The 288,358-nt window shown below is 39.1% G+C and overlaps 4 protein-coding genes, 2 long non-coding RNA genes and 2 pseudogenes across 22 annotated transcripts; 5 read left to right on the top strand and 3 right to left on the bottom strand.

Annotated features, from left to right (window-relative positions):
* The first annotated feature begins 9,482 nt into the window (after window positions 1-9,482).
* On the top strand, window positions 9,483-74,453 carry LOC122494299. The gene is given in 13 exon segments (XM_043599365.1): window positions 9,483-10,344; window positions 17,608-17,687; window positions 19,002-19,128; window positions 20,706-20,798; window positions 30,450-31,804; window positions 48,580-48,686; window positions 48,975-49,104; window positions 52,013-52,100; window positions 54,858-54,943; window positions 58,442-58,568; window positions 59,613-59,711; window positions 71,766-73,033; window positions 73,035-74,453. Coding segments are annotated over 12 exon segments (3,711 nt in total). The 5' UTR covers window positions 9,483-10,344; window positions 17,608-17,678; the 3' UTR covers window positions 73,257-74,453.
* Window positions 74,454-75,585: 1,132 nt separating this feature from the next.
* LOC122495084 lies at window positions 75,586-77,352 on the top strand. The gene is made up of 2 exons (XR_006300335.1): window positions 75,586-76,699; window positions 77,050-77,352. It is a non-coding gene; the product is annotated as an uncharacterized LOC122495084 (long non-coding RNA).
* An 18,850-nt stretch (window positions 77,353-96,202) lies between these two features.
* Window positions 96,203-176,649, bottom strand: ZNF568 (zinc finger protein 568). Of its 7 annotated transcripts, none has more exons than XM_043600632.1 (7): window positions 176,505-176,609; window positions 175,187-175,253; window positions 169,223-169,281; window positions 147,316-147,442; window positions 146,971-147,066; window positions 141,833-143,404; window positions 96,203-98,069 (listed from the first exon to the last, which is right to left on the bottom strand). In XM_043600632.1, the coding sequence occupies exons 1-7, from the start codon at window positions 176,607-176,609 to the stop codon at window positions 97,138-97,140; spliced, it is 2,958 nt and encodes a 985-aa protein (XP_043456567.1). In that variant the 3' UTR covers window positions 96,203-97,137. The 7 variants fall into 7 exon arrangements, with proteins under 7 accessions (XP_043456567.1, XP_043456563.1, XP_043456562.1 ...); XM_043600628.1 differs by lacking the exon at window positions 96,203-98,069 and adding an exon at window positions 170,822-171,879 and having other exon boundaries at window positions 140,649-143,404; window positions 176,505-176,546; XM_043600627.1 differs by lacking the exons at window positions 96,203-98,069; window positions 175,187-175,253; window positions 176,505-176,609 and adding exons at window positions 170,822-171,101; window positions 171,699-172,453 and having other exon boundaries at window positions 140,649-143,404.
* On the bottom strand, window positions 121,364-123,705 carry LOC122495043 (annotated as a pseudogene).
* LOC122495034 lies at window positions 155,662-156,799 on the top strand (annotated as a pseudogene).
* A 164-nt stretch (window positions 176,650-176,813) lies between the features above and the next one.
* ZNF829 (zinc finger protein 829) lies at window positions 176,814-205,076 on the top strand. Of its 6 annotated transcripts, none has more exons than XM_043600701.1 (5): window positions 176,814-177,073; window positions 177,658-177,726; window positions 187,437-187,563; window positions 187,862-187,957; window positions 200,561-205,076. In XM_043600701.1, the coding sequence occupies exons 2-5, from the start codon at window positions 177,694-177,696 to the stop codon at window positions 201,538-201,540; spliced, it is 1,236 nt and encodes a 411-aa protein (XP_043456636.1). In that variant the 5' UTR covers window positions 176,814-177,073; window positions 177,658-177,693; the 3' UTR covers window positions 201,541-205,076. The 6 variants fall into 6 exon arrangements, with proteins under 6 accessions (XP_043456636.1, XP_043456637.1, XP_043456638.1 ...); XM_043600702.1 differs by having other exon boundaries at window positions 176,814-176,979; window positions 200,561-202,730; XM_043600703.1 differs by having other exon boundaries at window positions 187,678-187,957; window positions 200,561-202,730.
* Window positions 205,077-218,299: 13,223 nt separating this feature from the next.
* ZNF793 (zinc finger protein 793) lies at window positions 218,300-245,440 on the bottom strand. Of its 4 annotated transcripts, none has more exons than XM_043600707.1 (7): window positions 245,242-245,440; window positions 243,904-244,045; window positions 235,494-235,603; window positions 230,882-230,924; window positions 225,509-225,638; window positions 224,884-224,979; window positions 218,300-223,146 (listed from the first exon to the last, which is right to left on the bottom strand). In XM_043600707.1, the coding sequence occupies exons 4-7, from the start codon at window positions 230,894-230,896 to the stop codon at window positions 222,194-222,196; spliced, it is 1,194 nt and encodes a 397-aa protein (XP_043456642.1). In that variant the 5' UTR covers window positions 230,897-230,924; window positions 235,494-235,603; window positions 243,904-244,045; window positions 245,242-245,440; the 3' UTR covers window positions 218,300-222,193. The 4 variants fall into 4 exon arrangements, with proteins under 4 accessions (XP_043456642.1, XP_043456645.1, XP_043456644.1 ...); XM_043600710.1 differs by having other exon boundaries at window positions 225,509-225,635; XM_043600709.1 differs by lacking the exon at window positions 235,494-235,603.
* Window positions 245,441-245,563: 123 nt separating this feature from the next.
* Window positions 245,564-268,326, top strand: LOC122495071. Of its 3 annotated transcripts, none has more exons than XR_006300322.1 (4): window positions 245,570-245,693; window positions 252,829-253,143; window positions 253,264-253,360; window positions 268,250-268,326. It is a non-coding gene; the product is annotated as an uncharacterized LOC122495071 (long non-coding RNA). The 3 variants fall into 3 exon arrangements; XR_006300320.1 differs by having other exon boundaries at window positions 252,829-253,154; XR_006300321.1 differs by lacking the exon at window positions 268,250-268,326 and having other exon boundaries at window positions 245,564-245,693; window positions 252,829-253,154; window positions 253,264-255,068.
* The last annotated feature ends 20,032 nt before the right edge of the window (window positions 268,327-288,358 follow it).

The following is a 288,358-nucleotide window of genomic DNA, read 5'->3' as shown; positions in this document are numbered from 1 at the left end:
ATCAAGAGTCGGATGCTTAACTGACTGAGCCACCCAGGTGGTCCAAAATGTTTTAGTTTTGTTTTTTGTGTTTTTTTTTTAAATTTACATCCAAATTAGTTAGCATATAGTACAACAATGATTTCAGAAGTAGATTCCTTAATGTCCCTTACCCATTTAGCCCATCCCCCCTCCCACACCCCCTCCAGTAACCCTCAGTTTGTTCTCCATATTTATGAGTCTCTTATGTTTTGTCCCCCTCCCTGTTTTTATATTATTTTTGTTTCCTTTCCCTTATGTTCATCTGTTTTGTTTCTTAAAGTCGTCATAGGAGTGAATTCATATGATTTTTTGTCTTTCTCTGACTAATTTCACTTAGCATAATACCCTCCAGTTCCATCCATGTAGTTGCAAATGGCAAGATTTCATTCTTTTTGATTGCCGAGTGATACTCCATTGTATATATATACCACATCTTCCTTATCCATTCATCCATCGATGGACATTTGGGCTCTTTCCACACTTTGGCTATTGTTGATAGTGCTGCTATAAACATTGGGGTGCATGTGCCCCTTTGAAACAGCGTACCTGTATCCCTTGGATAAATGCCTAGTAGTGCAATTGCTGGGTCATAGGGTAGTTCTATTTTTAGTTTTTTGAGGAGCCTCCATACTGTTTTCCAGAGTGGCTGCACCAGCTTGCATTCCCACCAACAATGCAAAAGAGATCCTCTTTGTCCACATCCTCGCCAACATCTGTTTTTGCCTGAGTTGTTAATGTTAGCCATTCTGACAGGTGTAAGGTGGTATCTCATTGTGGTTTTGATTTGTTTTTGTTTTTTTTTTAGTTTTTTTTTAATGTTTATTTGTTTTTTGAGAGAGAGAGACAGACAGAGTGTGAGCAGGGGAGGAGCAGAGAGAGAGAGGGAGACACAGAATCCGAAGCAGGCTCCAGGCTCCGAGCTGTCAGTACAGAACCCGATGCGGGGCTTGAACTCACAAGCTGTGAGATCATGACCTGAGCTGAAGTCAGATGCTTAACTGACTGAACCATCCAGGCACTCCTCATTGTGGTTTTGATTTGTATTTCCCTGATGATGAGTGAAGTTGAACATTTTTTCATGTGTCGGTTGGCCATCTGGATCAAAATGTTTTAGTTTTGATAAAATCCAAATTATTTTCCTTCTTTCACAGTTCATGCTTTTTGCATCCTGCCTGAAAAATATTTCCTAAATCAGGGTCAGAAAATTTTATCTCTCTGGTTTTTAAATGAATGGAAAGAGGGGCACCTGGGTGGCTCAGTAGGCTGAGCGTCCGACTTCGGCTCAGGTCATGATCTCGTGGTTTGTGAGTTCGAGCCCCACGTCAGGCTCTGGGCTGACAGCTCAGAGCCTGGAGCCTGCTTTGGATTCTGTGTCTCGCTCTCTCTCTGTCCCGCCCCTGTCTCTCTCTGTCCAAAAATGAATAAAACGTTTTAAAAAAATGAATGGAAAGAATTCAGGGTTGAGCTGTGAATAAAAAAGATGCTCGGGTGCCTGGGTGGCTCAGTCAGTTGAGCATCCAACTCTTGATTTTGGTTCAGGCCATAACCTAACACTTGTGAGATCAAACCCTGCATCAATTTCTGTGCTGACAGTACGAAACTTGCTTGGGATTCTCTCTCTCCCTCTCTCTCTGCTCTTCCCTCATTGGTGTTCTGTCTCTCTCAAAATAGATAAATAAACTTAAAAAAAAGTGGGGGGCTTCTGAGGGGCCCAGTAGGTTAAGCATCTGACTCTGGATTTCAGCTCAGGTAGTGATCTCAGGGGTTCATGAGTTTGAGCCCTGCATGAGGCCCCTCACACTAACAGTGCAAAGCCTGCTTGGGATTCTCTGTTTCCCTCTCTGCCCTTCCCCCACTTGGATTATCTCTGTCTCTAAAAAATAAATAAATAAGTAGGGGTGCCTGGGTGGCCCAGTTGGTTAAGTGTCCAACTCTTGGTTTTGGCCTCAGGTCACGATCTCAGTTTGTGAGTTTGAGCCTCACATTGGGCTCTGTGCTGACAGCGTGGAGCCTGCTTGGGATTCTCTCTCCCTCTCTCTCTCTCTCTCTGCCCTTCCCCTGCTCACTCTCTCTGTCTCTCTCTCAAAAATAAATAAATAAACTTAAAAAAAAATTTTAAATAAACATTTTTTGAAAAGTAGTTTATATAGGGGCGCCTGGGTGGCGCAGTCGGTTAAGCGTCCGACTTCAGTCAGGTCACGATCTCGCGGTCCGTGGGTTCGAGCCCCGCGTCAGGCTCTGGGCTGATGGCTCAGAGCCTGGAGCCTGTTTCCGATTCTGTGTCTCCCTCTCTCTCTGCCCATCCCCCATTCATGCTCTGTCTCTCTCTGTCCCAAAAATAAATAAACGTTGAAAAAAAAAAAAAAGAAACTTTGAAAAGTAGTTTATATAAAACCATCTCAGAGGTAAGAGTAAATTAAATTTTATTTGCTTCTCCCATAGATTGTGATATTTGAGATACACATACTATTTTAATGAATATTCCTTTTGGTCATGGTCAAAATTTATAATCTCATTAAGCATCACTATTCCAGGTTGGCTTCAAACTACCTCACGTCAAAATTTAGGGAGAAAAATTAACATTAAAAGTGAAATAGACTATTTTCATAAACTTTCTAACTTTTAACATGGTCACATAAGTAGAAATTGTAAAGAATCCATAATAAGGAATACAAGGAACTTAATTCTGTTGTTGCATACTATCATGCAGTTTAAATTTCTTTTGGAAAAAGATATCCATTTAGCTCAGGTTCTTATAGTATAATCAGTTGTATATGGAATCTACAGTGATAAATCATATTCCCTTATAATCCATAAAGTTTAAATTATTAAAATTCCTTATTTTAGAAGAATTTATGATTTGGGAACTTAAGAACTCTAGGATAAGATTACTTTAATCTATTTTTTTTTTTCTGAAATTTATTGACAAATTGGTTTCCATACAACACCCAGTGTTCATCCCAAAAGGTGCCCTCCTCAATACCCATCACCCACCCTCTCCTCCCTCCCACCCCCCATCAACCCTCAGTTTGTTCTCAGTTTTTAACAGTCTCTTATGCTTTGGCTCTCTCCCATTCTAACCTCTTTTTTTTTTTTTTTTTTCCTTCCCCTCCCCCATGGGTTCCTGTTAAGTTTCTTAGGATCCACATAAGAGTGAGACCATATGGTATCTGTCTTTCTCTGTATGGCTTATTTCACTTAGCATCACACTCTCCAGTTCCATCCACGTTGCTACAAAAGGCCATATTTCATTTTTTCTCATTGCCATGTAATATTCCATTGTGTATATAAACCACAATTTCTTTATCCATTCATCAGTTGATGGACATTTAGGCTCTTTCCATAATTTGGCTATTGTTGAGAGTGCTGCTATGAACATTGGGGTACAAGTGGCCCTATGCATCAGTGCTCCTGTATCCCTTGGATAAATTCCTAGCAGTGCTATTGCTGGGTCATAGGGTAGGTCTATTTTTAATTTTCTGAGGAACCTCCACACTGCTTTCCAGAGCGGCTGCACCAATTTGCATTCCCACCAACAGTGCAAGAGGGTTCCCGTTTCTCCACATCCTCTCCAGCATCTATAGTCTCCTGATTTGTTCATTTTGGCCACTCTGACTGGCGTGAGGTGATATCTGAGTGTGGTTTTGATTTGTATTTCCCTGATAAGGAGCGACGCTGAACATCTTTTCATGTGCCTGTTGGCCATCCGGATGTCTTCTTTAGAGAAGTGTCTATTCATGTTTTCTGCCCATTTCTTCACTGGGTTATTTGTTTTTCGGGTGTGGAGTTTGGTGAGCTCTTTATAGATTTTGGATACTAGCCCTTTGTCCGATATGTCATTTGCGAATATCTTTTCCCATTCCGTTGGTTGCCTTTTAGTTTTGTTGGTTGTTTCCTTTGCTGTGCAGAAGCTTTTTATCTTCATAAGGTCCCAGTAATTCACTTTTGCTTTTAATTCCCTTGCCTTTGGGGATGTGTCGAGTAAGAGATTGCTACGGCTGAGGTCAGAGAGGTCTTTTCCTGCTTTCTCCTCTAAGGTTTTGATGGTTTCCTGTCTCACATTCAGGTCCTTTATCCATTTTGAGTTTATTTTTGTGAATGGTGTGAGAAAGTGGTCTAGTTTCAAGCTTCTGCATGTTGCTGTCCAGTTCTCCCAGCACCATTTGTTAAAGAGGCTGTCTTTTTTCCATTGGATGTTCTTTCCTGCTTTGTCAAAGATGAGTTGGCCATACGTTTGTGGGTCTAGTTCTGGGGTTTCTATTCTATTCCATTGGTCTATGTGTCTGTTTTGGTGCCAATACCATGCTGTCTTGATGATGACAGCTTTGTAGTAGAGGCTAAAGTCTGGGATTGTGATGCCTCCTGCTTTGGTCTTCTTCTTCAAAATTACTTTGGCTATTCGGGGCCTTTTGTGGTTCCATATGAATTTTAGGATTGCTTGTTCTAGTTTCGAGAAGAATGCTGGTGCAATTTTGATTGGGATTGCATTGAATGTGTAGATAGCTTTGGGTAGTATTGACATTTTGACAATATTTATTTTTCCAATCCATGAGCAGGGAATGTCTTTCCATTTCTTTAAATCTTCTTCAATTTCCTTCAGAAGCTTTCTATAGTTTTCAGCATACAGATCCTTTACATCTTTGGTTAGATTTATTCCTAGGTATTTTATGCTTCTTGGTGCAATTGTGAATGGGATCAGTTTCTTTATTTGTCTTTCTGTTGCTTCATTGTTAGTGTATAAGAATGCAACTGATTTCTGTACATTGATTTTGTATCCTGCAACTTTGCTGAATTCCTGTATCAGTTCTAGCAGACTTTTGGTGGAGTCTATCGGATTTTCCATGTATAATATCATGTCATCTGCAAAAAACGAAAGCTTGATTTCATCTTTGCCAATTTTGATGCCTTTGATTTCCTTTTGTTGTCTGATTGCTGATGCTAGAACTTCCAGCACTATGTTAAACAGCAGCGGTGAGAGTGGGCATCCTTGTCGTGTTCCTGATCTCAGGGAAAAAGCTTTCAGTTTTTCCCCGTTGAGGATGATGTTAGCTGTGGGCTTTTCATAAATGGCTTTTATGATCTTTAAGTATGTTCCTTCTATCCCGTACTTTAATCTATTTTTATTTTCTTGTTAAATTTCACTTTATGAAATGGCTTTCATGTCCCATAGAACCTTAAGGAATATAAATTTTTTTCTTTTAACATTAGATTGCCAGGGTTCATCCATATTATTGTTCAATACAGTCCATTCATTTTGACTATTCTGTGATAAAGTAGTCCCCCCCACGTTATCCACAGTTTTGCTTTCCATGGTTTCAGTCATCTGTGGTCAACTGTGGTCCAGAAGTAGATGATCCTCCTCCTGATGTATGGTCAGAAGGTCAGTGTTAGCCAGACACTGCATCATAATGCCTATGTCAGTCACCTTACTGCATCTCCTCATGTAGAGATTTTATCATTTCACATCATCACAAGAAGGGTGAGTACAGTATAATAGATATTTTGAGAGAGACCACATTCATATAACTTTTATTAGAGTATATTGTTCTAATTGTTCTATTTTATTATTGTTATTGTTAATCTCTTACTGAGTCTAATGTATAAATTACATTTTATCATAACTATGTCTGTATAGAAAAAAACATAGTCTACATAGGATTTGGTACTATCTGTAGGTTTAAGTATCCACTGGGAAGGGTCTTGGAAGTATTACCCCCCCCCCCCCCCAGATAAGGAAGTACTATTATATCCTATGTTTATACCATATTTACTACTGTATTCTGTGTTTACACCTACCTTTTTTTTGAGACTTCAAAGACAGTTCTTTAACTACTTGGGATTGTTTTCCCCATACCTTCCAACACTAGGCAACCATTTACCTATTTTCTGTCTTTATGAATTCGCCTGTTCTATACATTTAATATAAATGTAATTATATAATATGTTGTCTTTTGTGTCTGGTTTCTTTCACATAGCATGTTTTCAAGGCTCATCCCTTGCATGTGTCAGTACTTCATCCTTTTTATGGCTGAATAATAAATACCCTGTTGTATGGGTATTTATCCACACATTTGTTGCTGGACATCTAGGTCATTTCCACTTTTTGGCTATGGTTATTAATGTTGCTCTGAACATTCATGAAATGTTTCTGTGGACATATATTTCTCTTTCTCTTGGGCATATATAGCTAAGAGTGAAATTGCTGGGTTATACGTTTTATACCTTTAACAGTGTGGGGGACTTCCAGACTGTTTTTTAAAGTGGCTGCAGGGCGCCTGGGTGGCACAGTCAGTTAAGCGTCTGACTTCAGCTCAGGTCATGATTTTGTTGTTCATGAGTTCGAGTCCCACGTAGTAGGGCTCTGTGCTGACAGCTCAGAGCCTGGAGCCTGCTTTGGATCTGTGTCTCCCTCTGTCTCTGCCCTGCTCACGCCCTGTCTCTCCCTCTTTCAAAAATAAATAAACATTAAAAATATTTTTTAATAAAAAAATGAATAAACACAAGCTCAGTGTTTCCAAACTAATAAAAAACACCTTTGCACGTAGGGATAGATCTTTCATAAACATTAAATGTTTGATAATGAATGCAAACCAACGGGAGCTAAACAACAAAGGACTGCTACCAGCCCTCTTCCCTCATGTAGATTATGACATTTAAAAAAAAAAAATCCTTTTCTGTGTTATCTTCTTTCAATGCCCAGTTCAGAATTTCTGAATTTGTATAGATTGTGACAAGGAGAACCCCAAATTATTATCACAGAAGAGTAACAGGAGGAAAGATGGAATTTAGCAATACCACATTTCTGAAATCTGTCTATGTGACATTCCTATAAAATTTCTTTTGAGTGGCTTTAAGTGTTTTCTATTCCACCAAGTTACAATGCATAAGTACCTCTTCAAAGCTATCATTTTAACAAAGGAGGCACTCCACAAAGAATTAAATACAGAGGATAGAAAGAAAATGTGCAGAAGTGTTCTAAGAGAATAAAAACAAAAAACAATGAATTTGAAGGCTTGCTTTAGGGTTTCCTAAGCCAAGTTGTTGTTTTTTTAAATATATGTTTCAACCAAAATCTATTGATAATTTAGTTATAAAGAAGACAGAGATTGTACCCATCACACACACCTCATTATGTTCCTGAATGTGGCTCTTTCAGTCTTGATTGGGTACCTGCACCTCTTGGAGGGACACAGGAATTTTGATCACAAACCTCATCTATAAGATAAGAAATGTGGTTTCTCTTAGTATTAAAATATATGGGAAGCAGAGTGGTAACAATATTTATGATTGAACACAAAGTATGGCCAGTTGTCAGCCCTCTCCAGTGAATCTCCAAAGAAGGGAGGATGATTTAAATAGCTCTAAATGGACAGTATGCTATGTTAGCTCAGAAATCAATTGCTGAAATCCACCACCACCAACCTAAAATCCCCAGTCCCAAGCTAAAGAATTTTCTATCTTCCTCAGTGACATCATACCACCCATGCCTGATTACATATATACAGAACTTTACTCTGCACTCATATTCCTGAGTAAATTGAGATTACGTGTTTGTTTATGAATCACTTGGCCAGGAATGGTACTTAGGCTGAGAAATCAGTTTTATCAGAGGAAAAATAGCTGGTCCTTATGAGAGCAGAGGTATCAAATTATTTTTTATTCATATTGGTATACCTCCATCAGAGGAGAAACACAGGTAAGAAAGCAGCTGGTTTCCTAGGGGCACCTGGGTGGCTCAGTCAGTTAAGCATCTTATTTCGGCTCAGGTCATGATCTCACAGTTCGTGGGTTTGAGGCCCTGCGTTGGGCTCTGTGCTGACAGCTCAGAACCTGGAGTCTGCTTTGGAGTCTGTGTCTCCCTCTCTCTCTGCCTGTACCTCACTTGTGCTCTCTCTCTCTGTGTCTCAAAAAATAAATAAATAAATGTTAAAGAAAAAAAAAAGCAGCTGGTTTCCTGAACAGAAAAATAGGAAAATTCTTTCATAAGGTAAGTTGGATTTATCTTCTAGGCTCACAAGAAAACACAAATTTTCTACTTATGTGTTGAAGCACATAAAACAAGGTATGTATTGGTTGGTTGAAGAAAATGTCATCTGATACTTGCAGGAAACCCCGTATTTCCTTTAGGAGAAATGGTTTGCTAATTCAGTGTTTGCAATAACTTTATAGAACTACTGTGAATAATGGGAATTGACTGTATTTTAAGCTCTGCAAGCCATTCAGTCTGCATAACTAGTCAATCCTGCCCTTGTAGCTTAAATGCAGCCATAGACAATGAATAAATGAACATGGCTATGTTCCAGTAAAACTATTTATAGACACTGAAGTTTGAAATGCATGATTTTTTACACGTCACAAAATATTCTTCTTTTTCCGATTTTTTAAAACCATTTTAACGTTTTTTATTTATTTTTGGGACAGAGAGAGACAGAGCATGAACGGGGGAGGGGCAGAGAGAGAGGGAGACACAGCATCGGAAACCGGCTCCGGAAACAGGCTCCGGGCTCCGAGCCATCAGCCCAGAGCCTGACGCGGGGCTCGAACTCACAAGGCCGCGAGATCGTGACCTGGCTGAAGTCGGACGCTTAACCGACTGCGCCACCCAGGCGCCCCATTAAAGCCATTTTAAAGATAGATATTATTCTTTACTCACTAGCCATATACGTGGCAGGCCAGATTTGTAATTTGTCAACCCCTGCTTTAGAATAACTACAATCTAAAATTTTATTTACTAGTTTTATTTTTAGTAATAATAATATTGGCATCACAATTTTAAACTATTTTATGGCCATTCTAGACTACTGCAACTATATAAATATGTTAATATTACTAGGAACCAGGATTTCTAGAGAGAGATTATTAGAGGAAAAAAACAAATATAAAAGGTAAGAATAAAACCTTGTAACATTACATTTGAATTAGTAATGTCAACATGAATGAATGCTTTGAGTCTTAAGTTTCTTGCCTTCCTTTAACAAAGAGAAGAGTGTCTGATCTAGAACCCAAGATATTTGACTCCCTAATCCTGGGTTGTCTGCTCTAGCCATAGTGCTTCTCTTTTAGGTAACGATGTTTTTTTCTTTTAACATTGATTTTTGAGAGAGATCAAGCATGAGCAGGGGAGGGGCAGAGAGAGAGAGAGAGGAAGAGACAGAGAATCCCAAGCAGGCTCAGCACTGTCAGCACAGAGCCCAATGTGGGGCTCCATCTCACAAACCGAGAGATCATGACCTGCGTCGAGTCAGATGCTTAACTGAGCCACTCAGGGGTCCCAAGATGTTTTTTCTTAGTCTGGGCCTTCTTAAATCCTCCCAACAAAGTCCCCTTAACATTAAGAGGAGCAGCCTATTCTGGAAATCTGGGGAAGGAGCAAATAAACTATTCCAGAACAGGATTTTCCTTTGAAATCTTATGTTTAAATCTATGTTTATTTACATTCTCCATAATAAACCTGTGATTAAATGTAAATACACAATTTTCCAGAAAAATCAGGTTTTTTTTCACCAAATGCTTCAGTAAAGATGATGCTTCTTGAAAATGCAACATTCCTTTCTCATTTCAGAATTGAGGCGAGTGAGGCTTTTGGTCTCATCCAATCATTCCACATCATCACAGTCCCGCAGGAACACACCAGAAGCACACACACACACACACACACACACACACACACACACGCCACAATCAGGCACACACTGAGGGACTCCCATCCAAGGTCTGCAGGGAAGGCCTGGGGAAAACGTATCTATCAGAACCGTGCCACCTAAATGTTCAGAGTCAATTACAGACACGTTCACAGACCCATTACCTCGCAGGCCAACACAACATTCTTAGTCCAGTACAGTCTGACACACAATCCAGTCAAAATCTCCCTCACAAACCACATTCCGGTCCTCGAAGTAGCACTTCACAAACACAAACCAGCCACACCCAATGAGAAAGTCGTACCCAGAACCACTCCAAAGATAGACACACAGTGCCATCGAGTAGGCGGTAGGGAGAGTCACATTTATACATATCCCCCCTTTAATACGCCGGTTGTTGGTGCCCGCCGCGCTCCAGGACCCGCCGGGACTTTCTTGGGACAAAGAGCCGGGAACGCCGCCCGCTCAGGAGCCCGCCTAGATCTCCGCCTCACGCGGCGAGCGGGCGGGGTGGAAGCTCCGCTCCCCTAGGCTGGCGGCGCCGGCGCACTCAGTGCCTACAGAGCGAGCTCCCAGCAGCCTCCGCGCGCGGCCCGTTAAGCCCCGGGGGCTGTGTACTTGCAGGTTCCGTCCCATCCTCGCTTACACTGAGCATCACCGTGAGGCAGGTGCGACACCCAAGGTGAGCAGTCCCGGTTCAGAGGGTCGGAAAGACGTTGCCGCCTGGCCTGGAGATTAGGAGACAGAAGGGAGGCGCTGCAGTACCGCAGAGTGTGGCGAGCCTCTCACCTCAGGCCTGAGTGTGCGTGAGAACGGCAGTGATGTGCGTGGTTGTATATCTGGGTGACCGTGGGCGTGACGGGGCCCGAGTGTGGCATCAGGACTGTGTGTGGCTGTGAGGTCGGAACTAGTGGGTGATGGCATTTGTGTGGCTGAATTGGACGCAGATCCTCTTGTGTGACGGAAGGTTGCGTGACCGTGGACTATGTGACTCCGACCCTGGCGTCGCAGCTGATCTTCTGCCCTCTAGCCGCACGCGCCCAGCGGCAGAGAAAAAGCTCCCAGACAGATAGATGAGCGCCAGCGAAAAGGCTCATACCCGATCTTGGGATAAGAATGTTAGAAAAGAACGTGCCTCGCAGGCAGGTTCCTGGGGGTACCCCCACCCACTACATCTTCGGATGCGCGCGCGGACACACACACACACACACACACACACACACACAGCTCTGAGGGGTCCAGCTGCAGGTTTCAGAACCACCGAGTTTCTTCCGGGAAACTGCCCAGAAGTCCGATTCCCGCCGCCCGCCTCCTGCAACCGTGACCCTGGCCTTTTCCTAATACTAGGAAGGGTCAACAATATTCTCCCTCTTTACTCGGTTTATGTGTGGGTGGTTGGTGGGGACAGATGGGGTAGTGGCGTGCCCTAATTTAGCTGGGCTGGGCTCCAAGAAAGGCCTGTTGTCCTAAGATTCCCTTCTTCCTCAATCTTGTCAAACCCTAAGGAAAGGGCTCTGAGGAGGAGGAGGAGAAGGAATGTTCTTGTCCATTTTAAAAAGTTAAGGTCAACGTGAGTGGGTATTTCCTCATATAATATGAAATGCATTTTTATTTTTTAGGGCATGGGAACATTTGCTTCCTTTTTAAATTTCCTGTCGATTGAGTTAATACTTAGGCTACCTACCTAGTGCCTATATGCACTTGTCCATTTGACAGATACTTCCCATTACTTCTATGAGCTTTCTTTTTAAGTGTAAAGCTCTTAGAACAGCTCCTGACACTTGATAAGTATTTAATAAACATTAACTATTTGTTAATGTGATTTTGGGCAATTCCCCACCCACCTCCAATAGATCAGGAAAAATGAAAATACCAAGCTAACTGTGATGGGGATTTCCTAGTTAAAAAAAAAAAATGAGATGCTCAAATGGTCTAGAACAGAAATTCTTTTTTTTTTTTTAACGTTTATTTATTTTTGAGATAGAGACAGAGCATGAACGGAGGAGGGGCAGAGAGAGAGGGAGACACAGAATCTGAAACAGGCTCCAGGCTCTGAGCTGTCAGCACAGAGCCCGATGCGGGGCTCAAACTCACGGACTGCGAGATCATGACCTGAGCCAAAGTCGGACGCTTAACTGACTGAGCCACCCAGGTGCCCCTAGAACAGAAATTCTTAACCAGAGGTAATTTAAATCCATTTGGAGCTTTCAGGGAACCAGAAACTCCTTGAAGTTGTATTTAAGTTGTTGTAGATATTTGTTAATATGTCATTTCTATGGGGAGGAAGTCCATAATTTAATGAGATTTTCAAACATGATCCTAAAAAGATTTAGATCTACTGGCCTAGAGTCAAAGACTAATATCTGAGAATATACTTTGAGATAACAAATAAAATTAGTGTCTAACAATAGGAAATCCTTAAGTCACACTCCATCCCTGTGATGCAATTTTATGTCATTAAACATGTGAATCATGAGAAGGAAAAAATTGAAAAAAAAATTTAAAGTCTATTTATTTATTTTTGAAAGAGAGAGATAATGGAGAGAGAGAATCCCAAGCAGTGGAGCCTGACATGGTGCTTCCGAACCATGAGATCATGACCTGAACTGAAGTCAAGAGTTGGATGCTCAACTTACTGAGCCACCCAGGTGCCCTGTAAATGATAAATTTTAAGCAATAGTCATAGTTTTGAACAAGATGACTCAGGAAAATTTTAATTACAGATGAATCCCTTTTAGTAAACTAGGGATTTGTAGAAATTTTGCAAGGATTATATCTAATGTGAAACTATAATTAGTTATGCAGTGGAGAAAGGCAGAGAGAAAGCCTCTATCGTGTACCAAATACTCCTGTCTGCTTTGGTGTATTTTTACTGAATTTAAGAATGCTGCTTACCGTGGGGTGCCTGGGTGGCTCAATTGGTTAAGCTTCTGACTTCTGCTCAGGTCATGATCTTGAGGTTTGTGAGTTTGAGCCCCGTGTCCGGCTCTGTGCTGACAGCTTGGAGCCTGCAGCCTGCTTCGAATTCTGTGTCTCCCTCTCTCTCTGTCCCTCCCCTGCTCATACTCTGTCTCTCTCTGTCTCTCAAAAATAAATAAATGTTAAAAAAAAAATAAAAAAGAATGCTGCTTACCTTGATTGTGTTCAGTCACAGAATAAGGTGAAGGCAGCACCTTGTTTTGGTGAAGAACAGTAAAAAAACTGATGAGTGTTATTTATTTCTGCCATACTGATTTTTTTTTTTTTTAGGAACTCACTCATTTCACAGTCCTATAGACTCCTTTCTCTTAACAACTAAAAGGTAGTTCCTCTCCTCAACTCTTTTTTATTTTCTTTGAAAAATAGTTTTTGTTTCTGATGATAGAATTAATGCAGGTTTATTATAAACAAGAAAAATATGCAGACCTAAGGAAATTATAAAGAAGAACATTTAATTTGTTCATAGTCCCATCATACAGAGTTAATGAATATTAGTACTTTGATGTTTGTTTTTCCAAATCTTTTTTCTGTGCGCTTGTGTACATATGTTTATTTCGTAAAATAGAATTACAAAAATTGATTATTTAAGGAGATACTCTCCAACATTTTGAAAAGAAATCCAGCGCAGTCATAAGATTTATTATATTGCTGTTTGTACAGAGTAAAGGAGAGTACAGTGGTTTCCCTCTAATCTGAAATTTTTTTCAAGACTTTATACCTTTTAGGATTATGGAAACATTTATCAGGGCAACAAATATCAAGTAAGATATCTTTTCAGAATTGAGGTGTTGTTGTTTCTTTTTTTTTGTGGTTCAAGGTTGCTCCTAAGTAGAGATTTGTAATAACAGTGGAACGTGGTAGTAATGATAAATAATTCAGGCATGTTATACAGAAGAACTTGATCAAATGTTTTTAATGTGTTAATGTGTTCAATATGATACCTTATCAAATTTCTTGAGTTTTATGATGCCAAGTGGTGTTTCTTTGGAACTGCTAGGAATAGAGAGCAAAAGGGACTTTGTTCTACTTCTTGATTTTTATGAATCTTTTTTGCTAATATTATTTATTAAGAAGAATTACATTCTCAAACAGTTCTAAAATTTACTAATGTTGTAAGAAAGAGGAGTCCTGAAAATCTCACTATAAGAGAAAGGAGAAAGGGCATCCTAGTATTAAAATTATTAAAGGGACGCTTGGGTGGCTCAGTTGGTTAAGCATCCAACTCTCAATTTCGGCTCAGGTCATGATCTCATGGTTCATGGGTTCAAGCCCTGCATCAGGCTCTGCGCTCACAGTGTGGAGCCTGCTTGGGATTCTCTGTCTCCCCCTCTCTCTGCCCCTCCCTTGTTCATGCTCACTCTCAAAAATAAAATAAAATTAAAATTAAAATTATTAAAGATAATTTACCAAATAATTAAAATGCTTTTACTAAAGATATTAAACACATGGAATAACGGGCATGTAATTTTTTCATTTTATTTATTGCTTGTAATAAGGTATTTTAAGTGCTTTATATGTATTATATTATTTAACCTTCACAATAACCTTATAAGGTATATACTGTTACTATTCTCCAGTTTATCTAAGAGGAAGCAGTGGCACTGAAAACTAACATGCCTGAAGTCTCCCAGTTGATAACATCAAACCTCAGATCATATTCTGGATCCTGACAACAAAGCCTGTGTTCTTCATATGTGAGAGTCAGTCACCTCCCACCATTGTGGATATTCTTTTTGGTCTGCCTATTGCACTTGGAAGTTTATCATGGATATCTTTCTTCATGAATTAATATGAACCAGTACCATTATTATTAATAATTACATAATATGCCATCATATTGTAGAACCTAATTTATTTAGCTGGTTGCCTTACTGTTAGGTTTTCTGACTTTTGGTTAGAAAGTATTCCTTGATGAACTTCCTTGTATATATCTCCTTGTATACTTCTATAAAAATTTTCCAGGGATAAATTCCTAGAAATGGAATTTCTAGGTTGAATTATTAGACATTTTATAAAGTACTCACAATATGCCTGATCCTATGCTAGTACTCTGAGGGTGAAAGAGTGACTAAAATGACAAGTTGATTTTTTTTTAATATGAAATTTATTGTCAAATTGGTTTCCATACAACACCCAGTGCTCATCCCAACAGGTGTCCTCCTCAGTACCCATCACCCACCCTCCCCTCCCTCCCACCCCCCATCAACCTTCAGTTTGTTCTCAGTTTTTAATTGTCTCTTATGTTTTGGCTCCCTCCCTCTCTAACCTTTTTTTTTTTTCCCCCTTCCCCTCCCTCATGGTCTTCTGTTAAGTTTCTCAGGATCCACATAACAGGGTTGATTCTTAAATTATTATCTATCAACATAGATAAAACTGTATAGGAATTAGACTAAGTGTGATAAAGGTCACTGAAGAAGTTAGCTTGGGAATTCCTGGGAAGAAGATACATTATCTGATTATAGCAAGCTTTATCAGGTTGTAACCAAAAAATGCCAAATCCAGAGGATTTCTGTATAGGTAAATGGACTGTATGTAAGAGGTGTTATGCCTTATGGTTTTTATTCTCATGATGTTGATGGAAAGTGAGACCAACAGGGCAAAAGATTCAGCACCTCTTTGGAGGGCATCATGGCTAAAATGACTGGTTCAGAAGCAAGATCAATGCATTAGTACAGAACTTAAGAAAGGCAGCAGCAGAGAAACAAGGCATTAGATGGGGGATGTTTAACCATTTTTTTCTAGGCAAAACTTCAACATACATGAACAAACTTACAAATCATAGAGTTGGGTCAGCTATTGGGAGCTAGAAGAAAAATATATAGTAGCTTTTTTCCTCCAAGTTCAAGAGGTGACTGCTTCAGAAGTGAGTCTTTTTCACCTATTTGAAGAAAAGCTTCCCATTTACAAAATTTCAAAAATATCTTTTCAGAGTATATATTGCCATATAAAATTATGAAGTAAATATAAGCAAAAAGAAGAAAACTAAGATCAAAATGGGGAAATTAGCAATCTTTGCAGATCTTTTTTTTTTTTTTTTTTTTTTAATTTTAGAGAGAGAGTGTGTGAACACAAGCAGGGGAGAGGGAGGCAAAGGGAAAAAAAGAGAATCTTAAGCAGGCTCCATGCTCAGCACGGAGTCCAACAGGATTGATCTCACGACCCTTGGATCATGACCTGACCCGAAATCAAGAGTCAGATGCTTAATTATACTTTACTAATGTATTCATAATGTCCATTTTATTTTATTTTATTGAAGAATATTTTATCTTGAATATTTTGTATGTCCTTATATATTTTTAAAAGCTTAGATTTTGTGATTATCATGCACATGCACAAATATATATATCTTTTTTGCCCTGCTATAACAGGATCACAGTACTCACAACTGTTGTCACCTGCATTCTTCACTCAGCAAATAGTAAACATATTTCCATCTTTCCAATTAAAAGTCTGTATTATCATTTTTTAAGTGACAAGCTTTTTCATTCTGTGGGTGCTTTATAATTTATTTAATCTATTTTCTACTGAAGGATTTTTAGATTCTTTCCAGCTTTTTTCCATTATAAATAATGTCTGTCACTACATTCTTACATCTTGTACATATATACAATTATTTTCTTTAATCCCCAGAGTAGAATTTCTGAGTCAGAAGATTTGCATGGTTTAAATGCTGCTTGGACATAATTTTTTTTAATGAATGTTTATTTTTAAGAGAGATAGAGCATGAGTTGGGGAGGGACAGAGAGAGAGGGAGACACAGAATCTGAAGCAGGCTCCAGGCTCTGAGCTGCCAGCACACAGCCAGACGCGGGGCTCGAACTCACAAACCACAAGATCATGACCTGAGCTGAAGTCAGATGCTTAACCTACTGAGCCACCCAGGTGCTCCCTGCTTGGACATAACTTTAAATTTACACACTCTGCAGGTTAGAGTATTCATTTCCTTACAAACTTGCTAATATGGGCATAAGTACTCCCAAAGTGAGATTTAATGTCTTTTGGTGGTTTCACATGTTATTTCTATTTTTTTAGGTTTATTTATTTATTTTGAGAGAGAAGGAAAGAGAGAGAAAAAGCATGAGTGGGGGAGAGGCAGAGAGAGAGGGAAAGAGAAGGAATCTCAAGCAGGCTCGGCACTGTCAGCGCAGAGCCCAACTTGGGGCTGGAACTCACAAACCGTGAGATCATGGCCTGAACCAAACAAAATCAAGAGCTGGATGCTTAACCCACTGAGCCACCCAGGAGCCCCGTTATTTCTATTTTTTAATGAGTCCTGCATGCTCATGTTTTTCCCATTGGAACAAGAAATTCTGGGTTTCAGAGACCAGAACTAGAGTTGATTAAGAGCTGACTTTGGTTAGAAAAATGAGGAATCCAAATTCAGTTTTGCTACTTAACTGAATTTCTGCAAGTGGTTTTACTTTTATTGTAAATATTCTGGTCCATTGCATAGATAATTATTATACTACATAGCAATCCTAAGGATCCACTTAATGTATATAAAATGCCTATCCTATGGAAGTCTTTGAAATAGTTATGTGTTGTCTACCTGTTGAGAGCATGTATCCACACCTTTTCAGCCTAGGTTGTAAGAAAGAGAATGGTAAATAAAGACATGTAGGAAAGCAGTGTGGTTGATTCTGATTGAAAAAAGTGATGAGCCCAGAAGATTCTGGAAGTTATTGTACAGGCTGGCAGGCTGGTAGGGTTGCCAGTGCAGCAGTTTAACAGTGGTTAATGACTGCCAGGGTTGGGACTTAGGAATTTCTCTCTTTGTTTAAGGGAGGGGAAAAGGACATTAAAGGGTGTGTGTGTGTGTGTGTGTGTGTGTGTGTGTGTGTGAGAGAGAGAGAGAGAGAGAGAGAGAGAGAGAGAAGTTCAAGGGAGGGGAAAAGGACATTAACTCCAGCCATTTAGTGAGTTCTGAGGACTATCTCATCTCATGGCTTTCTTTTCTTCCCCCTAGCTCTGGCCTCTGTGAACCCTCCAGGCAAGTAAACTCCAAGGAAGACTGACCAGTTCTTGAGTTTCTAAACCATGGCCCATGTAAGTTACTGTTTCTTTCTCCTGAAAATACAGTCATGTTAATGTCCTATGAACATTTCTTTATCCTGAAACTTCCTACCTATCAGAGTCCCATCTAGGAATCTTCTCCCAGTCCTCCAAATCCAGTGAGGGATGAGGCTATTTAGCACAACACCTGTCCTATGAGTCCTCTTTTCGCCAGTCATTATTCGTGTATTCATTGAAAAAAAAAAATCACTTAGCATCTCCTATGTGTGCTCCATCTTTTGCTAAGAGCTGCAGTGGGGCAGAAATGAAATCGCTTGAGGGGGATGTTTGACCATCTTTGTGAGTTGATGAAAGAGGATGAGCCCATTTGACTACTCATGGGGAAACTGAATGTTTCTGGATTTGAGTTTTCCAAGTATGTAAGATAAGATTTGCTGTTGGTTGGCCTCAGCCTCAACATATGGTGAGCTCACTTGCTTTGTGAGGCTTTTAGGATGGGGTACAGATATAATTGGATCTTGCATGCAAAGAGATCAAGGACCTTCCCTAGGAATCCCTAAGAGTTGTATACTAGGATCAGGGTTCCATTTGTAGTTGAACAGGATATGCTGGTCTAGAATGACATCTCTGTGATTCTGGATCACCAGTATCCAGAATCTACATCCATATCCTCTAAGTCAGGAACAAGGAATGTATACAGTGAGTGATGGAAAATGATAAGTAGGAAAATCATGCAGATACATAGTTTATAGGCCTTAACAACTGAGGAGAACCTTAAATATTTTGTATAGACCAAAATGGAAGAATGATTAAGTCTCATATAGCCCTCACATAGACTATTATACAATTTTTTAGACTTCATTAAAGAATCTGTCATAAATGGAAAAATGCTTATGATATGATCTGATTCAATGATGAACTTGGAATAGATTATTCATATCCTTTTCTAACATAGAAATATTATAAGGAAACTTTTTAAAAATCTGTTCTTTAAAGGGAAAGGGTGGAAGAACTACATTTCTTGAGACTTTATGAGGGAGACATGTAACAGGCACAGGCTTATATACAATATTTCATTTAATTGGAAAACTGATTTTTTTCTTTCCCAGACATGTTTGGATGATCAAGATACGCCAGAGTATTCAAGAGGCTGCACCTATAGCAACAGGATTCTTCAAGAGCACATAGGCATGCTGCTTCAGGCACACTCATTTCCTAACTCACTATATTAAAGGCTTCCAGCCCAAGCCTTTTTGTTTGCCATATGGTCCATTTCCTGCAGTATCTCTTCCATCTTAAAACAAATTTTCTTTAATTTCAATTGTATTATATGGTTTGTCATTGCAGAGATCACTGATGTTCAGTGATGTGTCGATAGTCTTCTCTCAGGAGGAGTGGGAATACCTGGACCTGGAACAGAGGGACTTGTACAGAGATGTAATGTTGGAGAATTACAGCAACTTGGTCTCACTGGGTAAGGTCATCCGCCTGTAGACATGTTTTCTATAATTTCTGCTTTTTTCTCTAGAAATTTCAGTAATATCTTTCAAGAAACTATCTAAATTTCTGCTCCCTGTTCTCAGGTAAATGGTTTGAACTTTATTTGTTTGAAAGTGAACACCTCTGTTAGGCATATTCATCTTCCTTATTCTTTTTTTTTTTTTAATGTGCCATCTTCCTCATTCTTAAGTGGCCTTTAGGCCTTCCTTATTGATGAAAAAAGGGTGGATTTGAATACAGTCTTACTAGTGTCAAAGAAATCAGGTTTCCAGGGTACCTGGGTGGCTGAGTCATTCAAGTGTCTTACTCTTGATTTCTGCTCAGGTCATGATATCACGGTTCGTGAGTTCAAGCCCCATGCTGTTATTGCGGAGCCTGCTTGGGATTCTCTCTCTCCCTTTCTCTCTCTGCCCCCCACCCCCACCCCGCTTGTGTATGCATGCTGTCTCTCTTCCAAAATAAATAAATAAACTTAAAAAAAAAATCAGGTTTCACTTTGTATGTGAACTCAGAATTGCTATAGGTGTTTTGTTATTTGTTGGTATACCTGTTAGGAAAATAGCTAGACCATGTATCTTGGTTTTAATCTACCAAAAGAACAGATAATATTTGTAGTGTTAAGTTGGATCAACAGGATTTATTTACAATTCAAGACAACTCATTCCTTTTGTTAATAAACATATTCACTTTTACCTACTTTCATGATTAAAAATTAAAAATCCAAGAACTTTGCATTTAACATTATATTAAGATCATAAGAAGTAACAATAAATGCTTCTGGAAACTTCTTGTTTTCCCCTCAGCAAAATAACAATGACAATAAATAATAATAGCTAATAAAATACATTCGACCCTTGAACAACATAGGAGTTAGGGATGCCAATCCCCTATGCAGTCAAAAATCTGCATGTAACTTTTGACTCCCCAAAGCTTAACTAAGAGCCTACTATTGATCACAAGTTTTACTGATAACATAAAGTTGATTAACACATATTTTGTATGTTATATGTATTGTATACTGTATTCTTAAAATAAAGTAAGCTAGAGGAAAAAAATGTTAAGAAAAGCATAAAGAAGAGAAAATACATTTACAGTACTTATTTATCAAAAAAAATCCACATATATGTGGACTGTTGCAGTTCAAACCTGCATTGTTCAAGGGACAACTGTGTATATAGTGCTTAGTACATAGCCTAGGCAGTGTTTAGATATAGGTATATGTTAATATAACTGTCACAACAATTGTGTATGAAGGGTACAATTACTATTCTTAAAACTAGGATGTGGCAGAGACAGGATTTGAACTCGGGCAGTCTGTGCTCTCAACCACTTGCCTCAAGAAGGATTACTTGTATGAATATAAATTAATCTATTTATTATGTAACCTTAATATGAATGTTTTCTAGCTATCTTGCCCTTCTTTGTTCTAAAGGCTTTATCAATTACCATCTGACCTGTAGTTTATTAAGAACGTAGCCAAGATTGAATCAAAGTAACTTTGAATTTATTTTTTATTTCCATATCACCTTACATTTCATTTCTTCTAATCAGGATGCTTCATTTCTAAGCCAGATGTGATTTCCTTGTTGGAGCAAGGAAAAGAGCCCTGGAAAGTTGTGAGGAAAGGAAGGAGACGATATGCAGGTGAGTGAGCCCCAATTAAGCAGGGGGAAGCCATCACCAGAGGAAACCACACAACTAGTTAGGGAAGAGGCACACTCTACTGCTGTTGTTTAGAAAGTCCTCTTTAAAGATCCAAGGCCTGGGGTGCCTGGCTGACTTAGTCGGTAGAGCATATGACTCTTGATCTTGCAGTTGTAAGTTTGAGCCCCACGTTGGGTGTAGAGATTACTTAAAAATAAAGTCTTTAAAAAAAATTAAAAAATTAAGGTCTAGGGCCTGAAAGAAAAAGGTCTAAGACCTGAGGAGCAAGTTAAGGTCTTAGCAGGGGATACATATAGAACTATTTATTTATCCATTTACCACTCTTTTGTTGTTGTTGCTGTTGTTCTTTCAAATTTTCCTCCTCTTTGAAGGGGGCATGGGTGGAGAGGTGCTCTCTTTGTTCCCTGTTGACAACCATTCTATCTATATTTTGATTCAGCTGCTTTCTTCTTTTGTATTTATAAATAGTAGATAGTTAGACTAACTGACTGATTGACTTATCTGCCTACCTCTGAGCTGGGCACTGTGCTAGACACTATCAATATAGTAGTAAATAAAGCCAATAGAGTCTCTGTCCCCCATGGAATTTACCTTGTAATAGAGACACATAGTAACTATAAATAAATAGGAAATACAATTTTAGGGGGCACCAGGGCGGCTCAGTTAAGTGTCCGACTCTTGATTTCAGCCTCAGGTCATGATCTCACGGTTCATGGGTTTGAGCCCCGTATCTGCCAACACAGAGCCTGCTTGGGATTCTTTCTGCCCCTCCCCCACTTGCATACACATGTCCAGTCTCTCTCAAAATAAATAAATAAACTTTAAAAAAATAATAAAGATAGATAACTTCAGGTAATAAGAGAGTACTATGAAGTAAAGTAAGCAAAGTAAGAGAATAGAAAATGGTGTAGGATGGAAAGCTACTTTAGGAATGGTCTGAGAAAACTTTTTTGGGGAAATAAAAGACTATAAAAAGAATATACTTGACATTCTAAGAATACATATATGTTTTATCAGCAATCACAGTTTTATATGAATTACCCGAAGATAGATCCTTAGATCGTAGAATTTCATTCTCTGCTTTTTTCCCTGTGTATATATATATCTACCTTCATATCAGGAAGAAACATGAATGTGATAGACTATGGGAAGAATGATCCCTTGGTTTAGCTTCCACCTCTGTGCTATTTTAATCTCTCTTTGAATGTCTTTAAAAAAGATCCTCAACATTCTTTATATAGAGAGGTATATGTTGTCATTCTGTATTTTGCTGTCTGTACATTCAGGTCTGGCTGAGGAGACTCATTTTAGGCTAAAAGTTCTTGTTGTAACAGGGCCATTTCAGTGCCTACACTATCTATAATGTTATATCTTCTGACTCACTCTCCACCACAGGAAGGAAAAACATGCTTTTTGTCCCAATCCTAACTTATTTTCTTTTTCATACTTAGGTAATTAAATGACATTTACAGTTATTAATGCTGAAAAAAAAAAAAACAATGAAATGCAGAGTTTCCAAATGAGTAAGATAATGTAAGTTTAATCAGGAAGTATTCAGCCAAAATGACAACTCTTGACTCAAAATTAGACATCTTAAACAAGATCATTTTTTTCTTTCATTTTCTTTTCTTGCTTTGTTTCTTTCTTCCTTCAAGTAACTTTTATTGAAGTATAACTTGCATACAGAAGAGCAGATAAATGAGAGAAGGCTTTTTTGAGGAGGTGATATTTGAGGAGAGATGTGAGGCTCAAGCCATGTGATTCTCTAGGGCAAGAGCATTCTGAGCCAACAGAAAAGGCCTAAGGAGGAAGATAGCTTTGCATGTTTGAGGAGTAAAAAGAAGGCCATTATGGCTAGAGGAGGAGGAAGGGAAAAGAAAGTAACAAAAGATGAGATCAGAGTTAGGCAAAGGTCAAGTAATATAATCATTAAGAGAAATTGGAAGCTATAGCCTGCTATATAATCTAAAATGATCCCTCTGGAATGCAAACTGGTGCAGCCGCTCTGGAAAACAGTGTGGAGGTTCCTCAAAAAATTAAAAATAGACCTACCCTATGACCCAGCAGTAGCATTGCTAGGAATTTACCCAAGGGATACAGGAGTACTGATGCATAGGGGCACTTGTACCCCAATGTTTATAGCAGCACTCTCAACAATAGCCAAATTATGGAAAGAGCCTAAATGTCCATCAACTAATGAATGGATAAAGAAATTGTGGTTTATATACACAATGCAGTACTACATGGCAATGAGAAAGAATGAAATATGGTCCTTTGTAGCAACATGGATAGAACTGGAGAGTGTTATGCTAAGTGAAATAAGCCATACAGAGAAAGACAGATACCATATGTTTTCATTCTTATGTGGATCCTGAGAAACTTAACAGGAACCCATAGGGGAGGGGAAGGAAAAAAAAGAGAGAGAGAGAGAGAGAGAGAGAGAGAGAGAGAGAGGTTAGAGTGGGAGAGAGCCAAAGCATAAGAGACTCTTAAAAACTGAGAACAAACTGAGGGCTGATGGGGGGTGGGAAGGAGGGGGGGGGTGGATGATGGGTATTGAAGAGGGCATCTTTTGGGATGAGCACTGGGTGTTGTATGGAAACCAATTTGACAATAAATTTAATATATTTAAATTAAAAATAAAATAAAATAAAATAAAATAATCCCTCTGGTTGAGTATGTAAGCAGGAAGGACCAGTATGGAGGCAATTTCAGCTGTTTGGACTAGAAGTAATGGTGGTTTGGATAAGAATGGCAACAGTAAGAAAAAACAAAAAAAGAATGGCAACAGTAGGAGGTAATAAGCTCTTAGACTTGTGATATGTTTGAAGGTAATGCCAAAAAGAACATGCTGATAGGATCATAAGTGGATTAAGTGGGAAAGATCTATCAACGGAAGAGATAAGGGTGTTAGCTGGGTAAATAGAAGCACAATTTACTGAAGTGGGGAAGATAAGAAGAGCAGGTTGGAAGGTGGACATTGAATTCTGTTTTGGATATTTTTAACTCTGAGATATGTTTCTCTTTGAGATGTTGATTAGGCAGCTGAATAACCTGGAGCTCAGGGAGAGATTATGGTCTATTGTACATCTGGGAGTCTGTGGTTCAAATTTAAATCCATGGGTCTGAACTGGATCATTTAAGGAAGACATGCTTGAAGGAAGAAAGCAGACAAGGGAAACTGGCCTGAGGATTGATTCATGGGGCACTTCACCATTTAGACCTTTGAAAGAGGGATAGCAAAGGAGATAGAGAAGGAACAGCCACTGACATAAAAACAAAATGTTTCAAAATGAGAGTAGACAGTGGAGATGGAGAATTCATCCCAGGTTCTGGCAAGTGATTTCAGTGAAGTCTGGGTGAAAACATGATTGAAATGACATAACGAGAGAAGGGTAGGTGAGGCAGTGATGAGAATCAGTATAAGAATTCTTGGGAGGAATTGTGTATGAAAGGAAGTTGGGAAATGACATTCATAGTTACACTGGGGATATGAGTTATAAGCAGTGTATTTTGTGATATATTAGAAAATGTTTGTGTGTTCATGAGAATGATTCTGTAGGTGGGGGAAACTGATGCAATAGAGAAAGAAGATAATTATGGAAGCTGTGTCCTTGAGGTGGGAGTGGAGGAAAGGGCATAAGATCCAGAGAATAAGGTATAAAAAAGAAAACAATGTAGTTATGAAGGCAGGTTGTTCAGAGGTGGTGGAGAGAAGATAGCATATTCTGTTGTTGCTATTTTCTCAGTGAAGTAAGAAGATAGTCATGAATAGAATGTGAAGATTATTCAATATTAGCATTCAGTGTGGACTTATTCAGAATGTGTTTAAAATTGATTCTCAGAAGTACAGTTTCTTGGATGTCAGGCTTTTATTAAACTTAAATGTAATTATTATATATAGAGAGAGAAAGTTCTTATAGTTTTCTGTATTCTCATTAGCAGTCTTTAATATATTGAATAGAAATCCTTTGGTTGAATAGAATTGGGACTGGTATTTGGTTTGTTAATTCATAAAAATGGGTTAGATATTTTATTTTTTTAATGTTTATTTATTTTTGAGAGAGAAAGAGAGAAAGTGCAGGGTAAGGAGGGACAGAGAGAGATAGGGACAGAGGATCTGAAGCAGGCTCTGTGCTGACAGCAGAGAGCATGATGTGGTGCTTAAACCCGTGAACCGTGAGATCTTGACCTAAGCTGGTCAGATAGATACTCAACCAAATGATCTGCTCAGACGCCCCTAGAGATTTTATATATATATATCATAAAAGTATTTTAACTCTCAACATGAAAATGTATCTTTATTTATTAATTCAGTTGAGATATGTCTAAGCCTGCCTTTCTAATGCATATGCATAATGCATAGTTTATTATTTCTAGTTAAAAAGAATTTTTTTAAAGAAATCTAATATATTGTAATTGAAATTAAATCAGTGGTCACTTCAAGAGTGTGGGGTGGGATCAACTAGGGAAGAGTACAAAAGAGCTTTCTGGAGGATAGACTTTTTTTTTTAACTTTATTTATTTTGAGAGAGAAAGCATGAGTAGGGGAGGAGCAGAGAGACAGTAAGAGACTCTCAAGGCAGAGCCCGATGTAAGGCTCAAACTCACAAACCCTGAGATCATGACCTGAGCTGAAGTTGGACGCTTAACTGACTGAGCCTCCAGGTGTCCTAGTTTTAATTTTTTTAAATAGAACAAGAGCCAGACTTGAAATGTGAGTGCGGACTATTTCTTGATTGTCATGTTTTCCCCCATCTTTTACTCTAAACTCCTCCAACAATTTTTGAAAGCTGTGATTTTTTAACAATATGTATTTACGATCAGTTTTTCCAAAGTGTTCAATTTCATTTTCATAGAGTCAGTCTCTTCTCATAGTTGTTCACGAGTTTATTATTTAATTAAATTAGATACCTTAAGGGAAAAAGTGAAACTGGCCTAAACTTGTTTGGAATAAACACTCCCTTGTAAAGCAGAAGTACTTTGTCACCTAGACCTAGGGATGTGACTGTATCCCCAGGACATGACTAGCCATTATTTTCCCTCTCATGCCCTAGCCCCCCATGTCCTTTGCCTGCTGTGGAGGCAGACAGGAGTAGTTGCTATCTGGCCTGAGAAAATCTGCAGGATTCAATATACATGGCCACTTTGAAGATAGTATTTAACCTGTTGTCACCCATTGTCATCCATACCTGCTCAGCTTCTCAGCATGAACATACACTTGGTAGGCCATTCTCACCTTGTACAGAGTAATCTCCATCTTGTGATTTTGCATGTCATTTCTTTAGAAAATCTAATGCCAAATGCTTCGTATTTCAGAGTTTTCCTTCATAAAGGTTATGTATATATTTTCAGTTTACTACCTGACTAGAATTTTCTTTGCTGCATTATATTTTATTGTTAAACATATATATTAAAGCTATTAGTTTTTGTATTTTGATTTTATATCCCACTACCCTACCTAAATTCTGTTACCATTTATATTATTTAAACCTTTTAAGTGTTCCAATTATGTAATCATATCATCTGGAAATACAATTTTACCTCCTCTTAAATTTTTCTACTGCTAGCTTTTTTCTGATATTTAAGTGTATTGGCTAATAACTCAAAAGCTGCCTTTAATATATATTTTATCATTTTAGGGAAGTAATCATTTCTATTTTATTGTGCTGTTCCTTTAAATCAGGAATGGTTCCTATTTTAGTTGCCTTTCAGAATCTCTGAAGTTGATCTTGTGGTTCCCCCCAAACTCTGCAGCCCTATTTATTTATTTATTTATTTATTTATTTTTTTTTTTTTTTTAAGTTTATTTTGAGAGAGAGAGAGAGAAAGAGAGAGCATGCACGCAGGAAGGGGAGAGAGGGAGAGAGAATCCCAAGCCAACTCTGCGCTCTCAGCGCAGAGGCTGACCCCACAAGCCTGACCCCAGGGCCTGAGATCAGGACCTGAGCCAAAATCAAGAGTTGGATGCTGGGGCGCCTGGGTGGCGCAGTCGGTTAAGCGTCCGACTTCAGCCAGGTCACGATCTCGCGGTCCGTGAGTTCGAGCCCCGCATCAGGCTCTGGGCTGATGGCTCAGAGCCTGGAGCCTGTTTCCGATTCTGTGTCTCCCTCTCTCTCTGCCCCTCCCCCGTTCATGCTCTGTCTCTCTCTGTCCCAAAAATAAATAAACGTTGAAAAAAAAAATTAAAAAAAAGAGTTGGATGCTTAACCTACTGAGCCATTCAGGCACCCCTGTGTGTTGATTTGTCTTAATAGATTTCTTCATATTGGACCACTCTAACATTCTTTGAATAAATAACACTAGGTTTTCAATATGCTGTTTTATTAGATGTTTTAGAATTTTTATATCAGTTTTCAAAAAATTGGTATGTAGTTTTCTTTTTATGAGTGATATTTTTAGTACAGTATTACTCTATGAAAATAGTTTGGAAGTCCTCCTTTTTCTTAGTTCTCAGTCTTAATAGAATTTAGATAGTCTACTCTTAATAGAATTTAGATGGTCTATTCTTTAAAGCTTCTTTCCTAGGAGAAGGAGATGGTAAGTCTCACCCCATTCTCTATTTGCTCTATGAAAATTAATGTTTAAATTTTTTTTTAACATTTATTTATTTTTGAGACAGAGAGCATGAATGGGGGAGGGTCATAGAGAGAGGGAGACACAGAATCTGAAACAGGCTCCAGGCTCTGAGCTGTCAGCACAGAGCCTGAGGCGGGGCTCGAACTCACGGACCGCGAGATCATGACCTGAGCCGAAGTCGGACGCTTAACTGACTGAGCCCCCAGGCCCCCTGGAAATTCATGTTTAAACATTGTATCTCTTCTGCGGTCAGTTTTGGTAAATTATATTTTCCTAGAAAATTATTCATTTTAGGTATGTTTTAAAATTTATTAGCAAAATAATCTTTTTTCAGCTGGCCTCTGTATTCGTGGTTATTTTCACTTTGCCATTTCTTATTTCTATGTGCTTTATTGCTGTTTTCTTTTTTTTTAATTTGTTTAATGTTTATTTTTGAGAGAGAGAGAGAGAGAGAGAGAGCGAGCATGAGCAGGGGAGGAGCAGAGAGAGAGACACACACAGACTCTGAAGCAGGCTCCAGACTTTGAGCTGTCAGCACAGAGCCCAACTTGGGGCTCTAATCCACGAGCCTTGAGATCTTGACCTGAGCTGAAGTCTGACACTTAACTGACTTGAGCCACACAGGCATCCCCTTGCTGTTTTCTTTATATTAACTAACGCTTTAGCTGTTTTGCTGATTTTTTTTAAGTTTATTTATTTATTTTGAGAGAGAGAGAAACAGAGCATGCAAGTGGAGAAGGGACAGAGAGAGAGAATCCCAAGCAGGCTCCATACTGTCAGCACAGAGTCTGACACAGAGCTCAAACCCACAAACCATGAGATCATGACCTAAGCCTAAATCAAGAGTCAGTCGCTTAACTAACTGAGCCAAGCTGACACCCCTGATTTGTTTTTTTAAAGAATGCTTTTGCTTTATGTATTAGTTCTTTTTTTCTGTTTTCTGACTAGTTATGCATTTATACTGATTAATTTATTCCTTCTGCTTTGCTTCAGTTTACTTTATTCTTCTTCCAATTTCTTTGATTTTTAATTAATTTTTTCTCTCATGTTTATTGTTGTAAATATTTAAAGTTTTCAAATTTTTTTCTAAGCGCTGTGCTTATATTTTATAGATACTAATTTAATGTTGATTTTTAAATTATTACCATTTTCTAAAATACAAAAATACTGTTTTGGAACTTATTTCCCTATTGATCTAAAAGTTATTTAATATAGACTTCTAAAATTTCAAGTGGGTTTATTTTTGGCTTTTTAAAATGTTATTATTTCTAGCTTCAATAGAAAATGTTGATATGATTTCAGCTTTTTTACACAGACCATATTATAATAACTGAAACATCCTCCTTTTTCTCTCTCATACATAACTCATTCAGCACTTAAATATTTCTCTGGCTATTTCTCCCACTGGTTTACCATCTTCTCTCTATATCCAACATGAACTTTGTTAGCAAATTTTTCATACTCAAGTGACTACAGGATCCATTGTCCCTTTTAGTGAGTTTCTTACATATCACATCTTTTTCTTTGCTAAGTATTTCATAAGAACTTCAGTAAGGTATAAACATGTTTTCCTGTGTGGAAAATCACTGGTACACATTTCTAGGAAATAAAGGAATAGCTTTGCCTCTGAAGGAACGGAAAGGAGACTTGAGTAAGGGGATGAAGGAACAAAACTAGTTGAGCATTTATAAAATGGATGAATAACAGAATAAGCTTAAAGAGAAATCAAGTGAATAGAACTCTTCAGCACTTTTATTGTGTTGTGACAGAAAATAACTCACAGCTACATGAAGTAAGGAATGGACATAGATAAGGGGTTTAAGCAATAAAAGGATATATAGGAATATATAACCATCATTTTCCATTTATATGTTTAACTAGACTAGCTTGGATTAATAAAGGGAATATTTAATCATTGTTATAATATGTGAGAGATTAGAGACAGAAATATGTTCCAAATGAGTATATAACCATGGGAATTGAAAGAGTAAAACTCATTATGTGCTATGCATGTATTATTTAACAGAGAGTAGAAATTGTTTCTGCTGTTGAAGAAGTTTAGGGGTAAGAAAAGCAGAGAAACAATTGGAAAAATTTATAAATATATAATTTCAACCCAGATATATGTTGATATGTAATACACATATATTATATGTCAGTGCATAGCCCGATGCGGGGCTCGAACTCATGAACTGGGAGATCATGACCCGAGCCAAAATCAAGAGTCAGATGCTTAACTGACTGAGCAACCTGGGTGCCCCAACAACATAGGTTTAGAGTCAGCCTTAAAGGAATAACTTTTAAACTAAGACCTCAGGATGAGAAGTAACCAGCTATTCAAAGAGCCCAAGCAGATTTGTGGAAAATAGAGCAGACTGAGATGATGTGTTATAGGTAAGTGGAGGTCTTTTAACCACAGCAAGTTTGATTTTATTCTAAGAATAAAGAGAAGTTGTTGAAAAAAGTTAAGGATGAATTCTTAACCTTTCATTTCCATCAGAACTGTGTGGAGAATATTAAATATTGGACTGACCAGGACTGTAGAATCTGATCCAGGTGGTTTAGGTAGTGTCTAAAGCTCAATATTTATAACAAGTTCCTGTGACTTCTACTCCACATCTCAGCTTGATACCCACTGACTTACTAATCACCAGCCTCACTTTGTTTCTTCTTTTTTAGTTTATTTATTTGTTTATTTTGAGAGAGAGAGAGAGAGAGAGAGAGAGAGAGAGAGAGAGAGAGAATCCCAAGCAGGCTCCACTGTCAGCACAGAGCCCCATGCAGGGCTCAGTCTCACAAACCATGAGATCATGACCTGAGCCGAAACCAAGAGTCGAACGCTTAATCAACAGAGCCACCCATGCACCCCACCAGTCTTACTTTCTTAACATGAACTTTCATTTTCCCTGGTGTTACTGTATGCTTTTTTTTCAACTTGCATATTTTCAGAATTTCATTGAGTACTACTTTAGTTGTCTATTATTTCTACTGTAGAAATTTTACTTCTTTTAAAAAAGGAAACTATATGTTTGCTCTCTTATTTTCTTTCAGATTTAGAGACCAGGTATGAGACCAAGAAGTTATCCTCAGAAAATGACATTTATGAAATAAACTTACCTCAGTGGAAGATAATGGAAAGAATTAAAAATCATGGCCTTAAGGGCCTAATTTTAAAAAGTGACTGGGAGTCTAAAAGAAAATTTGAAGGACAGGAGGAATATTTCAGTCAAGTGAAAATTACATCTCAAAAAGTGTCCTCTTATCAAAAACGTACATCTCTAACTCCACATCAGAGAATTCATTTTGTGGAGAAACCCTATGAATGCAAAGAATGTGGAAAGGCCTTTAGAGTACGCCAACAGCTTACTTTTCATCACAGAATTCATACTGGTGAAAAACCCTATGAATGTAAGGAGTGTGGAATGGCCTTTAGACAGACTGCACACCTTACTCGACATCAGAGACTTCATTCTGGTGAAAAACTCTATGAATGTAAAGAATGTGGAGAATCTTTTATATGTGGCCCAGACCTTAGAGTACATCAGAAAATTCATATTGGCGAAAAGCCCTATGAATGTAAAGAATGCGGGAAAGCCTTCAGAGTGCGAGGACAACTTACTCTCCATCAGAGGATTCATACTGGTGAGAAACCCTATGTATGTACAGAATGTGGAAAGGCCTTTAGACAGTATGCACATCTCACTCGACATCAGAAGCTTAATATTGCTGACAAACTCTATGAATGTAAAGAATGTGGGAAGGCCTTTTTGTGTGGCTCTGGCCTTAGAGTACATCACAAACTTCATACTGGTGAGAAACCCTATGAATGTAAGGAATGTGGGAAAGCTTTCAGAGTGAGACAGCAACTAACACTGCACCAGAGAATTCATACTGGTGAGAAACCCTATGAATGTAAGGAATGTGGAAAGACCTTCAGTCGTGGTTATCATCTTATTCTTCATCACAGAATTCATACTGGTGAGAAACCTTATGAATGTAAGGAATGTTGGAAGGCCTTTAGTCGTTACTCACAACTTATTTCACACCAAAGTATCCATATTGGTGTTAAACCTTATGACTGCAAGGAATGTGGGAAGGCTTTTAGATTGCTCTCACAACTTACACAACATCAGAGTATTCATATTGGTGAGAAACCCTATAAATGTAAGGAATGTGGGAAGGCCTTTAGATTGCGCCAAAAACTTACTTTACATCAGAGCATTCATACTGGTGAAAAACCCTTTGAGTGTAAGGAATGTAGGAAGGCCTTTAGACTTAATTCATCCCTTATTCAGCATCTGAGAATTCATTCTGGTGAGAAACCTTATGAATGTAAGGAATGTAAGAAGGCCTTTAGACAACATTCACACCTTACCCATCATCTAAAAATTCATAATGTAAAAATATAAGATAGTTTTTCAATCCTGTATTGTAGAATACTCTATGAATATAGTAATTAATCCTTTTTGCTTCCTTCATACAGGCAATTGACTTAACAGGTTTTATATCATTACAAGAGTATGTTAATTTAATGTATTCCACCATCACTTAAACCTGATAAACTTTACACTTACTCTAAAAACTAATCCTAATCAGTGTGACAAATGTGGGAGACACTTATCTCTGTCCCATCACTTTCCTACTTGTATTATATTGACAAGATGCTTAACTGCTCTGTGCTATAATTTTTTCATTTGTAAAATGGTAATACAATACTGTGGCAGAATAAAAATTGTTGCAAATTGTTTGACATTCCCCCTTTCCCCCATCAAAATCTGGAATCCACATCCGTTCTCCTTGAGGATGGGCAGACCAAGACTACTTTGACTAGTAATAGTACTGCTGTGCCAGTTTCCAGGCTTTACTGGTAGATTTTACTTCATCTCTTGGAGTGCTCCTTTAAGCTTAGGCTCTGAATTCTGTTAAAAAGTCTGTCTGCTCTGCTGAAGAGACCACATGGAGAAGCCCTAAGACCACAAAGAAAGGAAGAGGCACCCTTCTGAGCCCAGTCTTCCACACATGCCTACCAAGACACCAGACATTTAAGTGAAATAGTGTTGGATCCTCCAGACCACCCAGCAGCTGAGTACCCACTGAGTGACTTCAGTTGATACCATATAAAACAGATGAATCTATCAACTGAGTCCCTGCCCAAATTCCTGACCCACAAGATCATGAGATATAATAAAATGATTGTTGTTTTAAGCCACTAAATTTTGTTTTATTATTATCATTAGTATTACTCCTTTGAAAATTCATATGAAAGACTATGGGCACAAAGAATATAGAAATGCCTTCCACCAACACTCACCCTTATTTAACTTCAGATAACTTACTCTTTTTAAAATAGTGGAAGTGAGAAATTGTTTTTCAATTTGTTCATAAAAAAGCAGATATTCTACAGTCTACATTCTCTGGCCCAAGTCTAAATTTAACTTAAAATTAACAAAGAATAATGTAAAAAGAAACTTTGGAAATTAAAAATTACTTGTATTATAACTTCTGTATTGATTTTTAAAAATACATTGTAGCCTTTTTTTTTTGTGCTCTGGTTGTCCTGTCTTTCATTAGTGAGAATCCCCTCAAATTGGTTCCTATGTCCTTTTGTCATGACAAAAGCTTTTAATAGCTTCCTTTTTTCCTGACCAAATGCACTGGTCAGTTATGAAGCATATTAGGGTACTTATTGATAAATAAAGGGGAAAAGTGGAGCATTTATTTTGTCTTTCCTTTATGACCTATATAAGACAACCAAAAGTTGGTGAAGTAAAGTTCTTTATTATTATTAGAGAACTCTAGTTAATAAAGATCAAAGGAATGACAGAATTTGAAAAATCACTCTTTAATTTCTGAAATACTGGATCTTGGTGGTGATATCAATGGAAGCAAAGATCATTAGTGAAAAAGATTGATAGGAAGTTTTTAATGGATCAGAATGACAGAACCTACATTTACATTACATTACATCAACATCTCAATTAGATCAGCCCCACTATGTGCCTCTTGCTTGTGCAGTGGCTATATGTAGTATCATTTGTTAAGTGTTCTTACCCCAAATGTTAACTCAGAAGTAAAAGTGGGTCTCTAAATCTAATTACCAGGTTACAGGAAACTTGGGGAATAAAGGAACAAATTAACGACACAAAGAAGCAAACAACCAAACCCAAAATGTACAAAATTCCACAGAATAAATGGTCTTGGTTCTTAACCAACATAGGTTAAGACAAAAGAATGTTGCAAATTAAAAGAGACTTAAGAGACATATTAATTAAATGCAGTGTATGGAATGTATTGGAATCCTTGTTTTAAAATGTACCCAGGATTTGTTTTAATCAATTATGGTACAACATGCAGATACAGAAATGATTGTCATGAAGGAAGAAGTTTAGACTCAAAGATCTCTAAAAACAGGAGGCAACAGCATGCCCACAGGGCCACATGGGGAAATACCCAGTTATGTTGGAAGGCAGAAGTGGGGAAAGGGCAGAGCATGGCACAGAGCCTTTGCTGAGGTTTTCTCCAAAGAATGGGTGACACTGGGTAAGTACACTGAGGAAGTTTGGGAATGGAATGGATAGTGGTTTTTTTTTTTAATATTTCTTTTTTTTTTTTTTAAGTTTATTTATTTTGAGAGAGTGTGTGTGTGCAGGAGGGAGAGAGGGAGAATCCTAAGCTGGCTCCACAATATTAGTGTGAGGAGCCTGATGGCAGGGCTCGAACTCATGAACCTGTGAGATCATGAACTGAGCCAAAATCAAGAGTCAGATGCTTCACAGACTGAACCATCCAGGTGCCCCTGGATAGTTTTAATAATTTCGGAGGTTCTGAGGTATATGAGTGGTCCCTAGTTGTCTGGTACCTGGCCCTGGGGTGATTTGTGCAGGAGGAATATTGGCTTGGTGTATGAGAGTTTGATGAAACAGTTGGGGCTTTGGCTTGGTGGGTTTGATCAAAAGATTGTTTGCTATCTCTAGGAATTTGCTACCCCTGGGAAGGGCAGTCTCTCCAGGACCAAGTCTCCAAATGCCAGAGCATAATTACAGAAAATAAAATACATTAAATACAATCCTGATTTGGACAAATGAAAACATTGTTTACATTGTTTTGAAAATGTAAATCTAAGTGGATATTAAGTTATATTAAGCAATTATTCATTTTTTAGGCATGATGATGGCATCATCACCAATTATTATGTGTAAGTCCTTATACATTAGAGATTCATACTGAAGTATTCAAGGGTGAAATCACATAATGTCTATGCCTTGCTTTAAAATACTTCAGGAAGGGGCGCCTGGGTGGCGCAGTCGGTTAAGCGTCCGACTTCAGCCAGGTCACGATCTCGCGGTCTGGGAGTTCGAGCCCTGCGTCAGGCTCTGGGCTGATGGCTCAGAGCCTGGAGCCTGTTTCTGATTCTGTGTCTCCCTCTCTTTCTGCCCCTCCCCCGTTCAAGCTCTGTCTCTCTCTGTCCCAAAAATAAATAAACGTTGAAAAAAAAAATTTTTTTTTTAAATAAAAAAAAATAAAATAAAATAAAATACTTCAGGAAAAGGGTGCTTTGATGGCTTAGTCAGATGTCTCTTGAGTTTGACTTGAGCCTGCTTAGGATTCTGTCCCTCCACCCCTGCTCACTCACTCTCATAAATAAATAACTAAATAAGTAAATGGAGGGAGGGAGGGTGACAGGAACAGATGAAATAAGATGGGCAACTGCTAAATGTTGAAGCTGGATAATGGGTACATTGAGTCATTGTGCTATTCTTACTACCTTTGCATATATTTGAAAATATCCATAATAAAGCTTTCCTTAAGTAGAAAATCAAATCTGACATTTTATACCACTTAGTGATAAATGATAATGATGCCTACAAATAAAAGTTTGTGGGAAATCACCAAAAGTCTACTTGTTAAGAAATAACCTTAATGCATTTAGAAAACTTGGACTGAGGGAACCCTCTTGCACTGTTGGTGGGAATGCAAACTGGTGCAGCCACTCTGGAAAACAGTGTGGAGGTTCCTCAAAAAATTAAAAATAGACCTACCCTATGACCCAGCAGTAGCACTGCTAGGAATTTACCCAAGGGATACAGGAGTACTGATGCCTAGGGGCACTTGTACCCCAATGTTTATAGCAGCACTCTCAACAATAGCCAAATTATGGAAAGAGCCTAAATGTCCATCAACTGATGAATGGATAAAGAAATTGTGGTTTATATACACAATGGAGTACTACGTGGCAATGAGAAAGAATGAAATATGGCCCTTTGTAGCAACATGGATGGAACTGGAGAGTGTGATGCTAAGTGAAATAAGCCATACAGAGAAAGACAGATACCATATGTTTTCACTCTTATGTGGATCCTGAGAAACTTAACAGAATCCCATGGGGGAGGGGAAGGAAAAAAAAAAAAAAAGGTTAGAGTGGGAGAGAGCCAAAGCATAAGAGACTCTTAAAAACTGAGAACAGGGGTGCCTGGGTGGCTCAGTCGGTTAAGCGTCCGACTTCGGCTCAGGTCATGATCTCACGGTCCATGAGTTCGAGCCCCGCGTTGGGCTCTGTGCTGACAGCTCGGAGTCTGGAGCCCACTTCAGATTCTGTGTGTCTCCCTCTCTCTCTGCTCCTCCCCCGTCCATGCTCTGTCTCTCTCTGTCTCAAAAATAAATAAACATTAAAAAAAAAAACTGAGGGTTGGTGGGGGGTGGGAGGGAGGAGAAGTTAGGTGATGGGTATTGAAGAGGGCATCTTTTGGAATGAGCACTGGGTGTTGTATGGAAACCGATTTGACAATAAATTTCATATATTAAAAAAAAAAAAGAAAAAGAAAACTTGGACTGAGGAACTAGTGTTTGTCTTCTTTACCATTCTGTCCCCACACTTATAGTACCTGTTGTATAACAGGCAGTTGATTTTTGTTTATTTTTGAGAGAGGGGGGAGAGGGGCAGTGGGAGAGAGAGAGAATCCCAAGCAGGCTGCACAGTGTCAGTGCAGAGCCCCATGTGGGGCTTGAACTCACAACCCGTGAGATCATGAGACGGATGCTTATTAACCAACTGAGCCACCTAGGTGCCCCTAACAGATAGTTGATTTTTAAAATTGGGGGGAAAAACACATTAGCTTGAACCATAAAATAGTTTTTTAATAATTTTTTTTAAAACTAAGTACCGCAAAGTAATTCATACACTAAAGTAGCAATTAATGAAATAGCTAATAAAATCCTTATCCAAGGATGTTCTTTGAAAAGGCCATTAATACAGAATTGGCAGTTATTGAGGAAAAAAGACTCCGTTTCAACTTTATATATGAGAAAGGTTAAACAGCTATATATATCAAGGAGAATTAAAAATTTTAAAGTTATATGTGTTACCATATACATATATTTCAATATCTATAAAAATACAGAGAATGAATTATCTGGAGAAAACTAAATCATCAAAGTTGACTCAAGATACTATAGAAAACCTGAACAGATATATAAGCAAAGAAAAATATTGTAGTTATGATTGTTTTAAAAAACTAGAATCAACAGTTTTGCAGGCAATAAAAAGTTTTAAAGAATAGAGAGCCTCTAACAAAATTTTGCTAGATCATTCTATAAGGCTAACATCCCAATAATAAAATGCGAATAGCCCCTAGAAAGCAAAATCTGGACCAGTATCACTTAAGATACATACAAACATCCCAAATAAAGTTCAGCGAACTTAATGGTCTGTTAAAACAATTATAGGAGCACCTGGGTGGCTTAGTCAGTTAGGCGTCCGACTTCAGCTCAGGTAATGATCTCACAGTTTGTGAGTTCAAGCCCCGCGTCGAGCTTTGCTGACAGCTCAGAGCCTGGAGCCTGCTTCAGATTCTCTGTCTCCCCCTCTCTCTTCCCCTCCCCTGCTCGCACTCTGTCTCTCTCTCTCTCAAAAATAAAAAAATAAACTTTTTTTTAATTAAAAAAATTATAAAACATAAAACAATTTACCAGGAATATCCAGGGACCCGACCTGTTGTGATTTAATTAAGTATCCAGATTTTAGGTTTTTAACTCGAGCAATGTAACAATGTTGGAAAAAATGGCATTATTTACCTCAATATCTTTTAGGTTGTTTCTCATATTCTAATTCATCTTAGCTTCATCAGCTTTAAAAAAGGAGTGAACAACAGATATGAAAAATGAGGATTCAACACAAAAATTATTACCTTCCACAAAACAAAAATGAATTATTATTACACTTTATTTTCTACCAAACCTCTGTAATGTCACTATAGTTATACATTAAGACTTGTACTTCCCGGTCCATTTTGTTCAGATTGGGCAGATATCATTGGATAATCACTCACCTAGAATAGACCCACTCATGATATCAAACAATACACACAATATTTTAACACAAAAAGTATTTTAAGTGCTATAACAAAATTAGTTTTTGCTAACGGGTCAGTATGTTTCTCCTGCCTGGTATCGTTTTCATGCTAACAGAGGTCTTCTGGAGACTGTACTTAACTCAAAATTTCTGAAAGTATGTTCCACGAAACACTAGTACTTTAATGATAATGGGAAAATTACTGTATAGCCAAACAAGGCTGGGAACTCTGTATACTATATTTCTTGAGGGGGAAAAAAATTCACATTAAGTGCCTAACAAAAGACTATCCAAAAAAGTTTCATTTTATCTGACCAGTGTATCTCAGACTTTACTATACAGAACTCCCATTCCGAATACCTACTGTGGATGTAATTCCACTTTGGCAGATGCTGCTATAACCAGGAGTGGCTCAAGGATGGTAATGTCAGCATTATGACAGGTGTACAGTTATCTGTTTGGCAAGGAAAGCAATTCAAATTATGTTATTCAGTCAGCTGCTTGCTCTTTTTTTTTTTAATTTGAAATGATACTTTTCAATAGAATAGAAAATCCTTCCCCCTATTCTTTCTATAAATATATGTATAGACTATAATTTCTTGCTGAAAAATCCTACTGACTTAACCTGTGTGTTTCTTGCTATCCATAAACAAGAATTTCTCTAAGGTATTTATCAAAAAGTGGGACTGCTCAAAGGTTATATTCATTTTCAACTTCACTAGATAGTGCCATAGAAGTGGAGAACATGGGAAGGGGCACCTGGGTGGCTCAGTTGGTTGAGTGTCTGACTTCAGCTCAGGTCATGATCTTGCGGTGCATGAGTTCCAGCCCCATGTCGGGCTCTGTGCTGACAGCTCAGAGCCTGGAGCCTGCTTCAGATTCTGTGTCTCCCTGTCTCTCTGCCCCTCCCCTACTCATGCTCTCTCTCTCTCTCAAAAACATTAAAAAACATTGTTTTAAAGAAGTGGAGAACATGGGACACCTGAGTGGCTCAGTGGGTTGAGCATCTGACTCGATTTCGGCTCAGGTTATGATTCCAAGGTTGTGGGATTGAGCCCCATGTCAGGTTCCATCTGCTTAAGATTCTCTCCCTCTGCCCCTCTCCCCTGTTCACGCATGCTCTCTCTCTCTCTCTTTCTAAAAAAAAGAAGCCAGAACATCATTGTCTTGCCAATTTACAACCCCTTCACCCAATAAAGTATTATTTCCTTGTAATCCTACTTCTGGTATGTGCTTTATAGTGAGTTGAGCATCTTTTCACATCTGTTTATTGTTAAACATTATAACTTACCAATTCATGCCATGTTCCTTTGTTAAAAAAATATAAAAGAATTGTGGGATTCTTAAAAATAATATTCTAGATAATAATCCTTTACCTAGTATTATAAATAACGAACCTTAGCCTCCCCAGATTGTGGCTGTATGTGTATTTATGGTGATACTATCATATTAAAATTTAAAAAATTTAAGTGTGGATGCAATCATAGCTTTCATTATTACCCAATAATCTTAATTTTTTACAAGACCCTTGGTTTTCTAGGCTATCAGTTATGTTAACTGCAAATAGATATAATTTTGGATTTTTTCTGAATATTTATAGCGATTATTTTATTAATCTAATAGAATCTCCAAAATAGGACTTAGGATTAGTGGTGATAGGGATATAGCTGTTTTCACCTATTTAATGGAAATCTCTTAGTATAATGTTTGTTTTAGTTTGGAGGCAAACAGACTTTGTTGTGGCTCAATTGTTTCCTTCAGTTCCTTATTAACTTCTTTATTAGAAATGCCTGCTGAGAGGGGTGCCTTGGTGGCTCAGTCAGTTGAGCGTCCAACTTTGGCTCAGGTCATGATCTCACAGTTCGTGGGTTCGAGCCCCGCATTGGGCTCTGTGCTGACAGCTCAGATCCTGCAGCCTGCCTTGGATTCTATGTCTCCCTCTCTCTGCCCCTCCTCCACTCATGCTTTCTCTCTCTCTCTCTCAAAAAATAAAGATTTAAAAAAAATTTTTTTTAAATAAGTGGAGAACATGGAACACCTGAGTGGCTCAGTAGGTTGAGCGTCTGGTTCTTGATTTCGGCTCAAGTCATGATCTCACAATTCGTGAGTTCAAGCCCCACAAAGAGCTCTGCGCTGCTTGGAATTCTCTCCTCTCTCTCTCCCCCTCCCCTACTCGCTGTCTCTCAAAATAAATAAAAAAAACATTTTTAAAAAGTTTAGAAATGCCTGCTGAATATTATCAGATGCTATTTTGACACATTGATATAATATTTTTGTCCTTGAATTTGTTAATGTGAAAGTAGTACTTTGGTCATTAAGGCAGTATGGTTTTGGCACAAGAATGAACAAACAGACCAATGGAACAAAATAAATGGCCTTGAAATACACCTACATATATGTGGTCATCTGATTTACGACAAAGGTTCCTCTGCATTATGGTTGGGACATAGTGGTCTTTTCAATAAGTAGCACTGGGTCAACTGCATAGCTATATTCATAAAAAATGAATCTTGGCCCTTACATCACACTATAAACATAAATTCCAGATACATTAGTGACCTAATTGTAAAAAGGTAAAGCAAAAGAAATATATCTTTCTGGGCTTGAGGTAGCAAAGATTTCTTACTTTTTTTTTTTTTTTTAATTTAAATTCTAGTCAGTTAACATACAGTGCAATATTGGCTTCAGGAGTAGAATTGAGTAGAACTGAGTAATTGGTGAATTACTCAGTTCACCAGGGCTCATCACAACTAGTGTCCTCCTTATTACCCATCACCCATCTAGCCCATCCCCTACCCACCTTCCTCCATCAAACCCTCAGTTTGTTCTCTGTCATTAAGAGTCTCCTGTGGTTTGTTCCCCTATCTTTCTCTTTTTTCTTCTTTTCCCCTTTCCATACGTTCATCTGTTTTGCTTCTTAAATTCCACATATGAATGAAATCATATGGTATTTGTCTTTTTCTGACTGACTTATTTCTCTTGGCATAATATACTCTAGCTCCATCCACATTGTTGCAATGGCAAGATTTCACTCTTGTTGATGACTGAGTAATATTCCATCGCATATAAATACCACATCTTCCTCATCCATTCATCAGTCAATGGGCATTTAGGCTCTCTCCATAATTTGGCTATTGTTGATAATGCTGAGATAGCAGAGAGTTCTTAAACAGAATACAAAAAGCATTAACCATATGGGGAAAAATGATAAATTTTACTGTATTAAATTTAAGAATCTACTTCACCAAAAAACACAATTAAGAAAGTGAAAAAAGTCACAGAGAATATATTATATATATATAATATACAATATAGTATATGTTAATATATGTTAATATGAATATATACATTTATGTAATAAATGTAAAATATTTAATAATATATAGACAAAATGTTAATAAAATATTAAATAAATATATATATAATATATTTGACTGACTCATCCACAATATATAAAGAATCCCTATAGATCAATAAACGACAGAAAATAAAATAGTAAATGGGAAAAAAACTCATATAAACATTTCAAAAAAAGTGTCCAAATGGCCAATAAAGATATCAAAAGTTGCTCAAGTTCATTATTAAGAAAGTGGAAAAACTAAAACCACAATGTGATAAGTATACACCCTCCAGAATAGCTAAATGGAAAAAATATGTACAAAGTTCTTGTGCATAATGCCATGGAGTGCTCAAGCCTTTGACAATATGCTAGTGGATACTGAAGACAAGATCCCCAATCTTCAGGAAAATCTGGGAAGCAGACAACCAGTAAGTACCTAACTAAGAAAACTTCAGATTCTGATAAGGGCCATGAAGAGAAAAGATATTGGGAAGAGAATTACTGGAGGGAGACAATTCAGTTGGTCATTTCATCTGACGTATATACAGTATCCCTAGTGGTAGCAGTACAGATTTTATGCAAGAATAGCCAGGTTAAGACTGAGAAAGAAAAGCTACCAAGGTGTCCTAGTCCTACCAGATATTTAAAAGTACTAAAAAGTCCCTAAATAATCAAAATGATGTGGTACTCATGCAGGAACAGACCAGTGGAATAGAACAGAAAGTCTATAAGGGACCCAAAAATATAGGAAATTTTAATACATGAAGGTATGAGGAAGTAACACTTCTCTAAGTATACCTTTCTGTATATTTTTCACTTTGGGAACCATGTTAATGTTATATATGTTTACATAAAGAGAAGAAAGACCCTACATTGGAATATAAGCAGAAACAAATATTTCCCCACACTACAGGGGAAAAAGCTAACCCAAGAAACTTTTTTTAAAGCTTTATTTTTTAATGTTTATTTTTGAGAGAGAGAACATGAGCGGGGGGAGGAATAGAAAAGGGGGGAGGACAGAGGACCCAAAGCGGGCTTTGCCCTGACAGCGGCAAGCCTCATGCAGGGCTCAAACTCATGAATTGAGATCATGACGTGAGCCAAAGTCTGACACTCAACCGAGCCACCCAGGTGCCCAAAGTAGCTTTTTAAAAAAGTAAGCTCTTTTTTTTAAAAGTAAGCCCCAACATGGGGCTTGAACTAATGACCCCAAGATCAAGAGCCACACACTCTACCAAATGAGCCAGTCAGGTGCTCCTAACCCAAGCAAATTTTGAACGACAACTTGACCCTATTCGCTCAGCCCAAAACAGAAACAAAACAAAACAAAAAACAACCATAAACAAATAACTAGCTAGTAGGATTGATTTGCACAATGATATAGATTAGCAATTCTGAAACTACTACTTCATATATTCTAGAATCAAGCAAAAAAGTAAATATATTATGGGATTAAGCTAATATAATGGGAGAAAAGCTTATCACTGCTGGAGAAGGTAATTGCAATATGGAGAGAAGGAGGCTAGATGAACCCTGTGGTGTTGGGTTGAAATTGGAGGTATCACTATAAAGTCATATTTTTGTGCATTTTTTAAGTAATCCCTACACCCAAGATGGGACTCCAACTTACCACCCCAAGATCAATGTAGAGTCAGATGCTCTACCAACTGAGCCAGCCAGGTTGCCCCCATGATATTTTTAAATAGATAAATATAGAAATACATATAGAGGTGTGTGTGTGTGTGTGTGTGTGTGTGTGTGCGCGCGTGTGTGTGTGTGTGTGTGTGTGTGTGTGTGTGTGTTTTCTAGCAGAGAGGACAAAAAAGAAACGACATCCCAGTACCAGTGAGAACATCCAGCACCCAGATCCAAGGAACTTGGAGAAATAGCATATATAAGCACTGAGCAGAGAAAACACAAGATGGTTTTGGAACATTGTGTGGAGGCAGAAAGTAGGGAAGTGCTCGAAAAGTGATTGCAATGTCAAAAGATCACAGTGGCAGTTTGAAGGAGTTCCCACTGGCCAAATATGGGATAATCTGAGTATAACAATATGTCATAATAGTAACAGATTAAGTAAAACCATTTAATAACCCAGTGGCTAAAATAGGAACCCATGAAACATGCTTTATAGTAGAACACCAAATTACTAATGTGGAAGGAATGGCGGAATTAGATTATCACCAATAATCAACCATCACAATAATAATTGATCTGATAAGAATCATCAATGGATGCTAAAAGTAGCAGGTGAAAGTCTGATGAAAAACAGATGTTTACAGCATCTTAAAAACATCTCTCCACAGGTGTTCCTGGGTGGCTCAGTCTGTTCAGTATCCAACTGTGACTCAGGCCATGATCTCATGTTTGTGGGTTCAAGCCCCATGTTGGGCTCCATGCTGATAGCTTGCTCAGAGCCTGGAGCCTGCCTTGGATTCTGTATCTCCTTCTTTCCCTGCCCCTCCCCCGTCTCTGTCTCTCAAAAATAAATAAATGTTAAAAAACTCTCTTTCTTAGAGATTCTAAAAGATTTGTTCATTTTGAGTCAACAACTGGAACCTCAGCAGAAAATCAGTATGTATAAAATAGAACTGAAAATGCAAGTTTTATAACTGAAAAAAACTGAAATGAAAATTTCACTGAATAAGCATAAGAACAGATGGGAGGCATCAGAAGAAACAGTCAGTGATCACCATGATAGGTCAATAATAATCCAATCTGAAATACAAAAAAGTAAAAACATTGAAAAAATACAGAGGTACCTATGGAACAATACTCATAACTAGAGTTCTAGAATGAGAGTACTGACAGAGTGTGGTAGGACAGAACTATGACCAAAACCACCAAAATTCAATAAATAGAAAATCTTATAATCAGACAGAGAAAAATAATACATAAAATATTGGGGACCAAAAACATGAATAATGCTGACTTAATTAGAAACAATAGTAGCCAGCAATCCCTATCAAAATAACACCAGCATTCTTCGCTGAGCTAGAAGAAACAATCCTAAAATATGTATGGAACCACAAAAGACCATGAGTAGCCAAAGCAATCCTGAAAAAGAAAACCAAAGCTGGAGGCATCACAATTCTGGACTTCAAGCTGTATTACAAAGCTGTAATCATCAAGACATTGTGGTACTGGCACAAGAACAGACATATAGATCAATGAAACAAAATAGAGAACCCAGAAATGGACTCAGAAATGTATGGTCAACTAATCTTTGACAAAGCAGGAAAGAATATCCAATGGAAAAAGACAGTCTCTTTCACAAATGGTGTTTGGAAAACTGGACAGTGAGATGCAGAAGAATGAACCTGGGCCACTTTCTTACACCATACGCAAAAATAAACTCAAAATGGATAAAAGACCTAAACATACGACGGGAAGCCATTAAAATCCTAGAGGAGAGGGGCACGTGCGTGGCTCAGTCAGTTAAGTATCTGACTTTGCCTCAGGTCATGATCTCACATTTCGTGGGTTGTAGCTGACAGCTCAGAGCCTGAAGCCTGCTTTGGATTCTGTGTCTCCCTCTCTCTCTGCCCCTCCCCTGCTTGCGCTTTGTCTCTCTCTCTCTCAAAAATAAATAAACATTAAAAAAAAATTTTTTAAATCCTAGAGGAGAAAATAGGCAACAACCTCCTTGATCTTGGCTGCACCAACTTCTTACTTGACATGTCTCCAGAGGCAAGGGAAACAGAAGCAAAAATGAACTACTGAGACTTCATCAAAATAAAAATCTTCTGCACAGTGAAGGAAACAATCAGCAAAACTAAAAGGCAAACAACAGAATGGGAGAAGATATTTGCAAAGGACATATCAGATACAGGGTTAGTATCCAAAATTTATAAAGAACGTATCAAACTCAACACCCAAAAAACAAATAATCCAGTGAAGAAATGGGCAAAAGACATGAATAGACACTTTTCCAAAGAAGACATCCAGATGGCTAACAGACACAAGAAAAAATGCTCAGCATCACTCATCATCAGAGAAATACTAATGAAAACCACAATGAGATACCACTGCACACTTGTCAGAATGGCTAACATTAACAACTCAGGCAACAACAGATGTTGGCAAGGATGTGGAGAAAAAAGGAATCCTTTTGCATTGCTGGTAGGAATGCAAACTGGTGCATCCACTTTGGAAAAAAGTATGCAGTTTCCTCAAAAAATTAAAAATAGAACTACCCTATGACCCAGCAATTGCACTACTAAGTATTTTAGGTATTTATCCAAAGGATACACAAATGCTGATTTGAAGGGGCACATGGCACCCCAATGTTTATAGAAGCACTATTGACAATAGCCAAAGTATGGAAAGAGCCCAAATATCCATTGACTGATGAATGGATAAAGAAGATGTGGTGTGTGTGCGTGTGTGTGTGTGTATGTGTAATGGAATATCACTCTGCTATCAAAAAGAATGAAATCTTGCCATTTGCAACAATGTGGCTGGAACTAGAGTGTATTATGTTGAGCAAAATAAGTCAGTCAGAGAAAGACAAATACCATATGATTTCACTCATATGTGGAATTTAAGACAAAACAAATGAAGATAAGGGAAAGGAAACAAAAATAATATAAAAACAGGGGGAGACAAACCATAAGATACTCTTAAATACAGAGAACAAACAGGGTTGCTGACAGGATGTTAGGTTGGGTAAAGGCTAAAGAGGTGAGGGACATTAAGGAGGACACTTGTTGGGATGTACACTGGGTGTTATATGTAAGTCATGAATCATTACACTCTATGCCTGAAATTAAAAAATAAAATAAAATTCTGATAATGTAAAAAAAAGATGAAACAATAGTAGCCAAAAGACAATAGAATAACATCTGGAAAAACTAAAGAAAAATAGGTCAACTCAGAATTCTATTTCCAGAGAAAACATGCTTTTATAATGAAGATGAAATAAAGACATTTTCAGATAAATGAATATTTAGATTTTAACTAGCAGAACTACAGTTCTGGTAAAGGAAATTCTTCAGGTTAAAGAGAACTGACTTCAGATGAAAATACAGTCTCAACAGGAAGGAAGAACATCAGATATAGTCAATATGTGAATAAATATAACATATGCTTCCTTCTTTATAAGTTATTAAAATATATAACTGTTTAAACCAAAATAATGGAATGTATGTAGCTGAAATATGTATGCCAACAGTAGGACAAAGAACAAGAAGTATAAATGAAATGATATTGTTTACAAGGTTCTCGTATTTTACATGGAGTGGTACAATATTAATTCTAGGTAAACTATGTTTAAACAAGAATGCATATTTTAATCCCTAGAGCAACCTCTAACAAGATGCATAAAGGTATAGCTGAGTGCCAACAGAAGAATTCAAATCTATCAGAAAAAATGATCAATTCTCCAAAAAAGACAGGAAAGTAGTTAATAAAAAATGTGGTAAATAGGTATCAACCAAATAGTAAACATAAATCCAACCAAGTTAATAACATAAATATAAATGGACTAAGTATTTCATTTTTTAAAAAATTTTTTTTTCAACGTTTATTTATTTTTGGGACAGAGAGAGACAGAGCTTGAACGGGGGAGGGGCAGAGAGAGAGGGAGACACAGAATCGGAAACAGGCTCCAGGCTCTGAGCTGTCAGCCCAGAGCCCGACACGGGGCTCGAACTCCCGGACCGCGAGATCGTGACCTGGCTGAAGTCGGACGCTTAACCGACTGCACCACCCAGGCGCCCCTGGACTAAGTATTTCAATGAAAATCCAAGAGACTGTCATACTGGGTAACAAATGTAAAACCCAAATTACATGATATCTATCAGAAATGTATATTAAATATAAAATCACAGGTAGGTTCAAGAAAAAAAATGGAAAAAGATATATTAGCCAAACAGTAAGCATAAGAAAACTATAGTGACTGTACTGATACTAGACAAAATAGATGTTAAGACAAGAGATACACAGAGACACCTGGGTGGCTCAGTCAGTACAATGTCTGACTGAGGCTCAGGTCATGATCTCACAGTTTCTGGGTTTAAGACCTGCGCCGGGCTCTGTGCTGACAGCTCAGGGCCTGGAGCCTGCTTCAGATTCTGTGTCTCCCTCTGTCTGATCCTCCTGCCGCTCATGCTATGTCTCTGTCTCTCAAAAAGGAATAAACGTTAAAAAAATTTTTTTAAAGACAAGAGACATAGAGAAATATTTCATAATAGAAGGGTCAATTCATTGGGAACACACACAATCATAAATGTGTATACACTATTTAACAGGCTTAAAAATACATGATAAAAACTGAATGAACTAAAGGGAGAAATAGAATTTGTATTTTCATGTATCTTCTACTTCACATATATTTTCCTATTTGCAAAGTGGGACTTAATAAGATTGGCCTTGACATTGTCAAATAATTTGTAAAGTCTTATATTCTTTTTTTTTTTAACATTTATTTATTTTTGAGAGAGAGACAGAGATAGAGCACGAGCGGGAGAGACAGAGAAGAGAGGGAGACACAGAATCAGAAGCAGGCTCCAGGCTCTGAGCTATCAGCACAAAGCCCAATGAGGAGCTTGAACCCACAGACCATGAGATCATGACCTGAGCTGAAGTTGGACACTTAACCAACTGAGCCACCCAGGTGCCCCAAGTCTTATATTCTTGAGAGAACTACTGTATCAAAACATTTGAAATGGGAGGATGCTACAATGATGGATAAATCCTGGTGGGCTTATTCCATTTATTTCCTGAACCAAACCCAGGACATAACAAATTCAATTATTAGTCACCTGAGAAACACTTCTGAAGATACTTTTCCTAATGTTCACTTTTCAATCTTCTTCATCAGGAAGACTATATATATGTATATATGTATATATATGTATATGTATATGTGTATATATGTATTATATATATACATATATACATATATATGTGTATATATATATATATATATACACACACACACATATACATAGCTCAAAAATACTTGAAGCAAACTTGATAGAACTAAAGGGAAAACAGTAATAGACACACCTTATAGTCCCCCCATCCTTATCCTCAGAGGACACATTTCAAGACCCTCAGGTGATGACCAAAAGGGTGGATAGTAAGCCCCATATAGACTGCTTTTTTTTCTATACATACATACCTATAATAAAGCTTAATTTATAATTTAGGCACAGCAAGAGATTAACAACAATAATGAAATAGAACAATTATAACAATATGGTGTAATAAAAGTTACGTGGATGTGTCATTTTCTCTTAAACTATCTTATTGTACTGTACTCACCCATCTTCTTATGATCTGATTTGATAAAATGCCTAGTAATGAAATGAAGTGAGGTGAATGATTTACACATTCTGACACAGCATTAGACTACTACTGACCTCACCAAAGAAGGATTGTCTGCTTCGGGAAGGCAACTGATGGCTGGCAACTGAAGCTGGAGAAAAAGAAACGGCCGATAAGGTGGGGAACAATTTTATCAACCATCTTAACCTAACAATTTATAGAACAACATCTTCACAACTGCAAGAAGGCGAAAAACCGAGAGGAGGAAGGAATGGAAGGCGGGAGAGCGAGCTAGCACGGGGGACCATTCCGTGTCGTCCTGCTCCCGGTTCTGTTATATCCTGGTTCTGTTTTAGTTCTGGGATATTTTTATTGAGTACTTGATGCATATATATTTGAGCATATATACTAAGCATCTGCTGCGCCCCTAGTACATACATTGTGTGCTTGTTGGTGCCAAGTGCATTCTAAGCCATACTAGGGCTTCCTCAGCTACAAACACAAAACGGGCTCGCAGAACTCGCTTCGTCCATTCCTGGGGAGCCTTGAAGCCCCTCCCCTAGTAGCCCACCGTCAAACCCTAAATGCCGCCCGGCGATCTAGCTCTCTCCCGCAGGCATTCGCGCTTGCGCACTCCGAGCAACAAGTTGGGGCGGGGGCGGGCCCTCCCTACTGAAGACTACATTTCCCACAGGCCTCTGCTCGTAGTTTCCTTCCGGCTTTCTTGCTGGTGTCGGCTCCGAGAGGTGAGTTGGTCGCGTGCATTGAGGAAATGGGCGCGGGGGCGGCGCGGGGGTGGCGCGGGCTTCTGTGTGAACTGGGTTGCAGTGACTGTGGAATTTGTGACGCTACTGGGCATTGGGTGCCCTGAGGCGTCCTTTCCCTTTCCGCTTAAGGGCCGCACAGATTTCTCGGCCCAGAATGGCTTCGAGTTAGATGCATGAACCCCAGAGTGAAGGCCCTCAACAAAAAGACGGTTTCGAGAACTGCTGCTCTCAGAACCACGGCTTAATCAGAGCTCCCTCGTAAAGGAAATTCGGAGACGGATTCCAGACGTGGCCTTTGTACTCGGCCTTTCTCTGAAGGCTGAGCTTTACCTCCCGGCTCCCTCTTTAATTTCCATCGGGTTATGTGCGTGGTGATGGTGGGAGCAAGTGTGATAGCGGGGGTGTGTTCGGAGTTAGCCAGGTCGGGCTGAGTTCCAAGAAAGGCTCAGTGTCTCAAGATTCCCGTCCTTTTCCCCCCAATCCTGCTGATCTTTAGGAACGAGAGAAAGAGGAAATAACCATTTTTATGTCTATATCTATTTGTCTATCTAAAGTATATGAGGACGAATTTGTATTTCTTTGTTCCGTGAAATGTAACTTTTATTTTTCTGTGCATGGTTTAAAACCTTTGAGTCTCCTGAGAAAGAATAAAAATCAGTGCGGACTGAAAAGAGAAAAAGCATTTGCATTAATCAGGCTGGGAGACAGGAGACAGATAAAGCCAGCTGCAAAATAGAAATTATTATTTCATGCAGCAACTGTAAAATGCGATCACAACTCCCTCTTTGAGAGATTACAGCTGTTTTACCAGTGAAGCTCCACACTTGCTTTGCTATTTATTTTTATTACTGGAGATACCCAATTGCTAAACTACCCTCCCTTCAAGATAGCACTTAGTCTCCAATTAATCCTAGCCTTTCCTAGTCTTACCTCAGAAACTGCAACCATTCTAGAATTGTTCCCCGCTTCCCATACATTCTCTTCAAAGTCCTTCAGTTGGAACTCAACCCTTTACAAAAGAGCTTTTCTTCTCCTCCTCCATTGCATTCCAGCCCATCCTGTGGAATTTCCTCCCTCTCTTAAATCAATAAATCTGATTTTGTTGGACTCTACAGGCTTGTTCCAGGTAGTCTTTAACTGGTTAGGCTTTAACACGGGAAATATCCTATCCATAGACCTGGAGCTTTGCTCTTCTTTCCCAGTGAATGATAGGGGTGATGAGGTTACTTCCTGCCTCCTCTCCTGTGGGTATTCACATGAACATTTGGCAGTCATTTAATTCCTCCTGTGAGCTGTTGCTTTCTAATCATTTAAATGGCTTGCAAGTAAACCTCCTGAAGGGAGGCCAACTGCAGAGCTTTATTTTAGGCTTTGATTTGTTGAGAGGATTACAGTTCGGTTGGAGTCATATGCTAGGTGTCTTTGATCTTCACCTCTGCCCTGAATTCACAAGCAGGGAAAGTTTGGAGATGGTTTAATTGGTGAAAGGGTTTTCTGCTTTTGAGGCTTGTAAGGAGTTGCAATGTGACAGGGTTTTTAAGGGAGAGTACTGTGTTAACAAGGGAAGGGAACAGAAGATGCTGGTAGAAATTTAAGAAATGGTTTGAAGTTTTTGACAACATGAGTTGTTTCAGGCCATATATTTATGTGGTTTTATGAGAGGCAGTTTAGTTATGGTACTAAATTACCAGTGTTCTAGTCCTAAAACTGTCAGTTAGAGCTGGGTGAATCGGAGTAATTTATTTCATTTCTTTGTGCTACAGTTCTTTCATCTTTAAGAGGATAATGACAGAACCTACTGTATAGGATTGCTTTGAATAGGTGAATTAATATATATAAAGTCCTGGGGCGCCGGGGTGGCACAGTTGGTTAAGCGTCCGACTTCAGCCAGGTCGCGATCTCGCGGTCCGTGAGTTCGAGCCCCGCGTCAGGCTCTGGACTGATGGCTCAGAACCTGGAGCCTGTTTCCGATTGTGTCTCCCTCTCTCTCTGCCCCTCCCCCGTTCATGCTCTGTCTCTCTCTGTCCCAAAAAATAAAAAAATAAATGTTGAAAAATATATATATATATAAAGTCCTAAGGGGACACCTGGGTGGCTCAGTCTTTGGGCGTCCAAGTTCGGCTCAGGTCATCATCAGTTCGTGAGTTCCAGCCCCTCATCAGGGTCTGTGCTGACAGCTCGGATGAGACGTTTAAAAAAAATTCTGTGTCTCCGTCTCTCTCTCTGCCCCTCCCCCGCTCGCACTCTCTCTCTCAAAAATAAATAAAAATTACAAAAATAAAAAATGAAGTCCTCAGATAATGCTTGACACATAAAAAGTGTTCAGTAGATTTAATAGTTACTATTATGTTGTAATTCCATTTTTTTCACATTTGCTTCATCCATCCACATACTCCCTTTTGTAAATTGTTGTTAATCAAGAGGAATTGCTTATCAATATGAAGTTTGAAATTTATTAGCTAGCATTGTAAGAAAGAGCAAGGCTGAGCTCAAATTTTTTATGGAAGAAGAAAAGAGCAGAAGATAATTTTCTTTAATAATTAGGGAAAGAAGAGTATATAGTATTCTTCATCTTCAGTGCTATAGCTGACTTTTATTTAATGTTTATTTACTACTTTAAGTGCTTTCTTATATGTAGTGTCTTATTTAATTCTTATAATAACCCTTTGAGATAGAATTTATAATTATCAACTTTTTTTTATATAGGAGGCGACTAAGGCTGAAAAGTTAAGTAACATGTCCAAGATCACACAGTTAATAACTATCAGAGCTGAGATTTATATCCTGGAAGTGTCACACCAAAGCCCATTTTAGTAATTATAACAGTATACCAAGTCTCATCATTATGCATACTTAAAAAAATTCTTCCTGCCTTACTCAGTAACCTTTCATGATTGAAGGAAGAGATATTAATCTGATGACAGCAAGAATCATCAAGTTTTGTCCAGATTATACTGAAGCTATGAGGTCTGGAGGTAATGGATTTCCTACAGTAAGATTTATGCTGGGGCGCCTGGGTGGCTCATTTGGTTGAGTGTCTGACTTTGGTTCAGGTCATGGTCTCATGGTGTGTGGCTTTCAGCCCCAAGTTGGGCTCAGTGCTAACAGCTCAGAGCCTGGAGTCTGCTTCAAATTCTGTGTCTCTCCTGCTTGTGCTGTCTCTCTCTCTCTCTCTCTCCCCCCTTCTTCCTCAAAAATAAACAAACTTAAAAAAAAAAAACTGAAACATGAAAAAAAAGAATTTATAAAAAAAGATTTGTCACATAGGTTTTTTTTTTAATTTTATTTTAATTCCAGTATAGTTAATGTCTCACAGTTTTTATTTTAATGATGATTTATACAAAGTCAGACTAGTAGGGCAAGGAAATAACAATAGTTGTTGGAGGCTTCATAGGCATCTTAGCCTAGTGGATTGGCTCAGAAGCAAAATGAAGTCATTTCTAAGATATGAAAGGAAGCAGTGATGAGACAGCTGTCAGTACTTAAAATACATCAGTCAGGGACTTCTTACCATTGATTTCTAGATAGTACTCCAGCATACATGGGCAAATTCAGTCATAGACTTGGTTCATGAATTAAAAGTTGAAGTAAAAAAGAAGTCACTCAGGAAAAACAGCTATTCTTAGAATATCCTGAGTTTTTTTTTCCTCAGGTCAACAGAAGACTGAAAGAAGACCTTGAAATGAGAAAATCGTTTCCTTATTTGGAGTATTTATGTGCTTTAATATGTTTAATGTGGTGGTGTGTGTTGCTGGCTCTTACTGTAAACATTTTAACTGTTTCTCCTAGGCATACATGTGATTTTTTCTGTCAATAGTGTAATACTACAGATGTTGCGATTTTTTTGTAAACACACTGGTTTCACCCATTTCATCAAAATTAGGGCAACATTATCACTTAAAAAAAATTTTTTTTTAAGGTTTATTTTTGACAGAGAGAGAGACAGAGCATGAGCGGGGGAAGGGCAGAGAGAGAGGGAGACAGAATCTGAAGCAGGCTCCAGGCTGTCAGCACAGAGCCCGACGCAGGGCTCAAACTCACAGACCGCGAGATCATGACCTGAGCCAAAGTCGGACGCTTAACCGACTGAGCCACCCAGGCACCCAACATCATCACTTTTTAATATTTGCCTAGTTTTCAGTGGTGTAGATGCATTACTGTTTAATAATTTTCCCAGTTAGATTCTTTTCAGCTTTTATTCATTGTAAACCTTATCTGTCAGCATATCTCTGCAGACATCTTCATGTACATGTGTGAGTAGTTCCTTTATTTTTGGGGTAATGTTTATTTATATTTGAGAGAGAGAGAGTGCAAGCGGGGGAGGAGCAGAGAGTGGGGGATACACAGAATTCGAAGCAGGCTCCAGGCTCCACGCTGTCAGCACAAAGCCCAACGTGGTGCTCGAATTCACGAAACCGTGAGATAATGACCTGTGCCAAAGTTGAACGCTTAACTGATTGAGCCACCCAGGTGCCCAATCCTAGGCAGGCTCCACACTGCCAGCGCAGAGCCCGATGTGGGACTCAAACTCATGAACCATGAGATCATGACCTGAGCCGAAGTCAGACGCTCAACCAACTGAGCCACCCAGACACTCTAGGAGTAGTTCCTGTAGTCTCAAATGAAGCTCTGGGAACTGGTTCACAGGGTTTATATAGTTATAACATTTAAATGCTGCTTCACATAGTTCTAAATTTGGGCCAAGGTAGTGTCCATTTTCTCATGACCTTGCTAATAAGGGACATCATCAGTCTTTTAGACCTTCCAGTCATGTCACTGTAAAAATAAATTGTTTTTGTTTTATATACATCTTCGTAATTAGTAGTGAGGTTTAATATCTTTTGAAAGGTTATTTCTATTTTTTATTGAATTGCCCTTGGTCAGGTTCCTCTCAATGAAATAGAAATCTAGTCTTGAGAGGCAAAAACCTAAAGTTGAAAGGTAGTGTTTTAGTTAGAGAAATGTGGACTCAAAACAAAGCTTTGCCACTTGATAGCTGTGACTTTGGGCAAACGATTTCCCCCCTGAGCATTAGTTTCCTGATCTCTTGAGAGATGAGAATACATTGCAGAGCAGTGCTGAGGGTCATCAGGTGATGTATATGAAGCACCCAGCACGTAACAGTTCTCAATGAATGGTGGTGGTTGACTGACTGCAGTGATCAGGGATCCCCTTGTCTCCACCTTGGATACTGAAAGAGGGGGGGAATGTGCACAGGCTGTCATGGTATGAGAGGTCCTGATTGGGAAACAGAGTAGTGAGTGGTCTTGGCTGGGGAAAGGCCAGTGCAGTTTTACAGTGGTAGCAGCTGCCAGGCTCAGTCTGTGGTTTTCAGTCTTCGTATTTAGGAAGTTCAGACAGGATCCTGGAGGGCTCAAGAGGCCGTATATGGATGGTATCGCGTTTTCTCAGCCCTGAAAATTTGTACTGGAGGGAGGAGAAGTCCGATGTCAGGACCAGATCCACATTACTAGATAGGAAACTGGTCACAAGTCTTCAGAAGTGTTTGGGCTTTTACATCAAATCCATTATTGTTCAGCTGGGTTCCTTCAAGGCTTGGATTTCTTCAGACTCCTACTCTCCTCCAGGTTTTGTGGGTATGGGATCAGGGTGAGTAGAGTAGTGGGGAGTAGTTAAGAAGTAGGAATGGAAAAGAAAAAAGCTCACATTAACATTAAGTCCTTTTGGAATCTCTGAGGTACATTTGGTTTCATGGCCTCTTTTTCTTCCAGATCTGGCTTATCTGGACTCTGCGGTTCTCCAAAGAGAAATCTTGAAAAGGACTGACCAGTTCTTGCATTTTGAAACCATGGCCCATGTAAGTTATGTTTTTTTTTTTTCCTTTTTGAAATATTGTTGATCTCTAGGTCATGTGTACATACTTGTTCCTTATCTTGAAGCTTCTTATTTAACAGAACTCCATCCAAGAATGTGCTGTCATTCCTGTGAGGATTGGGGACCGACAGCCCAGTGTCCTTTCTATATGCCCTTCCATTTTTTCCACTGATGTGAACTGTCTCCTAGCTACTACAAAATCTGTCAAGAGCCATGAGCAAGCAAAAGTGAAATGCCTTGAGAAAAATGCAGGCATTCTCTGCAGAATGTCCCCTTGTTAACATTTCCCAATAAACAGCTTTTGATTTTAATATTTAAACTTCAGAGTAAGTTTATTTCTCTGAATACAATGATTTTTAGTCTGGTTTTATGTAGGAAAAATTTGTGTCCCCAATACACAATTTGACATCTTTTCAAAGTTTTTTGAACTTTTTATTGGCATATAACATACATAGAGGAAAGTGCATGAATCATAAGTGTGTAGCTGAATGAATTATCATAAATTGAGCACATCTATGCTGTCAGCACTCAGGTTGAGAAAGAGAAAATTACAAGTACCTCAGATGCCCCCTCTTTCAGTCACTCCCTACCCACCCAGCCCAGATACAACCACTGTCCTGACTTCTAACACCGTAAATGAATTTGCCATTTTTAGAACTTTGTGTAAGTGAAATTATATAGTTCAGTGCCGCCTTTTTTTTAACGAAAAATAATGTGTGGGAGAGTCTCGTTATATTTCAAACATAGTTGCTAGACTGTTAGAACCATCTGCAGATGTTTTGAGATGCATACAGATATCATTAAAGAGGATGTGTGTATCTGGTGCTGCTGGTGATAAAGGAGGTGTCAGAACAGCATACTGAGTGTGAGACATCCTGTTGTTATGTTCTTGTTAGAAATGCATTTTCATAGTGCACTTAACATGTAGCCCCTGTGTAGTATAAAATGAGTTTCTAAAAAGTTGGGAAAGTATTGAAGAAATTGTGGAGAAAGAAACAAAGCACGTGAGAAAAGTGAATTCAGTAAAAGAGACAAAATACAAAAGATGTGTGCTCAGTAACCCATGTGTACTATAATTCTATACTGGAGGGAAATGGAGGCTAGTTGGAGACTTGGAATTGATTTATAATGCAGTGTAATTCTTTGCTTCTAAGTGATGGGAAAATAGGCACCTGTTTGATGATGTAGTATTAGAATGTCTGATATTCAGGGATGGGTTATTGATATTAAGTGAGAGATCCTTGTTTTGAATTTTCTCTGAAGATCTGTGGTTTGATGAAAGAGAATTTGGTCCTATTTGTGTACAGGGAAAACTCCAGATTTCTCCACAGAGTTGTTTTCCAAGTACATATGATGAGGCTTAGTATTGATTGGTCTCAGTCTCTGTATGTGTTGAGATCTTATGGTATGAAAGGCTTTTCGGATTGGGTGGATTAGGTAAGGGCTGTAATTGGGGCCTTGTATTGTAAGGCATAAAATTTCATGTGCCGACCTGATACCTTTATCAGGGCTCCAGAGGCCTAAATGTGAGTTCCCTGCTCTTGTCAGAGCAGAAAAGACTCCCCACAGCTAGTTTTCCTATCAGGCAGATGACCTAAACCCTTCCTGGTTCTCACTGTAAAGGGTTTCACCTTCCTGCCAGCACACAGAATTATTCAGACAAGCCAATCACATTCTGTGGGAATCAGGGACACCTTACCCTCTTTTTACTACAAAGCCTGCCTCCCACAGACCCTGCTTGTTCACTCCATTCCTGAGTGCAACCCCTGTGTGGCCCTGCATGATGCGTGGTGCCCTCCTACCCTGGGCTGTGAGTATACATGTCTAATAAATGCTGTCAATCTCATCTGTCCAGCATCCGGTATTGAGCCACCTCATACTGATTAGGGCAAGGGATCTCTCCCTCGCCAGTGCCTGTGATTCAGAAGTAATCAGCAGAACTGCAAATAGAGAGATCAAGAATCATCTCCTGTAAACCCTGAGAGAAGAATACCAGGAGCAAAGTTCCTTGTGTAGTTTTATAGGATGTACTGGTTTAGAGCAAGGTTTCTCAACCTTGGGACTATTAATATTTTGAGCCAGAGAACCTTTTAATGTGGGGGCTGCCTTTTACATTGTGGGATGTCTCAGAGTATCCCTGGCCTTTACCAACTAGATGCCTGTAACACTCACACCCTTCCCCCCAGTTGTGACGACCAAAACTGTCTCCATACATGGTCAGTTGTCTTCTGGGGAGTAAAATCATGCCTTAGTGAAAACACTGGTCCAGGGTGATATCATCATGTTCAGTGTCCTCTAACTAGGAATGAGGAAGGGTGTTCGGTGAGGGGTGGTAGATGATAAAGAGTAAGGTCATCTAGGTGCATAAGTAATAGACAATGTAGGCTGTGAGAGCTGAGGAAGATTTTTGAAATTGTATTGAAATAAAATATCTGAATAGGAAAAGAGAATGGTTGAATCTTATATATTAAAAATGTGGACTGGCGGGGCGCCTGGATGGCGCAGTCAGTTAAGCGTCCGACTTCAGCCAGGTCACGATCTCGCGGTCCGTGAGTTCGAGCCCCGTGTCGGGCTCTGGGCTGATGGCTCGGAGCCTGGAGCCTGTTTCCGATTCTGTGTCTCCCTCTCTCTCTGCCCCTCCCCCGTTCATGCTCTGTCTCTCTCTGTCCCAAAAATAAATAAACGTTGAAAAAAAAAATTTTAAAAAAAAAGTGGACTGGCATGTAGCAATTATTTTATTTTAAAGTTTACTAAAGAATTAGTCCTTAGGGCGCCTGGGTGGCTCAGTCGGTTGAGCGTCCAGCTTTAGCTCGGGTCATGATCTCACACTCCATGAGTTCGAGCCCCGCATTGGGCTCTGTGCTGACAGCTCAGAGCCTGGAACCTGCTTCAGATTCTGTGTCTCCCTCTCTCTCTGCCCCTCCGCTGCTCATGCTCTGTCTCTCTCTGTCTCAAAAATAAATAGAAACATTAAAAAAAAAAGAATTGGTCCTTATAGGGAAAATCTGACTTTATGATTAACTTGAGTCTGTTTTCTTAGAAGAGGTATTGTTGTACGTTTGGGAGGAGTTTTTATCAATTTTTTTTCATGATCATTAAAGGGCAAAGAAGGTGGAAGACATATTTTCCATGAATTTGTGGTGGAGACACATAGCTTGCTGAAGGCTTGTGTATACTGTTTCATTTAATTGGGACTTTTTTGGGTCATTTTATTCATTTCCAGATATTTTGGGGTAGAAAATTAATCTTATCTTCAACCACAGGGCTATTCAAGACACGTAGCACTGTGCTTCAGTGATACCAATTTCTTACTGTTCCCTATACATACATTTTTAGCCCTACCCTATTTGCTTGTTATGTGGCCCCTTCTCTGCATTGCAGTCCTCGATCTTTTAAGTCCTCTTTTCTTTTAAGAAATATTTCATTTATTTTCACAGGTAATACATGAGGTGTTTTTTGTTTCTGTTTGTTTTTTTTTCAGGGTTCAGTGACATTCAGGGATGTGGCCATAGACTTCTCACAGGAAGAATGGGAATTCCTGGACTCGGCTCAAAGAGACTTATATAGGGATGTGATGTGGGAGAATTATAGTAATTTCATCTCACTTGGTAAGGCTATTTATCCCAAATTACGTTGGCTTTCTCTTCTGCCAATTTCAGGACGATGATTTGAGAAACAAGATATTTTTTTCTCTGTGTTCCAAAGGAATGGTTTCAGCGTTGTTAGTTTGGAAATAGGTCACTTCATCGCTTCCATCCTGCTATATCCTTCATATTTTCTCCAGTCTCTGTAATTTCCTTGTTTCCCTGATATCCAAGGGACTGGGTTTGAATTCTGGATTGCTTACAGCAGAAGCATTGTCCAAGAAATCAGATTTTATATTATATTTGAGCCCAGATTTGATACAAATGCTCAACACTCTTTCCTAATCCACCTGCAAGAAGAATACCTAAACACAGGGGTTTTGAGTCTGTCTAAAAACCAGGGGAGCCTGTAGAACTTATACAGCACGAAATGGATTCACAAACTTCAAGTAAATGCAGTCTGTTTCTTATAACAGAGATATTCAGTTCTACATGCTTTGAGGTTGAAATTTAAAATCTACGAACTTTGCACTTTACATTGAATGGATAATCCTATAAAGGATTAGAAGATGTGTCAGGAAGATACTCTCCTTTCAGCAAATTGATAATGATAAAAAAGTTAATACACTCACGTATTATATGTATATATACATATAACTGCATATACTTGTGCTTAGATACTATTCTTAGTATTGTGCATTATTAATTATCACAACTCTGTAAGAAATATACTATCATTATCCTCATTTCAGATGAGAAAACTTAGGCATAAGAGGTTAATAATTTGCTGAGGTAACACAGCAACAAAGGCAGGATTTGAATTCAGGCAGTCTGGATCCAGATTCTTACTGCCTCTCAAGAGAGTTTGTATGAGTTTAAATTATATTAAGGCCTGTTCGTAACCATCTATTCCTAAGGTTACCCTAATATGAGTGTTCTTCAACTCCCTTGCATTTCTTCACTCTTAGGCTCTATAAAGTACCATTTTGATCTGTAATTAATGACAAATTTAACCAAATTTGAACCTGACTTTTGGACTTACAGTTTCATGTCACATTGCCTTTTAAGCAGAACCTTCCATTTCTAAACCAGATGTGATTACCTTATTGGATGAAGGGAAGGAGCCCTGGATGGTTATAAGGGAAGGGACCAGAAGACACTACCCTGGTGAGTGAGGGCTGAGCAGGATGGGGAATTAATTACTACAGGTAATAGCTAAACCTGTTAGCCTTGAGAGGTTGTTGGAAATCTCTCTTTGAGAGCCCATGGCCTATGGAGAAAAGGCCTGAGACCTGGGAAACAAATTAAAATCTTTTTTTTTTTTTTATGTTTATTTATTTTTGAGAGAGAAAGAGAGAGACAGAGTGCAAGCAGGGGAGGGCAGAGAGAGAGGGAGACACAAAATCCAAAGCAAGCTCCAGGCTCTGAGCTATCAGCACAGAGCCCAACATGGAGCTCAAACTCATGAACCATGAGATCATGACCTGAGCTGAAGTCAGACGCTTAACGAACTGAGCCATCCAGACGCTCCCAAATGAAAATCTTTTAAGACTAGACTCCAAAGGAGCTGCCTGTTGACCTGTATTACAACTCTTCTCATCTCTCATATTTTTCTACTACTACAAAGAGAGCAGCTATTCTCAATGGAAGATAAAAAGATGATAATAAATATGAGGTGAAATCAACAAGATAGAAAAAGTAGAAGAAAATTAATAAAGCCAAAAGTTGAGTTCTTGAAAAGATCAACAAAATTGGTAAATACCTAGCTTGACTCATTTAGAAAAAAAGTGCTCACTTTGGCAACACATGTTCTAAAAAAAAAGAAAAAAAGAAACACAACATCAGTTTTTAACACTAGGAATGAAAGAGTAACAGAGTTATTGCTTCACATCCTATAGCCATTAAAAGAATAATAAAAGAATACCGTGAATAATTTTATGCCAATAAAATGGACATCTTAAGTGAAATGGAAAAATTCCTTGAAAAACGTAATTACCAGAACTGACACAAGAAAAAAAAATACAGGGGCGCCTGGGTGGCACAGTCGGTTAAGCGCCCGACTTCAGCCAGGTCACGATCTTGCGGTCCGTGAGTTCGAGCCCCGCGTCGGGCTCTGGGCTGATGGCTCAGAGCCTGGAGCCTGTTTCCGATTCTGTGTCTCCCTCTCTCTCTGCCCCTCCCCCGTTCATGCTCTGTCTCTCTCTGTCCCAAAAATAAATAAACGTTGAAAAAAAAAAAAAGAAAAAAAATACAAGTAACTTTATATCTATTAAAATAATTTAATTCATAATCAGAAATCTTTCCACAAAGAAAACACCAGGCTCACATGGCTTCACTGGTGAATTCTATTAAATATTTAAGGAAGAAATACCAGCAATGTTAACAAATTCCTTCATAAGAGGAAAGAGCTCTCAACTCATTTTCTGAGAATAGCATAAATGTTACAGTGTGTCCTGACAAGGAAATCACTAAAGGGGGGAAAAATTGCAGACTTATTATCCTTCATGAACATAGATGTAAAATCATAAGAAAATGTTAGTAAATCATATTCAGTAATATATAAAAATGATCAAGTACGGTTTATTCCAGGAATGCAAGCTTGGTTTAACATTCTAGAATTAATGTAAAAAAAATTATGTGTAATTCGCTGTATTAATAGAAATGAGGGAAACCATGTGATCGTGTCCATAGATGTAAAAATACTATATAACAAAATTCAACATCCATTCATGATAAAAATTTTCAGGAAACCAAAAACTGAGCTTCCTCAAAAAATACTGCTAAAAAAAATTACTACATTATAAACTTCATCATACTTGATTAAAGAATTCCCCCGTAAGATTGGGAGCAAGGCAAGAGTGCCTACGTTTCCCATATCTGCTTAACACTGTATTGAAGGTCCTAGCATTGCAATACAACAAGAAAAATAAGAGACATAAAATAAAAAAGAAGTTAAACTCTCTTTGGAGATTGCATGATTATGTACATAGAAAATCCTAATGAATCAAAACAAGTACTCAATAAATGATCACAGTAAGATCACAGAATGCAAGGTTAATATACAAAAATCAATTATATTTTTATATACTGGTAGTGAAAAAATTAGGAAAGTAAGGTAAATTAAGTCAATTAAAAAATTGCAAGCAAATTAAGTCAGTTTACAATAGTGTCAACAAAAATACTAAGGAATACATTTGATAAAACATGTAAGACCTCTATGCTAAAAGTCATGGAACATTCCTAAGAGAAAGACCTGAAATGAAGAGAGACCTTTTTGGGGATGAGAAAACTCAGTATTGTTAAAATGTCAATCTTATAGATTTTAAGAATCTGATTCCAAAATTTATATGGCAAAACAATGGACTTAGCATTTCTAAAGTAATCTTGGAAAAGGAAGAATATGTTATAGGACTTAGACTACATGACTTCAAGATACTTCAAGATTTATTATATAACTATGGTAATCAAGACATTGAGTATTAGATAAGGTATAAGTAGAAGATAAGTATTAGATCAACAAACAGGACAGAACAGAGATCCTAGAGGTGGAACTTACACATACTTAAAAGACTATTTATTTTTTTCCTTTTGAGGAAAGGAAAATTTTTTTCAACAAATGGTGCTGGAATAACCGGGAAAACAAGTCTTGACCCCTACTTCATTCGAAAATTAATTTAAGATGGGGGTGCCTGGGTGGCTCAGTCTATTAAGCGTCTGACTCTTGATTTCAGTTCAGGTCATGATCTCACAGTTTTGAGTTTGAGCCCTGCATCAGGCTGTGTGCTGACAGCACAGGGCCTGCTTGTGTTTCTCTGTCTCCATCTCTCTCTGTCCCTTCCCAGCTCATGCACTCTCTCTCTCTCAAAATAAAGAAATAAACTTAAAAAAATTAATTTAGGATGCATTTTAGACTTAAATATGAAAACTAAACATAAAAAATATAAAAAGCCAGATATAGGGGTGCCTGGGTGGCTCCGTCGGTTAAGCGTCCAACTTCAGCTCAGGACTTCAGCTCAGGTCATGATCTCATGGTTTGTGGGTTTGAGCCCCATGTCGGGCTCTGTGCTGACAGCTTGGAGCCTGGATCCTGCTTTGGATTCTGTGTCTCCCTCTCTCTCTGCCCCTCCTCTGCTCATGCTCTGTCTCTCTCTGTCTCTCAAAAATAAATAAATGTTAAAAAAAATTTTTTTAAAGAAAAGCCAGATATAGAAGTTAACTATATGGGTGCCAGGTGGCTCAGTCGGTTGAGCATCTGACCATTGATTTCAGCTCAGGTCATGATCCCAGGGTCGTGGGATTGAACCCTGCATCATTGTGCTGAGCGTGGAGCCTGCTTGAAATTCTTTTTCTCTCTCCCTCTGCTCCTCTCCCCAAATTTCACATGCTTGCTCACTGTCTCTCTCAAAAAAAGTTCAATATAAAAAATAAAAAGTTTTAAAACTAAATATAAATTTTATATAAAAAATATGAAAGCTAGGGGTGCCTGGCTAGTTCAGTTGGAGAAGCATGTGACTCTTGATCTTGGGGTTTGAGCCCCATGTTGGGTGTAGGAATTAGTAGAAAAAATTAAAAATCACCTTTAAAAAATATATGAAAGCTAAATATAAAGCTTTTAGAGGAGAACTTTTAGAGGAAAACTAGGAGAATGACTTAGTAGTAAGCAAAGGCTTCTTAGGTAAAGGCAATAACCATAAAAATAAAAAATTGACAAATCAGACCTTATCCAAATTGAAAGCTTTAATATACCAGTAAAAAAATTATACCAATAAAAATAGATAAGTCACAGACTGAGAGAAAATAGCAAGAAAACATATCCAACAAAGGAACAACATATACTACAATTCAACACCATAATGATAACCCAAATAAGAATGGGTAAAAGTTACATCTATACCATGGAATAATGCTCAGCAATAAAAAGAAAGAAACTATTGATAGACGCGATAGCTTAAGTGAACCTCAAGGTAATTGTGAATCTCAAGGTAATTATGCTGAGTGAGAAAAACCAATCACAAAAAGTTATATACCACATGACCTTAATTATGTAACATTTATGAAATATCAAAATTGTAGAGGGGCGCCTGGGTGGCTCAGTCGGTTGAGCGTCCAACTTCGGCTCAGGTCATGATCTCGTGTTCTGTGAGTTCAAGCCCCGTGTCAGGCTCTGTGCTGACAGCTCAGAGTCTGGAGCCTGCTTCTGATTCTGTGTCTTCCTCTCTCTCTGCCCCTCCCCCACTCATGCTTTGTCTCTCTCTCTCTCTCTGTCAAAAATAAATATGAATAAACATTAAAAAAAATTTTTTTTTTAATTGTAGAGATGAAAATGAATTAATCGTTGCCAAGGGTTAGGATATAGAAAAGTGAAGGGGTGTTTAGGGCCATAAAGGAGTAACACAAGGGAGTCTTGTGGTTATGGTACAGTGAGTATCTTGTTTGTGATGGTGATTGTTCAAGTTTATGATAAATTTTTTAAGTTTTTTTTTTAATTTTTTTTTATTGGTGGGTGGTGGGGAAGGGGCAAAAAGAGAGGGGGACGAAGGATCTGAAGCAGACTCTCCGAGGACAGCAGAGAACCCGACACGGGGCTCCAGCTCACAAACTGTGAGGTCATGACCTGAGTTGAAGGCAGACATTTAACTGACTGTGCCACCCAGGCACCCACCCTACATGATAAAATTTTTAAATTGCATAGGACCATATACAGTTGAGCCTTGAACAATATGCATTTGAACTGTGTGGGTCCACTTATACATGGATTTTTTCCAATAAATATAGTACAATACTATAAATGGATTTTCTCTTCCATGTTTTTCTTCCTTATGTTTCTCTTAACATTTTCTAGCTCACTTTATCATAAGAATACAGTATATACTATCACATATAAAATATGTGTTAATCAAATGTTTACTGTGTCAGTAAGGCTTCTGGTCAACACTAGGCTATTAGTTGTTTCTGGGGAGTCAAAAGTTGACTCAGATTTTCAATTGCATGGGGAGTTGGCATCCCTAACCCTGCATTATTCAGGGGTCAACTCTACATACACACAAGGGTGTGTATAATTGGTGAAATCTAAATGAGCTCTATGGATTATACCAGTGTTAATTCTTGGTTTGACTTATTCTATAGTTATGTAAGATGTTAACATTGAGAGAGGCTGGGTGAAGGTTGCGTGAGACTTTGCTGTTATTTCTTTGTAGCCTCCTAAGAATCTACAGTTACTTTAAACTAAGAAGTAAACAAAAATGTCCCATTAGGGATGATGAGTAAAAGATTTAAACAAAGAGAAGGGTTACTCTTTTTTATGATCAGTGATTATAATTCATTTATATCTGAATCTGTTGTATTAACTTGAGCTGCCATAACAAAATACAATAGATGGGGTGATTTAAACAACAGAAACTTGCTTTCCTATAGTTGTGGAGGCTGGAAATCTGAGATTAGCATTTAGGTGCTCCAGTAAGGGCTGTCTTCCCGGCTTGCAGATCATCCCTTCTCATATTGTCCTCATATGCCAGAGAGAGAGAAAGAGAGACAGATCTCTTAACAAGGCCACCAGTCCTATTGGATTAGGAGCCTGATGACTTCATTTAACCTTAATTACCTCTAAAAGCACTATTGCCAAATACAGTCACATTGGCTGGTTAGGGCTTTAGTGTATAACTTTGGAAGGACACAATTCAGTCCATAGTAGTATCTATCTATATAGGATCCAGTTTCTTTCCAGGTTCTGTTTTGATTAGTTTAAATGTCTTTCGTTGCCTAAAAATGTATTCGTTCATTGAGTACCCAATCTAGCACTGTGCTGGACACCAGTGGAACAATTGTGAACAAGAATGATAGGTTCCAGCAGTCAGTTTATGTTTTAACAGGAGTAGGACATTAAGTAAACAAGTAAATGAATAAATAATATTAGGTGGTGACAAGTATTATTAAGAAAAGTGAGGGGCTCTTGGGAGACTCAGTTGGTTAAGTGTCTCACTCTAGAGATGGAGTCGTGCATCAGGCTCTGCACTGACAGCACAGAGCCTGCTTAGGATTCTCTCTCTCCCCTCCCCTCCACCGCCTGTGTGCATGTGCTCTCTCTCAAGCTTAAAAAAGTGAGAAGAGTAAGGGAATAGAAATTAGCAGGTGTAGACAGGTTTATTTTAGGCTGGTTAGGCTTTTTGAGGAGGCAATAGTTGAGTGGAGACATGAAAAAGAACTCAGGTTATAGGAATATCTAAAGCAAAAGCAGATCTAGGGGCATCTGGGTGGCTCAGTCAGTTCGGCGTCTGACTTTGGTTCAGGTCATGATCTCACAGTTGTGAGTTCGAGCCCCACGTCATGTCAGGCTCTGTGCTAACAACTCAGAGCCTAGAGCCTGCTTCAGATTCCGACTCTTCCTCTGTCTCTTTGCCCCTCCACCACTTACACTCTGTCTCTCTTTCACCCTCTCTCAAAAATAAACAAACATTAAAAAAAAAAAAAAGTTCTGATAGAATAGCAAATGTAACAGCCTTGGGTTGGGAGTTGGAAGTTTTGTGTTTGAGGAAAAGCAAGAAGGCCAGGATGATTAGGATGATTATCCAAAGTTAAGGCACATGACTTTTTTTTTAATTTTTAATTTTTAATTTTATTTATTTATTTATCTATCTATTTATCTATTTATTTATTTTAAATATGAAATTTGTCAAATTGGTTTCCATACAACACCCAGGGCTCATCCCAACAGGTGCCCTCCTCAATACCCATCACCACCCCCCACCCCCCACCCCCCATCAACCCTCAGTTCTCAGTTTTTAAGAGTCTCTTACGTTTTGGCTCCCTCCCTCTCTAACCGCTTTTTTTTTTTTTCCTTCCCCTCCCCCATGGTCTTCTGTTAAGTTTCTCAGGATCCACATAAGAGTGAAAACATATGGTATCTGTCTTTCTCCGTATGACTTATTTTACTTAGCCTAACACTCTCCGTGTACCATCCACGTTGCTACAAAAGGCCATATTTCATTCTTTCTCATTGCCATGTAGTATTCCATTGTGTATATAAACCACAATTTCTTTATCCATTCAACAATAGCCAAATTATGGAAACCTACTTTAAAAAAAAAAAAGAATAGTTTCAAAGTCTCTTCATGTCCCCAGTGTTTCCTCACTAAGCTAAATCTAGATTTCTGGTGAAGAAATATATTTTTTCATGTTAAGGAAGTAACTATACATTCCTGTTATTTTGAGTGCTTTAAAAATAAGGAATGAGTGCTGAATTATGTGAGATACCTTTCCAGTGTCTGTAGAAACAATTACATGATTTTTTATCCTTAGAATAATTAATATGATAAATTACTTTAGATTTCCTAGTATTGAACTGCCCTTGCATTCCTAAAATAAGCCACAATTAGTTCTGTATTTTCTTTCATGTGCTGTAGGTGTTTTTGAATGCACTTTTGTAAGTGATATTGACATATAGTTTACTAGGTTTTTGTTTCATTTTTCAACTCACTTTAAAATAACTTGGAATTTATTCTTTTTTGTAATGGTCTGGGCCATTTTATAATTGGGCTCTGTGCTTTCTAAAGTTTTTATAATCTTCAGAGTAGTTTTTAGGTCTTTGATTGCTTTATATTTCCTTAGAAAATTATCCTTTAGGGGCACCTGAGTGACTCAGTTGGTTGAGTGTTGAGCTCTTGATTTTGGCTCAGGTCATGATCTCGCAGTTTGTGGGTTCGAGCCCTGTGTCAAGCTCTGCGCTGACAGGGCAGAGCCTGCTTGATATTCTTTCTCTCCCTCTCTCTGCTCCTCCCCTGTTCATGCTGTCTCTCTCTCTCTCTCAAATAAATAAATAAAAACTTAAAAAAAAATTAAAAGAAAATTACCCTTTATTGGCATGGTAGTTCCTTATGATTTTCAAAATATTCTGTTTTGTTAATTATTTGTTAGTGTCAAGAACTGTGAAGCATCTGCAATTTTACCCTACATGCAAGCTAACAAGTTAGCCTGCTGCAGTGTCATGGATGCTGGCAAAAGATACAAGAGTCCTAAACCAAAGATGAGGATTTTATTGCTCAACAATAAAACAGCACAACAAATGGCATGAACATCAACATATTTGCATCATTCCTATTTTGCCCACAAACCCCATGGGAGTGATGTGCATGGGTCTAGAAGGATACTTGAACATGCAGTGAGCTGCATAATAAGAGAAGAACCCTGAAGGTAGAGAACCCAAATCTTTAATAATGGGCAATAAGCACGAGTGACCTTTGCTCTGAGGGAGACACTACCTTTATTATATTGAACAGTTAGCAAACCTGCCTATTGATCCAGAGAGAAATACTATCCCTACCTTCCGAGGTTGTTGGTTATACAAATATTCTTTAAAAGATAGTCCAGAACAAAGGCAGTTAATACTTCTTGCGCGATGTGCAAAAATCAGAGACACCCATGGTGAGTTGTTCCTGAATACCTAGTTGCTATTTTTACTTTGTTTGAGTGGCTTCATTATTTTTTTTAGCAAATGGTTAATAGGTTTCACTGACTTTTTTCAAACAACCTAGGTTTTTAATTTGTGTTAATTTAATTTTTTTTTCTGTTATCTAATCAATGAAATTTTGCTTTTATTGTATTTCCTCCTCTGAGTTCCTTCGTATACTTTTTTGTTCTTTTTCTAACTTTTGACTGGGATACTCATATTTCTTTTCTTTATTCTAAGAATTTAAATGCATTGATGAATTCTTCTAAGATCTATAGTATATTTTGTAGATTCTTGGTAATCTAGTATTTTCAATATTATTTTCTAGATAGTCTACAATTTTCTTTACTTGGTAAAGGGTTTTGTTTTTTTTTTTTAACTTGAAGTGTGAAGATTACTTTTGGTTTTATGATTGTATTATTTCTTATTTTGGTTCACAGTGATCAGACTTTTGTTTGAGCCATTCCAGCAGTTTTATAGATTTGTACTGTAGTCACAGAAAAAAAGTTTCTTATCTCTCCTATCCCACATCTCCCCATATCTTTGCTTACTTCATTCAACATTTAGATTTTCTCATGCAAGTCCCCCATCTGGATCACTATCTCTGGACCTTTATCCAACATAGCCTTTATTTTTTACTCTTTTGCACTCAGGTGATCCCAGGTACCATTCCATATTTGACAGTCATTCTGCTATACTCAATATCTGCCCATGCCTTTTTGTTCAGGAATTCATAAGCCTTTCACTGTTAGTGTGATTAAAAATATTTGAGGGGCTCCTGGGTGGCTCAGTCGGTTGAGCCCTGACCCCGACTTCAGCTCAGGTCATGATCTCACGGTTTGTGAATTTGAGCCCCGCATTGTGCTCTGTGCTGACAACTCAGAGCTTGGAGCCTGCTTCAGATTCTGTGTCTCCCTGTCTGCCCCTCCCCCACTCACGCTCTGTCTCTCTCTGTCTCAGAAATAAATAAACATTAAATTTTTTTTTTTTTTTAATATTTGAGATAGTTTTCTAGGAAGTACAAAAATTGCTTTGGGTATGTAGGAATGGGAAGGAGCACCTAGAAGAGGTATGAAGAAATAAAAATTTGAGCAAATGTAGCATTGATAATAGTATAAACTCTAGCAGAGATAAGTAAATCATTGTACTTTTTTTTTTAAGTAAACTCTATTCCCGACATGGGTCTCAAATTCACAACTCTGAGATCAAGAGTCACATGCTCCACCAACTGAGCCAGCCAGGCACCCCTATTGTAGTACATTTTAAAAGATTAGAGGGGCGCCTATGTGGCTTAGTAGGTTAAGTGTCCGACTCTTGATTTCTGCTCAGGTCATCATCTTATAGTTCGTGGGTTCGAGCCCTGCATCTGTCAGTGCAGAGCCTGCTTGGGATTCTCTCTGTTTCCCTCTCTCTCTGCCCCTCCCTTGCTCACCCTTTCCCTCTACCAAAATAAATAAACATCAAAAAGATAATACATAAATAAAAGATTAGAAACAGATACACATATCTGTTAGTGATTATGTAGTTATGGGAATTAAATGAGTAACATTTATTGTGTATTTGGGGTTATTTATTTATATATCTTTTACTTTTTATTTAAATTTTAGTTAACATACAGTGCAATATTGGTTTTGGAAGTAGAATTCAGTGTGATTCATCACCTGCATACTACACCCAGTTCTCATCATAACAAGTACCCTCTTTAATACCTATCGCCCATCTAGTCCATCCCCCACCCAGCTTCCTCCATCACCCCTCAGTTTGTTCTCTGTTGTTAAGAGTCTCTCGTGGTTTGTTTCCCTCTCCTCTTTTTTTCTCCCTTCCCATATGTTCATCTGTTTTGTTTCTTGAATGGGGTTTGTTATTTAATGGTAAATGAACTTAGAGATTACTTCTGCCACTAAGGAAGCTTAGGGGTAAGAAACTAATGGAATAACAAATGAGAAAATTAATAAATATTCCAAAATTGGGAAAAAGAAGAGCAACGCTTTGCTGGGATAGAGTGTAAAGTGCATAGTTTTAAACAGGATCGGCAGGAATAGCTTTTCTGAAGTGATTGTTGATTGAGACCTGATGATGAAGGGAAGCCAACCATGCAGTTGGGAACAACCTGTGAATGGTCCTATTTAATGGGGACAGTGGTAGTACCTTTTGTGAGCTGAAAAGAGGCTTGTGGCATGAACAGCCAAATGAGAGAGGAGTTTTGATAGCAGAAGTCTTATTATCTCTGCTCAGGTATTTATATTTGATTCTAATTCTAAAGAGAAGTCATTAAAAACATTTAAGTAGAGAGATTCAAATATTGATGAGCATTTGAATCATTTGCTGGAGAATATAAATAAGTACAAAGCAAAACATGCCCAGGACTCAATCCTGCAGATTAGGTTTCATTCCTTTAAAAATACCTGTGAGGGGTGCCTGGGTAGCTCAATCGGTTAGGCATCCGACATCAGCTCAGGTCATGATCTCACAGTTTGTGAATTTGAGCCCCGTGTCAGGCTCTGTGCTGCCAGCTCAGAGCCTGGAGCCTGCTTCAGATTCTGTGTCTCCCTCTTTCTGCCCCTCCCCTACTCAGGCTCTGTCTCTGTCTCTCAAAAATAAATAAATGTTAAAAATACATATATTGGGGCGCCTGGATGGCGCAGTCGGTTAAGCGTCCGACTTCAGCCAGGTCACGATCTCACGGTCCGTGAGTTCGAGCCCCGCGTCGGGCTCTGGGCTGATGGCTCAGAGCCTGGAGCCTGTTTCCGATTCTGTGTCTCCCTCTCTCTCTGCCCCTCCCCCGTTCATGCTCTGTCTCTCTCTGTCCCAAAAATAAATAAACGTTGAAAAAAAAAATTTTTAAAAATATATATATATTAAAAACCTCTGTATGTATAGTTTTAAGAAATCTTCAGGTGATTCTTACTCTGATTTAACTTGTGTCCCTAATCACCAGGCTTACCTCCAATCCTGGACTCTGTTCTCTGTGTTTCCTTTACCATTTTTTTTTTAAATGCAGGAGAATACGGTCTGTTCCATAATATAATTAATAACGCACAATACAAATTAGCTTAGTAGTGATATGAAATAGGGAATAACAGTATAATATGAAAGTTAGTTGGTTCACAGGCAATTTTCCTACTTGAATGAAGCCAGAATAGAAGTAGACTTACAGCATTCAGCAGGAAAGGCAAAAGCCTTCAACGTGATGCTTTATTGTTGGATGCCCTTTCACCTCTACATGAAGAATATTAGTAAGTCTCTGCACCAAGGGCTGTCTCCCCAGAGATATATACCATCAATCTTGCATGGCTTCTAGCTGAAGACAGGTTACATTTTACTTTATTCCCACCTTAATGGTAGCCTCATTGGCTCAGGGCTCCCCCCCCCCCCTCTGCAATGTCTCAGCACTTGAAATCCAGCATTTCCACTTTATTTTGGGGCATTTTAGTATCCATGAAGTGGCCTTCAGCCATGTTGAGCTGCCTTTTGAGTTATCTCTTAAGATATCAATTATTATATTTGTTAGTGCTCTGCCAATAAAGTTGCATAGGTTTGAGTGGTCTTCTCCAGCCCTGTTTTCTTCATAAGCTCTTTTTTGGTGTGTAATTTTGTAGGAGATAAGGGGTTTTTTCAGTACACATATGTGGTATTGTAGCAGAAATGCCTGTTTTAGAGATATCTAATCCATTCACTTGTAATAGGCATTATTTTAGGTGCCTTTTATTTCTCTATAGAAGCTTGCTTTCTTCTGTCACAAGAAAACAGTGTATGTTTGCCTTCTTGTTTTCTTTCAGATTTGGAGTCCAGATACAGGACCAATACTTTATCTCCAGAAAAGGACATTTATGAAATATATTCATTCCAGTGGGAGATAATGGAAAGAATTAAAAGTTACAGTCTTCAGGACTCCCTTTTTAGAAATGATTGGGAATGCAAAGGCAAGATTGAGGGGCAAAAGGAACCACAAGAGGGATATTTTGGGCAAGTGAAAATTACTTCTGAAAAAATGACCACTTACAAAAAGCATAATTTTCTTGCTGAATATCAGAGAATTCAAAATGGAGAAAAGTTGTATGAATGTAAGGAATGTAGGAAGACCTTTATTCGCCGCTCAACACTTAGTCAACACCTGAGAATTCATACTGGTGAGAAACCTTATAAATGTAAGGAATGCGGGCAGGCATTTAGACAGCGTGCACACCTTATCCGACATCACAAACTTCATACTGGTGAGAAGCCCTATGAATGTAAGGAATGTGGGAAGGCCTTTACAGTGCTCCAAGAACTTACTCAACATCAGAGGCTTCACACTGGTGAAAAGCCCTATGAATGTAAGGAGTGTGGAAAAGCCTTCAGAGTGCATCAGCAACTTGCTCGACATCAGAGAATTCACACTGGTGAGAAACCCTATGAATGTAAGGCATGTGGGAAGACCTTTAGGCAGTGTACACATCTTACTCGACATCAGAGACTTCATACTGCTGAGAAGCTCTATGAGTGTAAGGAATGTGGGAAAGCCTTTGTATGTGGTCCAGACCTTAGAGTACATCAGAAAATTCATTTTGGTGAGAAACCTTATGAATGTAAGGAATGTGGAAAGGCTTTTAGAATATGCCAACAACTTACTGTCCATCAGAGTATTCATACTGGTGAGAAACCCTATGAATGTAAGGAATGTGGAAAGACTTTTAGACTAAGGCAGCAACTTGTTCGCCATCAGAGAATCCATACTCGTGAGAAACCCTATGAATGTATGGAATGCTGGAAGACCTTTAGTAGTTACTCACAACTTATTTCACATCAGAGCATTCATATTGGTGAGAGACCATATGAATGTGAAGAGTGTGGGAAGGCCTTTAGATTGCTCTCACAACTTACCCAACATCAGAGTATTCATACCGGTGAGAAACCCTATGAATGTAAGGAATGTAGAAAACCTTTTAGACTGCTCTCACAACTTACTCAGCATCAGAGTATTCATACGGGTGAGAAACCTTATGAATGTAAGGAATGTGGTAAGGCTTTTAGACTTTATTCATTCCTTACTCAACACCAGAGAATTCATACTGGGGAGAAACCCTACAAATGTAAGGAATGTAAGAAGGCCTTTAGACAACATTCACACCTTACTCAACATCAGAAAATTCATAATGGAGTTTAAAACAAGAAGGCCTTCAATTGTATATTATGTAACAATATCAGAAAATTCATTTTTGAGAAATTTGTTTCATGCTTCAACTAAGTGTAAGAAATTTTATATTATTGGGAAAAAAATGTTGCTTTAAAAGCCTTCCATCACCTTTCAGATGTTTATCTTTGGCAAATTCATTTGAGGGAATAATACAATGAATGTAGGAAAAACTTTAGCCTTATCTGTCATTATCCCATTTCACCACTTTATTACCAGTGTGTTATTGGACAAGGTACTTAAACTTCTGTGCCTCATTTTGCTCACGTGTAAAATGGTGATAATAGTACCTATGTATATTAGTTATTTATTGCTGTATAATAAGTTACCACAAACCTAGTAGCTTAAAATAATACTTATTATCTCACAATTTCTATAGGTCAGGTGTCTGGACATAACTTAGTTGGGGCTTCTCCTTTAGGGTCTCACAAAGCTAAACTAAAGGTTTCAGCCAGGGTTGGGTCTCATCTGAAGGTCTAACAGGGGAAGGGATCCACTTTCAGCCTCACATGGTTGTCAGCTATTGCACTGAGGTCCACAGTTTCTAGTTGGCTGTTGGTTGAAGGCTGACCTTAGTTCCATGCTACATGGGCTTCTTCAAATGACTGCTATTTAAGTGTGCAAGTCAAGAATGTGGTAGAGCCTGCTAGCATCACAGAAGCTATAATCGTATGTGATCTAATCACCAAAATGACACCTTTGCTGTCCTCTACTGATTAGAACCAAGTTACTGGGCTACCCCACACTCAAGGGTAGAGATCGTAGAGGATTACACAAGAGTATGAATACCACAATGTGGGAACCATTTCAGAGTCAGCCTGCCAACACTGTGTGACAGGATTGTCTTGAGGATTAATTAGTTAATGCTTGGAAAAATAGCAGCCACATAGCATGTTTTCTGTAAATATTATCTATAGTCGTTATCATTAGTATTAGTGAATTCATATGAAAAAAAATATACTATAGAAGTAGTAAATGTAGAAATGCCTCATGTCACTGCTCAGCACTTAATTAAATTTAAGATAATTTATTCCAGATAAAATCTAGGACGTTATATGGAAAGTGAGAAGTTCTTCATCATTTGAGCATTTGAGCTGCATCAGCAATTTCATGCTTAAAAGAAACCTTATGAATTTCATGAAGGTGAGGTTAAGATTACAACTGTTGAAGGATCAGAAAAAATACGGAATTAGTTTCCCATAATAATTCCAAAAAGTAAATGTTTTGCAATCCCTGTTGTTTGACCACTGTTAAAGATGAATTTGAAATTATTAAAAAGATGGCAGGAAACTCACCAGTTGGAAGTTTAATATTGTGTGTGCATGTGTGTGTGTGTAAAACTCTTGTATAAAAGAAAAAACATTTCCTTTGTAGTCAGTTTTCTGTTTGATCAAATTGCCCCATCTTCAACCAGTGGGAGTTGGGTCTTTTGATATGATCCCCCTAGTACTTTGATAGTTTACTTGGTTACAGCTACACAGTTTGGTCAGCAATGGAAGATGCTTGGGTACCAACTCATCCTGAAAATTGATAAGGAGAAAAATGAGCACTTCTTTTGCCTTTTCCATGTGGACCAAGTTTCAGGGCCACCAAAAGCTCATCAAATTAAAAGGGTTTGTTTGTTTTTTTTTAATAATCATTACAAATAAATAGAATGATAGGATTAGAAAAATCACTATTTTCTAGTTCCCTAGTAGAATAATGGGTCCAGAAAATGATCTTCAGTGGATATTAACACTATTGAGTGAAATATTTTATAGTGAGAACTTTACAATGGATTTATCAAGCTGACCACCTCTGAGCCCTTTGATCAATTTTAACCTCTATAAAAGTGGGACTATCAGACAATATCCACCTCCTGATAAAATGCAATAGGAAGTACACACCACCACCACCTACAAAGCCTTACTGCCAAAACAATGAACTGAAGAAAGCAAACCTTTAAATCAAATTCTTTAAAACAAGAATTTGGGGAATAGCTGAACAAAGTAAATGGCACCAGAAGGAAGCAGCCAAGCAGACCCAGAACTGTAAAATTCTACAAAATAAATGATCTGATTTCTTCAACTTAATGAGTGATATGAAAAAGAAAAGGTAAGGGCAACTGTTAATTGATTAAAAGAGACCTAAGAGACCTATCAACTAAATTCAGTACATGGGCATTACTTGGACCTAGTTTACACAAAATGTAGAAAGAGGGGCACCTGGGTGGCGCAGTCGGTTAAGCGTCCGACTTCAGCCAGGTCACGATCTCGCGGTCCGTGAGTTCGAGCCCCGCGTCAGGCTCTGGCCTGATGGCTCAGAGCCTGGAGCCTGTTTCCGATTCTGTGTCTCCCTCTCTCTCTGCCCCTCCCCCGTTCATGCTCTGTCTCTCTCTGTCCCCCAAAAAATAAATAAACGTTGAAAAAAAAATTAAAAAAAAAATGTAAAAAGACATTTTGGAGACACTGGGGAAAATGTGGACACGCACTGAGTATTAGATGATATTTAGAAATACTCATTTTGTTAGGGATAATGTTATTGTAGTTATTAAAAAATAAAAGGTTCTAAGTGTTAGAGATACATACTCCTATATTTATGAAATGGTAAGATACTGCATTTGCATTAGAAGACTCCAGCAAAAGGAAAAGAATTGGCACAGAGAGTTGGGAAGTAGAGTAGTAAAATGTTAATTACTGAAGGGTAGTGGTTTGTTTTTTTTTGGGGGGGGGGTCATTGTTCTAATATTTTCTATTTTCTACTTCTTTAATGTGTTTGAAAGCTTCCATAATAAAATGTTTAAAATCAAAACCGAAATTTATAGACTTAGAAATGATTGTTGATGAGATGTGTGTATCTAAACTTGTCAGATGTCACCAGAATTCTGTTCGGTGAGAAATTCATCCCTTTAATTCATTAAGGAAATTTCGTTTGTGGGGCCAGTCTTCATCATTTTCACCTTATCTACGCCTGTCAGATAAATAAATGTGTTAAGGAAATGAGTAAGTATTTATGTCAAGAAACCAGAAACAGAAAAAAATAAAACCTACACAAGAGAAGTAGAGCACAACTAAAACTAGAAATTAAGGATTAGACAATAGTAGATTTTAACCAATGTTAATAATGACTAGGTTCTGGAGGATCTAATTAAGAAAAAGAAAATGAATGATAATACATTTAGAATATTGACAAAAGTGGCATAGCTACAGATTGTCAAGAAAAATTTGTTTTAATTTTGAGGTAATACTGTATATATGTGCTATATGTATTCTAGTACATAAATACAAAAGGGTTACTTATTTTTTGCTGTAGGATTCTGTTATGACAGTTGACTCAAATAGACCAACAAGCAAATGTGTGTATATGAACACCCTGTTTAAGAAAATACTCTGGTAGTTGTATAGGTAAAAGCTTTAAAGAATAGATAATCTTTCACAAAATTCTACCAATTAATTCCGCACAGTTAATCCTGATACAAACCTAGATGAAGATCGCTCCTAAAAAGCAAAATCTAGACCAACTTCGTTTATGAAGATTCTACCCATCTTAATTCTAAATAAGGTATATTTAGAATTTATTACAAAATCTGTCTTGACTAATCCATGTGTTGCCTTTCCCAAGTATCTGATATCTCCAGGGGACCAATGTTTAACAGAGTGTAGGGTCTTAATCCAGCATTCTCCATAAGCTTGTTTTGGGGAATCGTAGTCCTTGGTATTTGGGGAAAAAAACGATTTCTCGGGAAAATGTGTAAATTCAGCAAGGCATTAAAAAATCTACCTTTGGGGAAACCCAAATACACATTATCAGTTTGTCAAAAGATATAGTAAAGAGATGATTATTTAACACAGGGTATCTCAAACTTAATTCATTGTAGAATTCTCATTCCCAGTATCTCTTACCATCTTTAGAATGTGAACCACTTTGGTAGATGCTTCCATTACCACAATGAATGTCTTCAAGGACATCATTTCAGACATTATGGTGAGTGATTGTGTCGGGAGGAGGTAAGGAAGGGCACTTTTCTTTGCAGCTCACATCATATTCTGAAAAGCTTCCTGCTTGAATTGAGGGTTAGTGCTTTTCTGTAGAATGTAGAAGATTATAGCTTGGTCCTTGATATGTATATATTAAACATGATTAAATAGTCTGTTAAATAGTGATTAGGACATAAACCATTTTCAGTTGTAATAAAAATGCTATATTGAATATCATTTTGTGTATTCTCTGATTTCTTTAATGGGTGTAGGAATCTAAGGTGCATATCTAGAAGTGAAATTGTTCACTGTCAGCCATACATACATATTATTCTCCAACACTGCACTAATTTTGAATCCCTCTGATCATTGAAATGGGCATCCATATTTTCTTCTGTTACTGGTTTCAACATTTAATTCTCTGATTACAAATGAGTTGGGCACCTGGGTGGCTCAGACAGTTAAGTGTCCGACTTTGGCTCAGGTCATGATTTCATGGTCCATGAGTTCAAAGCCTGTGCTGGGCTCTGCTGACAGGTCAGAGCCTAGAGCTTGCTTTGGATTCTGTGTCTCCCTCTCTGTCCCTTCCCTCCCGGCTTGTGCTCTGTCTCTCTCGCTCTCAAAAGTGAACACAAAAAAAAATTTTAAGTGAGTTGAGCATCTTTTTCATATATGTTTATTGGCCAATCGTTTGTCTTTACAGTGCTTTTTTTATTCATGCGTTTTTTTTCTATTTCTTTGGGATTATCTCATTGATTTTTCATGATTTGTAAGATATTCCAGGTACTACACATTTACAAATATTGGAATTGTTTTCTATCAAGGTGTCTTGTGTTATAACTGTGTTATGGTATTCATTATTTTGCTAACATTTTAAATTTAGATATAGTTTTATTTTCAACCTTACCAGATAATCTTACTCTTTTTATGTATATTTAGTCTTATGTTTTCTGCCATGTGGTCATGGTATTTGCAAATAGAAATAAGTCCCCTCAATATTTATATTTATTTTATTTACATTTCTCATAGCAGTAGCTGGTATTTTCAGAATAAAGTTGAGTATTAGTGGGGGGATACATTCTCTCATTTTTTCAATTTAATGGAAATCATGTATCTATTTAAACATTTATTTTTTTTTAATTTTTTTTAACGTTTATTTATTTTTGAGACAGAGCATGAACAGGGGAGGGGCAGAGAGAGAGAGGGAGACACAGAATCAGAAGCAGGCTCCAGGCTCTGAGCCATCAGCCCAGAGCCCGACGCGGGGCTCGAACTTACGGACCGTGAGATCGTGACCTGAGCTGAGGTCGGACGCTTAACCGACTGGGCCACCCAGGCGCCCCTATTTAAACATTTAATGTAATGCTTCTTGATATAGTCTTTGTTATACATAACTAATTTCACTCAGTCCCTCTTTTACTTAATCCCTGCCATTGCCAGAAACCATTAAATATCTATTGGTGTGAACATGTGTTTCTTCTTTAATTTTCTGATGTGATGAATTATACAAATTTCCTGGCAAATTCAGGGCTTCCTATGACCACTCTTAGGTTCAGTAATTCAGTAGAACAACTCACAGAACTCAGGAAAACAGTGCACTTATGATTTTTGTTACAGTGAAAAGGTACAAATTAGAATCAGCTAATGTGATGTGCAGGAAGAGACATGCAGGGAAAACTGTGGGAGGGATCCAAATGTGGAGCTTCCAGTCATCCTCTCCCTGTGGAGTCAGATGACATTACCTCTTCCTGGTTATGACATGATAATTCCCACAGGAAAGCTTGCCTGAGCCTTTGGTTGCCAGAGTTTTTCCTGGGGCTCAATCACATTCTTCCCATGAGGCTGATCTTTAGTCTCCAGCTCCTTCTGAAGGTTTGAGCTCATACCTTTAGTCTCCAGTTCCTTCAGAGGTCACAACTGATGTGATGTGTCCCAAAGCCCCATCGTAACTCACACTGCTAGACTATCTGGTGGCCAAAGCTCCCAAGCAAACAAAGAAACTCCTCTCAGGCAGGACATTCCAGGGTCCCAGAGATCATCTACGAGTCTGAAAATGTGCTGTTGCTTGCAAGTAAAGTCCTATACAGTCCATGCTCAAAAGCTGTTTTGTTGAGTGGGTATTTGATATCATCACATTGGCCTGGCACCAAGAATATGGGCTTGATAAGAGCAGAGCTATAAGTCAAAATGAATTTTATGTTTCGCCTGTATTCTGTTTTACCAATATATAAGAAAGATAATGTCTAAAGCAGTTCAAAAGTATTATTGGAAAAGGAAACAAGTGAAAATATCCTATTACACCAAAGGATAGAAACTAACATGTCATTATTATACTGTTATGGGAAGTTTTTTGTTTGTTTCAGATGGCTGTGCCCAGCTTGTCTCTCTCAACAGTTGAGCATTTTATTATCCAGTGCCCACTTCAGATTTAAGCCATCGTCCTGGGTTTTGGTGCACACACAATACACAAAATTTAAGCCAGACTTATTTGCTAAGCTACAAACTATATATCCCAGAGTATTTTGGTGGTTATCTTCTTACTCTATGTTTCATCTGAAGTAGGAGGAGCAGGAGATTTTGATAAAGACATTTGAAAAGAAATGAAAACCAACTATCTGGAAGCACTTATTAAATATTCAATATTCAGATTTTTTTTTTTTTAAGAAGGAAGCTCTTGGCACAGGCAGTGGTATTTTGTTGTTGGTTTTTTTTTTTTTTAGTGTTTATTTTTGAGAGAGTACAGCGGGGGAGGGGCAGAGAGAGGTAAACAGAGGATCCAAAGTGGGCTCTGCTCTGACAGCAGAGAGCCTAATGCAGGGCTTGAACTCATGAACTATGAGTCGAACTCATGAGCTGAACTCATGACCTGAGCCAAAGTTGGATGTTCAATCTACTTGAGCCACCCTGGTGCCTCCCATATTCAGGGTTTTTTTTTTTTTAATTGATTCTCCTCAGTTCCCTAAGTTTTTGTGTCGCTATTGAAGCAAGTCTTAAGGTCAAATCTCAACTACAGGAAAGATGTCCCTCCTCTCTAAAAATCGTGTCTTTTAGATCATATTTTTTAAGACAATAGGTTCTTCTACCTTTCCATTATTCAGGTGTATAGTCTTAAGACTTCTACCTCTTCAGTATCCCAAATGTTACTATTTCTCTGCAGTAACCAATACATTCAGAACCAATACATTCTCTGGTCCCTATTTGGTTTTTTGAGGTAAATACTGACCTACAACAAAAACCTTCAGTCCTAATGGTATTTTGAAAAGAAGATACAAGAGTGGCCAATATGCACACAAAAGGATGCTCAACATCATTAGTTATCACGGAAATGCCAGTTAAAACCACAATGAGGGGTACCTGGCTCAGGCAGTAGAGCATCCAACTCTTGATCTCAGTGTCATGAGTTGGGCATGTTGGGCATGGAGCTTACTTAAAAAACAAAACCAAAAACCCACAATGAGAGACTGCAACTCAAGCAATAGAATAGGTAAAATTAAAAAGATTGACAGTACAGGCTGAGGGTGGGGGAGGGGGAAAAGATTGACAATACAAAGTGTTGGTGAGAATATGGAGCAACTAGAACTCTCCAATACTGTTTATGGGAATGTAAAATGAAATGACCTCTGTTGAGGACAGGTTAGCAATTTCTTTTTTTTTTTTTTTTTAATGTTTATTTTTGAGAGAGAGAGAGAGAGACAGAGCATGAGCGGGGCAGGGGCAGAGAGAGAGGGAGACACAGAATCAGAAGCAGGCTCCAGGCTCAGAGCTGTCAGCACAGAGCCTGATGTGGGGCTTGAACTCACAAACCATGAGAGCATGACTTGAGCTGAAGTCTGATGCTTAACCAACTGAGCCACCCAGGTGCCTCAGCAATTTCTAATAGAGTAAAATACAAACTTAACAACTAACTGAGGAATTCCACTCCTGCTAATATACCCAAAAGAAATAAAACCATATGCCAAAAGCACTCTAAGTGAAAAAGCAATACACAAATGGAGAAATACTGTATGATTCCTTTTTTTTTGAAATTCCAGAAAATGCAAGCTAATCTACAGTGACAGAAAGCAGATCAGTGGTTGTCTGGAACAAGGTATGGTGGGAGAGGTTAACTACAGGGCCACGAAGAACTTTCTCAAGCAATGGTAATGTTCTGCATCTTAATTGTCATGGTAGTTACATGGGTATCACCTTTCAAAACTTTGCTGTATACTTAAAATGAGTGTAATTCATTGTATATAACTTAATAAAGTTGATAAAATGACATCAAGCTGTACACTTAAGATTTATGCTCTTTATGCACTTAAGAAAGAGAAAAGCTGCTGCTGATATGTGGGAGGTAGCCTGGTACTATTAACTACATCTTGGTGTTTTCCTGTTGATCATAAGTGATTTCACATAACATCGACATTAGATATGCAGTTCTGTGACCCTGATGGACCAAGACAAAAACAAAATTACTCTGTAATCGTATCTAAATACAGACAAAACATGAACATTATTCAAACCACAGAACGCTAAATATATTCCTGGATAGTATGAATGACTGCCACTTCTTTTTTAAATTATTTTTTTTAATTTATTTGAATTTAAGTTAGTTAACATACAGTGTAGTATTGATTTCAGAAGTAGAACCAGTGATTCATCACTTCCATATAATACCCAGTGTTCATCCCAAAGGTGCCTTCCTTAATGTCCATCACCCATTTAGCCCATCCCTCCCATCCACCTCCCCTCCAGCAACCTTCAGTTTGTTCCATGTATTTGAGTCTTTTATGGTTTGCCTCCCTCTCTGTTTTTATTTTTCCTTCCCATCCCCTATGTTTATCTGTTGTGTTCCTTAAATTCCATATATGAGTGAAATCATATATTTGTCTTTCTCTGATTTATTTTGCTTAGCATAATATAATACACTCTAGTTCCATCCACATTGTTGCAAATGGCAAGATTTCATTCTTTTTGATTGCTGAGTAATATTCCATTGCATACATATACCACATCTTCTTTATCCATTCATCAGTCAATGGCTCCTTCCATAATCTGGCTATTGTTGATAGCACTGCTGTAAACATTGGGGGGCATGTGCCCCTTCGAATCAGCATTTGTGTATCCTTTGGATAAATACCTAGTAGTGCAATTGCTGGGTCATAGGGTAGTTCTATTTTTAACTTTTTGAGGAACCTGCATACTATTTTCCAGAGTGGCTGCACCAGTTTGCTTTCCCACAAGAGTGTAAGAGGGTTCCCCTTTCTCCACATCCGCACCTGCATCTATTTGTTGCCTGAGTTGTTAATTTTAGCCATTCTGACAGGTATGTGAGGTGGTATCTCATTGTGGTTTTGATTTGTATTTCTCTAATGATGAGTGCTGTTGAGCATCTTTTCATGTGTCTATTAGCCATCTGGATGGTTTTGAAAAAGTGTCTATGTCTTCTGCCCATTACTTCACTGGATTTTTTGCTTTTTGGGTGTTGAGTTTGAAAACTTTATAGAGTTTGGATACTAACCCTTTATCTGATATGAAATGACTGCCATTTCTTTACCAACTACCATTTTAACCTTCCTTTAGTCTTCTCTCCTTATAGATAAGATTTATTAAGATATGCAGTTATGGAATTAACCTGATTCCTGACAACATCCAATCCAGAACAAAGCCCCATTTCCTTAAACCTTCTCTAAATTAATAAACACAAACTCAATATTGTGTGTTCCTGTTTGCTTCAATGAGCAGTAAACCCAGCTTGTTTGCATATAAGGAATGTTCCTGGTGGTAATCGGCTGGAGGACACTGACACATTTTAACTATATAAAACCTCAATAAAAATGTTAGCATGAAGATATGCAGGGTATTTTTAGAGTTCAAGTTTTTAACTGAGTGACCACAAGCTAACTTGGATTCAACACTAATGAAGTTGTACATTTATTCACTTAATCAAAGCCTTAAGATCACCCATGACAATGTTTTTTTAGTTCAATCAAAAACAGAGAACTATGGGGCGCCTGGGTGGCTCAGTCAGTTGGGCGTCCAACTTCAGCTCAGGTCATGATCTCACAGTCCGTGAGTTCGAGCCCCGCGTCGGGCTCTGGGCTGATGGCTCAGAGCCTGGAGCCTGCTTGCGATTCTGTGTCTCCCCCTCTCTCTGCCCCTCCCCCATTCATGCTCTGTCTCTCTCTGTCTCAAAAATAAATAAACGTTAAAAAAAAAAAAACCACAGAACTAATTACTTTCCATTTTTGCTGTAAGCCATTAACAGATTGTTTCAGGCTTAATAATCAGTCCTTTATTCTCTTGAAAAAAAATCACCATTTCCCTTAATATAACATTTCTGCATGCCTGAATTCTGGAAGAAGTCTAAAGATACCCCTGGTCCTCAAAAGCCACCAGGCTCTATAATAGTGAAATTGTGGTTTACAAATGAAAGCAAGACCTATTGTACTAAATAGGGAGGTAAATTAGCACAAGTGATTTTTTTTCTTTTGCATTCACAGAAGGGATGAATATTGAAAGAGTTATCTCAGGGAATCTCCCCAGTTCAATGAAGCATGTATTACACAGATGTCAACTGTACTTCAATTAAGAAAGAATATATTACACATTTATAATAGCCAAAAACTGGAAACAAAACAGGCAAATGGATAAATAACTGGGAGGTGAAAATCATTGTAATTATAGTATACACTTAGTTTTTTATGTTGTCACTTAAAATTTTAAGGTTGCCTGTGATGTCAATTATTTCTTATAGTTTCACATTAAAGATTTTTAAAAAAGTTTTAAGTAATCTTTATACCCAATGTGGGGCTTGAACTCATGACCCCAGGATCAAGAGTTGCATGCTTTTCTGACTGAGCCAGTCAGTCACCCCTTAAGATTGTATTTTCAAATAATCTCTACACATAAAGTGGGATTCAAACTTACAACCTTGAGGTCAAGAGTCACATGCTCTACTAACTGAGCCAGGGAAGTGCCCCTGTTAGGATTTCACTTTGGTTTGATTTATCCATTAGCTTACCACTTCTATTGGAGTAGGGCATTATCTTGAATTTGTCCTGGATCTTTCCCATATAACTGAATGAAAGATGAAGAGTGGGAGTTGGCGGTAGAGTAGGGAATAAACTGCAATGTAATCAGATTAGTACATCTCTTTCGAAAGGGCTGAACTGCCCTGTGATTAAAACGGTAAGAAGTTCTGGGCCATTGCATTTGTATGAGAGTAGTAGATGGGCAGAGAAAGCCCTTTCACCTTAGTACATGTGTATTAATAATTTGTTAAGAACCAATATAAAATGACCCAATTTACCTTATACTAAGAAACATTAATTTTTTTCTCTTACCTAACAGTTCTTTTTCTATTCCTCCATTCCCAGCCACAGAATAATGTCTCTTTTTTTTAATGTTTATTTATTTATTTTTGAGAGAGCACGAGCAGGAGAGGGATAGAGAGGGGGGACAGAGGATCTGAAATGGGCTCTGCACTGACAGCAGTGAGCCCAATGTGGGGCTCGAACTGTGAGATCATGACCTGAGCCGAAGTCTAAGTCTCAACCAACTGAGCCATCTAGGTGCCCCAGAATAATATCCTTTAAAAGAATATAAAGCTTATAAATACTAAGAAGGAGAAATCAATCAAATTGCAACTAAAGAACCTTCTGTTACTTTCTAATTTGGGGCCATCTTCATAAATGTCAGCCATTCACTGCAATAAAATTTTAGTTTTTCTTGTCTGGTGCTGTTAAAAATAATTGCCACAATATGACACAATTTTGATTTTCCATAATTTTATAAGTGAAAATTTTAGGTTTTAAATGTTTTACTATTTAACTAAAGTGAACATCTTCAGGCAACATGATTTGCATTGGTTTCCTTTAGATAAAGTGAAAAAAATAAAACCTCCCCATAGGCATATAGTTACATATATCTTTACAGCAAAACAAAACTACTTTTGAAAATGAGTGTTTTTCCTAGAAAAGGTAAAAAATACATCTATACATCTACATATGGTAAAACTTTGAAATAAGTTTTCCATAAGATATAAGGTCTGTGTTTATTTTTAAAGATGTACATCCAATTGTTTCAGCACCATTTGTTTAAAAGACTATCCTTTATTTTTCTTTAAGATTTTAAGTAATCTCTACACCCAACATGGGGCTCAAACCACAACCCCAAGATCAAGAGTCACATGCTCTACCAACTGAGTCAGCCAGATGCCCCCAAAGACTATCCTTTTGCTATTAAATTGACTTTGCTCCTTTGTCAAAGCACTGTTGACTATATTTGTGTGGGTCCATTTCTGGACCTATTCTGTTTAATGGATGCATTCTTTCTATTCTTTCTCAAATACCTTGTGGTCTTGATTACTGTAGCTTTATAGTAAGTCTTGAAAATGTGTAATGTGAGCCTTACAAATTTGTTCTGGCTACTCTGGGGATTTTGCTTGTCCATATAAATTTTAGAATAACTTTGCTGATATCTACAAAGTAGCTTTCTGGAATTTTGATTGAGATTGTGTTAAATCTGTAGATCAAGTGTGGAACAGTTGACTTCTTCACAATACTGAGTATTCTAATTCATGAACCTGGATCATCTCTCCAATTATTTAGATCTTTGATTTCTTTTTTTTATTATTATTTTTAATGTTTATTTATTTTTGACAGAGAAACAGAGACAGAGTGTGAGAGGGGAGGGGCAGAGAGAGAGGGAGACACAGAATCTGAAGCAGGCTCCAGGCTCTGAGCCATCAGCACAGAACCCCACGCAGGGCGTGAATCCACAAGCTGTAAGATCGTGACTTGAGCTGAGGTCGGATGCTTAACTGACTGAGCCACCCAGGTGCCCCCAGATCTTTGATTTCTTTTATCAGTTTTATAGTTTTCTTCATATAGATCTTGTATGTATTTTCTTAGATTTTGTTATGAATCTGTCAAATTCACATTTGTTAAGTGGAGCACAAGGGTGCTGGAGAGTGAGCCATGGTTCAATAAACAACTATAAGAGAAACTGAAATAAATTATTACTCACAGGTCCTGGAGAAAGTACAAAGCACACCTTGAGGGCCTGTGTTGGAAGTCAAGCCACAGCACAGAGAGAGAGATAGGATCTGGGACACATGCCTGTATTAGGGTCTGTGGCAGAGTGCTTCATGTTTTCTGGGCTAAGGCTGGATTGGTCAATTCAAGACAAAAGAATGAAGTTTTGTTGATCCTTTGGGATTGTACAGGCAATTGTGTTCTCTGTGAACAAAGAAAATTGTATTTTTTCTTTCCAATCTGTATACCTTTTATTTATTTTCTTGTCTTTTTGAACTACTTAGGATTTCCAGTATGATGTTGAAAAGGATTGGTAAAAGAGGATATCCTTGCTTCATTCCTGATTTGAGGGAAAAAGCGTTCAGTTTCTCCCCATTAAATATGATGTTAACTGTGGGGTTTTTGTAGATGCCTTTATCAAGTTGAAGAAATTCTCCTCTTCTCCTAATTTTCTGGGAATGTTTTGTCATGAATGAATGTCAGATTTTGTCAAATACTCTTTCTGTATCATTGATAAAATCCCACGATCTTTCTTTAGTCTGTTGATGTGATGGATTACATCAATTGATTTTTTCTTAAATTTATTCATTTATTTTGAGACAGAAAGAGAAAGAGAAAGCACATGCAAACAGGGGAGGGGCAGAGAAAGAGGGAGAGAATCTCAAGGAGGCTCCACACTGACAGCACAGAGCCTGACATGGGGTTCAATCTCATGAACCATGAGATCATGACCTGAGCTGAAATCAAGAATTGGACACTTGGGGCGCCTGGGTGGCGCAGTCGGTTAAGCGTCCGACTTCAGCCAGGTCACGATCTCGCGGTCCGGGAGTTCGAGCCCCGCGTCAGGCTCTGGGCTGATGGCTCAGAGCCTGGAGCCTGTTTCCGATTCTGTGTCTCCCTCTCTCTCTGCCCCTCCCCCTTTCATGCTCTGTCTCTCTCTGTCCCAAAAATAAATAAACGTTGAAAAAAAAAGATTTAAAGAATTGGACACTTAAGTGACAGAGCCACCCAGGCATCCCTACATTGATTAATTTCTGAACGTTGATCAATTAGAATAAATCCCATTTGGTCATGGTATAATTTTTTAAATACATTGTTGGATTTGATTTGCTAAAATATTATTTGTGAGAATTTTTGCATCTATTATTCATGAGAGACATTGATCTGTAGTTTTCCTTTCTTATAATATTTTTATCTGGGATTGGTATTAAAATAATGTTGGCTTATAGAATGGGTTATTAGAGTTTTCTCATTTCATTTTCTGGAGGAGATTGTGGAAATTGTTATAATTTCTTCCTGATAATTTCTTTCAACTGTTTTTTCTGTTATACAGATTGGAATATTTCCATTAATCAATTTTCAAATTCACTTAATCTTTCCTCTATCATTTTCATTCTGATATTGAGCCCATATGGTGAACTTTTGTTACTGTAATTTTCAGTTCTAAAATTTCCATTTAGATATTTGATTTCTTTTCAGAGTTTCTATTTTTCCATTTGTTTCAAGTGTATTTGCCCCTTGTTCTTGGAGTTTGGCTATGATAGTTGCTTTAGAGGCTTTGTCTCTTAATTCCAACACCTGTTATTATCTCAGAATTGGTGTCATTTATTATCTCTTCCTCTGTGAGATGACATGATTTTCCTCATTCTATCTATAGTAATTTTGGATTGTATCTTGGTCATTCTAACTATTATATTTCTCTGGGTCTCGTTTAAAGCATTTTTTGTTTGTGTAGCAGGCAATCAACCCAGTAAGTTTCAGGCCACAAGCTCCTGCTTATCTTCTGTAAGCTGTGGCTTCAACCTCAGTTTAATTTTTAATCTTTGTAGTTCTCTTCAGAGCTGTTCCACGTCTGTGCCACCTAGTGGCCAGTCTGAGACCTGGGTGGTGGTCTACCCTATATCTTAGTTCTCAAAGTCTTAGTATGCTATTTAGGGTCAGATTGATGAATGCACAGCTTGGGGGGTGCTTCCAGTTCATACAAAATTTTATGGGATTTTCTTATGCTCCATTTTCTCTGATCTTCCCAACACATTCCAATTCAGAGACCATTTCTCCCTTTCTTCTGGGTAGAAAGGTGAAGCATTGGCTTTTTTGTCTGCTGTTCATTTCCTGCCAACGTGTAGGGCCAAGCAGTAAAAGGATAGAAAAAAAAGCAATGGGACTCCCTATATGTTCTTGGAAACACAGATCCTGTGGTCAAAGAGGATTTTCCTCCCTTGGAATTTTAGGAACTGGCCCAGCTGTCTCTGTTGTCACTATTATTGCTGCAATGGGATTGCTGGGGGCCTTTCTGGTATTTTGTGGTACAAAATATCTCACTTTCCTATGAGATTTTCTTCTTCAAGACTTCCTGTAGCTTCTTAGGTGACAACCTTCCATATGCTTTCCATCTTCCATCTTGACATTTGTTTCTACTGTTATGGCCCCTTCCATCCTCTGTTCTTTTGATTTTGTACTTTCTGTTACTGTCATTTTAACAAGACTTTAGGGAGACAGCAGAAATAAGCACATATACAGTAACTAATCTTTGTCTCTTCACTTCTCTAGTCATTCTGCTTGTTTAGTTATCCTATGTGGATCCTCCCAGTTTTATGTTGTCACACTTCCATAATAATTGTCGCAATATGTTGATTTCTGAGATGTGCCAAGTAATCTTTGAAAGCAGTCAAGATTATGGATAACTGTTATTGCCAGTTTCTACCCATACTCAGAGGAGTTTCCCTCTTGAATATTAGCAGACAAAAAATATTTCCTCTTTGGATTTCCTTCCTTATAGGAGACTATGCCTGAAAGCAAAGAGTCAATTCCACAATAGAATGTTGTTGCAATTGTATTAATATACAATAATAGGGGGTAACTGTGTGGCTTGGTTGGTTGAATGTCTGACATCAATTCAGGTCATGTTCTCACAGTTTGAGTGTGAGTCCCCCCACCCCCTACCCCAGGCTTGCTGCTGTCAGTGCAAAGCCCACTTTAGATCTTCTGTTCCCCCCTCTTTCTCTGTCTCTCCCTAGCTCCCACCCACACTCTCACTCTCAAAAATAAACTTAAAAATTTTTTCTTGAAGAAAAAAAATTACAAGAATGGAAAACTCATGACTCTAGTTGAAAGTAGTAATAAAAACAGCAGCTAATTTTTTTTTTTTTTTTTACATAAGAGTATGTGTATTACCATCCTCATCAACAGTTTACAGGTCATTCAGGATCTATTCTGAACATTTTATACATATTAATTTATCAAATTGATGATTATTTGCACATTTTGAAGTAGTCCTATGAGGGGGGCACCTGGATGGTTCAGTCAGTTAAGTATCCGACTTTTGAGTTTTGGCTCAGGTCATGATCTTATGGTTTGTGAATTTGAGCCCTGAGTCACGCTCTGTACTGACAGCATGGAGCCTACTTGGGATTCTCTATTCTTCCCCTGCTCACTCTCTCTCTCTCTCAAAAATAAACTTTAAAGAAAAAGCAGCCTCACGAGTAGTTTGTTGATGGGTAGATATTAAAAACTTTTTTTTTCATTTTATTTATTTTAGAGAGAGAGCATGAACAGGGAGGAGGGGCAGAGGAAGAGAGAGAGAATCAGTAAGCTCCATGCTGAGCAAGATCCCATGACCCTGGGATCATGACCTGAGCTGAAATCAAGTCGGATGCTCAATGGACTGAGCCAGATGGGTGGGCATTTTTCAAACACACATAAGTTTTATATAAATTGAGAATATGCTGAGCCATGAAACACATTCCAAAAGGATTAGAATCATATAGGGTATGACCATCATAGTAACAATTGATTCAATGAAGAATCATCAATGGATTTAAAATAATTTTTTTGTTTATTTATTTTGAAAGAGCATGCAAGCACATGAGGACAGGAGGGGCAGAGAGGGAATCCCTAGCAGGCTCTGCGCTGACAATATGGGGCTGGATCCCATAAACCACGAGATCATGGCCTGAGCTGAAATCAAGAGTTGGATGCTCAACCAACTGAGCCACCCAGGGTGCCCCTCATCAATGGATTTTAAACATATGATGGAGAATGGGATCTCTATCTTAATCTAAAAGCACCTTCCTGCATACTACTTACTACAAAGAAAAAAATATTCTTTCCAGTGGAGAAACCTGGAAGGCACAATCTTAGGTAATTGAAGTTACCATCACTAATAAGACAGTCACATCATATACTCCCTGACATAATGCCTGGAAGAGATACAGTATTTGTTGAAAATTCATAAATGCAGATATACATATTCTGAACCTAATCATGAGGAAACATTTAACTCAAATTGATGTAATTCATCACAATAAGAAAATCTTATTTTTTAAAGATAAATTTAAAAAAAAAGAATACTAAAGTAGAACAAATCAGAAAAGGAGTGTGAGATTGTTGAACAGATCGTCTCTTTTATATATCAAGGGGTTCCAAAGAAATTTACAGAAGTACTCCAGCAGAGAACAGCCAGGGGTGGAGAGCAGTGTGACAGGATCATTATGACTTATGCAAGGAGGATCTAGACCTCTTTCTAATACTCAAGTTCCATCCAAGCAATCAGAAACTAGGGACAGCAAGTTGGGAGATGAGAAAGAGGACCAGAAAGGCAGAAGCCATGTCTTCTTTCCTCATCTGGCATCTCACCCACCCTGAGCTAAAGGAGGGAAGTCCCCCATCCATAATGCTTACAGTTTTGATTTATATGGTGGACTCAGGGTATGGTCTGTCCATGATTTCATCCAGGGTCGTCAAATGTACTTGTTCCACCAGATTCAGTGGGATGATGGCAGACAAGAATGAATCTGTCATATCATCCCAAATTGTGATTTCTCATTACAATCCACATACTTCACCTGGACTCCACTGCAGGTGGGAGTTAGCATGCAATCTAGGTTCCACCAGGCACTACCTGAATCTTGGAGGTGGAGGAAGTGAGCATAATGGGGTGGTGGTGGCATAGGGACAGGATTCGCAGTGGCAGGAGTGACTGGTTTCCCCTTAAGCAGCTGTTGAAGTTTCTAGCTTCCAGTCCTTAGAACATTAGGTGATGAGCATAAAGTGGCAGTAACAGATTTTCTTGAACAGTACTACATTCAAGTACTGTTCAAGAAACCATGCATCTGAGCTTTTGTATTTGTGGTATATCTGGGCCTTTATCCTGTTATTTTCTGGATTGTACAGCCCTGAAGACTAATTCCTTGGCCTTCTGAAAATTCTTCAAATTACAAAATATCCTTTATTCAATTCCTTGCTAAAACATATAGAAATGATCTTATCTGCAATTGTTTTCTAGTTCATGAATGGACTTCAATGAATAAACTGTATAAAAACACAACACAGCATATAAAAATTAGGTATTTTTCAAGTTTTAGATCTCACATATTGTCAATAAGAAAAATTACAGAAATACGTATCATTTGTTTCCTAGAAACCCATATTATGAGCCATTTGTGTGTACACCTAAGTACTGGTTTTACAGATAGTGCGTGCACCAAGTTATTGCCTCTTCAGACACAGGGCGAAGAGCAGGACTGAAGGGAAAAGAGGACTTATTTATGAAATGATTTACTTCTTTTATAAAATTTTAATAAAAAAACAATTAGATGTCTAGTTAGTAGGCACCAGTCACACAGGTGCTACTGTTTTTCTGAATTATTTTAGTCAAGAAAATTTAACATAAACAAGAAAGTTTGGAAAAATTAGAATTCTGGAACAATACCAGAAAAGTAGATATCATACATCAAAAAGGATACCTAAATGTGGCCTGTTGCTTGTTGTGTAAAGTTTTATTGGAACACAGCCATGCCCATTTTCTTACATTCAGGATTTCTCAACTTCAGCACTGATATTTTGGACTAGATAATTCTAAAAATTTTTCCCCAGTATTTATTTATGAGAGTGAGCACAAGTGGGGAAGGAGCAGAGAGAGAGGGAGACACAGAATCTGAAGCAGGCTCCAGGCTCTGAGCTGTCAGCACAGTGCCCGACACGGGGCTTGAACCCACCAACCATGAGATCATGACCTGAGCTGAAGTCAGACGCTTAACCTACTGAGCCACCCAGGCACCCCCAGATCTGTTGTAAGGGACTGTACTATGCATTACAGGATATTCAGAGCATCCCTAGCCTTTACCCACTAGATGCCAGCAGCCCTCCCCCTCAAACTGACAAACATCTCTCTGGACACTGCCCAGTGTCTCCTGGGATTAAGAGTAGGACAGGTAAAAACTACCCCTGGTTAAGAACCACTGGTTTATGTATGTTTTCACACTACAAAGGCAGAGTAGATTCTGTATGACCACAAAGCCTGAAATATTTACTATCTGGTCCTTCACAGAAAAAGTCTGTTGATTTCTTTTGCCATTAAAAAAGGTAAAAAATACATGCTAGACTAAGAAAACCAACTGCAAAGTATGTAACAAAACAAGGTTTCTACAAACTCCTTCAAAAACTACTCCAATTTAAAAAATGGAATACATAAAAACAAGGAATTCACAGCAACATTAGGCATGATGTTTTAGACATGATAAATGCTCAACCTCACCGACAGTTAAGAAAATGCAAATTAAACACACTTTTTTTTCTTCACTCAATTTAACAAGATTCATTCTTCATTGAAGTTGTTGGGAATGGGCATATATTTTTAGATTAATGGCGAATTTCAGAAAATAAGGCATTAACTACTACATTTAAAATACACTATGTTGTAAAGCAAGGAATCCAACTGGTGGGAATCCATCCACTCAACAGAAGCACCAACAGGAAATAATACATGTGTAATAAAATTGTACAATTAATTATTTGTAAAATAACAAATCTGAACTGGTGGAAGATTGGGTTGCATATTATTATGCTTTGTCTTTATGATGTAGGAGTCTAAAAGCTAAAAACTTACACTTGTAGGCACTGACTGGAAGGAAGCCCAGTCATGGTAAGTTACCAAGTGAGAAAAGGGGATTGCACTTTATTTTTAAAAAAAATTTTTTTTCAATGTTTATTTATTTTTGGGACAGAGAGAGACAGAGCATGAACAGGGGAGGGGCAGAGAGAGAGGGAGACACAGAATTGGAAACAGGCTCCAGGCTCTGAGCCATCAGCCCAGAGCCTGACGCGGGGCTCGAACTCACGGACCGCGAGATCGTGACCTGGCTGAAGTCGGACGCTTAACCGACTGCGCCACCCAGGCGCCCCGGGGATTGCACTTTAATGTGTAAGCATGATCCCGTTTAAACTATGCTACACTACACACACACCACCACCACTACCAAAGCAAACTTCTTAGATGTGGGCATGCTTCTTGAGTATGGCAAAAAGCATGGAAGGCTTTTGTAATGGCAATTAAGAGAACGTGGGGTTTTTGTTTTTAAGATTTATCCATTTTTGAGAGGGCAAGCAGGGGAAAGGCAGAGAGGGAGACCGAGAATCCCAAGCAGGTACCATGCTGAAAGTCACCTGACACATGGCTTGCTCGAAACTACAAACCGTGAGATCATGACCCAAGCCGAAATCAAAAGATGCTCAGATGCTCAACTGAGCCACCCAGGCGCTCCTAGTTTTGTTTTTTTTTTTAGGTTGATTTATTTATAATCTCTACATCCAATGTGGGGCTCGAACTCATGACTGCAAGATCAAGAGTCGCATATCCTTCAGACTGAGCCAGCCAGGCACCCTGATAGTTTGTTATATAAAATTAGAATACAATTTTCAAGTGTTGAAAAAAGGAAAGTGTATACATGGGCAAAAAATGAAAGAGAATCGTCTCTTAATATGTCAAAAAATATTAGAAATTATAATGAAACCAGTACCATGATCATGCCTGGTTTTGCCTATCTTTATTAATTCAATTCCTCCTAAGGGCAGAGCTTGTCTTCTTAGAACAGTACGTACAACTTTCAAGAAGAGACTTACGGAATAATTATGCCAGTACAGATAAAATTTAGCAATAATTTCCCCTTTAAAAAATGCTTGGGCGCACCTGGCTGGCTCAGTCAGTGGAGCATGTGACTCTTGATCTTAGGGTCTGGAATTCAAGCCTACATTGGGCATAGAGCATACTCAAAAAAATAAAAAATGCTTGGATTATTATAAATTCTCCTCCAATGGGCTCACATTTAGCTATAATTGATTTACCATATAATACATGTTTACATTAAACTTATTTGAAGTATTATTTTCTAAAGTGCAAGACATAAGTGGAATCGACTAGGGATTATTCCAAATGTGTCCACAGCCCATGAGGTCTGATTAAGTGGATAACTGCAGTGACTTCACAGCAGCTGAATATGCATATGCTCTAATAGTTTCTCAGTTACTAGTTTGGGAAAAAGTTATTTTAGGGTCTAGTTTTCAACGTATAAACACTACATTTACACTACTTAAAACTACTTATACATTACTTAAAACTATAAGTATAAAACTACTTATACATTACTTAAAAATTAACTGGACAGATCGTCATGAATCATATTCTGGACAAAAAAAACTCCCCAACAACCCTATTTTCTTTAATAGGCTGCAAGATTTAACTTATTTTAATATTCACATACTGTAAGTACAATGGATTATTTTTTTGGGTGATTTGATTTGAATGTTACCCTTTTCCAAAAAAATTTTTTTTAATGTTTATTTATTTTTGAGAGACAGAGTGTGATCAGGGGAGGGACAGAGAGAGACACAGGATCTGAAGCAGGTCCCAGGCTCTGAGCTGTCAGCACAGAGCCCAACTCGGGGCTTGAACTCCAAACCATGAGATCATGACCTGACCCGAAGCTGGATGCCTAACCAACTGAGCAACCCAGGAACCCCTCCAAATTTCTTAAAAGCGTCATGCTAGCCTCACAGCTGTGACTCTTTGTACCTTGAACACTTAGAAGATTTTATCTGTTAGATATTCTGATATGAGAGGAATCAGTTTATTGATTCTTTATTCAGGAAAATATCTTTCAGGATTTCAGACATGCTTTAAAAAGATGAATATAAACACACACTATAAAATGCTGAATGTAAAAAAAAAAATTTCCCATGTCTTACTAATTCAAAGTAGAATATATGTATATACATGTCTAAAAAATATTTAAGAAAATAATGCTTTACTACAATTTCAGATATACCATAAAAAGAAGCCGAATATAAACATTTCCCCAATTTACTAAATTAAAGGTGAATAAATATGTGTATATACATACGAAAATATTTTTTTCTAGGACTCTGATATATCATAAAAAAGTGAGTATAAACTTAAAACTGATATGCATGAAGTTTCTCATTTTACTCAAAGTCCAGGAACAGGGCAGTTCCACATTGTTTCATCAGCTCAACAATGTCAAGGATGCAGGTAATTCCAATCTATCCCGTGTGCCAATCTCGGCCTCTTACTCACGTGGTAGCAAAATGGCCACAGTTCCAGGTATTACACATATACACATGCATCCTGGGTATAAGAGGACCATTTCCTCCTACTTTGTTAGGAAAGAAAATTTAACATAAAGGCTGCATATAACTTTTGCTCAGATCTTCTATGGCCAGGACTGTTATATATATGTCCAATTATTAAGCAAACTAGGACAGCAAGAGCTAGACTTCAGATGGGCAGTCCTAGCAAAGGGAAAATGGCTAACACCAATGGGTAGGTAACCAACAGTGTCTGCCACAACTGTATTGCCTTATTTCTTTAAAATTCCATTTTTGTAGTTACATATCCTCTCATTCATGATGCTTGAGGATTTTTTACTTTCCCATTTCAAAAGTTTTCAAGGTTTTTGGTTTGTTTTGCTTTGCACTTACTTTGTTAGAGCTTTTCTACACACCAGAGATAAATATTTATTCACTCCCTCATTCCTCTGATTTCAACATGTGTTTACAGGGGACCTATTAGAACAGGCAGTGCACCAAGTACTGACAATGAATCCTGGCCATTAATCATCTCCCATTTTCTACCCATATTGAAAGAAGTTATTTTCCTGGGTATAGCTTTGTTTCATCCTACAAATGTTAATGCGTAGTTGTCCCTCTGTCATTCATTTCTAATTGTAATTTGCCTTGATTTCCTTTCCCCTAGTGAAGCAAGAAGGCAAGGAGAATGAAAACTTCAGTTTTTAATTTTTCTCCAGAAGGAATTACCTGACATTCAATAAAAAGGTGATGTTAGATGCTCCTATATTCACTGCACACACACATAAGGCCTTCCTCTCATACGATCTCCATCCACAAGTATAAAAATAAAGTAATAAAAGCAGCTCTTATTTAACACACTTTCGATATGAGCCACACAGTATTCTAAGGGATATCATGTAATTATTTAATCTTCACAATGCTAACAAGATGGTGCTAATATTGCTAATTTTTAAGTGAGAAAATTTAGACCTAGTTAAGTCATTTGCCCATAAGAAATGAGTTAAAATGGTGAAGGCAAGTAAAGACTGAGCATTGGTTAAGTCCTGTCCCACTATGATTCAGTTCAGGTAATTTTTAGAGGTTAAGCTTGCAAATATTTGACAAGATTTGAGTGGGATAGAGTAACCTGCTGCATTTTTAACATTACTATAGCCTTTCCCAAGCATGAATTACCAGATGAGTAACTTAAGCTAAAGCAAATTTGTCTCCTATATATATGACATTTATATTAAGAATCCTCTGATTTCCCACAGGGTAAAAATGATCCTGATGCTGAGAAATGTCTGTGGGACTGTCACTGACACATTAACTGCCTTCCAAAGCCTTCCCACTTTCCTCACATTCATGAAGTTTTATTACTTTTACATTAATTGAACACTGATGGTCCAATAAATTTTGAAACATAAATAGAACCCTCCCAACCACTAACATTTATCAAATAGCAGTAACATGTCAAATAAATTCTGGCCCTCAAAAAAAGGCCTTGTATCCACAGTATTAACTCTGATATTAAGTTATCCTCAAATGCTTTCCCACATCCCTTAAAATCAGGCGGTAGGTTTGTGTTTAACTAGTAGGACTTTGCAGATATCAATAAAATTTTGAGCCTTCCCACATGTCTTCATTCACTCCTCTGTCCTGTATGAATTCTTTGATGTTTACTAAGGTGTGAGCCACGAATAAAGGCCTTCCCACATTGCTTACATTTGTAAGGTTTCTCACCAGTATGAATTTTCTGGTGTCGATTAAGTTCTGAGCCACGACCAAAGGCCTTCCCGCATTCCTTACACTTATAGGGCTTTTCACCACTATGACTTCTCTCGTGATGAGTAAGTTCTGACTTTCGAATAAAAGCCTTCCCACATTCCTTACATTTATGGGGTCTCTCACCCGTGTGAACTTTCTGATGTCGAATAAGTTCTGTGCTACAAGTAAAGGCCATTTTACATTCCTTACATTTATAAGGTTTCTCACCAGTGTGAGCTCTTTGATGTCGAGTAAGTTCTGAGCCACGACGAAAGGCTTTCCCACACTGCTTACATTTATACGGTTTCTCACCAGTATGAACACTCTGGTGTCGAAGAAGATGTGAATCAGAGATAAAAGCTTTCCCACATTCCTTACATTTATGAGGTTTCTCACCAGTATGAATTCTTTGATGTAGACTCAGTTGTGAGGCACAACTATATACCTTCCCACATTCCTTACATTCATAGCGTCTTTCACCAGTATGAGTTATCTGATGAAGACTAAGTTGCGTGTCATAACGAAAAGCTTTCCCACATTCCTTACATTTGTGAGGTTTCTCACCAGTATGGATTCTCTGATGTCGAAGGAGGTGTGAGGGCCGGGTAAAGGCTTTCCCACATTCTTTACATTCATAGTATTTCTCATCTGTATGAATTCTCTGATGTAAATTAAGTTGTGAAGTAGATGGAAAGGCCTTCCTACACTCCTTACATTTATAGGGTTTCTCACCTATGTGGATCTTTTGATGTTTACGAAGTTGTGAGCCAGAATGAAAGGCTTTCCCACATTCTTTACATTTATGAGATTTCTCACCAGTATTAATTCTCTGAGGTTTAGTAACTTCAGAGCCATGGATGTAGGCACATTTCTTACTTTCTTTACTTTTTTTGCTTTCATGAATTCTCTGATGCTTCATTAAGTCTGACCTACTATTAAAGGCTTTTCCACATTCTCCACATTTAGAGTCTTTTTCCTTATTAGGACTTCTTTCATGTTGACTATGGTGTGACTGGCACCTGACAGCTTCCTTACATCCCTTGCATTCATTGGTTTTTGCTCTAGTATAAATTGTCTGTAGTACTCCATGAACTGTGCACTGAACAGAAACAGACTCTTCTCCAGAGGTTATTATGGCTTGTCTGAAATGTCCCTCCTGTTGTTTCTCCAAGTGGCATTTCATTTCTCTGTCATCTCTGACCCTAGTGCACTCAAGGTGAGAGCTTTCAAGTCTTTTTATCTTCAGTTGCAATGATTTAATTTCATAACTGTCTGTCTTTGGAAATAAATTATTGGTTTCTCCTCTGGACTCCCAATCTGTAAGATAACAAGAAAGAAAATAGGATGTATTTTCATGTGGCAGGAGACATGAAAGTTCTAAGGTAGAAATGACAAACTAAAAATAGTGAATAATTTAAATACTGAAACACAGCAGTGAAACTAAAAAAACAAAACAAAACAAAACAAAACACCCCAGATTGGGGGGGAGGGGATGAGAATAGAGAAAATGAGGGAAATTTATGAAGACGTAGTTCTTCACCCCTGGCAAAAATCAGAATTAGCAAAGGAACATTACAAATATGACATTCAGGAATTGCCTAAGACCAACTAAATGAGAAATCTAAAGGCGTAGGACATTGTATCTAACAGCAAGTCCTCTCATCTCTAGCTTCAAAATATATCCAGGTTTTGACTCCTTCTATCAGCATCTCTACCACCTTGTCCAAAGCCATCTTCTCACCAAAGCTAATACACTTCGCTAAGTGTAGGTCTCCCTACTTACACTGTTGCTGTCCTATATCCCATACAGTAGCCAAAGTGTTCTTGTTAAGTAAGTTAGATCAGGCCTTTCTTCTGCCTAAAATTCTCCACTGGATTTCCCTGTTGAGCAGAGCAAAAGTCAAAGTTCTTATGAGGTCTACAAAACCTTCCCTGAACCTGTCTTGCACTACCTCTGTCTGACCTCATTGCTGACCTCCTCTCTTTAGCACACTTTGCTCCACTCCCTGACCAACGGGATGGTCTTCAAACCTGTGAAGCACACCCCTCCTTCAGAATCTCTGTCTGCAAATACTTTCCCTAAGATATTAATAAGGCTTGTTCAATTACTCCATTTTGACCTCTACTCAAACTTGAGACCACTCTTTACAAATCAGGTCCCTCATCACTCTACTTATTTTTTGCAATGTACTTATCATCACATGCCATTTTATCTATTTCTCCAACATTATCATGAGAACTTTCAAATATAAAGAAAAATTAAAAGAATTGGGACAGTGAACTCCCATATCCCCAAAACTTAGATTCTACAATAAATATCTGGCTCTACTTGCCTTATCACATATCCTTCTCTCCCTCCATCCATCCACCTTGCAGACATCAGTATATATACCTCTAAACTCCACAGATATTATACTTTGTTTACTTCTGTACTGTCTGCCCTTCACTGTATCTGCACAGAGTAAATACTCTTTGATGAATGAAAGACCACTGGCATTTTTATTAATCTCTCTCAGTGATTCAGAGGCAACTCAAAGTGTGTTTGTATACAGTACAGTTTAAATACAGTACATCCCATCTGTGCTTACAATAAAATACAAAATTCCTTACCAGACCTGCAAAACTCTGCATTATCTGGACCCTACTTCCCTATTCACTGTCATTTTAAGATGCTCTCCCGTTCACTCACCAGTACCTACTCTACTGGCTTCCACTGGACCCCTATATCATACCAATTACATTCTCATCTTAGACTTTTAGGAAATGCTCATCTCCAATGAATGCTCTGCTCCAGATTTCCTTCATGGCCAGTTTCTTTCATTGTAAATATCTTTATTTTCTGTCAAGTACCCTGTTCTTTGCCTTCATAATCTTTTCCTCAATTCTGGAATTACACATTTGTTCATCGGTTTATCTACCGGGATAATTTCTCCCAAGGTGGCCTAGAACCAACATAATACATATTTCACTCACCATTATATAATCAATCCCTAGCACACAGTTCAATTAATGTTAACTAAATACTAAAGGATACTCCAGTGGAAATAAAGGGAAACATACTGCAGATAATGACATTAGAAGAGTGAGAATGAGAGTAATCACTTCATGTTTTATTTAACAGAAGCGGGGAATGTCTTCTGGCCTCTGCTCCTTCCCAGCTTCACTGCCTTCTCTACAGCACTTCCCAAGTACATGGCGGTAAGGCACAAACAAGCCAGCATCATTAGTGTATCTGTACATGTCTTATACCAGTCCCCTACAAGACTGATAGCTTTACACAACAATGAAAATCTTTCATGTAGTTCTGAAAAAATTCTAATGGAAACTGAGGATACTATGGCAACCATTTATATGAAGTCGTAATGTGTTGTGACAACACAGAGTCAGACTGCCTGGTTGTCAATTCTAGTCCCACAATTTGCTAGTTGTATGACACTGGACCATTACTTAGCTACTCAGAAACCAAGGAGGCTGAGACAAAGGGAGATGCTTGGGTAAGTTGTCAGAGCTGTGTACAGGCACCCTGTTGCTTGGGATAGTCCCTTTGCTCTTGCTAAGGTCCAGGGTAGTTGGACCAGCCAAAAGCAAGTTGCAGAAAAGACAAACAGTTGGGAAATCTAGAGAGATAAACCTAGAACAACTGGTAAGAAAAAATTGTTCTCTGATTAATGTATGGTCTATATCTGCAATCGAATGAAAATACCACTTACACTGGGGAATGCTATAAGGCTGTCCTTCAGAGAAGGGCACTAAAACTAAGGTCTATATAGACTGGTAAAATAATGTTGGCATTTTATGCTGTATGGAAAGTTCCAGACATCAGGTGTCAGAAGATGCTGTTATTTTAAATATTTTATAAAAACAATCTGGTAGAAAGGGAAAACTGTAAAAAGCATGGGTTGGAATAAAAAATTTGGACCTTAAAGGAACGTTCAAATCAAAAAGTAATATCCATCAAGGATGCTCCCATTGTTCCTACCCTGCACAATCACTCCTCATGCTACAGAATCATTCCCCTACATTGATCTTTAATCTCTCCATTTTCCCTACTCCATGGTCTCATCCTAGCACAATGTAAAATCATCTTGACTTCCCAACAGGCTCCTAGCAAGTTTTACCATTTTTACTCACGAACCCTCTGATCCAATCCCTAAAGGATATCCAATCCAATCATGTCCCTATCTTGTTTACAACCTCCAATGGCTGCCAAGTGTCCTCAAGGAAAAAACTCTAAACTCCTAGACTTGGTGAGAAAGCCCTGCATGACGTAGACCTCCATTCAGGTCTTCCAGGACACCCACCCAAGGCTTTCTCTCCTTGGTGCCTTCAATGAAGAGATGCTTCCACCTGGTATAGCATTCCCACCACACCTCCTGGATCCTACTACTCATCCTTCCAGCTTCATATCATGTGTCACAATCTGAAAAGTCTTACCAGTCTGATAATATTGCCCCAAATCTTCTCTCACAGCAGTGCCTTACCTATAACCATCTCCCCTAAAAAGACATTCATTTCTCTTGCCATTGCACAGGCCAAGTTTCTGAAAAAGAAAACTTATAGCGTTATCAGTGATTAAGAATTTAAATCAGCCCTTAAGTCCTCTGCAGGCTCCTGGTAAGACTGGCTCTTCCTTGTCTGAACACTGCCCATTAATTCAAGGTTTATGATTCAAGGAAATGCCCAGAAAGAACCCCAAGTGTTAAACTATAATCACATTTGGCCCCTCTCTACCAAACACACTATTTCCAGAAGGGGCCTATTAATAAGACAATCCCTTATTTTGCCCTACAAGGTCATTCTCATGCCCTGTGAGAATAATTCCAGCAGGCCTAGCATCCTTCCTAACCCTAGCTACTTCCTAGGTTATTCATTGTTATCTTTTGGTTCCTTCCATTGTTTTCTAGAATCCTTTTTATACAACCGAAATAGCACTGACTCTAAAAGTTAGGTACCATGCTTTTTTCACCTAAACATTATAGCATTGCTTCAAAAATGTTTTATAAAAAATATTTAGGGGTGGGGCGCCTGGGTGGCGCAGTCGGTTAAGCGTCCGACTTCAGCCAGGTCACGATCTCGCGGTCCGTGAGTTCGAGCCCCGCGTCGGGCTCTGGGCTGATGGCTCAGAGCCTGGAGCCTGTTTCCGATTCTGTGTCTCCCTCTCTCTCTGCCCCGTTCATGCTCTGTCTCCCTCCCCCGTTCATGCTCTGTCTCTCTCTGTCCCAAAAATAAAATAAACGTTGAAAAAAAAAATTAAAAAAAAAAATATTTAGGGGTGCCTGGGTGGCTCAGTTGGTTGAGCATCTGACTTCAGCCTAGGTCATGATCTCTTCGTTCCTGAGTTCGAGCCCCATGTTGGGTTCTGTGCTGACAGCTCAGAGCCTGGAGCCTATTTCAGATTCTGTGTCTCCCTCTCTCTCTCTGCCCCTCCCCTGCTCATGCTCTGTCTCTCTCTCTCTCAAAAATAAATAAACATTAAAAAAGTTTTAAAAAATATTTAAAATGCTGAGGTTTCTGTATCCCAATTGTGGTAGTGGCTATAAATATACACATCATAAAATCACAGTAACCTAAAAGAATAATAAAAATTAAAATTAAAAAATGAGTGTATGTGAACATCAGTGAATTCTGAATTAGGTTCTGAAATAGTTTTGTTACTACTATTGTGCCAACATCAATTTCCTGGTTTTGACAGTGTACTAAGATTAGGTTAAGATGTTATCATTAGGGAAAGCTGGGTGAAGGGTACAAGGGAACTCTCTGTAGTATTTTTGTAATTCCTTCTGAGTCTTAAATTATTTTGAAATAAAAAGCTAAAAAGAAATGGTAACAGTTATAAGTATGTATGTCTAATAACAGAGGCCCAAAATACATGAAGCAAAAACAGAACTGAAGAAAAAAACAGACAATTCAACAAGTTGAGGACTTCAGTGCTCTACTTTCAATAATGGATAGTTCAAATAGCCAGAAGATCAACAAGGAAACAGAAAACACACTTAAATAACCAAAGGGTCAAAGAAGAAATCACAAGAGAAATTAGAAAATACTTTCAAGTTGGGTGAAAGGAAAACTTAATATACCAAATCTTATGGGATACAGTTAAAACAGATCCTAAAGGGAAATTTGCAGCTTATATGCCTATATTAAAAAACAAAAAACAAGAAATATCTCAAATCAGATTTTGGAACTAGACAGAGTCAAGTAAACCCAAAGATACCAGAAGGAAGATAATAATAACGATTAGAGTGGAAATGAACAAAACAAAAGAAGAAAAATAGGGAAATCAATGTAACTTTAAGCTGGTTCTTTGAAAAAGATCAACAAAACTGGCAAACTTTTAGCTAGAAAAAAAGAAAGACTAATACTGATATCAGGAATAAAAGAGGGATATCACAACCAACCTTACAGAAATAAAGGGTGAAGGCTGGGTGTGGGGATTGATTGCTTATGGGCATGGGGTTTCATTTTGGGGTGATGAAAGGTTCTAAAATTAGACTGTTGTCACAGGTGCAAACTCTGAATATACTAAAAAACCACTGAACAGTACACTTTAATCAGAGGCAAATATGAGGAAGGGTAGCAACAGTGATAACTGGAGTGAAAATTTGAGGCTTTGTGCTGAAACATCCCTCCTTCTCCAGAACTCAGGCCTTTTCAGTGAGCTTTCCTACTAATAACTCAGATGTGATGCCTTCTCATAGGCTCCCTAGGTGACCACCTGCCACAGTCTTCCCAATAGGAGTCACTATTACTCACCTGGGCACCATTCTTTTGTTTCCTTACTCTTAACCATCCAGGGCTCCTTCCCCTGCTCCAATAAGGAGATCACATTTGGCTTAGAATCAGAAAGTCCTGCTCAAAAAAAAAGGTCGGGGGCGGGGGGTGGGGGGTGGGGGACGACAAAGTTATGTTAGGCGTGTACCGGAATTAAAATCAGTACATGATTTTCAAGGAAGAGTAAATAGGTTAAGAGTCAACAAAAGGGGTATAAGTCACAGGTACAAAAAAGATAAAAGTTGTCCAACGGAGCAGCCAATTTCTAACTTCATATGGGATAATCCTTTCCTTGTGAAGCAAGAATCATCAATTCAGCCAGGCAATGTGAAAAGCACTCATGAGAAATTCTTAAGAGAACATAAAATTCCAGAAGTCCAATTCTGAATTTTAGGGGGCTCAAAAACTTACCCAGTGAGATCAGGTTGTTATAATTCTCCAACATTACATCTCGGTACAAACCCTTCTGAGAAGGGTGCAAGCATTCCCACTCCTTTTGAGAGAAGTAAATGGCCACATCTTTAAACTTGAAGCCCTGAAACCATAGATAAATACACTATTTGTGAAAATAATGGACAAAATCTTTACAATGGAATTAAAAAAATGGAAAAAGAAATTTAGTAAGGTGACAACATTAGTAAGGTAACAGGCTGTGCTGGGCCCTTTAATACAGGTGGTTCAGTGTGGAAGCAAGAGTGATCAGAGCATACACCATTCTTGGTGCACACATCATGCTTGACCATGACTGTAACTACATAAGTAACCTCTTGACACTATCTCCTTCCATTAACTCCCCAGGTTTGGGAATAACCAAAGTTCATATGACTGGTGTTTCCCAATTAAACTATATACACATACAAATATACGGCACACTGTGTTCACCACACGACACTTGTGACTATCTCCTTCCCCAGTATTCTCCTTCTCCCAATAAAGAAATACTTTTTAAAAGTCTGAATCATTCAAAAATATTTTATAAAATTTCTATTTCCTGGAGCACCTGGTTAAGCACTCAATTTAGGTCAGTTAAGTGTCCGACTCTTGATTTTGGCTCAGGTCATGATCTCATGATTCGTGAGTTCCAGTCCCACGTGGGGCTCTGCACTGACAGCGTGAAGTCTGCTTGGGATTCTTTCTCTCCCTCTTTCTCTGCCCCTCCCCTGCAATGTTTAAAATTTAAACAAATTTTAAAAATGTAAATTTCTGAAAGTAGGATTTGAATATAACTTGGTGATTTAATAATTTCTTAAAAACTCACGTTCATAAAAATGCCAGAATATTAAAACCTAATCACTTTTCCATGTCACGAAAAATTCTAAAATAGACATCATTTTTACTGGCTATATGACAACCCATCTTATACATTCAATGTTCTCACTTTGGGGTACTAGGCTGCGTAAGTTCTCTAAAGTTCTTTTGCAGTATGAGTCTTTACTTCTCAACAATTTATACATCTGGTTGTACTGTTCCTATACTTTCCTTGTTCCTGATCTGCCAGAACTAATGGAGGAAGATCCAGACTCAGAATGAAACAACCCAAGATGAGCATAAGCTATGTAAGTTCAAAATGGACTGACCTATTGGTGTCTACATGGCACAGACTTCTTGGAATATCACGTAACTCCATACACTCAATCTATCATATCTCTATCATAACCCCAGTCTTAAAATTAAATCTCAGAGAGTTACAGATTTGGGAAAATACTGTAACAAATCAACATCAATTACCTTCTTGTCTAATTAGAAAATCGAGTTTGCAACATGGGTTCCTACTTAACCACTTCATGAAAAGCCCACTTTAACAAGGAAGGTATAATATTTTCAGCAAGGATTTCTACTCCATCAGTATTCCTGGTGAAAGGATATGCACATAAGGAATGCTAAGTGGTTTGCGGAATGAATATTGAAACACCTGTAAAACAGAGGAACACTTATGGGACAGCAGCCTTTGGTAGCATCACTCACTGGAATGGATAACAAGTAAGTTCTTTGGAGGGGCTCAGGAAAGCACTAAGTTTCAGGAAAAAGAAATCCACTGCTCAAATCTTTTAAAATGAAAATGCATTCAATGAAGGAGGGGAGAAACAGCAATTCACATAAATAATAGCTTTAGGGTTGTAAAAACAGATCATTTGTTTCTCAGGTTGATCCTACAGAAATGCATAACTTAAGAAGGCAACGGAGGAAGAAGCAAAAGAGGTCTTTAGTCACGGGACTGACTTCAGAGTCCTCAAAGACAGAGAATAAATTTTCCTCCCCTCTCCTGTTCTAATCTTCCTGCTAGTGACAGCTCTTCTCTCTTTCTCTCTCTCTCTCACACACACATACAAAGTCTGCCTTTCTTGATTTGAGGAAGAATAACAAAACCTTGCCTTCCAGAACCCCAGAGAATCCAACTGTACAAAATGTGTTTAGAGGAAACAGCTTTCCCAGCAGATATGAACTCAGAAGGGCCTGTTCTGACATGCCCCAGGCAGATCTTTGTTCTACAACCTGGAAGACACTGAGCTCCTCAATCATGGGTGCATCCTAAAGACAGGATGGAGCCCCCAGGCCCAGGAGCACTGAATACTTGGACAGTCCCAACCCTAGATAACAGTTTCTGCAACAGAAATCTCCAGCCTCTCCCTGGCCTAACAGGCTCAGTGTATTAGGTACCTCTTTAGCTTTGTTCCCACATCCCAGAACTAGGGCTCTTAGAACCCCAACTGAAACTTCTTTTCACAAAGACCTTGCCCAGAATCACCAATACTGAGTCAGACAACCCACCAGGATCAGCAGGTCCTTAGTAGTCTTGGCAGAGCTCAACCACCTGGATGCAAGTTGCAATGGCTTTACAAGAAACCACAATTCTCAGAATCTTTGTGGCCAACACATTCTGGTTCCCAACCAAGATCACCATGGCGTTCCTGCCTGACATTACCCTTTCTCACTGCTACCCATAGCCTTATTGCTGATAGTGTTCACGTCATCTCAAGTACAATTACTGCATATTAAGCACTTTAAGTTTATGGTGCTTGTATGTATGAATCCTTACGAGAGGCCCACAAATCCTAATTCAAAGGAAACTTTAGCTCAGAGAAGTAAAGTCATTTACTCAAACTTGCAGTTAGTGGTAGCATTGCTGGCTTTTGAATCTAGATTTAGATTTCTCCAACTCTGAAACTGATGGTCTTCCACTTCTGACTGTTACAGATGCAGCCAGGGATTTCTGAAGATCCTTTAAAAAAAATCCTGAACTGGGCTCTCCACTTTGGGGAGCAGAAAATGCTTAGTCTGCTCTGTTTGTCACTACAAAGCACAACACTCTGTGAAGGGAAATCAGAGGTAGAAGGGAAAGGGAGGAAAGCAGCAGTTCTATAAACAAGACTCCATTATCCAAAAATGTCAAAATCCCCCATGACTCCGGCTCAGTGGGGGCACTTGGGGACATGATGATTTAGACCCAGCACCTGCCTTTAAAAAGCTCAGAATCAGGGAGGAAAAACAGAAAAAAGGAGACAATCACAGGACATCAAGCTCTGTGGAAGACTGGTTATCATGATCAAATTACCAGGTGAAAAACAATGTTCTGAATACTGAAAACATTTTGGGATGCAGTGATGATCTGGTAAAGAAGGAAAGTAATCTTCAGAAGCTAAAATCAAGTCAAACTGGGAACCAAGAGGAGTGTGCTGAGCCACTGACACTTATTTTACCAGAGAACCTCTGCTGAGCCCAGATGACCATGAGCTTTGACACTCAAAGAATGGGAGGAGAGGAGACCAAGCCTATAGCTGGTCAAGATGGAAGTCTAAAAGTTTCTGCACTGCAAAGTCCTGGGAACTCTAGGACCATGCCCTCAAAATAAGAAAAAGTAGAAGCAACACTCCCATTCTTTCAATGTTTATTTATTTTTGGGACAGAAAGAGACAGAGCATGAACGGTGGAGGGGCAGAGAGAGAGGGAGACACAGAATCGGAAACAGGCTCCAGGCTCCGAGCCATCAGCCCAGAGCCTGACGCGGGGCTCGAACTCACGGACCGCGAGATCGTGACCTGGCTGAAGCCGGACGCCCAACCGACTGCACCACCCAGGCGCCCCAGCAACACTCCCATTCTTGAGTACTGCAAAGAAAATGGCCTGACTTGGATCCTGACATAGAAAAGAAAGGAAAAGAAAGAAAAGAAAAGAAAAGAAAAGAAAAGAAAAGAAAAGAAAAGAAGAGAAAAGAAAAGAAAAAACATTTTCCCAAGGAACTATAACCACAAGTCAGCCTTCCCACAGCTGTGTGGCTCACATGCACATTACTAAGGTGACTCTATAAAACATGCCATCTATAAACCTACTTTAAGGTGGCTTTGGTTTGGCAGTGCTCTTGGCAGAAGCAAACACAGACCTGGCCTAGAGAACAATCTTCAACCAGGCCTTCAGAATCCCTAAGTAGAATTCCAAGGAAAATGACCCAAATGTCAAAAATAATAAAACAGCATAACACTGTGAACACACTAAGTACCACTAAACTGTATACTATAAAATGGATAATTGTATGTTATGTGAATTTCACCTAAATACAAAACTAAATAAAAAGAAAACATGCAAAGAGGGCTATTTCCAGGATCAGAGAGTCAGGAAAATCAGTCAAGCAATTGTTGTAAATTTCCATTACAAACTTTCTGTAATAAAAATGTTAGGGGGAAAATATCACACTTGCAAAGATTCATATATTACATAGATAATGACAGGTATATTACAGAAAGGAGGTAAGATAGTGAGAAACAAAACCACAAAATGACAGGTAGATTTAAAAGGAAAAAGTACTTCTGGAACAAAAAAAAAAACCCTAATATTTAAAATTAAGTCATATTATGGCTAGAATAAATATCTCTGAAAATTACTGGACTAAAAGATATGAAAAGAGATTGTGCAGAATGCTATCAAGAAAGACAACGTAGGAAAGTATACGATATGCCAAGAAGATAAGTGAGAGGTTTAATAGGTATCTAACCAGAGTTGTAGAAGGAAAAAGTAGAAAGTACTGAGAAAAGGCAGTAATTGAAGACCTAAAGGGGGCATCTGGGTGGCTTAGTTGGTAGAGAATGCAACCCTTGATATCGGGGTTGTAAATTCAAGCCTCACGTTGGGCATAGAGCTTACTTAAAACAACAACAACAACAACAACAACAAATTTCTTAAGGCTAAGAAATTTTCAAAACTGGCAAATGCAAGCATTATTCAGAAGCCCCAAGAGTCTCAAGGAGAATAAAAAGAAACCCCAGGGGCGCCTGGGTGGCGCAGTCGGTTAAGCGTCCGACTTCAGCCAGGTCACGATCTTGCGGTCCGTGAGTTCGAGCCCCGCTGATGGCTCAGAGCCTGGAGCCTGTTTCCGATTCTGTGTCTCCCTCTCTCTCTGCCCCTCCCCCGTTCATGCTCTGTCTCTCTCTGTCCCAAAAATAAATAAACGTTGAAAAAAAAAAAAAATCTGCAGAGCATTAAAAACAAAGAGAATATGTGAGAAACAATTTGAGATAAAAGATTATCTACCAAGAACAGCAGTCTTATTACCAAATGATTATTCAATAGCAACAATATAAACCAGAAGACAGCAGACTATCTCACCTGAAAGAAAAATTATCTTTCACAATGGGAGCAAATCAAAACATTTTCAAAAAACCAAAAACCAAACCCTCCAGAAATTCATTAAAATATGTACTTCCATCTGAAGGAAAGTGATTCCAAGGTAGAAGTTTTAAGACATAAAAACAGTGAACAAAATGGCAAACATGTGGACAACCTAAACTAACATTCCAATATAGAAAATAAGAAAAACGTTATAGGGGTTAAACAAAGGGTAGGGGCGCCTGGGTGGTTCAGTCGGTTGAGCATTTGACTCTTGATTTCAGCTCAGGTCATGATCCCAGCATCATGGGATCAAGCCCTATGTCTGGCTCCACACTGAGCTGCTTAGGATTCTTTCTCTCTCCCTCTCCCTCCCTCTACCCTTCTCCCTTGCATGCTTGCTCACTCAAAAAAATAAAAAATTTAAAAAAGGGGGGATAGAATTAAAACATTTGACAATATAAATAATTTAATCAGTTGGAAGAGCTTAGTTCCTTATACTATTCAGCATCTTTATGTCAGATGCTTAACCAATTAAGCCACCCAAGCACCCCAATATGTTAAAATTTCTATGGTAATCACTAAAGAAAACTAGGGGCGCCTGGGTGACTCAGTAGGTTAAGATCCCGACTTCAGCTCAGGTCATGATCTCACAGCTCGTGGGTTGCAGCCCTGTGTCGGGCTCTGTGATGACAGCTCAGAGCCTGGAGCCTGCTTTGGATTCTGTGTCTCCCTCTCTCTCTGCCCCTCCCCTGCTTGTTCTCTGTTTCTCTCAAATAAATGAACATTAAAAAAAATTTTTTTAATAAAAAAATAAAAAGAAATTAAAAAATAATAAATTTTAACATATCTTAACTTACCAGTGTCTAAAGAACATCTTGTGGTACCTGACTGGCTTAGTTGGTAGAGCTTGACTCTTGATCTCAGGGCCCTGAGTTCAAGACCCATGTTGGGTGTGGGCCTACTTAAAATTAAAAAAATAAGGGGCGTCTGGGTGGCTCAGTTGCATAAGTGTCCAATTCTTAATCTGCAGCTCAGGCCATGATCTCACAGTTTGTGAGATTGAGCCCTGCTTGGGATTCTCTCTCTGCCTCTTTCTCTGCCCCTCGCCCACATACTCATGCTCGTTCTCTCTCTAAATAAAAAACTTTAGGGAAAAAGTTAAAAAAAAAAAACAACTAAAGAACATCTTTATGTCAGATGATTTCCTAAGTCACCCAGGCACCCCAATATGTGCCCAAAATTTCTAAGTTAACCACTAAACAAAACTAGGGGCATTTGGGTGGCTCAGTCAGCTAAGCTTCCAACTTCAGCTCAGGTCATGATCTCATAGCTCGTAGGTTCCAGCCCTGTGTTGGGCTCTGTGCTGTCAGCTCAAAGCCTGGAGCCTACTTTGGATTCTGTATCTCCCTCTCTCTCTCTGGCCCTCCGCCACTCACACTGTTTCTCTCTCTCTCCCTCAAAACAAAAACATTAAAAAAAGTTAAACAGCAATCTTCCCCAAACTGATCAGAGTCAATACAGTACAAATTGATATCCCAACTGGAATTTTTTTTTTTAGGTTTATTTATTTATTTTGAGTGAGAGGGGTGGGGCAGAGAGAGGAGAGAGAACCCCAAAGAGGCTCTGTACTGGCAGTACGGAGCCCAATGCAGGGCTCGAACTCATGAACTGTGAGATCATGACTTGAGCCAAAACCAAGAGTCGGACACTTAACCGAGTTATCAAGGTACCCCTATCACAACTGGATTTCTATAAAACTTAATCAGCCAATTCTAAAATTTATATGAAGAAGCCAAAGGCCAAAAAATCGCTTAGACTCCCAGCAAACAAAACTATTGTAGAGGAACATGACTTAATAAATATCAAACATTACTATAAAGCTGTCTTAATTAAGACAATGTGGTTTTGGTGCAGAGAAAGAAAACACTAGGGAAAGACAAACAGAGCAGTGGACCAGAAAGGACAGAACAGCCAATTCATATACATGGAAACTCAATTTTGACAGAACTGCCAATGAAGTACAGAGGGGAAAGGATGACTATAGTAAATTTGACCTCCAGGGGCACCCGAGTGGTTCAGTCAGTTAAGCAGCATGTGACCCTTGATTTTGGCTCAGGTCATGATCTCCTCATGATCAGTGGTTAGATGGAGTCCCCTATCAGCTCTACACTCCCCTTCTCTCTGCCTTTCCCCCACTTGTGCATGAGTTCTCTCTCAAATAAATAAATAAATAAATAAATAAATAAATAAATAAAATTAAAAAAGAAAGAAAGAAATTTGGCCTCCAAAGAGAGGTGTTGCCTTTGGCTCATGGGATGTAACTTCTAAACACTTGGAACTTCCCAAGTGACAAGGGTGTCTTTGTTATTTATGGTGGGCCCCTTAGACCACAGTGTAAGATTATGCTGATGAGATGGCTCAGGGTGGGGCTGGCCATGCCTTAAAGACCAACCATGTATTCAGAGCTTGGGCCATGTGGTATCAGCTCAATCTCTAGGCAAATAAAAACTCTGGATACTGTAGCTTGGGTGAACTTTCCTGGTTGGCCATACTCTGCATATTGCCACATACTGATACTGGGAAGGTAAACTTCAAGTCTGGAACCCTCCCAGATTCTACCTTATTCATCTTATCCCTTGGGCTGATTTTAACATATTTTTTCCCTGTAATAAATGTGCCTATGAATATGGTAACTTTCAGAGAGTTCTAGGAATCTTTCTAGTGAATTATTGAACCTGAGGATGGTTGTGAGAAACCCTGAATTTACAGCCAGCTGGTCTGAAATGAGGGTGGTCCTAGGGCCTCTCAACCTTAGAGCTAAGGTCTGAAGTGAGGGCAACCTTGTAGGGCCTGTTCCCTGAGACTGTGCAGTTTGCCTAATCCTCTGTGATGGCCTTTCAAATAAATGATGTTGGGATGTTAGTTATCCAAATGGAAAAAGTGAAACTGGACCCCTACCATATACCATATCCTAAAATCAATCCCAATTGAATTAAAGACTGAAACACAAAAGGCAAAACAATATCATTCATAGAAAACATGGGAGAGTACCTTTACTCACAGAGGAAAATAGATTTATTATTTTTTTTAATTTTTTAATGTTTATTTTTGAAAGAGAGACAAGAGAGCAAGTGGCAGAGGGACAGAGAGAGAGGGAGACACAGAATCTGAAACTGGCTCCAGGCTCTGAGATGTCAACACAGAGCCCTATGTGGGGCTCAAACTCATGAACCGTGAGATCATGACCTTAGCTGAAGTCGGACGCTTAACCAACTGAGCCGCCCAGGCGCCCCAAGGAAAAGAGATTTCGTAAACAAGACATAAATAAGTTAGTAAACGAAAGGAAAACAGTGTTAAATATGATGGCATTACAATTGAGAATTACTACTGCCACTTAACGTTAGAAGCCACATATTGAAAGTATGTATAGCACACATAACTGACAAAGGATGACAATGTCAATCTACAATATTTAAGAAATAACCTACAATGCACCAAAAGGAACAAAAAACTGGAAACACAAAACTCAATGGAAGTATTAGAAAACGACGCGAAATAGAACTTCAGAAAAGAGAAACCATAAAAGGGCCGGGGGCGGGGGGGAGGGGGTTCAACCTTATTTAGTGCCCAAATATGCAAGTTTAAAATCAGAATAATGTATCAATTCATACCCACCAAATAGGTAAAAACTTAAAAGTCTAACAATATCAAGTAGTGGTGAGAATATGAGGTAACAGGGTTTAAAAACAGGTATAAATTGAGAAGGGTCTACTAAGGTGGACCCAAGAAAGAATTCTACTGTTAGTTATATGCCCAGAGAAATTCTTGCACATGACACAAGAGACAAGTTCAAAAACGTTCACAGGAGTAGTGTTTGTAATACAAAAGAAAAAAATGTATTTATACAATGGATGGCTACACAGTAAATTCACAACATAAATGAATCTCCTGAATATACACTAAGAGACAGGTAATGAAATCACAGAAGATTCCAAACTGTATGATTTTATTTATATCAAATTTAAAATAAAAACAAACACATATGTTTAACTGTAAAGAAAAGTAAGGGAATGAAAAACAAAATTCAGAAGTTACCTATAGAGACTGGACTGGGATGACTCATGGGGGTTTTTAATAATTAACATTCTACTTTTTAAATATGGGTGTTCAGATATTTGTCATACATTATACATTTTCCACACTCAATATTTAATAAAATCAGTTTTAAAATGTCAATTACAATACAGTATGGAAAGAACTACAACAGACACAGCATAGGGGAATGTCAGCACAGTCACTCAGTTACCAAGCATAATCAAGAGACTGAAGCAGGCTTCACAGAATCCAGAGAAAGTGGTGGTATGGGATATGCCCCCTCTTGTGTTTCTTGTGCCATAGAGGCAAGAGATAGCACTGTGCATTATGGGAATAGCTAGAGTCGAGTGACAAAGGGAACAGAGTAATGAAGTTAAGAAGGATCAGATCATGAGACATTTTGACTTGTTCTCATAGCTGAGGGGGTTCTAAGCAGGATAAATTACATCTAATTACAAGTAGATGAATCTTGCTATGGAAAATGAAATAGTGACTTACTTAGGTTAAAGGGTATGTGAAAGTTTCATGTAACATATAGAAGATTAATTGGGGCCCGGGGCGGGGCGGGGGTGGTGGTGGAAACAGAGGATTCCAACAAGCAAAAACAAACTGAACAGCATTCCTTTTCTTTTCTTTTTTTCTCGAGGAGAGAGCAAGAGAAAGAGTGAACAAGTGAGCAGGGGAGGTGGGGGTAGGGAGAATCTTAAGCATCTTAAGCAGGCTCCACTCCCAGCTGCAGAGCCCAAAGTGCAGCTTGAGCTCATGACTGTGAGATATGACTGGAGCCAAAATCAAGAGTTGGACACTTAACAACTGAGTCACCCAGGCACCCCTGAACAGCATTCCAAGTAGAGTGAACAGGGTAAGCTGTAGAGAAAGGAATATAGCCTGTATGTCTGAAGAGAAGACAGTTCACTGGGATAACTGGTGAGGTATTCTGGGAAAGGGGTAGACAGAAGTGATACTGGAGAAATCCAAAGGGGCCACGACAGAAAGGTCTTAGATGACAGATCATCCCTGCCAAGATTAAACCGCCTTCTCCAATACTAGGATTGGTGCTCCAATAAACATAGAATGTGCTTTACAGTAAATGTATAATGAAATGTATAAAAGTATAGCTTTGTCCTGAAAGTAACAGGGATTTACTGAATAAAGGAAATGACATGTCTGGACTATTTTATTGGCAAGGAGTAAAAGTAGAGCCAGGTAGTCCAATTAGGAAGACAATGCACTATTCTCCCTACACAAAAGTCTGATCTGGGATGCAGACAGTGGTGTGAGGTTATAAGGCATGACAACAAGAAACAGGAAACAGACAGAAGCAATGGGATTGGGGACCAGGAGGTAGGAGTTGGGAGAACTCCAGGTTGCCAGTTTCAGTGCAAATTCAGTTGAATTTCCATTACTATCACATTCTCCAAACCTTATATAATGACCACTTTATATACGGGATGTTATGAGGAAGCCCATGGTCACAAAGCTAGTAAAGTGCAAAAACAGGATAAGACTCTACTCTTTTTAACAGTGCATAGCTTCTCATTAATACAGAGAAAGGACAATCCACCACTCTGAGGAGGAAATGAAGGGAGAAATGGACAGATGTCCAGGGTTGTAACGCAAGGGGAGCTGGAGTTCCTTCCTTACCAAAATGTGCTAAGAATGGATAGGGAGGATGTAGTTTCTCCTCTGAGAATCTGAGGAGGGTTCTGGCCAGGATGAAAAGGGGAAGACAAACTCACCAAATTCTCACAGAATTCAGAAGAAAAGTCAGAGAAAGGAAGAAACAGATTAATCCAGAAGAGAAAGAGTATTTAGGGGCACCTGGATGGCTCAGTGAGTTAAGTGTCGGACTCTTAATATCAGCTCAGGTCATGATCTCAGGGTTCGTGGGATTAAGCCCCATGTCAGGCTCTCGCTGGCAGTGCAGAGCCTGCTTGGGATTCTTTCTCTCCCTCTCTCTGCCGCTCCCCCACTTACACGGTCTCTCTCTAAATATTTAAAAACATTAAAAAAAAAAATAAAGCGTATTTTATTAGTCTCTCAAGAGAAAGGAATCCTTGAGAACTGATTGGCCAGAATGAAAAGCCACACTCAGACACATCCAAAGAAAAAACCTGAATATACTACAAATACTGCCATTCTTTAAAACTGACTACTCCAGGGGCGCCTGGGTGGCGCAGTCAGTTAAGCGTCCGACTTCAGCCAGGTCACGATCTCGCGGTCCGTGAGTTCGAGCCCCGCGTCAGGCTCTGGGCTGATGGCTCGGAGCCTGGAGCCTGTTTCCCATTCTGTGTCTCCCTCTCTCTCTGCCCCTCCCCCGTTCATGCTCTGTCTCTCTCTGTCCCAAAAATAAAATAAACGTTGAAAAAAAAATTTAAAAAAAAAAAAAAAAAAAAAAATAAAACTGACTACTCCAAAGCCACAGGAAGAGAGGAATTAGGTTATTAGGTTATTTCTAGACAAAATTTAAATAAACACTCCATATTAGAAATTTTACAACCAACATTTGCTGGTCATATCTCACACCAGGTGCTTATACATTAAATAGTTTGGGGGGTGGTGGTGCCTGGATGGTCAGTCAGTTAAGTGTCCAACTCCTGATTTTGGCTCAGGTCATGATCTCACAATTTGTGAGTTTGAGCCCTCCATTGGGCTCTGTGCTAACAGCATAGAGCCTACTTGGGATTCCCTCTCCCTCTCTCTCTCTCTCTCTCTCTCTGCCCCTCCCCTGCTCAAGCTCTCAAAATAAATAAATAAACTTAAAAAAAAAAAGATTAAATCGGGCAAAAGACAAAGTACTTTAGAAAAATATGAATGACTTTTCTATATTTGTATTAGGGAAGGCCATGACATAAAAGAAGAAAACATTTTTTGAAAACTCTGAATCTAAAACACATACAGAATAGATTAACTGTGAAAAAACTTCTAAAACAACTTATAAATGACAGAGAATATACTTAACATATATTCAACATAAACCAAAGAAGATAATGACCTTTGACAAGTGGGTAAAAGTAGAGGGATCCCAGTTGTATAATTTGTTAAATGTGTAATTTGAAGTGACTTAATAGAATCTATTTCCTCATCTGTCAACTTAGAGTAATTCCATATTTCATCAATTCTGAGATGCCACTGGTTGTAAAGCCACCATTACTTTATACACCAGGAAAGAAAAAAAATTCCACCAGTGAAACTATGACTGGCCAGGAATTGTGAAACCAGTCCAAATTCAGAGAATTTAAAATGTGAAGGGGAAAAAAAAATGGATTACAGAATATCTCATGGAGTTGTTAATGTGGATTCAACAAGACAACACATGTAAAAAACTTCAAACTATAAGTGGCTTAACAATCAGTTAAGTTAGTTGCTTTTGTCACTAGCATGATCCCATTCTGAAAACAAAATTACAAACCTACACTTTTGTACAGACAAAATTTGAAAATATTAATTCTATCTCTACATGGTGGGACCATGGTTGACAAACTTTCTGAAATGTTCTCAAGTTCTGAAATGTTTTTAAGAACCCTATTTTACTTTAATCATTAGAAAGAGAGCAATTAGGTTATTTCTATCTTGGAGAAAAAAGTACATAGAGCTGATGCATGCAGGCAGGACTTCAGGCTGTTAGAAATTTGGAAGCATGTGACCCTGAAGCAGACAACAAAGAAATTAGTGAGACTGAAGTGAGTAACCTCATTCTGTTCTTTAACTTCTCTGCCAAAGCAGAGAGGCACATCTGTCACAACTATTCTGGGAATGGATAAAATTCAGGGAAATGGGAATTCTAGATGGATGAGACAATGTATGCAAAACAGACAGTCCTGGGTTAGACTCTTACCTGGTTTAGGAAAACTGCTCCATAAATTTGGTTTCCTTCTCGCTTACCCTTTTTTTTTTTTCAAATCACTACTGTAAATTTTTTGGATAGAATCCTGAAAAAGGATATTGTTCTGTAAACCAAGAAGCCCTTTCCAAGAAGAGAGTGCCAAATACAACTTACCTCTGCCATGCCTTGTGATGTACAGCGGCTTTTCTCTCCTCTTCTGGACTCCTAGAAAATGAAAAAGATGGACAGTGGTTAATAAACTATGAGACAACAGACCCTTTCTGGAGCCCAGACGAGGCCAAATCAGAGCAAACCCTGGCCCCACTCCAGGCACGGAGAGTGAGCCCAAAGCCAAAGAAGGCTGTAACCCCATCCCCACTCTTATCATCACAGAAAGCAGGCGACCTTAGGGGCCCAGACGGGAGTCCTGGGAGAGAACCCCAGACTGTGGCCTCCTTCCTCCACAGGAGACTGAGCTCTTCCAGGCTCGGTAGACAGAGTCCGAGAGGCAGCCGGCCATGTGGGGCTCTCCCACTGGGCCTTAGAAAGCCTCGCTTAATGTACTAACCACTGCTCCACGGGCACTGGTCGCCGAGCAAAGGAGGTCGGGCTCACAAACCACTTCGGGAGAGTATCGCACAGATTTTCTGTCCAGGCAGAAGGTCACACAGCAGCGACACCTCTGACCTCGAGAAACCGCCAGCCAGCTTCAGAGCCAGCATGATACCACTCCCACACCCTGTGCCGATGCGCTGCTGATACCTCCCTCCCCCGAGTGAAGACTAGAGGCCTCGACATTCCCCAACCTCCGCTACGTCTTTACTTTTCAAGCGGGAGGACACAGCCTAGAAATGCCCAACGGCCACCCGTTTGTTAGACTCCAGACACACCATGGCCCCGCCCCGGAGCCCCTCAGCATCCACTTTTCCGGGGTCCTCACACTCCAGACTGCTAGAATCCGCCCCAAACTGGTGACACAGCCGACCCGCAACGCCCCGACCCTTTACACCCGAACTCCCACCAACTCACCACCCGCCAAGCCAACTTCGGCCGGAAGTGGAATATGCCGCGGAGCCCCCAGGAAAATGTAGTCCAGGGGAGGAAACATTCAGCTGGAGCCTGGCCGGCACAACAGTCTTCGCCCAGTGTCGCGTCGTGTTCCTAGCCTTCAGTGAAGGCCAGTACTGACAGCCCAGCCTCACCTAGCATCTTCTAAGGACCTCAGCGCACCGACAGGTCCAAGCAGCAATAAGGTGGCTGCTGTTGGGTGGGGGAAGGGCTGTGGACCGAGGAGGCTTCTGGGAAATGTAGCCCCCCAGCCAGGGGAAGGGTCAGTCCCCAAAGTTAACCCGTCTGCAGCAGTCCTCGCTCCAAACTGGGAAATGCCCAGAGGTCTCTTAACAACTGTAGTTAAAAGCCGGGAAGCAGACAGTCCAGAGTACTCTCCACAAGGAGCCGTGCTCTGAGAGCGGGATCCTGAGTGGATGACTCCCCGACACGCCACTAACTAGGAATCCTCCCGGATGTGGGTTCAGCCCGTCCCACGATCCCTCCTGGTAAGAGTGCTCAGGCGCGTTTAAGTGCTCAAGTTTCGGCTGAGAATTCATTCCCCCGTCCCGGGCACCACCAGAAAGCGCACTCCTCCCTCCGTCAGTACTGCCGTTACCCAGAAGCCAGGTGTCCGGGCTCTTCAACCCAATTCCGGCGGGGCCTCAGGGGCACCGGGAGCGGCGGATCCTCGGGACGTCTGGGAAATGTAGTCCCGGCCTAACGGGTTTGGGAATGTGGCGGAGGAGACCTTGAATGAAAGGTGGCAGTCTTGAACTCAGGCGGGGGGGGGCAGAGAAGGGCCACCAGGAGGTTGAAGGAGGATAAGCGTAAGTCCGGAGTAGAAATCATGGAATACTAGTACTGAACTCTATATGCCATATATTAGTGTTTTCAAACTTGTTATAAGTACATAAATACAGGTAGAAATGCACTTGGGTCCTAAGTCTTTGGAAAGTTACACTAACATTTGTTAACAGTAGTTAATTGTTAGGATGTGTAATTGTAATTTTTTTCTTTTAAAAGTATTCCCTTATGGGGCGCCTGGGTGGCTCAAATGGTGAGGCGTCTGACTTCCGCTCAGGTCATAAGCTCGCTGTTCATGGGTTCCGCCCTGCATCGGGATCTCTGCTGACAGCTGTCAGCACAGAGCCTGGAGCCTGCTTCGGATTCTGTGTCTCCCTCTCTCTCTGCCCCTCCCCCCCAAAATAAACAAACATTAGAAGTATTCCCTTATATCTTCGCCATTATCTTGCCCTTATGAAACATTACTTATTCAATTTTGTTAAATATAAAATGAGTAAGTATAAATTCTGAAATTGATGAACTAGAAAACAAAAAAGTTGGTCAGATTTTTAAAATGTAGAGTTTGGCTCTAAAAGATACAGGAGACACAATATTGATAAATGATAACAAAATGAAACAAATTAGAAGAAGAACATTAGAAAGGAGAAAGGTTAAACCATAGATATAGAATTTAAAAGAATTTTGAGGCTGTTATGAGCAACTCCATAACCACAGTAGAGGTCATTGTAGATTTTGCAGTGAAATTGAAATTACTGATTTCTGCTAAGAAGTAGAAAGCCTGAACAGAATAGCCATATTAAATGTAAATATGTCTTAAAACTGTACTGTTAAAAGGTTCCAGATGGCTATAGCTGAGTTTTAACTACTTTTTGAATGATTTTTCACTTTATTCAGATGCCAGAAAAAGATGGAATACTCTCTAGTTTTAGAGAATACTCTCTAATTAGACAGGCCAAAAGAAAAGTATTGATTAGTTTCACTTGGGTTAAAAGATAAACTGAGGCACTAAATTTTCAAGAGTTTGAGTGTACGTGAGTTTCCATTAGGCAGCATCAGACTGAAAGTGTTAGGAGTACTCTACCAACAGGAGCTAGTGGAGAGGTCTTTTTTTTTTTAATTTTTTTTAATGTTTTATTTATTAAACAGAGAGAGACAGAGCATGAACGGGGGAGGGTCAGAGAGAGGGAGACACAGAATCTGAAATGGGCTCCAGGCTCTGAGCTGTCAGCACAGAGCCCGACGCGGGGCTTGAACTCACAGACCGTGAGATCATGACCTGAGCCACCCAGGTGCCCCTGGAGAGGTCTTTTTATAGAAAAGACACTGAGGAGCGCCTGGGTGGCTCAGTTGGTTAAACGTCCAACTTCGGCTCAGGTCATGATCTCACAGTTCATGGGTTCAAACCCTGAATCGGGCTCTGTGCTAACAGCTCAGAGCCTGGAGCCTGCTTCAGATTCTATGTCTCCCTCTCTCTCTGCTGCTTCCCCACTCATGCTCTGTCTCTCTCTCTCTCAAAATTAAATAAACATTAAAAAAAAGAAAAGAAAAAAGAGAAAACACTGAAACACAGCAAGGAAATTATCTGGTTAGATATAGCATAAGCAGTTGCCTTGTTTGGTAAAACTAACTTGGCTGTTTGTTATAGGTTGTTCTTAAATTTTATTTTCTCTGATAGGGGTGCATTGATTTTGGGTTAGGTTTTGATTTGCTTTGGTAAGCTACCAAGGCATTAGAACTATCTCAGTCTAATGGCATCCTTGTTTAATTATTTTAACATTTGTGATCATAGATGCAAAAATTCCAAATAAAAGGCTGATATCTTGGAGCTTGTGTTTTGTGTATCTTTTTTTCCTTTTTTCAAGCAATTTATATTTATTATATTTTCCAAAAGTCTGGGTTCATAACAGATTGCAGATTTTATTTTATTTTTTGGATTGAAGTAAATTTATTAATCTCCTTATTAGGATTAACACAATAATTGATGACAATTTGCTAAGTGACAGTTTTTAGGAAATGGAGGGAGGGCAGGGAGACAAGATAGAAGAGGATTTGTTCCTATTAACCGTCCACCCAGTGTGGGTGGGTGAAAGCAGTAACCACACATCAAAGCCTGAGTTAACCCAAGCGTTCCTTCATGCAGGCGGTTCATATAAAGGAGTAAAAATCACAGTGAGCTTCTCCAGCTCTCAGACTGGCATCCTTTTCCCAGCTGGGTGCTCTTTCCAGAACACAGCAGCCCAAATCCATCGTGACTTGTTCAGACTTTTGAGTTTTCCCGAGGAGATCCAAAATATTTATTGCTTCATGTTTTCAAGTAATTGGAAAAGGGTCAGAAAAAGGAATGAAGTTCATTGAATAACAAAATTTCTTTTCAAAACGTTCTGTTCCCAGTTAAAATGAAGCATAGCTGCATCGGGAGCATTTGCTGTGCAATTCTGAAACCAAACGAGACTCTACAAATCACTAACAATGAGCACATGGCTTCTACATAAAACCGCGTGAGAGAGGGACACCGTGGCTAGGAAGGTCAGCCAGGAAGGGGCTGTGCAGAGCCCACAGGGAGCCAGGGGCTGCTCGTGCTCTGGACCTACAGGTCAGCAGATGAGAGTGAACAGTCTCCTCCTTTCTTCCCCTGCTCCTGCAGTTTCTGGCTCTGCAGTTGTGGTGGCCACCGAGGCAGTGCTGTCCCTGGCCAGAAGGGGACCTCCACCACGTGTCCCATCAGAGCTTCACAGAGCAGCCCAGAGATTTAACAGCCTTCTAGTTGGAGATTTCTTTTACATATCTGGCAATACATGGTGAATTTTATTCCTGTGATTTATCTCCGTGGACCTCTCAAGTGCATCTAGAGTAAGACATTCTGTTTCCAGATATTGTTTTGGAATACTGAGGGTACTGAGAAAAAAGTGCCTTACAACTTGCTAGTTCTACCTGGAAGGAAGAAAAATCATCTTAACCACAGACTACTGATGCCTTGTGGTGATCAGCATAAGGGGCTCCCTGCTCCCACCAGGGCCTCCAAGAAGTCCTCTCAGTGGAGGACAGAGCACCTTACCCCTTACATGAAGGCACCCAGCACCCTGCTCTGAGTGGAGTCACCTGGGGAGCCAGGCTGCCACAGGTGCCAGAGGCCTCTTGTCTGGGCCTCAGCTGGGCCCCTTGTGTCTCCTTTTTCTGCCCCAAGTTCTCCGCTGCACAGCACCCACAGTGAGAGCCTGGGCATTTCCCTGGGGCTGTGACGACCCTGCAGGTGCCCCTGGCCTCATTGACCCAGTGGAGTGAGAGGGACAACGGAGACAGCCCTGCCTTTATCAGGGGAGGGGGCAACATCACCTTTGGCCTTGAAATGATGGTTGGAATGGGTAGTACAAGGGGCGGTGACACGTTTCAGTCCACAGAGGCCATCAGAAATGGCTTGTAATCCTGATCTTGTGCACACTTAGCTGTACACAGCCAAAAGAGGAGACTCCAAAATCAGAGAAATGGTCACCTGTAATGACCCAGAGTTGCAGATTCTCGACCCAGTGTGCAGCCCGTTATTAGCTTGGTATTAGGCAGCTTACATATTTATCAGGAAAACACTCCTAGAGCAAATCTTGAAAAAGATGAAGTAGCAGGAAAATGACAGAAGAGTAATTCATTTATGTAGTTCCTAGAGACACATCACTAAAATGCTTCAAGTCAAAGACCATCCCGCTGACAATAAACTTACAATAAAAACGGGATTATAATTTTCCTGAATTTTGGATAATCTTCAAATTTCTCAAGGAACCACTGGTGATACTGCTGTGCTCGGGAGAGTAAAAAGGTAAAGAGAGTGCTTCCCCTTGGTATTTTATATTGTCTCCCCCGGTTTCCGGAGATTCCTCAGGATATGGTCTGAATGGATGTTTATCAGCATGCCTATTAACCACAAGCAGAAACCTACTAGAAATCGGGGATCAGTGACCCAGTCATCAGCATACACCGCATACTAACTCAAGTATCTGCTTTGCAAATAGCCGTTACAGATACACAACACGAACGCCAACGTACATACGTATAGGAGCATCGGCTTTTCTCCTCGGATCAGAAACGGGAAAAAAACAAGCACCGTTGCGCGTAGTGGATGAGTAAGGTGGCCAGGAGGATGCGGTTGGGCGCGTGGCGCAGGCGCTGCGGCAGCTGGTAGGTGGGGCGCGGGGACGCACAGCGCCCGTACGCCCAGCGCATCAGCTGCACCGAGCCCAGCAAGCCCAGCGCGCACTCCAGGTAGGCGAACGCGTCCAGGTGGCACCCCTCGGCCGGCTCCATCGCGGGGGACAGCGGGCGCGCCCCACGGCCCAGTGTCCGGGGCGGGCCACTTATAGAGCGGGGCGAGGGGCTGGGGGTGGGGGTTGCGGTTACCTGAGGCCAGTGCAGGCAGCAGACGCCAGGCATCGAGCCCCACCTCCGGCCCTTGCGGTCCGGAGGGCAGTCCAGATTGCAGATTTTAAAAAAGAAAGGAAAAAAAACCAAAAAACCTTTGTATTTAACCACAATTTGAGAAATACTACTCTAAAAAACAAATGATGTGATGGGATATTTACCTGGTCTTTGAAGAAATAGCTATGTGGCTTTCTGTATTGTAATTAATATGACCAAAGACTCCCAAGAAAGTAAGATCGTATTTACATCCTTAATGAAAATTTCAAGGCTGGGGCACCTGGGTGGCTCAGTGGGTTGAACATCCGACTTGGGCTCAGGTCATGTCTCACAATTTGTGAGTTCAAGCCCCACATCAGGCTCACTGCTGTCAGCATGGACCCTGCTTTGGATCCTCTGCCCGCCGCCCCCCCCCCCCCCCCCCCCCCCCCCCCCCCCCCCCCCCGCTCAGGCTCTCAAAATAGATCATTTTAAAAATTTTCGAGGCTGGCTGTAATCTCCCTCCTGTAGCACTTGTTTGTCCCATCTTGGCCATATAGTAAAGATCAGACCAGTGTCTAAGAAGTTGCAAAAGATAATGTCTTTTATTCAGAAGTGCCCCTCTTCCACCTCTAACATGAGGGCATTAGTCATCCTGTGGGACATGCCTTACTGGCTGCAAACTCATCTATCATTTGTAACTACCTTCACTTTATCATTTTGATTTAACGATCAGATCAGTTCCAGGGTGCCTGTGTGGCTCAGTGGGTTAAGCACTGGAGTTCGGCTCAGGTCATGATCTTGCGGTTTGTGAATTCAAGTCCCATGTAAGGCTCAGTGCTGACAGCTCAGAGGTTGGAGCCTGCCTCAGATTCTGTGACTCCCTCTCTCTCTGCCCTTCCCCTGCTCATGTTCTATCTTTTGAAAAATAACTAAATGTTAAAAAAATTAAATATAAAGATCAGATCAGTTCCAGTGCCCCACATTTTAGATAACACTTACGGTTTACTCTCTACCCTCTCAATATTTGTCCCTTCAAGCAACTCCCAGACGTAGCAGAGATCACACTTGCACATTAGACCACCACATCTTAGAAAGTTATTATCCAACATGCAACAAGAAAGTAAAATTTCACAATGGTTGAGGCTAATACCACAAATTTGTATGTTACTTAAGCCTCTCTAATACATGCAGAGGGATCATCAATGGTAAGAAACAACTTTGGAGTGGGCACCAGTCATAGCATAGCTCTCTACCAAGCTCATTTAACAGAGACTATATTGGGAGCATTACATAAAATGGTTGCTCATGATGCTTTCAGTTGTTAAATTTAGTTAGAGGAGATATAGCAGCTGGTTATTTGGGAACACTAAAACAGTCATTAGTTATGCTCCAGAAACAGCTGCTGAAGCTTTGCCTTGGCTTTGATGCTGGCACTCTGACCCAAGCAGCTGCCAGTGCAGCTGATGTGAATCTGTATTTGTTGGTATACAAAGTTATCGGTATACATCAGTGGCTAACTTTCCATGGCTTGCCAAGCTAAGAAAAATGAAACTACTGACACTGAATTAACAGTGTCAAAAATTAAGAACTTTCATAAACATATACATTCTATAGGATCCACCCAACCCACTGCTAGGTATGTATCCAAGACAAATGAAAACGTAGATCTATACAAAGACTTGTATACAAATGTTCATGGCAGGTTTATTTGTAATAGTCCCAAACCTGAAACAACCCAATTATTCATCAACAGGTGATTGGATAAACAAATTATGGTATGCTTACTCAGCAATAAAAAGAAACTGCTGCCACATGGATGGAGTCATGGATGGATTTATCCATGAATTCACAGATTCATGGATGGATTGATCACACAGTTGGTTAAGCAATTAAGTCTGTTAAGTATCTAAGCAAATGAAGCCAGATACCAAAGACAATGTCTAATTCCACTTATATAAAGTTTTGAAATAAGCAAAACTAATCTATGGAAATGGAAGTCAGAAGAATGATTATCTCAGAAGAGGATGGTTATTGTCTGGGAAGAATCCCTGGGAACTTTCTGAGGGGATGGAAATATTCTATTTCTTGATCTGGATAGTAAATACACAATTATATCCATATGATGTATACTTAAGATTTTTATATTTTACCATATGTAAATTATACTCTAATTTTTAAAAAGGGAAAGAGAGGGGCGCCTGGGTGGCTCAGTCGGTTAAGTGTCCAACTTCAGCTCAGGTCATGATCTCACAGTTCGTGGGTTCGAGCCCCGTGTCGGGCTCTGCATTGACAGCTCAGAGCCTGGAGCCTGCTTCAGGTTCTGTGTCTTCCTCTCTCTCTGCCCCTCCCCCACTCACACTCTGTCTCTCTCAAAAATGAATAAACATTAAAATAAATTAAAAATGAATAAAAATAAAAAAGAGAAAGAAAAAACCCTTCAGTCATTAAATAAATGGGTGGGGAAGTTTTAGAGACATGAGTCAGGGTAGAGAAAAGGGAAAAAGTAATGATGGGCAAACAGCCTGACACCTGTGGACTAATCAAGGGCCTTCAAATATTTCAGACCTACGTATAGGTTTTAAGATATGAGAACTACAATAGGAAAATTAACATTTATAATCCAGTGTCTCTAAAATTCAATTTGGCCAGTTTAATTCTCAATAGTGTTTTATGTAGATATATAAAAATAATTTTGATGTAGGCTGTGCTTTTTATTGCATTTGATTTTAAGTGTGCTGAAGGCTTCATAAGTCCTGAAAGTGTATTTTGGTCTTAAAATAGCACTGCCCCTTCCTTCATTTCCTCTCTTCCTTCTGTTTTGTCTTCTTCATTCTCACACTTCTGAACTGGAAATAGTCTTCTACACCAAGGATCTTGGCCTCTGCCCTCCACATTTTAACGTGGTTCAGCATACTCAGTCCTCATTTAACTCCTCGTGAAAGGACTTTTCACTAGGCCCAGTGGCAATTTTTAGGAAAGACATGGGATTCTTTCTGATTAGAGATCTGGCCCATTTCCCCTGGTCTACAGGCCTCAAAATAATCAAATTTTCTCACAAGCTAACCAAAATCTAGGTTGCTTTTAGGCAAACTTTGAGACCCAATAGATTCAATGCAAAGGGAAAGTTTGATATAACATGATTAAATAAAGCATGTACCCATTCTTCTTACTTTAGCAAAACCCTGCAAACCCTTCCTAGTAATTCTTGGGGTATAGTCCATATAGAAATGGAGACTTCCAATTTATCCTTTGAAAATCATAGGACAACTAACAGTACTCTTGCATCAGAATTTCATCTGAAACTTCTGACTTTACAGATATTATATCTTAATCATAGGCTTAGGAAGTATGTGATTATGCTTTTTTTTTTTCAGAGCTGCTTCTTTTTGAGATCATTAAGTCAAGTTTTAGGACATCATTTGGACTTGAGAATTATATGTAATGCAATTCTATTGAAAAGAAATATAGGGGGGCGCCTGGGTGGCGCAGTCAGTTAAGCGTCCGACTTCAGCCAGGTCACGATCTCGCGGTCTGGGAGTTCGAGCCCCGCGTCAGGCTCTGGGCTGATGGCTCAGAGCCTAGAGCCTGTTTCAGATTCTGTGTCTCCCTCTCTCTCTGCCCCTCCCCCGTTCATGCTCTGTCTCTCTCTGTCCCAAAAATAAATAAACGTTGAAAAAAAAAATAAATAAAAATAAATTAAAAAAAAAGAAAAGAAATATAGGTACCTGATCCATGCCTCCTAACTTTATCTTTGGTTTTGCTGGGTTTTGTTTGATTCTTTTACCTCAGGTGCACATAGGGTTTTGGCTTTTTTTTTTTTTTTTTTTTAAGATTTTATTTTAAGTAATCTCTGCACTCAACGTGGGGCTTGAACTCACAAAGCCAAGATCAGGAGTTGGATACTCCACTGACTGAGCCAGCCAGGTGCCCCTCAGGTGCATATAAGTGATATAAATAACAGCACTTCTACATTAGGTTACTTCGCTGGTTAGTGTACTACATTTTGATATTATAAAATAATATCAAGATTATATTTCCTATCCATTGATATCAGGCATGGCAATGTATAAAAGTGACATAGCCAGTTCAAAGCAGAAGCTTTAAGAGCTGTTGAATGGTTTCACCATCTCTTTTTTCCCTCTGCCACAAGACTTTTATGTTCTGTGTAAGTGCTGCTTCTTCAACCTAGGTCCTGGAATAAAGGTGGTATGGAACAGAACAGCTGCCAACTTACAATGGACATGGATATGAGAAATAATTCCTTGTTGTTGTAAGTCCCTAGGCTTTTGGAGTCATTTGTCATAACATCATAATTTGTCCTAAACTGATCAACAAAGTTATTTATTTTATTTTTATTTTTTATTTTTTTTTCAACGTTTATTTATTTTTGGGACAGAGAGAGACAGAGCTTGAACGGGGGAGGGGCAGAGAGAGAGGGAGACACAGAATCGGAAACAGGCTCCAGGCTCTGAGCCATCAGCCCAGAGCCCGACGCGGGGCTCGAACTCCCGGACCGCGAGATCGTGACCTGGCTGAAGTCGGACGCTTAACCGACTGCGCCACCCAGGCGCCCCCAAAGTTATTTATTTTAAATAATGTTATAGTACTCATGAACCCACCACCCAGCATATTATCTTTAACTTTGATAATAACCTATATGTTATTATATATAACCTCACCCTTACCCCTTCCTCTCCAAATGGAGCAAATATCATCCTGAATCCTGTGTTCATTAGTCCCTTGCTTTGCTTCTATGTAGTTTTACTGCATTTATATGTTTTGCTAAAAAGTATATTTTTATCAAATTATTTTTTACTTTATAAAAAGGTTAATTATATGTAATCTTTGGAATCTTTTCTAACATTATCATAAGATTTTCTGTACTGTTGTGTGACATTGCCATTCATTTTGACTGCTATATAATTAATTCCATTGTGAGAACAAAGCACTTTCTCCAGTTGATGGACATCTGGGTTATTTCTGTGTTTTGGCTGTTGAGAGCAGTGCAACAATGTACATTCTTGTATATGTCTCCTGGTGTTCATGTGTAAGAGCTTATCTTGGGTGTATTCCTAGGAATGGAGTTCCTGGGCATGTAAATGTTCAACCACAGAAGATAAAACGAAATATTTTACAAGATGGCCTACTCATTTAAGTTCCTACAAGTAATTAACAACTGAACTTGGGAACACGCATCCTCTCCAACACTTGGTATTTGTATTGAATAGCTTCTATTTGCCCCTCCCCATCAATTCTGTACCCTTTTCACCCTACTCTATGCCCCAGAGGCTGACTTGTATGGATTTCATCAATGTCAGGTATGTATATAACAAATATACTTTCCTAATTTGTACCTTGTTTTTTGTAGTTTCTAGTTGCATCCATCTGCCTACCAGGAGATCAGAGAGAGAGAGAGAGAGAGGAGAGTGAATGAGGCATTTATCTCCCCACCTCCTTTTTGTCCTTGTAGAAGTGTGGTATTGACTATGTCCCTCAGCTAAAAGTCTCAGCTCCTGACAAGCATCCCTTCCACATAGCCCTCTCTATTTTGGGGTTCTGGTAGTCTCTTCCCCTGACTCCTCTCATGCTTAGGGTAATAATGGATCTCTGTCTCAGGATATTGTGGTTTCTCTATTACTGTCCACATTTTTATAAATAGTTCCTTTAATAATCGCTACTCAACTTACCCAATTTGAGTAATATCTATTTCTTGAAAGGCCTTGACTGATACATTATTGTTAGACTCTAAATTTCCTAATTGGGAGGATGTAAAATGATATTTTGTTGTGCTTTTGAACTTGCATTTCTCCTATCCTTAATTACATTGAATCTCTCTTCATATATTTATTGATCTCATACTTTCTTTTTTGAAATGCTTGTTTATGTTTCCTGTCAATATTCCTATTGGGTTGTTTTACTTTTCTTACTGATTTTATTTTTATTTATATATTTTTTAAAGTTTATGTATTTATTTTGAAAGAGAGTGCATGTGAATGGGGAAGGGGCAGAGAGAGAGGGAGAGAGAAAACCCCAAGCAGGCTCTGTGCTATCAGTACAGAGTCCGACGAGGGACTTGATCCCATGAACCATGACATCATGACCTCAGCCAAAATCAAGAGTCAGATGCTCAACTGACTGAGCCACTCAGTGTCTCCTTGCTTTTCTTACTGATTTTAGAAATGTTTGAAATATATATATTCTTTTTTTTTATTTTTAATGTTTATTTTTTGAGAGAGAAAGAGAGTGCAAATAGGAAAGGGGCAGAGAGAGAAGGAAATACAGAATCCGAAGCAGGCTCCAGGCTCCACGCCATCAGCACAGAGCCAGATGCAGGGCCTGAAGTCACAAACCATGAGATCATGACCTGAGCCAAAGTCGGACACCCAACTGACTGAGCCACCCAGGATCCCCCAAAGTATATATATTCTTGATATCAATTCTTTATTAGTTATGTGTATGGCATATGTCTTTTCCTAATTTATAACTTTTTTTTTGTTTTAAAATTTCATTTGATGGTGACTGAACACTTACAATGGCCAAATATATAAATTGTTTCATTTTTAATCAACAATTTGTGTGTTTTATTTTAAGAAATATTTTCTTACCTGATGTCTAAAAGGTATTCAACTATATATATATATATTTTTTTTTACCAGTGTTTTAAGTTTTAACATTAAAGTCCTTCATCTATATGGCTTTATCTTTGAGTATTGTTGAAGGTTAGATCTCATCTTTTTGCCAAATAAAAAAAACAAATTTTCCAGCTCCCAATTAAACTGTTCCTTCTTTCCTCACTGGCCTGTTGTCTCCAAGTGTACTGGAATGAATGGCGGCCTAGATTTACCATATTCATGGATTCTAAGATTTACCATATTCATGGACTCTAAGATTAAGATTCTAAGATTCTAAGATTGTTCAATTTTCATGTAAATTAATAAATAAATTAAATGTAATCCCCCCCAAAATTTCAGCACAATTTTTTGTGGAAAATGTCAGGCCAATTCCAAAATATATGCAGAAATGCAAAGGATCTGTATCACTAAGGAAATGTGAAGAAGCTGAAGGATTTACATTTCCAGATATCAAGACTTGTGTTAAAGTCACAGTTGGGGAAGTCTGGGCTGCTCAGTCAGTTAAGTGTCCAACTTCGGCTCAGGTCATGATCTCACAGTTTCCTGAAGTTCAAGCCCTGCATCAGGCCCTGTACTGACAGCTTAGAGTCTGGTGCTTGCTTCAGACTCTATGTCTCTCTCTGCCCCTCCCCTACTCACTCTGTCTCTCTGTCTCTCTCAAACATTAAAAAAAATTTTTTTTAATAAGAAAATAAGTAAATAATATAAAGTCACAGTAAACAAATCTGTAGTTTGGTGCAAAGATAAGTAAGTAGATAATAGGACAGAATAGAAAGTCCGAAAATAGACTGAACATTTTTAGACACCAGGTTTATGACAAAGAAGCCACTGAATTTCAATAGTTAAATAATGGTCTTTTCATTGCATAGTGCTAAATCAACTGGATATCTATGTGAGGAAAAAAATGAACCTTGATCCTTAGTTCAAATTATACATAATAATTCAAAACCAATAGCAGACCTATATGTACAAGGTAAAACAAAGTTTCTGGAAGAAAACATAGGGAAATGTCTTTATGATATTGGTACGGCAAGGATTTTTTTTTAATTTAATGTTTATTTATTTTTGAGAGAGACACAGAGGGTGGGGGGAGAGGGGCAGAGAGACAGGAAGACACAGAATCTGAAGCAGGGCCCAGGCTCTGTGCTGACAGCTCATGTGGGGCTGGAACTCACAGACCACAAGATCATGACCTGAGCCAAAGCTGGATGCTCAACCAACTGAGCCACCCAGGTGCCCCGTGGTATGGCAAGGATTTTTAAAATTGATACAAGAAACACTGACCATAAAAGAAAAAAACACTGATAAATTAGATGTCCCTAAGATTTAAGAAATTCTATTCATTAAGTGATACCTTTAAAAAAGTAAAAAGTCAAGCTAGTGAGAGAAATAATTCATATCTCTGGCAAAGAATATATATCCAGAACATATATCCACAAATTAATAAAGACATACAAGCCAGTAAATATGTGGACAATATACAATAGGCACTTCACAAATGAAGATACCTAAATGGCCTATAATATACAAAAAGATATTCCACATCATTAGTTATCAGAAAAATGCAGTGTTACAACTACACTCCCAGATATCTTTTTTGCCATTGTTTTCATCAGAAAAGAATCCAAAGAGGGTCCATGCATTGACTGTTGTCTCTGAAGTCTCTCTTAATCTAGAATATTCCTTTGTTTTCACGCCATTGCTTTAATTAAACAGGTTAGTTGTCCTGAAGAAAATGCAACTTGCCTGATTGCTTCTGTTTCACATTACTGATCTTTTTCTCTACATTTTATGGGTATTGTTAGTAAATGAAATTAAACATTTGATTAGATTTTAAAAATTATTGGCTCTGTCTTTATGCTGTATAACATCAATTAGCCCATAATCTTTAGTTGTCCTATTTTGAGGCTGAGATTGACCAGTGATGGAACTGATCTTTCCACTTAAAATTAAAAAACTTTTTAATGTTTATTTAATTTTGAGAGATACACACACAATGCGACTGGGGCAGGGGTAGGGAGAGACAGAGACAGAGAATCCAAAGCAGGCTCCAGGCTCTGAGCTGTCAGCGCAGAGCCCAGTGTCGGGCTCCAACCCACAACTGGGGGGATCATGACCTAAGCTGAAGTCTGATGCCTAACCAACTGACCCACCCAGGCGCCCCTGATCTTTCCACTTTAAAGTTATATTTTAGGGGTGCCTGGATGGCTCAGTCGGTTTAGCGGCCAGCTCTTGATTTCAGCTCAGTTCATGATCTCATGGTTTGTGGAATCAAGCCCCACGTCAGGCTCTGCACTGACAGCATGGAGCCTGCTTGTAATTCTCTGTCTCCCTCTCTCTCTGCTCCTCCCCTGCTCATGCTCTTTCTCTCAAAATAAATAAAGTTTAAAAAAATCATCAGGGTGATACTCTAATAACTTAAAAAAAAAGTTGTATTTTATATAGGGTGACACGTTGGTATCCTAAAACTACCCATTTCTCAATCACCCTTTATTTAGGGTTTTAGTATTCATTGATACTTACCGCTTGAATCAGTTACTTCATTGAGGTTGTAAAATGTTGATTTTTCTAATTCTAGCATTCTTCTTACAATTGTTAACTAGAACTATCCTGTATAGAACTTTTCTTTATAAATTATTTAGCTATTTTATACCTTTACTAGGACTATTTGGTACTATGAAATACAATTCATATGGAGAAAGCAAAATAAAATTTTAATTCTCTTTAATTATGTTTTTATTTTTATTTTTTAAAGAGAGAGTACAAGCAGGGGAAAGGGGCAGAGGGAGAGAAAGAGAGAATATGGGGCTAGATCTCATGACCCTGGGATCATGACCTGAGCCAAAATCAAGAGACAGATGCTCCACCAACTGAGCAACCCAGGCGCCCCTAATTATCATGCTTTTCATATAAGAAGTTGGTACTATATATATATAGTATAAATGTTTTTATATATAAAGGTTTTATATATAAAGGTTTTTTTAATGTTTATTCCTTTTTGAGAGAGCACAGAAGCAGGGGAGGGTCAGCGAGAGGCAGACATAGGATCTGAAGTGGGCTCCGCACTGACAAGTGAGCCTGATGTGGGGCTTGAATTAAAAAATGGTGAGATCATGACCCAAGCTGAAGTCAATGCTCAACCAACTGTGCCACCCACGTGCCCCCCCCCCCAAAAAATGAGTTTTGATATCTTGCTTTCCTGCAGACAGTTGATCTTATGGATTTTCACAAATTGCTATATTTCAATCATCTGTAGTTGTTAGTCTTTTTCTTGTTAAAATTGTCTTATCTTTGGGGCCCTGGATAGCTCTGTTGGTTAAGGTTGATCTCAGCTCAGGTTATGATCTCATGGTTCATGGGTTCAAGTCCCACATCGGGCTCTGCGCTGACAGTGCAGAGCCTGCCTTGGATCCTCTGTCTTCCTCTCTCAAAAACAAGTAAGTATTAAAAAACACTGTCTTATGTTTGGTCAGTAAGAGTCCTTTGAAGATGATTCCTGTGTCTTTTAAAATGACCCCAGTAGTCTTTGATAACTTTCCTGTTTTCTGATCACTGAGAGTACCTATGCATTTTGTAACCGATGTGTGGTTTAACTGCAATGTGATGAGTGCAGTTTAAGATATCATCTACTGATATTTGATTGATACTTGCTTTTTTTTTTTCATTGAAGTCTAATTAACAATGTTACATTAGTTTCAAGTGTGCAATAAGATTCAACAATTCTATACCTTACTCAGTGCTCATCGCCATAACTGTACTCTTAATCCCCTTTATTTCACCCCCCCTCCCCCTTTCCTCTGGCAACTACCAGTTTGTTCTCTGTATTTAAGAGTCTGGGTTTTTTTTTTCTTTGTTTTGTTTCTTAAATTCTACATCAATGAAATTGATACTTTATTATCAACTTCCATAAATGCTCCAGGTTTGCTTGGAAAGAATGTATATTTTGAAAGTTGCCAGCTGCATGTGCTAGATATGTCCCAGTAGGTAAAATTCATTAACTGTGCTATTCAAATTATCTATAAGCTTAATAACCTGTCTGCTTGATCAGTCACTTAGAACAATTGTAAAATCTCCCATCACTATAGTCATTTTACCTCTGTTTCCTCTCTTCATTCTCAGAATTTTACTTACTGCCACTTAAACTACTTTTGTCAAGGTAACCAATGACTTTAACACTGCTAAATAACTGAATGATCAGTTTCTCAGTCTTCTTTTTATTTGACCAATTAGCAAAATTTGATAAAGTTCATTACTTCCCCCCTTTTAAAACACTTTTTATTCACTTTGCCTTCAGTATATGACCCTTTTTTGGTTTTCTCCTAATTCCCTAGGTCTACTTTCTTGTCACCTATGCTGCTTCCTCTTTGCTTCTCTGATCTCTAAATGCTGGAATTCTGCCACACACACCACCCCCCTCCCTGAGGTCAGTCCTTAGATTTCTTCTCATCCAGTCCATTGGCTTTAAGTACAATTAATATCCTAACAACTCATGAAAGTATATCTCTAGTCATCCTTATCTTCTGGATTCCGTATCCATATATCTGTCTAGTAGGATTCTGTGCTTGGAAATCTAGGCATATCCCCTTGTTCATCTAGACCCACAAAACAGCTGGTACAATAGATTTTCCGTCTCAACAGATGGACATTACATCTTTCAAGTTGATCAGGCCAAAGATCTTGGCAATAGCTTTGATTCTTCTCTTCGTCTAATGAACCGCATCAAACCTATCAGCCAAGTCTTTACAGCTCTACCTTGAAAATGTCTCAAGAAATTTACTACTTCTCAATACATCAACCACTATCACACAGATCTAAGTAACTTTTATCTGAAGCCTCTTGATTTGTATCTCTGGTTCCACACTTGCTCCTTTATTATAATTAGGTCCTATAAGACAATTTTTAAGACAATTCTTTTAAAACTTAAGTCAGATTGTGTCAATCTTTTGCTTAAAGCCTTCCAATGGTCTTACAGTTATTACAAAACAAAACCTAAACTCCTTCCTAGACTCATCTTTAAGGCACTACTTAATCTGGATCTCAATCTCTTTCTAAATTTTATCAATTACTACTCTCTTCTTAATTTACTCTAACCAAAGTCCTACTCCTTATCAGTACTTGAATATATCAGGCATGCTCTCACTGAAGGGTCTTTAAAGATTCTGTTCTCTATAGTTAAGTGTTCTTTATCCAAATTTCCCCATGACTTATTCCCTCACCTCCTTCAGTTCTCTACTCAAATGTCATCTTCTATTTCCACTTTTTGTAGTGACAAATGGCCTTATTTCAGATTAATCCATAAAAGATAATAAACTTTGGTAAAAGATCTGTATGCTAAAAACTATAGAAAGCTTATGAAAGAAATGGAAGAAGTCACAAAGAAATGGAAAATGCTCATGGACTAGAAGAACAAATATTGTTAAAATGTCAATGCTACCCAAAGCAATCTACACATTCAATGCAATCCCAATAAAAATGGCACCAGCATTCTTCACAGAGCTAGTACAAACAATCCTAAAATTTGTATGGAACCACGAAAGACCCCAAATAACCAAAGTAATGTTGAAAAAGAAAACCAAAGCTGGAGGCATCACAATTCTGGACTTTAGCCTGTATTAACAAAGCTGTAATCATCAAGACAGTATGGTATTGGCACAAAAACAGACACAAAGATCAATGAAATAGAATAGAGAACCCAGAAATGGACCCACAAATTTATGGCCAACTAATCTTCAACAAAGCAGGAAAGAGTATCCAATGGAAAAAAGACAGTCTCTTTAGCAAATGGTGCTCGGAGAACTGGACAGCAACATGCAGAAGAATGAAACTTGACCACTTTTTTTACACCATACACAAAAATAAATTCAAAATGGATGAAAGACCTAAATGTGAGACAGGAAACCATCAAAATCCTATAGGAGAAAACAGGTACCAACCTCTTTGACCTCGGCTGCAGCAACTTCTTACTTGATATGGCTCCAATGGCAGGAGAAATAAAAGCAAAAATTAAGTATTGGGATCTCATCAAGGTAAAAAGTTTCAGGGGTGTCTGGGCAGCTCAGTTGGTTAAGCATCCAACTTTAGCTCAGGCCATGAACTCACGGTTCATGAGTTCGAGCCCCACATCGGGGTCTATGCTGACAGTTCGGAGCCTGGAGCCTGCTTCAGATTCTGTGTCTCCCTCTCTCTCTGCCCCTCCCCTGCTCACACTCTGTCTCCCAAAAAATAAGCATCAAAAATTAAAAAAAAAAATCAAAAGCTTCTGCCCAGCAAAGGAAACAATCAACAAAACTAAAAGGCAACTGACAGAATGGGAGAAGATATTTGCAAATGACATATTGGATAAAGGGTTAGTATCAAAAATCTATAAAGAATTTACCAAACTCAACACCGTAAAAACAAATAATCCAGTGAAGAAATGGGCAGAAGACATGAATAGACACTTTTCCAAAGAACACATCCAAATGGCAAACAGACACAGGAAAAGATACTCAACATCACTCATCTTTAGAGAAATACAAATCAAAACCACACTGAGATACCACCTCACGCCGGTTAGAGTTAAAATTAGCAGTTAAAAACTGCTAAAATTAACGACTCAGGAAACAACAGATGTTGGTGAGCATGTGAAGAAAGGGGAACCTTTTTGTACTGTTGGTGGGAATGCAAACTGGTGCAGCCACTCTGGAAGACAATATGGACATTCCTCAAAAAATTAAAAATAGAATCACTCTATGACCCAGCAATTGCACTACTAGGAATTTATCCAAAGGATACAGGAGTGCTGATTTGAAGGGGCACATGCACCCCAATGTTTATAGCAGCGCTATCAACAATAGCCAAATTATGGAAAGAGTCCAAATGACCATCAACTGATGAGTGGGGTAAAAAGATGTGGTATATATATATATATATATATATATATATATATATATATATATACACATACACACAAGAGAATAGTACTCGGTGATGAAAAAGAATGAAATCTTACCATTTGCAACAATGTGGATGAACTGGAGGGTATTATGCTAAGCGAAATAAGTCAGAAAAAGATATCATATGATTTCACTCATATGTGGAATTTCAGAAACTTAACAGATGATCATAGGGGAAGGGTAGGAAAACTAAGATAAAAACAGAGAGGGAGAAAAACCATAAATAGGGAGAACAAACTGAGAGTTGATGGGGGTTTGGGGTGGGAGGGTGGGGAAAATGGGTGATGGACATTAAGGAGGGCACTTGTTGGGATGAGCACTGGGTGTTATATGTTAAGTGATGAATCCCTGGAATCAACTCCTGAAGCTAAGAGTACACTGTATGTTAGCCAACTTGAAGATAAAATTAAAAATAAATACATAAATATTAATTCAAAATAAAATGTTTCATGGATTGCAAAAAAAAAGATAATCAACTCTGGACTATATATATTTTATACGCACACACACACACACACACACACACACACACAATGTGGAAGCATTGGGGAACAACCAAAAACAGGCAAAAAAATTGAAGAGAAGTTGACCTTTGAAAAAAAGAAAAGTATACTGTGAGACATTAATTTTTATACAGGTTATCATGTAATGGAACTTTCCAGCCTCTGTGGTATGGGGTAGCTAAACTCAAATAGAGAGCCACAGTATTATTGTCCTGAGAAGTTGGAGGATGAAGTTTCAGGCTGTTTTAAAAACTCTTTAAAAATAAAGTTAAATTCCAGAAAGGAGAAGCTACAGAGAGGAGATTCAACATCTACTTATAAATTCTGTCCAAATCTTTGGCTGATGCCTGAACTTCACAAATTTATGTAAACTCCAAAGAGCCTATAGAAATCAATAGCTAGAAGATGTAAAGAATGAAGCAGATATTTCAGCTATTGCTGGATTTTAAATCCAGCCAATGTAGCTGTTTTTAGGACAAAGACAACATTCTCCAGAAAATTATAACAAAATTCATAATCTCTACAACATATTCACAAGATTCAATATACAATCAAAATTAGTAGATAAGCAAAAATATAGGAAAGGTAAGAAAGAATCAAGAGAAAAAGTTATCAATAGAGAATGACTCTAAAATAGTTCAGATGTTGGCATTAAAAAATTGGGTATTTCTAAACTTGTGCATGTGCATATGTGTTAAAACATTAATAACATAAAACTTAACATTTTAACAATTTTACCTGTACAATTAAGTGGCATTAAGTATATTCATAGTGTTTTATAATCATCACTATTTCCAGAATTTTCTCATCTGAAACAGAACCAATATACCCATTAAACAATAATTCTCCATTTCTTCCTCCTTTATTCCAGTAATCTCTATCATACTTCCTGTATGAATTTACCTATTCTAGTTACCTTATGTACATGGGAATCATACTTTTCCAAGGTTCAGTTACGTCGTAGTATGTATCCAAATTTCTTTTGCATGGCTGCATAATATTCCACTTTTTGTATATCCCACATTTTGTTTATCTGTTCATCTATTGCTGGACACTTGGATTGTTTCCATTTTTTGGCTATTCTGAATATGCCACTATGAACACTAGTGTACAAGGATCAGTTTGAACCCCTGCTTTCAATTCTTCTGGATATATACTTAGGTAGAGAAATGCAGAATCATATGGTAATTTTTTGAGGAACTGCTAAACTGTTTTCCTCAGCAGCTATACCATTTTACATTCCTGTTAAAAATGCACAAGGGTTCTAATTTCTGCACATACTCATCAAACACAGGTTTTGTTATGTAGATAACACATGAACTTTGAAAACTATTTTTTAAAAACAAGTCTACAAAAATTAGGTATGCTGGCAAAACTGGACTTAGCATAAAACCTACTAAAGAAGAGACTATGGGAGTGCCTGGGTGGCTCAGTCAGTTAAACGTTTAACTTCAGCTCAGGTCATGATCTCATATTTTGTGTGTTCAAGCCCCGCCTCTGTGCTGACAGCTCAGAGCCTGGAGCTGCTTCGGATTCTGTGTCTCCCTCTCTCTCTGCCCCTCCCCTGCTTGTGCTCCGTCTCTCAAAAATAAACACTTAAAAAAAGGAAAAAAAAAAAAAGGAATGAAGAAGAGACTCTGAAATGACAATACTCCTTTAGATACTTAAATTTTGGTAAATTGTTGTTTTCATGAAAATTGGTCCCTGCAATTTACAAATGTAAGTCAGTGTCAATCTCTAAAAGTAGCTAATAAAAGTCAAAAGTGATACGGTCATGTTTGTATATCACTACTTTAGTTTGAGGTTTTCTTTTGTGAAATCACCCTCGAACAAATATAGTTAATATTCAAGCATTCAATGCTAAAGTTCACTTTTAATAGCTCCTATTCTAATCTCCCTTTTAAAAAGGCACCAATGATTTTCTGTGCATTAGTTATATTGTGAGATGGCATAACAAAACATTTACCTTAAGGGGTGGTTCATATATTATTATAGATTATAGAGAATGAAATCCTTTTATAGGAACTATGTTTTTACTGTTCAAGGTCTAGACCGCTACCATTTCCAACCAAAATAAGATAGGTCATATAAATCAAGGGTTATGAAAGGAATAAAATAATCTGTAGGTTAAGAGTGAAGCAATGTTACATAATTGTTTATGGCCATCTCAAGAAAATAAAAGGCTTTCTCATTCCAAAATGTTGTAATGATTACCTATGATATTAATGTTCGTCCTGGTTTTATGGAAACCTACAGGGCAAGAAAACTGGTCACAGAGTCAATTCTCAGGAAAATGTTATTTTCTCCATATTGACTCTAAATATATTACTAATTAGTTAGCTATGAATCCAACAAACCTGTTGCCAAATAATGCAAGATATATTGAGAGAAGGAATCATTAGTAGACCATAGTGCCCTAAAATAGTAAATAAAATCATACTTGATTTATCATACTCCCATCTGATTTTCAAAATTTTAATAAATAAATCTAAAACATAATTGGTAAAAAAATGAATCACAATTTTAGAAATGTTAAAATGTAAAAAAAACCATAAGATTGATAAAGTATGCTAATTTCATATTGTATAGTAAATAGGACTATCACTTCCAATTACTAATTTTCTGGAAATATTTTTGATAAAATAGCTCAGTGTCTGATAGGGCATATGGATCCATCCTAACATTTTTTTCTATGGGCACAGGCTTCCCCCAAGCCATAAGGTCTGAGAAATAACTACAAAAACACCATTAAGACAAGCCATCCATATTGCCACTGCGAATCATTAATTTTTAAGATTTATATGCTCTCGATCTTTATTAAGGCGTAAAAATTACAAATAAAGCTAAAAGTCCCCTTTGATCAATACCCTGCCAGAGAAAGTACTAATAATAATTTGGTATGTACCCTTCTAGTCCATTTTACATACATACATATTTCAATAATAATAAAAACATAGTTCTGTTCTTTATGATTTAATTCCAATTTATATGAATGTCATTACACAATGTTTCATTTGAGGATTTTGATTTTTTTCCACTCAACATTGTTTTACATAACTATCCATGTTACAAAATACAGATCTAGTCTATTGCTTTTAACTGCTGTATACTATTCCATTATTTGACTATATCACATTTTATTTATCCATTACCTCATCCATAATTTAGTATATATATATATATATATATATTTACGCATATTTGTTTCTTTATGATGAATATACAGAAATGGAACTGCAGGGTCCTTTTGCCTTTTAAAAAAATGATTCGCTGCCTCAAAACCATAGACAACATTCTGTATTTCCTCCCAAGAATTTCAGTTTGGCTTTTCACATTCCAGTGTTCAAATCCTTTGGAATTCTGTTTTCTTTATATATTGTAAGATTGCATGTAGTTTTATTTTCCCCAATATGGAGAACCAAATACTCCAACAAATTTTATTGGCTGTCATTTCTCTATTGATTCATGATGTCATTGTTATGTATAATATACACCAGGTTTGCATATATTCATTGACGTATTCCTAGGCATTCTATTCTGTAAAATCTGCTTATGTATTCATGCTCTGATACCACACACTATTTAATGACCATAACTTTTGTGTAATATATGGTAGAAGATGGGATCTTGCTGTTCTTATTCAAAATCATCTCAGCAATCCAGGGACTTCCATTTCACATGAATTTTAGAATCATTTTGTAAAGACCCTAGAAAATTCTTGTTAGATGTTTGGTACTATATTAGGTCAATAGATTCATTTTGGAGAACTGACATTTTTATGATATTGAGTTTTTCCATCTCTATACATGGTATTTCTATTTATTCAAGTCTTATGCCCTCCAATAAAGTTTTATAATTTTTCCATAAAGATCTTGGTTGTTTTGAGTTTACACCAATGTATTTCAAAAGTTAAGTAAAGCATGAGTTGAATTTAAGAAAAGGCCTTCCCTCATTTAGTACACTCAGCGTTTCTCACCTGTATGACCTCTCTTATGTATAGAAAGGGATGCTCTTTGAGAGAATGCTTTCCCACATTCATTACATTCAAAGGGTTTCTCACCAGTATGACTTCTCATATGTATAATAAGTAATGAGCATTGAGAGAAGGCTTTTCCACATTTATTACATTCATAAGGTTTCTCTCCTGTATGACTTCTCACATGAAGAGTAAGGGATGAGATTCGAGAGAAGGCTTTACCACATTCATTACATTTAAATGGTTTCTCTCCAGTGTGAATTTTTTCATGTTCGAGGAGATTTTGTCTCTGACTGAAAGCTTTTCCACATTGATTACAATGATAAGGTTTTTCTCCAGTATGAATTTTCTCATGTTCAGTGAGATTTGATTTCTGACTAAAGGCTTTCCCACATACTGCACATGCATAAGGTTTCTCACCAGTATGAATTCTCTGGTGTCTAATGAGGTTTGACATCTGAATAAAAGCTTTCCCACATTCATTACATTCATACGGTTTCTCTCCAGTGTGAATTTTCTGATGTGTAATGAGATTTTCTTTCCTGCTGAAGGCTTTTCCACACTCGTTACATTCATAGGGTTTCTCAGCTGTATGATTTCTCATATGTACAGTAAGGGATGAACTTTGAGAGAATGCTTTCCCACATTCACTACATACATAGGGTTTCTCACCTGTATGACTTCTCATATGTATAATAAACACTGAACATTGAGAGAAGGCTTTTCCACATTTATTACATTTATAGGGTTTTTCCCCTGTGTGACTTCTCATGTGTAGAGTAACAGATGACATTCGAGAAAAGGCTCTACCACATTCATTACATGCATAAGGTTTCTCCCCAGTATGAATTTTCTCGTGTTCAATAAGATTTTGCTTCTGGCTGAAGGATTTTCCGCATTCTTTACATTCATAGGGCTTTTCTCCAGTATGAATTCTCTCGTGTTCAATGAGATTTGATTTCTGACTGAAGGCCTTCCAACAATCCTTACATGCATAAGGTTTCTCCCCTGTATGAATTCTCTGGTGTCTAATAAGGTTTGACATCTGAATGAAAGCTTTTCCACATTCATTACATTTATATGGTTTCTCCCCAGTATGAATTTTTTGATGTGTAATAAGATTTTCCTTCCTGCTGAAGGCTTTTCCACATTCCTTACACTCGTAGGGTTTCTCTCCAGCATGAATTCTCTCATGTCTGATGAGGTCAAATCTATGATTGAAGTCTTGTCCACACTGATTACACTTAAAGGGGGTTAGAACATGGGATGAGCAAGAGTAAAATGGCTTCCTGTATTTATTATATTCATAATTTTCCTCTCTTATACAGTCCTTATCATAACTAAGTAAGTCTAAATTATGTTCCAAATCTTTATCAAATGAGTCACATTCATAGAAGTTTGGTCTTGAAGTAATAATATCTGAGTTCAAAGGAAATATTTTTGTAACTTTTTTACATTCAATGACATTTTCCTTAATCAGAGTTTTCTTGGAGATGGATGTGACTTTCCTCACAAGTGCTTCCTGTTGCTTCTTGATCTGTTGTTCATCAACTTCCCAAACTTCTAAAATGGAGGACCAAAAATTATTACTTTTGAATTTTTCTGCTTTATACTATTAATAACATTTCAGAAATTTGCTACTACAGAGTTGGTCTTTGATATTGACTCTAGTCTCCCAATATGAAAGAAATCCAAAGTACAAATGTCCCTAGTTTTTAAGTTTTAAGGGGTTAACTCCGATAGAAAATATTATGGAGAGAAAACTGACACTGATAGGCCTAAATAGCTTTGATTGATTTTAAAAGTGTGCTTATATAATGCAGAAATCAGTAACATGAACAGAATAATTAAGATGAAAGGGTGAATATATAAATGACTGGATAGGGAGTCAAAATGACCAGAGGATGAAAGTAAAACTTGTGGTTAAACACAGTGGATTGAATATATATGTTTATTTCTCCCTTCTCCCTAAAAATCTATCAAAATGACAGTAAAAGAATTAAAGGTCAAATCCACAAGGAAAAAAAAAAACGAGTATAAAGAAGGTAAAAAGAGATTTCAACAAAAGAATGGAAATGAAAGGCATATAGGGAACTGATAACTAATAGCAGGGCTAAGAAGTTAAAGTACTACTAAGATGTAAAAGTCAGGTAACAAAGTAGTTTGGCCACAAAGCACTGGAAAAGAGAACAAATTAAAGGATTCAGGTACTCATAAAGCAGAGATACGATGCCTGAAGAGGATTAACTTAAAGTCTCAGGGAGCAATTACACTCCCTGAGGCAAGTATTATGGATTTACTTAAGTAACATCTTTCCAACCTCGTACTATGTTTCTCCGTCCTGCAGAGGGTGAGTTAGAACTACATTTCCTAGAAACACTTGCATATAGGGTTCTGAATATGATTTAAATTAATTATACATATATATGCATATATATGCATATATATAATTATACATATATGCATATATATGCATATATATGCATATATATATAATTATACATATATATAGGCATATATATATATAAAATAAAGTTTATTTATTTTTGAGAGAGCACAAGCAGGGCAGGGGCAGAGAAAGAGGGAGACACAGAATCTGAAGCAAGCTCCAGCCTCTGAGCTGTCAGCACAAAGCCTGACATGGGGCTCAAACCCACGAACCATGAGATCATGACCTGATGAGCTGAAGTCAGACACTTTAATGACTGAGACACCTAGGCGCCCCTCCAGTCCTTTTCTGTTGCTTGTCCCTCATGAATGCTGGCATCTACCTCCAGGTAGCAGATGAGAAGATTAAAAATAAAAGACCCACACAACTGGAATTCTACAATTGCCATTTGGAACTCCACAAAAAACTCCTAGGTTCTAATCCAACAGTCTCCTACTCAAAAAGCATCAAAAATTTGTTAGCTACAAGAATTTTTGGAATTTCCTTTTTATCCTTTGATGCATCAAAATAAGAAAAACTAATGACACTGATTGATTCCCTACTTAAACAAGGATTTGAGAGTCTCATTAAAACATATATATAATATATAGAAAAAAAATATATAGAAAATACATAGAAAACAAAGCAAACAGAAAAATTGGGCAAATAGTAACCCTAGGAATGACAGCAATTTATATAAGGATATGTAATTAATAGTCATTTCTTGGCTCAGTAGTAACAATATATCACCTAAAAGAACAAAGTAAGCAGTGAAAATCAAGTTAGCCAAAAATTGTGATATATCTATGTCCAGAGAAAAAGGAAAGGGGAAGTGGTAGTGGTGGTGCAAGGGTACTACACCTCATCTTTCATTAATATCAAGTTGATAATAATTGGAAATTACCAAATAGCAGCATATTCAGAAAAGACTAGATTCCACCCTATCCCTGAAACACTGATTCCTCCCTTGCCTGACAGGTAAGCATTTTTATTAGTTTTGAGGTTATTCCTATATTCTTTTAATTTATACATATACTAAACATATATGTATATACACATACATACATGTAACACATATCTAACACACGTGCCTCTGCCACTCTTTTTTATAAAAAAAGTAGCATATTCTAAATGCTGTTCTGCACATTGATTTCTTTTCACTTATATATCCTGAATAAAAAGAAGTATGACATCTCTGATTTGTTTTATAGCTTTGACACTGGAATCATGTAAATTTTTACATAATTAAAAAAAATTAAATCTAAAAAAAGAGGAAAAAAATAACTCTTAAAAATTGAAAACAAATGGAAACAAGTAAACCTACATATCAAGTTAGGGCCACTTAGTCCCTTTAAAGTGACTTTTTAAACACAGTAGTTTGGGGGCGCCTGGGTGGCGCAGTCGGTTAAGCATCCGACTTCAGCCAGATCACGATCTCGCGGTCCGTGAGTTCGGGCCCCGCGTCGGGCTCTGGGCTGGTGGCTCAGAGCCTGGAGCCTGTTTCCGATTCTGTGTCTCCCTCTCTCTCTGCCCCTCCCCCGTTCATGCTCTGTCTCTCTCTGTCCCAAAAATAAATAAACGTTGAAAAAAAAAAAAAATTAAACACAGTAGTTTGACTATATCATAAATGAGAAAAAAATACAACCAAAGAAGTCTTAAACTACATTTAGTAGTCTTTTAATCATTAGTAATAATGGTATTATTGTTAATATATATTGTATATATACTATATATATATATATATACATATATATATAATATGTAATATATGTAATATGCAATATGCAATATATATTGTTATATATATATATACACATATATACATATATGTATGTGTATATATATATATATATACACACACACATACATATATATATATATTAGATCAGTTTGGGGCCTCAAGAGACATTTGGCAGTATCTGGAAGGTCTGGAGACATTTTTGGCTGTCATGACTGGGGGAGTGGTGAGAAAGGGGATTGGTGCTCCTAGCACCTAATAAGTAGAGGGCCACAGAGGGTGCTAAACATTCTACACCCTACATAAACATCCTACAATGTATAGGATAGTCCCCCACAGCAAAGAATTATCTAGCCAAAATGTCAGCAGTGCCAAGGTTGAGAAATATATATGGATTAAGCAAATAAAATTTTAATGCAATAAGGAGCCAATATTTTCAGTATAAAAGATACAAAAACAAAACGAAAAAGGTAAGTAACAACCCTATACTCCTTAATTTGAATTGGATGTATCAGTATGAACACATACATTTTTTTCCATCTAAAAAGTGTATTTTTCCTGGCTTTGTCCAGCTCTAGAAGCAATGAGCAAGCACTGTGCCCGGATTTTGGTCTCCAAATCATTTCCCACTAAAGGAAGCAGGCATTTCTAGAGAAATTGCTATTTCAACATCTGGAGCAGGAAATGTATAAAATTAGCCAAAGGGGGGCACCTGGGTGGCTCAGTTGGTTAAATGTCTGACTTCAGCTAAGTCATGATATCATGATTCATGAGTTAGAGCCCTGCATCAAGCTATGCACTGTCAGTGTGGAGCCTGCTTGGGATTCTCTCACCCTCTCTCTCCCCCCCTCAGAATAAATACACTTAAAGAAAAAAAAATCTTGGAAAATGTGAAATGGTGTCAACCCCATGAACAATTGTTGTGTGGCTTTCTCATTCAGAGCTGCTTTTTTGCTTACTCACCTGGACAGTGCCTCCCAAGCATTTCTTCTTCTATCACCCATGGCTCCTCTTCCTGTTCCAACTTGAAGATCACATCTGGTTTGGTGACTTGATAACCTATTACAGGAAATAGCAAAGGACTTGCATGTTAATGCTGGAGACAACTATCCACACCTTGGGCTGAGTCTTAGGGGCTTGAGGGTCTGTGAAGGATAAGGAGAAAGGAATTTCCACAGTGAGACAAAGTAATTAGGCTTCACCCTGCAGATGAATACATACAATCATGTGAAGAAAAGGCAAGTTAAAAGTTTCATACATTTCAAAAATGGGAAGGAATTCTATGTAAAATTGCAAAGCTACCCTTACCTACTGTGACTAGGTTGCTGTAGTTCTCTAGCATCACATCCCGGTACAAGTTCCTCTGAGCAGGTTTCAGCTGCTGCCATTCCTCCTGGGTGAGGTCCACAGCCACATCCTTAAACGTCACTGTTTGCTGTAAACGCACAATCCTAATTAATATGAAGTCATCAAAATTAGATGCAGTGGTCAAAATATGTAAGAACTCATGTAGCTAGTATCCAGGGATCAGAGTTCATTACAAACTGTATCTTAAGGCTTCATATTTACCTAATTTTGTATGACACTGTGAGGGGAAAAAAAACCCACAGTAGAAATATCCTGTAAGGTGTTAATTATTGAGTCAGTAAACTTAAGCATTCGTTATCTATTATGCATGAAACTGAAGATGGTGGTCACAGATTTGTACTGAATCTGTGACAGAATTGAAAGAATTACACATGACTTACAGGTAACTATCTTAGAACCTGTCCAAGTGATTGTGTGATCTAGTGAGAAAAGGAACATGGAGAAAGTGGGGACAGAAGAGAAATAAGGCAGGAGGGATGAGCAGAGGTATGAAAATTTGAAGGTGCAAAATTTGAAATGTCTATAGAACTTCCAGATGGAAAGATCTACTATGCAGTTAGAGGTATGACAAAACATGAGAATTAGCCATCAACCTAAAATTGAGAGCTGAATCCATGGCTGAAGGATAGGAATAGTTGTAGAGAACGTAGAGAACATACATAGTGGGTAAAGGGCCAAGGACAGAATCAACAGTTAAGCATCAAAGGGACTCAGGTTTGTGTTTCTTGTTTTATTGTTTTTAAAAAAAGTTTATTTATGTTTAGAGGAAGAGAGAGAGAGCATGTGCATGAGTGGGGAGGGGCAGAGATAGAGGGAGAGTGAGGATCCAAAGTGGGTTCTGTGCTGACAGCAGGGAGCCCAATGTGGGGCCTGAACTCATGAACTGTGAGATCATGACCTGAGCCGAAGTCGGATGCTTAACTAACTGACCCACCAAGGCGACCCTGTTTCTTGTTTGTTTTATTTACAATCAGCGGATGAGAATTAAAACCATGACTGTGATGTAAAAGAAGCCAAGAAACAAATGACAAATTTCTGGAAAAGAATGTTACTTGATTACATATATCTAACTCTTCCTCCTTATTTAAAAACTTCAAAATTCAAATAAGGAAATAAGGAAAAATAATTTATCTGCAAAGACTCTGAGAACAAAAAGCACATATATCCCACATTTGGGAAAATTTATTCAAGAAATAGTACAAATGAGATAGACAAAATGGGAAATAGAAAATAAAATCACCAAAGGCTAGATTGTGATGTTTCTAAGAAACTGTCTCTATGATCTATGATCATTACTACCATCAACATTATCATCGCTGTCAACTATTGAGTAGTTATTATTTGCCAGGTACTATAATAACTTCTTTAGCTATATTAACTTTTAAATTCCCCTTATAAGGCTACTATGTAGTGGCTACTATTATTATTCATTTAAAAAATAAGGAGGGGCGCCTGGCTGGCTCAGTCAGTAGAGCATGCAACTCTTGATCTAAGGGTTGTAAATTCAAGCCCCATGTATGGGAGAGCAACAGATTATACCCCCCCTGCAGTGGGGAGGGCACTACAGTAATGGAGAAGGGAGAGAGACAAGACTAGCACACAGGGGAGCACATGGGGAAAATGAATCACCCACAGCAATTGGCTTGGGAAGTTAAAGGGCCCAAATTTCATGAGTTCTTGCAACCACAGGGCTTGAAGCCTATACTTTTATTTTTTAATGTTTATTTATTTTTGAGAGAGAAAGAGAATGAGAGAGAGAGAGAGAGAGAGAGAGAGAGAGAGAGAGAGAGAGAGAGAGAATGAGTGGGGGAGGGGCAGAGAGAGAGGGACACACAGAATCCGAAGCAAGCTCCAGGCTCCCAGCTGTCAGCACAGAGCCCGATGCGGTGCCCAAACACATGAACCATAAGATTATGACCTGAGCTGAAATCGGACACACAACCAACTGAGCCACCCAGGCGCCCCAAAGCCTAGACTTTTAAAGGTTTCTGAGCTTGGCCCTGCGAGAGCTTGGAGGACATTGGAGCTATTCTTGGAGAAAAGGCAGGGCAAACATCCCACTGACATACGGTGTGGAAATAGCGATTTGAAGAGTGCCTGGGGCACACAGTGGGGAGGTTAGTTGCTCATCTTGGAGTGTGTCACAGAAAGGCAGTGTTCATGGAGAGACCCACCTGGGAACAAAGGAACTAGCTGACACCATCTCCCTCCAGCACCCATCAGCATAAGCACAGGGCCACCTGCAGAAACTGTTAGAGTGCCCACACTCAATACCTAACTTGTGTACACCAAGTTTTCCCTTTGTTGTTCCAGAAGAAATGCCCCTCCCAGTTACACTTGCCTCAGTCCCAGTTTGGGAGGTCTTTCCCCCACAGAAGACCAGCTCAAATCCCTGCCAACACTGTATTTCCTGACCTGGAAGTACTATGAGGCCTTGGTTCCCATGGCAGTGGCAACAGGTCTCATTTCACAAACAGACCAGAGCACACCCAGTTAAAATGCACCACATTCAGGCCAGGGCCCAAACGCTGCCCATAACAGGCAAAGAAAGCCTCTGCAGACAACTTGCCTGAAAGATAAAGCAGCTTGGACACAACAGCAGAGCTAAGCAGCACACATTGGAGATACTCCCAGAAGCAACAGGCGTCAGGAAACAGGGGACTCTATATAGCAGGGCACTACAGGACCTCTTCTTCATAAAGCCATTACCCTCAAGAACAAGAGATGTAGTTGACCCTTCTACCACACAGCAACAGGCACAGAGACTTGAGAGAAGAGAAGAAGAGAAAAGAAGAGAAGAGAAGAGAAGAGAAGAGAAGAGAAGAGAAGAGAAGAGAAGAGAAGAGGAAATTTGTCCCAAATGAAAGAACAGGACAAGGCCATGGCTGGAGATCTAAGCAAACAGATATAAGTAACATGCCTGATGGAGAATTTAAAGCAATGATCATAGCAATACTCACTGGATCTGACCAGGAGTGAAGACCATCAGTGAGACTATTAATACAGAGATAAGGAATAATAGAGCAGACATAAAGGGCTCAGTAAACAAAATGAGAAACACACTTGGTGGGATGAACAGCAGGCTGGATAATGCAGAGGAACAAATTGATGACCTAGAAGATAGAATAATGGAAAGTAATCAAGCTGAACAAAAGAGGAAAAAAAGAATTAAGCAAACTGAGAACACATTTAGGGAATGCAGTGACCCCATCAAACTTAGTAACACTTGTATCATACAAGTCCCAGAAGAAGAAGAGAGAGGAAAGGGGGCAGAGAATTTATTTAAAGAAACAATAGGTGAAAACTTTTCTAATGTGGGGAAGGAAACAGAGATCCAGATTCAGGAGGTAAGGGAACCTCCAACAAAATCAACAAAAGCAGATCCACACCAACACACATTGTAATCATATTGGCAAAATATAGTAAGAAAGAAAAAATATTAAAAGCAGCAAGACAAAAGAAGATAGTTAAATAGAAAGGAAACCCCATAAAGCTATCAGTAGATTTTTCAGTAGAAACTTTCCAAGCCAGAAAGGAGTGGCATGACATATTCAAAGTGTTGAATGGATGCAGCCAAGAATACTCTATCCAGAAAAGCTATCATTCAGAATAGGAGAGATAGAGTTTCCCAGACAAACAAAAACTAAAGGAATTCATGACTCCTAAACAAGCCCTGGAAGAAATAAATATTAAAGGGGACTCTGAGTAGAAAGGAAAGACCAAAAATGACAATATGAAGATAGGAAACATAGAAGCAGTAAAAGTGAATGTTTCTATAAAAAATTAGTCAAGGAACTCACAAAATAAAAGTTTGTAAAATATGACTACCATATATCTAAAACATGGGAAGGTGAGGAATAAAGAATGAATTCAAACTTAAATGACCTTCAATGTAATACAGACTGCTACATGCAGAAGACATTATATACAAATCTAATGGTAACCACAAATCAAAAACCACTAATAAATATGTAAACAATATGTAAAGAAAAAAGAAAACCTAATATATCAGTAAAAAACCCCAGCAAACCATGAAAGACAAGAAACCACCAGAGAAAATCTTCAGAAACAACCACAAAACAAGGGATAAAATGTCAGTACATACATATCTTTCAATAATTACTTTGAATGTAAATGGACTAAATGCTCCAATCAAAAGACACAAGGTGACAGAATGGATTTAAAAAAAAAAAAACAAAAAAACAAGACCCATCTATATGCTACCTATAAGAGATTCATTTATTTCTTAATATTTATTTTTGAGAGAGAGAGAGAGCACAAGCGGGGAAGGAGCAGAGAGAGAGGAAGACACAGAATCTGAAGCAGGCTCCAGGTTCTGAGCTGTCAGCATAGAGCCTGATGCAGGGCTTGAACCCATGAACTGTGAGATCATGACCTGAGTTGAAATCAGACACTTAATTGACTGAGCCAACCAGATGCCCAGAGACTCATTTTAGACCTAAAGACACTTGCAGATTGGAAATAAGGGGATGGAAAAATATTTATCATGCAAATGGATGTCAAAAGAAAACCAGAGTAGTGATACTTATAATGCAAAAACTAGACTTTAAAACAAAGACTGTAATAAAAGACAAAAAAGGATACTATATAACAATAAAGGGGACAATCCAACAAGAAGATATAACAATTGTAAATATTTATGCAGCCAACATGGGAGCACCCAGACATAAAACAGTTAATAACAAATATAAAGGTACTAATTGATAATAATACAATAATAATAGGGGACTCTAACACCCCACTTACATGAATGGACAGATCATCTACACAGAAAATCAACAAGGAAGCAATGGTTCTGCATGACACATTGGACCAGATGGATTTAACAGATATATTCAGAACATTCCTTTCTAAAAACACCAGAATACACATTCTTTTCTTTTTTAAAAAAGGTTTATTTATTTATTTTGAGAGAAAGAGATGTGGGAGGGGCAGAGAGAGGGAGAGAAAGAGAATCCCACGTAGGTTCTGCACTGTCAGTGTAAAGCCTGATGTAGGGCTCAAACTCATGAACCATGAGATAATGACCTAGGCCAAAACCAAGAGTCAAACGCTTAACCAGCTGAGCCACCCAGGCACCCCTACACATTCTTTCCAACTGCATATGAAATACTCTCCAAATAGATCACATATTAGGACACAAAACAATCCTCAAAAAGATTCAAAAAGATCAAAGTCATACCATCCATCTTTTCTGACCACAATGCTATGAAACTAGAAGTCTACCACAAGAAAAAAATCTGGAAAGACCACAAATACATGGAAGTCAAATAACATGCTACTAAACAATGAATGGGTCAACCAGGAAATAAAAGAAAAATTAAAAAGCACATGAAAACAAATGAAAATACAAACACAATGGTTCAAAACTTTTGGGATGCAGCAAAAGTGGCTTCTAAGAAAGAAGTTTATAGCAGTAAAGGCCTACTTCAAGAAGCAAGAAAAATCTGAAACAGTCTAAACTTACACTTAAAGGGTCTACCAAAAGAACAACAAATAAAACCTAAACCAGCAGAAGGAAGGAAATTATAAAGATTAGAGCAGAAATAAATGATATAGATACTAAAAAAACCAGAACATATCAGTGAACCCAAGAGCTAGTTCTTTGCAAAAAATCAGTAAAATTAATAAACCGCTAGCCAGATTTAACAGAAAAAAAAAGAGAAAGGATCCAAATAAGTAAAATCACAAACAAGAGAGGATAAATAACAACAAACACCATAGAAATACAATTATAAGAGAATATTATGAAAAACTATATGCCGACAAATTGAATAACCTAGAAGAGATGGATAAATCCCTAGAAATGTATAACCTACCAAAGCTGAAACAGGAAGAAATAGAAAATTTGAACAGACCAATTACCATCAATGAAGTTGAATCAGTAATCAAAAAACTCCCAACAAACAAAAGTGCAGGACCACATGACTTCAAAGGTGAATTCTAGCAAACATTTAAAGGAGAATTAATACCTATTCTTCTCAAACTATTCTAAAAACTAGAAGAGAAAGGAAAATTTCCAAATTCATTCTATGGGGCCAGCATGACCCTGATATCAAAACCAGATAAAGACACCAGAAAAACTGAGAACTACAAGCCAATATCTTTGATGAACATAGATACAAAAATCGTCATTAAAAAAATAATTTATCATGATCAAGTGGGATTTATTCCTGGGATGCAACTGTGGTTCAAAATTCTCAAATCAATCAATGTCATACATCACATCAATAAGAGGAAGGATAAGAAACATATGATCATTTCACTAGAGCAGAAAAAACACTTGACAAAGTACAACACCCATTTATGATACAAACCTTCAACAAAGTGGGTTTAGAGGGAACATACCTTAACATAGTAAAGTCCATATACAAAAAATCCACAGCTAATATCATCTTCAATAGGGAAAAATTGAGAACATTTCCCCTAAGGTTAGGAACAAGACAAGGTTATCCACTCTCACCACTTTTATTCAACATGGTCCTGGAAGTCCAAGCCACAACAATCAGACAACAAAAGGAAATAAAAGGCATCCAAATCGGTATGGAAAAAGTAAAATTTGCACTATTTGCAGATGATGTGATACTATATACAAAACCTGAAAGACTGTACAAAAAAATTGCTAGATCTGATCAATGAATTCAGTAAAGTCACAGGATACAAAATCAATCTATAGAAATCTTGCATTTCTATACGTCAGTAATGAAGTAGCAAAAAGATAAATTAAGAAAACAATCCCATTTACAATTGCACAAAAAATAATAAAATACTAGGAATAAATCTAACCAAAAGATAAAAGATCTGCACTCTGAAAACTATAAAATACAAATGAAAGAAAATGAAAATGACAAAAGAAATGCAAAGACATTCCATGCTAATGGACAGGAAGAACAAATACTGTTCAAATGTCTATGCTACCCAGGCACCTGGCTGGCACAGTCCAAACAGCTTATGACTCTTGATCTTGGGGTCATGAATTCAAGCCCCACATTGGGTGTAGAGATTGTTAAAAAACAATAAATATAAAACATAAATGTCTATTCTACCCAAAGCATCATACACGTTTAATCCAATCCCTATCAAACTACCCCTCAGCATTTTTCACATAACTAGACCAAACAATCCTAAAATTTGTATGGAACCACAAGAGACCCTGAATAGTCAAAAGCAATCTTGAGAAAGAAAAGCAGGGATGCTTACTTGGCTCAGTCATAAGAGCATGCAACTCTTGATCTTGGGGGCATCATGGGTTCAAGCCCCACGCTGGGTGTAGAGATTACTTAAATAAAAACTTACAAACGGGCACCTGGGTGGCTCAGTTGTATCTGACTTTGGCTCAGGTCATGATCTCACGGTCTGTGGGTTCAAGCCCCACGTCAGGCTTTGAGCTGAGGGTGTGGAGCCTGCTTGGGATTCTCTCTACCCTTCTCTCTCTGCCCCTCCCCCACTTGCACACACACGCTCTAACTGAATACACTTTAAAAAATTAAAAAATAAATAAAAACAAAGAAAAAAGAAAAGAAGAAAAGCTGGAGGTATTACAATTCCAGCCTTCAAGTTATATTACAAAGCTATAGAAGTCAAAACAATATGGTATGGCACAAAAACAAGCATAGATCAATAGAACAGAATAGAAAATCTAGAAATAAACCTACATTTATATGGTCAATTAATCTTGGTGACAAAGCAGGAAAGAATATCCAATGGGAAAAAGATAGTCTCCTCAATGAATGGTTCTGGGAAAACTGGACAGCAACATCAAAAGAACAAAAATGGAACAGTTTTTTACATTATGTAGAAAAATAAATTCAGAATGGATTAAAGATTGGGCACCTGGGTGGCTCAGTCAGTTAAGTGTCTGGCTTCGGCTCAGGTCACGATCTCACGGTTCGTGAGTTCGAGTCCCACGTCAGGCTCTGTGCTGACAGCTCAGATCCTGAAGCCTGCTTCAGATTCTGTGTCTTCCTCTCTCTGTGCCCCTCCTTAGCTTTCTCTCTCTCTCTCAAAAATAAATAAAACATTAAAAAAAAAAAGAATGGATTAAAGATCTAAATGGGAGACCTGAAAACATAAAATCTTAAAAGACAGCACGGGCACTAATTTCTCTGATATCAGCTGTAGCAATTTTTTTCTCTACAGGTCCCTGAGGCAAAGGAAACAAAAACAAAAATAGACTTGTGCCCCAGCGGTGGAGATATGAAGGCCCTCCCCATACCTCCTGTTGATCTCGTTGGTACTTGCCCTTACTCTCCTCTCCTGACCCCCATGGAGAAGTTGTAAATCATCCAGAAGGTGAAGCTGGGCTGGGCAGGCCAAACACTACAGTGACATAGCCATCTGCATGAAGGCCATGACTGAGCAGGGTGCTGAGCTGTGCAACAAGGAACACAACCTGCTCTCAGTGTCCTATGAGAACATGGTCAGGGCTGCAGGTCCATGTGGAGGGTCATCTGGAGCAGTGACCAGAAAACTGACACCTCAGACAAGAAGTTGCAGTTGATTAAGGACTACTGGGAGAAAGTGGAGTCTAAACTAAGGTCCATCTGCACCATGGTGCTAGAATTGTTGGATAACTATTTAACAGCCTATGCAACTAATTATAAAAAGTAAGGTCTCCTATCAGAAAATGAAGGGAGATTACTTCAGGTATCTTGCTGAAGTTGCATATGGTGTTTATTGAAAACAAATGATCGATAATTCCCAAGGAGCTTACCAAGAGCCTTTAGATATAAGCAAGAAAGAGATGCAGCCTATACCCAATCCACCTTGGGCTGGCTCTTAACTTTTCTGTATTTTACTATGAGATATTTACTAACCCAGACCTTTCCTGCACACTGGCTAAAACTGCTTGAGGACACTGCAGAACTTGATACACTGAATGAAGATTCACACAGAGACAACACCCTCATCATGTAGTTGAGGCATGTTAATAGAGACAACCTAACCTTATGGACATCAGACAGTGTAGTAGAAGAATGTGATATGGCAGAAGGGGCAGAAAACTAAAAGCATATAAGGTGTCATCCTTCTTCCCTACAAGAAACCTTTTTACTCATCTCCATTCCTTATTCTATTTGGATTTCCTACAGCAAAGAAACCCATTCATGTGTATGGAATCAACTGTTTTATAGTCTTTTCACACTGCAGCTTTGGGAAAACTCCATTCCTTGATTGTGTTTGTCTTGGTGTTCTTGCTGTGCAGTTACTGCTGTAGAAAAGTATTAATAGGTTCATTTCATATAAACATTGATAACATTCAAACACTTATGTAGAGGACTAAAAATGTATTTGGTATTTAAGTAATCCGAACCAGTTCTGCAAGTGACTGTGTTTTATATTACTATGAAGATATGAAGATGCTGGGCGCCTGGGTGGCTCAGTCAGTTAAGCATCCGATTCTTGGTTTCCACTCAGGTAATGATTTCATGGATCGTGAATTTGAGCCCTACGTCAGGCTCTGAACTGACAGTGCAGAGCCTGCCTGAGGTTCTTTCTTTCTCCCTCTCTCTGCTCCTCTCCCACTCTTACTGTCTCTGTCTCTCTCAAAAGAAATATACTTTAAAAAAAAAAAAAGAAAATGTAGTTCATTACACTTTATAAGTGTTCTACATAACTTAATTTCTACTTTCCCTCCCTTACTCTCCTTCAGGGGTTTCCTTTCAGTAAGCAACTTTTCCACGCTCTTAATGTACTTGTTTTCGGTAGGAATCCAGAAGTATTAGATTAGACAATCCAGAAGTATTAGTATTAGATTAGTATTTGACATTTCTGTGCTCGGGGTCACAAATTGAAATGCCTCCCTTATCATATATGATGGAGGACTTGTCTAGCTGTGACAACAAGAAGTTTCCTTCAATTTTCATTTGTTGCTGTTTAAGTTGACAACTGCCCAAGAAAAATTCACCTACACCTCCAAAAAAAAAAAAAGCAAAAATAAAAGTATTGGGACTACAGCCACATAAAAAGCTTCTGTACAGCAAAGGAAACTATCAACAGAACTAAAAGGCAACCCATGGAATGTGAAAATATATTTGCAAATGACATATCTGATAAAGGGTTAGTATCTAAAATATATAAAAAACAAAACTCAATACCCCAAAACCAAATAATCCAATTAAAAAATGGGCAGGAGACTACAATGAAAAGACTACAAAGAAAGATCACCACACACTTGTCAAAATGGCTAAAATCAACAACACAAGAAACCACTGGTGTTGGTGAGGATGTAGAGATAGGAGAACCCTCTTACACTATTAGTGGGAATGCAAACTGGTGTGGCCACTCTGGAAAACAGTATGGAAGTTCCTCAAAAAGTTAAAAATCAAACTGTCCTACAATCCATCAATTAAACAATTGGGTATTTACCCAAAGAACACAAAAATGCTAATTCAAAGGGATACATGCACCTCTGGGGCACCCGAGTGGCTTAGTCAGTTAAGCATTTGAGTCTTGATCTCAGCTCAGGTCTTGATCTCAGGGTCATGAGTTTCAGCCCCGCACTGGTCTCTGCACTGGGTGTGAAGCCTACTTAAAAATAAACAAAAAAACAAAACAAAAAGCAAAGAGATACATGCACCCCTATGTTTATTGCAGCATTGTTTATGATAGCCAAGACATGGCAGCATGTATACACACACACACGCATGCATATATACGTGTGTGTGTGTGTGTGTGTGTATGCTGGAATGTAATTTAGTTATAAAAAAGAATGAAATCTTGCCACAACATGGATGGTCTAGAAAGTATAATGCTAAGTGAGATAATTCAGTCAGAGAAAGACGAATACCGTATGATTTCAGTCATATGTGGAATTTAAGGAATAATATGAGCAAAGAGAAAAAACAGAAAGAGTGCAAACCAAGAAATAGACTCTTAACTATAGAGAACAAACTGATGGTTACCAGAGGGAAGGTAGGTAGAGGATGGGTAAAATGGGTGATGGGAATTAAGGAGTGCACTTGTCATGAGTACCAGGTGATTAAAACAAAAACTTAAAAAAAAAAAAAAGGATAGTACAGTGAGAATGTCTCATCAGAAACAGATGAATAAAGAGACAGAGTTATAAAAGGAGCCAAATTCTGAAATTAAAAAGTACAATAACCGAAGTGAGGAATTCACTAGACAAGCTTAGAAGATCTGAATTGGCAAAATGAAGAATTAGCAAACTTGTAGACTAAAACAAGATTACACAATCTGAGGACCAAACAGGAGAAAGTATGAAGAAAAATAAATGGAACCTCAGAGAAATGTGGGACATCAAGTACACTATCAAATATATACATCAAGTATACCAATATACACATGGTAAAAGTACTAAAAGGAAAAGAAAAAGATAAAGGTATTAAAAAACATGCCAAGAAATAGCTGAACACTATCCAAATTTGATGAAAAATACTCTATGAATCCAAGAAACTAAATGAGCTCCAAGTAAAAACATACACATACACACACACATCCAGATAAATCATAGCAAAAATGCTGAAGGCCAGAGACAAAGAGAAAATCTTGAAAGCAAAGTTATACTGGAGTAAGGCAAATGACAACCGTTGGGAACTCCAACCCATATGAACAAATGATGAAAACTAGAATGGGACACCTGGGTAGGATCCAACTCTTAATTTCAGCTCAGGTCATGATCTCACAGTTCATGGGATTGAGTTCTGTGTCAGGCTCTGTGCTGACAGCATGACAGCATGGACTTGGGATTCTCTCTCTCTCTGCCCCTACCCTGCTCACTCTCTTTCTCTTAAAATAAATAAACATTTAAAAAAAAGATATAATATGAAATGCATTGGGTTTGTAACATGGATGTAATACACGTAACAATAATAATACAAAAAACAGAAGAGAGAATAGAGCTAGAGTAATGTCTCTATATCTTACTGGAATTTAGCATAAACTTGAAGATTCTTGTAAGTTAAAATGTATATGATAGGCCCTAGAACAAGCACAGAGAAAAATATAGTCAAAAATAATTTAAAAAGTTAAAATTTTATAGTAGAAAACATTTACTTAAGGGAAAAAATAAGCAGTAAAGGAGAAACAAAAAAGACACGAACATAGAAAACATAAATCCAACAATTTTAGTGTTAACATTAGTAGTAAATGGATTAAACAATTAAAAAAAAAAAAAAAGGGTAGACACTGTCAGACCTGAGCTAAGATCAAGAGTTGGATGCTTAACCAACTGAGCCACCTAGGCCCCCCGGGAACACAGATGTTTATAGCAGCTTTATTCAGAATTACCAAACTTAAAAGAAACCAAAATGTCCTTTAGTAGGTGAATGGATAAATAAACAGTGGTATATTCAGATAATGGAATATTATTCAGCACTAAAAAGAAATGAGCTATCAAGCCATGAAAAGACAGGGAGGAACCTTATAATGCATATTACTAAGTGAAGGAAGCTGATCTGAAAAGGCTATATACTGTATGATTCTAACTATGTGATGTTCTGAAACAGGCAAAACTACTATGGAGACAGTAAAAAGATCATTGATTGCCAGCAGCTGGTGGAGGAGAGAGGAGCAATGAATAGAAAACAGAGGATTTTTAAATCAGTGAAAATACTCTGTATGATACTATAATGATGAGTACATGCCATTATAAACTTGTCTAATTCCATCAACTGCACAAAATCAAGAGTGAACCCCAATGTAAACTATAGGTTTGGGGAATATAGGTCCACAAATTGTAATAAATGTACCAACCATTCTGGTGGAGAATATTGATAATATTCTGTCATGCAGGCTGTGCATGCATGGGGACAAGGAGTATATGGGAAATCTCTATACTTACAACTTTGCTATGAACCAAAAACTGCTCTTTAAAAACAAATAGAGGTGACTGGGTGGCTCAGTCAGTTAAGTGTCCGACTTTGGCTCAGGTCATGATCTCACAGTTCGTGGGTTTGAGCCCTACATCGGGCTCTGTGCTGACAGCTCAAAGCCTGGAGCCTGCTTCGGACTCTCTGTCTCCCTCTCTCTCTGTCCCTTCCTGCTCATGCTCTCTCTCTCTCTCAAAAATAAATAAACATAATTTTTTTTTAAAAAACAGACAAAAATATATAAAAATGATTATGAAGGATTTATCCCAGGAATGCAATATTGGTTTAACACCTGAAAGTCAATTAATGAAATACATGGTATCAACGGAATAAAGAACAAAAACCACATGATCATCCCAACAGATGCAGAAAAAGCACTTAACAAAACCCAAAATTTGGGGGCACTTGGGTGGCTCAGTCCAGTGAGTATCGGACTTCGTCTCAGGTCACTATCTCATAGTTCATGGGTTTGAGCCCTGCATTGGGCTCTGTGCTGATAGTTCAGAGCCAGGAGTCTGCTTCAGATTCTGTCTCTCTCTCTCTCTCTCTCTCTCTCTGCTCCTCCCCTGCTTGTGCTCTCTCTCTCAAAAATAAATAAACATTAAAAAAAAAAAACCTCCAACATCTTTTCATGATAAAAACACTCAACAAACTAGCAAAAAATGGAAACTTCCTCAATGCTATATAAAGCATCTACAGAAAATCTACAGCTAACATAATAAATGGTAATAGACTAAATGCTTTCCTGTTAAGGTCAGGAGCAAGACAAGGATGTACACTTTTATTCAACATTGTGATGAATGTTTTAGACAGAGTAATCAGGCAAGAAAACGAAATAAAAGGCATCCAGATTAGATGGAAAAAATAAAACTATTTTCATATGGCATAATTTTGTATATAGAAAATCTAAGGAATCCACTACAATTCTATTAGAACCAATAAACAACTCAGCAAGTTTGCAGGATATAAGATCAACACAAAAACCTCACCTGTATTTCTAGACACTTGTAGAGAATATCCAAAAATGAAATAAAGGGGCATCTGAGTGGTCCAGTCAATTAAGTGTCTGACTCTTGATCTCGGCTCAGGTTGTGATTTCATGCTTTGTCATTTCGAGTCCCGTATTGGAATTCATGCTGACAGTGGGGAGCCTGCTTGGGATTCTCCCTCTCTCCCTCTCTTTCCCTCTCTCTCTCTCTGCCCCTCCACTGCTCATGTGCTTGCACTCTCTCCCTTTGTCTCAAAATAATAAATAAACAAAAAATAAAATTAAGAAAACAATCCCATTTACAATAGCATCAAAAAGAATAAAATACTTAAGGACAAATTTAACAAATAGTTGTCAAACTTACATTCTGAAAATTATAAAATATTATTGAAAGACATTTTAAAGACCTAAAAAAAAGAAAAACACCCCATGTGCATGGATTGTAAAACAATATTAGATGACAATACACCTCAAACTGATCTACAAATTCAATGGAGTCCCTATCAAAATACCAGTTGCCTTTTTTTTTTTTTTTTTTTTTTACAGAAATGGCGAAGGTGATCCTAATAAAATTCTTATAAAAATGCAAGGGACACAGAACAGTCAAAACAATCATGAAAAAGAAAAAAAACAAACAAACCTGGAGGACTCAACACTTCCCAATTTCAAACATAATACAAAGCTACAATAATCAAGACAGTTACGGTACTAGCATAAGTATAGACATATGAGATCAATGTGAATAAAGCAGAGATTTCAGAAATGAACCCTCACATTTTAGTGATTTTAGGCAAAGGTGCCAAGACAATTCACTGGGGAAAAGAATAGTCTTTTCAACACGTGTGCTGGAGCAACCAGATTATCTAAATGCAACACAGTGAAGTTGAATCCCTACCTCATACCAGGTACAAAAATTAACTCCAAGTGAATCAAAGAGCTAAAGCTAAGCGTTAAAACTATACAATTTTTAGAAGAAAACATAGGTGTAGGAGCTTCCAGGTTGGTGAATACAGGGAGGTGTGTTTGGAGAGAGGAGGGAAGCTCTATGCTGAAGGAGAGATCTGGCTGAAACGTAAAACAGGGATGAGATGAAAAAGGAAATGGGCAAGATCAAGGAATGCCAACATAACAGAGATTCAACTACAGAATTAAAATACCCAGGAGATGGAAAATATTTTTTAATAGATATTGGAGGGTATAAAGGACAGAGCTGTCAATGTGACCATGGACATGAGAACTAAGAAGCTCTCCTAGGATGCAGAGTAAAATAACAAAGAGATGAAAATGTTGAAAGAGGATGACAAATATGGAGGATGGAGAATGGATCTAATCCAAAAACTATACTCAATTTTGTAAGATGATGACAAATATGGAGATGGAGAATGAAGATTTAATCTAAACACTATACTCAATGTATTGTATACACGATACAAAGTAAAACCAAAGGCACAAATGAAAAAGAATTAAAGGAGCTGAAATAAAAATAGAGATATTATGACAATGTTAATGGGTGTTAATTGTAATCTTGAATTAGGCAATGGATTTTTAGATATGACACCAAAAGCATAAGCAACAAAAGGGGGAAAAAACGGACGTTAGATAAATATAAAAATTTTGTGCTTTCAAGGCCATCATCAAGAAAGTGAAAAGACAATTCACAGCCTCAACTTGAGCTGTTGGGTAGCCTCAAGTCTGCTCCTCATGTATTCATTCAGGTGAAAGGGCAGCAGTTTCCTGGGGCAAGCTCTTCACTTGACTTCGTTCATGTACTTTAGTGATCTGGCAAGACCAGTTGACCTGCATCCCAAAGCAGAGCCCCAAACCCATGTAGTCAACCTACAGATGCCAAGCATGATAACAGAAGCAGAAAAGCAGAATAGATATCTAATTAACACATACCTAACTGGAAAAAATTTTCAAAGTACTAGGCTCTCAAAGTAGAGCTCGATTTAGACATTTTTCCTGGTTAAGAGTGAGGCTGTAGAGTCTGACATCAAAATTTACTGGCTTCAAAATTTACTAATTGTGTGACCTCAACAATAGCCAAATTTGAGTCTCAGTTTCCTCATCTGTAAAGTGTCATTTTCCTCAACAGGTTGACGTAAGAACTAAAGGAGACAAAAAATGAGAAGCATTCAGAACTAAGCGTGGGACCCAGTAATCATTCAATAAATGTTTTAGGAATATATAATCCCTAAGGAATATAAAGTATAACAAAGATAAGGAAAAACAACAAAAGAGAAAATGCATTTTTCATGAGTTCTAATAAATTAGCATCAAAACATCTTTTCCACTAAATCTAGTAAATGAGCATAAATCTCACAGAGGAAAAAAAACAAATGAAGATCACACTCCTGAAAAAACATATAAAACAAGTAACAAAAGACCTTGAAATAAATATGGGTTGATTTCTGACTGTATAAAAAGATGAGTCAGTGCTTTAAAATAGTCTACTTTCCTAAGATGTTAACTCTCTTTACATATATATGTTAATAATGCCATATTAGTAGTAAGGAACAAAGAGATTGAACCTTAAAAAACATAAATTCAAAGTTTGTGTCATGGGACACCTGGGTGGTTTAGTCTGGTTAAGCGTCCGACTCTTGATTTCGGCTCAGGTCATGATCTCACAACAGTGAGATAGAGCCCAGTGTGGAGCCTGCTTAAGATTCTCTGTTCCTGTCCCTCTGCCCCTCCCTGACTCTCTCTCAGACTCTCTCTCCCTCAAAAAACAAAACAAAAACAAACAAAAAAATCCCACAAATTTTGTGTCATTAAGTTTTATTCCTTTTCCTGTTAAAAAAAAAAAAAAAAAAAAGATGGGTATCCCCATAGCCCTGGCAACAAGATTTAACATCTCCAAAGTTCTTGCTGGTACCACAGCACTTTCCTCTCCATTTTTAAGATACTTAATAGGACAAATCTTTTTAAAAAATGACAAAGTTTACAATAAAGGCATAAAGGCAATTGCATGTCACTTCTGTAGTATATATGATGCTGGCAACTTTTTCTAAAAAATTATTTTTTCCTAAAGTTACACAAATATTAGGGATACCTGGGTAGCTCAGTCAGTCAAAAGTGTGACTCTTGATTTTGGCTCAGGTCATGATCTCGTGGTTTGTGAGTTCAAGTCCCAAGTTGGGCTATGCACTGACAGCATGGATACTTCTTGGGATTCTCTTTCTCTCCCTCTTTCTCTGCCCTCCCCTCCTCGTGCTCACTCTCTCTCTCTCTCAAAGTAAATAAACTTTAATTAATTGATTAGTTATATTTTTTTAATGCTTATTGTTTTAACGCCCAACCAACTGAGCCATCCATGTGCCCCAATAAATAAACTTTAAAAAGATTACAGAACAGGGCGCCTGGGTGGCTCAGTTGGTTAAGCATCTGACTTCAACTCAGGTCACAATCTCGCAGTTTGTGGGTTCAAGCCCCGCGTCGGGCTCTGTGCTGACAGCTCAGAGCCTGGAGCCTGCTTTGGATTCTGTGTCTCCCTGTCTCTCTCTGCCCCTCCCCTGCTCATGCTCTGTCTCTTTCTGTCTCTCAAAAATAAATGTTAAAAAAAATTTTTTTTGAAGATTACACAATTTCTTTATCCATTCATCAGTTGATGGACATTTAGGCTCTTTCCACAATTTGGCTATTGTTGAGAGTGCTGCTATAAACATTGGGGTACAAGTGCCCCTATGCATCAGTACTCCTGTATCCCTTGGGTAAATTCCTAGCAGTGCTATTGCTGGGTCATAGGGTAGGTCTACTTTTAATTTTCTGAGGAACCTCCATACTGCTTTCCAGAGCGGCTGCACCAATTTGCATTCCCACCAACAATGGAATACTATGTGGCAATGTAAAGAATGAAATATGGCCTTTTGTAGCAACGTGGATGGAACTGGAGAGTGTGATGCTAAGTGAAATAAGCCATACAGAGAAAGACAGATACCATATGGTTTCACTCTTATGTGGATCTTGAGAAACTTAACAGAAACCCATGGGGGAGGGGAAGGAAAAAAAAAAAGAGGTTAGAGTGGGAGAGAGCCAAAGCATAAGAGACTGTTAAAAACTGAGAACAAACTGAGGGTTGATGGGGGGTGGGAGGGAGGGGAGGGTGGGTGATGGGTATTGAGGAGGGCACCTTTTGGGATGAGCACTGGGTGTTGTATGGAAACCAATTTGACAATAAATTTCATACATTGAAAAAAAAAATAAAGTGTAAATAGTTTAAAACTCAAAAAAAAAAGATTACACAAATATTAAATATTCCTTTAAGAACTTAGAGCATGACACACAACATTTTTTCATATTTCTTCTTGGCTATTTTATATCCTTACTTTTCAAATATATTCTACACTCAGTTTGAATAGACTTGCCTTATTCTAAGAAAAATATTTAGAATCTTTACAAAGTCTAAAGATTAATTTAAAATTAAATTGGTTTAATAGTGATGGATCTTATCCAAAACATATGCTTTAAAAATGTATTGAAATCCTCTTTTAGGCCACATTAATATTTTAAGTTTTTTTCTCCCATATTTTTTTTCCTTATGGTTTTTTTTCTACTTTTACTATCTTCCATTTTATTTATTTTTAGTTTATTTATTTTATTTATTGAGAGAGAAAGAGAGAGAGAGAGAGAGAGAGAGAGAGAGAGAGAGAATATCCCAAGCAGGATCCACACTGTCAGCATAGAGCCTGATGCAGAGCTCAGACTCACAAACTGTGAGATCATGACCTGAGCTGAAACCAAGTCAGATGCTTAACTGATTGAGCCACCTATGTGCCCCTCTTCCATTTTATTTTTGAGCTGGTTGTGATTTATATATAGAATGCTATTGGTTTTATATAAATTAATTTTGTGTCCATATGAGATTGAGTTCTATTATTTCTCTTCAGCTGCCCACGTCCATAACTGTATCATCTAGATATCATAATTTTGCACACACCTTCCCAATGTGTATCTCACATTTTTTTCTCTTTTTACATGACTAGGCATATAGAATTATAGTAAATAAATGTGGTAGCATGGGGGTTTATGGGTTTGAGCTGCGGATTGGGCTCTGTGCTGTCAGCATGGAGCCTGCTTCTGGTCCTCTGTCCCGTCTCTGTTCGTCCCCGACTTGCTCTCTCTTTCAAAAATAAATAAAACATTAAAAAAACTTAAAAAAATAAAAAATAAATAAAATTCAAGTGGAACCACAGGGGTTCCAAAGTAGCTAAGAAATTTCTAAAAGACTATGAACAACATATGTGTGGTGTGTGGTGGGAGATGGGGAAATCCTTGCCTATGTAACAGGGTTATTTTAAAATTATGGTAATTAAAACAATGTAAACACACCCACACACAGAAGTATAGTACTGGTATAGATGTAGACAAATAGAATAAAGAAAGAGAATAAAGAGCCTAGAAACAATTAAGCATGTACACGATAAAGGTGGCATCACAAAGGAAATATCTATTTAACAATGGTGTTGGAACAACTGGTCTACATGCAAAAATGGTCTGTTTTCTTTTGAAAACAGACTATCTCTATAACCCAACATTATGAAAGCTATCTTAGAATGGGGTGCTTAGGTGGCTCAGTTGGTTGAGCATCCAACTCTTGATTTCATTTCAGGTCATGATCTTACAGTTCATGGGATTGAGCCCCATGTCGGGCTCTGTGCTGACAGCACAGAGCCTGCTTGGAATTCTCTCTCTCCCTCTTTCTCTCTCTGCCCCTCCCCTGCTTGCATGCACTGTCTCTCAAAATAAATAAACTTAAAGAAAAAAAAAAGCTATCTTAGAAAAGACCAACATTGGCAATTCATGAAAGAAAGGACTATTAAATACTGATGCTGTATATTGACTGAATTCTTATTGTATTTGGCCCATATTTATAATATGCTAAATGTAACTATCCAAATTTAAAGTGTCTATACAACAAAAGATACAAAACAACATAAAAGTGATAGATTAGGCAAAGGTATCTATATAAATCTTAATGCTAAAACAGGCATTCTTAAAATTCCCTAAAATCAAGTAGAAAAAAGACTAATATAAAATGAACAAATAATATGAACAGTCAATTGCATTCCTTCATTCATGAGTGGGCTTCAATCTGTACAGTATCATGGTGTGGTCCTAGAGTCAGGTTGTATGGTTTGAATTCTGGCTTTAATATACACGTCATACGTGAAGTTATGCCAACTTCTTAAACTTTGTGCTTTACTTCCTTCCTTGGTAAAAACTAAAATAATAATATCTACTTTACAAGCTTCTGATAATGATTACATGAAATAAGCTATGTAAAGTTTATAGCATAATACACCTGGCACATAATAAAGCTATTGTCGTAGAAAAATTTTTCTAGCTGCTTTTCTAGCTGTAGTCTATTCACACATAAATAAAAATTGCCATGGACTAGATTTATATCCGTATTGTAGAATGAATTTGGGACTGCAAGCCCAGGAACAGAGGCAGTCTATTTCTATTTGATAGTCCAAAACATTTGGCTTTCACATCTGACAAGAGCTATTATGAATTTTTTGATAGCTACGAGTATCCCACTTGCAGACCACAACTGCTTGATCTCCAGATTTCTACTACATAGACAAAATGCATGTGTGAACTATTTGGAATCTTCTTATAAAAGATGGCATTACCCACCAATTCAAAATACGCCTAAAAAATGTAACTGCAAATCTGAACAGTCTTTTTCTTTTTGACATTAATATTTTAAAATATTTACTGGCCACCTTCATTTCTTCCAACTGCCTCTTCATGTTCTTCATGATATTTTCTGTTTTCTTAATTATTGGTTTTTAAGAATTGTTAGTATATTTATGCAGCATTACAAAAGCTGTTCCCTTTTATAAAGGCAAAATAAGCTGTTTGCCTTATTACAGTGTTTAAGGGTTTTACCAAAGAGAAGGATTAATTGTATGAATCCAAACCAGGCATATTCTCTTTTATCTCATTGGTTTCATATGTCAAACTAAAAAGGCAATCAATGAATACAGCCAACATATCCCAAGGCCTTTTCAGGTGGGAAGGACTTCTACAGTTAACAATTATTAACAATACTTATCATTTATGGAGCACTTACTATATGCATTGAACCCTCCCAATATTCCTATGGGATAAGTATTATTATAGTTCCCATTTATAAACAATTAAAGCCAAAGAGATTAAGAAACCTGCCCATAACATGCACTTAGTAAGTTGCTGGGCCAAGATTTGAACCTAAGTCTCCACAGGCCTAGGGAAGCACTCTGCCAACAGGAGAAATAACTGCATGAACCACATGATCACACATCCAAAAGAAGTGTGTTTGTGTGTCTCAGGATGGAAAGTATAAGCTGAGAAAAAGAGGTAGCGAAGTGGATAATATTTAAACCACAGAGGTGTAAGGGATTCTAGAATTGGAAACAAAAAGAATTAAGAGCAAAGGAGAACAAGTCATTTTGCAAGAAGACAAAGAATACTGCATCCTCTGAGTCAATAATAAAAAAAAAATGTGGAAAGCTATAGATAAGAGAACTAGATTTTTCCATAGAATGTTAGTATGTTTTAGCTCAATTTGTAATAATCTCAACTGAAGAAAATATATATGTAGGATCATTTTAAAGATGTGTTCTATTTACTCTTCCAGATAATTTTAGTTTTTAATCTTTGGCCAGGACAGACTTTGAAAAAATCTAAGCTTAAAAGTATAAGAATGATGGTGCCAATGAAAAGCTTTCTCTTTCCTTCCTTCCTTAATAGCTTTTTCCTCATAAACAGTGCAAATTATGGAATAAACTTTGTGTCACAGTTTGCTTTTGTTTCTCCCACTCATATTCAAATTGAACTCAACTTTAATAACTTTGTATGGGCCGTATCCCAAATTTTACCTGGTTCTGATCTTCCATCTGTATTTTTCCTCACCTTAATTTTCATCAATTTAGTTTTTTTCCAATATACTGGTATGTTAAGGTAACCCACTACTACTGCATTGTAAAATAATACAGGAAACAAATAAATGCTTAAAACGTACAAGAGACCTGGTCATATTGTCTTCTTCCTCCAAAAGGTCAGAGTCCTGAGAATGCCAAGCTGAGGGAAGAGAAATAAAGCAAATTTACTTCAGAGCTCCAGACAAAGGACTATATAAATCCTCAGTACCAGGTGGCTATAATATCATCTATAATGATCCTCAAAGCACTGAGAAATGTTAGTGACCACTAGGATATAGAGATGCTGAAATGTACATGAAAGACTAATGTAATCATACAGGGCCCAATGGGAATTTATGAAAGGCTAAGTACAGGGTGCCCAATGAATTTATTGACAATATAGCTTTTCCCTAGGAACCTGTTATTTTATTCTTACTAGGAAATTTATTTCAAGTACATACTAATACATACTACAAAGATTAAAAAATTATATAATTTATGAAGCACTGCAAAAAACGTGGGAAAACTTTCATCAGAGACAAGTTATAGGCATTGTGAAACATTCTTATGATGGAAAAAATAAAATGCGATCATGATTCTAATGATATTTTCAAACAATTTAATTTAAATTTTAATCTAAAAAACTCATAGAAGAGTGCATATTTGCATTTACTTCTGCCCTCTTCCAAACCCAACCATGATGAAAGTAAAGGAACAAAGGAAGCTGAATTTCACAAGGATAAAGAATATAGAGACTTCAGCAGATAAGAGATATCAACAAAATTTTGGAAGCTAGAGACAGATGACTGTTATCTAATTAACTAGAGAAAGCTGCAGCTTAAGTGAGGGTGGGGGAAGGGTGGGGAAACCATGGCAGAACCCTTGAAAGGCTTAGGAATGGGGCACTAGGTACCAGGAGTATGGGATGGGAACCAAATGCAGGGATGGGAACAGGAGCAATGTAGAGAAAATAAGGGAATTAAAGTGAAAGTTGTAATGTTGAAAGATGAGGTATCCTCCCTCTCCCCCCTCATCACTTCCTACCCTTATTTGCCTTCCCAAAGCATTTCTGGCTTATACTCCTCAAGCAAAATCTAGGACTTCTTGCTGGGAAAACTGACCAGCCCACCCCCCCACCCCAAAATAGATGCACATCCTGGCATCTGGTCAACCTTCAACCTCTAATAACACCATATTAGAAAGAAGGACTAGGAGAAGGTGAGTGGGGGAAGGGTAGGATGAGGAAGACAAGAAAGAGGTTAGGTAGAAAACAGAGATAAATCCCTATCTCCGTTGTCAAAAGTCACCAGGAAATATCTAAAACTGAGAAATCAAGCATGAGCTGTATGAGGATGTTATTCAGGAAAGTGGAACTGAACACCAAAATGTTCAAAATGGTTGCTTCTAGGGAGTGGGATCAAGGGATGAGAAAGGATAGAGTAGGAAATTTTGCTTATGGTTATATATTTGACAGCCCTTTACAAAAAAATCTAAATGTAAGAGAGATAGAAATTACATTTAAAATACTTATTTTAAAAAATCAAGTGAATAAATAAAAAACAAATGTCTACCCTGCACAATTATCACCAATATGAACTTTCTTGCTAGGAGTACTGAATTTCCTAACTCTTTTTACTCTTTCTGCCCCTCAGTGTACAGCCTTTCTCTCCTAAACTCTGCTCATCTCTGAACCACCTCACCTCTCCTTTCCATCATCTGGGTAAAACGCTCCACTGTCACACAGCTACTGCTGATGTCTCAAGGTTGAGAAGTCATTCAGGCTTTGCCCACTCAGGGCAGAAGGGTTAAAATAAGCTGCAGATCCAGCAATCCCAGGGTCCACTCTATCTCAGGACTCTCCAGCCTCCAGGAGAGGTCTCAGGTCAGAAGGTCTCCTTCCATGATGGATACCTGTCCTCCAGGCTTCCTTTTAGTTACATCACAGATCTGTCTTATCTTTGTGGAGGGAGGACCTGTGGGCTTATGATACAAATCCAATTTACTTGTTTTTTCTCACTAGATCCCTATGGTAACCAGCCTCCAAGATGGCTCCTAATGATCACTGCCTTATGGTATTCATGGTTTTTGTACACCCTTCCCATGCTGAATAGAGTCGATCTGTTTAACCAATAGGATGTTGCAGAAATGACAGTGTGTGACTTCCGAAATTAAGCAATATATGACATTGTGGTTTTTATATTGTACATTTTTGAACCATGCACTTTGAGAGAAGCCAGCCACCATTCCATGAAGACACTCAACCACCGATAGGGAGAGGCTCCTGCCCTCAGCTAACACTAGCTTGCCAGCCACCTAGGAGGCAAATCCTCCACCTCTAATCTAGTCTTCCAAAGACTGCAGCTTTGTCAACATCTTGACTGCGGCTTCATGAAATATCTGAGCCACAGTATACAGATAAGTTGTTCCTCATTCCCCACAGAAAGTGAGACAATAAATATTTCCTGTTGTTTAAGCCACTAAATTTTAAGGTAATTTGTTACACAATAGTAGATAACTAATACAGCCCCAAACAATTAACTTCCTTGCTTATAATTCACATTCATTGGAATCACTGACCAGAGAGGCTGGATCCAGAGACAGCAGAAATCTGGAGGAAAACCCAAAGACTTAGCAACCTAGGTTGAACCAAGTGCTCAGGAGAAACACCAAGACTATAGATAAACAAGGTAAACACTACAGTGATGTTCACATAGTGTCTGCTCTTCAAATATCTTCTGTGAACATAAAGGTGCAGACCCTGTGCAGAGACAAATACAAAGGTGAGTAAAAAAAGACAGCTTTGCAGCAACTCTAGATTCGGAGTAAAAGAGAGCTGCAGCTATTCCATTTCCCATTTATCTTTGCAACTGACGTAAAAGAGTTGCAATTTAGAATTCCAATACTCTTCATCTGAAATGAGAATTATACTCACATCACAATGATATTGGATGAATAAAATGGCCAAGTTAAGAAATATTATCATCTGCTTTGAGCCTTTAGTAGGTAAAAAGTAAAATAATAATATGCAAGAGAATAATCCTTGCACTGTATAACAGAACAAAATAAAACAGTAACGTTCAATTACAATAATTTTGAGATATCCTAATATCTAATATCCTAATATCCATCACACAGTTTCTATTTTTTCCCCTATAGCAATTATCACTAACAAACTATATAATTTATTTATCATACATATTGTCTGTGTACCCCCTCATATAAACTCCATGAAAACAGGGATTTATTTTATCTGTTTTTTGCCATTGATGATAGGTGCTCAAAAAAATATGTTCATTAAAATGGTGTCAGGGCGGGGCGCCTGGGTGGCTCAGTCGGTTAAGCGTCCGACTTCAGCCCGGGTCACGATCTCGAGGTCCGTGAGTTCGAGCCCCGCGTCAGGCTCTGGGCTGATGGCTCAGAGCCTGGAGCCTGCTTCTGATTCTGTGTCTCCCTCTCTCTCTGCCCCTCCCCCGTTCATGCTCTCTCTCTGTCTCAAAAATAAATAAACGTTAAAAAAAAAATTAAGGGGCGCCTGGGTGGCGCAGTCGGTTAAGCGTCCGACTTCAGCCAGGTCACGATCTCGCGGTCCATGAGTTCGAGCCCGCGTCAGGCTCTGGGCTGATGGCTCAGAGCCTGGAGCCTGTTTCCGATTCTGTGTCTCCCTCTCTCTCTGCCCCTCCCCTGTTCATGCTCTGTCTCTCTCTGTCCCAAAAATAAATAAACGTTGAAAAAAAAAATTTTTTTTAATAAAAATTAAAAAAAAAATTAAAAAAAAAATGGTGTCAGGGCACCTGGGTGGCCCAATCAGTTAAGCGTCCGACTTCAGCTCAGGTCATGATCTCACGGTTCATGGGTTTGAGCCCCGCATCAGGCTTTGTGCTGACAGCTCAGAGCCTGGAGCCTGCTTTGGTTTCTGTGTCTCCCTCGCTTCTCTTCTCCTCCCCTGCTTGCTCTCTCTCTAAAATAAATTTAAAAAACATTTAAAAATTTTTTAAATGGTGTAGCCACAGTGTGCCTGGGTGGCTCAGTTAGTTGAGCAGCTGACTTCAGCTCGTCACGATCTCACGGTTCATGGGTCCAAGCCCCGTATCAGGCTCTGTGCTGACAGCTCAGAGCCTGGAGCCTGCTTCAGATTCTATGTCTCCCTCTCTCTCTGCCACACTCTGTCTCTCCTCCCCTCCCAAAATAAACATTAAAAAAAAATTTTTTTTAATGGTGTAGTTACTATGGAAAACAGTATGGCAGTCAAAAAATGAGGGCGCCTGGGTGGTGCAGTCGGTTAAGTGTCCGACGTCAGCCAGGTCACGATCTCACGGTCCATGAGTTCGAGCCCGCGTCAGGCTCTGGGCTGATGGCTCAGAGCCTGGAGCCTGTTTCCGATTCTGTGTCTCCCTCTCTCTCTGCCCCTCCCCCGTTCATGCTCTGTCTCTCTCTGTCCCAAAAATAAATAAACGTTGAAAAAAAAATTAAAAAAAAAAAGAAAAACAGAATTACCATATGATCCTAAAATTCCACTTCTGGGGATGTACCCAAAAAACCTGAAAGCAGGGACTTGTACACCCATGTTTACGGCAGCATTATCTGCAATAGTCAAAAGGTGGAAGCAACCAAAGAATGTGCTGACAGATGAATGGATAAACAAAATGTGGTGCATACATACAGTGGAATCTTAGCCTTAAGAAGGAAGGAAATTCTGATACATGCTTTCACATGGATGAATCTTGAGGACATTATGCTAAGTTAAACCAGTCACAAAAAGACAAATACTGTATGATCCAAACTATATAAGGTACTAAGTCAAATTCATATAGACAGAAAGTAGAATAGTCGCTCAGACTGGGGAATCCAAGGAATGGGGAATTATTGTTTAATGGGTATAAAGTCTTGCAAGATGAAGAGTTCTATGGATGGATGGATGGACGGATGGTGATAGTGTTATAGCAATATGAATGTAATGCCATTGAACTCAACATTTAAAAATGATTAAAATGTTAAATGTTTTTAGCTTTATTGAAGTATAATTAATACACAAAAAATTGCACACATTTAACATATACATCCTGGTGAGTTTGGACAAATGCATATATCCAGTACCAATTCCATAACCAAAGTACTAAACATATCTATTACCTCTAAAAATTTCGTGTTCTTGTGTTTTGTTTCTATAAGAATAATTAACATGAAATCTATACTTTTAACAAAGTTCATAATACTGCTTTGTTAGTATAGGTTCTATGTTGTACTGATCTCTAGAACTTATTCATCTGGCACAACAGAAACTTTATACCCACAGAACAACAATTCTCCATTTCCCTCTACTCCCAAGCTCTGGCAACCATTTTTCTCTTCTCATGCTTCTTGAATCTGTTTTATATATGTCATACAAACGGAATTGTGTAGTACTTGTCCTGCTACTGGCTTATTTCACATAGCGTAATTGTTCTCCAGGTTCATCCATGTGGTCACAAATGGCAGGTTTTCCTTCTTTGGATAATATTCCATTGTATATATATGCCACATTTTCTGTACCTGTTTATCTGTCGATGAATGTTTCCCTATCTTGGCTACTGTAAATAATGCTGCAATTAAAATGGGGGTGCGGATATTAAGATGGTAAATTTTATGTTATGTTATGTGCTGTTATCTCTATTTTATCAAAATTTAAAAATATATATACACATACACACATATATATAAAAACACATATGTACACATTTTTATATATACATACATACACACACACACACACACACATATATATATACACATAAATATGTATTTAACAAATGAACTCCACTAACTTGGGGCATTTAAAGTCAGAAGAAAGTAATACATTAGACAAGAATAACATAGAAATGAGTGGGTAGTTTGGAGTTCAAGTGTTTGAAAATCTTAAGTTGGGATTTTGCTATGTGTGCGTATTAAAAATTCAAGGAAAAGAACAGAAACCAAAGCACTGAAGAGGGAAAGGGGAATAAGGTAAATGTGCACAATAAAAAAGTCGCAATAAGTAAAAAACAAATTTATATCAGCAATGCCAATAAATGCAAATGAATTAAACTCACCTATTAAAACAACATTCACACAGGATAAAAGAGTAAACAGCCCAGCAATATACTCTTTACAAGAGATCTGAAGCATAAAAACATAAAAAGAAGGGGCTGGAAAATGAAATTCCTGGGTAATACAATAACAAAACCTGAAAAGGAATATTATCAGACAAAAGAGAACTTGGACTAAAAGGCATTCACCAGGATAAAGAGACGTTTTGTAATGTGGTAGATTAGAATCTTGGTCTCAATTCTTCACACACTCCCTCCCCCCCCCCTAATATTCACTCTTCACCATGTAACTTTGCCTTGTGCTCCCATTTTGGGTGTAACTGACATTAAGCTTAGCCATGTGGCTTGCTTTGACTAACATATTATTAGCATATTTAGGAGCAGAGGTTTTTAAGGGTGTTTGTATGATCTGTCTTGGGCTCTGGTGATTCATAATGAGGAGAACATGTCACGGTTAACCACTGTCCTTTTAGCCTGAGCAGCAGAAAGAACACATGTGGAGCAGATTTAAATCCATACTGCAGTCCAGCCAACCCCAGCCTAAGTAAACTCAACACAGAAAACCTGTGAACAGGTGACCATGAGAATAAATGCTTGCTGTAGTTCGTCACTGAGTTTAGGGGTAGTTTGTAAGGCAGCATTATTATCATAACAATAGCTAAATTATACATATGATAAGAAGCAAGCCATATGATGTTGAGATAATGAACCTGGAAAAGGTCGACAGGAAAACTGGAAAGCAGCAGAAAAGCGCCAAGAACTTCCAGGGAAAAAAAGACAGCAAAGGAGACTAAGGAGTGGCCAAGGAGGGCAGGGAAGACTGCTTAAAACCAAATACAAAAAAAATTTATACAGATTTTTTTCCCAAGCAGTTACCATGACAAACGCTACACCGAAGTCAACTCAAATAAGACAAGAACCACTACACATCACAAACACCTCACCATCGACCTTCTCCGAGAACCACACAAACACCCTACCGCCACACACAACCACAACACCACAATCATATATCCCATCACAATTACTCCATTACACTCACACGCAACCACGCCCCCTTACTCTCACACACATCACCCAGTCTCTCTCACACACACACACACACACACACACACACACTGACTCCCACCACAGTTTCTTGTTCCAATAACTCCAACCACCCGACAGGCGCGTACTTCCCAACCCCGGGCACTTTGCACCGCTGCCACTCCAGACGCGCAGGGCCTCCTCAGAGGCCCCGCCCCGTGAGCAACGCAACTGAGCAGCCCAGACACCTCAAACCCCTCCCCCATGCCCCGCCGCGGGGACGCGGTAGCGTCACCTGCTGGAAACGCCCGAATGCGCATCCACAGCGCAGTATGTGGGAGGCTGGGTGAAAGCGACCCACGAGAAAGGTCCAGGCCAGGCGCCGGCAAGGCTGAACCATCCCTTCGCGCCCGCCTCCCAACGGACGTTTCTGAGCACAACAACACCTCCCAGAAGGCTTCGCGGCCCGATCCAACTTCCGGCCAGAACGCAGTCTGAGTTTCCTGTGTGAGGGAGGGGCGCGGGCCAGGTGCGCGCTCGAGGGCCGGCTGGAGCCTGCCAAGCTACAGTGCCTCTCAACCCTGAGACTCGGCTAGACGCCGAGAATTGCAGTTACAAGTCGTTTCGGGAGGGGCCAGGCAGGGCGCCGAGAGGAATTGGCTGTGGGTCCAGCTTTGGACCACATTTCCCAGAGGGCCGGGTGGCCGGTCGCTCTTCTCGCAGGAACTCGAACGTTTCGTCACGTCTGGCGGGACCGTTAGATCCATGAGGTGAGGGTCCGTGGGTCCCGGGGGAACAGGCTCGGCTATGCAGGTTGCAACCCCGGGAGACCCGAAAGGCCTAAGTTGAGGAGACCGGAGGCAGGTACGGAATTGGGTCCCTCTGTCTGTGCGAGCGGAGCTGCATGAAAAGGGGAGGTTGTGGGATCGTCTGTGAGATTGTGACACTGAGACCTGTGTGCAGATATCAGTTGTCTATCCTTGTGGGGTTGCTGCTGCGTGTGTCCCTATGGTGATGTATGACTGTGACCCTGCGACTGTACGAGAGTAACTGTTACGTGTTCAGTGATAGGAATGTGATTATAATTGTGTTACTCTGTGTGGCTCTGTGTGTGCGGCTGTGGGCTGCGTATCCCATTGATTTAAGTATGACCATGCCCAGTGTGTGGCGGCAGTGTGTCTGGTTATGGGGCTCCTTCCATGTGTAAGATTGTAACTCCAGAACTCTGTCCCCGGGGAACCTCTGTGAAGTTTAGTCAGATTATAGTCCCTTGACAGCAGTGACCTCAGCTTTTTCCTGACACACCGGGGTTGGGCAGGATGCCTTATTCTCCTCTGATCTCCATTCCCTGTGTTTTGGGTGCTGGGGCTGGGGCTTGGGCTGACCTCTGACCAGACTAGTTTGGGAAACAAGGAAAACCTGGTGTTTTACAATTTTTCCTCTCTCAGTTCTACCCTTATCCAGGTGCAGAAGAGAAGGAAAGAATGCAAAATGAACTTCTGCAAGCAATGTCCAAGGTGTGTTGAGGTTTCCTCTTTGCTTTCTTTCTTTTGAAAGTTAAATGTTTGATAAAGTTATGCCATTTGATTATAAATCGCTGTAATTTCCCTATTAGAGGAAAAGATAGTCCAGCCTGGTATTAAAGCCCAACAGCACCAAATACTTAATGTTCACTTATTTGGAAAATGGCTCTACTTGTGTTTGTTGTTTTCTTCTTTATAAATTCAATATTATGATTTTAAAATAAAAGCATGATTACTGTAGAGATTTTGAAAACAACAGAATTACCAAGAAAAAATAAAATGTAATCACTCAAATAACTAGTTAATATTTTGATGAATTTTTATTATTTTTACAAAATCAAATTATACTTCATTTACCATATTATGTCCTACATTTTCACTAAAAAGTGTCATTCTCCTGTGTTGTCAGATTGTCTTTGTGAATACTATTTTTCAATGATATTTATTTCTTTGTATGAATGAGTTCTGGTCCTTTTTTTTCAGATCAGTTACGTCAGACTTTGAAATCTTTAAATATTTACACATACACACACAGATTTGAAATTGGACTCCCATGATTAATAATGAGATGAAACACTGTTTCATATGTTTATTGGTTATTACGGTTTCTTGTTTTGTGACCTGCCTGATTAGAATCTTTTACCTATTTTTGCTCTTGGATTATCTCTTGTTGATTCATAGGAGTTCTTCATATAATGTGGATATGGGTCCTTCATTGATTATATTTTACTACTATTTAGATTGTTTTAACACTTCCTTTAAGGTGGTTTTATGAAAAGAAGTCCTAACTTTAACATAGTCAAATTTAACAATTTTTTTCTTTATGGTTGGTGCTTTTTGTATTTTAAGAAATCCTTTCTTGTCCCAAGGTTATGCGAATATTCTTTTATATTTATGCTTAAAGCTATAAGCTTTGCCTTTCTGGGGTGCCTGGCTGGCTTAGTCAGTGGGATGTGTGGCTCTCGATCTTGGGGCTGTGAGTTGGGTGTAAAATCTTTAAAAAAAAGTTTTGCCTCTCCTATTTATACATTTAATGCACCTCAGGCTTTTGTATATGGCATAAAGTGGAGCCTGTGGTTCTTTTCCCCCTTATGAATTCTTCTCTAGCTCTCTCAGTACCATATATTAGTCCATTATGTTCTCATTTCAGATATATCCAAATATATATAAATATCCAGTGTTCTTATGTACATGGGACATACACTGTTTGTCCTCCTTGTTCTTTTGCTCTATCACAATATCACAGTCTTAATTATTCTAGCTTTTCTCTCCTTTGAAGGTATTTTGGCTTTTCTTCCTCTGGCTGTTTTTAAGACTTTCTCCCAGTTTTTGGTTTTCTGTAATTTTAGTATAATGTGTCTAAATGTGCCTTTTAAAACTTGTATCTGCTTGGAATTTGTAGCATTTTTTGAATTTGTGAATAGGTGATTCTTACTAGTTTATTAAGAAAAGTCTCAGCCACCTTCAAAGATTGCCCCTGCCTTATTATCTCTTTCTTCTCCCTTCTCAAGCTCTAATTAAACTTAGGTTGAAATTTCTTATCATTACCTTTTTTTTGTCTCTTAATCTCTTTCTGGTTTTGAGAGTTGTTACATATAGTTCAAATCAAAGCACTGTTAAGCAAAAAAACCTTGCCTGGTCTCAGGAGGGGTGGAGGGCATGTCAGATAGCTAGAGTTTTAGGATCCTTTCCCCAGCTGGTAGTAAAAATATGTTTATTCTGTTGTATTTTAACACTTCTAATCTTGGGGAACTCTATAAATCATAAGGCTATCCATTCACCTTATGATTCTCTTATGTGAAAATTAGGATGTACTGAAGTAGAGAACTCAGTATGTAGAGTTTTCTTGAAGTATAAATTTGGAACTAGGTGGGTCTACTCTCAATTTTTTAAATATGTGTGTTTGGTACAGAGGCAAAGGAAATCAGGTTAAGAATCCATTGCCCAAAATCTATTCAGTTTAAGACCTTTCTATCTGAGTTTCTTTAGAAGATGGGTGAGTATTTTCAATCCATTCTCCTGTGCCAAAACCCAGAATATCAGGTTACCCTCTCCCATCAGCCTCTAATTATGCTTGCTATAGTGAAGATTGTTGCCCATTATTAATGGGAATTGTTGCCCATTATTAATGGGAATAACTCTAGGGTGGTAGAATAATATAGAAAGATAATTTTTTTTTAAGATTTTATTTTTAAGTAATTTCTACACCCAATGTGGGGCTTGAACCTACAACCCCCAGATCAATAGTTGCATGCTGTACTGACTAAGCCAGACAGGCACCCTTATTTTTTTAACCTAATGTTTAATCAGGAAATATTTGAACTATTCCTAGTAAAATCAGAAAAAAGACAAGGATATACACCATCACCAGTGTTATTTAACGTTGTTCTCTTGTTATTAACCAAAGCACTTTAACAAGAGAAAAAAGTAGGTTAAAAATTAGAAAAGAGGATATAAGATTATCACTATGCAGATGATATGAATGTGTACCTGGAAAACCAAATCAGTTTATAACCATAACTTTGAAATAAGCAGGACTCCGTAGGAAGTAAGCAAAATAAATCTTTTTTCATAATTTCTACTCTCAACTGTCTCTGTGTGCTAATTTTTGTTGTTGTTGTTGCCCTGGTCAAAAACTTGTGCAGTCCATATAATTGATTTGATCACTCCTTGGTATCCTTTACCAAGTTGTTTTTAGTGACAAGGTCAGTCTCACTTTGCTAATTACAATCTCCAGTTGAATGTAATAATATGTAAGTTTCATTTAAAGCCTTTTCTTTGAGTTCAGCCTTGCTGTAAGCTAGAAGCTTGCAGTGTGAATAAGGGCATACGCTAAACTTCTTCGTTTCTTTAACCTAAATTTCTTTTCTCCCACCCAGTAGGCAGTTTCTGGCTCCTATGAGGTTGCAATGGGTAGGGAAGAGGAGGTAAGGAGAAAAGTCTTACTTGAGTGGTGCTATTCTTTTGATCTTGGTGTCTCTTCCTTTTATGGATGTTTAGCACTGACTCATTTTCTATGGGGTACTTTTGTGGGATTTTGGGAGAAATTCCTGCTGGAAATCTCTAATTGTACTTCCCTGTGATGTGGGCAACACATCTCCTTGAAATGGCTGCTTAATAATACCTGTCTTATACTTGGGCAGTCTGTGATCTACTGTTTTGTTGGGAGACACATTGTCCCTCCATTGGGTCTACATCTGGTCCAAAACAGTCTTTGCCCTCTAAACTCTAGAAAACACAACAAAAATTCTTCTAAACAGTCTCATCATTCCATTTTGGATCCTGGAGTCTAAAGGACCCCCCTTGGTTGGTCTAAGATGAAGGAGAAATAACCTAAATTCTCCTATGGGATGGAAATGTGTATCATTTTCCAATAACCGCCAGTTTTTGGACACCAACTGAGTGTCCTACAATTTAATTGAATTCTGACACTAATTACCCAGAGTTAACACAGAACCCCACAGGTTTAGAGGCTCAGTCTTACAAGACTGCCCTATTTCAGATAGCAGCTCCAAGTCTTGGGTATCCCCAAGGCACTACACTTCTGCCCAGCAGACCACAAATTGAGACATTCCCATGATCCTCACTCAGGTACAGTAATTGATTAGAATGATTCATAGAAGTCAGCAAAGTATTATATTTATGACCAAAGTTTTATTATAAAGAATAGTCTAGTAGGAGGCATCACAATCCCAGACTTCAAGCTGTATTACAAAGCTGTAATCCTCAAGACAGTATGGTACTGGCACAAAACAGACACTCAGATCAATGGAACAGAATAAAGAACCCAGAAATGGACCCACAAACGTATGGCCAACTAATCTTTGACAAAGCAGGAAAGAATATGCAATGGAATAAAGACCGTCTCTTCAGCAAATGGTGCTGGGAAAACTGGACAGCAACATGCAGAAGAATGAACCTGGACCATTTTCTTACACCATACACAAAAGTAAACTCAAAATAGGTGAAAGACCTAAACGTAAGACAGGAAGCCATCAACATCCTCGAGGAGAAAGCAGGCAAAAACCTCTTTCACCTTGGCCACAGCAACTTCTTACTCAACATGTCTCCGGAGGCAAGGGAAACAAAAGCAAAAATGAACTATTGGGACCTCATCAAAATAAAAACCTTCTTCACAGCGAAGGAAACAATCAGCAAAACTAAAAGGCAACTGACAGAATGGGAGAAGATATTTGCAAACGACCTATCAGATAAAAGGTTAACATCCAATATCTGTAGAGAGCTTATCAAACTTAACACCCAAAAAACAAATAATCCAGTGAAGAAATGGGCACAAGACATGAATAGACACTTCTCCAAAGAAGACATCCAGATGGCCAACTGACACATGAAAAAATGCTCAACATCACTCATCACCCAGGAAATACAAATCAAAACCACAATGAGATACCACCTCACACCTGTCAGAATGGCTCACATTAACAACTCAGGCAAAACAGATGTTGGCGAGGATGCAGAGAAAGAGGATCTCTTTTGCACTGCTGGTGGGAATGCAAGCTGGTGCAGCCACTCTGGATAACAGTATGGAGGTTCCTCAAAAAATTAAAAATAGAACTACCCTATGACCCAGCGATTGCACTGCTAGGTATTTATCCAAGGGATACAGGTATGCTGTTTCGAAGGGGCACCCAATGTTTATAGCAGCACTATCAGCAATAGCCAAAGTATGGAAAGAGCCCAAATGTCCATCGATGGATGAATGGATAAAGATGTGGTGTATGTATATATATATATATATATATATATATATATATATATATGTGTGTGTGTGTATGTATATATATATAGTGTGTATATATACATATATATATACACACACACACACACACACACACAATGGAGTATTACTCGGCAATCAAAAAGAATGAAATCCAGGGGCACCTGGGTGGCTCATTTGGTTGAGCATCTGGCATCGGCTCGGGTCACGATCTCACGTTTGTGGGTTTGAGCCCCACATTGAACTCTGCTGAACGCTCGCTCAGAGCCTGGAGCCTGCTTCAGATTCTGTGTCCCATTCTCTCTCTTCCCCTCCCCCACTCATGCTCTGTCTCTCTCTGTCTCTACAAATAAATAAATGTAAAAAAAAAACAGAATGAAATCTTGCCTCTTGCAACTACATGAATGGAACTAGAGGGTATTATGCTAAGCGAAACTAGTCAGAGAAGGACAAATATCATGACTTCACTCATATGAGGACTTTAAGATACAAAACAGATGAACATAAGGGAAGGGAAGCAAAAATAATATAAAAACAGGAAAGGGGACAAAATATAAAAGACTCTTAAATATAGAGAACAAACAGGGTTGCTGGAGGGGTTGTGGGTGGGGGGGATGAGCTAAATGGGTAAGGGGCATTAAAGAATCTACCCTGAAATCATTGTTGCAATATATGCTAACTAACTTGGATGTAAATTATAAAAAATAAATTATAGAAAAAGATTTAAAAAATAAAGAAAAACTGTGATACAACTCTTTTGCAGGACCAGGAAACAAGGAATGTGATATGGAAAAGTCAATCCACAGTTACCTCAAGAAAGTCCCCAGAAAACATCTATTAAAAATAGGAACGCAGGAATATTAATTAGAAATATAGAAAAAACCAAGAGAAACAAAAAAAATTGAGGGTCCCACTTGAGGGGAGTGAGATTGCGTACTGGGACAAAGCCCTGCCATTTTTCACTAAGTCTTAAAATGTCTTGAATTTTGGGGTGCCTGGGTGGGTCAGGTTGTGTCCAACTTCAGCTCAGGTCATGATCTCACAGTTCGTGGGTTTGAGCCCCACATCGTGTTCTCTGCTGTCAGCACAGAGCCCATTTGAACCCTCTGTCCTCCCTCTCTCTCTCCCCCTCCCCTGCTGACACTCTCTCAAAAATTGTAATAAACATTTAAAAAATTCTTGAATTTTTAAAACGCAAAATTGGTTAAATGTTAATTTAAAATATCACTATCTTGGGGCACCTGGGTGGCTCAGTCAGTTAAATGTCCAACTTCAGCTCAGGTCAGGATCTCACGGTTTATGAGTTTGAGCCCCAAGTTGGGCTCTTTGCTGTCAGCATGAAGCCTGCTTCAGATCCTCTGTCTCCCTCTCTTTCTGCCCCTCCTCTGCTTGCTCTCTCTCAAAAATACATAAACATAGTAAAAATTAATAAGGTATCACTATCTTAGAGAAGAATATAACTTAAACTTCTTGAAAATTATAGTTCTCTTAACTGTTAAATGACTCCCTATTGGGGTGCCTGGATGGCTCAGTCAGTTGAGTGTCTGACTCTTGATTTCAGCTCAGGTCATGATTTTGCGGTTCGTGGTACCTAGCACCAAGTTGGGTTCTGTGCTAGCAGACCAGAGCCTGTTTGGGATTCTTTCTCCCCCCACACCACTGCATGCACGTGCTCTCTCTCAAAATAAATATTTTAAAAAAAATTATTCCCTACTAACATATATTCTTTAATTTTTATAATTTTACTGGTGGCAAAATTTATGGCAATATTAATATTACTGAAAAACCTTTCATTTCAGCCATTTGGTTAAGCAAAATCCTTAAGATCCTCTCCAGATATGGCCCTCCCTCCCATACCTTGCCCTATGCCTCTCTACCATTTTGCTGTTTCTGAATTGTATTCTTTTTTAATTTACATCCAAGTTAGTTAGCATATAGTGCAACGGTGATTTCAGGGGTAGATTCTTTAATGCCCCTTACCCATTTAGCCTGTCCCCCCTCCCACAATCCCTCCAGTAACCCTCTGTTTGTTCTCCATATTTAAGAGTCTCTTATGTTTTGTTCCCCTTCCTGTTTTTATGTTATTTTTGCTTCCCTTCCCTTTTGTTCCTCTGTGTCTTTAAGTCCTCATATGAGTGAAGTAATGATATTTGTCTTTCTCTGACTAATTTTGCTTAGCCTAATACCCTCTAGTTCCATCCACGTAGTTGCAAATGGCAAGATTTCATTCTTTTTGATTGCCGAGTAATACTCCATTGTGTGTGTGTGTGTGTGTGTGTGTATATATATACACACTATATATACACAATACACACACACACACACATATATATATATATATATATATATATATATATATATACATACACCACATCTTTATCCATTCATCCATCGATGGACATTTGGGCTCTTTCCATACTTTGGCTATTGCTGATAGTGCTGCTATAAACATTGGGTGCCCCTTCGAAACAGCATACCTGTATCCCTTGGATAAATACCTAGCAGTGCAATCGCTGGGTCATAGGGTAGTTCTATTTTTAATTTTTTGAGGAACCTCCATACTGTTATCCAGAGTGGCTGCACCAGCTTGCATTCCCACCAGCAGTGCAAAAGAGATCCTCTTTCTCTGCATCCTCGCCAACATCTGTTTTGCCTGAGTTGTTAATGTGAGCCATTCTGACAGGTGTGAGGTGGTATCTCATTGTGGTTTTGATTTGTATTTCCTGGGTGATGAGTGATGTTGAGCATTTTTTCATGTGTCAGTTGGCCATCTGGATGTCTTCTTTGGAGAAGTGTCTATTCATGTCTTGTGCCCATTTCTTCACTGGATTATTTGTTTTTTGGGTGTTAAGTTTGATAAGCTCTCTACAGATATTGGATGTTAACCTTTTATCTGATAGGTCGTTTGCAAATATCTTCTCCCATTCTGTCAGTTGCCTTTTAGTTTTGCTGATTGTTTCCTTCGCTGTGAAGAAGGTTTTTATTTTGATGAGGTCCCAATAGTTCATTTTTGCTTTTGTTTCCCTTGCCTCCGGAGACATGTTGAGTAAGAAGTTGCTGTGGCCAAGGTGAAAGAGGTTTTTGCCTGCTTTCTCCTCGAGGATGTTGATGGCTTCCTGTCTTACGTTTAGGTCTTTCACCTATTTTGAGTTTACTTTTGTGTATGGTGTAAGAAAATGGTCCAGGTTCATTCTTCTGCATGTTGCTGTCCAGTTTTCCCAGCACCATTTGCTGAAGAGACGGTCTTTATTCCATTGCATATTCTTTCCTGCTTTGTCAAAGATTAGTTGGCCATACGTTTGTGGGTCCATTTCTGGGTTCTTTATTCTGTTCCATTGATCTGAGTGTTTTTGTGCCACACATTTTTTTTTAAATCATTGATATTCATGTTATTAGCACCTCACAGATATTATTAATCTGAGCCAAGTAGTATACTAGAGGCTAGATTCTTTTTAGTACAACTTTTACAGTTTTCTTAGGGTAAACTGCTTTGTTTCTTTATTTGTCTCATTCCATATGTGTGTTGCTATTTTTCCCCCAAATCTACCAACATTGCTTTCAGTGGCCTATCAAAAATATTTTCCATGTGATCAAACATTAGTTCTTTAGTTTTCTTTGGAGACATGTTTCCCATAGTCCTCTATCCTCCTGTTCTTAGATGTTGCTCTCTAGTTCTGCTGCCAGATATTGTCCTATGACTTGCCTTTCACAGTTATACTTGGGACTTTGTCATGTATTTTCATGTTCTGTAATTTCTGAATATAGTATTTTTCTTTTTCTTAATTTACTCTGCAGTTCTGATGGAGCACATAGGCCAGGAGCTTCTTTTAAAAAGCTGCATAGGAGAGGGGCATCTGGGTAGCTCAGTTGGTTTAGTGTCTGAGTGTTGATTTCAGCTCAGGTCATGATCTCATGGTTTGTGAGATCGAGCTCTGCATCAGGCCCTGTGATGACAGCATGGAGCCTGCTTGGGATTCTTTCTGTCTCCTCTTTCTGTCCCCCCTCCCCCCACCATTATCTCTCAAAAATAAATAAATAAACATTTTTAAAGTTCTAAAATGAAAAGCTACATAGGAGATAATTTTGTCTTTTCCTGCCAATCTATAATTGTGTTGACTTAATCTTCACACTAGCTTGGTTTTTAATCTTGCTTGGTATATAATCTTCACTTTAGCTTTGACTGGGTATAGAATTCAAGGCCAGAATTCATTTTCCTTTGTAATATTAAAGGAGTCACTTTTTTCTTACTTCAAGTGGTGCTTTTTAAAAGTCCACTCTGGGGCACCTGAGTGGCTCAGTCGGTTAAGCGTCCGACTTCAGCTCAGGTCACAATCTAATGGCTCATGAGTTCGAGCCCTGCGTCAGGCTCTGTGCTGACAGCTTGGAGCCTGGAGCCCCCTTTGGATTCTGTGTCTCCCTCTGTCTGCCCTTCTGCTGCTTGTACTCTGCCTCTTGCATTGTCTCAAAAATAAATTAACATTAAAATTTTTTTTTAAGTCCACTGTGATTTTGATTCCTGAAAATTTTTTTTATAATCCATATTTTCTTCCTGGAAGTTTTGGAAAATTCTGGTTTTTTTCTTCCTGGAAATTTTAGAAAGTTCTTTTTTTCCCTGATTCTGAAACTTTAAAGTGTTTTAAAGCTCATCACATAGTTCCTTCTTTGAGGTCTTAAAAGGAAAATATGGGAAGAGAAGGAATTCACATTTACGTACATTTCACTATAGCCAGGCATCAAGCATTGAGCTGTATTTTTGCTATTTCATGTCATTGGAAAATTTTACTTGTACGTTCCTAGATATATCCCTCTGTATACAAGACATATGTTTTCTACTGATCTAATAGAGTTCTGGCCCCTTCAATTTGGTTAACAATCTCTGTTCCTTTTTGTAGAGCCCTCTACCACCATCCCTACTACCATCTTTTTCTTATCTTCTTCTACTGTGAAAGCGTGTTTGTTGTTTCAGGGATCAATGATGTTCAGGGATGTTTCTATAAACTTCTCTCAGGAGGAATGGGAATGCCTGGACTCTGGTCAGATGAATTTATACAAAGAAGTGATGTTGGAGAATTTCAGCAACCTGGTTTCAGTGGGTAAGGATAACTATCCCCCAAAATTCAGAGTCTGCCCTCAGGAATGTCTCCTTTCTCCATTGTGAATTATTTGTTTCAAGTAGCCAGCTAAATTTCTGCTCCCTGTTCCTTAAGGAATGGTTTGAGTTGGAATGGAATAGAAGAATTGGAAATGAGCAGCTCCAGTGGGCTGAAGCTTCACCTTCATCTTTCTTCGGTCCTTCCTACAGTGGCATCTCTTTCTTCTCACCAAGGGACTGGATCTGATTTCTGGGACACCCACAGCATAACCATGTCCCATGTCTTTTCTTGTGATCAGGACTTTCCAATTCTAAGCCAGCTGTGATTTCCTTATTGGAACAAGGAAAAGAGCCCTGGATGGTTGAAAGAGAGCTGACGAGAGGCCTTTGTTCAGGTGAATGAGATGTAGGGTAATGATTTTATCCATGTTTTAATTGGGTTGTTTGCCTTTTTATTATTGAGTTTTCTGTTAATTATATATTCTAAATACAGGTCTCTTAACAGTATATGATTTGTGACTATTTTCCCCCATTTAGTGAGTGTGTTTTCACCCTCTTGATTTTGTCCTTTGAAGCACAAAAGTTTTTAATTTTGACAAAATGCAGTTTATTTATTTTATTTTTTTTTTTTGGTTGCATATGGTCTTGGTGTGAACTCCTTTAAGAGCCTTCACAGTTAAGTTTATTAATACCTTCTGGAAATAGGAAAGTATTTAAAACTTATTTTTTTGTCAGGTAAAAGTTTTTATGTCAATTATATCTCAAAAAATGTTATAGGAAAAAAATAACAAAAAAGTTATAGATACAACTTTACTTTTACAATTTAGCCACAAGATACATTAATGAAGAACTAAAGAACTCACAAATCGAGGTTTTTTTTTAAATTTTTTAAAGTTTACTTATTTATTTTGAGAGAAAGGTAGTGAGCAGGGGAGAGGCAGAGAAAGAGGGAGAGAGAGAAAATCCTAAGCAGGCTCTGCACCGTCAGCACAGAGTCTGATGTAGGACTTGATCTTACAAAGTGTAAGATCATGAACTGAAACCAAGAGTCGAACGTTTAACTGACTGAGCCACCCAGCCACCACCCCCCCCCAAGATTTTTTTTCCTTTCTAGGAGGCACAAGATATTACAAACAGACTCAAAGGGAAGATAACAATCCAGATCTTCTGTCATCTCAACAGAGAATGAAGGGATCCCCAGATAACTGAAACAGATGTCCATTATCCATATAGATACCACCATAATATCAGATTCCTAATCACTATAATGTACCAGCTTTACACAAACCAGAACCAAACTGGATTTGGCCCCAAAACAAGCCCAGGACATACTAAGGAGGGTGTAGTGGAGAAAAAGTGAATGAAAGTAGAATTTTATTGCTGCTTGGGATTTACTGAGACAGCCAAGAAAGGAAGACTGCTGGGACTTAAATAGCTTATGAGGAATACTTCTCAAGTCACATGCTTTATTGCATCCTGTGGTTAAGTCCATTTGGACATCTCAGTGGGATCTTCAAAATTTTAAGAGAATAACATTTTCTTTTTTATTTTTATGTTTATTTATTTATTTTGAGAGAGAACACACACCTGCATGAGCAGAGAAAGGGCAGAAAGAGAGAGAGAATGAACCCAAGCAGGCTCTACACTGTCAGCATCGAGCCTGACCCAAGGTTCAACTCCACAGACTGTGAGATCATGACCTGAGCCAATACCAAGAGTCAGACTCTCAACTGAGAACCACCTACGTGCCCCCAGAGTATAACATTTTCAAAACTTTTCAAAAATATAACTTTTCAGGGCACCTAGGTGACTCAGTCGGTTAAGTATCTGACTTGGTATTGGTTCAGGTCATGATCTCACAGTTGTCAGATTGAGTTCCACATTGGGCTCCAGGCTGAGTGTGGAACCTGCTTGGGATTCTCTCTCTCCCTCTGCCTCTGCCCTTACCCTGCTTGCACGTGTGTGTATGCGTTCTCTCCCTCTCCCCATCTCTCTCTCAAATAAATAAACTGAAAAAAAAAATTATGACTTTTCAGAAATTTAATATGACTCATAAATATATGATAAACACATTTGAAGGATTTATTTAGTTCATTATTTGGGAGAAATGGAGTTCATATTGTCATGGAAAGAAAGAATGCAGGAATAACATCACTAACTGGGATATAAAAACTAGTTATTGTCCTACAGGATAATAAATCTGTAACCTTCAGGCTGTCTTTTAACCAGACACATCATTTGCAATCTGTTGTTCCTAGCAATTTTTTTTAAAAATTTTTTTTTAATGCTTATTTATTTTTGAGACAGAGAGAGACAGAGCATGAACGGGGGAGGGTCAGAGAGAGGGAGACACAGAATCTGAAACAGGCTCCAGGCTCTGAGCTGTCAGCACAGAGCCCGACGTGGGGCTCGAACTCACGGGCCGCGAGATCATGACCTGAGCCGAAGTCAGCCGCTTAACCGACTGAGCCACCCAGGCACCCAGCAATTTTTTGTTTTTTGTTCAGTTACTTTCTAAATTTTTAAAACACGCTGTATTGCTATTGTGAGCGTGTACAATTTTCTAATTAGTATTGTTGGTGCAGAGAAATACTATTAGTTTTTCTTTAACATGTAAAATGAATTTAATTTTATTAGTTATCAGGGAAATGGAAATTAAAACTGCAGTAGGATACCATTATGACACCTGCAACATGGACAAACATTTAAGTCTGAAGATGAATAGATGAGAATGTGGAGCAGTATGCAGCCTCAAGCTGCTTGTAGGATATAAATTTTTCAACTGCTTTTTCTCCCCCTTTCTTCTTAAATTTTATTGTGATAAGATCACTTAACATGAGATCTACCCTCTTAACAGATTTTTAACTGTATAGTATAGTATTGTTAACTATAGGCACAGCATTATATAGTAGATCTCTAGAACTTATTTGCCTTGCACCGTTAAAACTTTATACTTGTTGATTAACAACTGCTCATTTACCTCTCAGCCCAGCCCCTGGCAACCACCATTCTACTCTTTGTTTCTATGAGTTCTGCTCTTTTTAGATACCTCATATAAGTCAAATAATGCAGTATTTGTCCTGTGACTGCCTTATTTCATGGCAGGGTTCATCCATGTTGTCACATATGGCAAGATTTCCTTCTTTTTAAGGCTGAATAATATTCCATTGTACATATATGCCACATTTTTCCACTCATCTATCTATGGATTTAGGTTGTTTTCATCTTGACTATTATGAGTAGTGCTGCAATGAACACATGAGTGCTAATATCTCTTCAAGATCTTGATTTCAATTCTTTTGGATAAATACCCAGAAGTGGGATTGATGGATCATATGATAGTTCTATTTTTAATTTTTTGAAGAACCTCCATACTGTTTTCCATAGTGGCTACACCATTTTGCATTCCCACCAGTAGTGTACAAGAGTTCCAATTTCTTAGCATCCTCACCAACAGTTACTTGCCCCCCCCTTTTTTTTAATGACAGCTGTCCTAACCATAATAGGTAATGTTTCATCATGGTTTTGATTTATGTTTCTGTAATAATTAGCGATATTGTGCATCTTTCATTTACTTCTTGGCTATTTGTATGGTTTCTTTGCAGAAACTTCTATTCACGTTCTTATTTATTTACTTACTTAATTTTTAAAGTTTATTTATCTTGAGAGAGAGAAAGTGAGCAAGTCAGGGGTGGGCAGCGAGGGAGATAGGGAATCCCAGGCAGACTCTGCACTGTCAGAGCATAGCCAAATGTGCGGCTCGAACTCATGAACCATGAGATCATGACCTGAGCTGAAGTTGGATGCTTAGCCAACTGAGCCACCCAGGCACCCTACTAATTTTTTAAATTAGGTTATTAGGTTTTATTCCTACCTATTTTAGACAGTAACCCCTTATCATATATATGGTTGGCAAATGTTTTCTCCCATTCCATAGATTGTCTTATCATTCTGTTGATTCTTTGCTATGTGTAAGATTTTAAATTTGACGTAGTCCTAGTCCTGTATGTCTATTTTTGCTTTTGTTACCTGTGCTTTTGATGCCATATTCGGAAATCACTAAGACCGGTGTCATGAAACTTTTCCCCTATGTGTTCTTGTAGAAGTTTTACAATGTCAGGTCTTATATTTAAGTCTTTAATACATTTTGAGTTGATTTTTCTGTATGATTAAGGTAAGAATCCAATTTCTTTTTTTTGCATGTGGATGTTCCATTTTCCCATCATCATTCTTTTTAAGTGTATTTTGAGAGAGACAGAGTATAAGTGGGAGAGAGGCAGAGAGAGAGGGAGACAGAGAATCCCAAGCAGGCTCCACACTGTCAGCACAGAGCTGGACATGGGGCTCGAACTCACGAAACCTTGAGATCATGACCTGAGCCAAAACCAAGAGTCATATGCTTAACTTACTGAGCCAGCAGATGCTTCTCCCATCATCATTTGTTAAGACTTACCCTTCTCTGTTATGTAGTCTTGCACGTTTGTTATATATTAATTGTGTATACATGAATTTATTCTGTTCTGTTGGCTATATGAATGTCTTTGTGCCGGTACCATACTGTTTTAACTGCTGCAGCTTTATAATCTATTTTGGAATCAGGAATTGTGTTGCCTCCAGCTTTGTTGTACTGTCTAAAGATTATTTGGGCTCATTGAATTGTTTTTTCTATTACTATAGAAAATGCCATTGGGATTTTTACAGGGATTGCATTGAATCTGTAGATAATTTGGGGAGTATGGTCATTTTTACAGTATTTTCCCAATCCATGAACACAGAATATCTTAACATTTATCTTGTGTATCTTTAATTTCTTCCATCAGTGTTTCACAGTTTTCAGTGTACAAGTCTCTCACCTCCATAGTTAAGTGTATTCCTAAGTATATTAGTCCTTTTAATCTATTATAAATAGTATTGTTTTTCTAATTTCCTTTTCAGAATATTGTTAGTGTAAAGAAACACAGCTCATTTTTCCTGCAACTCATTTCCTGCAACTGCAAACTGAAAACCTAATTTATTTATTAATTCTAACAGTTTTTATGTGGAGTCTTCATAGAGTTTTCTATATGCCGGATATAGAAGTGGCAAGAGTGGGCATCTTTGCCTTCATGATCTTAGAGGAAAAGCATTCAGTTTTGCATCATTGAATATAATATTAGGTGTGTACTTTTTATATATGGTCTTCATTATGTTGAGGTAATATCCTTCTAGTAGTTTGCTGAGAGTTTTTTTAATGAAAGGGTGTTGGATTTTATCAAATTAGTTTTCTGCATCTGTTGAGATGATCATTTGATTTTTATCCTTCAGTCTCAAGTATCACATTAATTGATTTTTGTATGTTGGATCATCTTTACATCCCAGGAATAAATTCCACTTGGTCATGGTGTATGATCCTTTTAATGTGCTGTTGAATTCGGTTTAGTAGTATTTTCTTGAGAATTTTTGCATCAATATTCATTAGGAATTGGCCTGTCAGTTTCTTTTTTTAATGGTTTCTATGTCTGGCTTTGGCATGAGGGTAATGCTGGCTTCATAAAATGAATGTTTTTCTTTTTCCTCTTTATTTAAAAAAAAATATTTTTTAATGTTTATTTTTGAGAGAGACAGAGTGCGAGCAGGGGAGGGGCAGAGAGAGAGAGGGAGACACAATCCAAAGCAGGCTCCAGGCTCTGTCAGCACAGAACCCATTGTGAGGCTCAAATTCGCAAGCTGTGAGATCATGACCTGAGCCAAAGTTGGAAGCTTAACCAACCGAGCCATCCAGGCACCCCCATAAAATGAGTTTTGAGCCTAGTGGCTCACTTGGTTGAGCATCTGACTCTTGATTTCAGGTCAAGTCATGATCTCAGGGTCATGGAAGCGAGCCCCAGAGTGGAGCTTGCTTGGGATTCTGCCTCTCTCCCTCTGCCCCTCCGCTACGTGTGTGCACACGTGCACTTTCTCTTTCTCTCAAAAACAAAAATAGTTTGGAAGTGTTCCCTGCTTTTCAGTTTTTTTGTAGGAGTTTTAGGATTGGTACCTCTCCCCCACTCCCCAGGTTGACATTATTATTATTTAAATGTTTGGTAGACTTCACCAATGAAGCCATCTGGTCCTCGGCTTTTCTTTGTTGAGAGAATTTTTTTTTGAGAGAAAGAGGAAAGAGAGAGAGTGTGTGCTGCATGCACGAGCAGGGGAGGGGCAGAGGGAGAGGGAGAAAGAGAATCTCAAGCAGGCTCCAGGCTCAGCATGGATCCCGACTTGGGGCTGGATCTCACCACCGTGAGACATGACCTGAGCTGGAATCAAGAGTTGGACGCTTAACTGACTGAGCCACCCAGGTGCCCTGAAAGTTTTTTTTATTGTGAGCCAATGTTCTTACTAGTTATGGGTATATTCAGACTTGCTGTATCTTCATGATTCAGTCATGGTAGGTTATATGTATCTAGGAATTTATCCATTTTTTCCAGGTTATCCAGTTTCATGGTATATAATTATTCATAGTAGCCTCTTATGGTCCTTTTTATTTCTGTAACATTAGTTATAGTGTCTCCTTTTTCATTTCTGATTTTATTTATTTGAGACTCCTCTTTTTTCTTCATCTAAAAGTTTATCAATTTTATTTATTTATTTCAATAAACCAACTATTTCATTGGTCTTTCTTGTTTTTCTATTCTATTTCATTTATATCCACTGTAATCTTTATCATTTTCTTCCTTCTGCCAACTTTGGGTTTAGTTTGTTCCTTGAGACATAAATTAGGTCATATATTAGTGATCTTATTTTTTAATGTAGGACTATACTCTTCCCTCTTCATTACTACTTTTTCTTCATCTTGTTTTTGTCTCTCAAGATATTTTCTAATTTCTCTATTTCTTGCTGACCTATCACTTGTTCAGAAGTGTTGTTTAATTTCTACATATTAGTGAATTTTCCAGTTTTCATTCTGCTGTTGATTTCTAATTTCATTGACCATAGTCAGAAAAGATACTTGGTATGATTTTAGTCTTCTTAAATTTCATCCATGTCCCCCTGCCTTTGAAGTTTTTATTTATTTTAATCTCTACACATAACATGGGACTCCAACTCATGACCCTGAGATCAAGAGTCGTACGCTCTTCCAACTGAGCCAGCCAGGTGCCCCTTTTGCCTTTGACTATTTTTTTTTAATTTTTTTTTTAACATTTATTTATTTTTGAGACAGAGAGAGACAGAGCATGAACGGGGAAGGGGCAGAGAGAGAGAGAGACACAGAATCGGAAGCAGGCTCCAGGCTCTGAGCCATCAGCCCAGAGCCCGACGCGGGGCTTGAACTCACGGACCGCGAGATCGTGACCTGAGCTGAAGTTGGATGCTTAACCGACTGAGCCACCCAGGCGGCCCTGCCTTTGACTATTGACAAAGACATTATAATGATGTCTCAGTGTGACATAATGTGTCTCAGTATGGATTTCTTTTGGAATACTTTGACTTCCTGAGTCTGCATGTCTGTTTCCTTCCCCAGATTTGGGAAGTTTTCATCCATTACTAATTTGAGTAAGTTTTCTTGTTCTTACTCACTTCTGCCTCTAGAATTCCCATAATGTGTATATTAGAACATTCCTTGGTGTTTCATAAGAACCTTAAGCTTTCTTTACTCTTTTCTATTCTCTTTTCTTTCTGCTCCTTTGATTGGATAATTTCAAAAAAATGTGTCTTTGAGTTCACTGATTCTTCTGCTTGCTCTGTCTGTTGTTGACTACATCTATTAAAATTTTCAGTTCAGTTTTTACATTCTTCAGCTCCAGGATTTTCTTATTATTTCTCATATTTTGTCTCATTGGAATTCTCACTTTCCTCATACATTGTTCTCCTGAGCTTATTGATCATTTTTATGATGTTTATTTAAAATTCCCTGTCAGGTAATTCCTCTACTTATATTTCATTAGGGTAATTTTCTGGAGCTTTGTTTCTTTGTTTGGATTGTGTTTCCCTGTTTCTTCATTTTCCTTGATTCTTTGTGTAGATATCTACATGTTAAAGAAAATGCCACTTGTCCCATTTATTATGTATTAGCCTCATACAAGAGAAGACCTTCACCAGTCAGAGCTTCTGTCAGCCTCTCAAACTTTTATGCTAATCCAAACCACTGTCTTTATTAGCGACCCCCAGGTGTCTAGAGTATGCCAGGTCCCATTAGTGCTTTGAAACAAGCACCAATTCCTCATGTAGCATTTAAAGAAATTAGAACATTGGATGTGTGGTCCAGTTTCTTTCCCTCTCCAGAGAAAATGTGGGAGCTGGAGTGTTTTGCCTGCTAGCTTTGCTCTGGAATGGGGGGAAGGGCTATGGCAAATGTTTACATGCAGGTGTTACATGCAAAGATGGTTCAAATCCCCATCTTTGTTCTCAGTGGCTCCCAGGTGTCTAGAATATTCCCGGTTCCATCAGCTCCAAGACAGAAGCCAGGCCCTAAGTAATCCCCCAAAATTTGGAACATTTGAAAACTGGGAGCTTTGTTTTTTCTCCCACTCGCTGTGTACTAAACTAGGAGAAGAGCTGTGGTGCCTCCATGCTAGTTCAAATTGCCCCCTTTGTTTTCTGTAGTCCCAGGGGCCCACTGTATGCCAGGTCCCGTCTGCACTCTGAGATAGGTGAGATTGAAGTCAGTATCTTGGGTAGCTCCCAGAGAAGCTAGAAAATTGTTGCATTGTCCAACTCTTCTCATCTTCAAGGAGATGGTGGGAGCTAGAGTTTTCTATCCATTCGTTCTGCACTAGGCCAGGAGGAGGAGCTATGATAAGTTTGTATACTAGTTCAAACTACCTTCTTAATTCTTGGTGGCTCTCAGACATCTTGAATCTGCCGGGTTCCATCAGCACTCCAAGACTGGTGAGATAGAAGCCAGTACCTTAGTCAAACCCCAGAAAAGTTGGAATGTTTGACACACAGTCCACCTCTTACCTTCCCCAGGGAGAAGCTGAGAGCTGAAGTTTCTCTCCCATTCACTCTATATTGAGCAGGGAAAGGAGTTATGGTGAGTGCCTGCATACTAGTTCAAACCAGTGCTTTTGTTCTCTGTAGTCCTCAGGAGTCTAGGGTATAACAGGTCTAATCGAGGCTCCAGAATGGTCAGTTAGGCATCACTTAGAAAAGTTGAGTCATTGACTGCATTCCAACTTTTTTTTGTATTCAGGGAGAAGTTGGAAGCTGGAGGTTTCCTCCCAGTTTTATGGTGCTATGCCAGTACGGGGATCATGGTGAGAGAGGGTTTCTCCAGTTTTCCTACTAGTTTTAATATGTCTGGCTTCACACTTGCCTAGTATGTAGGATTCTCTTAGTTTCTTGATTTCTCACGAAGGGAACTTATCTATGTATTGGTATTGAGTTGATGTGTTTATTATGGGGGTCAGGAGAATCTAGCACTTATTATTCCATCATCTTGCTGATGTTACTCAAAATACTATTGATTTTTATAACTTGATCTTTAATGTCTGGCAGTTTTTTATTCTCTTGATTTTTCTAGTTAGATCATCATCATATTAAGGTTTTTCTAGTTAGATCATCATATTATTAGATTTATCACTTCCAATCCTCATACTTATTATTTCTTTGCTTATAATAATAGCTGGGACTGCCTTAATTGGTAACATTGGTAGTGGTAACATTTCTTTTTCCTGATCTAATGGGACCATATCTGAAGTTTCTTCAGGGGTGCCTGGGTGGCCCAGTTGGTTGAGCGTCCAACTTTGGCTCAGGTCATGATCTCATGGTTCGTGGGTTTGAGCCCCACATTGGGCTCTGTGCTGACAGCTCAGAGCCTGGAGCCTGCTTCAAGTTCTGTGTCTCCCTCTCTCTTTCATAACTTTTACCAAGTTACAGCTATTACTTTGCAGGGCTGATTTGCTCAGAGTTATCATAAATAGGTCTTGGCCACATCCTATACTTTTTCTGTATCTGTCAAAGATGATCATGGTAGTTTGTAGTCTTATTTCAACAACAGTTGTACCCTCTGTTGTATGGCCATTTTGACCTGTGAGTCCATGTTCCCAAGAGATTATCAATCACCTTGTCTGGCAGTGTGCCTGGGGTAGGGCCAAGAGGTAGACCCAGGTCTGTGTCCCTCTAGGTAGATATAAGAAGTGGGCGGAGATAAGCTCAGGATGATGAGCCCTAAGACCTAAGGGTTCACTGGTGATAACTTTTATTTGCTACTGCTCCTCTAGGTAATTCTTCTTATCAGGGTTTGATCTTTCAACATTTACAAAGCAGCAGCATCTACGGAAGAGTATGCTTTCCCTTTTGTAATCCACCAGCTCTTGGGTTTCTTTTTCTTTAAGTTTTTTTTTTTGTTAACATTTATTCATTATTGAGAGAGAGAGAGAGAGAGAGAGAGAGAGAGCGCACAAGCATGGGAGGGGCAGAGAGAGGGGGAGACACAGAATCTGAAGCAGGCTTCAGGCTCTGAGCTGTCAGCGCAGAGCCCGACACGGGGCTTGAACCCACAAGCAGTGAGACCATGACCTGAGCTGAAGTTGGACTCCCAACTGACTGAGCCACCCAGGTGCCCTGCTCTGGGGGTTTTAATAGCTTAGGAGGTAGAGGAGCATATGCCTGAGAGCAGGTGATCAGCCATATTCTTCTATCCACAGGTTTTTTTCTTTGCCATTAGGTTATCCTACTTATTCAGCAACTTGAGCAGAGTTGCCATCAATTCCTGTGGTAAAGACATAGGCTGCTGTGGTCCCAAGGAAGTTCAGGGAAAGGCTAAATCAGAGTTTAAAGACTTTACTACCAGGCTAGCCTCTCCTTGCCTCCTGTTACCATCTATCTAGGCAAGTAGCTCCATCCTCAAACACACACAAGTTTGTATAAGTCTTCAGTCTCCCTAAGATATTTCATAATTTGCCTCAGTTCCACAAAACCAAATTCTCTGTAATTTCTCCAAGGTCAGTTGAGAAAGGAAGCCAGAATTTTGTGCACAGAATTTAGAGAGGAATTTTGGGGTTTTTAAAAATACTTTTTCATGATTATATTTTTGATTTCTAAGAACTTTGTGTGTATATATGTTAGTGTTCCTTTGTGTTCCTTTGTTTAGCATCTTATGCCTGTTTAATTCTCTTATCTCTCTGAGGTTATTCATTATATGTTTTGACCTTTTCTTCTGTTCCTTGCATTGATTGTTCCCTCACAGATACTTTGTTCTGTTTTAGGCTCCTTTTCATGTTGAAAAACATTTCTCAAATGTCTTATAAACAATGGCTTACTGCTCATTTTTAAGTACGACATACTGAAAAGATGATTGGAACTTCTGTGTAGTAGGGATTGGGTCTTGTTTACTTTAGGATGATCTGGTTGGGTTAATATACTGAGGACTGCCCACTTTTGGTAATTTGGTCTTTTCCCTTGTGCATAATTTTCCCATCAGAAGGGACTTTTACTTTCATTACTAATTGAGGGAGTATGAGCCTATTATTGGCATTCTGAGAGTGAAATTGGGATGAAATGAACAGGATTATTTCAGTATTGTGGCTTTCACAAATTCTCTGATATCAAATGGCTGTCTTACACTTCAATTAAATTCTGACACTACCTGGAATTAACATCAGATTCCACAGGTTAAAGGGCAAGGTACCCAACAAGATTGCCCTTAGTTCAGACACCAGTTGCAACTGGGATCCCCAGGCTACCCATACTTCTGCCTGGCTGACTGTAAATTTAGAGTTTCATACAACTCCTCAGGTTTGATAATTCACTAGAACAACTCATAAATTCATGAAAAGCACTGTACTTACGATTACCATTTTATATAAAAGAGACAGTGAACAGCCAGCTGAAAAGGTACATAGGGCAAATTCTAGGAGGTACCAAGCATAGGAAATTCTGTGCCCATGTAGTCAAGGTATGCCACCTTCCTTGTACATCATATAGTCTAGGAAGCTTCCCTTAATCCTTGCTCTGAGTTTTTATTGGGGTTTGATTATGTGGTCATGAGTGGTCAAGACTAACTAGTTTCAGTGAATCCCCAATATATCAGGCTCTATCACCTGCCTACTTCATTCTTGCCTATTTCATTCAGCACCTTAGACTTCCTGTAGGCTATACCCTAATGTGAATTTGCAACAGCACACCCTTTGCACAGTCTCTGACTGCACCTCCACCCATTTATACATTTCAACACATTTGTTCCTCAAGTCTATTTTTTTAATTGTTTATTTTTCTTTAAAAAAATTTTTTTTTCAACGTTTATTTATTTTTGGGACAGAGAGAGACAGAGCATGAATGGGGGAGGGGCAGAGAGAGAGGGAGACACAGAATCGGAAACAGGTTCCAGGCTCTGAGCCATCAGCCCAGAGCCTGACGCGGGGCTCGAACTCACGGACCGCGAGATCGTGACCTGGCTGAAGTCGGACGCTTAACCGACTGCGCCACCCAGGTGCCCCTAATTGTTTATTTTTCAAAGAGAGAGCATGAGTGGGGGAGGGATAGAGAGAGAGGGAGACAGAGGATCCGAAGCAGGCTTGGTGCTGACAGCAGCAAGCCTGATGTGGGGCTTGAACTCATGAACCGTGACATCATGACTTGAGCCAAAGTCGGATGCTTAACTGACTGAGCCACCGAGGTGCCCTCCTCAGTAATCTTTTTATTCAGGATGGACAACTGTCCACAAATTACAAGACATATAGTATGATGCTGTGTGTAAGGGATATATGCTTATGAGCATGTATATATGCTTAGAATCACTGTATATAATAGAGGGTGGCCCTGAACAGGGTGTATTTACAGAAGTTTCAAATGATTCTGATTCACATCAGTATTTCAAGATAGAGATTATTTATTTCCCTAATCACCCTCTTGAATTTCCTGTTGGCTTTCCTCAATGTCCATGCTTTTGTTATCAGTTTTAAAAATTGCTTAGCTGTATTCGAGAGTTGTTTAAGCATTAACTTTCCTAGATATTATTTTTACCTTAATCTTTTTTTGAAGTTTTAATCTTTTCCAAGATAGGATAAATGAACATACACATTTTTATTTTCTTTCAGATCTGGAATCCATGTGTGAGACCAAGATATTATCTCTAAAGAAGAGACATTTTAGTCAAGTAATATTTACCCATGAAGACATGCCCACTTTTATTCAGCCCACATTTCTCACTCCACATCAAAAAACTGTTAATGAAGAGAAACCCTGTGAATGTAAGATATGTGGAAAGGCCTTTAATCAGAACTCACAATTTATTCAACATCAGAGAACTCATTCTGCTGAAAAAAACTACAAATGTAAAGAGTGTGGGAAGTCCTTTAGTCGTGGCTCGCTTGTTACTCGACATCAGAGGATTCATACTGGTGAAAAACCCTATGAATGTAAGGAATGTGGCAAGGCTTTTAGTTGTAGTTCATATTTTTCTCAACATCAGAGGATTCACACTGGTGAGAAACCCTATGAATGTAAGGAATGTGGAAAAGCCTTTAATTATTGCTCAAACCTCAACGATCATCAGAGAATTCACACTGGTGAGAAACCCTATGAATGTAAAGTATGTGGAAAAGCCTTTACTAAGAGTTCACAGCTCTTTCCACATCTGAGAATTCATACTGGTGAGAAACCTTATGAATGTAAAGAATGTGGGAAAGCCTTTACTCAACACTCAAGGCTTATTCAACATCAGAGAATACATACAGGTGAGAAACCTTATGAATGTAAGGAATGTGGGAAGGCCTTTAGTAGTGCCTCAACACTTACTAACCATCACAGAATTCATGCAGGCAAGAAACTCTATGAATGTAAGGAATGTGGAAAGGCCTTTATTCAGAGCTCAGAACTTATTCAACATCAGAGAATCCATACAGATGAAAAACCTTATGAATGTAATGAATGTGGAAAGGCCTTTAATAAAGGTTCAAACCTTACTAGACATCAAAGAATTCACACTGGTGAGAAACCCTTTGACTGTAAGGAATGCGGAAAGGCCTTTGGTAGTCGTTCTGACCTTATTCGCCATGAAGGAATTCATACTGGGTGAAAGATAAGCTCTGTTCATAATCTTTATAATAAGATCTTAAAAATAGGTAATGGAAAAAAAATAAAGCAGTGTAGTAGTTTTTTGAGCTACTATAACAATATCAAGTACCTCAAAATTGGGTGACTTAAAACAACATAAATGTATTCTCTCACAGTTTTGGAGCTTTGAAATCCAAAATTAAAGTTGTTGGTAAGGTTGGTTCCTTCTGAGGACTTTGAGGAAGAATCTGTTCCATGTCCCTCTCCTGCCTTCTGATAACAACAATCTTTGACATTCCTTGTCGTGTAATGCATCACTCCAGTCTCTGCCTCCATCTTCACATTGCATTCTCCCTATGTATATCGGTCTCTGTCTTGTTTAAGAGGAGACTCATACAGGACATGAGTCCTATTGGATTAGGGCACACCCCGATGACCTTATCTTAACTGATTACATCTGCAAAGACCTTATTTCCATGTAGGATCACATTCACAAGTGCCAGGGGTTAGGGCTTCAACATAGTTTAACCCATAACACTGTTAACATTGTTTTTCTCACATATTTGTAATTTTCTTTTATACATAACTTGTTAAATGTATTCTAAAATGTAAATTCAAGGTTCAAATTATACCTGCCTTCCCTCCGAAAAAGATTCTGTCCCAAACTACTTCTTAAATAATTCTTTCCTCCCCATTGTTTTATTCTGCTTCTTGGTTATACATTTGTGTTTATATTGGCTTCATTTTAGAGCCATCTTTTCTATTGCTCTGACCTATAGATCTGGTACTACCAATACTACACTGTAAGTCCTGTTACATAGGCTATCTTTTAATTCCTGGCAAAATTATAACTTTGTTTTTGAAGGCAGCTCTGTTCTTTTTCCCTTTGGTAACACTCATATTTTCATGTTGTAAAAAACACACAAAGGAAATAAATAGATTATCTGTAAGCCTTCCAAACAGAAATTACTACTTTCATATTATTACAGCATATCCTTCCAGGCTTTCTTAGTGTAATCTGATGTGCATGCCGTACCATAACCTGCTTCTATCATGCTACTGTTTCAGTAAGTATAAATACTTATTTATCATTATTTTTAATGGTATCATAATCTTTTCTATGGTAGATTATCATTTTGCTAAATACTACTGACATACTTAATGGTGCTCACTGAAATTTTACAGTTATAAAAATTGCCTTTTAAATACAAATTTAGTGCTATCTTGTTTTGTTTTCTTTAAAAACATTACGTTTCAGTATCAAAATAACTGATCAGTATTTCTCCTTGTAAACCATATCCCTCATTGTAACCACTGATACCAATTTGTCTTTTAATCTTCCAGACCTTTTTTTAAAAACTATATTTGTTTATAAATATGTGCACACACAACCAAATACCTAAATATTTCAATACTTGTAGAAAAGTTAGTGCTGCTTTGTAATTTTATATGTGTGTGAATATACATACACATATACACACACACTAATGTGTGTGTTGGATTGCTGCAAGGATTAAATGAGTTAAGAAATGTAAAATGGGTGGGATTGTTACTAACATATAGTAACTATCTAGCAAATGCTATTTTAATACTAGTATCAATATCTTCACCATTATTATTATCATTTGTAGAAAGGATGTTAACCATGTAATACACTTTAATTGACATCAAAGAATTCATAATGAGAAAGACCAGTGGGTGTAATGTTTGGTGAAAAGCTTTGCACCAACATTTATTCTTTACTCAGCATGAAGTTTAAAAAGGAAAAGGGGTGCCTGGGTGGCTCAGTCAGTTGGGCGTCTGACTCTTCATTTCATCTCAGGTCATGATCCCAGGGTTTTGGGGTCAGGTCCCACATCAAGTCTGAGCTGAGTATGGAGCCTGCTTAGGATTCTTTCTCTCTCTCTCTGCCCCCCTCCCCTGCTTGTGCTTGCTCTCTCTCTCTCTCTCTCAAACAACAACAACAAATAGTGCAGGTGCCTGGGTGGCTCAGTCAGTTAAGCATCTGACTCTTGGTTTAGGCTCAGATCATGATCTCACAGTTCATGGGATCTATTCTGCGTCTGTGCACTTTCAGCACAGGGCCTGCTTGGGATTCTCTTCCTCTCTGCCCCTCCCCTGCAGACTCTCTCTCAAAACAAACAAACAAACAACTATTAAAAAAGGAAAAAAAAACCCTAGGGTATAAAAGTCAAGAAAGAAAAAGAATGATTAAGACTACATTCACACCTATATTTCATGCTGCACAATAATTTTATGCCCATCAAAAACTATTTACATATTGAGAATAACAATTCATTTATCAAAAAAGCAGAGAAAACATGAAATATTTACTCAATCACTTTCCCTCCAAAGTAGAACATATGTAGGTCACATTCTTTTTCAAAATGGGAAAAACTAAAATATGATAGCCAACCATATCTGAATATTGATAATACCCTTCCAAGTAACATGAATCAGAAGTAAATCAATCCCTGAATATATTTAAATGAATGAGAATGAACACATGACATAGAAAAACCTGAAAGCAGCTAAATCTATATTCAAATAATGTATAGCCCACAGGCATGCTGATTTTTTTTTCAAGTTTTTATTTAAATTCTAGTTAACATACAGTGTAATATTAGTTTCAGGTGTAAAATTTAGTAATTCATTACTCATAACACCCAGTACTCATCACAAGTGCCCTCCTTAATACCTATCACCCATTTATTTAATCCATCTCTCTGCCCACCTTCCCTCCAGTAACCCTTAGTTTGGTCTCTATAGTTATGAGTCTGTTTTCTGGTTTTAGGCATGCTGATGTTTAAATAGCAAGAGATTATTAATAAATGAACTAAATGTACAAGACTAAAAGCAAGAATAACAGCAAGCTACATTCAAATATAGAAAAGATACTAGTAAAAATAAAAATAATTCAAGGAAAATAAAATTATTTCTTTGACAGAAAAAATACATATAGACAAAAATATTGGTAATTCTGATGGGGAAAAGAAGGACAGATGAATACATTAAATATGGACATGATTAGGAGATTATCACATTTACTAATGTCTGGAAATCTGGACAAAGTATGTGGTATTTGTAGGAAAATGTAATTTGTCAGAATTAAGAAGAGATGTAAACCCTTAATAGACTAAAATGATAAATGCAGGGGGAAAAATGTTTTAATGTAGGCAAATAGCTCCACTTAAAGAGATCACCAGACCAGATAATTTTATTGGCAAAATCTATCAAATATTCAAGGAATTTCTAAATCAAATGAAGTAAGAAGCTTGCCATTTGTTGCTGTGAATCTTCCATATTCCTGATGTCAAAATAATTAGATCACAAAAATATAATTTAGTGTCATATAGTACTAAGAGTGTACAAATTTATTCTAGCAGTCTATTAATACAAATATTCACCACAATCTGAACCCATTACCTGAACTCAAACCTTAGATAAAACCTTAACTATCACACTGTAAATCGGGATAGCAAATTAATCTAGACCACTGACTGTTTTTGTATGGCCTGTAAGCTAAGAATGGGTTTTACATTTTAAAGTGGTTAAAATTAAAAAAAAAAAAAACATAACATGAAATTATATGAAATTGAATTTCAGTGTTCATAAATAAAGTCATTAAAACTGAACTACGTACGTTCACATATTGTCTGGCTGCTTTCACACTACAAAACAATTGAGTACCTCTGATAAGACCAAGTGGTTTGCAAAGCCTGTAATATTTACTATCTGGCCCATTACAGAAAAAGTTTGTCAACTCTTTCTCTAGTCATTTCCTAAAAAAAGCATTGATTTGGTTAGCATAGTATTCTATGTTATCCAAACCCAGAAAACAAGTAGGTTTTGGGTAGGGAGGGATTCTTGAAATACAACAAAAGATAATTCTGTGGAAATTCTGGATTTTGCATATCTAAACTCCATAACAGGAGTGCCTGGGTGTGACTCAGTCAGTTAAGCGTCTGACTTCAGCTCAGGTCATGATCTCACAGTTTGTGAGTTCAAGCCCCACATAGGTCTCACTGCTGTCAGTGCAGAACCCACCTTGGATCCTCTGTCCCCCTCTCTTTGTCTCTCCCCCCTCATGCTTGTGCTCTCTCTCTCTCTCTCTCTCAAAAATAAACATTAAGAAAACATAACAATTGAGAATTTGACCAAGTCCCAGCATCATCTTTTATAAAATATTTTTATTAAAACAATGTTATTTGAGGGGCGCCTGGGTGGCGCAGTCGGTTAAGCGTCCGACTTCAGCCAGGTCACGATCTCGCGGTCCGTGAGTTCGAGCCCCGCGTCAGGCTCTGGGCTGATGGCTCGGAGCCTGGAGCCTGCTTCCGATTCTGTGTCTCCCTCTCTCTCTGCCCCTCCCCCGTTCATGCTCTGTCTCTCTCTGTCCCAAAATAAATAAACATTGAAAAAAAAATTAAAAAAAAAAAAACCACAATGTTATTTGCTATAATAAAATGTGGATATAGTGAGTGACTTTATGAGTTTAAAATACCATGTCTGCATTTTAATTATTATAGCCTTATAATCCTACATCTCATAATGCACAGCAGCATATCAAAACAATACACTTAGGGGAAAAAAAGACAAAACTCTCATTTAACTGGCTTATATGAGCGTGATCCAAACTAATTTGAACATGAAATCCTATTTGCTCCTAATTGCTGTTATTAGCATCTTTGGGAAGTGTATACACTTGGAAAATGTTTTGGGTTTCTGTTTTTGGCAAAAATCATGAAAGGTGAAAGGGAATTTATTACAGATAAGCTAGGAATTTGGGGATGGAGTATTTTCCATCTCCCAAATATCAGGCACTACAAGATAGCACCTGGAAGCCATTAAAAATACTAAGATACCCGATAAATGTAAATACATGGATAAATATAAAAACAGTATTGTAATTTTTGCAACTCATTTTTAAACAAAGCTTAAAGGAAAATGCATGAAATATAAATCTGTGTTAATGGCTACATGATATATAAAGGTGTAATTTGTGTTATCAGTAATAAAGATACCACCTGTAAAAGGATAGAGTTTTTTGTCTGCAATTGAAGTTGGTATCAATTTAAAATAGGTTGTTATAACTTAAGGATATTATGTGTAATCCCCATGGTATCTACAAAGATAAAATATACATGTATCTATAAAATACATGAAATGAAAAGGGAATCAAAACATCACTACAAAAAATTACCAGAGCAGAAACACATTAGCAGAAACTGAAAAAATACAGTAGAAAAACATAAACTATAATGGACAAATTGCAAGAGGCTCAGTGTGAACATACCTGAGAATTAAAGATTCCAAGGGGTCCCGGTCATAGGGTAGCCCCACACTTTTATGAATTTTAACACCAGGAGGCCAACCAAGTTCTTATAGTGAAGATTGGCAAAATTCCCATTGTGCTTTTTGGCAGGAGGAAGGGAAAGTCACTATTTTGAAATACACCTAGAGCATTCATAACAAGGCATGCCCCCAATAACCTCGTGGGGTTTTATTAGCATCTAACCATGTTGAAGAGAAATGACCAACTCCAGCCCTCTCTAACCATCCTGTCCCACCTACATTGGGGAAGAGGGTCTGAAAACTGGTGATGTTCACAGTCCAGTGGCATAGTTTCACCAAAGACCAAAATTATAAATTTATGTGGAGAGGCAAAATATCCAGAATAGCCAACACAGTATTGAAGGAGAAGAATAGAAGTGTAGGATTGACAATACCGAACTTCAAGACTTACAATAAAACTACAGAAACAAAAATAGTGTATTTATGAAAGAATAGACAAATAGATCAATGGAATGGATTAGAGAGCCCAGAAATAGACCCATTCAAATATACTCATCTTTGATCAAGCAGCAAAGGCAATACAATGGGGAATAGTTTTTTCAACAAATGATACTGTACCAGCTGGACATCTGCAGTCAAAAAAAAAAAAAAGCTAGACCCACCTTACAGCCTTCACAAAAAATTAATTCAAAATGGATCATAGTCCTAACTGTAAAATGCAAAACTATAAAACTCATAGAAGATAACACAATACAGATGACTTTAGGTTTGGTGATGACTTTTTAATACAACACCAAAAGCATGATCCATGAAAGAAAGGATTGGTAAGCTGTACTTCATTAAAATTTTTAAAACTTCCACTCTGCAAAAGACACTTAAGAGAATGAGAAGACAAGCCATACACTAGAAGAAAATATTTGTGAAAGACCTATCTGATAATGGATTAGTATCCAAAATATACAAACAATTCTTAAAATTCAATAAGAAAACCCAATTTTTAAAAATGGGCAAAATTCCAGACATCACCAAAGAAAATGTACAGATGAAAAACATACAAAAAGATGCTCAATATCGTCTCCAAAGAGTTGTAAATTAGAACGAGATACCACTACACACTCGTGAGAATGGCTAAAATCCAAAACACTGGTAACACCAAATGCTGGCTAGGATGTAGGATAACAAGAAGTCTCATTCATTGCTAATGGGAATGCAGAATGCTTACAGCCACGTTGGAAGACAGTTTGGCACTTTCTTGTAAACTAAACATACTTTTAGCACACAATCCAGAAATCATGCCCCTTGGTGCTTACAAGTCAACTGAAACTTGCATTCACACAAAAACTTGCACCTGAGGGGCGCCTGGGTGGCTCAGTTAAGCGTCTGACTTCAGCTCAGGTCATGATCTCATGGTTCTTGGGTTCAAGCCCCACGTTGGGTTCTGTGCTGACAGCTCAGAGCCTGGAACCTGTTTCAGATTCTGTGTCTCCCTCTCTTTCTCTGCCCCTCCCCCACTCGCGCTCTGTCTCAAAAATAAATAAACATTAAAAAAAATTTTTTTTTTAAACTTGCACCTGAGATAACATTCGCAAGATGGTGGAATAGGACACCCTAGATCCTCCTTCCCTTATGGAGAACCAAATCAAATCAACAAAATAACTGTGAGAAATCCAGAAGCCAGTCAAGAGGTTCTTTCACTCCAGGCAATCACAAAACCAATGGCATAGAAGCCTGGTAGGAAGTTTGGGATACTCTGCATTCTCTCTCAACAGAGAGAGGTATATTTGATTGGAAAACCCTAACTCCCATCTTCTCTCTGGGGATAGAAAGGAGAAGAATGTTTCTCTAAGCGACTTTGGAGGGGGGAGGGGCTACCCAAGGGACTGTCTGTCTTGCTTGTGTCCAAGTACTGACAGGGATGTAGCAACAGGTTGAGGGTATTTCTGAGAATAAAGACATCAATGTGTGCCAGTCTACAGTACCACTAATAAATAGAAGGAGGAGCACCAGACCATGATTTACTAACCGCCCCAGATAGGCTGCAATATCGTGGACAGACACAAGGGCAAGTTCCTAGTAGAAACCAGTAAACCTATTCAAATAGATTGTACACACCAGCCCTGGAAGGATACATGCTCAGAAAAGGCTTGAGAGGTCTCCAGAGTCTTTAGCCAGGCCATGTGGAAAATGTCTTGCCTGTAGGAAAGGAGACCAGAAAATCTGAGACACTTGACTGATTCTTCAGATGCTGAATCCCGACAACAAAAATAACAAAACATACCATGATAGATTTAAAGGAACCAATTAAGTCTTTAAAAAGCCCAATCTAAATAGAGATACGAACTGCCAAAGAATTCAAAATTACCATCATAAGGATAATCGATGAATTAAAAGAGTTCAGGTATCCATTGATCGATGAATAGATAAGGAAAATGTGGCATACACATACAATAGAATATTATGCAACCTTAAGAAAGAGGGAAATCCTGACAGATGCTACAACATAGATGACCCTGAAGGGCATTATGCTAAGTGAAATAAGCCAGTTGCAAAAGAAATATATTATATTTCACCCCATCAACTATCCAAGCTATTCAAAATTATAGAAATAGAAAATATATATACCTAGTCAAATATATATGTACATATATTTTTGATAGTGATATCTCAGTTTATTTCTTGGTTCAAGGTTTCAGGCCCAGCAGTTATATTGTTGGAGGATATGAACTGATAATTTAGTGAAGTATATGTAGTGATTTGTATTTGTATGTAACCAAGTAGTTATGGTTGGAAATGCAGGGCAGAAGGTCAGGGTGGAAAGCTTAAAGTGGGATAGCAGGAGAAGGCACTGGGGAGTGAATTGTTCTCTCCCATGGGGATCAGGGAGTTGACTACTATGAGGTGAGTGCCTCCTGGGGAAAGCAATAATTTCCATTAATTTTTAGAATGACACAAGTAGCGACCTCTACCAGATTTCCCTTTACAAATGGGACTCTAGGGGTATAAGTTTTGGCAGTGAGCAAAGAGTATATTAGGATAATGAGTTAAGCATAGAGTGAGCTCAGGACAGATAATTGGATTCCTAATATTAAGGAAGAAAAGCAATAAATGTCCTTAGGACATTGCCTTAGGAGAGGCAGTCCACAGGTGTCACTGGAATGAAGGTTTTGATGTCCTGGGCAAAGCTGTTTGCAGTGCAGGGGTAAAATCATCTTGGTCTTGGATTGGGGTGATGTCATTTAAGGTAATGTCATCTTTATGAGAAAGCTCCTGGACCAAAGTGTTGTCACCTGGGATGTGGGACTGAGGTGACCTTTCTAAGTGGGTACCCACTTGAATCGATATGAGTCTTAGCATTTGTTTTATTGAAAGTGTGGCTTTTTTGGAGGGTTTGGGCCTCTGAACTATACACCAGTGAAAGCACCCAGACCAATAGTAATAAGACAACAGAATGTTGTGCAGCTGCGCTTGACAGGTTTTTGTTTTATGGTGAGAATTTAGCTCAAATGGGTCCCACATCAGATTAGCAGCTACTTGGCCCATGAAACAATCTATGGTTAATTGATCTCTGGAGGGTTTGTGCCCTCAATCTGGCCTCCAGCACTTATATATATATATATATAATATTAATATATATATAATAATAATATATATAAATAATATATATAATTTATTATATATTATATAATTATATATTATATAATTATATAAATTATATAAATTTAATATATATATAAATTATATATAATATTAATATATATAAATTATATATTATATATGTATATGTGTGTGTGTATATATATATATATATATAATTTATTGTCAAATTGGTTTCCATACAACACCCAGTGCTCATCCCAACCCTCAGTTTGTTCTCAGTATTTGAGAGTCTCTTATGGTTTGCCTCCTTCCCTCTGTGTAACTTTTTCCCCCCGTTCCTCTCCCCCATGGTCTTCTGTTAAGTTTCTCAGGACCCACATATGAGTGAAAGCATATGGTATCTGTCTTTCTCTGCCTGACTTATTTCAGTTCCATCCATGTTGCTACAAATGGCCAGATTTCATTCCTTCTCATTGCCAAATAGTATTCCAATGTATCTATAAACCACATCTTCTTTATCCATTCATCAGTTGATGGACATTTAGGCTCTTTCCATCATTTGGCTATTGTTGAAAGTGCTGCTATAAACATTGGGGTACAAGTGCCCCTATGCATTAGCACTCCTGTATCCCTTGGATAAATTCCTAGCAGTGCTATTGCTGGGTCATAGAGTAGATGTATTTTTAATTTTTTGAGGAACCTCCAGAGGAACTGTTTTCCAGAGGAACTGTTTTCCAGAACGGCTGCACCAGTTTGCATTCCCACCAACAGTGCAAGAGGGTTCCTGTTTCTTCACATACTCTCCAGCATCTATAGTCTCCTGATTTGTTCATTTTAGCCACTCTGACCAGCATGAGGTGGTATCTCAGTGTGGTTTTGATTTGTATTTCCCTGATGAGGAGTGACGTTGAGCATCTTTTCATGTGCCTGTTGGACACCTGGATGTCTTCTTTAGAAAAGCGTCTATTCATGTCTTCTGCCCATTTCTTCACTGGATTATTTGTTTTTTGGGTGTGGAGTTTGGTGAGTTCTTTATAGATTTTGGATACTAGCCCTTTATCTGATATGTCATTTGCAAATATCTTTTCCTATTCCGTCAGTTGCCTTTTAGTTTTGATTGTTTTCTTTGCAGTGCAGAAGCTTTTTATCTTGATGAGGTTCCAGTAGTTCATTTTTGCTTTTAATTCCCTTGCCTTTGGAGATGTGTCGAGTAAGAAATTGCTACAGCTGAGGTCAGAGAGGTTTTTTTCCTGCTTTCTCCTCTAGGGTTTTGATGGTTTCCTGTCTCACATTCAGGTCCTTCATCCATTTTGAGTTTATTTTTGTGAATGGTGTGAGAAAGTGGTCTAGTTTCATTCTTCTGCATGTTACTGTCCAGTTCTCCCGGCATCATTTGTTAAAGAGACTGTCTTTTTTCCACTGGATATTCTTTCCTGCTTTGTCAAATATTAGTTGGCCATACATTTGTGGGTCCAATTCTGGAGTTTCTATTCTATTCCATTGGTCTATGTGTCTGTTTTTGTGACAATACCATGCTGTCTTGATGATGACAGCTTTGCAGTAGAGGCTAAAGTCTGGGATTGTGATGCCTCCCACTTTGGTTTTCTTCTTCAATATTACTTTAGCTATTTGGGTCTTTTGTGGTTCCATACAAATTTTAGGATTGCTTGTTCTAGGTTCGAGAAGAATATGGTGCAATTTTGATTGGGATTGCATTGAATGTGTAAATTTCTTTGGGCAATATTGACATTTTAACAATATTTATTCTTCCAATCCATGAGCATGGAATGTTTTTCCACTTCTTTGTATCTTCTTCAATTTCCTTCATAAGCTTTCTATAGTTTTCAGCATACAGATCTTTGACATCTTTGGTTAGGTTTATTCCTAGGTATTTTATGATTCTTGGTGCAATTGTGAATGGGATCAGTTTCTTTATTCGTCTTTCTGTTGCTTCATTATTGGTTATAAAAATGCAACTGATTTCTGTACATTAATTTCGTATCCTGTGACTTTGCTGAATTCATGTATAAATTCTAGCAGACTTTTAGTGAAGTCTGTCGGGTTTTCCATGTAGAGTATCATGTCATCTGCAAAAAGTGAAAGCTTGACTTCATCTTTGCCAATTTTGATGCCTTTGATTACCTTTTGTTGTCTGGTTGCTGATGCTAGAACTTTCAACACTATGTTAAACAACAGCAGTGAGAGTGGACATCCCTGTGGTGTTCCTGATCTCAGGGGGAAAGCTCTCAGTTTTCCCCATTGAGGATGATATTAGCTGTGGGCTTTTCATAAATGGCTTTTATGATGTTTAAGTATGTTCCTTCTATCCCGACTTTCTCGAGGGTTTTTATTAAGAAAGGATGTTGTATTTTGTCAGATGCTTTTTATGCATCTATTGACAGCATCATATGGTTCTTATCTTTTCTTTTATTAATGTGATGTATCACATTGATTGATTTGCAAATATTGAACCAGCCCTGCATCCCAGGAATGAATCCCACTTGATCATGGTGAATAATTCTTTTTATCTGCTGTTGAATTTGATTTGCTAGTATCTTGTGGAGAATTTTTGCATCCATGTTCATCAGGGATATTGGCCTATAGTTCTCTTTTTTTGCTGGGTCTCTGTCTGGTTTGGGAATCAAAGTAATGCTGGCTTCATAGAATGAGTCTGGAAGTTTTCCTTCCCTTTCTATTTTTTGGAACAGCTTGAGAAGGATAGGTATTATCTCTGCTTTAAATGTCTGGTAGAATTCCCCAGGGAAGCCATCTGGTCCTGGACTCTTATTTGTTCAGAGATTTTTGATAACTGATTCAATTTCTTCACTAGTTATGGGTCTGTTCAAATTTTCTGTTTCTTCCCATGTGGGTTTTGGAAATGTGTCGGTATTTAGGAATTTGTCCATTTCTTCCAGGTTGTCCAATTTGTTGGCATATAATTTTTCATAGTATTCCCTGATAATTGCTTGTATTTCTGAGGGATTGGCTGTAATAATTCCATTTTCATTTGTGATTTTATCTATTTGGGTCCTTTCTCTTTTCTTTTTGAGAAGCCTGGCTAGAGATTTATCAATTTTTTTTATTTTCAAAAAAACAACTCTTGGTTTCATTGATCTGCTCTACTGTTTGTTTTTAGATTCTATATTATTTATTTCTGCTCTGGTCTTTATTATTTCTCTTCTTCTGCTGGGTTTGGGGTGTCTTTGTTGTTCTTCTAGTTCCTTTAGGTGTGCTGTTAGATTTTGTATTTGGGATTTTTCTTGTTTCTTGAGATTGGCCTCCAGTACTTATGACAAGATAAAAATATAAAGATAAGGAGAGACGAAGTGCCTGGGTGAATCAGTTGGTTAAGTGTCTGACTCTTGATTTCAGCTCAGGTCATGATCTTGTGGTTCGTGTTCGAGCCCCATGTCAGTGCAGAGACAGTGCAGAGCCTTCTTGGGATTCTCTCTCAGTCCCTCTCTCTCTGCCCCTCCCTCCCACTCTCTCTCAAAACAAATTAATAAACTAAAAAAAAACTATTCAAAAAAGATGAGATATTAAAGGACTTCATATATAATGAGTCTTTATATACATGGAGATGAGACACATTTCCCTTTTAAATATAAGAAACAGTGATGAGAAGGTTTTTTAGAGTTGGTATAAGGTATGAATTGGCCAAGGAGCATTGAATTAAGAGATTAAGGCCCAGGGCAAGAGAGGCTCATTTAGGGGTCTATTTGTCAGACTGGTATGGAAAAGGAGTTGAGGACACCATTATGTTTCAGTTAACCTGGCTATCTGGGACCTATTAAGGACATGAAAGTTCTATTGAATGCCTCTTTCAAGAGCCCAGCGTGTGTATTCTGAGAAGTAAATTATGTGCCTTGGTTACTATCAGTAATGTCTATAACTCTGAAAGAAATAAGGTGTGTCCTGGCAAGGCCTTGTATTGTGGTCTTAGTATATGTAGAGCCGTGTGTAATATTGATTTGTATCTGGGGTATCTGTGAAGCAACAGACTTTTTTACCCTGAAGGGAACAATTTTTAATCAATGGGCCAACAGTCTGTAATGAATATGAAGATGGAGCCATTTGTTGGGTGGGACATCCAGTGCTAAGGTGACTGCCTGAAGTTTGCCCAAGTATATTGTCCCTTGTGTCTTATCATATGAGGGAAATCCTGGCTAAGGGAAGGGAAACAGAAATATTACACTGAGCTCCATCACGTAAGATGGTTAGCAGTGCTGTTTGTATGTAGTCTACAAACACTCTTCACTGTACATTCAGTTGATCCCAAGGGGCTCCCAGATAGCAAAGGGGGAGGGTGAAGGGAGACCTCCTCCAGCACTATGGCATCTGGCAAGGGACTAAGGACAGGGGAGACCAGCTCTTGCAGATTTGGCTCCACCCTGTCTTAAGGAGATCTCAGTAGCTTTGCCAAGCCTGTCGGGCACTGTTTCCATGACCCAGAGCATAATGAGAAGCTGGGTATAGAGGGTCACAGCCTCAGGGTCTGTGAGAGCCTCTCTTTCTAGGAGATCCTAATATGTGGCCAGCCATCAGTTGTCTTAATGGTGTGTACATGAGGCCAAGATAACCAGTCTCTTTTATCAGTTCTTGGATAACTTATGGCCATCAAGTGGTCCACAGACTCTAGGAGGCATGACAGGCTACTAAAGCCTCTATGGTGAAGGAATTTCTGAGGACACTGAGAGTAACTGTTGATTTTAACTTGGACAGATTTTAACCCTTTTGTTGGGGAGGGTTCCATTAAGGAGGGCTGATTTATCCATGGAAACATCAATTAGATAAAGTAAAATTTAGAAATGAGGACTATGTTGCCACAAGAACCCAAAAAAGACTAAAACATGTTGGACTTGTATGTCCGTAATGAGTGTGTGAAATGAATCCCCTTGCAGGAGTATGTGATTAATGTAGTGCCATACTCGTGTTCCTAGAGAAAGGCAGATACAGCTAAGATTTTGTCTGCAATTTGTAACAACAAAATTATTGAGGAACTCCATGGGTAGCCTGGAAAAATTTTATTATGTCCTTTTGGAGGCAAGGACAAACTACAGCTGAGAGGTTGTTGAAATAGGCATTAAACAGAACATATTAGCCAAATCTATAAGAGCAAAATATTTACCAGTTGTTGAAAATTGAATAGAATTAGTAATTTTAATAATATTGGGTATTGGGTATGGGACCTCTAATAGATGGGACCATAGCATTAAGGTTGTAGTAATTCACCATGTGGCACCATGCATTCATTTATGCACTTATATTTGTTTGTTTATTTTTTTGTCTTCCAAGCTTAAGGCAGGCAAAATTAGGCTATCAAATGTAGAAGTGTTAGGGATAATCACCCTCTATACATTAGACTTATATAATAAATTTTAATCCTCAAAGCCCTTGTTTTAATTTATATTGGATCATATTAATATTTTAACTGGAATCTGTATTCCATATTATCAGGCCAATTTCTCCACCCCCCGAACTCCACTGTCTTGCTTTTAATTAGTTTCAAACTAAGTTTTTAGTTTAAAATTTTTTTAAGTTCAATTATTTATTTATTTATTTAGAAAGTGCGCACACAGGAGAGGGAGGTACAAAGAGAGAGGGGGAGAGAATCCCAAGCTGACAGAGTGGAGCCCCATGTAGGGCTCAAACTCCTGAACTCCGAGATCATCCTGAGCTGAAATCAAGAGTCAGACTCAACTGACTGGACCATTCAGGTGCTCTTCATAAGCTTTTAAAGTGGAATCAACCAGAAGGTGAGAGTGTAAGGGAAATGATTTTCCAACACCTCTCATGTACACTAAAATTCCTTTTCCTTTTTGGGAATGCAACAGGTTCTTTGCTGTTTACAAGGAGTGTGGGAAAAATATCTTTTCTCATGTTTCTCCTTTAGTCTCATACTACTACCACACTCACAACACTTCTGACACTCAAGGAATTCTGTGACAGCAGCTGGAGGCCTACAATTTAACTCAATTCTGACCCTATCTACCTGGAGATAGCACCAGAACTCATAAGTTAAGGCTTAGTCCCACACGACTGCCCTGTTACCATTCCCACTCCCACAGATATTTCAGATGCCAATCACAAGTCTAGGTTGTTACGTGTGCTCCTGACACATCAGCTATAATGTGGAGGTCCCAAGACCCCCTCCTAAGGCTTGATTAATTTGCTAGAGCAGCTTACAGAACCCAGGAAAAGTTTACTTGCTGTTTACCAGCTTATTATAAAAAGATATGATAAAGTATATAGATGAACATCCAGATAGAAAAATACATAGGGCTAGGTCTGGGACGGTTCTGAGTGCAGGAACTTCTGTTATGTGGAGTTGGGGTGTGCCACCCTCCTGGTAAATGGCTGTGCTCATCAACTTGGAAATTCCCCAGACCCCATTCTATTGGGATTTTTATGGATGCTTCCTCACATAGACACGATCAATTAACAACTCCATTTCTAGCACCTCTATTCTCTCTAGAAAGCTGGACTTCAGAGAGGTCCATATGGCAAGGAACTAAGGGTAGCCTCTGGCCCACAGCCAGCAAGGAACTGAGGCCCTTAGTCTAATAGCTCACAAAGAACTGAATTCTGCCAACAACCATGTGATCTTGCAAGCAGGCCCTTCCCTAGTTGAGGATCAGATGAGACCACTGTTCTGGGAAATACTGAACTATAGCCTTGTAAGACCCTGAATCAGAGGACCTAGCTAAGCTATACCTGGACTTCTGACTCAAACTGCAAGATGATGTGTGTTGCTTTAAGCTACTAAGTTTGTGCTTAGTTTTAAGTAGTACTAGATAACTAACACACCTAGGTTACCAAAGCTAAAGACCAGTGTTTATAAATGTCATAATTCAGTTTCTCATTACTATTTGTTCTGTAAGGATGATGCTTTGTTTCAGGGCTAATGATTAGGTGTGTTGTCCATATCCAAAGTCCACTCTTGTCTGCCCATTAGAATTACTAGGGATGCTTGAATCCTTGGAGCTAATTAAACAGAATCTCTGGGGCCAAGGCCTGCTGAGATGTATTTTTAAAAAATTCTGCAAAATTATCTTGCCCAAGATATTTATTAACTACAATGTTAATAATGTTTCATAATGTAGAAATCTAACAGTAAGCATCTTAACCATGTGATCAATGGTGACTGTTAGATTTCATCAACATCATGTATCCTCTGATATTATGCTCTGAGGATACATCACTTTTGTAGTATTGATGCATAACCTCAGTGAAATCAGAGAAAATACTGAATCAAACACAAATTGAGGAATATTCTACAAAATAACTGGTGAGTATTCCTTAAAAAAAAAAAGCGTCTAAGTCATGAAAGACCAAACACTGAGGAACTGTCACAAATTGGAGGAGACTGAAGATAAATAACAAGTAAATGCACTGTGGGGTCTTGACTTGACCTTGGACTAGATAGACATCAGTGGGAAGGACTATACTTACTAGTTTGTATCATGTTAATTTCCTGGTTTTGATAATTGTACTAAGGTTATATAAGATGTTAACATTAGGAGACACTGGATGAAAACTACATAAGAACTGTTTTGCAACTTTTTTTTATAAATCAAAATTTATTTCAAAATAAAAACAAAAAACCTCTCTCTGCTTGGGAGTTTCTCAAAATATTTCGTTTTGCTTTTCAGAAGCACAAGTAACAATCTAGACATTTACTTTTACTTTGGTGATATCTGAAGGACAGTGCTGGAGGAAAGGCAGTAAACCAGACCAAAGTGCCATCTTGTCAGAAAACAGAAACACTTGCAATGCTTTATGCACTTTGAAACATTTTCCCCCTTTATTTTGTTTTTCAAATTACAAAAGATATATATGTTAAAACAAGTAAAACAATACAAAGACATATAAATTAAACAACTGCCATTTTCCCCTTCCCTACCAAGATAACCAATGTTAACACCCTGCTGTATATCCATCCATACTTTGTTCATATAAACATACATGCATATATACACATACAGGGTTTTTAATAAAAAAAAATAGATTTGTATACATTATTCTGCAATTTGCCGTTTTCACTTAACAATATAGCACAAACATATCAACAAATTAGCAGAATTCTAGCTCCCCACTCAAATAACTTTAATCACACATTTGAGATATCATACCTGGTTCATTGATGTATTTTTTTTTCTTTTTGGCTTTCATTTTCCCTCTCTGACTCCCTCAAACCAACCTATATCACCCACCTCCCCCCAACCCAATATATACTCTTCAACACTTTTCTCCATGCATAGAAAATCATACATAAACATATATGGATACATATTTATCACTCATAAACACCTAGAGGCATTTTGTCACTGATTTACAAAAACAGGATCATATTTTACACACTTAAAATATGCTTTTTTCACTCCCTTGCTTTTTTCACTCAAGAAAACATTATGGAATTCAAGTCCACTAGCATGGTTTAATTTGTTCACCTTAGTGGCTATATAAACATGTTATGGAATGGATATAATTCCTTCCCTTTTCCAATTTCCCTATTGATGGGCATTTATTTGGATTCTAGTGTCTTCTTGCCACTAGGAATAATTTTATAATAAATATCCATATTCATCTGTCTTCATGTATTGGGGTTTTACTTCTAAGAGATTCCTCAAAGTGGCCTAAGTACTTTAAATTATAATAGATGTTACCACACTGATTTTTTGAAAGAGCTGTAATGATTATGTTTCCACCAGTGGTGTATAAGAACCTTTGTTGGGACAGCAAAAAAGCAGTCCTGCTATTTTTTGTCAGTTTGATTGCACACAGTTATCTCATTAGGACTTTAAATCTTTTTTAATGTTTATTTATTTTTGAAAGAGAGAGAGTGCTAGTGGGGAAGGGGCAGAGAGAGGGAGACCCAGAATCCAAAGCAGTCTCCAGGTTCCGAGCTGCCAACAGAGAGCCCAACGCAGGGCTCAAACTCATGAACCTCAAGATCATGACCTGAGCCGAAGTTGAATGCTCAACCCCACTCATTATGACACCCCATCTCATTATGAGTTTAATCTGTATTCCCCAACAACCACTGAAGCTAAACATTTTTTGATAGCCAGCCAGTTGGGTTTGCTGTTTTTACAACTGTCTATTCACAATACTTTCCCATGTTTTGCCACTGAGTTATCTTTTTCCTGTCAATTTGAAAAGCACCTCTTCTCTGATTGGCTTTGCAAATATTTCCCTCAAAAATATCATGTACTGACTTTGTTGATGGCACCTTTGCCATACAAAAGATTATACTTTTATGTAGTCAAATATTTTTTAATAGCCTTCAAGTATCTTTTGTTGGTAAAGTTAATCTTCCCAACTCCTAGATTGTACCTGTAGTCTCCTTTCATTTTTCCTTCAAGAATTTTATTATTAAACAATTTAAATCTTAAATTCACCTGGATTTTTTTTTCATATGCTTTGGGGTATTAGTCAAATTTCACTTTCTTCCTGAGTAAAAGCCAATTGTACCAGAATTCTTTTTAAATAAACTATTCCTTTCCCCTATAGCCTGAAATTCCACCTTGCCATATATGAGAAAGCTCATATACACTTAGGTCTATTTCAAGATTTTCTATTCTGATCCATTGATGTATTTATCCTTTGCCAATACTTTATTAATTTGATTAAAGTGACTTCATGTTATATTCTGACATCTGGTATGAAATTCTTTTTCATACTTTTCTTGTCTAGATTGTTAGACATTTGTTCTTCCATATGGATTTTAAGATCATTTCACATAAGTTAAAAGAAAAAATCACTGACATTTAGTGTAATTCCAAAAGAAGTACATGTAAGTTATTAGATGTTTACAGAGAAAACTTAATTTCTATACTGTCTTTTTAGAAAATTACCTTTCAACCCAAAACAATTACTAGTCTCTTCATTTATTGATATATAATATCATCAAAAAGTTTCCCTCTTTTTAAATTGTTTATACCAATTAATTTAATTTTTTTACTGCCTTCATTGGAAACTCCAACACAATGTTCAGTAAAAATAGACAGCAGTGAACACCCTTATCTCTAATACTATTAAATTCTTAATTTTCAAAAAATGGTTTTAGTGTAAAATATGCTATAGGATTTTGGTAAAGTAACTCCTAAGTGGTTACTAAGTATTACAATTTAATTTATATTTTATTAGATTGGAAATGTTTGCAAATTCTATTAAATATCTTGTCAGCATTGATGGATGGCATCTTCTCTTTTAAACTGTTAATTTTAATTGATTTATTTCCTATTACTGCATTGGCTCCGCATTCTTGGAATAATTCTTCCTTGGTCATTATGTCATTCTTTAGGTATATTGCTGAATTCTACTTGTTATTATTTTAATTATAATTTTTGTTTCTAAATTCATGAGTAAGACTGGCCTGGAGTTTTCTTTTTTCCAATTACCTTTATTCGGTTTTGGTGTTAAAACTTATTCTGACTTCATAAAATAAACTGGAGAACATAATCTATGGGCTGAAATACTTCAAATAACACTGGTATCAAGAAGAAACAATGAAATCATCTGGGCCCTGGAGCATTTTTCAATCCTAGATCTTTAATCACTTTTCCAAACTCTTCAATGGTAATTGTTCTATCAAGTTTCTACTTCTTGCAATTTTCCTAACTTATATTTTGCAAGAAAAGCATTTAATTCCTCTTTTAAAAACAGGTTGATCTAGATTTGTATGAAATATCTTTTATCACTCTCTTAATCATATCTTTATCTGTGATTATTTTTTTCCCAGATTTTTATTTAAATTCCAGTTAATTAACATACAGTGTAATATTAGTTTCAGGTGTAGAATTTAGTGATTCATCACTTACATACAACATCCGGTGCTCATGTGATTGTTTCCTTTCTCATTCTGGACCAGGCATTCTTACAGGAGGCATATCTTGAACAGTGTGGGCATTTGTTTTATTTGGAAGATGTGGCAGCTCAAGGAAGTAGATTTTTTTTTCAAGATTGGAATGATGAAACAATTTGGGTTTTCATGCCCAGGATATTCACAGGGAAATTGATAGGGAAGAAAAGTGGACATTGCTGAATTAATTTGCAAAAAGAAAAAAAAAACAGAAAAATTCTATCTTTGGTCTCTGCAAGAAACATTTCTGAATTATAAGACTCATATAAACACTGTCTTTCCTAATTTGCTGCAAAGGCATGTTAAGCTAAGACTAATAAAATAGAAGTAGTGCACAATATGCCAGGGCCACACTACTATTTGTCAAATAATGGCTGTGCTATCAAGTTTATGGTATTTTGTTCCTCCAATATTAGGTTGTGAAACTATTCCTTAGCCTTGCCTTTTCAACATTAACAAATGTTCTTATTTTTTATATTGTTAAGACATTAAAAGACAATGGTGATATTTAGAGTGAAAAAGTTTGGTGAATGGCATTCTACATACTATGTGACAAATGTGCTTGATATTCACAAATCACATTAAATCCACATTTACATTTCCAAAATATAAATAATGCTTATTATGTGGCTCACTGTGGAATATGCCATAATATACCAATTCTTTTCACATATATTTTGTATTGTTATCCCATTAACATATTTTTAAACTTTCATAAGCCAGAGTGACCATGTTTATGTTTTATAAAGTGTTTTCTACAATCTTTGTATAAAGTTTTCCATCACAATTAGAACATGACTCCCCTTATGGTAAAACATTTTGTCCAAATTCATTAAATCAATGAGATTTCTCCTGAAAATGAATGCTTCCACATACAATGAAATAGGATACCTTGCTTAAGGCTTCCCACAATTATCATGTTTTAATTCCTATAGGCATTCTTTCTGGCATGAATTTTCTGGTGTCTACTGAGGTTTGGCTTCTGATAGAAAGCTTTGCCACATTCACTGCATCCATAGGGTTTTTCTCCTGTATGAGTTCTCCAATGTTTATTGAGGCATGATTTTTGGCTGAAGGATTTTCCACATTCTCTACAACGATATGGTCTTTCTCCTGTGTGTATTTTTCGATGTACATTGAGGTATGACTTCTCACCAAATGACTTCCCACATTCACTGCACACAAAGGGTCTTTCTCCAGTATGTGTTCTTTGATGTTCTCTGCGGTGTGACTTCTGAGTGAAGGCTTTCCCACAAAAAAAACATTCAAAGGGTCTTACCCCAGTGTGAATTCGCTGATGTTTAATAAGGGTTGACTTATGTGAAAAGGCTTTCCCACAGTCAGTGCATCCATATGGCTTCTCCCCAGTGTGACTTCTCTGATGCCTAATGAATTCAGACTTGTAGCAGAAGGCTTTCCCACACTCACTACAGACATGGGGTTTCTCTGTAGGTGGAACCCTCTTACGTTTGTACACAAGAGAATTGGTTACTGTTGGTTTATACATAAGTGCTGGGTTGTGGCTAAAAGCTCTCTCACAGTGACTGCATTCCCAGAGTTTTTCTCCATTAGGTTTTCTATCATGGTTTGTATGCTGTAACAATTTCCCACATCCACAGCACTCATCTTTTTTTGAATAGTTTCTCTTAAAACCAATCAAGTCTAAATTATGGTTCACACTTTTTCCATAGGGGTCCCAGTTATTGGGGTCTTGAACTGAAGGAAAAAGATTAATGCTCAGAGGTGATATTTTCCCAAACTTATTGTCTTCATGGCTTCTTTCCTTGGGCAATGTTTTTTTGCTGATGAATGCCCCTTGTTTCAAAATCATGTCTTGCTGTCTTTTCCTCTGGACATTAACTTGACAAATGTTTTCTGGAGAAAATACAGCAAACCTTTCTTTATTCTATTATTATGATCTGGAATAAAATTACTTGAAAAATACCCTAAACATTTAAACAACACACAGCATATAAACAGACACAGCATGAACCATAACTAAATGCGGAGAAGGGTGCTGTATGAGAAGATTCACAACAGGCACAAATGAAATGGAACATGTCACAGAGTATACAAAGTTATAATTTTGAAGAAGATGGAATATTATAGACCAGTGGTTGGCAAACATGTTCTTAAAGGGTCAGAGAGTAAATATTTTAGGCTTTGTGGGCCATATGGTCTCAGTCAAAATTATTCAACTCTCCCACTGTATTTGGGGAACACAGATAGTATGTAAATGTTAAGGCATGGCTGTGTTCCAATAAACTTTCTTCACAAAATCAGGTGGCCAAACTATAGGCTGTAGTCTGTCAATCTTGTTACTGAGGAAAGGGGTTTAAGTGTCATATAGCACCTTGCTATTCAATGTGTGGCTCTTAAAAGAGGGAAAAGAAAGGCAGCTGATAGCCAGGTTACAATGTTTCAGGAAGGCTGATGAGCACAGTTTAATGAAGCAAAATACACCCCAAAGGGTACCAGTGTGTTGGTGTGACAGTTATGAGTACTGGTTCTGAAATGTGACCACATGAATTCAAATCTCTGTTTGGTCCCTTACTATGCTATATGTTCTTAGATAAGTTTCCTAACTTTCCTGTGATCGTTTCATTTGTAAATGGAGTAATAAAGGTTGGATACCTCCCAGGTCTTGTAAGGGTTGAACGAGATGATATATGTAAAAGGCTGAGAACAGATCTGACATATAGTGAGCACACACTGAGTGTTGGCCAGTAATTCTAATGCTGTTACTGCTACTACTACAACCAAGGTGGATGAAAGGTGACTGGTGGTAATTTCAGAGACATTTTGGAGAGAAGCACGAAAATAACTTGAATGGTATTTTCATAATGTAATATTAATTCAATTATGTGATTACAAAACCAAGAGTGAGTGGCATAAAGAGATGTGGGAACAGACAACACTGACTCTTCTTACTAAGTTCATGACTCTTGTGGAGAAGTAGTTCAGAGGCATCCTTAAGAGTAGGTTACCAACACTTGGGGTACTATGGGTATTGTTGCAATATTTTACAGAGCTGCTAGGAAAGGGGCAGTTATTCTGAATGTTATAAGGAAGTGGTTAAGATGGGCCAAGCTCAGTCATCTCCTTTACCACCCAGTTGTCTTTGGTTACCTGAAATTCAATACTTCATCTTCTGTGACTTAAGGAAACTAAGGGACTAAGGGATAACTTAAAGGATTAGGGAAAGGATGGGAAGTGAGAGTATGGGTATGGCAGGCAGGTCTGAGGCATTTTACCTGGAAACTGTGGGAAAAGGGAATAGGAAGGGACCAGCAGGAGCGGGGGAATGACAGAAGCTTATTTGTGAGAAAGCCTGAATGTGATGGAGAAGGTAACCTTAAGAGAAATGAAGGATTCTGGAGATAGGGGGATGGAGCAAGAGCACAGGGAGAGGTGAGATTTAAAGAAGGAAAAGGAACACCTGGATAAGAGAGGTGGGGTGCATGGAGGTTGAAGGACATCAAGAAGGCTAAAGCTCTCAGAGAAATGTCTCCAGTGGCTTGCAAAGCTCTAAGGCTTTTGAAAGGTGGACTCAACAAAATCCCAAAGGTGCCAGCCTCCCATAGCACCTCTTGCTGGATTTATCATACTTACCCTGACAGTGGCAGCCCGAGCATGCTGCCTCACAAATCCACGGTGCTTCTTCCTGCTCCAGCTTGAGGATCACATATGGTTTAGTGCCTTCATAACCTGTTCCAGGGAAATGATCCAGGCCTTGGGCTGAGCTCCTTGGTCTTCAGGGCCACTCAGGCAGCATTAAAGGCTGCACAACAGACATTGGACTTGGGAGAAGACTGTACACACACCTTGTCCAGAACCCAAAAGGAATTAGTAACTCAGGACCACTGAAACTCAAGCCAAACTCACTGAGGCAGCACAGCATAAGGGTTAGGGATGCAGACTGTGCAGCCAGACTACTGGGGGTTCAAATCCTAGCCTGGCTCTATTATGTACTTGGTGAATAACACTGGGCAAGTGACTTCACCTATTTGCCTCTGTTTCCAAATGTGTAAAATAGTGGTACAAACAGTACCTACCTCATGGGGCTCTTATGAGGATTAAATAAGTTAATATGTTAAAAGTGGCTGAAATAGTGTCTGGCACATAGAAAGTATTTGGTACTTCGGAGGCTCTAGGTATCTCAGTTACTTTTAGCAACTGAAAAATGAAAGGTGGTCAATCAAGCACAATCTAAATTGTGTGGAGGAGTTCATCTTACCCACTGAAACAAGGTTGCTATAGGTCTCCAGCATCACATCCCGGTACAGTGCCCTCTGAGCAGGATTCAGCCTGTACCACTCCTCTTGAGTGAAGCCCACTACCACGTCTTTGAATGACACAGGTCTCTGCTGAGGATGAAATGACACTGAGTCATGTGGGAAAAATGTAGCCAGGGGTAGATGGTATGGAATTTTTATGTTCCTAGGTCAGAGCTTATCATGATCATTTATCTACCTAGAACACCTTTTACATTCCTGGCTTTAGGCTATCTATGGTAGGAAAAATAACAATCTCACTGGAACCTACTGCCACATACACTTTGAGTCAACAGATACTGACTGAAGACCTGCTGTGTATAACCCAGTGCTGGTTGCTGGAAACACAATCATGGATGGTTCCTGACCTCAAGGAGCTGACAGCCCAGCAAAGAGCAATATGTAAAGCCATCAGGGTGAAAGTATAAGAGCTATGGTGGCAAGACATCTAGGTTATAGCATGTAGAAAAGTGTGAATGTTTCAAAGGCTAGTAAGGCTTCAGAGCTACGGGATATGTGGAGCTGAGTCTCCTCTACAGAAAGATGGAGAAACTACAATCCTTGCAGAGGGAGCAGCATGAACACCGGCATGGGGGCAGCACAGTGATTCTAAGGGCTACAAGGCACTCAGTAGCAGGAAGAGAATACAGGGGCCTGTGGGTGATGAGATGATGGACTTTAAATCAATGGAAATTATCAAGGAATAGGTGTGTATAGGAAGCACATTCTAGAAGGCATGTGGTGAGTTTCCTACATTCCACATCAAGTGGTACAACAGTAACTCTAAGCAGACTGAAAAGTTAAGGGTATATATTGAATTCCTAAAGTAACCACTAAAATTATAATGCAAACAGGTATACTGAAGTAAACGAATTTCAAAAAATATTTAATACACACACACACACACACACACACACACGAGAAAAAGAAATAAAGGAACAAAAGGCGATAGGACAAACAGAAAACTAAATACTAAAAGGATAGATACAAATCCAACCACACCAATAATTATATTAAATGATACTAAATTATAATATAAATTAATATAAGATTGAACACTCCAAAAGGCAGAGATTGGTAGGCTGGATAAAAAAAGCTGCCTAAAGAAGTATAGAACTCACATAATTTGAAAGTGAATGGATAGAAAGAGAAATGTGATGGGGGACCTGGAGAGAAGTGAAAGAAAGACCGTAATAATGCAGGTGGAAGATGATGTTCACAAGTAGCACAGTAAGACACAGTGAGACAGAGAAAAGAAAGAGGAAAGAAGAGCAGAACCCGAACCTTAACTGGTTGTGGGGAGTGAGTAAAAAGGGGTAAGGGTAACACCCAGGTGTCTCAAAGCCAACTGTGTGATGGTGGTGGTAAATCAGAAGTGAGAAAAACAGCAGAAGCAAAGAGGATGTGTTGTTAGTCATGTCTGGGGACACATGGGTGGAGACACTTAGCAGGCAGTGGGATGGACGCAGGAGTCTTGTAGCAGAAGCAAGATCAGGAAGGGAGCTAAAAGCTCTGTGAGCCATCAGCAGAGAAATGGTAGCTAAGATTGTTAGTGTGGGATCTCTGCAGGGAGACAGGATGAGCAAAGTGCCTAGGTCAGAGCCCCAAGGGACACTAAAGAGTTCAGCTGGAGACCCAAAGAAGGACCCATGGGTATTAACCTAAAGAGGGCACCTGTGATATTAAGATATATTAAGAAATATATATTTGGTCTTCCTTCATGGTTCCTAGAACAGAGCTTCTTAAACCCTTGTAACTTCCTGAGTAATAGGGATAATAGGAGTATCTTTTGTTACTCATAACAAGCCCCAGTCAAGGATACACAGTTTATGCTAATGACACAGATGGGGGCTGATTGCCACAGGAACTAGCCATGTGATTAGAGGGTTATAACTTTCAGTCCCCTTTTCCACCCCCTCTAGATGGGGGTGGGTGTGGGTGGGCGGTACTGGAGATTGAGCTGATCCCCAACCCATGATTTAATCAGTGATGCCTACAAAATGGAAATCCCATGAAAACCCTGGAGGGCTTCCAGGTTGGTGAACACATCTGGGAGGATGCACACCCCAAACTCCACAGACAGAAGCTCATATGCTCAGGACCATTCTGTACCTTCTCATCTGGCTTTTCATTTGTAACCTTTATAATAAACCTATAATAGTAAACAAAGTGTTTCCCAGAGTTCTGTGAGTCACTATAGCAAATTATCAAAACTAAGCAAGGGGTCACAGGAACCCCTGATTTACAGCTAGTTGGTCAGAAGTTCAGGTGACAACCTGGGATGCAATTAGCATGGGGGGGGGCAGTCTTGTGAGACTGAGACCCTAACTTGTAGGGTCTGTGCTAACTCTGAGTTGAATTAAATTGTAGGACACCTAGTTGGTATCCACAGAGAATCGGAGAACTGTTTGGTGTAAGGAAAAGTAATCCCCTATTCCTGTGAGTAAAGGAAACTAACTATGATACATCTTCAACTGACTGTAAAGAATGAACCTGGCCCAAAGAGAGGTCTGATCTTCGCACTCAGCTCCTGGGAGTTAATCTCTAAGCCCCTGGAATGTTCTGTGTGATAAGACTGCCTTTGTTTACCTGGGGGCTTTGGGCCACATGAGATGGTCTAACAATGTGATTTCTGGTGGGGGCTTTGGGTCACAGGCTGAATCAGCTCAACCTCAGGAGGTGGCAGTACATCTCTTTGAAAAATGTGGGATCCTACAGTGGCACCTGAGCAGTGGCCCAAGCAGATGGGCTGGAAGGCAGGACCAAAATCAGGGTGAAGCCATGGATGCTGGTACATGAGACCCTAAGACCCATACCAAGGCCATGTACATAGTGGGTAACAACCAGATATCCTCTCTGATGCCAGAATGACATACCATGGTGGAGGAAGAGTAGCAATCAGGCTTTTATCACAGAGCATGGAGCCTGGGTCAGTTGACAGCTCTGGGTTGATATTTCCCAAACAGAGCTAATTGGAATGGGAATGAGATGGGATGGGATGGAATAGAACAGAACAAAATAGATGTAATTTGGCACCCAAAAGGCCATGTCATTTTCACCAAACATAGGACGTAACATTAAGGTTGTAAAATTAGCATGGCTTAGTGATTGAGTGTGAGAGGGAGAAGGTGGGGAGAAGTCAAGGGTAAATCTCAGGGTCCTGGTTTGCCCAGTGTGATGGTACCATTTCCCGAGGTGGAAAACTGGAGCACAAAAAGTTTCAGAGACTTGTGCAAGGTCATACAGATAGTAAGAACTGGGATTAAAATTCAGCAGTCTGGTTCCAAAGTGTGTGCTCTTATCCAGTATATGGTGCTGCCTTCCACACAGAAGGGGGCAAAAGGTGTGATCTAATTTAGCAGAACAATAAAAAAGCATCTTCTGATTTCAACCTCAGTGAAGTCACCTGGGATCTTGGCCAGAAAAGTTTTAGTAAGGTGGGAAGAAAGGATGTTGGACTCAAGAAAGAATAAGAAACATGGGATGCCTGGGTGGCTCAGTCAGTTGACTCTTGATTTTGGCTCAGGTCTTGATCCCAGGGTCGTGGGAGTCGGGCTCCATGCTCAGTGTGGAGCCTGCTTAGGATTTTCTCTCTCCCTGCCCCTCTCCCCCACTCACACACACTCTCTCTAAAAAATAAAAATTAATTAAAAAAAAAAGAAAGAACAAGAAGCAGGATATGGAAACACCAAGAGAAGGAAATCACCACAGGAGGTGAAGGAGGCCAGGGGAGAAAGGCAAGGATTTTTTGGTTTGGAAGTGGTGATGGTTTCTAGGGTTGGAGGCACTGACGGTGGTTGTAGGGACAAGGGAAAAGATCTGGGAAAGGGGAGAGGATGAGTCTTCAGATATCCCTGCTGGAGGGAGGCCTCCAAAGAGGTGGAAATGCAGGAACTCCAGGGTTGAGGGGGTCTTGTCAGGACACAGGGCCCTTCACAGTCCAGAGATGGTGAGGAAGGTAGGGGGAGCTGGGAACACTTCACACTGAGACTTGCTAGGGAATAAGATGTTTAACTGTGTGCTGCCAAACTCGTAAAAACAGTTAAGGGAATGACAGTAATTTAAATACTGGAGAGCTCATCTGTTCCCCAGTCTAGATCAAAGCTACAGATACCCTGGATCAAAATCAGGACTTCCATAAACGTAGAGGAAGCTTCCTGCCTGCCCCCTCTGAAAAGAAATAATATTTGTATTTTCAATTACTCTAACTGAAATTTAGCATTTTATTCCATTACATATGTGGGCCACAAAGCACAGAGGAGTTAAAACTTCCTGCAACCCTGGGGCACCTGGATGGCTCAGTTGGTTGAGCTTCTGATTCTTGATTATGGCTCAGGTCATTATCTAATAGTTCATGGGTTCAAGCCCCATGTCCAGGTTTGTACTGACGATGCAGAGCCTCCTTGGGATTCTCTCTCTGCCCCTCCCCCACTCGTGCGTGAGCATGTGCTTACTCTCTCAAAAAATACATTTTAAAAACTTAAAAAGAGGGGCGCCTGGTGGCTCAGTCTGTTGAGCGTCCGACTTCGGCTCAGGTCATGATCTCACAGTCTGTGGGTTCGAGCCCCGCGTCAGGCTCTGTGCTGACAGCTCAGAGCCTGGAGCCTGTTTCCAATCCTGTGTCTCCCTCTCTCTCTGCCCCTCCCCCAGTCTCACTTTGTCTCACTCTGTCTCTCAAAAATAAATAAATATTAGAAAAAAAAAAAAAAAAAAAACCTTAAAAACACTTCCTGCAACCTCAACACAGATTGTGGTCCCAAGTACTAATATGTACAACCTCTAGCATATTTTAACTGGAAAAAAAGGGGGTAGACAGAATGTGTAAGTATCTTGCCATTGTATCTACACGTAGAGAGAAAAACTGTGGTTTTCCACCCGAATCCCCCTGAAGGACCACGGTATTTCTCCCAGCTGCTAGAAGACTGGCTACTGCAGGCTTCAGACCTTTTGCAAACTGCACTTGGTCAAAGGGAGGTACCCCACCCAACCTTAAGTCCCCCACCACGGGGCAGAAAACCAATGACTGGTTGATTTCCGAATATAAAGGCCTCCTTGGCTCCATTCAGGACAAAGTTGGAGTTGGAGGGCCATCCCAATTTCAAAGCAACTTGTAAGATCAGCTGGTGCCCTTTAACTCCCTCTGCCTAATCCTGCTTCCTTCACTCTTTATAGGTGTTCCAAGAGTCTCCCTACTAAACTTCATGTGTGCAAACCTCCATCTCCAAGTCTGTTTTCTAAGAACCCAATCTGTGACAAAGTATATATGCTTGAAATGCACATATTTTTTCTAGTACAGTTTCCCAAGGGAAACTAGGTTACTTAAATGTCACACTTACCTGGTACTCAATCATTTTCTGTTCTTGGAAAAAGATTTGAATCCTGTGAAGACAGAGATTGGGGGGAGAAGGAGGAGAAAGAGAACAGAGCTGTGAGGGACCAGGCCCATCCTGGAACATGCAAAGTCCCTATGTAAATCTTGTATAAAAACCTATGCTTTAAATCACTGTGGTAGAAGAAAAAATATAGGGCCATTCAATTCAGAATGTGAATGCATAAAACAGACCCCCCCAGGAAGTAAAAGCTGTTACCAAGTAAGAAGTGAAAATTTATTTAAAAAGAAAATCCTTAAAACTTAAATACCTGGCTCCATGGAGCCACATTCATGCTCTGAATAAGATCACCTTTGCACATGGACAATACGTTTTCTCTTAAAGGCAAAATTCTTCGGTTTTACCTCTTATTTACTTTTAAAGTTTGCACTTAGTTCACCTACTAGTTTTTATGAAATCCTATATTTAGGATGCTTTTTCTATAATAATGTTATTATTTTTTTAAAGTATAAACTGAAAAAAGGCTTTTGTAACTTATTACAAAGAACTTAAAGCAAAATAAAATAACTGCATAACATTAGTAAAACTAATAGTTACTTAAACTATGGCACAAATGATTACTAAAAGCTAAACCTTGTTATTCATCCGGAATATGGAATATTATTAAGTGTTGTCGTTAAAAAATAATTTTCAGCGAATGAGAACAAACAACTGTTACTTTTTTTTTTTTACTTTTTTTTTTTAATGTTTATTTATTTTTGAGACAGAGAGACAGAGCATGAATGGGGGAGGGTCAGAGAGAGAGGGAGACACAGAATCCGAAGCAGGCTCCAGGCTCTGAGCTGTCAGCACAGAGCCCACCACGGGGCTCGCCCTCACGGACCATGAGATGATGACCTGAGCTGAAGTCGGACGCTCAACCGACTGAGCCACCCAGACGCCCCAAACAACTGTTACTTTTTAAAAAATTGTATTTATTTATTTTGAGAGACAGAGAAAGAGAGCAAGCGGGGAAGAGGCAGAGAGAAGGAGAGACAGAATCCCAAGCAGGCTCCATGTCAGTGCAGAGCCCAACGCGGGGCTCAAACTCACAAACTGTGAGTCAGGACCTGAACCAAGATCAAGAGTCAGATGCTTAACCAACTAAGGCACCCAGGCACCCCAACAATTGTTATTTTTAATTAAGGTGTTTAATTAAAGAGATAACTACGTGGCTTAAATTACAAAAGAAAAAGGGTAAATCATAGTTTAAGAGTATAAATATTTTACGATGTACTTGAATGTTTAATGTTAAAATCATCAATGGGATAACTCCTGATTTTAAAAATTATATCTTTTGTGGCTGTTCTCACTGAAGTAACTTGAGGTGTGTCATCCCAACTAGAAAAACCTGCTAGTACCCAGATTCTGATCTCTTCCACTAATTTCACCAAAAAGGAACTAAACCTCCTTGGGAAATGGCTGAGTCCACATCTGGAGCAAAGAACACAAAATGCATCTCTGTAATATTAAGTGCCAGAAAGCAAAGACACTTCTTCAGTGATGGGTCCTGGCAAAGGGACAGAGGAGCCAGCCTCACAGGCTCTAACCATGAGAGAAGGAGTGCTAGTTTCAAGGGGAAAAAATTCTTTCAAAATGAATACGTTCTCCTGGCTTTGTTTTACAGAAGTCTTTTCTCACTAATCTGACAAATCAATCATCTTTTGAAAAAGGAAAATAATTTTAAAGTGATGGAAACATTCTCTGTCATAATCTAGGTGGTGGGTACATGAGGGTACACATGGAAAACTTCTTAACATATAGTGCTAAATGAGTTAATGATTTACTTTTAGCAGACAATAAATATCCACTCTCTCTTAATTGTATCAAAATGCTCTGAAATATTGTACAGGTCAGACAACATAAGTCATGTAGCACAGTTAGTGTGAAAGAGGCATTTAGCTGTCCTATCAGTGATAGAAGGACTGAGCAGTGAGCTTATTATGCTTTTGGAAATATTTTTTTTTTCCTGAGGTATAATTTACACAAAATAAATGAATCCGGTTTAATTGTACAGTTCAATGAGTTTTGACAAATGTATTCACCCACATAACCACCACATTATCAGGATATGGAACATTTCCAGGAACATCCTGTTCACAAGATAGAATAATGAATTTGTCTTAATGATGCTAAGATTAACTACTTAGATTCCTGTCTCTAGAATAAAAAAAGTGATTTCCTTGAATGCTAAATAAAATATAGATACTTCTTTGCTTAAAAAATAATCAAGTTATACCAGTAAGTCAAAAAAATAGTTTTAAAAAAAGGAAGATCTACTGTTTGAATTTCATTTATATGACGGTCAGAAATAGGCAACCCTAACCTATGTCACCGCTTTGACTAGGCACTGCTTGGGAGGGGTGGGGGAAACCTTTGGGGTGCTGGAAATGTTCCCTATTATGATCTGGGTGGTAGGTACATGAGTGTGCACATGTGGAACGATTCATTAAGCTACACACTGTTCTCTATGCACATCTCAAGTTAAAAAAAAATTCCATTATTTAAAAAATATATGTGTAGAAAAACTTTTGGTATGAAATACAATAAAATGTTAGTGTTTCGATTTGGGTGGCAGGATGTTTCTTATTTTAATCTGTAACTGAAACACACACACAGGTACATACTTCATTATTTACAGATCATTATTCCACTGCTTTTTTTCATCATGAGGGAAGCCACAGGAGGGCTTTGAAAGCAGGAGAAGGTTCTCTGAGAGAACTGAACCGTCCACTAGGGACAGAGCTGGCAGGAAAGGCCCAAGGCCCAGCAAGCTGGGGCAGTTAATCCAGCTTTGGAGAACTACTCAATCCTCTAAAAGAGTATACTCCCTCCCTCACCTTCCTGGACTGAGCTACTCAGCTTTGGCCTGGTCTCCAAGGCTTCAAGGTTCCAGCTGAGTGGTGGTGAGGCAAACATGTCAGCGAATGGGTATCTGGAGGCCTGTGTTCTGTGGCCTGGGAAAGTCACTTCCTTCACTTTTAAATAAGATGGCAGCATCAATGGATGCAAAAACCATTGGCAAAAGCTGGGTGAAAAAATAGGGTATTTCTATAGTATCTAAATATCCCCCCCAAGATATTTATTAATTATAAAATGAGGGGGTACCTGGGTAGCTCAGTTGGTTAAGTATCTGACTCTTGATTTTGGCTCAGGTCATGATCTCACGGTTTGTGAGTTTGATGTTCCATGCTTTTAGCACGGAGCCTGCTTGGATTCTCTCTCTTCCCCGCACTCTCTCTCTCTGCCTCTCCCTGGCCTGTGCTCACTCTCTCTCTGTCAAAATAAGAATAAAGTGAACTTAAAAAAAACAGCAACTTTGCCTTGGAGAAACCTGGCAGATATCACCTTAACCTTAACCTTGTGATATTAACAAGTGATGAGACATAACATCATGTGCCCCCTGATATGATGCACTGTAACGGGCACAACATCCCTTCCGTGATATTCTGCCCAAAATGAATACTTGAATCTAATCACGAAGAAACAGACAAAATCATACTGAGTGACATTAATACAAAATAGCTGACCAATGCCCTTCAAAAATATTGAAACTTTATGAAAGACAAAGACTGAGGAACTGATCCCAATTAAAGGAGACTAAAGGGATGTGTCAAGTAAAAGTAGCAGGTGATCCCAAACTGGATTCTAGAATGAAAAAAGAAATGTTGCCATGAAATGGCATTATTGGTTCACATCTGAATATGGACTGTGGATTGGATAATGGTATCAAATGAGTGTTAACTGCCTGATTTTGAAAACTGCTAGTTATATAAGGAAAATGTTCTCATTCTTAGGAAATGTACACTGAAGTACTTTGGGGTAAAGGAGCACCATGTTTGTAACTTACTCTGAAAAACTTGAGAAAAAAAGCATAAAAATATATTTATAACATTATATTTAGAGAAAGAGAGGATGTGATTGTAAACATTTATCTAGGTGAACTTATATGAAGAACACATAAAAGCTGACAGTAATATTCCTGCAAATCTTCCAAGTAGAGTTTAATTAAAAAAAAAAATCTATAGCTATAGTAGGTCTGCTGCCACCAGAACTCTGAGAATCCAGGAACTTTTCTGCCCCTTGTCAGGATGGAGTGAATTCCCCATATTCCCAGAGGCCAGGTAAGGTGGCAAAAATGATAAGGGAGCAACCTAGAGTCCAGAAAGTGCCAGTAAGAGTAAGGGAATGGGTTGACCACATCCCATACTACAAGATGGCAGAATGCACTATGTTGGACCGAGGTCTCCTTCCCTTAAGAGAACACGCCTATCACACTTGACCTTCCCTGCTTTCCCCTTCACTTCGGTCTCTCTGAATCTTGGAACCAACCCTTTCCCTACCCTGAGCCATGGAGGGTCTCTGGAAGGAATGATGCCAAGTTGAGTCTTGCTCAGCTTCTGGCTAAGGGATGATGCTATTTCCTGCTACTTAGGAGTCTTTGCTCTGGCAAGAGGTCTCGGACCCTACGTTCCTCCTTCAGAAGAGATTCTTTTCCCAAGATCCCCTCTCTGGATCCAGAGGATCTTCTACCTGGCCTGCTAGTCCCTCACAGCTCCATCTCTCAACAGTAACTCACCCTCAGCTGTAGCCCCAGGCAGGGCCTTCTGTAGACTTGACCAAGGTCCTGTGGAGCCCTGCTGTCAGCGAAGTGGTGGGACCCACAGGTGTACAGGGGACTCAGGTAACCTGAAGATAAACAGACCTCAAGGTAAGAGTCATCCACCAGTCCCTCCTCAATACTCTCTGAGGCTCAAGAGGAAGAAGTCTGCGGAGGACTATGCAGGAGACATAGCTGAGTGATGGTTCTGCTGTGGGTGTGGGGTAGGGGGAACTTCTGGAAAGACTGTGAGCCTTGGAATCATCAGACAGAAGACTGAACCAAGCAATTCCTCTAACTGACTGGGGGGAATCTAGGCCAAATAATTTACCTGCCTGGGGCTCAGTTTATTTATCTGTGAAAACAGGAATGATAAATGATAAAAATAATTTTTATTTTAATGTTTATTTATTTTTGAAAGGGAGAGACAGAACGTGAGTGGAGGAGGGGCAGAGAGAGAGAGAAAGACACAGAATCTGAAGCAGGCTCCAGGCTCTGAGCTGTCAGCACAGAGCCCGACGCAGGGCTTGAACTCGTGAACTGCGAGACGTTGGACACTTAGCCAACTGAGCCACCCACGCACCCCAATAAAAATAATTTTTAAAAGCCCATCTGTAGAGGCTTTCTATAAGTTACCTCATTTAATACAAAATTCAGGTATGGTTGAAAGGGGCTGAATTATGACTAACACTTTTATCCTTATCACTTAGGAAATTCCAAGGGTTTCAGAAGATCTGTGCCAGAAATGCACTGAAAGACCAAAAATATATTTCTTCTTACAAATCATAGTATCACACAGACTAAAATAAGAAGGGCAGGAAACAGTAATTGGGTGCACATGGTGAAATTAAAGAGACGTTGTTTTCTAACTTCTTTCAACAATAAGGTAAAATTATTTAGAAATTTTGTTTTTCACTAAAAAGCAGATTATTTTTCGGGGCGCCTGGGTGGCTCAGTCAGTTAAGTGTCTGACTTTGGCTCAAGTCATGATCTTGTGGTTCACGGGCTCGAGCCCTGCATCAGGCTCTGTGCTGACAGCTCAGAGCCTGGAGCCTGCTTTGAATTCTGTTTCTTCTCTCTGCCTCTCCCCACTTGTGCTCTCTCTCTGTCTCTCAAAAATAAATAAATGTTTTAAAAAAAAAAAGGCAGATCATTTTTCTACTAAAGGGCTTGTCTGCATAGCCCTAGTACAGCAGACAAAGCCACAGTGCCACATGCTCCAAGGAAGGAAATGTGAAAAACAAGGTTCCCCTCCTCCCTCAGCCTCAAGTTCTCCCCCAAACTGAGCAACACTGGGGGAAGGCAAAGTCAATCACTGTCTTTCTTGATAAAGAGTCAATCTTGGTAAGTGGTACCAACATGGAGTCAGTCTCCCCACTGCATTGTCAATGAAGGGGGGCAGGTGGCTCCCCCTACAGTCCCCCAACAGAAGCACAGCAGTCATCTTTAGGGCTACCATCTCTTCCTTACCTACATGAATCTGTCTCACACATCTGTATCACCAGTCCCTAGCATTTGAACTCAAAAGCCATGTTTTACTATATATTTACCATCATTTGGATGCTCTCAGGCATCAATTTTAAATCAGATCAGAGATCTCTCGTGAACTCAGTATCTTTTCCCTCAACTAGCTCTTCTCAGGTCACAGCTTTATACTCTTCAAGTTCTATAACATGTTTTAAAACTTTGGTAGGCTGCCTCACATTACTTATTTTTCAGAAATATCCTTGGGGCACCTGGGTGGCTCAGTTGAGTGTCTGACTCTTGACTTTGACTCAGGTCATGATCCCAGGGTCCTGTGATCCAGTGCTGCATCAAGCTCCACTCTCAGCATGGAGCCTGCCTGGGATTCTTCCTCTCTCTCCCTCTGCCCCTCCCTCCAGCTCGGGCTCTCTCTCTCTCTCTCTCTCTCTCTCAAAATAAATAAAATGGAAAAAAAAAAACCACAAACAAACAAAAAAAAGAAATATCCTGGCTAAGGGTGCCTGACTGGCTTAGTCAGGAGAGCTTGAGACTCTTGATCTCAAAGTTGTGAGTTCAAACCCTACACTGGGCATGGAGCCTACTTAAAAAAAATATCCCGGCTATTCTCAAATGTATCATGTTCAGTATATAATGTAGAATTATTCTACTACACTAAAAAAAAAAAAAATTTCTCCTTGGATTTTGCTTGATGTCATACAATTTAAATTTGCCCATTCATATAAGAAAATGTACACAATTTTGAAAAATATTGAGCCTTTTTTTTTAACGTTTATTTATTTTTGAGACAGAGACAGAGCATGAACGGGGGAGGGGCAGAGAGAGAGGGAGATACAGAATCAGAAGCAGGCTCCAGGCTCTGAGCCACCAGCCCAGAGCCCGACGCGGGGCTCGAACTCACGGACCGTGAGATTGTGACCTGAGCTGAAGTCGGACGCTTAACCGACTGAGCCACCCAGGCGCCCCGTTGAGCCTTTCAATCCAAGATCAAGATTTCTCCATTTAATCAAGACTTCCCTTACATTTCAAAACATCTTTATACTTTGCTTCATGTAGGTACTCCAATTCTCTTTTTATATTTATTGCTAGGTAGCCAATTGTTTCAGGTTCCTATTCTAAATGGCATGTTTTCATCCTCATAATTACTAACTGAAACTGAAAAGTCATCAATTTATTTTCCTATACTCATTTTAAAACAGCCACCTTACTGAATTTCTTTTTAATATTTTTTTTTAAGTTTATTTTTGCAGACAGAGAGAGAGAGGGAGAGAGCAAGCATGAGTGGGGGAGGGACAGAGAGAGAGGGAGACACAGAATCCGAAGCAGGCTCCAGGCTCTAAGCTGCCAGCATAGAGCTCGACACAGGGCTCGAACTCACGGACTGCGAGATCATGACCTGAGCTGAAGTCGGATGCTCAACCGACTGAGCCACCCAGGTGCCCCACTGAACTTTCTTAATATCTGTAATAGTTTGGAATGAATCGTCTTGAGCTTTGTATGTGTGTTGGGGGGTGGGGGGAGGTATGTAATTATTTCATCCACAAATACTTAACAGTTTTTTTTTTTCTCTTTTCTAAATGTGTTATACCTCTTCCCTCACTCTTTGATTACTGCATTCACTATACTCTAAAAGGTAAAATTACATTAGGGACAGGCTGCTCACTTGAATGCCAGGAAATTGGATACTGACTTTCAATTTGACATAAAGAAGGTCTTATTGTGTTTAAAACATATCAAAACAGTCTTACTTTACTATTTAAAAAAAAAATCCAGGGGCGCCTGGGTGGCGCAGTCGGTTAAGCGTCCAACTTCAGCCAGGTCACGACCTCGCGGTCCGTGAGTTCGAGCCCCGCGTCGGGCTCTGGGCTGATGGCTCAGAGCCTGGAGCCTGTTTCTGATTCTGTGTCTCCCTCTCTCTCTGCCCCTTGCCCGTTCATGCTCTGTCTCTCTCTGTCCCAAAAATAAATAAACGTTGAAAAAATAATAATAAAATTAAAATAAAATAAAATAAAATAAAATAAAATAAAATAAAATAAAAATCCAGGGGTACCTGGATGGCTCAGTCAGTTGAGTGTCCAACTTCAGCTCAGGTCATGATCTCATGGTTTGTGGGTTCAAGCCCTGCATCAAGCTCTGTGCTGACAGCTCGGAGACCGGAGCCTGCTTCAGATCGGATTCTGTGTCTCCCTCTCTCTCTGCCCCTCCCCACTCGTGCTCTGGCGCTTTCTCTCTCTCTCAAAAATAAACATGAAAAGAAAAAAAATTTAAAGAAATCCAGAACAAATGTTGAACTTTATCAAATTCTTTTTTATTATCTATCATCTATGTATCATCATCTATCATTTTTTAGCATCTATCAGGACTGTATGGTATTTTTCCTTTGACTTACTAATATGGTAAAATTCATTAACAAATCCTTTAAACATCGAATTTACCTTGCATCTTTAGGATGAATTTCTTTGCTCTCAGAATGCATTATTATTTAAATGTATTGTTAATTTATTCTATTTTTGTTTTTTAGGATTTTGCATATATAGTCACAAAGTTGGTCTATGATTTTCTTTTGCAATGCCACCTTTTCCAGTTTTTGTAATCAATGCAACAATGATGTCTTTATAAAAAGAGGTGGTAATGCTTCCCTCCTTTATAAATTCTCTTGGAGAGTTTAACTATTTGAAAAATTATATGCTACTTGAAGTGACTTCAAGGCTCTATAAGAAATCTCCAACTGGACCATCCAAGTCTGATAGTTGACTTGTTTTTTGTTTATTTTTTGAGCAATAGGGGATGATGGGGCCCCTGGGTGGCTCAGTCAATTGTCCGACTGTTGGTTTCAGTTCAGGTCATGATCTCATGGTTCATGGGTTTGAGCTCTGCATTGGGCTCTGTGCTGACAGCTTGGAGCCTACTTGGGATTCTGTCTCCCTCTCTCTCTGCCCCTCCTCTGCTCACTCTCACTCTCTCTCAAAAATAAATAAACACTAAAAAAGAAATAGGGGATGGCAGGAAGTGGTGTGCAGGCATCTTTCTGAATATTTGAAACTTTAGCTATTGATCTTTTAGTTTTCTTTCTCTTTGTATTGAAGTTTTATACAGCCATATAGTCCTAGAAAATAATGTTCTGCATCCTAGCTTTGAAATATATTAGTTTTTACAAAAATACTTTTTAATAATATGATTATTCTATTTTTTGCATTCCTATTTGTTTACCTGTTCATTCCTCCTGATTTGATAAGGTTTGCTAATGGTTTATCTATATTATCAATTTTTTAAAAATTAGATTTATTAGTTTCCCCTTTTTTCTTTAACTCATTAATTTCCCCTTTTACAGTTATTGATTCCTTCTACTCCTCATATATACCTTCTAACTCTCTCAATTAAATGTTTAATTAAGACAGAAAATAAAGGGGCACCTGGGTGGCTCAGTCGGTTAAGTGTCCGACTTCAGCTCAGATCATGATCTTTTTTTTTTTTTTTTAATTTTTTTTTTTTTTTTCCAACATTTATTTATTTTTGGGACAGAGAGAGACAGAGCATGAATGGGGGAGGGGCAGAGAGAGAGGGAGACACAGAATCGGAAACAGGCTCCAGGCTCTGAGCCATCAGCCCAGAGCCTGACGCGGGGCTCGAACTCACGGACCGCGAGATCGTGACCTGGCTGAAGTCGGACGCTTAACCGACTGTGCCACCCAGGCGCCCCAGATCATGATCTTACAATTCATGGGTTCAAGCCCTCCATCAGGCTCTGTACTGACACCTCGGAGCCTGGTGCCTGCTTCTGATTCTGTATCTCCCTCTCTCTCTCTCTCTCTCTCTGCTCCTCCCCCACTTGTGGTCTTTCTCTCTCTCAAAAAAAAATTAAAAAAAAAAAAAAAAAAAACTATCCACAGTTTGGTATAAATCAATTGAAGACACTATCCCCCATTATCTTATCTGACCTTTTCAATCTTGATTTTTAAAAAATACAGTAAGATTTACTGTCACAGAATAAATGAAACCATGACTTAGATTTTATAATACATATGGATCATTTCATCAGGTTTTGACAATTCTATCGTATTTCTGACAGGACGTTTCTTTTCCTTCTCCAGCTCCCAATCCCTCATTGTGGGAGCATGATGGAAATCTACCTGGCCCAGAGTGGGACCCTAGCAGTTTCCTGTCTGTGTGGGTCATTTTGTCACATGAGCTGACAACTCTTTCTCTACAAGAAGTCAATCTCCCAAGATGTTTTCTTTGCGATTAAGAAGATCGGAGCTCTGGCTCATGGTATAACTCAACATTTCAACCAGCTTTGCAAGTTTCTGATGCACAGTTCATATTTTATTATATGTAACTAGGCCACACTATTATATTTTTACCGATAAATACATAGGGGAATAAGGAAAGCTTCAACTAATATATGTAGAAGTAACAGTACAATTAGAAAATTATCATATGACAACCACAATAATAGTAGATTCAGGCAAAAATCACTAATGGAGGGGCACCTGGGTGGCTCAGTCAGTTAAGTGTCAATCTCTTGATTTCTGCTCAGGTCATGATCTCACCATTGTGGCACTGGGCTCCGTGTTGGGCTCTGAGATGGCTGTGAAGACTGCTTAAGATTCTCTCTCCTTCTCCCTCCGCCCCTCCCCTACTCTCTTTCTCTCTTTCAAAAAAAAAAAAAAAATCATTAACAGATACTAATACTAAGTGAATGAAAATTTGAGATCATTTAACATGGTCTCAAAATATTTGAGGTGGTCATACCTTAACCAAGTGATCAAAGTTAACATTACCAGCAATGCGACACACCAACATCATGCCTCTCATGACACATGGCACAATGAGGACACAATATCATTTCTGTGGTATTCCTGTCAGAAATATACATGATTCGGGGTGCCTGGGTGGCTCAGTTGGTTAAGTGGCCAACTTCATTTCAAGTCATGATCTTGTGGTTTGTGAGTTCCAGCCCCATGCTGGGCTCTGTGCAGACAGCTCAGAGCCTGGATGGAGGCTGCTTCGGATTCTGTCTCTCCTCTCTGCCCCTTCCCTACTTATGCTCTGTCTCTCTCCCTCTCTCTCTCTCAAAAATAGACATTAAGAAAATCTTTAAAAAATATACATGATTTTTTTAAAGTTTATTTTGAGAGAGAGAGAGAGAGAGAAAGCGTGAGAGAGCAGGTGAGGGGCAAAGAGAGAGGGAGAGAGGCTCCATGCCAATGCGGGGCCTGAACTCACCACCCTGAGATTAGGACCTGAACTGAAACCAAGAGTCAGACGCTTAACAGACTGAGCCACCCAGATGCCCTGAATGTTCTAATTAGGGTTCAAAACAGATAACATTAATCAGTAACGTTAGAAGCTGGGAGAATGGTTTCCCCTTGGCAGGGTGTAACAGGGAAAGGGTATTATGGAAGCTTTCAGGGTGCTACAACATTGTTTTCTGACCTGAGTACATTACCCCAGGGCTTTCCCTTTGTGGTAATTCATTGAGCTGTATATTTATGTATATTTCTGTATGTATCTTATATCTCAGTAAAACGTTTAAAAAAAAGATGGGGCGCCTGGGTGGCATCTGATTCCTGACTTTGGCTTAGGTCATGATCCCAGAGTCATGGGATCCAGCCCCAGGTCAGGCTCTGGGCTGAGAGTTGAGCCTGCTTAAGATTCTCTCTCTCCCACACCTCTCTCTCTCTTCCCCTTTGCCCCTCTCCCTTGCTGGAGTGTGTATGCTCTCTCGCTCTCTCAAATAAAATAAGATAAAATAAAATAAAAACATTAAAAAAAAATTATTTGCTCTCCAACCTGGCACTAAATACAGTGTAGGTGTCAAAGGAAAATAGCACAAGAAAAAGAAAACACCCTAACTCCTTATCTAAGCTCATGACTTCTGCATCAAAACAACTACCTGTCTTTGATTCTGTGCAATTGAAAACAGAGACTATCTGCTCTAAAAACTAAAGCCTGATGTGAATGGCTTCTGACAGATATTTAACTGCCTTACCTTTCAGCTTCCTTTGTTTCAGAAAATGTTACAGTTATTGTGCTTTGTGTGAGGACTACATGAGAATTGGATATAATATTTTAAAAAACAAAATACTGTTTTGGCATTTTACCCCTTCATTAAGCTAATGGTCAAAATCTTATATCCGTTTTATTTGTAATCTTGTCTTGGCCTATCTTAATCAGCATTAGTTTGACTTTAATTTCAATGAAGAGCAGTTTCTAAAAGTAGCTTCAAGTTTTGATTTTGTGGTTTTATCTTTACTGAATTATTCTGCCAGGATATTATAAGGAACAGATTCAAGGAGGTCAAATGTGTCATGCCTAAAAAATACAGAACAAGGCAAGAAGATTCTTAGAACACAGTAACTTCCAGATCCAGTTTCTTTTCCTTATATTATTTATTTATTTTTCTTTTTTCCCCAACCTTACTGAGGTATGGGACATATAATATTGTAGAAGTTTAAATTTTTTTTTTCAACGTTTTTATTTATTTTTGGGACAGAGAGAGACAGAGCATGAACGGGGGAGGGGCAGAGAGAGAGGGAGACACAGAATCGGAAACAGGCTCCAGGCTCTGAGCCATCAGCCCAGAGCCTGACGCGGGGCTCGAACTCACGGACCGCGAGATCGTGACCTGGCTGAAGTCTGATGCTTAACCGACTGCGCCACCCAGGCGCCCCAATGTAGAAGTTTAAAGTGTACAATGCCATGACTTGATATATGTATATATTGCAAAATAATTGCCACAATAGTGTTAACACTTCCATCACCTCACATAATTAGTTTTTTTTTTTTTTTTGTATGTGTGTGTTAACAACATTTTTAAGTTAAGCCTAGATAAAAGTATTTTCCAAACACTCTCAAAGTTTGTTCCTTTGGCAAAATCTTTTACAAGATCAGTTTAGATACTTACTCAGTAAATTCTTTGTTTTTTAACCACAGTCAAAGACACATCCATCCTAGCTGCCATGGAGTCAGAATAGATTTCCAGAAACCAGACTCATTCTTGGGATGCTGTCACAGACGGATACATCATTACTGTTGCCAGAAAGGACCTTAAAGGAAACATTTAAAGAAATATGCACTAAATGCTTGGCAAAAGCAATAGAAGACACATCTTTAATAACATATTACTTTAGATAAGTTTAACACTTGGTCCTTTGAAAGCACTTTCTTTAACGCTGGGACAATAAAAAGGGGAAGGAGGTTTCAGAGTTTTTGATGTGGGCTTTTGGGAGAGACTGAACTGAACTGACTGCTCATCAGCTGGAGAGTGTCACAGGGGTGAAGTGTGCTCCCATTATGCAGGACTGCAGACTCAAATCCTTAACTCTCCCATCCCCAACCTCTAAATTTCCCAATCCTTCTTAACACCCATTAAGCTTCCTAATCACAGACATATATGGCGCCCCAATCTACAACAAAGGATCTTGTAGTCACTGATATTCTCGGATGTCCAAAAATGACCATCAGAGACCGCTAGCCAGTGACTACAAAGCTCACTGATCCATTCTGATTGCCCAACAGAGAATTACACAGATCACCAATCACGAACCCACACTGATCTCCAATGATACCCCAATGACTGAATATCAATCGCTGACCCCCACAGACCCACCTCCCCCCCACAATTACTGACAGTCCCATTCGCTGACCCCCACTGATCCGTATGTTCTCCATTCCTTGATTTACAAAAGTTCAACCACTAATATCCTCAGATTCCTCCCATCGATGATCTAAAGGAAGTGTCAATCACTGATGGCCGAAAGCATTTCTCTAAACCTTGGTCCCCATTAACCCTTCTCATCAGTTAACCTCAAAGTTTCCACAATCATCACTTCCAGGTACCCAAACAGAACTCAGAACCTCCAATCACGGACCCTCTCAGGCTTCCGATCATTGCGCTCTAATGCTGTTCAAATAAATGTTTTTGAAGCACCCACTTGGCTCCAGACCCCTAAAGACCACTGTAAACTGATCCCCACTCACTGTGCCAATCAAGAAATCGAGAACCCTCCTTCATTGATTCCCACATACTTCTAATCCATCTTCACAGACACTGCCACTGACTCCCACAAACCTCCTCCCGCCCCACAGACCCCCACGAGGTTCACAAGTCCAATCACTTAACCTCTTCAGTACGCTCGTCACTGACCCTTACGGGCACCCATGACTGACCCATAAGGGCCACCGTAGTCGTCCGATCACTATCTTACAGAAGTCTTTAATTTTGACTGTTTCTCATACTGACCTTTCCCATTTTTCCTGGATCCGCGCCCATAACCCGAAATTGATCTTCGTACCACGCCGCCTCACCGCAGTATAATCTCTTCCCATCCCGAGTGGCCAGTGCGCAGACTCAGTCGCGACTCTGAGGCTGTCGGCCTCCACCTGGCAACCTTCCAAGCGAACAGGATTCTGGGTTTCTGAACTTTAACAGGAGGCCTGATGGCCGCTCCCTCTTGACACCTTGTTGGAGGCAGCCATGTTTAAATCTGTGCCGTACAGTAGTGATTAGGCCCTTTGTTAGACCAGAGGGTTAAGCTGTTTTAGGGCTGGGAGAAACAAGTGCTGCTGGGGCTGCAAACACAGACGTCCCGGCTGCTTTTAGCATCTCCGAAGCCCAAACCGGCTGTGACCAATATGGAGGCGACCTAACCTCCAAGCTGAGCTTTCTTTGTCTCCAGCAGGGCAGGCGCTGAGGTAAGATGGCCTCGTACATTTATACCGTTTCTTACGTGTAATGGGCGGGGCCGCCTTATAGGAGGAGCTCCCCCCAAAAAGGTGAAACTTCTCTTCCAACGGCTCTTGGAGTTGGAGAGCAGCTAAGACGCTCTTCCCTTGGGGACACTGAGGCCACCGGAGGAAGGGTCGAGAACTCCGGTGAGGGCGGAGCCATGGGAGAGGGCGAGTAGGAAGCTATTGGCTCTTACCGAAAGAAAATGTTGGAAGCAGGACTTTTTTTCTTTTTTTTTTTTTAGGATTTCAACTATTTTAAATAAATGATAATTAAGAATTTTAGCACTCTATGTTTTTGCTGCTGATATGAGAGATCCCATAGGAAATAAAAAAAATTTAGAGAGACATAATTCCCTGCCTTGTGTTAATGCTGGGCCAGATATACAGGGACTTTGTCTTAAGTAGTGTTACAAAATAAAAATTCAGGTGAGTAAATTTGAACATCTTGTTGAGTTTATTGAACGATTCATGAATCAGGCCACATCCCATCTAGCAAGTCAAAAGGAGCTCCCCGAAGTTGTACAAAATGGAAAGCTTTTATAGGAAGATGGGGCGGTGTGGGAAAGGGGCAAGAAAGTTATTAGCAAAAGAAAGGATTGTTCCAGGCAAGGTCACCTTCCTTTAGGTGGAAGAGCAGGGAGTCTTTTTAGGTGGATAACTGACCCATATGGATCACCAGGTTTGTCACTGAACACAAAGGGCACCTAGCTTGGGTGCATCAGCCAAACGATTGACCCATGTCTTTTGGTTTGAGCAAATGGATTTTACTATTTGCAGGTAGTACGGAGACAGAGATAGTCCACAAAGTTCTGTCTCTAACACAAACTTCAGGACCAATTTATACTGCTAGCGGGCAACCTTTTGGTAGGCTATTCTTGCAATTAAGAAGTGGTCACAGGAACTGAGAAAACCTTTATAAAAATTGTTCAAGCATAACTTAACAGGGGTTTGCTTAACTCCCAATTTCCCAGGAACATTTATGATTTTTTTTGTTCCCAGACATCTGCTCAATTGAATAACTTTGGTGGGTTTCCAGGAACAGGGAAGTTCTCAAGGACTCATAAAGCTGAAAAACAAACATGCTGAGAAACAGGATAGTTTATTTAATTTCTCACTGTGGTCCCTGATGAGCTAATCCCTAACTAACATAATTTCATTTTAGGGGGATGGAGAGGGCCCAAGTAACAGTTTACCTCATTGGTTCTAATCAGAAAATTCCTGATATACTGGTTAATGATGAAGTTTTGGGGTGATGATGGGGTCTGGACCCGAGGGCCAAGAAAGAATTCTTGAAGACATCTTTGGTGCAAAAAGGTGATTTTATTAAAGCATGGGACGGGACCCATGGGCACGAAGAGCTGTACAGGGGTTGTGACAAGTAACTCATTATATACCCTCAGGTTGGGAGGAGGTCAGGGATAGAGTATGTCTTTAAGGGATTTTGGAAGCAAGGTTTCCAGGACCTTGAGGGGCTAACTGTTGCTAGGGAAACACCATTTATCACTGTTTAATAAAACCTAAGTGATGAGACCCTTCAGATGCATATCGGGGACCATAAACCTGGAGCATGATTGCCAGCATATATCCTGGGTCAGTTGAGATAAAGGAAGTGGACAATGTTAAGCCGGGATCTCTTTTGCCCCCAGAAAAGAGTCATCCTTGAGGCAGCTGAGCTCGTAGAGGGAGGTCACTCTGCCTGTTTCAAGGACTTGTCAATGGGCTGTAGGCAGAAAGGGAATTTAATTTTTCATTCGCCTTAGTTTCCCCCATTACCATGGCAAGCACTTAAACCCCTTCCTTTGTTCTTGGGTGAACCAGGAGTGTCCAAGGAATATCACACAGATCCCACCTGGGGTGGGGGTGGGGGTGCTAGCTTGTACTTTATCCTTCAGCCTGCCTCATGCTCCTTCATCAATTAAGACTTAACGTTTCTACGGGAGGTTGAAACTACAGTTAAGTTAGGTAGTATTAAGCCCTGGTTTGGAGGCTTAGATAAATGACACGATTTGGGGCTTGTGGTTTTCTTTCTAACAGTGGCCTGCCCCGGATGCTGACCTGAGACAAGGATGTGAGTGTGGGCAGTTTTTTTGGCAGGTAGGGGCTAGGGAAGTGACAAAGGAGGAGTGGAACCCAATACAGAGTGTATCAAGGAGGGGATTATCCCTGTGAACAATGGGAGCTCAGTGCTGTGGGGAACTCTGGAAGACAGTGTAGATACAAGTTGTCTCGTTCAAGGGCCACTGAAGCTGAGATATTTGTACATCATTTCTCATTCCTCGTTTTTGGGTGCTACTACAAGGGCCTTAAAACTCTAGCACTTCTAGCCTGTCTCATGGGCAAGGTCTCAGGCAGAGTCTGTAGGAACTGTATGCAGAGTGTGTAAGCAGAGTTTCTGTTAGGCCCCATTTACTAATCATCTTCTTCTTCTTCTTAAGTTTATTTATTTACTTTGAGAGAGAGAGAGTGCAAGCAAGAGAGAGAGAATCCAAGCAGGCTCTGCACTGCCAGTGCAGAGACTGATGTGGGATTTGAACTCACGAACTGCAGGATCATGACTTGAGCTGAAGTCAGACACTTAACAGACTAAGCCACCCAGGTACCTCTTCTTTTCTTTTTAATGTTTATTTATTTATTTATTTTGAGAGAGAGAGAGAGAGAGAGAGAGAGAGAGAGAGAGAGAGAACACCAAGCAGAGAGAGAGGAGAGAGAATCCCAACAGACCCTGTGCTGTCAGCATGGAGCCCAATCTCAGATTATGACCTGAGCTGAAATCCAGAATCAGACTGGTTAGCCGACTGAGCCACCCAGGCACCCCTGTTTACTCAGGTTCTATATTTTGCCTGTGAATAAGCCAAAGAGGCTATGTTCCCACTTCAAGGGGGAAGCAAGAAAGCTAATCATTCTCTGGGTTTTGTCCTGCGCCCCAAACACCTGATGATATCCAATAAGAGCCAGATCCCAAACGTGTTCCAGGACATAGCTTCAAACAAACCTCTGCTGACCCTGGCATCAACACCCCCTACCGTTGGTGATTTACAGAATAACACCTATTGTTCATCAAACTCTTGCTTTGATTGGACCCTACCCTGGATTCCTGAAAGAAACTGAGTACTCTAAACCCCTTTCCAATGTAAACACTTAACCACAAGTGATGATGAGACTCATTCTCTTTTCCTTCCTGAGTCTCCCAGACGCTCTGTCTGCTATTCTCTGTTTGTCACTCACACTTTTCAGTAAACTCTGTCTTCACTTTCTCCAGCTCTCATTAGATTTCTCTCCTGCATAAAGCCAAGGACCCTCTTGGCTGGTCCTGTGGAACCGTCCTGAGTCCTCAGACCCAGCCTGCCTGCATCATACTGACAGCATTCATTTCATAGCACCCAAAGCAGTGCTCTACGTATCATAGACATTGGAATCTTTAGGAATGGTTACCTTGTCTTATGAAAATAGCTTTTTAAAAAAACATAATTCCAATTGGTCATCATACTAACTGGTGTAACAGCTGACCCCCAAAATGGCTACCTGTTGCCATTAACACCTTTGTGTAGTCCCCTTCCACATTGGACCAGGGCTGGTCTAGGAGGCTAATAAAATACAGTAGAAGTGATGGCACACCACTGCTAAGATTAAGTTATAAATGATACCTCTTCTGTCTTCAAGGTGTGGTCACTTGCTCTCTCTCTGTCTCTCTCTCTTGCTCTCTCTCTCAAATAATTTACTCTGGGAGAAGTTAGTTGTCATGTCATGAGGATGCTGACACAGCCTATGTAGAGGCCCATGTAGCAAGGAACTGAAATCTGCCAACAGCCAGGGAGGAACTGATACCCTCCCCATCCAAGTGGGTCATCTTGGGAGCAGATCCTGCAGCCCTGGTCAAACCTTGACATGCTGCAGGCCTTGCCAATAACAGACTGACTGCAACTGCATGAGAGACTCAGCACTCTAACCAGCAGCTCCCGTATTGTTGACTTTCAGAAACTGTGTGAGATACTAAATGCTTGTTTTAAGCTGTTGAGTTTGGGAGTAATTTGTTATACAGCAATAGATAACTGATGCTGTGGTAAAAATACTATAATTGATGTCTTTGGATTTCTTAAAGACGTCCTTAAACTTGTGAGATTTTTCTTTCAGATCAGAGAGGATTATTAGCATTTTCCTCTTGTCCTGCATGATGGAGCAATCATTGCTTTGCTGGAGCCAAGTTAGTGGAAGAAAGACTCTTGGAATAAGATTGCAAATTTAGATACAAAACTATTTCATGTCCTACAGGGCAATAAAAACCAAACCTTTAAGGTTATCTTTTCTGTAAAAAATCAATTTGCATCTGTAATAGACTAATAGATGAAATGCATCAATTTTTTGCAAGTGAATACCTAGCTATGCATATGCATAGTCTGAGTCCTAATTAGTAAAAAGCCAATTACACCTGTATTCCACTAAAGTAGTAGGATCTCAAACTGGTGCAATTTTATTTTATTTTTTAATTTTTTAAAACATTTTTATTTATTTTTGAGAGAGAGACAGAACATGAGTGGGGGATGGGCAGAGAGAGAGGGAGACACAGAATCCGAAGCAGGCTCCAGGCCCTGAGCTGTCAGCACAAAGCCCAACATGGGGCTCAAACCCACCAACTGTGAGATCATGACGTGAGCCAAAGTCAGACTCTTAACCTACTGAGCCACCCAGGCACCCTCAAACTGTGCAATTTTAATCCCCAGGGTACATTTGGCAATGTCTGGGGACAGTTTTGGTTGTCACCATCTGGGGGGGTGGGAGGGGAAGGATGGGCAGAATGCAACTGGCACATGGTGGGTAAAAGCCAGGGATGGATGCCCCCAACCATTCTACAATGCAGAAGACAACCTTCCACAACAAAGGATTATCTGGCCAAAAATGTGAACAGTGCTGAATTTAGAAAACCTTCACTAGAGTGGCTTATTAGACCTTGGGTCAACTTTTATTTAAAAAAAATTTTTTTTTAATGTTTATTTTTTAGAGAGAGACAGAGAGCGTGAGCGAGCACGAGTGGGGGAGGGGCAGAGAGCGATGGGGACACAGAATCCAAAGCAGGCTCCAGGCTCTGAGCTGTTAGCACAGAGCCTGGCATGGGACTCCAACTCACCAGCAGTGAGATCATGACCTGAGCCGAATTCGGACGCTTAACTGACGGAACCAGCCAAGTGTCCCAACCTTGGGTGGGTTTTTGGACCATGCTCTGGTATGACTTTGAAGAGTCACACAGGATGACATAGTAATGTTTCCTTATTTCCTAGTTTTTAAAAATAACTTTTCTTAATGCAAAATTGGCAAAATAGAAGTTAAATCTGGATAATGAGTACATAGTGATTAATCTTTTCTCTCTGTTTTTGTAAATATTTTTGTGAAAAAAAGAAAAAAACTGTAAATTCTTATCTTTAGCTTATGGTCAGTGCCATGTATGAGGGACCATGACTGAAGATCATGTTTAGATATAATGTTTAAGTCTAAAGATGTTCTTCTTTTACAACTTGGCCCCTATACTCTGCCTTTCTCTTAAGTCCAGTGCTTCTGAATTCTAGCTAAATCTTAAAGTCACTCAGAAACTTAAAAAATACCAATGATTGGGATCCATTCCCAGCAATCCTCATTTGCTTTTCCTGGGGCAAAGTTCTATTTTTCTTTCTTTTCAAGTTTACTAGATGTGGGAAATTATGGACTCACAACCTAAATCAATTAAGGAACCTCAAATTTGATTTGAGTTGGGCTGGCTAATACCTGGCAAGATGAATGAGAGTCCACACTGCAGGTGGGCATACCAATCTTATGCTTCTGCCTCCACAAATAACTTTTTAGGGATAATGACCAGCAAGCTGTCATAGATAACAAGTCATGCAAGGGAACAGAACCACATGAGCGAGACCTAGCAGAAAGAGTAGAGGGGTGCCTGGGTGGCTCAGTCGGTTAAGCATCTGAATTCAGCTCGGGTCATGATCTCATGGTCCGTGGGTTCAAACCTGTATTGGGCTGTGTGCTGACAGCTCAGAGCCTGGAGTCTCCTTTGGATTCTGTGTATTCCTCTCTCTGCACATCGCCTGCTCACGCTCTGTCTCTCTCTCTCTCTCTCTCAAAAATGACTAAACATTAAAAAAACAACAACCCCGTAGACAGTATGGTTGACCCTTGAACAGCGTATGTTTGACTGCATGGTCCACTGATCTGTGGATTTTTTTCCGATAAACACAGTGAAGTACTGCAAATGTATTTTCTCTTCGTTATAATGGTCTTAATAACATTTTCTTTTCTCTAGCTTACTTTATTCTAAAAATATAGTATTTAATACATATACAAAATATGTGTTGTTTGACTGTTTATGTTATTGTTAAGGCTTTCAGTCAATGGTATACCATTAGTAGTTAAGTTTTGGGGAATTAAGTTATATCCAGATTTTCAACTCTGATGGGGGGGTCAGCACCCCTAACACCCCCATATTGTTCAAGGGTCAACTGTGTAAGCAGATCCGTCTAAACAGAGTAGTTTTGGACTATCGATGTTGCTTTAGTTTAGCATGAGACAGACTGTGAGCAGGGGAGGGGCAGAAAGAGGGAGACACAGAATCCAGAGCAGGCTCCAGGCTCTGAGCTGTCAGCACAGAGATCAACACCAGGCTTGAACTCACAAACCATAAGATCATGACCTGAGCCAAGTTGGATGCTTAACCAACTGAGCCATGTAGATATCACCATAAGAGAAGATTTGATGAAAGTATAAAACAAAACCATGGAACCTTCCAGAGAAAAAAAAGGGCTATCAAAGGAGCAACCATTCCACCAAGAAAAAGCAAAGAGATAAGCAATTGGATATCATTTTAAAGTGAAAGAAAAATAGAATGCAGGTAACATCACTAGACAACAGGAATGAAAAGGCCAAGAGCTAAGAATGAATGATCCCATTGTATGTAAAGCATAGTGAAACCAAAAGTTATTTTGTACAAAGAAAATATCAACAGAGAAATTTATAACAATAGCATATATCCCAGAAGAAACATATATGTTGATGAGAAAAAATGATTTCAATGATAACAGAATTCTATGAATTTCATTTTGATTTTGTTTCTTCCTAGGACTTACACAAAATAAACATGCATCAGGATCCTCAAAGACAAGAAAAGATTGAGAAAACGTGGAAGGTGGCAAAGGCTAAGGAGAAATAACAACAATGTAAAGCAGATCCTGGATCAGAAAAAAAGACATTAGTGGGAAAATGGCAGAATTTCCATTAAGATCTGCAGCTCAGTTTATAATGTTGTACCACCGTGAAGTTCCTGTTCTCAATGTATCTACAATTAGTTATGTGGTTCCCTTTAGAGCAAGAGGGCTTGTGAGATGTTATAAAGACTGTACATGGCCTATTGTTGTACCTCTTCTATAATATGAAAGTGAGTTGACAGTGAGTATTCTTGTTATGTTTATATTCTTTGTTTTTGTTTTGTTTTGTTTTGCTTTATTTATTCATTCATTCATTCATTCATTCATTCATTCATTCATATCTCTGGCAGACTCCTTCAGGGACAATCACATTCACACATTCAATGAAGACTTGAGACAAGGATCCTACCGCACATCCTAGGCTCCCCTTGTCACCTCTTCAGACTGGTATGGAGGGAATGTGGCTGGTAGGTTGGGGGCAGGGATATGAAGGTCCAAGTCCCTAAGTGCTAGTGTCTACTGTAAATAGACACTCATAGGTATTGTGAGACCAGTACCTCCTTCAGACATTGAAAAAGGACCCCAATCCTGGCCTCAAACTCCAGGGGTTACCGACTCTTTGAGCACATTCCTAGAAATAGTGAAACCACCCCACCTCTTTTAGCTGTACTTGGGACTGGTCATGGAGAGTGCTGTCTCCTGACTTGGGCACCTTGGTGGGCCAGCACCTCCACAGGGCCAATTCTAAAACTTCTACCAAGGGGGGCCATGCCTCTTAGAGCACTTTCCTGGAAATGCTGCACCTGCCCTATCTTATATCACCAATTCCTTACCCCAATTCCTTTCAGATAACTGAACCTGGCTATTGAGGGTGCTACCTCCTGAGTTGGATGTAAATATGGGTGGGCTAGCAGGCACCTTACTTCTTCCACAGGAGCAAATATTCCAAGAGGCCTTCCTGGAGCCAGGACTCTTTCCAAAGTAGTTGTCCTCCTGGGAGAGTCTTGCCCCATGTGACAGGGACTGGCTGGACTTTCCTTTAAAAGATAGGTCAGCTATCTGGTGCCATTCTCCCTTTGCCCTGAATGTACGAACTAATGGAGGGGGCCACAGGAGGCCTTGGTCTGAATTCCTTGAGAACCTCTCCAAACAGGAAGGCATAGTTCTGTAAACTTAAAAGGCAGTTCCAGAAAAATAGAATGTTTGTCTTCCTAGAAGAAAGAAGATGCTCCAGGTGCTTTCTGGTTTTCCAAGAGTTCTCTGGTTTTTATCACAGACATGCCTTTTCCTTCCCCAGGCACACTCTGCCAGATAAGATTCTCAGGCCTTACCTTTCCCCAGAGTACAAGGTGCTGTCTGTCACTAAGGGTTCCTGATGGAAGACCCTACATAGTGTCCCTCTCCCACTTGCCTATTATCAACCTCTTCACTTAAAAAAATCCTCCTCAGCTTTCTGCCTGTACAAGAGTTTTCTTCCTCTTGCAGAGAAGTGGGAAAGCCATGATATTGGACAGTATTTAGTGGAGGAAGAATTGAAGACTATATAGAACCAGTTGAGAATTTATCCTCCATCTTCTCCAGTGACCTGGTTTCAAAAATTAGGCAAGGTAGGACCTGCTTTTCTTAGGTGTGATATGACCAGGATTTTGCTTTGCCAAGTCCCATTGATGGCTTTTGATGGTTAGTTTGGATTAGGAGGCAGGGCTTTATGGAGACAAGATAGTTAAAATTGTAGTGAGGACAAAGTATGAGTTGAAGTTTCCCCACCTGAGTTGGTTTCTGGGCAATGACAGCCTGATGTGCTTCATGGAAAGATACAGTATGGATAGCTTGCCTAACAGCCTGATGTCCGCACTTTGATTCTAGCTGAGATGGACTCCTAGCTGAGATCTATACCGCTATTGGACATGTGGGCTACTAACTTCAAAAAATTGTGTCAGGGGTTGTGCGCCCTGACAATGGTGATTGGGGGATGAAGTGGTTATAATCACTGTGGAAAGGAACACAATGGGAAAGAAATGTTTTCTTCCTGGCTCTGTGGCTTTTGCAAAGAGTTACCTGAAAGGCTTTCCAGGTTCTGCCCCTTCCCTGTGTTGGAGCTTCCATTATGGCAGCACTCTACCTCTATGTTTGTAAAAAATCATCATACACTTAAGGAGTAGCAGTGTGCTTTGTTTGAGTGAATTATGTTTGAATGAAATTCTGAGTGAAAGTTTACTGATACAGGGGAAGTACAAATATAAAGTCAGTCATAAGTGAAAGACACAGAAAAGCAGTGGTCAACTGGACAGGAAATGGAATCTCTTTTATGAGTTTAAAAACAAGAAAATAGGGGCGCCTGGGTGGCGCAGTCGGTTAAGCGTCCGACTTCAGCCAGGTCACGATCTCGCAGTCCGTGAGTTCGAGCCCCGCGTCGGGCTCTGGGCTGATGGCTCAGAGCCTGGAGCCTGTTTCCGATTCTGTGTCTCCCTCTCTCTCTGCCCCTCCCCCGTTCATGCTCTGTCTCTCTCTGTCCCAAAAATAAATAAACATTGAAAAAAAAATTTAAAAACAAGAAAATAAACCAAGGAAATGAGAAAAAGATGCTCACAACTGAAAACAACAAAAGAAATGGCCTGAGCAGACAGGTTTAAGAACAAGTGGACATAGGAGAAGGAAAAGTGAACTCCCTGGAATATAACACGGACTATAGAGGAGGAGAGAAAGGGTAATAATGCTGCCCATAGGTCTTCCAGAATCCAGGCTCTTTCTTCAGTGGCTATCCTCCTGACATATTCTTGACCTCAGTGTCAGGAACAGCCAGCCTCCCTTTGACAAAGCTGGCAAGTCCTATGGAGCTCCTGTCCCTCTGCCTTGTATCTGTAGTCTCAGAGGAGGGCTTCGTCTGAATTCCTGTAGTCTGGGGCATCTAGTCTCCTGATACCTTTCTTATTCTCTAGTCCCAAGACCAGTACCCCTGGAAACAATAGCTTGGCCTACCTGAAGGCTGAGGTCCAGAGAAGGGAGTGGGATTTGCCTACCCAGTGGGTTTCCCAATCCGTATGTGGCCACCTAGTGTGGCCACATTTATTTAGCAAGTCTTTCATGGCCCTTTGTCTTTACAAGGATTTTTCCTCCTCCTGGAGGGAAAGTCTCAAACTGTGATAGGAGACAGTATTTTGTGGAGGAAGAAAAGTAGGCCTGGTTGGTAGTTTTGATGTCCTCTCCAGACCCCTGTTGACAGACTGGGCCTGGTTGGAGCCACTTGTTTCAGTCAGGAATACAGTCCAGTGTGGCGGTTGGCTGTCTGGGGGTGCAGTGTTTGGGGTGAGAGACAGTGGTTTTTGAAGAGAGAAAGAATCCAACACCATACAAAGAATGACGTATGTTTGGAGATTGGCCTGCCTGACTTTGTTTTGGGTCAAGACACTATGTGTGAGTCTTAGAGCTGACTCTGGTTCAGGAGAGCTTGAGGGTAAGGTGCCTGGAGTGTGGACTTGGATCATGGCTGTGTCTGAGTCTCAGTTCAGGCATACACCACTAGAGGCCACCACTGACTGGAATCCTGCATGTCGGGACATCAGCACCTCCATGGTGATGATACCCACAAAAGGCTTCTAGCAGTTCTCTAGAGAACCCTGAGGAAAAAGAAGCAGTTTCTTCTAGTCCCCAGTGATTTTTCACTCATAGTTTCCTCAGAGACTTTCTGGGTTCCATCCCCTCCAGTGTTTGAGGTTCTGGTGACAGCAGCAAACCGCCTCCAAGGACATCTGCCAAATGTTGTCAGACACCAAATGGAAAGGCAGTGCATTTTGTTTGATGTGAATTATGCTCAAAGACAGTTCCTTGGTAGGGGCAGGGGAGGTAGGGACATATATTCAGTCACAGAAGAGAAATGCTCAGGCTGGACAGGAAATGAAATCTCTTCTAGGAGTTTAAAAACAACACAAAAACCAGGAGAAAAGAAAAAAAAAAGTTTTGCCCATGACATACAAAAAATGTAAGTGATGACCTCAGCAGAATAGTTTCAGAAGGAAAAATGAACCCACTGGAATATAACACGTCCCCTATAGGAGGAGGAGGGAATAATGGAAATTGCTGAGGAGCAAACACAGGCACAGAGAACAGAAAGATCAAGTTGAATAGGTGTAGAATTGGGATCCAGCAAGGGAAGATGGAGGAAGAAAGTGTATGTCTGAGGCAGTATTTGGATACTGCAAGACTGACAGTGACCCCAAGCCATGCTTGGGCAGCAAGAAGAAGCCCCGGAAGGCTCACAATCAAGAATTTCAAATCCAGGACCACAAGAAGAAACATGGCTGGTGCCAACCCCAAATCAGACAAGATTGCAGTGGGTGGGGAAAAAAAAGAAAAGAAAAAAAAAAAAAAAAAGAAAAGAAAAGAAAGCACATTCCAAGTAGCAACGCTCCTCTGGAAAACACCCCTCCCACCTCCACTTCTACTCCCCCAAACTCAAACGGGGACCGGCTTCCCAGTAAGGAGTGGAAGCCAGAAGATGAAATGCTGGTAGGCCAAAACAGCTAAACTGGAAGTGGATCAGTGGTAAATTTGCCATCAAGTCAGCCACGGAGTGGATCATACCCTTCTCATGTGACTTGCCTCCTGTGGATCATGGCACAATGGTTAGGTGATATACATGAATTTTGGGAAGGGGGGTGAGGTGGGGCCTTAAAGAGTGAAGAGCACCTTCTTTGACCTCTTTCCTCAAAGTCTGAAAGGCATTCCGGAGCAGGTCTTTTTGTATTCTTGTGTTTGGAAAGGTGCCTTTTAGGATGGAGAGGGGCTTCCTACAACTGCTGGTCTGAAGCCATTGCCAGGTCAGGCACACCTTAAGAAAACCAAGAACAAATGAGGAGGAAAAAAAATCACACTCAGCTACACAGCCAAACACAGCAAAAACAGCTACAAGGTCACTAGGAAGAATGGGGACTGTAAGCATCCCTAAGCCTAGATGACAAATCCCATCCCTCCACCCATACTGCGCAGCTCATTGGCTTCCGGCTGGCTCTGGCTCCTGCGAGGGAGCAACTGAAGCCTGCGAGGGAGCAAATTGGCCTGGAAGCACACAGGGGTAGTCCCATCTCAGGGTCAGAGGGCAGACCCCTTCCAGAATCATCCCAGGCACACTCGCAAGGGAAGGGATACCAACGCTACTGTTCTCATCCTGCTTGGTCAGTCTAGCTTGGCCCTCCCTCGCTCCCTCTCTTCTTTCCTCCCTCCCTCCCATCTTTCCATCCGCTGGACCCACTAGAAGACAGAGGACAGCCACAGCCTGTGCCTCAGTCTGTCCAACACTACCGCCAGAGGGCGCCCCCGCCCCCTACAGTTTCCGCCCTTCGTTTAGGAATGGTGGTGGTTCCGGGTGAAGCTGGCAATATCTGTTGCCCGCACTTGTGCAGTTGGAGGGCGGGCCTCAACCCCGAGTTGCTGGGCTCCTGGAGCGTTGTGGGCGGTGGGGAGGGGGTGAAAGAGGAGGGTGTAACCCGGGAGGTGGGGAGGGTGAGCCTGCTTTACTCTCCTCGGTTCCCCTAGATCATGGGCCTCTGGATCACAGCCGTAGCCACCACTACGGCCATGCCGGCCAGATTTGATGACCAGATACAGACACTACAGACTGCATACACTATGGACCGAAATCCAAATGGAGCGGATAGGAATGGGATCTGATGTGAGGCCAGGTGGGGTGGGGATGATATCTGGTGAGTGAGGTAATAAAGATCCCATAGCCTTGTCACCTGAAAATCCATTTTCCCTGAGACCTAGATGTGGGTGGAGGAGTCCCATGCCCTGGCACCACACATCGGAGCTTCTGCCTCTCCCAGTGCCTTTCAGGAATCCCTTTCTGCAGGTCTGCAACCCCACTGCCCCCCACCCCCTGGAAAAACACCCTCTTCCCTAGTGTACATAGGCCCAGCTGTGGAGGGGCTCCCTCCCTGGTGGGGCACACCAGTTACTTAGCACCTGCCTCCTTGGACAGGGGGGATGGTGCTTCCCAGAAGCATTCCAGGACCCAGGGCTCTTTCCTCAGTGGCTGGCCGCTGACGGATTCTTGAACCCCTCTGTCAAAGACAGTCAGCCTCCCCTTGACAAAGCAAATAAGTCCTGTGGTGCATCTGTAGACCCAGGGGAGGGCCTGAGTTACTTCTGGCCCTGGTGTCTAGTCTCCTGATGACTTTCTTGTCCCCTCGTGTATTTCTCCTAAGATGAGTGCCATAGAAAGCAGGAAAGCACAGCTTGGGCCTGCATGAATGCTGAGGTCCACAGAAGAGGGTGGGATTTGCCTGCCCAGTGAGTTCCCGTGGCCTACCTGGTGTGGCCATATTCATTTGGCAAGTCTTTCATGGCCTTCTGTCTTAACAGAGATTTTTCCTTGCAAGTTATTACACATGCTGTTTATTTTTCACTTGATTTTTGTTTTTCTTACATGTGCTTTCCTTCTCCATGTATGTTTTCCCTGATAGAGATGTTCATGGGCCTTTTATTTTCATTGATTGATGGCAGCCCATGGCAGTGAGAGAGCATTGGTAAATTCAGACCCTTCCCAATGCCCCTTTTCCTCCGACCTAGTATATACATAGGCATGTGGTAAGTCTTGGTTTGTCCACATTTTAGTGGAGTTTCTTTCTCTGTAGGAAATAGTAAACCTTTATTTTACATATTATCTGCTGGGGGAAGAATTAAGCTTAGATAGAATTAGATTCCATTTATAGTTGATCTTGAAAGATGTATTTTTAAAACAAAGCAAGGTAGAAGGCATTGGTTCTAGTCATTAGGTGAGCAGAACTTGCACTAAGAGAATATCAGGCATAGGTATTGACTATTTTTTAACATAGAATTTTATTTTATTTCACTTTTTTTTAACGTTTATTTATTAATGAGAGACAGACACAGAGCCTGAGCAGGGGAGGGGTAGAGAGAGGGGGAGACATAGAATCTGAAGTAGGCTCCAGGCTCTGAGCTGTCAGCACAGAGCCCGACACAGGGCTCAAGCTCACAAACTGTGAGATCATGACCTGAGCCAAAGTTAATTGCTTAAACAACTAAGCCACCCAGGCGCCCCCTATTTCACTTTTTAAAGTTTATTTATTTATTTTGAGAGAGACAGAGACAGCACAAGTGGGGAAGGGGCAGAGAGAGAGAGAGGGAGAGAGAATCCCAAGCAGGCTCTATGCTGCCAACATAGAGCCCGACATGGGGCTCGAACTCACGAAACTGTGAGATCATGACCTGAGCCAAAACCAAGTCAGAGGCTTGCCCAATTGAGCCACCCAGGCACTCCTGTAACAGAGGACTTTAGATTAAGAGAATATAGTAATGAGAACTGTGTTGAAGCCTTTGAAATCTAACTGTGTCAGTTTGTGTCAGATGAAACTCTTATGTGCCTTTGGGAGATAGCACAACTTGATGGTTAATAGTCTGACTCTGGAATTTTATTCTGGGTCTTAATTCTAACTTGGTCATTTGCCATCTGTGGGCACTTGGGCCATTCACTGAAATTCTCTATAGAACTGTTTTGTCATTTCTAGAATGGTGGTTTGGTAGTAAAGTGTTCAAGTTTACCTAGAAAGAGGTATTTTTTTTTTCTCCTTAGCTCCTACTTATTTTTACCTCTTTGGAATATTTTGCCTGGTAAATGTCTTTGTTTACGAGCGGCTTTGTGTTAGGCAGGGATTAACAAGGTTATTTGGAGTACAGGCCTTAGGCCAAGCCAAATAATAACAACTAATTTACATAGAGGCTTTGGGTCACACTAACAATGTGATTCAGGGTCTAGGCGTTTGGTCACATAACTGTCAACATCCAGAGGGTCTGTAAACATAGGCAATATTTTTATTTAGTAGGCAACATACAGACAATCATCTATGGAGTTTTAAGAAAGACTGATACCAATGCTCAAGTGAGCTTCTTTATATTTTTTAATTTATTTAATTTATTTAATTCAAGTTAGTTAACATACAGTGTAGTATTGGTTTCAGGAGTAGAACCCAGTGATTCATCACTTCCATATAACACCCAGTGCTCATCCCAACAAGTGCCCTCTTTAATGCCCACTGCCCATTTAGCCCTACCCCCTACCCACCTCCCCTCCAGCAACCCTCAGTTTGTTGCTATAATTAAGAGTGTCTTATGGTTTGCCTCCCTCTCTGTTTTTATCTTATTTTTCCTTCCCTTCCCCTGTGTTCATCTGTTGTGTTTCTTAAATTCCACATGTGAGTGAAATCATATGATATTTGTCTTTCTCTGACTGACTTATTTCGCTTAGCATACATAATACATTATAGTTCCATCCATGTTGTTGCAAATGCCAAGATTTCATTCTTTTTGATGGCCGAGTAATATTCCATTGTATATATCTACCACATCTTGTTTATCCATTTGTCAGTCAATGGACATTTGGGCTTTTTCCATAATTTGGCTATTGTTGATAATAACACTGCTAAAAACATTAGGGTGCATGTGCCCCTTCGAATCGGCAATTTTTTAAGTCTTTTGGATAGATACCTAGTAGTGCAATTGCTGGGTTGTAGGGTAGTTCTATTTTTAACTTTTTGAGGACTCTCCACACTGTTTTCCAGAGTGGCTGCACCAGTTTGCATTCCCACCAAAGGCATAACAGGATTCCCCTTTCTCCACATCCTCACCAATAGCTGTTGTTTCCTGAGTTGTTAATTTTAGCCATTCTGACCAGTATGAGGTGGTATCTCATTGTGGTTTTGATTTGTATTCCCTGATGATGAGTGATGTTGACCATCATTTCATGTATCTGTTAGCCCTCTGGATGTCTTCTTTGGAAAAGCGTTCATGTGTTCTGCCCATTTCTTCACTGGGTTATTTGGGGTTTTTTTTTTTTTTTGAGTGTTGAGTTTGATAATTCTAAATTTCTTCTTTAATTTCCTGGTTAACCCATTCATTCTTTAGTAGGATGTTCTTTAACCTCCAAGTATTTGGGGGCTTTCCGAATTTTTTTCTTATAGTTGATTTCAGTTTCATAGCATCTGAAAATGCTACGAAAATAGCATTTTGTTATCTGAAAATATGCATGGTATAATCTTGATCTTTTTGTACCTGTTGAGGGCTGATATGTGACCCAGTATGTGATCTATTCTGGAGAATGTTCCATATGCGTTCAAGAAGAATGTGTATTCTGCTCCCTTAGGATGAAATGTTCTGAATATATCTGTTAAGTCCATCTGGTCCAGTGTGTCATTCAAAGCCATTGTTTCCTTGTTGATTTTCTGCTTAGATGATCTGTCCATTGTTGTAAGTGGGGTATTAAAATCTCCTATTATGGTATTATCATCAATGAGTTTTCTTTATGTTTGTGATTAATTGATTCACATATTTGGGTGTTCCAAGTTGGGGCATAAATATTTACAATTGTTAGGTCTTCTTGATGGAAAGACCCCTTAATTATGATATAATGCCCTACTTCATCTCTTGTTACAGTCTATGTTTTTAAATCTGGTTTGTCTGATATAGTATGGCTATTCTGGCCTTCTTTTCATCCCCATTAGCATGAAAGATGGTTCTCTATCCCTTCACTTTCAATCTGTAGGTGTCTTTAAGTCTAAAATGAGTCTCTTGTAGGGGCGCCTGGTGGCTCAATCGTTAAGCGTCCAACTTTGGCTCAGGTCATGATCTCAAGGTTTGTGAGTTCAAACCCTACATCGGGCTCTGTGCTGACCGGTCAGAGCCTGGAGTCTGCTTTGGATTCTGTGTCTCCCTCTCTCTCTGCCCTTCCCCTGCTAATGCTCTGTCTCTCAAAAATAAATAAACATTAAATAAATAAATAAAATGAGTCTCTTGTAGGCAACATATAGATGAATCTTGTTTTTTTTATCCATTCTGATACCATATGTCTTTTGATTGGAACATTTAGTCTATTTACATTCAGAATGATTACTGAAAGACATGAATTTAGTGCCAGTGTGTTACCTGTAGAGTTGGTGTGTCTGGTAATGTTCTCTGGTTCTTTGTAGTCTTTGTTGCTTTGGTCTTTTTTTTTTTTTTCCACTCAGAGAGACAACCCCCCCCCCCCTTAAATTTCTTGTGGGGCTGGTTTAGTGGTTTAGTGGTTGAATGGTTTAGTGGTCACAAACTCCTTTAGTTTTGTTTGTCTGGGAAACTCTCCTATACTGAATGACAGCCTTGCTGGATAAAGAATTCTTGGCTGTATATTTTTCCTATTCAGCACATTGAGTATTTCCTGCCATTCCCTTCTGGCCTGCCAAGTTTCAGTGGACAGGTCTGCTGTTAACCTTATTATGTTCCATTCTTGTAGGTTAAGCACCTTTTGTCCCTAGCTGTTTTCAGAATTCTCTCTTTATTTTTGTATTTTGCAAGTTTCACTATGATATGTCATGGTGTTGAATTGTTTTTGTTGATTTTGAGGGGAGTTCTCTGTGCCTCTTGGATTTGAATGCCTGTTTCCTTCCCCAGATTAGAGAAGTTCTCAGCTATCATTTGTTCAAATAAACCTTCTGCCCCCTTTTCCCCTTTCTTCTTCTGGGACTCCCTATGATATGGATATTGTTTTGTTTCATGGAATCACTTAATTCTCTAAGTCTCCCCTCATGATCTAATAATTTCCTTTCCCTCTTTTTCAGCTTCATTATTTTCCATAATTTTATCTCTATATCACCTATTCTCTCCTCTGCTTCTTCAGTCCTCATTGTCACTGTATCCAGTTTGTTTTGTATCTCAGTTACAGCACTTTTTATTTCATCCTGACTAGTTCTTAGGTCTTTGATCTCTGCGGCAAGGATTTTTCTGGTGTCTTCTATGCTTTTTTCAAGCCCAGTTAGTAATCTAATGACTATTGTCCTAAATTATTGTTCGGATATATTGCTTGTGTCTATTTTGAGCAATTCTCTGGCTGTGATTTCCTCCTGATTTTTCTTTTGGGGAGAATTCTTCCATCTTGTCATTTTGGCTAAGTTTCTGTCTTTTGTGTGCTTTAAAATGTTTTGTGTTTCCTGAACCTGAGAGTACTGCTGTATTAAAAAGGGGTCATACCCTGTCCAGGGCCTGGCACTTCATGAAGTGTTTCTGGTGTATGTTGTGTATACTCTGTTGTTGCGTTTTGGCTGCTCTTTCCTACTGGTCAGTCCTCTGCAGAGTTCCTCCATGCTTCCTGTGGTGGAGTGTTTGGACCTTTAACTAGGTCCAAACCTTTGATTTGTTTGTTCAAGTAACCTTGATAAAAACGGGGGAGGGAGAAAAAGCCTGATCTCAAAAAAAAAAAAAAAAAAAGAAAAGAAAAGGAAAGGGTACAACAAACCAAACAGAGAATCAAAAAACTGTAAGGCTGATTCCAAAGAAAAAGAAAGGAAAAGAAAAGGAAAAAAAGAAGGAAGGAAAAAGAAAGAATTTTAAAAACTCTGATCCAAAAAAAGAGAAAAGGTAATAAAAAAAACAAAACGAGAAACTACGAGCCTGATTAAACTCATTAAATAGCAGCTCTCCATTCTGCCCTCCCCCCAATCTCTGGCAACCTCTATTCTAGTTGCAGTCTCTATAACAGATACCTCATTTAAGTGCAATTATACAGTATTTGTCTTTTTGTGACTGGCTTATTTCACTTAGCATGATGTCTGTAACTTTTCCCCATGTTGTATGTAGCACGTGTCAGAATTTCCTTCCTTTTTAAGGCTGAATAATTCTATTGTATGTGTATACCACATTTTGTTCTATTTACCTGGCAATAGACACTTGGACTGCTTCCACCTTTGGCTGTTGTAAATAATGCTGCTATGAAAATGGGTGTACAAAAATTTCTTTGAACACTCTCTTCAGTTATTTTGGATATATACCCAGAAGTGGAATGGCTGGACAATATGGTGATTCTATTTTTAATTTTTTGAAGAATCACCATACTGTTTTCCATTGCATCTGTACCATTTTACATTGCCAACAGTGCATAAGGATCCCAAAATCTAAATATCCTCACCAATACTTGTTATTTTGTTTTTCTTTTCTTTTTGATAGTAGCCATTCTAATAGGTGTAAGGTAGTATATCTCATCGTGATTTTGATTTGCATTTCCCTGGTCAGTGATATTGAGCATCTTTTTATATTCTTATTGACCATTTATATATCTTCTTTAGAGAAATGTCTATTCAAGTCCTTTGCTCATTTTAAAAGTGGGTTGTTTGGGGTTATTGTGGTTGAGTGGTAGGAGTTCTTCATATATTCTGGATATTAACCTCTTATCAGGTATATGATTTGCAAATATTTTCTCCCATTCTATGGGTTGCCTTTTCACTCTGTTGATTGTGTCCTTTGATGCACAGTTTAAACTTTTTATGTAATATAATTTATTTTTCCTCTTATTGCTTGTACTTTTGGTATCATATCCAAGAAATGATTTCCAGATTCAATGTCATGAACCCTTCCCCTATGTTGTCTTCTAATAATTTTATAGTTTTACACTCTTACACTTAGGTCTTTGATCCATATTGAATTAATAGTTTTATACTGTGTAAGGTAAGGGTCCAACTTCATTCTTTCACATGTGAATATTCAATTTTCCCAGTCCCAAATTAAATTCCCCAAATCCAATTTTCAATTGTTTGTTGAAAAGATTGTTGTTTCCCCCATGGAATGGTCTTGCAGCCTTGTCAAAGATCAACTATACTGCAAGGTAATTTTCTGGGCTTCTTATTCTTTTTTACTGGTCTGTATGTCCATCTTAATGTCAGTACGACACTGTTTTGATTACTGTAGCTTTGTAGTAGGTTTGAAATCAGGGTGAGACCTCTAACTTTGTTCTTTTTTTTTTCAAGAGTTTTTTGGGGGGCATTCAGGGTCCCTTAAGATTCCATATGAATTTTAGGATGGATTTTTCTATTTTTACAAAAAATGTTACTGGAATTTTGATAGTGATTGCATTGAAGCCACAAGGGCCAGTTCAACTACAACGCTGGTTCCAAAAAGGGAACCTGAGCCCAGGTAAGTACCTCCAGCCATTTATAGCATCATTATTGATAGGTTGAGACTGGCGCAAAATAGTATTCTGTATATGTCTGTTAGGTTCAGCTGGTTTATAGTGTTAATCAAGTCCTCTGTTTCCTTACTGACTTTCTATCTGGCTCTTCTATCATTACTGAAAGTGGGAACTGAAGTCTACTATTATTGTAGAGCTGTGTATTTCTTCAGTTCTATCAATGTTTGCTTCATAGATTTAGGACCTCTGATATTTGTTGTATATATGCTCATAATTGTATGTCATCTTAATTGACCCTTTTATCATTATATAATGTCTTTTTTTTGTCTCTCGTAAGAATTTTTGAGCTAAAGTCCACATTAGCATAGCTACTCCTGCTGTCTCTTGGCTACTATCTACCTGGAATATCTTTTCCTATACTTTCACTTTCAACTTATATATGTCCTTAGAGGTTTTCAATCTTTTATAGATGGCATATAGTTGAATATTGATTTTTATTTTTATTTTTTAATTTCTTAAAAGCTTATTTTGAGAGAGAGAGAGAGAGAGAGAGAATATCCCATGCAGCCTCCATGCTGTCAGCATGGACCCTGACCCAGGACTCAGTCTCACAAACCGTGAGATCATGACCTGAGCCAAAACCAAGAGTCAGTCTTTTATTTATTTTTTTTTTAATTTTTTTCAACGTTTTTAATTTATTTTTGGGACAGAGAGAGACAGAGCATGAACGGGGGAGGGGCAGAGAGAGAGGGAGACACAGAATCGGAAACAGGCTCCAGGCTCCGAGCCATCAGCCCAGAGCCTGACGCGGGGCTCGAACTCACGGACCGGGAGATCGTGACCTGGCCGAAGTTGGACGCCTAACCGACTGCGCCACCCAGGCGCCCCAAGAGTCAGTCTTTTAAATGACTAAGCCACCCAGGCACCCCTGAATCCTGAGTTTTAAAAACCCATCCTGTCAATCTGTATCTTTTGATTGGCAGTTTAATCAATTTACATTTAAACTAATGTAAGGACTTACTTTTGCCAAATTGTTATTTTGTCACAGACTTTGAGTCGGAGTTCCCTCTTGTCCAGCAAGAGAGTGGATGCAGAATTGAATACAAGAGAGGCTAATGTCCGGGAGGAGACGAGAGCCCCAAGTAAGGGTCCTTGCTCCATATTTATTAGGATCAGAAGGCTTACAAACATGATGGACATGCAGAAAGAGACAATAAAACACTAACCATTAATTCATGTGTGTGAGAGAAAGGGGGTTTCAAAGGTACATGGTGTTAGGGGTTTGGGTCAATACAAATCTAAGTCCCAGTGCTGAGCAGATGGCCGTTTACTGCAGCCACCAGGCACTGTGTCTGTTTATCTTAACTTGTCTAGGGGCTAACCCTGCTGCCTCAGGGTTAACAAGGCATTTTTCTTGCTAATTAGCTCTGGACGTTTTTACCCTGCTGCAGGGGCTTTCTGCTTCTACCTGTTCACAGACACTTCCATCTTGTGGAAGTGACTTTCCGCTCTATGCTTTCTACACTGGTGGCACTTTCTCCCTGTGCTGGCTTTCCACCCTAAGCCTTGTTAACCCATTGGTGAAAGCTCAGCGAATTCTTAAGCTTATTCCTCACATTATTTGTTTCTGTAGGTCTTAAAATTTTTTGTCTTTCATTTCCTCCATTCCTTCCTTTGAGTTTGGCTTTAAATGTAGAACACTGAAAGCAGCTGTTTTTGCACATCCTTGGGATACTCTTGGGAAACATGGTACTAAAGAATGTGAGTACAAGTCAAAAACTATTCAGGATTACCCATGTTTCCTTCCGCTTTAGAGGAGAGCTCAGAGGGGGGAAGAATCGCAGGCTCACTGGGAGGTGTAAACCACCACAAGCCCAGTCAGCAGTTGTGGTTTGAGGGATGAAAGTCATCTGACCAGGCTCCATGTTGCCCCAGAGCAGTTGTCCTCTGTGGTATCCTCAGCACATGGCATAGTACATGGCACACAATATGAATTCAATAAGAATTTGGTAGGTGAATAGAGAAATTCCACCAATGGCTCTGTCTGTAGGCTTCATCTAGTGACTAGCACACAGTAGGAGCTCAATAAATAGCAACTGCTATGGGCAGTTGAGATGGTAGAGTGGTTAAGTCTCTGATATTTGGAATAAAAGAAATCACAGCAACTCCACTTATGTGCTATTGGGGCTGAGTAGGTCACATAACCTCTCTGAGATTCAATTTCCTCATGTAGGATGAGAATTTACATCATGGGGTCCAGTGGGGGTTAAAGAAGCTAATCCATGAAGAGCCTAGTATATGCTGAGTGCCCAGCAAGTTATAGCTATTGAAATTAATATCATTACCAAAATGTTAAGTAACTCTGGTAAACACTGCTGTTTTCATTCCAGGATTTGCAAAACAAGGACTGAGCAGATCACCTCCACATTTCTTCCACGCTACAATTCTATGAATTGGAAGTGGTGAGATTTTGTTTTTTCTTTCTTTCTTTCTTTCTTTCTTTCTTTCTTTCTTTCTTTCTTTCTTTCTTTTCTTCTCTCTCTCTCCTTCCCTCTCTTTCTCTTTTGCAACAGGGGTTGGAATATAAATGTCACAGAGAATTTTGGAAGATAAAGTTTTGAAAAGCCATAGAAACGTTCAAAGAGAGGCCAGGAAGATGACCTGTATGTGTGCTAGGTCTTCCCAGAGAGTAAGATCAGATGAAGTTCCTTTAACAGTCACCCAGACTCCTGGGTGCCCACGTCCCTATCAGCTTTTGGAGAAGGACCATCTCCTCCCCAGGCCTCCCTGGGTCCTGGGTGATTTCTGGGTCCTGTGGACTTAGAGGCACATCTTTTATGTTCTGCTTCATCTGTCTCTGTATCAAGCTGAAAGCATTGCCTCCTGTTGCCTTCAACACTCGTGCTCAAGATGTTGGGGCAGCAGAGGGCTCTGTGCCAGGGAACACCCAAGGCACTCTCCAAAGCTCTGGGTCATATATCAGTTCTGTATGTCCATGTGACATCAAGTCCATAAGCTCCTGGGTCTGACCCTCTCTGTTCTAAGGTTAAATTCCAACCATGTAGCTCTGTGGGGACACACAACATGCTTTCCCTTCCCCTCTTCTCCACACCTCTTCTACCTTTCCTCACATCTTTGACCAAAAGCACCCTTTCTGCCAAAATTATTCAGAATAAATGAGTATTCTCCCCTCTCTTTGTCTGCCGAGGAGACTTCAGTAGGATCCATACCATAGAGTTGTGAGGGGTGAATGAGAGAAGCCATGTAAAGCATGAAGCCCAGGAATAGGAACAGTAAGCGTTTCAGAAGTGGAAATTGCTGTTACCATTATCATCAACAAGAAGTGCAAAAAGTCCATTTTCCTAAAAAAGAAATTGTATATTTATAGAAACCACATTGTTTGATTTATCATTTATGATCAGTTTTAAAGACATAAGAAGTTTTAATATTGGTGTCAAATGTGAATTTTCTTTATTAAAATATAAACAAAAATAAACCCCTGTGTCAGCTGAGAGAGGGGGATGTTTGTTATTCAGTGGGCCACAGAGGGACCTTGTTTTATTTCATGTTGTCATGGTCTCAGAGAAACCTTGTCTGATATGATGTCTGTGAGATTGTTTATGTCCAACAGGAGAAAAGAATGGCCTGGTAGTGAACATCAGCCCTGTTTCCAAATGTTGGGGGAATTCCTTTCTCACAACTTTTCATTCACATTCATGCAGCCGACATTTAGTGAGCACCTACTAGATGCCAGGCCACGCAGCAGTGATGGTGAATACAGGGGTAAACAATACTCTCTACACGTTAGACTTCCCAGCATGCAGGAAAAGAGCAGGGGAAAAGTTAGAAAAGGGGAAGAACAGGTGCAGCCATCTGAAGGGCCAGAGAAGATTCCCTGAAGAGGAAGTCATACCAAGTAGGAAAAGCACGGATGAGTCTGGAGGTGGGGGCAGCCTCTGGGGAAAACTAGTGCGTTTCTAACAGAAAGGGATAGTTTTAAGCGATGACGCTGCAGAGCTAGGCAAGAGCTAAACCTCTGGTAAACCTTAACAATGTTAAGGATTTTCAAGGTATGTGGCTTAAAAAAAAAAAAAAAAAGGAAAAGGAAAAGAAAAAGAACAAAAAGGCAAGTGTTTTGTAATTTTTAGTACAAACTTTGCTTTACTGTGCAGATCTTTAAAAATATTATGTAGGTGGTAGAGATATAGATATAGATACTGATATATCAGCATAGCAATATATCTAAAATATATTAATTTTTAAAAGTAAGTTTCTTAAGAGCATGTACAAAAGGCTACAATTAAAAAATATAAATATGGACACCACGAATGCCCAAACACAAGGTGACCCCAAATCTAAGGTACTTTTTCCAATGCAGTAATATTTCACAGTGAGCCAAGAAGATTTTGTTGGGATTGTCCTGATTGTATAAATTTTTAGGGAAATGAGATATGTAGTTATAATATGTATTAGTTTAGATGAATTATATATTTAAATTGAATGAATAATATATAAATTTTGGTCTTTTCCAATTTCATGTTTTGTTTTTTTTTTTCAACGTTTATTTATTTTTGGGACAGAGAGAGACAGAGCATGAATGGGGGAGGGGCAGAGAGAGAGGGAGACACAGAATCGGAAACAGGCTCCAGGCTCCGAGCCATCAGCCCAGAGCCTGACGCGGGGCTCGAACTCACGGACCGCGAGATCGTGACCTGGCTGAAGTCGGACGCTTAACCGACTGCGCCACCCAGGCGCCCCTCCAATTTCATGTTTTGAAAAAAATTTTTTTTAACTCTCTGCAAGTAGCAGTGTTTTTCTCATCCCCAAAGCAATTTTTTGATAATTTTTAAATGTTTATTTATATTTGAGAGAGAGTGCACATGCATGCACGAGTGGGGGAGGGGCAGAGAGATGGAGACAGAATCTGAAACAGGCTCCAGGCTTGGAGCTGTCAGCAGAGCCCGACAGGGAGCTCAAACTCACAAGATCATGACCTGAGCTAAAGGCAGACACTTAACCAATTGAGTCACCCAGGCACCTCCCCCAAAGCTATTTTTGAGGTTTGTAAGCCAGTTTTCCAGGGTCCATCATTTTCTCTTCTAAGTAGAATAAGAAGTGGAATCTGAACATTATTGACAATGATGCATTCATTGCATGCATTCATGTGACATTAATACATTTTTCTATTTATCCTGTAGATACGTATATATTTTAAGTAATGTCTACACTCAATGTGGGGCTCTAACTCATGACCCCAAGATCAAGAGTTGCAAGCTCCCCCAAATGAGCCAGCCAGGCACCCCTGTAGGTGTATATTTCTTATCTTCAAAATATCAAAATAGGATTTCCTATTTAAATAATTGTTAAAATACTTGTGTGCAATGCTATCCTGTCTATGCAAATGTACAGTCATCTTCCCAGGAATAACTGCCAAATCTGAACTAAGTTTCTCTGCCACTTGTTTGACTAATTTCTCTTCCTCCTCTTCCTCCTCCTTCTTTTAGAGAGAGTGAGTGGGGGGTTGGTGGGGAGAGGGGCAGAGGAGAGAGAAGGGGAATCTTAAGCAGGCTGTATGCTCAGTGCAGAGCCAGACCCAGGGCTCAATCCCACGACCCTGGGATCATGACCTGAGCTGAAATCAAGACTCAAACACTCAAACCGACTGAGACACCCAGGCACCCCTGTTTGACTGATTTCACAGGGAGACCTCTTTAGGCCTCCAAAGCTCAAATGAATGGAGATCCTTTAAGGTCAATGAATCTTCTCCAAACTGTCCTATTATCTTTAAAATAAAGTCCTTCAGATAACTGCACCCTCTCCCATGAAAGACTTTTTAAGGACTCACATGTAAGACTCCCCACTTTTTGCTATGGGGTAATGGGGTAGGGAGGACTCACCTAGTAATAAGAATGGAAGAACATACACCCAAATATAAATGATCAGGATCCCTTGGTGATAGGATTATATGGATGGTTCTTATTTTCTTCATTCTGTACATCTGTACTTTCTTTTTTTTTTTTTTTAATGTTTATTTATTTTGAGAGAGAGAGAGCAAGAGCACAAGCAGAGGAGAGGCAGAGAGAGGGGGAGAGAGAGAATCCCGAGCAGGCTCTGCACTGTCAGCACAGATCCTGATGTGGGGCTCAATCTCACAAACCATGAGATCATGAGCCAAAATCCAGAGTCAGATGCTCAACTGACTGAGCCACCCAGGCACCTCTGCACATCTCCATTTTCTAATTTTTCTACCATGAACATGGATTAGTCATATAATAAGGAACAAAACAAGCAATAAAAATTGTAGGTGCCTTTTGTTTGTTTTAAGAAATTGTTTTCTGGCCCCAGACCCTCAAGCTTAGCCCAAGTCTCTGCATCCCTTCACTCCAGGCAGGAAGCACCTCCACACCCTAGGAGCAGATGTTATTTACCTCCTGTAGGGATCAAGGTCTCCTCTTCATGCAGTAGGAAATGGGGAAAGGGAAGAGGCCAGCTCCAGGACACTTGAAAATTCCTAGGCTGAGTCTGAGGCCCACGGGAATTGCCCATCTCCCAGTCATTGTTCTTGTCAGCCTCAAACAGAGAAAATTCCACCTCTACAAGCTGAATTTCAATTTGCAAGTGTCAAGAGAGCAGGGAGAACTGCAGGAGGCTGGCTACTGAGCATAAGGCAGCCCAGGGCATGGGAACAATGTGCTGCAGGGAAGGTGCCCCTTCATCCTAGGGGGAGGAGGATAAATCCCTCTCTACCTTTACATGCTCTCCCTCCCCAGCTCTAGTCTTCTAGTTTTCTGGAGAAAGGCTAGACGGTGCCTTCTTCAAAAGAGTGGGCAGAAGCAGAGAGGATTTATTCAAGGGGTGCCCCGAATAAATTAAATTTATTCAATTTAAATATATATTCATGATTCCTGCAGAAATGGAACCTTCCCAGAACATAGGTGAGACCCGTGCAGACATGCTGGATACCCTCCCGGGGTAGAGCCCTCAGCCCCACTGAAGGGTACTGGAAGGAGGAAGTATAGGATACCCGGCGGGGAATCAAGTGGTTCCTGCAGGATCAGTGCCTCCACAATGACCAAGGTTTAGACCAAGACTTCAGGGTGCTAAAGGTGGTGAAGGTAAGCATTTGTGGACCCAGCGGGTTTCAAACCCAGCTCTTTCCCTTTGAACATTTGAGGCCTTGGGGGGTGGAACTGCTTCATCTCTTTAAGCCTCAGATTCCTTTTTACCACTTGTTATAGGAAATAAGTGTATTGTCATCATCATTGTTTTCATATTGGGGATCCAGTTCTATGAGTTCCAAGGAATTTGGTGGAACAGGTATAGCAGTATAGCAGGTCATTATAATAATTGTGCTTTTTGTGTGTGGTTTAATGCTTCTTTACCTCCAAAGTTATAAAGATATTCTCCTACATTTTCTTCTAAAACAGCTTGTTCTAAAATGGGGTTTCTTCTGGGAAAATAACTTATAACTCAACTTTCAAGATGTCATGCTAAATGAAAAATGTTTTAACTATAAGTCTAGATTTTTCTTTATTCTGCTAAAATGAAAATAATGTAACACTAACTTAAATTAAGTAAATCAGGCTTTAGCTGGAGGAAATAATGGCTGCCATGTGTGAGGCTGAAAAGGAAGGGCACACAGCTTTAAAAGATCTTAAAAAGCAGAAGCCAAAGGGGCGCCTGGGTGGCTCAGTCAGTTAAGCGTCCGACTTTGGCTCAGGTCATGATTTCGCTGTCCGTGAGTTTGAGCCCCGCGTCGGGCTCGGTGCTGACAGCTCAGAGCCTGGAGCCTGTTTCAGATTCTGTGTCTCCCTCTCTCTGACCCTCCCCCATTCATGCTCTGTCTCTCTCTGTCTCAAAAAAAAAAAAAAAAAAATCCAAAACAGACACAAGTAACCATCCTTGTCTTCAAGGATCACCAATTTCCTTCTAAGACACACATCATAATTGGAACAATGCAGTTATCGACCTGCCAGATACTCAATGCTACAGGGCCAGAAACAGGAAAAGTCAGTCTCAGTTAAATACAGGTCAAGAGCCAGATGCTGGAAAATGACAGCAAGTATTTAAGCAGGAAGCAGTGTGATGACTTTGGCATTTAGGATAAGTCAGGCAGTGGCATATTAGGTGGATTAGAAAGAAGCTAAATCCAGGTGCTGGGCTAGGAAGCCATGACAGTAAAACCAGGCCTCAGAAAGGCCTGGAATTGTTATGTAGGTAAAAGTTGGACAGAGAAAAAGAGAAATTCAGGGCTATTCTGAAGGGGAAAAAATAAAATCAGGGTGGGTTTTCATACTAGAGTTGAACACTCACTATAACCACTTCCCTAGTAAACCAGGGGATTTGGGGAAGAGAAGTGACATAGAGTCTGGGAACTCTCAAAATTCTTCCCATTATTCCCATTTCTTCCCTTCCCATTATTATATTCCTACTACTGAGTGGCATCCCCGGGCTTGGCCACACCTATGTAACCCCCAGAGCTGCATAGGAAGGGGCTGGTTTTGACCTAATTCACAGTTGAGGGAAACAAGAGAACTCCCTTCCTTTCCGGGCCAAAGTTGCTCACATTTGATTAAGAAACTGGGCTCACTTAGGCCTGAAAGTCAGAGCATCCAGTGTGGAGTCCAGTCCCAAACTGCCAGTGACCTAGGGGCAGTTCTGAGCTGGAATTTCCTAATTTTTGGCATGAGCTTTAGCATGAGGAACTTGGTCCAGCTCCAAAATACCAAGATTTAGGGAAGCAGACTTCTCAACAGCAACAACTAGAAGCCAGGAGTTAGCAGAATCATATCTTTATTATTTTTTTTAATGTTTATTTTTGAGAGGAAGCGAGTGTGCAAACAGGTGAAGGGCAGAGAGAGTGGGGGAAGGAGGATCCAAAGCAGGCTCTGTACTGTCAGCACAGAGCCCAATGAGGAGCTCAAACTCACCAACTGTGAGATCATGACCTGAGCTGAAGTGGGATGCTTAACCGACTAAGTCACCCAGGCTCCCCCCAGAATAATATATTTAAAGGGTTGAGGTTAAAAATCCAGAACTGGGCATCTAGGAAATGAGCCAAGAATGATGATAAAATAATTACAAATTAAAACAAGAGTTCACTACCAAGAGACATCATTAAATGAACCTCAAAAGAATATGCCTCAGGAAAAATGAAAATGATCCCAGAAGGGCAATTTAATGCGCAACAAAGAATGGTGAGCACACACAATGTGTGAATAAAATTCACAATGTGTGAATAAAAACTAACTTTTGGAAAATATTAATTAACACAATACTATCTAATTGGCAGTATCAAAAGGAAAACACAGAAATGGACTTCCACTCCAACCATGATGGAGGCACAAGGACCAGATTTACCTTTGCTGCTTCAACAAATGAAAAACTGGAAAAAATAAGTAAAACAACATTTGAAAACAGGCAAAGCAGGGGAAAAATCCCTGAGAGAAGGAGAAAAGGAGGGAAGTCCTGTGACTGTCCTAGTGTACTTCCTGTAGAGACTTTTGCAAGCCACAGCAGAGGAAAGGGTAAACTAAACAGTCTTCCTGAACTGAAAAGATAAGAGTTGAGAATTCAGGAAGGCCGAAGTGGCTAGAATTCCAAGAAATTATACAGTCGATAGAATTCATGGAAAAGGTTGTCAAATAGGCTACTCTAAATAAAACTTCACGTATTCAAGAAGACAGAAGGTGCTGTCAAATGTGCAAGGAAGCCTCCTGAAAGGGAGGAGGGGCACGGGAGGGTGCCAGTGAAGCTCTCAGAATGATGAGTGCCACTGGCTGCCCCAGCCGCCTGTGGGTGCTATCAGAACTCACAAGAGATTATGTATCCCACATGTATCCTGCTGGCTACGGTTCATCATCCGAGTAAGAATTGAAAAGTGTTGGGGCGCCTGGGTGGCGCAGTTGGTTGAGCGTCCGACATCAGCCAGGTCACGATCTCGCGGTCCGTGAGTTCGAGCCCCGCGTCAGGCTCTGGGCTGATGGCTCGGAGCCTGGAGGCTGTTTCCGATTCTGTGTCTCCCTCTCTCTCTGCCCCTCCCCCGTTCATGCTCTGTCTCTCTCTGTCCCAAAAATAAAAAAAAAAAATAAAAAAAAACAAAACGTTGAGAATTGAAAAGTGTTTCAGAACCAGGAAGAAAAGCCCCACTTTCATGCAGTGTCTCTCCACTCCCATCTAGTAAAAAGCTTAACACTAGCCCAGCTGTCAGTAGGGAATGTTTACATGGCTCAGCTCCAATACTGCAAAGCAGGTCAAGGAAGGATAGATTTGCTAGGAAATAAGTTGATAAAGCACAAGAGCATCCAAAACATTGTATCTTTTGATTTCCACCTCTGACAAAGAAGATTCAACCTGAAGGTTCACCAAAGAGAAACAGAGATCTCTATCAGCATCAATAAAAGGACAATGAAAATACAGCTCGTGAATAGAAGCCCAACTCTCTTCAGATTTTACCAGTAAGATGTCACATTTCCATTCCTCTGTTTCTCCACATTTAATTTCTAGACTTAGAAATATCATAATTTGGAAATTACAGTAAAGTATATATGCTGGTCTTAACTCCCTGGATGTGCTTTCATTATATTCACAGAATTGCTTATTTACAAGTAGTAGTCACCCCCTTGTCCATGGGACATACATTCCAAGACCCTCAGGGGATGCCTCAAAGTACATACATAGCAAACTCTATATGTGCTATGTTTTTCCTATACATACATACCTATGGTAAAGTTTAACTTACAAATTAGGCATAGTTAGAGATTAACAATAATAAATAATAATAAAATAGAACAATTATAATAACATACAGTATAAAATCGTGAATATGGTTTCTCTAAATATATTACTGTACTATGATAGCCTTCTTGTGATGTGACATGATAAATGCCTATGTGATGAGATGAAGTGAAGTGAATGACATAAGTACTATGACAAAGCACTAGGCTACTATTGATTGACTTTTTCATGGTATGTCAGGAGGATCATCTGCTTCCAGGCAGATGTGGTTGACCACAGATAACTGAAACAGTGAAAAGTGAAACTTTAGATGGGAGAGGGGAAGCTACTTATGTGAATACATACACATACAAGCACATGCACGCATGCACAAACACACTTAACCTTATTAGTTTTCAAAGAAATACAAATTGAAGCAACAGTTAAGAAAGCATGTTTTACCCATCTAATTGACAAAATGTAATTAGCATCCAATACTGCAGAGGGTGCAGAAAAAGAAGGTGAAATTCAAGACTGGTGGGGAAAGGAAGACTATATGGGATAATATTTATTTCTTTATAATATTTTCAACAGTAGAATGAGTGTTACTTTTGTAATTTTGGAAGAATTTTGTTAAAGTAAATTTTTAAGTTATACAAACAGAACTCTCAAAGCTCAAAAAATTAAAAAAAAAAACCCAATCCCATTAGAAAACATGCATAAGAGACAAGGGTACATTTAACTGAGGATATACACATGCCAAATAAGCACACATGAAAGGATGTTCAACATCATTAGCCATGAGAGATATGCAGATTAAAACCTCAGTGAGCTATCACTACTATCATTTCACTTTAGAATGGCTAAAATGAGTAACAATACCAAATGCTGGCAAGAATGCAGAGAAACTGAATCACTAATATATTGCTACTGGTAAAGTAAAATAGTACAGCCATTGCTATTACCATAAGTTTGGTGATTTCTTAAAAACTAAACATGGTGGGGCACTTGGGTGGCTCAGTCAGTTAAGCATCCAACTCTTGGTTTTTGGCTCAGGTCATGATCTCATGGTTTGTGGGTTCGAGCCCCATGTTGGGGTCTGCACTGACAGCACGGAGCCTGCTTCAGATTCTCTCTTTTCCTCTCTGTCCCTCCCCTGCTCTCTCTCACACATGTGCACTCTTTCTCTCTCTTAAAATGAATCAACTTTATATATTTAAAAAAAAAAACCACAACTAAACATGTAACTACCATATGACCCAGCAATTAAGGCTCTTTGGGTGTTTCCTCAACAGAAATCTAAACCATGTTTACATAAAAACTTGTACACAAATATTTGTAACAGCTGTATTTGTAACAGCCAAGGCCCAAAAACAACCCAGATTCCCTCAAAGAGTAAACTAACTGAAGCTGATCCATATCATGGAAAGCTATTCATATATAAAAAAGAAAGAAGGAAAATAATAGAAAAGAAAAAGAACTATTGCTATACACAACAACCTGGATGAGTATCCTGAGAATCATGCTGAATGGAAAAAAAAAAAAAAAAAAGCCAATCCTAAAAGATTACATTCTGTATAATCCCACCTATATAACATTCCTAAAATGACAATATTTTAGAAATAGACAGATTAGTGGTTGCAGGTATGGAAGAGGTAATGGTAACAGAGAAGAGTGGGTGTGGTTCTAAAAATGCAACATTAGTGATCCTTGCATGATGCAAATGTTCAGTATCTTCACTATCATCAGTGTCAATACCTGGGTATTGTGGTATTCTATTATGCGGTTTGCAAGATGTTAGAATTGGGGAAAGTTGGAAAAGTGGTACATGTGATCTCTCTGTATGAATTCTATCAAATGTATAATTGCTTGGAATTCTAGCCACTTTGGCCTTCCTGAATTGTCAGCTCTTTTCAGTTCATGGGAGACTATTTAGTTTACCCTTTCCTGTGCTGTGGCTTGCAAAAGTCTCTACTGGAAGTGCTCTAGGGCAACCACAAGACTTCCCTTTTCTCCTTCTCTCAGGGATTATTCTCCTGGTTCACCTGTTTTTAAATGTTGCTTTATTTATTTTTGCTAGTTTTTCATTTGTTAAAGGCAACAAAGGTAAATCTGGTCCTTAATACTCCATCATGGTTAGAGTGGAAGTCCACTTGTTTTTTCCTTTTAATACTGCCAATTAGATGGTATTATGTTAATTAATGCTTCTGTAAAGTTAGTTTTTATTCACATACATGTTTACCATTGTTGTGTTCACCACTCTTTGTTGCACACTAGATTGTCCTCCTGGGATCATTTTCATTCTTCCTGAAGTGTATCCTTTTGAGGTTCATTTAAGATATCTCTTGGTAGTAAACTCTTGTTTTAATTTGTAAATATTTTATCATCATTCTTGAAAGACTCACTTCCTAGATGCCCAGTTATGGGCTTTAACCCTCCACTCTTTAAAGATATGATTCGGTGGGAATGCAAGCTGGTGCAGCCACTCTGGAAAAGAGTATGGAGGTTCTTCAAAAAACTAAAATAGAACTACCCTACGACCCAGCAACTGCACTACTAGGTATTTATCCAAAGGATACAGGTGTGCTGTCTTGGAGGGACACATGCACCCCAGTGTTTATAGCAGCACTATCAACAATAGCCAAAGTATGGAAAGAGCCCAGATCTCCAACAATGGATGAATGGATAAAGAAGATGTGGTATATATATACAATGGAGTATTACTCAGCAATCAAAAAGAATGAAATCGGGGCGCCTGGGTGACTCAGTTGGTTGAGCACCTGACTTCAGCTCAGGTCATGATCTCATGGTTTGTGGGTTCGAGCCCCGCATCAGGCTTTGTGCTGACTGCTTCCTCAGAGCCTGGAGCCTTCTTCAGATTCTGTGTCTCCTTCTCTCTCTGTCCCTCCCCTGCTCATGCTTTGTCTCACTCTGTTTCTCAAAAATAAATAAATGTAAAAAAAAAAAAAAAGAAATCTTGCTATTTGCAACTACGTGGATGGAACTGGAGGGTATTATGCTAAGTGAAATTAGTCAGAGAAAGACAAAAATCATATGACTTCACTCATAGGAGGACCTTAAGAGACAAAACAGATGAACATAAGGGAAGGGAAACAAAACTAATATAAAAACAGGGAGGGGGACAAAACAGAAGAGACTCATAAATATGGAGAAAAAAGTGAGGGTTACTGGAGGGGGTGTGGGAGGGGGGATGGGCTAAATGGGTAAAGGGCACTAAGGAATCTACTTCTGAAATCATTGTTGCACTGTATGCTAATTTGGATGTAAATTTAAAAAATTAAATTAAATTTGAAAAAATGATAAAGATATGATTCTGTCTCTGGCTTCCGTTGTTGCTGTTGGGAGGTCTGCTGTTTTCTAACTGCTGTTTTCTAACTGCAATAATTTTGTAGGTACTCTGTTTTTAATGCTTTTAGCTTAGGTGCTTTTAATTTTGTCTTTTGTATTCTCAAGTTGTTCTTGTTGCTGTTTTTAATAATATATTTAAGTATGCATCTTTTTTGTCTCATTCATCTCACCTAGGATGTACTGTGCTTCCTAGATTTGTGGACTCATAGTTTTCTTCAATTCTGGAAACTTTGCATTCATGATCTCTTTAGATACTGCCTTTTTTCATTTGTTGTTTCCTTTTGACACTCCAATGAGAGCTATATGAGACCTTTTCATTCTGTCCTCCACCCCCATTTTTATTGAGGTGTAACTGAATATTAAAATGACGGCTTGGCATATGCATACACTATGAAATGTCACTACATTCAAGCTAATCTATGTATCCATTCTACATACTTGGATATGTGGTTTACAAATATTTTCTCCTAGACTATGTCTTGTCTTTTCAACCTTTAAATGTGGACTTTCACAAGCCAAATACTTTACTTTTAATGAAGTCCAAGTTTTCAGTTTTCCTTTTATGGATTATGCTTTTGGTATCAGGTCTAAGTACTCTACCTCAACCTCGAACCTAAAGATTTTGTCCTATGTTTCTTCCTACAAGTTTTATACTTTTAATGTTTAAGTCTGTGATCCTTTTTGAATTGATCTTCGTATAAGGTTCATTTTTAAATTTTTGCTCTTTAATACTTTCTTCCTCCTGCTTGCTTTGTTTATATTGCTTTTTTTCCCTTTCGGTTCTTGAAGTGGAAGCTTAACTAGATTATTGATTTGGGACTCTTCTTTTTTTCTAATGTATTCACTTAGTGCTAAAAAGTTCCCCATAGCACTGCTTTAGCTGTGTCCCACAAATTTTGATATGTTGTATTTTCATTCAACTTAATGTAATTTTCTAATTTCCCTTAAGGGTTCCTCTTTGACCCACAGTTTATTTAGAAGAGTGTTGTTTAGTTTCTAAGTGTTTGGAGATTTTCCTGCCTTCTGTTACTGATTTCTAGTTTGATTCCATTGTGGTCAGAGAATGTCCAAAAGAATTGGTTTCAAGTCTTTTTAAACATTTTTTAAAATGCTTATTTTGAGAGAGAGAGCAAGAGCACACATAAGCGAAGGAGGGGGAAAGAAAGAGAGGGAAAGAGAGAATTCCAGGCAGCCTCCAAGCTGTTAGCACAGAGCTCATTGTGGGGCTCAATCTCATGAACCATGAGATCATGACCTGAGGCAAAATCAAGAGTTGGATGCTTAACCAACTGGGCCACCACATGCCCCAATTCTTTTAAGTATTTTGAGGTTTACTTTATGGCCATGCATTTGCCATATCTTATTATATGCTCCATAAATATTTGTAAACAATGTGTTTTCGGCTGCTGTTGGAACAAATGTTCTTTTTTTTTTTCTTTTCAACGTTTATTTATTTTTGGGACAGAGAGAGAGAGCATGAACGGGGGAGGGGCAGAGAGAGAGGCAGACACAGAATCGGAAACAGGCTCCAGGCTCTGAGCCATCAGCCCAGAGCCTGACGCGGGGCTCGAACCCATGGACCGTGAGATCGTGACCTGGCTGAAGTCGGACGCTTAACCGACTGCGCCACCCAGGCGCCCCCAAATGTTCTATAAGTGTCAGTTAGACCCTGTTGGCTGCTGAGTCCTATATTCTGGTAAAGATGATAAACCTGGAGAGGTATGTACCTGGAAACAGTTTGGTTGAAAATTTGTGCACAAACTGTTTGCTCTCCCCCTTTACTTTTCCTCTTTTATGTAATCAAATACACTGCACACAGGGTTTGATCTCTGGATAAACTGACCTAGAAAGGATGTACAACTGCACAAAAGAAGACAGGATTGAGGCACAGGCTGCCTGAGTGAAAAATCAGGCCACTAAGGACCTTCCTTATCTTAGCCCCAAACACCAGTAACTCAGGAGACTGGACATGTTTTCTGCTCTAAACAGAGCAGAAAGAACAGAGAACAGAGCTCTCTGGCAGTCTTCCAGTAAAAAGGCTGGCTCTAATATCTTCCAGTTGAGAAACTTTACCTCTTGACTGGAGGCAAGGATTACCACACATTTCAGGAAAGGATCCCATGTAAATTAAACAATTCAAGGTTTTTTTTTGCAAAAAGAATTTGATTTGGACATAAAAGACAAAAATGGAGAAGAAAACTTTGAACAACTGTAATTACCCTGATAGAAAATTATACTGCATCCATATATAGTAAGAGAAACCTATGAAAAAGGAAAAATTAGGCACAACTCATGAATAGTCCTTCCAGCAAATACAAATCCCAGGAATTAAAAATCTAAAATAGGGGTGCCTGGGTGGCTCAGTTAGTTGAACGTCTGACTCTTGATTTCAGCTCAGGTCATGATCTCATGGTCATGAGATCAAGCCCCGTGTCTGACTGCACTGAGTGTGGAGCCTGCTTGGGAATCTTTCCCTCTCTCCCTCTGCCCCTCTCCACACCCCTGCATCTGTCTGTCTCTCTCTCAAAAATAAATAAACGTTTTTTAAAAACTTAAAAATGTTTGTCCAAAAACAAAAATATAAGAAATATTCTCAGATCTGGAGTCTAAAGACTAAAATTCTCACCTAGCATAAAAAATGTTTGAAAATCCATACCATAAGTTAGGACATTTCAGTACACTGGAGATATAAATAACAATAAGTATCTGAATGGGGAGGGGGACATAAAGTTACATATACAGGAATGGAAAGCAACTAGTATTAGATTTGACAACATAAGCTACCAGAAGACTCGAGGTGATGTTTCCAAATTTTGAATACTGGAGAAGTGTGAGAGTAGAATAAAGACATTTTCAAACATGAAAGAACTAAAAAATTTAACTCTAACACATGCATCTAAAGGAAGCTATTGAAAAAAGAACCTTAATAAACCTTAATGAAAATGAAAAATTAACTTGATTCCAGGAAACAGTAATCCGATTCAGGAAAACAATGACAGTGAGCTTCATGACAACTGTAGAGTCCAACTGGAGCCCCAGAATAGTAGACTGAGAGATTCTAATGGGATATTTGTTGTTGGTTTTTTAAAAAAGGTTCATTTAGTTATTTTGAGGGGGGGAGGGGCAGGGGGAGATTTCAAGCAGGCTCTGTGCTCTCAGCGGAGAGCCCGATGTGGGGCTTGATCTCACGAACTGTGAAATCATGATCTGACCCAAAATCAAGAGTCAGGTGCTTAACCAACTGAGCTACCCAGGCAACCCTCTAATTGGATATTTGAACAATTAAAAAAAATCATCTGTGGATATTTAACATAAATGTGGAACATCTATAAAAACTAAGAACAGGTACAAAGAAAACTAATGAAATCCTTAATAAACAAAAAAAGCTAGAAAATCTACCTGATTTTGAATAAAAAATAATTTACATAATTAGTATATAAGTACCACATATTGACTTTGAGATATAATTATATTTGGAGGTGGTCAAGGAGAAAGAAAAAGGTGTTAAGTTTTTTGCTTTAAATGAAATATTGATTATTACACTGACATTTTTATTAAAAAAGACATTTTTAACTGCTAAAAATAAGACTGATCTTTTTTTAATGTTTATTTATTTATTTTGAAAGAGCGAGAGAGAGACCAAGTGCATGAGTGAAAGAGGAGCAGACAGAGAATACCAAGCAGGCTTCATGCTGTCAGTGCAGAGCCCAACGTGGGGCTCAATCTCACAAACTGTGAGATTATGACCTGAGCCAAAATCAAGGTCAGACACTCAACTGACTGAGCCGCCCAGGCACCCCAAGACTGATCTTTTAACTAAAGGTGTTCAAAGAAACTTTTATTATCCAAGAGTGATTGAAAACATTGAATTCATCCAAGATTTCATCTAAGTGCAGTTAAAAACAAAAACAAAAAAACCCTCATATGCAGATGAATATTGCAAGTACATTTATAAGAGAAAATAAAGTGCCCTTCTTTTGTTTTATGAAGTCCTATTAATTTCAACTTCCTGATTATATACTCCTACAATCTTATACTCATAAATAATGATAATTTTACATGCTCATTTCCAGTATTTTTGTGCCTATAATTATTTTACTCACTTAAATGCCATAGCACCACATTCTTGAGAGCACACTTAGTGGCCAAGATGCTGACCATCAAAATCCCAGAACCTAGTAACACAGTGATCCATGCTGGGGAGGAAGGATTATCCTTTGCCCTTCAAGATTCTTCTGGCTGATCTAAGAGTTAAACCGACACACCATAAATTATCAGAAGATAAACAAAAGTTTAATAAAACGTATACTTCCTGTATACAAGGGAGAGACCTAGGAAAACTGCATGGCTCCCTGAAATGGCCAAAGCCATCACCTTAATTACCATCTTCAGTTAAAGACAAAAGATGTTGGGGTGGAGGGTCAGTTATGGGAGGTTACCAGGAAAAGCATATTAAATAAGGATAAGGTTGTTATGCAGATTTAAGTCCATGCCTTCTCCAGGGATAACATTCTAGAGATTTAGGTACCGTCTTCTTCTTGTTACAGTGAGGGAGACACCCTTAAAAATAGAGATTTCCCTTACAAATGTAAATGTTTCTTACAAAAAGGTAACTTGTACTCAGTTCCAGAGCTTCTGTGTTTGCAGTTCCTTAAAAAAATAATCAGCCTATAATAATCCTTATGCTAAAGAGACACATTTTCGGTGGCAAATTCTGCTCCCCTACACCCACAAACATGGTATCCATGCAAAGCAAGAACCAGAAGCACAGGCCTATCAAAACCGTGCCAGAAATAACACACAATGGGGCTTCTGGGAGGAAATATTTTACCTCTACTCATCTTAGGTTCTCTGCTAGGGCTCTGCAACAAAAAAGACAGATTAACAGAAGACATAAACAATTTATTAACGTGTGCACACGTCTTATGGGAGAAAACAAGAGTAACTCAAAAGTGGTGGCTTAGCACTCTAGCTTATACAGCATCTTTAACAAATAATATGACTGTAGAGAAATGACAGGATAAAGAAAAGCAGTTTTAGAATCCCAAGTGTGGAAGTCTGTGAAAGGAAACTAATGGGAGTAAAATCTATTTGCAGATTCCTTTGGTACCATCTATGGGCTAAGACTCTAGAGCTGTCTCAAACAACTCAACAAACTCAACAACAGGGTATAAAACTCAAACAGGGTATAAAATGAGAATTTATACCCTGCATTTAGGCAGAAATGGGGGAGGGCAGAGAGAGCTTTCCTGACTTTCATGCTTCTAAATTGCTTTCAGCTCAAAATAATTTTTTTTGTCCAAGAGGCATATATAGAGGTGACATACTCTGGTTACCTTCACAGCACAGCCATCTTCAAGGATACACACAATGTGAGGCACTTCATTGTTACAATAAAAGAAACCAGCTCCAGATGGAGTCATTTTACCCTTAGAGAGCAAACCAAGATTAACAATTTTAATTAATCAACAGTTGCAGCTCCAACCACTCCCATAAATGTGACCTTTAAACAGTCAACCTGAAATTTCCTGAACAGCACTAGTAATCTGCAAAATAAGACTCCTGCCTATTCTCTTCCCTCAAAAAGATGACCTGGCCTGAAACAACCCTTTCTTTTCTTTTGCTAATAATTTCCTTGCCCCATCATCCTGCCTGGAAATCCTTCCATTCTGTAAAATTCCTAGGAATGTCTATTTACTAGAAGGGATGCTGCCAACTCATGAAGAGTTAAATAAAGCCGATTAGATCTAGCCAATTGAATTTGTTTCTTAATGCTACAAACCACAGAGACTTCAGAGATCCCTAGTCAAGCACAATCATGCACACAGTGTTCTCTGTGGCGCTTTCTCAGTCTTACATCCAAAGAATGACATATGCGGGGAAATCGCTCCATGTAGGAAAAAACACAACCCAGTCTGCAATTACACTCTCAGGCACTTGGCGGTACCACGCCAGTCCCTCAGGAAGCTCCACGTGAACCACACACAGGGCACTGGGTATCACTCAGGGACCCCGTTACGAGCCTAGAGATCTGGATACCCAGGCCCAAGCCGGGCTCCTGGCTCCAACCTTTCTTACCTGCACCCCTTTCCCTTCCCCTACCCTCCAGCGATTGTGGCTCCAAGAGGCTCCCTGACCTCAGTAGAGGACAGGGTTCGCCCCCCAACCCACCCCAGCGCCTGCGTACTCGGAACGGAAACTGCAACTCCCCGGAGCCTCCACGCTCCTCTGGAGGGCGGTGCGGTGCTCGCGGTTCAAACCGAGGGCGGAGCCGACAACCGAAAGAGGAAAGCCAGAATACGTAGCTTTTGTGATTTTGGACTACTGTTCCAAAAAGGGAGCAGGCTCGGATTACCCTTGGTAGCACCGATCACTCACAGAGTCACCATTACGGGCCTGAGGAGTCCTGGCCCTGTAGAATTATGCTTCTCCATTCCGCAGGCCAGCCGCGGTAATCAGGCCCCATTTCCCCCCGCGAGCGCTTCTGAAGAGCCGAGGCCCTTCCCCCGCCCCCTGCGCGCTTGCGCACTCGTGCCGAGATAGACACTCTAGAAGCCCGACACAGTAGACTTGAGGGCTGGGCGGTCCTCAGAGCCAGTGGCGGCCGGAGTGCGCGGACTGCTTTTCTGAAGGACTAGATTCCGCGGACCCGACCCGCGGTGGGTCCTGGGGCCTCGGGCTACTGTGCGATTCTTACTGAGTGAGGGCTTGCAGTCAGAGACACGGACGGCTTGGGTTTAAATTCGTGCGCCAGTAGCGCCGCTGGGCCGGGTATGTGGGCGCGGCCTGTTCTGCAATGCGAGACCCTGCGGTCCTACTCACCTCGGTCGTCTCTACCACCCAGGCCTGGCTGTAAGAGGGAAGTCGGAGGTGGAGCCCCAGAATAAAGGTCCCCTGCAGAGCGCTGGAACCAGATTCAGGGCTGGCCTGTGGGGACGGAACGACCCCTTGGACCGAAGAAGACGCAGTGGGCCGTCCCAGGCGGTGAGCAGTAGCGACGACCAAGCTATTGGGTACCCAGAGCCGCGAACCCGGACTCGGGTGACCGCAAACCTTTCCTCGTTTGCCTCTGGTTTCTGTTTGTGCATGCCTGTGGCGATTGGCAAGGGGCAGAGCGGGTGGGTTTTGACGGACTAAGAAAAGACTGGGGTGTAATGAACACTTTGCTTCCCTAGCCCTGCCAGTCTCCAGAGAAGGCCTTCGAAGTGAAACGAATCGCTGCCGCGCCTCTAAAAGCCAGGTTCTGTGTGAGTTTGTGCTGATTCTTTGTTTCCGTGAAATGATTTGATTTTATGGACACTGGGCTTTTTAAATTTTCTTCCCTTGGAATGTGCTGCTTAAGAATGATCTATTCATTGATTGGTGCTTTAAGATTTCCCTACCTAGTTAATGGCAGAGGACCTAATTAATAGATAACACTTCTTAGTGCCCGTCTAATACAGTTCTACGTTTAGTTTAACCATATGCTATATATTCTGATTATGGAAATGCCCCTTTTGGAAGTGAAAGTTCATGCTTTGTTTTCGACTGTGATTTGTTAAGGAGTAGTTCAGGGTTTGTTTAGATATCTTCAATGATTGATTCCAGAGTAGGGGTGGGAATTTTTTTCCAAGAGACTCCGCCATTGGAGATTTTTGGTAACTGCCAGATGTGGTAGAGATTTGGTAGCATGAGTTTATTTTGCTTATTTTTGACAAATACAAAATGGTATATGTTTAACGCATAAATATATACATGTTTCAGTATATGTATACATTGTGGAATGGAATGATTACCACCGTCAGACTAACCTCCATCACCTCCCATAGTTACTTTTGTGTAAATAACTATGGTGAGTGGTGAGAGAATACTTAAGATCTACTCTTGTGGCAAATTTCAAACGTGTGTGGTGAGAATACTTAAGATCTACTCTTGTGGCAAATTTCAAGCCTATAATACATTACCATTATTTATAGTAACCATGTTGTACATTAGGTCTTCAGAGTTTACTTATGACTGAGAGTTTGTAGCATAAGTTTATTTAGGGCATGTTATTCGATAGACTGAGGTGTATAAGGTATTTAAGAATTTTGAAACTAGGGGTGCGCCTGGGTGGCTCAGTCGGTTAAGCATGGGACTTGGGCTCAGGTCATGATCTTGCGGTCAGAGTGTTCCAGTCCAGTGGCAGGCTCTGTACTGACACCTCGGAGCCTAGAGCCTGCTTTGGATTCTTTGTCTCTCTCGCTGCCCCTCCCCTGCTGGCTCTCTGCCTCTCTCAAAATAAATAAACATTAAAAATATATAAAAAATAAAAGGATTTTGAACCTAGGTTAAGAGAATTTGAATCCTGCCTACCACTTAAATCTGAGGGAGTTTGAGCAATATTTCTGTGTCTCAGTTTCTTCATCCATTAAATCAGAATTATAATAGTATTT

This window comes from Prionailurus bengalensis, chromosome E2 (genome assembly GCF_016509475.1).
Source record: "Prionailurus bengalensis isolate Pbe53 chromosome E2, Fcat_Pben_1.1_paternal_pri, whole genome shotgun sequence".
NCBI classification, from domain to species: Eukaryota; Metazoa; Chordata; class Mammalia; order Carnivora; family Felidae; genus Prionailurus; species Prionailurus bengalensis.
The sequence above is the reverse complement of the archived record's forward strand: the minus strand, read 5'-3'. Positions and strand labels throughout refer to the sequence as shown.

Bases quoted from the DNA above. Each gene is read 5' to 3' on its own strand.
- ZNF793 (XM_043600707.1), bottom strand. The intron at 224,980-225,508 runs GTAAGATGAACT...TCCCTGGAACAG, and splicing joins TAGCAACCTTGTTTCAGTGG to GTTATGAAGGCACTAAACCA. The intron at 223,147-224,883 runs GTAAGTATGATA...TATTTTCTCCAG, and splicing joins CTCGGGCTGCCACTGTCAGG to AAAACATTTGTCAAGTTAAT.
- ZNF829 (XM_043600701.1), top strand. From the start codon at position 177,694: ATGCAAAATGAACTTCTGCAAGCAATGTCCAAG. The intron at 177,727-187,436 runs GTGTGTTGAGGT...TTGTTGTTTCAG, and splicing joins TTCTGCAAGCAATGTCCAAG to GGATCAATGATGTTCAGGGA. The intron at 187,958-200,560 runs GTGAATGAGATG...ATTTTCTTTCAG, and splicing joins GACGAGAGGCCTTTGTTCAG to ATCTGGAATCCATGTGTGAG.
- ZNF568 (XM_043600632.1), bottom strand. From the start codon at position 176,609: ATGGTTCAGCCTTGCCGGCGCCTGGCCTGGACCTTTCTCGTGGGTCGC. The intron at 169,282-175,186 runs GTGAGTTTAATT...CTCTTCCCTCAG, and splicing joins TGTGAATGTTGTTTTAATAG to CTTGGCATTCTCAGGACTCT. The intron at 147,443-169,222 runs GTACGTTTTAAG...GTGCGTTTACAG, and splicing joins ACAATATGACCAGGTCTCTT to CAAACAGTGACGTTTAAGGA.